The 288,358-nt window shown below is 41.9% G+C and overlaps 4 protein-coding genes and 1 non-coding gene across 17 annotated transcripts; 3 read left to right on the forward strand and 2 right to left on the reverse strand.

Annotated features, from left to right (window-relative positions):
* The first annotated feature begins 256 nt into the window (after positions 1-256).
* On the forward strand, positions 257-41,562 carry SIRT5 (sirtuin 5). Of its 13 annotated transcripts, XM_030817329.1 has the most exons (11): positions 604-685; positions 5,172-5,331; positions 10,074-10,227; positions 10,996-11,136; positions 14,330-14,463; positions 20,703-20,928; positions 24,950-25,037; positions 26,425-26,478; positions 28,491-28,614; positions 30,291-30,406; positions 41,054-41,435. In XM_030817329.1, the coding sequence occupies exons 5-11, from the start codon at positions 14,332-14,334 to the stop codon at positions 41,127-41,129; spliced, it is 816 nt and encodes a 271-aa protein (XP_030673189.1). In that variant the 5' UTR covers positions 604-685; positions 5,172-5,331; positions 10,074-10,227; positions 10,996-11,136; positions 14,330-14,331; the 3' UTR covers positions 41,130-41,435. The 13 variants fall into 13 exon arrangements, with proteins under 13 accessions (XP_030673179.1, XP_030673188.1, XP_030673177.1 ...); XM_030817319.1 differs by lacking the exons at positions 604-685; positions 10,996-11,136 and adding an exon at positions 257-367 and having other exon boundaries at positions 41,054-41,562; XM_030817317.1 differs by lacking the exon at positions 10,996-11,136 and having other exon boundaries at positions 590-685; positions 41,054-41,562.
* On the forward strand, positions 41,145-50,305 carry NOL7 (nucleolar protein 7). The gene is made up of 8 exons (XM_030817330.1): positions 41,145-44,860; positions 44,948-45,008; positions 45,460-45,518; positions 46,763-46,794; positions 47,051-47,132; positions 48,838-48,959; positions 49,038-49,115; positions 49,385-50,305. The coding sequence occupies exons 1-8, from the start codon at positions 44,595-44,597 to the stop codon at positions 49,456-49,458; spliced, it is 774 nt and encodes a 257-aa protein (XP_030673190.1). The 5' UTR covers positions 41,145-44,594; the 3' UTR covers positions 49,459-50,305.
* RANBP9 (RAN binding protein 9) lies at positions 50,136-145,777 on the reverse strand. The gene is made up of 14 exons (XM_030817316.1): positions 144,874-145,777; positions 130,482-130,593; positions 88,323-88,375; positions 86,657-86,824; positions 82,213-82,235; positions 74,097-74,281; positions 72,054-72,166; positions 70,772-70,880; positions 69,132-69,322; positions 67,373-67,520; positions 64,013-64,134; positions 62,028-62,179; positions 54,268-54,379; positions 50,136-51,130 (listed from the first exon to the last, which is right to left on the reverse strand). Exons 1-14 carry the CDS (start codon positions 145,439-145,441, stop codon positions 51,000-51,002), a joined length of 2,187 nt encoding a protein of 728 aa, XP_030673176.1. The 5' UTR covers positions 145,442-145,777; the 3' UTR covers positions 50,136-50,999.
* On the forward strand, positions 107,652-107,713 carry LOC115836486. Its single transcript, XR_004031564.1, has one exon. It is a non-coding gene; the product is annotated as a U7 small nuclear RNA (small nuclear RNA).
* Positions 145,778-219,250: 73,473 nt separating the features above from the next.
* MCUR1 (mitochondrial calcium uniporter regulator 1) lies at positions 219,251-247,711 on the reverse strand. Its single transcript, XM_012508622.2, has 9 exons — positions 247,006-247,711; positions 239,962-240,081; positions 235,286-235,389; positions 234,334-234,435; positions 233,418-233,459; positions 231,897-231,968; positions 226,969-227,022; positions 224,645-224,759; positions 219,251-223,604 (listed from the first exon to the last, which is right to left on the reverse strand). Exons 1-9 carry the CDS (start codon positions 247,430-247,432, stop codon positions 223,549-223,551), a joined length of 1,092 nt encoding a protein of 363 aa, XP_012364076.2. The 5' UTR covers positions 247,433-247,711; the 3' UTR covers positions 219,251-223,548.
* Between the last annotated feature and the right edge of the window lie 40,647 nt (positions 247,712-288,358).

Genomic DNA, 288,358 nt, shown 5'->3' on the forward strand with positions numbered 1-288,358 from the left:
CAGCTCACCGTCATTTGAAATCGTTTCAGGGAAAATGACCCCAACACTTAAAATCCTCTGTCCTGAAGTTGTGTGGTCCAGCCGTTTGCTGAAGGAGGAAGCAAAGCCAGTAGTAACTCACTACATATTTGGGCAGTGGAATGAACCCTGGAAGCTGACAAAGTCGAAGCAAGTCACTCCGCCTCCCCACGCCCGCCGCCCCCCACCCCACTCCCACTCCCACCCCAAATAAAAACAGAGACAATCCTTCAATTATAAAGAAGACCACGGCGCCCGGGTCTCCAGCAGGGGCCGCTGCAGCCGAGCAGAAGGCTGAGCCGCTCCGCCCCACGACCTCCTCTCCAGCCGGCGCGCCCGCCTCCCGCAGGTGCGTTTCTGCCCGCGCCGGGCGCGGGTCTCCGCGGCCTCTCCCGCTTGGGCTCCGGCTTCGAGTTCCCGACCAAGCACTGCTCTCGCGGGACTGCGCGCACCGCGCAGGGCCTGCCGCAGGCTCGCGAGCGGAGGTGGTGCCGGTCCGCGGTGCGCATGCGCGGCCCGGCCTCTGCCCTGCGGTCTCGGGCTGGTGACTGGTTAGCGGTTAGAGGAAAGGATGTGGGGGATGGTGGGTGGGTACGGAGAGCAGGGAGGGAGGCACCCCGGGGGGCGGGACGTGGGAGACTGTTTTCGGGGGCGCGAGCTGCCCCAGGTGAGCCGTGGCTCAGGTCCGGAACACAGCGCCTCTAGGAGAAAGCCTGGAAGGCGCTCCGGGGGAACCCAGAGCTCTTAGCGGGCTGGCAGCACGTGCGGGGCCCAAGGTCTTCCGGGCTCTGCGTGGGGGTCGTTGCGGCTGGAGACCAGGGAGGGGGATGGAAACGGGGTTGGAAAGTAATCCCACCCGAGCAGGCGGGCCTGGGAGGCCGCTGTGCTGGGGAGCCCCGCGAGGGCTCCGAACAGAGCCTCGCTTTTCAGAAAGGTCACCCTGGTCACTGCAGCTGCCAGGGTGACCGAGGAAGGTGGCCGGGGTGGAGGCAGTGGGCGTGGAGAGGGGTAATTCCGGACGTAGTTTGAAGGTGGAGCCGTCAGGTTCTGCTGAGCAGCTTGGCTATGGGGCGTGCGAGAAGGGAAGGCTCAGGGCCTAGTCCCTGGGCACGAGTAGCAGCCGGGAGGGTGGTGTCCCAGTGCTTCGGGAGGAGGCGGTTTGAGGACGGCTCTGGAGCTCAGGCTTGCCCGCGTGGCGTGGAAGCTGCCTCTTGGACACGGGGCGGGGAGGCCGCATGCAGTCTGGAGCGCTGGGAGGATGGGAGATCCAGAGGGGCAGGACTGGAGGGGTAGGAGGAAAACCTGAAGAGGGTGGCGCCCGGAAGCCCGGGAAAGTGATGAACTGTGTCAGAGGCCGGGTATCAACAAAAAGGAGGGTGGAGACGACCTTGAGGAAAGCAGGTGATGGAGCGGGAGGGAATGGGGCCCCCTAGTGGAGACACCTGGGAGTGATGTATTGCATTTATTTAGCTCGTAGGCGTTCAAAAAGTATTTATTGGGAGCCTGTACAACTTTTTGCAGTTCATTGCATTATACTTAGCGTGTATTTTGTTTTATATAAATAAATATATATAATTATTTTTATTGACAAATTTATATATTTATAGGGTACAATGTAATGTTTTGATATACGTATACATTGTAGAAAGACTAAATCATGCTAATTGACATAGCCATCACCTCACCTACTTATTTTTTGTGGTGAAAATCTACTCTCCTGGAAATATACAATACATCATCAACCATGGTCACCATGCTTAATTACTTTTTTTTTTTTTTTTTACTCTTTTTGTGAAATCATTTACTCTTCTTGAGAAAATATAAAAATATATCAAATTACATCATATGACAGAATCCTTTACTGGTATATATACACACTAGTTGGATCAGTTGCCTATAGCATATAGAACACAGGAATGCAGCTATCTCTTCAACATACTGATTTCAATTCCTTTGTATATAAACCCAGAAGTAGGATTTCTGGGTCATATGGTAATTCTATTTTTAGATTTTTGAGGAGCCTCTATAGTGGTTTCCAAAATGGCTGTACTAATTTACATTCCACCAACGGTGTACCAGGGTTCCCTTTCTGCACATTCTGGACAACACTTGTTGTCTTTTATCTTTTTTATAACAGCCATTCTAAGAAGCGTGAGGTGGTAGCTCAGTCTGATTTAATTTGCATTTCCCGGGTGATTAGCGATGTTGAGCATTTTTCATATATTTGTTGACCATTCATATGTCTTCTTTTGAGGAATACCTGTTCAGGTCCTTTGTCCATTTTTTAACTGGATTATTCGTTTTGTTTTGTTTTGCTATTGAGTTTTTTGAGTTTCTTATATATTTTAGATATGAGCCCCTTATCAGATGCATGGTTTGCAAATATTTTCTCCCAGCTTGTGGGTTGTCTCTTTACCCTATTAATTATTTTCTTTGCTGTGCAGAGGCTTTTTAGTTTGATGCAATCCCATGTGTCTATTTTTGCTTTGGTTGCTTTTGGGGTCCTATCCAAGAAATCATTGCCCAGACTAATACGGAGTTTTCACCTATGTTGTCCTCTGTTAGTTTTACAGTTTCAGGTCTTATGTTTGAGACTTTAATCTATTTTGAGTTGATTTTTGTATATGGTGTGAGATAAGGACTCAGTTTTGTTATCCAGCATGTGGATATTCAGTTTTCCTGATGCCATTTAAAGAGACTTTCCTTTCCCCATTGTGTGTTCTTAGCACCTTTGTCAAAAATCAATTGACTGTAAATACTTGGGCTTATTTCTGGGCTTTCTATCCTGTTCCATTGATTGACGTGCCCATTCTTATGCCAGTGCCATGCAGTTTTGATTACAATAGCCCTATAATATATTTTGAGATTAGGGAGTGTGATGCCTTTGGCTTTGTTCCTTTTGCTCAAGACTGCTTTGGCTATTAAGGGTCTTTTGCAATTCCATATGAACTTTAGGATTGTTTTTTCTATTTCTGTGAAAAGTATATGGAATTTATAAGATACATGAACTGAGATTCTGTAGTATGGCAACAATATATAACATGGAATACCTATTAGTCTCTTACGTCAATTTTATTTTTCATGTACCGGTCATATCGGTAAATACCTGAAGTGGTTTTTAAATGCATATATGATTTTCTTATTTCTTGGGTTAGTGTATAGAAACACCACTGATTTTTATATGTGATTTTGTATCCTGCAACTTCCCTGAATTTGTTTATTAGTTCTAACAGTTTTTTTTGGTTGGGTCTTTAGGGTATTCTGTATACAAAATCATATTATCATCAAACAGGGATCACGCTGATAACATGACCTTATATATAGAAATCTCATATATCTTATATGTCTCTATATATTATATATATTTTATATATCCCTATATATCTCTCTGTATATCTTATATACATAGATATTATATATCTATATTTTATATACATATCTATATTATATATAGATAGAAAACATATATAGAAAAATTCTTCCCTTCCTGTTTGGATGACTTACTTCCTTTCCTTGCATAATTGCTGGCTAGGACATCTAGTGCTACACTGAATAGACATTGTGAGAGTGAGCATCATCGTCTTGTTCCTGATCTTAGAGGAAAAGCATTCAACTTTTTACTGTTGAGTATGATTTAGCTGTGAGTTTGTCATATTTGGTCTTTCTGTGTCATAGTACTTTCTTTCTATACGTATTGAGAGTTTTTATTATGAAAGGATGTTGAATTTTGTCACATGCTTTTACTGCATCTTTTGAGGTGATCATACAGTTTTTGTCCTCCATTTTGTTAATATGGTATATCTCATTTATTGATTTGTGTATGTTGAGCCATCTTTGCATTCCAGGGATAAATCTCAATCATGATGAATGATCCTTTTAATGTGTCAGTGAATTCAGTTTGTTAGTATTTTGTTGAGGATTTTTGCATCTATGTTCATCAGGGATATTGGTCTGTAGTTTTTCTTCTTGTAACGTCCTTCTCTGGCTTTGGTATCAGGGTAATACTGGCCTCCTAAAATGAGTTTAGAAGTATTTCCTCCTCTTTAGTTTTTTAGAAGAGTTTGAAAATAATTGGTATTGGGAGGCCGAGGTGGGCGGATCATGAGGTCAGGAGATCGAGACCATCCTGGCTAACATGGTGAAACCCCATCTCTACTAAAAATACAAAAAATTAGCTGGGCATGGTGTCGGGTGCCTGTAGTCCCAGCTACTCCGGAGGCTGAGGCAGGAGAATAGCGTGAACCCGGGAGGCAGAGCTTGCAGTGAGTGGAGATGGAACCACTGCACTCCAGCCTCAGCCTGGGGAACAGAGCGAGACTCCGTCTCAAAAAAAAAAAAAAAAAAAAGAAAATAATTGGTATTAGTTCTGCTTTAAATATTTGGTAGAATTCAGGTCATCAGTGAAACCATCAGGTCCTGAGTTTTCTGTAAATTTTTTTCCCTCAAATTTCTGATACAATCTCTCACTTCTTTCAGAATTGATAGGGTGCCCCCCTTTTTCACAGAGAACATACAGGCCTTTAAAAAAAATCTGTTAGGTGAGTTTCAGACTTCATGAAAAGGCATCATTAAATGACATTACTTGGATTAATGTCAGTTTAGAAGAACCTGCCTAGCACCCAGAAAGCTCCCAATGACTGATCAATGAGTTTATTTCCTCCCTCAAGGCCTCTTTTCCCACCTGGAAGATAAAATCAAGGCAGGATTCTTCACCCAGGGTAGCTTTTACCCTGAGTCCTCTTTCTTCTAACTCCCACAATGGTGCCCCGTCACCCTTCTGACATTGCTTCTAAATTTGAACAGGGTTGTAACCTTGTGGAAACTAGAACCACTGCCTGCCCTGACCCCCTAGAAAAGCAGATACATGTTAACACAAAGGACGTTTTCAATAAAGACTTTGTAGTAGTATCTTAAAAGACTATTTAGTAGCAAATACTAAATTGTATTTAGACTTTTAGTCTTAATACTTCGTAGTCGCAAATAAAGACTAAGAAAATAGTTTTATGTTATGAACATTTACGATCTTGGGAATAATTCCAGGTGACATTGTTCTTAATTTCTTTTAAATTCTTAATGACTTTTACAATCCTACCTTCATGCCTGATAAAAAAAAATGACAGTTTATTCAGTAGTTTTTTTGAATTCTTTTACAGTAAGTGGAAATGTTTTCTAATATATAAAAACCTACAGAAGAAGAAAATAATTTTCTGGATCAAATTAGAAGTCTGTATTATATTGATGTCTCCAGATTCAAATATATTAGAAAGCAGCAGTGGAGACAACCATATTCATCTTTGGGAGAAATAACTAAAGGTATGTATTAAGCTCAAGATGATAGCCTAAGTAACTTCACGCAGCATATAAGAAGCTTTTAGTTACAGTTAGGCAGTATTCAGAGTTTTAATCTTCACAGTTTTCAAGACATGCAAGTTTAATAATTGTCATCTGTAACGATATTTTTAAAACTTCATGCCCCTAATTATTGAAGCTGGGTGATAAGAATATAAGGGTTCCCTATACTGCACTGTTTATTTTTGTATATATTTAAGTTTTTCCAGATTTTAACAAAAAACCCACAAACTATATTAACACCTCATTTGTTCCTTACCGAGTTTTCCAGGTAAATTGAAGTTTGTCAAAAGTTTATCATGCCCATGCTAGTTGAAGATCATGGCAATCCATTTTCCTCAAGCTTTCTTTAAATCAAGCACTGGGGTGATATTCATGTTGGTTGGATGTCACCATTGTCACTGAGTCTGGGAGCTGCTCACCAGAGTGGCTGCTGGGACCCATGAGTCTATTTACTTCCCTCTGGTAGCCAGTCTGCCTGCTTTCTCTGCAGAAGTAACTTTAGGCAGCCAGACAGCCTTGTCCCCTGAGGTTGTTCTGGAGACACTACACCATGTTTCTCTAACCTGTTCTCTTTTTGAGTGTCAATCTTCTTCTGCAGTCTTTTTGATTGCAGAAGAGACAGGATACATTGAAAACGTGTTGACTTGCTTGCTTATTTGTAGGTGAGGTTTATCATATTACTGCTTATGCACTATAAAATTTACCTTTTTATTATATAGTTCTATGAGTGTTGAAAAAAATCACAAAAATAAAGATAATAGAATTTTACATTGCTCTAAAAATTTCTCTGCTCCCCTTCACTCACCCGACCCCTGTCCTTAGAAACCACTGATGTGATTTCTGTACCAACAGTTTTGCCTTTTCAAAATCTCTTATAAATGGTCTCAAAAACTATGTAGCCTTTTGTATCTGGCTTCTTTCACTTAGCATAATGCTTCTCTCTGTCTCTCTCTTTCCCTCTGTCTCCCTCTGTTTCTTCCTTTCTTTTTCTCTTTCTCTCCTTCTCCCTCACTCTCGTGCCCGCTCTGGCCTTCTCTCCTTTCTTTGACAGGGTCTCACTCATCCAGGCAGGGAGTGCAGTGGCACGATCATGGCTCACTGCAGCCTCAACCTTCTGGGCTCAAGTGATCCTCCTATCTCAGCCTCCCGAGTAGCTGGGACCATAGGCATGCACTGCCATGCCCAGCTACTTTTTTGTAGAGATGGGGTCTCACTTTGTTGCCCAGGCTGGTCTCGAACTCCTGGGCTCAAGTGATCCTCCTGCCTCAGCCTCCCAAAGTCCTGGGATTACAAGTGTGAGCCACCATGGCTGGCCCTTTTTTTTCTTGTGGTGAAGCAATTTTATTTTGAAATAATTTTAGGCTTACATAAATGTTGCAAAAATAGTACACAGAGTTCTCATATACCATTTACCCAATTTCCTCTAATGTTCACATCTTACCTAACTAGAGTGCAATGATCTAAACCAGGACAAGTACTACACCTAGACATTTACATGTACAGTACTAGTAGCTGATTTACAGGCTTCATTCAAATTTTGCCATTTGTCCTACTAATGTCCCTTTTCAGGTCTTGAATCCAACCCAGGATCCCATGTAGCATTTACTTGTCATGTCTCATTAGGATCTGGGACAGTTTCTCCAGTTCTTATCTTTCAAAACTTTGATACTTTTCTGAAGAGTATTGGCCAGTTTTGCTGTAGAGTGTGTAGAACACCCTTCAGCTTGAGTTTGGCATTTTCTCATAACTAAATTGCCGTCATGAATGCCACACAAGTGATGCTTTGCCCTTCTCATTGCATCATATAAGGAGGTAGGTGGAGTCACCATGTCTTATTACTGGTGATGTTAACTTTGATCACTTGATTAAGGTGGTAGCTGCCAGGTTTTCTACTATAGAGTTATTATTGCATAACACTTTTAAAGATTCATTCATGCTGTTGAATGTATAAACCACAATTTGTTTACCCATTTATAAATTGATGGACATTTGGTTTGCTTCTAGTCTTGGGCCTGGCACTATCTGTTAGGCCTTGGTGTTCTATTGAACATAAACCACGTCACAGAGCACCAATATCAGACAGGGCCACTCTGTGACCACGATGGGTCAGGACAAGAACAAGGCCACTCAGTAATCACGTCTGAACTGGGACTGAAACAGGAACATTGTTGAAGCCACAAAAATGGCCAAACATCCTCCCATGCCGCTAACATGAGAGACTCCTGCTTCTTGGCCACTCACAGCTCTAGCCTCCTTTCATTCCTTCCACCTTTTAGATAAGATCCATTACAGCATCCAATACAGAACAAAGCCCCACTTCCATGAACCTCTCCCCAACATGATCTAACACAAGCCCAAATCCTCTAATCAGTCCATTCCAGGTTCCTAACAGATGCTGCAGTTCTTCATGGCACGTTCTGTCTCTCGCAGCTTGCTGGGGCACAAGTGAGTTCCTTGGACTGGAAGGCATTGATAATCCAAACAATATATAAACACATATATTGAAAATCCTTGCTCAGCTCTAATCTCCTTACATAGCGTTTCCCACCCTATACTCAATTCTTTTTACTAATTTCTTGTGAATTCTTTTTTTGTTTTTACAGCAAATGCAAGAAAGTTAAGGTCTATTCTTTTATCCCCTTGCCTTTCTCTTACAAAATGCAATTGTGGTAAAACACGTGTAACAAAATTTAGCATTCTAACCGTTATTAAGGGTACAGTTCAGTATATTCACATTGTTGTGCAGCTAATCCCCTGAACTCATTTCATCTTGTAAAACTGAAGCTCTATACTCATTATTTTTAAGTAAAATATGTGTCTAATAAAATTAACCCTTTGTTAGTATTGAGTTCTATGAGTTTTGACAGATACAATCATGTAACTACCACCGCAATCAAGATATATAACAATACCATTGCCTCCCACCAAAAAAAAAAAAAAAAAATTCCCGCATGCCCCTTTTTAATCACTCCTCCCCTTTCTGCCACCCACTGTTATATTTTCTGCCCCCATAGTTTTGTTGGACAATCAGTGTCATTGTTCCAAATGTTGTCTCCTTCTGTGTTTGTTTTCCTTTTATAAAATTCCTCAGGTATAGATAAAGATTTACTGAATGTGCCTTAAGATCCACGAGTTTCTTTGATACAATGTTATCTTAATACTATTGTCACAGTACGCTTCTTCCCTTCAGAATTTAGTTCTTAGTTAGAAATTACATTCTTGGCCGGACGCGGTGGCTCACGCCTATAATGCCAGCACTTTGGGAGGCCAAGGCGGGCGGATCACGAGTTCAGGAGATCGAGACCATCCTGGCTAATGTGGTGAAACCCCATCTCTATAAAAAATACAAAAAAAAAAATAGCCTGGCATGGTGGCGGGTGCCTGTAGTCCCAGCTACTCCGGAGGCTGAGGTAGGAGAATTGCGTGAACCCGGGAGGCAGAGCTTGCAGTGAGCCGAGATTGTGCCACCACACTCCAGCCTGGGCAACAGAGCAAGACTCCATCTCAAAAAAAAAAAAAAAAAGAAATTACGTTCTCATAGAAACTACTTTGGGCTGGGTGTGGTGGCTCATGCTTGTAATCCCAGCACTTTGGGAGGCCTAGGTGGGTGGATGGCTTGAGCTCAGGAGATCAAGACCAGCCTGGCCAACATAGTGAAACCCTGTCCCTACCAAAAATACAAAAATTAGCCGGGTATGGTGGCGTGTGCCTGTAGTCCCAGCTACTGGGGAGGCTGGGGTGGGAGGATCGCTGGAGCCTAGAAAGTCAAGGCTGTAGTGGGCCGTGATCACGCCACTGCGCACCACTACACTCCAGCCTGGGTCCAGAGTGAGACCCTGTCTGAAATAAAGAAACTGTACTTTGACCACAGGTTGAGAGACTAGTGGTGGTTTTCATACCTTTTTTTTTCTTCTTTTTTCTTTTTTCTTTTTTTTTTTGAGATGGAGTTTTCACTCTTGTTGCCCACGCTGGAGTGCAATGGTACAATCTCGGCTCACTGCAACCTCTGCCTCTGGGGTTCAAATAGTTCTCCTGCCTCAGTTTCCTGAGTAGCTGGGATTACAGGCATGCACTGCCACTCCCAGCTAATTTTTTGTATTTAGTAGAGACAGGGTTTCACCATGTTGGTCAGGCTGGTCTCAAACTCCGGACCTCAGGTGATCCACCCATCTCAGCCTCCCAAAGTGGTGGGATTATAGGTGTGAGCCACTGCACCTGGCTTCATACCTTTTGAAAAGCAGCAAGTTTTCAAATGAATTCTCACATTTAACCCTTTCTCGTGCATTTTAGTGATCCTCAAACTTGAGTAGTTACTAGAATCACCTGGAAATAGATGATGGGGTCCACCCCCAGAGTTTCTGATTCAGCAGGTCTGAGGTGGAACCAGAGGCTGCATTTCTAACAAGATTTCAGGTGATGTCGACGCTGCTGGTCTAGGGAACACACTTTGAGAAGCACTGCTCCAAGGCACCTCTGCACCTCTAGGAGCACTTGAGAACACAAATGGAAAACAGCCAGTTTAGAGGATGATCTCTTACTAAAGATTTTTTAAAGGACATTCGTGTATGTGCGCGTGTGTGTATAATATAATATACACGATGTGTTTCTATAATATATAAAATATAAATATTTATATGTATTTCCATATATAAAAATATTTGCTGATTGTTTCTACAATATTTGTTTTTGTGATTTTTCTAAAGCCTACGTACCTCAAGCATTAGAACTACAAACAAACCCTGATGCGACCTCTCCAGATTGTCCCAAGTCGATTGATTTCCCAGCTATATTGTGGCCTGAAGCCTTCAGCCTCCACAGGAAACCAGATTTGCCTGAAAATGGCTCGGCCAAGTTCAAGTAAGTCATTCTTACCCATTGCCTCACCTGCAGCTGATTGTGAAGTACCCGAAAGTCCTACACTTTGAGAGAAATGTCTCTGTCAAATTAGGTATTGGGCAAGGTTTTGGAGAAAGCCACTCTGTCCTCTTCTCTTTTTTTTTTTTTTTTTGAGACGGAGTCTCGCTCTGTTGCCAGGCTGGAGTGCAGTGGTGCGATCTCGGCTCACTGCAACCTCGGCCTCCTGGGTTCAAGCGATTCTTTTGCCTCAGCCTCCCGAGGAGCTGGGACTACAGGTGCATGCCACCACGCCCAGCTAATTTTTGTATTTTTAATAGAGATGGGGTTTTGCCATGTTGGCCAGGATGGTCTCGATCTGTTGACCTCATAATCTGCCTGCTTCAGCCTCCCAAAGTGCTGGGATTACAGGCATGAGCCACTGCACCCTGCCTGTCCTCTTCTCTTTTAGGTAACCCCTTCTAGGGCACCTTCAGAGCCTATCTCCTTAATACTCAAGTCCATCTAGGACGTTTTGTTGCTTCTGCCAGAATATTTGCATTTGGGTTTTTACACATGTTTTGTACTTTAAAATCCTTATCTCTCTGCAGGGGAGGAAAACTGGTGATTGTCCGATAGGGCAGTATGAGGTTAAATTTTCTCCTGGACAGAAATACTTTGCAGCTCTACCTGGCAAAAACCTACAAATTAACCTATCTGGGCCCTTAGTCTATAGTGAACTCAGAAGAAGAGTAGGCTTTTTCCTCTCTGGCTCCATTCCTGTTTTGGCAGCACAAGGCTGAGAGAAATTAAGATGGTCACAATGGAACAGAACAGAGGCCTCAGAAATAACACCACACATCTACAACCATCTGATCTTTGACAAACCTGACAAAAACAAGCAGCCTATCTCTGGAAGGGATGTGAGTTCAGGTAGAGCTTTAGTGTGATTGGTGGGGTAGTTGGGTTGGTTGCAACCTCACGAGAATGGCGTGTTGTGACCGTCTTTGTTATTTCTTTTACTTTTTTATTTTTTTAATTATTTATTTATTTTTTATTATACTTTAAGTTCTAGGGTACATGTGCACAACGTGCAGGTTTGATACATAGGTAAACATATGCCATGTTGGTTTGCTGTACCCATCAACTCGTCATTTACATTAGGTATTTCTCCTGATGCTATCCCTCCCCAAGCCCCCACCCACTGACAGGCCCCAGTGTGTGATGTTACCTGCCCTGTGTCCACGTGTTCTCATTATTCAGCTCCCACTTATGAGTGAGAACATGCGGTGTTTGGTTTTCTGTCATTATGATAGTTTGCTGAGAGTGATGGTTTCCAGCATCATCCATGTCCCTGCAAAGGACATGAACTCATCCTTTTTTATGGCTGCATACTATTCCATGGTGTATATGTGCCACATTTTCTTAATCCAGTCTATCATTGATGGACATTTGGGTTGGTTCCAAGTCTTTGCTACTGTGAATAGTGCTGCAATAAACATACGTATGCATATGTCTTTATAGTAGCATGATTTATAATCCTTTGGGTATATACCCAGTAATGGGATGGCTGGGTCAAATGGTATTTCTAGTTCTAGATCCCTGAGGAATCGCCACACTGACTTCCACAATGGTTGAACTAATTTACACTCCCACCAACAATGTAAAAGTGTTCCTATTTCTCCACATCCTCTCCAGCATCTGTTGTTTCCTGACTTTTTAATGATCGCCATTCTAACTGGCATGAGATGGTATCTCCTTGTGGTTTTGATTTGCATTTCTCTGATGACCAGTGATGATGAGCATTTTTTCATGTGTCTGTTGGCTATATATATGTCTTCTTTTGAGAAGTGTCTGTTCATATCCTTTGCCCACTTTTTGATGGGGTTGTTTGTTTTTTTCTTGTAAATTTGTTTAAGTTATTTGTAGATTCTGGATGTTAGCCCTTTGTCAGATGGGTAGATTGCAAAAATATTCTCCCATTCTGTAGGTTGCCTGTTTACTCCGATGATAGTTTCTTTTGCCATGCAGAAGCTCTTTAGTTTAATTAGATCCCATTTGTCTATTTTGGCTTTTGTTGCCATTGCTTTTGGTGTTTTAGTCATGAAGTCTCTGCCCATGCCTATGTCCTGAATGGTATTGCCTAGGTTTTCTTCTAGTGTTTTTATGGTTTTAGGTCTTACATTCAAGTCTTTAATCTATCTTGAGTTAATTTTTGTATAAGGTGTAAGGAAGGGATCCAGTTTCAGCTTTCTACATATGGCTAGGCAGTTTTCCCAGCACCATTTATTAAATAGGGAATCTTTTCCCCCTTGTTTTTGTCAGGTTTGCCAAAGATCACATGGTTATAGATGTGTGGTGTTATTTCTGAGGCGTCTGTTCTGTTCCATTGTGACCGTCTTAATTTCTCTCAGCCTTGTGCTGCCAAAACATGAATGGAGCCAGAGAGGAAAAAGCCTACTCTTCTTCTGAGTTCATTTTTACCAGGAGTCCATGGTAGGGAAGAGAGGAAGGGAAGGGGAGGAGGGGTTGAGCCCTTATTGACAGTCTATATCCTAGGTTGGGCATTGTGTGTGGCTCTGGGCTTATGAGGATGAGGAAGTCCCATCCCTGCTTAGAGGGAGTCAACCATACATGAGAAACCAGTCAGATGCCCCTTATGGCTGAGATACAAAATGAGGCCATGTTCCCTTTAATATTTAAACTCACCATCTCTGAGCCCCCATCCCACTATGTTTCTTTCTTGCCTGCTTCCTGCCTGTCCCTGGTTCCATCTGTCAGGGGAGGGTTAGCCTCCCCTCATTCATTCAGTCCAGGGGTTAGCCTTGGTTGCCATTTCCTCAAGAGAGGAAGGCCAGAAAGCCTGCTTCGTCAGCTGAGGAATTCAGTTCCACATTTGCTGGAATTCTTAGTGCTTTAACACAGGTTGGCCATCCTTGGAAGATCTCCACATCCAGGGTGGGGCATTCCCGGTTTCAGTATCTCAGGCCTGCAGCAGTCAATGACGTACAGCACTCGCTTCTCCAGGGGGAGGGCAGAAAAGGGGCTCTCTCTTCTCCTCCTAGCAGCGTATGTTCAGTGTTGTACCCCTTAATTCTGGCTTTCCAGGGCCATAGCACTTACCTTACAAGGGCCTGCAGAGCTGCAGTGCCTAAGAGAGAAGTGGAGACAAGCTGTGTCCCCAGCCGACCTCCCTTTCCCAGTTTCTGCTGCCCAAGAGAAACAGTGGCAGCTCCCCCAACTCATGATGTCTGGCTGCTGCTTCTTGTCCTAGGATGAGGACATTTGTTTCAGGGGAAAAAAATCCCACCTTGTGATCCACGTAAAGTGCTTGGCATAGCACTTGGGGTGCAGGGAGCCCTCACCACCATAGCTGCTGTCCCTGTGGGTCTGTGTTCAGGCAGGAGAACTGCCTGGAGTTGCAGGACGGGAGGGGGAGCCGTGGTCTGTGTCCACAATTACTTCCTCTCGTGTTATTCTCTGTCTTCAGTTCCCTTTGCTACCCCAAGTCTCTGGCAGTGTCCTGTTGAAAAGTTTGGCTCTTATTTGAGTTGTCAGGGAGAAGGCCACGTGTCCTCAAATAAGGCCCTTGCCCTCACCTTCAGTCGCTGTGCTGAGAGAAGCTGAAATTAGCAAGATCTCCAAAGGGAAGGTGAACTTGGGGAGGAAGGGTAGGCTTTGGGGTCCAGTGGGCCTCAACTCAGCACTCACACAAACATACAGGCTTGTTTTTACTTTTATGAAGGAAGATGGATTCCTTCCCACTAGGCTTTTTTAATCTTCATAACATGCCTGCTCTAGGGAAGGCACTACTGTGCACCTCAAAGAGCCAAGGAAAGTAAGGATGGAGAAAGGTACGTAATTTGCATAAGATCACACATTTGGTTGGGAGGCAGAGCTGTGGTGCAGAGCCAGCTGTGTGTGCCCAAAGCCCCTGCTGCTTTAAAATATTGTACACTCACCCAGCAGGTCACGTGGGGATGGTGTTTTCATGGTACAAGGAATGATGTGTGTTTATCTTAAAGTATGACTTCACACTGGGTCAAGTTTCAAGATACAGACAATTGATACGGGATACAAATGTCCAAATGGTACACTGGATTGATAAAGATTTTACTCTGTTTAGGTATGGCAGATTTTCGGAAGTTTTTTGCAAAAGCAAAGCACATAGTCATCATCTCAGGCGCTGGTGTTAGTGCGGAAAGTGGCGTTCCGACTTTCAGAGGAGCTGGAGGTTATTGGAGAAAATGGCAAGCCCAGGTTCGTAATGTTTCCAGAACATTAAAAGCCTCTGTCGAATGAAACCATAACAGAGTTTGACTCAAATCCTATACCGATCCCTGAAACCCCAGGGAAATGTTTTTAAGTGAACTGTGACCCTGCTGTCTCACTGATTTTGGCATAAACACAAAGTTCCTATGATTAAGATCAAAATTTAAGCAAGGCTGCCACTTTCTAGATAGGTATGGATTGCATTTATTCAGGTAACAGTTTCTCCTAATAATTGTGTTAAAGTGAAACCAGAAGACCTTGGTTAGCATCATTCATTACTTTATTCTACAGTTATTGAACTCAAATATGACACATAAAGTTGCTGTGAACTTTTCTTGTTAAAACTAATGTCAATTATTGAAGGGTTAGGATTTGATATTCAAAAATTTATAGGAAGCCCTTCAGAATGTAAGTTCTGTGAAGGTGCGGATTTTTTAAATTCAATTTTTATTGAGATCTAATATACATAAAGTAAAAGTCACCAGTTTTAAGTGTACAATTTAATGAGTTTCAACAAATGGACATAGTTGTATAGCCAGCACCATAATCACAATACGGAACAATTCTGTCCCTCCAGAACATTCCTTCATGGCCCTTTGCAGTCCATGCTCTCCCATCCCACTGGCTCAGGAAATCCCTAGCTTTGGAAGACAAGGAATTGTTTGATTGTTTGAGATGGAGTTTTGCTCTTGTTGCCCAGGCTGGAGTACAATGGCGTGATCTCGGCTCACTGCAACCTCCGCCTCCCAGGTTCACGGGATTCTCCTGCCTCAGCCTCCCGAGTAGCTGTGATTACAGGCATGCATTGCCACACCCGGCTAATTTTTGTATTTTTTAGTAGAGACAGGGTTTCACCATGTTGGCCAGGCTGGTCTCAAACTCCTGACCTCAGGTGATCCACCCGTCTTGGCCTCCCAAAGTGCTGGGATTACAGGCATGAGCCACCGCGCCCGGCCTCTGTTTGTTTTATTTGTTGCATTGTCTCCAGTTTCCAGAACTCTGGCACATTATAGGTGCTTAATGGATTTTCGTTGGCTGAACGAAAGCAGTCATAAATAAATACTGCAATACATGTCTTCCATGGTTAGTAGCTCATTTATCATTGAATGCAGAGTTCATGAAGCTGCCCCTTCCTTCTTCTGAGCTGGCAGATGTTTGGGTGTTTTGCCTGCTGCCGTCTGGGTGAAGGGTGGGGGTCATTACCTTAAAGGTGAAGTGGGGAGAAAGGAGAGCAGAGAACATTAGGGGCCAGCAAGAAAGGGGCCACTGGGCATTCCCTGGATCAGCAGCAGCAGAGGGTGGGAGGTCAGAGGGTGCGGGAGGAGCTTGGAGGAGGGGCACTTAGTTGTGTCCGAAAAGGCTCAGAGTTTGCAGACAAAGCAAAGAAGTCGATAGAATGCATTTGACTCCAACACCCTTCCAGGGACACCTGTGGACATGTTCCTGTGCCACCTATAAACTGCTCCAGGCCATGTGTTCCAGGTGGAGAGCAGGTCGGTGTGGGTCAACCTCTCACGTGGCAAAGGTTGGCATTGCCACTAAGCAGAGGGGCCTTTACGGTAGAATGAAATGCACATGTATTCAATGTAGGAAGTGTCTCCTTGATAAAGAAGCCATATTTCTTTTTAAAATTAATGTTATTGAGGCAGAATTTCCTTAGAATAAAATGCACCCATGTGCACTGTGTGTACAGTTTGATGAGTTTTTTTTTTTAATATTTTTTTTTATTAATTTTTTTTTGCACACACAAAAACAAACATTTTCTAAAAATACATACAAACAAAAAGATGCGTATCAAACATATTAGGAAGGTTACACATGGGAAGTCGGGGAATAGAAATGGGGGGTGGGAGTTAAAATAAGGTAGAGAGGGACTTTATGTGGATCAGTGATAACAACTCAATCCTCTATTTGACAAAGAAGAGGGAGAAGGAAGAGGAAGAAAAAGAAAGTGGGATAAAGGATCAGAAAGGGAGGAAAATAAAAAAAATTAGAGTATGACTCCAGGGTAGACCCGCCTTGTTGTCACTGAGTTGGTTGGTTGGTTTGTCTGTTGTATTTTTTATGTTTCACCAAGTTGGCCAGACTGGTCTCGAACTCCTAGCCCGAAGTGATCAACCTGCCTCGCCCCCCAGAGTGCCGGGACCACAGGCGTGAGCCACCACGTCCAGCCCCCACATTGCTTCTGGCCTCCATTGTAGACCTCCCAGACGGAGCGGCCGGGCAGAGGCGCTCCTCACTTCTTCCCAGACACGGGGCGGCCAGGCAGAGGCGCTCCTCACTTCCCAGACGGGGCGGCCAGGCAGAGACGCTCCTCACTTCTTCCCAGACGATAGGTGGCCGGGCAGAGGCGCCCCTCACTTCCCAGACAATGGGTGGCCGGGCAGAGGCGCTCCTCACTTCCCAGATGATGGGTGGCCGGGCAGAGGTGCTTCTCACTTCCCAGACGGGGCGGCCGGGCAGAGGCGCTCCTCACTTCCCAGACGGGGCGGCCGGGCCGAGGCGCTCCTCACTTCCCAGACGGGGCGGCCGGGTCGAGGCGCTCCTCACTTCCCAGACGGGGCGGCCGGGCAGAGGCGCTCCTCACTTCTTCCCAGACGGGGCGGCCGGGCAGAGGCGCTCCTCACTTCTTCCCGGACGGGGCAGCCAGGCAGAGGCGCTCCTCACTTCCCAGACGGGGCGGCCGGGCAGAGGCGCTCCTCACTTCTTCCCGGACGGGGCGGCCAGGCAGAGGCACTCCTCACTTCTTCCCGGACGGGGCGGCCGGGCAGAGGCACTCCTCACTTCTTCCCGGACGGGGCGGCCGGGCAGAGGCGCTCCTCACCTCCCAGACGATAGGTGGCCGGGCAGAGGCGCTCCTCATTTCACAGATGGGGCGGCCGGGCAGAGGCGCTCCTCACTTCCCAGACGGGGTGGCCGGGCAGAGGCGCTCCTCACTTCCCAGACGGTGGGTGGCCGGGCAGAGGCGCTCCTCCCTTCCCTGACGGGGCGGCCGGGCAGAGGCGCTCCTCACTTCCCAGACGGTGGGTGGCCGGGCAGAGGCGCTCCTCACTTCCCAGATGGTGGGTGGCCGGGCAGAGGCGCTCCTCACTTCCCAGATGGGGCGGCCGGGCAGAGGCGCTCCTCACTTCTTCCCGGATGGGGCGGCCGGGCAGAGGTGCTCCTCACTTCTTCCCGGACGGGGCGGCCGGGCAGAGGCGCTCCTCACTTCCCAGATGGGGCGGCCGGGCAGAGGCGCTCCTCACTTCCCAGACGGGGCGGCCGGGCAGAGGCGCTCCTCACTTCTTCCCGGACGGGGCGGCCGGGCAGAGGCGCTCCTCACTTCTTCCCGGACGGGGCGGCCGGGCAGAGGCGCTCCTCACTTCTTCCCTGACGGGGCGCCCGGGCAGAGGCGCTCCTCACCTCCCAGACGATAGGTGGCCGGGCAGAGGCGCTCCTCATTTCACAGATGAGGTGGCCGGGCAGAGGCGCTCCTCACTTCCCATACGGGGTGGCCGGGCAGAGGCGCTCCTCATTTCCCAGACGGTGGGTGGCTGGGCAGAGGCGCTCCTCACTTCCCTGACGGGGCGGCCGGGCAGAGGCGCTCCTCACTTCCCTGACGGGGCGGCCGGGCAGAGGCGCTCCTCACTTCCCAGACGGTGGGTGGCCGGGCAGAGGCGCTCCTCACTTCCCAGACGGTGGGTGGCCGGGCAGAGGCGCTCCTCACTTCCCAGACGGTGGGTGGCCGGGCAGAGGCGCTCCTCACTTCCCAGACGGTGGGTGGCCGGGCAGAGGCGCTCCTCACTTCCCAGACGGTGGGTGGCCGGGCAGAGGCGCTCCTCACTTCCCAGACGGTGGGTGGCCGGGCAGAGGCGCTCCTCACTTCCCAGACGGTGGGTGGCCGGGCAGAGGCGCTCCTCACTTCCCAGACGGTGGGTGGCCGGGCAGAGGCGCTCCTCACTTCCCAGACGGTGGGTGGCCGGGCAGAGGCGCTCCTCACTTCCCAGACGGTGGGTGGCCGGGCAGAGGCGCTCCTCACTTCCCAGACGGTGGGTGGCCGGGCAGAGGCGCTCCTCACTTCCCAGACGGGGCGGCCGGGCAGAGGCGCTCCTCACTTCCCAGACGGGGCGGCCGGGCAGAGGCGCTCCTCACTTCTTCCCGGATGGGGTGGCCGGGCAGAGGCGCTCCTCACTTCTTCCCGGACGGGGCGGCCGGGCAGAGGCGCTCCTCACTTCCCAGACGGGGCGGCCGGGCAGAGGCGCTCCTCACTTCTTCCCGGACGGGGCGGCCGGGCAGAGGCGCTCCCCACGTCCCAGACGGGGCGGTGGCTGGGCAGGGGCTCTGGAGGCTGAGGCGGGCAGAGCACTTGGCGTCAGGAGCTGGCGAGCAGCGTGGCCAACATGGCGACCGCGCGCCTGCAGGCAAACGAGAAAAGGCAGGCAGCGGTGGCGTGGGCGGCAGTCCCAGGCAGTCCGCGGTGCGGGCAGTAGCGAGCTGAGTAGATTGCAGCCTGGGCCACAGAGGGAAAGAAAAAAAGAAAAGGGAAGGGAAGGGAAGGGGAGGGAAGGGAAGAGGAAGAAGGGAGGGGAGGGGGGAGGGGAGGGAGGGGGGAGGGGGGGGAGGGAAGGAGGGAAGGAGGAACCGTTTGATGAGTTTTAACAGGTGCATGCCACTGCGTAACACCCCCACCTCCACTGTCAAGAAACAGAATGTTTCAGTCATCGCTGAAAGTTCCCTGTGCCTTTCCCTGCCAGCTCCCAGCCCCAGACAATCCCTACTCGGCTCGTTTACCAGAAAGGAGATTTGTTTCTCCCAGAACCGTATTTAAAGTGTATGTATTTTATCTATTCTGTTTATATATAAAATATACACTTTTTATGTGTAGCTGTGGGTTGTTTAGTTGTGTGTGTAGTTGCATGTATGTGTGTAGCTGTGTATGTATGTAGATGTGTGTAGTTCTGTGTAGGTGTGTGTGGTTTTGTGTGTAGCTGTGTGTATGTAGATGTAATTGTGTGTATATGTTTAGTTGTGTGTGTATTAACAGATATGTGTAGTTATGTGTATGTTGTGCGTATGTATGCAGATGTGTGTAGTTCTGTGTGTGTAGGTGTGTGCGGTTTTGTGTGTAGGTGTGTGTATGTAGATGTAATTGTGTGTATATGTTTAGTTGTGTGTGTATTAACAGATATGTGTAGTTATGTGTATGTTTAGTTGTGTGTATGTATGTTGTGTAATTGTGTATGTTTAGTTGTGTATGCAGTTGTGTGTATGTAGATGTGTGTAGTTGTATATGTAGATATGTGTGTATGTTTACTTGTGGGTGTAGTTGTGTATGTAGTTTGTGTGTATAGTTGTGTGTATGTAGATGTGTGTATATGTTTAGTTGTGTATATATAGTTGTGTGTATGTGTGTAGTTGTGTGTTTAGCTGTGTGTAGTGCGTGTGTGCAGTTGTGTGTGTATGTAGATGTGTGTAGTTTGTGTAGTAGTGTATGTGTGTTTAGCAGTGTCTGTGCAGTTTATAGGTAGATGTGTGTAGTTGTGTGTGTTTAGTTTGTGTGTGTAGTTGTGTGTATAGTTGTGTGGATGTAGATGTGTGTAGTTGTGTGTGTAGTTATATGTATGTAGTTGTGTATGTCTAGTTGTGTGTATGTGTGTGCAGTTTGTGTGTAGATGTGTGTAGTGTGTATGTATGTTGAGTTGTGTGTGTGGTTGTATGTGTTGTGTGTAGATGTGCATGTATGTAGATGTGTACTTGTGTGTGTGTGTGTATAGCCATAGCTATAGTTATAACAACTGAGTTTCTCAACCATGGTCATTAGACCTCAATGGGCATTTTGCGTTTCATGTTTTCCCTGGGTGTAGGTCAAAATGAGATCCACATAAAATGAGATCCACTTAGGGCTCCATGAAAAAGGGGATTCGACCCAAAATACCTTCCTGCATGTTACTTTACTTCATCTTCACAACTTACTTGGGAGGTAAATGGGACAGGTTGAGTCATCCCTGTTTTGTCACTAAGGAAATTGATTTCTCCAAGGTCCCTGGGCAGTCCCAGGATAGGGACGTAGGCTGGTACCCAGGCCCTGCCTGGCATCTGCCATGTTGTTTGAACCTAGTGCTGCCATCTCCAGCCTGCACCTTCCCGACGCTGCCTGTCTCTGCCTTACGGAGGAAGGGCCTGTGCCCCAGGGTTCAGAATCCTGGCTGTCTCTGCCTCTCTCACTCCTGCCTCCTCTCCCACCCCAGGACCTGGCGACTCCGCTGGCCTTTGCCCAAAACCCGTCCCGGGTGTGGGAGTTCTACCACTACCGGCGGGAGGTCATGGGGAGCAAGGAGCCCAACGCCGGGCACCACGCCATAGCCGAGTGTGAGACCAGGCTGGGCAAGCAGGGCCGGCGAGTCGTGGTCATCACCCAGAACATCGATGAGCTGCACCGCAAGGCTGGCACCAAGAACCTTCTGGAGATCCATGGTGAGAGACCCCCGGCCTCACATTCAGGGAACCAGCTTTAAAACACCTGTCCTAGGGGGCGGTGGCAGCTGTTCCAGATTGGGGGGGGGGGGGATCCGAGGCAGGAGATGAGACACCTGGCAGGGGAACCATCTCTAAAAATACAAAAATACCGGGGTGGCAGGCCTGAGTCCAGCTACTCGGGGTGGGAGGAGGGGAACCCAGGGCGGAGCTGCAGTGAGCTGAGATCGCCACTGCTCCAGCTGGGGACAAGCAAACTCGTCTAAAAAAAAAAAAAAAATAAAACACCTGTCCTGCCGTTTCAGCATCACCTCTGGTGCCTTCCCTCCCTCCCTGCTGGACACCCGTCCCATCCCGTAGGATGCTGTGGCATTTCCTTTGGGGACATGTTAGTGTCCCGTGGCACCTGGGCAGCTCCCTTTGGCCATGGGAGGAGCCCCTGACCCACTAACATTATTCACTTAGCAGTTCCTACATCCTGGCTGCTCAGGGTGGTCTGAGAGCCAGCAACATTCGGCATCCCCCAAGAGCTAGTTAGAAATGCAGAATCTCAGGCCCCATAGGCCCCACCGAATCAGAATCTGCATTTTCCCGTGAGCCCGGGTGGCTGGTGTGCTTTTTATACGGGGGGAACGCTGGGATGCGCAGCTGCGTGGCCCCTTCCTCTGTGGAGGGGCATGGTGCTGTGAGACAGTGGCCTCAATGAGCTGAGGAATAAGAGGCCTGGTCCATTGGACAGCTGGGGCTTGAGCAGGGGCAGACTGCAGCATCTTGGGGTCCCCCGTCACTCCCCCTTCATCCTGGTGGGCACTCCCCACTGAGGCTGTGCTTCTGTCCCGCCCTGGAGCCTCAGGGAGCTGCCAGCTCAGTGCTGGACACTGCACCAAACCCACCAAGCCTATGATGTCAGTGGAGTTTGTCTTGGGTCCCTCTGGGCTACTTCCTCTGTCCTGGGTGACCCCTCACCCCTTCACTCTTGTCTTCTGGCTCCTCCCTTCTTTGCTGTCACCACAAATCTAATACATCCAGTTGTCCACAGTCATAATGGGCAAACTAGGGTTTCCCCCAAGGCCATTTGCATTTAAAGAGTCTGCATTCAAATCCAAGGAATGCATTTCTTATTTTTTAAGCATTTATTTCTCTTAATTTAATTTAATTTTTTTTTTTTTTTTTTTTAGCGATGGGGGTTTCACTCTTGCCCAGGCTGGGGTGCAGTAGCCCGATCATAGCTCATTGCAGCCTTGAACTCCTGGCCTCAAGGGATCCTCCCACCTCAGCCTCCAGAGTAGCTGGGACTACAGGCACATGCCACCATGCCCAGCTAATTTTTTAAATTTTTGTGGAGACAGTGTCTCACCATGTTGTCCAGGCTGGTCTCAAACTCTTGGCCTCAAGCAATCCTCCCTCCTCAGCCTCCCAAAGTTTTGGGATTACAGGCATGAGCCACTGTGCCAGCCAAGAATGCATTTCTAAGTGTAGCATTTCCAGAGGCAGTGCACCAGTGGGAGGTGTTTGTTTTTGCGTGTGTATGGTGAAGCTGCCTGCTTTTACTTAGATCACCCTGATAAGGAAAGCGAGGCACTACTCATTTTGACTCTGTCTCTCTTTTGTTCGTCAGGAATAGCCAGCCACCTATTAACCGAGCATCTTTTTGGTACATACATCTGCTGGGTCTGAGCCACTTTCCACATGCCTCCGCTTATTTCCCTGCAGTGTCAGAATGTGGGCTATGTCATCTGCATAAAACCGAGATGACAATGCCCGTCTTACAGAATTGTTGTCGGGATTAAATAAGATTATATATGTGTGTTAGTCAGGACTTGTTAAAATTTCAAATGATGAGAACTCTCTTCCAACTTAGGTTAAAAAAAATCAGTGGCACCTTCAGTCCGATGAAGGGTTTTTTTTAAGATGCATCATGTTTTTAATGTGGCATTTAGAATATAATCTGCCTAAACCATGATATACTATTTTATTATCCCTTAGAATTATTTTATACTGAGAGAAAGAGCTTGTTAAAACTTAGACACGTTCTTTAGAAATTATATCTTTCCGGCCGGGCGCGGTGGCTCACGCTTGTAATCCTAGCACTTTGGGAGGCCGAGGCGGGCGGATCACGAGGTCAGGAGATCGAGACCACAGTGAAACCCCGTCTCTACTAAAAATACAAAAAAATTAGCCGGGCGTGGTGGCGGGCGCCTGTAGTCCCAGCTACTCGGAGAGGCTGAGGCAGGAGAATGGCGTGAACCCGGGAGGCAGAGCTTGCAGTGAGCCGAGATCGCGCCACTGCACTCCAGCCTGGGCGACAGAGCGAGACTCCGTCTCAAAAAAAAAAAAAAAAAAAAAGAAATTATATCTTTCCAGGCATACATAAAGTATGAGTATGATAAACTGGTCCAAATATTTCTCATTGTCTAGCTCTTCTAGATGATTCTGAGTGACTCAGAGCATGGATGTCTGTGTTTTCCATGCAGTTTCATGCTCTGTGTCTCGGGAGATGGATGATGCAGCCTTTCCTGAGGGAATGCCCCTCTGTTATAGCTGGGATTCTCAGCCAAGCTCCTGACACACCTGCCGCAAGTTCGCTATTGGGCCTGACATGCTCTTAACAAAAGGCATCAGTGGAAAGGCTGTAGACAATAGCCAAAACTTGCTTTCCTTCCTGAAGTGGCCCTTGAAGGGTTTGTTGGCGGAAGGATCCAGGGGCTGAATCTGCCCGGTCAGGCCACGGAGAATAACAACCAAGTCACCCCACTTTTCAGTGTTCTCCTTCAACAAGTCTGTGCAAGCATGATGGTGATGTCACACTCTCATCTGGCCAGTAGCAATTGTAGGACACATCTGAATTTCAGAGATGTGAAAATGGGGAAAAATGTCTATGCTAAAACTGACAAAGTAGGTTTATTGGCTCACAAAACTGAGGAGCCTAGGGGTGCAGCTTATGTCATCTTTCCTCCCGGCCCCTGTCCCCCTCCTTCTCTCAGCTTTGCTCACTCTTTGAGGTGGCCTCCCTTCTCCCTCTGCAATTGATCTGCCTCCATGCGCCAAGGGAGAGTGCCTCCGACGACTCCAGGCTCTCCAGCTCAGCCACCTGCTGAGGACCAAGGCTTGCTTGGTCCACACGCCCACCCTTCTGACCAAACACGACTGCAGAGGGATGGGCACCACAGGGGACCATGTGCAGCATGTGGCTGAGCTTGTATTTGGGATGTGACCCACAGCCCTACTGGCTCAGCATGTGAGAGAGCAGGGATGGTGCTCCCCAAGGAAGGACTGGTGGGCAGAACGGAGCAGTGCATGTCCACTGTGGTTGAAAGGGCTCTACATGGCACCAGGTGCCTGGTACCCATTTCATAAACTGTGGCCACCATGATTGCTTCAGCTCAATAAGTGGTGGTTAGTATTAACAATTACTTTTTTCACTTATTAGTTGATTACTTATTTATTGAGGTGCTTTTGTATAAAAGATTCAAGCTTTCTGAAATCAAAGTTCAAATTTTGTAAACATATCCCACACCACTGAACCTTTATCAGTCATATCAATAAATCATGCCCTTAGATTTAGATTGAGCTCCCCCTACCCTATTGGCCACTTCTGCCCACTTGAACACCACTCCAAGGTCATCTGATGGCACATTAGTCATGGAGTTATTTATTTTTCCTCCAGATTATAAAGTCCTTGAGGGCATATGCTCTTGACTGGCTTAAGAGTACTGCATGCCTCTGTTTCCCATGAAAGCTAGGGTAGGCCCATTTGCTAAAATGAAGTATGGCTCAGTGTGGCGGTGCACACCTATAGTCCCAGCTGCTCCGAAGGCAAAGGTGGGAGGATCGCTTAAGCCCAGGAGTTGGAAGCCGCAGTGAGCTATGATCATACTCCTACACTCCAGCTTGGGTAACTGGGTGAGACCAAAAAATGAAATGAAGTGTGAAAAGTGAAGTATCTTATACCCTTTTAGACATGGAGACGATTGCTCTTGATTATACTAAATTCTGGATTTGCTTCATATGTATTTTTCAGGTAGCTTATTTAAAACTCGATGTACCTCTTGTGGAGTTGTGGCTGAGAATTACAAGAGTCCAATTTGTCCAGCTTTATCAGGAAAAGGGTAATTATACCACACTACAGAATAAGTATGTGTTGTTTTCTCCTTTAGGTTGAACATAAATGTGAGGAAATTGAACATTCATCAAAGATTCCCATGGATATTTATGAGAAATAAGACTACAAGGCTGGGTGCAGTGGCTCATGCCTGTAATCCCAAAGTGTTGGAATTACAGGGTGGGAAGACTGCATGAGTTCAGGTGTTCAAGACGGGCCTGGGCAACATAGTGAGAAACCTGTCTCTACAAAAAAAACAAAAAACAAAAAAACAAAATTAGCTGGGTGTGGTGGCACATGCCTGTATTCCCAGCTACTAGGGAGGCTGAGGTGGGAGGGTTATTTGAGCCTGGGAAGTCGAGGCTGCAGTGAGCTGAGATCATGCCACTGCACTACAGCCTGGGTGACAGGGAGAACCTGTCTCAAAAACAAAAACAAAACAAAACAAAACCCTAAATATAGCCATGTGATAAAAGAAATATTTGGCTCACAACTTACAATGGTAAGTGAAAACCACAGGGTCCTGAATTTGTGCACACAATGAGTTTGTTTATCTGCATATAGTTAAAAGACCAGAAGAAAATACAACAAAATGTTAACAAGGAATATCAGGAGTGGAGGGATTATGGGTAATTTTTAATTTCTTCTTTATATCTTTCTGAATTTCCCTACATTTCTATGATGAACATGTACTACTATTACAGTGACGAAAAAATTTGAGGGTAGACACAATATTGCGAAAAATTCCACTGAGCCATTTTAAAACAGTATAAATTATATAAGGAATATATAACATCATTGCAGAGAATACAGATGATGATGATATATAAAGGTAAACATGAAGTTCCCCCTTAGCACACCCAGCTACTCCAGCCCTCCCCACACACGAATTCCCTCACTGGCAGTACAACCACTGGTGATTTTTTTTTTTTTTCGAGACAGGGTCTTGCTCTGTTTCCCAGGCTGGAGTACAGTGGCACAATAACACCTTACTGCAGCCTCCAACTCCTGAGCTCAGGCAATCCTCCTGCCTTAGCCTCCCAAGTAGCTAGGACTATAGGCATGCACCACCACACTGAACTAATTTTTGTATTTCTGGTAGAAATGCAGTCTCACTATACTGCCGAGGCTGGTCTTGAACTTCTGGCCTCAAGCAGTCCTCCCATTTTGGCCTCACCAAATGCTGGGATTACAGGCATGAGCCACTATGCCCAGCACCACTGGTAGTTAATGGCTTGGGGTCCTTCCTTCTAATGCCCTTCCTAGTGAGCATGTATTAATTAGGAGTTTTACACCACATACTGCCAGGCAAATATACAAACTGAGTTATGTTGTTTCTTTATTTTTTATTATGCCAATAACAATCTTTTCTTTTCTAATATTATTTATTTCAGTGCTCCAGAACCTGGAACTCAAGATGCCAGCATCCCAATTGAGAAACTTCCCCGGTGGGTAAAAAACTCTCTTTGTACTGGTGTTCCGGGTTACCAAAAAAAAAAAAAAAAAAAAAAAAATAGACATCAAAACCTAAACATGTATTTGGCGAGATGCCTCTTACATCAAATGCACAAATGGAAAAACCAGGCTTGACCTCTGAGACCAAAAGTGAAAGGACAAAGGATGAACCAAATTAGGATGAAAAGAATGATTTCTTTCCAACCGCTTTTTGCTTTGTGTTCTGGCGAGATCATTTGAGGTCGGGAAAGTTTCTGAAACTGTCATGTGACAGGTGGTTACCCAGTGTACAGAAAGCATAGGGGCTGACCTGTAACTGGTCAAATAACATCACTGGCATTATTAATCCAGGGTTAGGGAGGCAATGAAAGGACCTGAATAGGAGAGGTTACAGGACCAAACAGAATGTTCATAGATTTAAAAAAAAAAAAAGGAAGATTTTTATGCCAATTTTTCAAAACCAGACATTAAAACAGCACTTCTATAACCTGTAATTGGATTAGAGGTTTTTTTGTTGTGTTTATTTTATTTTATTTTATTTATTTTTTGAGATGGAATCTCACTCTGTCACCCAGGCTGGAGTGCAGTGGTGCGATCTTGGCTCACTGCAACCTCTGCCTCCTGGGTTGAAGTGATTCTTCTGCCTCAGCCTCCCGAGTAGCTGGGATTATAGGCGCCTGCCACCACGCCCGGCTATTTTTTGTGTTTTTAGCAGAGAGGAGGTTTTGCCATGTTGGCCAGGCTAGTCTTGAGCTCTTGACCTCAGGTGGTCCACCCGCCTCAGCCTCCCAACATGCTGGGATTACAGGCGTGAACCACTGCACCCAGCTGGATTAGAGTGTTTTTAAGGTTAAAATAAAACAGCACTTCTAAAAGTGTTTCATAGAACATTAATGTTACGTTGAGACATTACTTGAAAAAAACATGTTAGGCACTCAAATACGGAAATGTTACACTAAACAAAGTTAAAATGTTTGCTTTACTGCAGGACTTTTTAGAGCATTTAATCCACATTGCTGCCTTCTAAAAAGTGGTTATAATACACATGTTAATGCTTTACTGGCTTATTTAACCACAGAACCTTTTAAATTTTCCTCATGAGGGTTTTAATTGCTAGATATTAAAAGTTTTCTTCTGAAGGAATAGGTAGACCTGGAGGATTCCTGTGATGCAGGAGATTACTATGACGAAAATGGTGTTTGGGGGATGATTTTAGGAGGTGTACAGAAGGTGACCCTGAGGTAGGAGGAAGTGAAAGAAGAGAGATTTTTAGTAATGGACACAGGAAAGCTGGCTACATACTGGACCAGAGAGACATGAACCTGAGAGAACATGAAAGGAGGTCGTTGATGAAATTAGGGGATGCTTGGGGTGGGAGGCAAATCTGAGTCCAGTATGACTCCCAGGTCTGGGTGGCTGTGAGCACAAGTGTGACCATAATGAATGAACTGGGAAAGCTTAGCTGAAACAACGTGTCAGCACATCAAGTACATACAGACAAGATAAAAAATAAGGACAGTTCAGCAGGGCACGGTGGCTCATGCCTGTAATCCCAGCACTTTGGGAGGCCGAGGCAGGCAGATCACCTGAGATCAGGAGTTTGAGACCAGCCTGGCCAACATGGTGAAACATGTCTCTACTAAGAATACAAAAATTAGCTGGGTGTGGTCACACACGATTGTAGTCCCAGCTACTCGGGAGGCTGAGGCAGGAGAATTGCTTGAACCCGGGAGGCAGAGGTTGCAGTGAGCCGAGACCATGCCATTGCACTCCAGCCTGGGCAGCAGAGTGAGACTCCATCTCAAAAAAAAAAAAAAAAAGACCATTAAACCTGATGCTTCATATGCAAGGCAAGTTTATGTAGGCTGGGAGGGAGGGTGTAGGGAATAAGAGGCATCAGAGGTGACCCATCTGGATGTACTGGGTTTGGGGCAGCCCCTGGCCTCCCTCTGATCCAGCTGGGCAGTCTTGGCTCGGGGTTGGATTAAGGATCCCATTCTTCCAGGTGTGAAGAGGCAGGCTGCGGGGGCTTGCTGCGACCTCACGTCGTGTGGTTTGGAGAAAACCTGGATCCTGCCATTCTGGAGGAGGTTGATAGAGAGCTCGCCCACTGTGATTTATGTCTAGTGGTGGGTCACGCCCTTCCCTAACCCCAAGACAGGACTGGAGTTTGTTATTTTTTCCTCCCCCCTCTCCTCTTTTCCTTCCTCCCTCCCTTGCTTCTTTCCTTCCCGCCTTCTCTCCTCCCTCCCTTTCTTCCTTTCCTTAAAATGTGTGTTGAGAGGTCTTTGTGGTATCCTATAGAAAAACTGAGAAACAATGAATAAGAATTTATATTAAAATAGGAAACCATGCATGTCTTGGGCATCTCAAAGCCTTCTCCCCTAGCCCCACCAAAAACAAAGAAAAGAACATGCTATTGGTTTTTAAAATAATACGTGCTTATGATTAAATTTAATTGAGAACATGCAAAAATTATCACATTATAAAGAGGAAATTAGAAATAGCCCGTAGTTCTACTATCCAGAAGTAGTTACTGTTAGCAGTTTAGTATGTTTTCTTCTAGACCAGGAGTGAGCAAACTAGCAGCCTTTGGGCCAAATTAGGCCTGCTACTTGTTTTTGGAAATAAAGTTTTATTGGAACTCAGCCACACTCATTCTTCCACACACTGTCTATGACCACTTTCAAACTACAGTGGCAGAGTTGAGTACTTGTGACAGAAACTGAATGGCCTGCAAGGCCTGAAAAATTTACTCTATGGTCCTTTTCAGAATAAGTTTGCCCACCTGTGGTCTAAACCTTTTCTTAGGCAGATGTACATGTATTAATTAAAATTCAAAACTGAGTTCATGACATATGTTCTGTTTTGAAACTACTTTATTCACACAGCAGTTCACTTAGCATATTCCAGATCAGTATGTCTAAATCAGTATCATCTTTCAATTGACTGTATGGTGTTTTATATAGATAAGGAATGATATATTTAGCTAATTCTCTACTGTAAGACATCTGGGCTATTTCAAATTTTGATATTCTAATCAATGATATCGTGAATATCCTTAGATAGAAATCTTAGCATGCTCTTCAAATGATTTCCTTAGGACACATTTCCTAAGAGTGGGATTAATTGGACAGATTGTATGCATATTTCAAATTTTTCTTGACAAGTCTTTAAAAGCGGAGGCACTTTCTTGTGGTGTGTATTCATTCAGCCAGTATTTAAAAAATGCTTCCCAATGTTGAGTATAGCATCACTGTTGATGATGGATTGTTAAATGAGAAAAGCCAGTTTACAAAACAGGTCATGCTCTTCCCATCCCTGTAAAGAATGTTTATAAGCAAATATTTATAAGAGAAAAGCTAAGAGGACATACATGAAAATGTTAACAGTGGTTATCCTGGGGTAAGATTATGGATGATATGTATGTTTTTTTCTTCATATTTTCTACCTTTAACAAAAAGATAGAAAATATGTTTTAAAAAGTTATGGATCATTTGTTTAACTTTAAAAAGCAGAAGCAAAAGCAGAATTACCCCCAAACCTTTTGATTGAGTCACTTCTATGTCACTCTTTTCATAACTCTCCTTTTCATGTCACATATTCTTCTCGATTCTAGTGATTGATCAAAGGACACCTCTTCACTTTCCCTTGTCCCTTGGACACCCTGTTTTATCCCATCCTGTTTGGCTTTTCTCACACCTGCAACCACAGACCTGCCTGAGTTTGTGTAAGGTTTTCTGTAAAAATGTTCCTTCTCCTCGTCGTGTGGCCATTTGTCCATCTCTGTGTGCTTGCCTTGTAGGTGGGCACTTCCTCTGTGGTGTACCCAGCAGCCATGTTTGCCCCCCAGGTGGCTGCCAGGGGCGTGCCAGTGGCTGAATTTAACACGGAGACCACCCCAGCTACGAACAGATTCAGGTACTGGGATACCCTGATGGGAGAGGGAGATGTGGGAGGCTGGTACAGACATGGTCATCTAAACATAGTTGGCCTACTCCTCTGATTTTTAAAAAAGACATAGGGTTTGTGTTTTTTTTTGTTGTTGTTGTTGTTGTTTGATCTGCAGTTGCTTTTATGGAAGAACAAAATCATTCACTGTAGACTAAGGTAGGGTAGCTCTGTCATTGTACACGAAATTTGCCGTGGGACTTTTGTTTGTTCACATTTTGAAAGCTCTTCTTTGATTCCTTAGGCTTTGCTTTCCCTTACATTTTTAAGCTAGACTTAGTGATGGCCTTTAGTTGTAGGTTACCCAAATGCTCCACAAGTAAACCGGGAGATGCCCTTGCAGAACCTTATCACCTGTTGTTCTCACTGGGAGGCCACCTGGCAGATTCCCCTTTGGTCTAATCGCCAAGGTTATTTGTATCTGTGGCCATATTATGACACTGATCCTGCCTCCCAAGTTTGGGTGGGAAGTGTAGATTGTCATGGTATGCATTTTTAGTCTTATTCCTGGGTCTTCCTGGGTCTGTTTTGTGTCTTCACCCTTTTTCTGTCTTTTTTCTCACCCCAACTTTATTTTGCCTTTACTTCTAATTCTTGTCCATCTAGTTAATTCCTTTTGAATAAGTTAGAATATAAATAAGTAGTAAATTAATATAAATGAATAAAATAGAAAACATCATTGAAGCATCTTGTCATGACTTTAATCAACAGTTTCCAACCTTGGCGGCATATTTTAAAAATACTGATGCCTGGGTGCTGCCTCATGAAACTTCATTGCTCTGAGCTGCAGCTCAGACGCCATCATTTTGATAAGCTTCCTAGGTGATTCCAGTGTGCAGTCAGGATAGGAGCCACTCTTCAAAGTCTTTGCTGGGATTTAAAAAAAAAAAGAAAAAAGAAAGAAAAGGGGCCATAGACACTTCAGTAGGCCCCTCCTCAGGTGAGTGAACTGGCTCTGGGCCTCTTTCTTTTCCATGTGTCTTTTTGATCAGCTACAGCCTGTGTTCTTGATCCATAGTTCTTCATTTGTGTGTGAGTAGTAGGAACTAAGAAGATGGCCTTAAAAAAAATTGCCTCCTATGCAAAACTTATACTCTGAAAACTACAGAACATTATTGAAAGAAATAAAGAAGGCCTAAATGAATGGAAACATATCCAATGTTCATGGATTGGACAACTTAATATGATTAAGATGGCAATGCTCCCCAAATTGATCTATGGGCTCAATCAACTCAGTCCCTATCAAAATCACAACTGGCTTTTTACAGCAGCTAATTGAAAAGATTAATCTAAAATTCACATGAAAATGCAAGGGACCCAAAATAGCCAAAACAAAATGAAAAATGGAGTTGGAGAACTCATACTTCCCAATTTCCAAACTTACTATGTATTAGCTAGGCATGGTGGCACATGCCTGTAATCCCAGCTACTTGGGAGGCTGAGGCAGGAGAATCGCTTGAACCTGGGAGGGGGAGGTTGCAGTGAGCGGAGATTGCGCCATTGCACTCCAGCCTGGGCAACAAGAGCAAAACTCCGTCTCAACAACAACAACAACAAAAAACTTTCTACAGAGTTGCAGTAATCAAGACAGTGTGGCACTGGCATAGGATAGATATATAGAATCAGTGGAATAGAATTGAGAGTCCAGTAAAAAACAAAACAAAACAGAACAATAAAACAAACCTCACATTCATGGTCAATTGATTTTTGAAAAGAGTGGCAAGACAATTTGATGAAATACAGTCTTTTTCAAGAAATAGTGCTGGATATCCACATGCAAAAGAATGAGCTTGGACCCCTCTGTCACACCATACACAAAAAATAACCCAAAATGGATCATAGACCTAAATGTAAGAGCTGAAAGTATAAAATGTCAAAAGAAAATATAGGAGTAAATCTTGTAACCTTGGGTTAAAGCTTTCTTAGATATAACACCAAAAGAGCAAGTAACATAAGAAAAATGGATAAATTGGACTTTATCAAAATTTAAAACTTCTATACTCCAATGGGTACCATCGATTAAGTAAAAAGACAACCCATACAATGGGAGAAAATATTTGTAAGTCTAATATTTGATATTTGATAAGGGATTTGTATCCAGGATATATAAAGAACTCTTACAACTATAAATAATAAAAAGAAATCCAATTAAAAACCAGGTCAAAATATTTCAAAAGACGTTTCTCCAAATATATACACATGGCCGATAAGCATATTGAAATGATGTTCAATGTCATAAAACCACAATGAGATACCACTTCACAGCCACAAGCGTGGCTATAATTTTTAAGATAAAGGAAAATCACAAGTGTTGGTGAAGCCCTTATCCATGGCTGATGGGAATGTACAATGGCGCAGTCATTTTAGAAAACAATGTGGCATTTAAATATAGGGTTACTATATGATCTAGCAATTCTACTCCTTGGTATATAGTCCTAGAAATGAAATCATACATCTACACAAAAATTTGTACACAAATGTTCATAGCAACTTGTTCACGGAAAAAGTAGAAACAACCCAAACGTCCATCGACTGAAGGATGAATAAATAAAATTTGGTATGTTTGTACAATGGACTATATTTTAGCCATAAAAAGAATGAGGTATCCATATATGCTACTACATGGATGACCCTTGAAAACGTTATGCTAAGTGAAAGAAGCCAGTCATAAAAGACCACATATGGTATGACTTCATTTATACAAAATATCTAGAATAGGCAGATCAATAGAGAGAAGGGAGATGAGTGGTTGTTTTGGCTGGGAGTAGGGAGGAATGGGGAGTGGGTGCTAATGAGAACAAGTTTCTTTGAGGTTGTTAAAATGTTATGGCTCCTTAATAGATTTGAGGGGGGATGGTGGATGAGGTGAAGTTATAAAATGCCGGGGTGGGGGGGGGGGGGGGGGGGGGGGGGGGGGGGGGGGGGGGGGGGGTGAAGGGATGTCTCAAAAAAAAAAAAAAAAAAAATGATTTTGGTTTATAATCCGGTGAATACACTAAAAGCCACTGAATTATATATTTGAAATAGGTGGATTGTATGTGTATCGAATCTCAATAAAGCTGTTAGATAAAAAGTTAAATGATCTTCTAACTTATCTCCTGAAAAATGCACATTGAGCCTCCGTCTGATTTGTGTTGTGGCACCTATGTGGAGCAGCTGGGCCACTTAGCGTGACGAAGAGTAGTAATACCAGAGCTAGGCAGCTCAAGCCTCCAGTCTGTTTGAAAGACCATCAGAAAACTCGAAGAGTGGGACAGGATAAACTTTGTGAAGCAGGACATGAGCTATGTCCCCAGTTTGGTTCTTCTAATATGGTTTCTTTTCAGTCATTTGATCACCATCTCATCTCTAATTATTATAAAGAATTAAAACAAATCATCATTGTAGAAAAGCAAGAAAATGCAGATAAAGAAAAAGAAGAAAATAAAACTGGAGTATTTCCACAACCCAAGTTTAGAGTTGGCCCCCATCTCCCGTGCCACGGACTGAGCAGCAGGGGCCCAGCATCCCTTGCATATGGTGGCCGTGTCTTCATGTGAAAGAAACTGAACTTGGTGGTTTTTCCTGCCAGTTCAGGAGAGATTCTTGCCATGTAATATATATCATTGCACAAGTCAAGCCTCCTAAAACCACAGGCCTGTTTCGGCTGCTACTTCAGCCAAAATTCTTCAGCTTCATATTGTCTTGAAAACCTACGATTGTCTCTAACAGGCTACTTGCTAGTTAGAAATTCTTATCAATTTGACAAGCTACTTATCAACCAGACTGATCACAAGAACTGTCATCTCATCAATGAAGGAGTAACTGATCAATGAAGCCAGCAATGCTTTTTTCTTGGCATCATCAGAGCTGACATTTAGAAGAGATGCTGGTGATAGTCATCTCATCCTACTCAATTTTTCAAAGGCAGAAACCAACCCTGGAGCAATTGAGAGGACTGTTTAAACACAGAGCTTAACAATGGCAGAATTGTGTATCTCATGCTTAACAGATTTTGGTTGAACTTTACCCTAGGTCAGGGGTCAGCAAACTACTGCCTGTGGGCCAAATTTGCCCACCACCTATATCTGTAAATAAGGTTTCATTGGAACACAGCTGTGGCCATATGTTTGTATATTGTGTGTGGCTGCTTTTGCACTAGGATGACAGAGGTGAATAGTTACAACAGAGACTGGCTGGTCTGCAAAGCCTGAAATATGTCCTGTGTGGCCCTTTACAGAAAAAGTTTTCTAACCCCTGCTCTAGGTTAAGGAGAAAAAAAAAATGGAATAATGTTCTCTGCTACTTTTAACCCGATTTTCTTTGTTACCTAAATAGGCAGCTAGAATGCTGCCTATATTTTAATAAGGATTTGGATCTCACAAGACACCTTAGGCCTTACACAAGTTGTTCAGATTCTTTGCCCCAGTTCTAATCTAGAGACAAAGGCATAGAATTCTCCTCCCACAGGAATGTATTTATATTTTCAAGGTGTTAATTAGTTCCAGTTTTGGTTTTGTCGTTTTCCCCATGTCCGATGCTTATATTGGATGATTTCTGATAAACCCTGACTATTCCAGTAAACCCTAGGCATTTTTTAATTTAAACCTCAGTGTTTTGACTGTTACTCAACCCCGGGGGGCCTTGGCTTGTAGGATTTGTACATTCGCTGAGGCAAAAATGGGACTGTCGCTGCAGGGAGCTAGTGGCCAGGGCCTTCAAAGCACCTTTGGCCCACCATGCCCTGCAGCCACTATGTTGTGCCCTGTTGATCTTTGAATTTCTCTAAATGTTGAGATTTAATTAAAGTCCACAAATATTTATAAGTATCCACTATGTATCAGACACTGTTCTAAGTGCTTAGGATAGGATATATCAGTAAACAAAACAAATATCTACCAAGGGAAGATTATATTCTAGTGGTGGAGGCAGACAGGTAAGCAGGGAACATAAGGTACACATTCTACAGCACGTGAGCTTTGCACAAAGCAAAGATGCACAAACCTCATTAAGAAGAGACTGGAGCAAAGACTTGAAGGAGGTGAAGGAGGCAGCCGAAGACGTGATCTGGGATAAGAGCTTTCCAGACACTGGGACCACCTGGAGCAGAGTCCCCTCAGTGTGGCTGGAGTGGACAGAGGAAGTCCCAGAAGAGGCGAGCAGTAAAGTAATGGAGTTGGAGGCTCTGGGGAGGGAAGACACCCAAGCTATCTGCTGGTGGAATTTAGAAGTCTAAGGAATTGTTAGGTAGAAGAGTTTTATAGATTGTTGTGGTTATATAGTTACCTATCTAGGGTGTGAAGAGGTCACTGCTTTGAAGCGATAGTTGACCGTGTGTGCTAGGGAAGTCCAGCGCTCTCCCTGGCTGTGCTGTCAAGGGCGGGTAGGGAAGCCCTCCTAGTCCATGCAGTCAGGGCTTAGTTGGTCTGTTCATTCAAAAAGCCACTGGAAACAAGACTAATAGAAAAGGACACATGCATACTTTAAACATTTTGATATAAAGCATAAATCTACCTTCATTTGCTTTTTGTTTGTTTGGTTGGTTTTTTTGTTTTGTTTTAAGACAGAGTCTTGCTCTGTTGCCCAGGCTGGAGTGCAGTGGCGCAATCTCGGTTTACTGGAAACTTTGCCTCCTGGGCTCAAGCAATCCTCTCACCTAAGCCTCTCAAGTAGCTGGGATTACAGGCGTGCACCACCATACCTGGCTAATTTTTGTATTTTTAGTAGAGATAGGATTTCACCATGTTGGTCAGACAGGTCTCAGACTCCTGGCCTCAAGAGATCCACCTGCCTCGGCCTCCTGAAGTGCTGGGATTACAGGCGTGAGCCACCACACTTGGCCTGCTTTTTTTCTTTTTGGAATAGAGCTAAAGGCCTTTCGTTTTGGGTAGGGATCTGCTGATTGGAGCTCACCTTTCTTGCATAAATCGTTTCCATAATCTTCCTCGTGTTCCCCAAATATCCCTGAAGATAGGAATGACCCCAGCCCTTATTTTATAAAACAAAACAGACAACCAGGAAAATCAGATCCCAAGGCCCCCACCTAGACTTCCTGAATCAGAATTTCTAGGGGGAGATGCCTGTTTATCTGTGTAGTTAGCAAATGACCCAGGTGATTCTTATCAAGAAACCTTGGCAAACACTGGATTACAACTTCTGGTTTTTGATATTTTTTTTTCTTCTTTTAAAGGAGAGCAAGAACTTAGGAAAGGAAACATGTGAAGCAGTCTTCACCCATCTTTTACACCTACACCTAATTTAACCAAATTATATGTAGTGACTCAGTATGTCTTTCCCAAGCATTCAACTAGTTTTCCTAGAAACAACTCCCTTAACAGCTCTATTTTTGCAGTTTATTACATAATTTTAAATTCAGTGAGATGATTACATTAACCAATACAAGTGGCATGAGCAGATGTGGAACTAACACCGTGGTCTTGGTTGTCCTACAACTGGTGGGGGCAGGCAAAGTGCACAGATGTGCTAGAAAAGAGGCTTTCAAACATTGTTCATGTATGCCTTTCACATTTTAAAAGTTGACATCTAACATTTTTTAAATCAAATATAGTTGGAGATGTGATTCCAAGTGCATTGGAAACACTGCCATTTTATTATTTATTTATTTATTTATTTATTTTTGAGACAGAGTCTGGCTCTGTTGCCCAGGCTGGACTGCAGTGGCACAATCTCGACTCACTGCAACCTCCGCCTCCCTGGTTCAAGTGATTCTCCTGCCTCAGCCTCCCAAGTAGCTAGGACTACAGGCGTGCGCCACCACACCCAGCTAACTTTTTGTATTTTTTTTTAGTAGAGATGGGTTTTCACCACATTGCCTGGGCTGGTCTCAAACTACTGACATCAGGCAATCTGCCTAGCTCAAGCTCCCAAAAGTGCTGGGATTACAGGCGTGAGCCACTGTGCCTGGCCGAAACACTGACATTTTAAAATAAAAGCTACCATATCATGGTTTAAAATGTATCCAGTCCAATCTGAATGTTGTAACTATCTGGTAGACACCACAATCCATTTACAAAATAAATATACAAGCCCTTCCTTAACAATTGGAAACTTCGCATTTTTTTCTCTTTGAACTTATATTTCCATTCTACCACTACTACAGAATTTATACTAATGTAATATATTTTTATGCATGAAAATCTTTTACTGGCCAGGTACAATGGCTCATGCCTGTAATCCCAGCACTTTGGGAGGCTAAGGCTGGAGGATCACTTGAGGCCAGGAGTTCAGGACCAGCCTGGCCAACATGGCGAAACCCCATCTCTACTAAAAATACAAAAATTAGCCAGGCATGGTGGTCCACACCTGTAATCCCAGCTACTCAGGAGGCTGAGGTGCGTGAATCCCTTGAGCCTGGGAGGCAGAAGTTGCCGTGAGCTGAGATCGTGCCACTGCACTCCAGCTGGGATGACACAGTGAGACTCTGTCTTAAAAAAAAAGAGAAAGAAAATCTTTTACTGACTACCTATTATACTTCTACAGCAAAATATCATATGAATTATTTAATTTTTTCAATTTCCTTAAAATGTTAAAAAATGCTTTACTAAGAAATCTTCTAGATAGAATTATCACTATAGTAATCTGCAGTGCATAATTGTAAAAACAAAAAATATATATCAGTGTAGATTAATAATTCCAAACAAGTAAAATTTTATTGGAATTTTTGTTTTTCTTTGAGATGGAGTTTTGCTCTTGTTGCCCAGGCTGGAGTGCAGGGTGCAGTCTTAGCTCACTGCAACCTCTGCCTCCTGGATTCAAGCGATTCTTCTGCCTCAGCCTCCTGAGTAGCTGGGATCACAGGTGCCTGCCACCACGCCCAGCTAATTTTTGTATTTTTAGTAGAGACGGGGTTTCACCATGTTGGCCAGGCTGGTCTCAAACTCCTCACCTCAACTGATTCGCCCACCTCGGCCTCCCAAAGTGCTGGGATTATAGGCATGAGCCACGGCTCCGGGCCTGGAAATACATCCTTAATAGATGAATGGGACATAAACTTTGAATTGGTCCATGTTTCTATGGCTGAATCTTACCTATTGTTGGAAGGAGACAGTTGCTCCTGTTCTAGCCCAATCCTCCTGAAGTCCCCATAAACAAACCAGTATTCTGTCAAGATCAGGTTTATTGATTTAATGCAATGAGGGAGACCGGACCCCTGTAGAACTGAGAAGTGTTTCCCAACAAGGGAAAGGTGGAGTTATTGAAGCAATTGGGCGGAGGGTGGAGTTTAAGTGAAATTTGAATGAAGTAGTTTTTGATAGACTCAAGCAACTAGCAGGGCTGTACAGTGTAAAGGGGTCAACATCATGTCTGGCTGGCACAGTAGGCCAGGGTCCCACTTCCCCAGAAACTATAATACAAAGTTCAGATCAATGTGGAATATTGTGTCCAGAAATCCCTTATCTGAAGCTCTGCACCTGGGTTGGAAATCCAGGCTGCTTCTCCGTATCAAAGTGACTTAGATCCTCAAGGCTAGAGGAACATTTCATTCTTTACTGCTATAATTTCAAATAGCAAAGTTTCCAATAGTTTATAATATTAAGGAACAAAATCCAAAAGCAGTAGTCAGTCTAAGAATGGAATTAAGACACTTTGCAGCTTATCCTAGGGGAAAATATATTGTTTCCTATATAGCTTCCTATACAGCTGGCTTTACCCGTGTCTTTTATTCCGATCCAAAGAATCGCTGGGCAGATTTTGACCAGCCAAGCTAAATTTTACTTTTTCAATGTCATTTGTAATCCTCAGTGTTTGTTTTTTATAGATGTAAGTACTGAAAGACCTGGGCCACCTAAACTCTGGGCATGAGGGAATTTTTTTTTTTTTAAGAGATGGGGGCTCCCTCTGTCACCCAGGCTGGAGTCTGTACAGTGGTATAATCATAGCTCACTGCAGCTTCAAACTCCTGGCTCAAGTGACCCTCTTGCCTCAGCTTCTTGAGTCGCTGGGACTACAAGCTCTTGTCACCATGCATGGTTGTTTTTACTGTTACCTTTTTGTAGAGACGGGGTCTTGCCATGTTGCCCAGGCTGGTCTCAAACTCCTAGCCTCAAGCAATCCTCCTGCCTCAGCCTCCCAAAGTGCTGGGATTCTAGGCATGAGTCACTGTGCCCAGCCATGAAAGAAATTTTGGTATAGCCTTGCCACTCCAATTTTGGACCACCTTCCAAGTTATATGCCAAAATACACAGAGTAATTTTGTATCATACTTAGCGATCTATTCACTGAAAATCCTTTCCGACCCTCTTTCAACTTTATTGAAAGCAAGAATGAAACCATCCTACTTACATATGAAGGTGTCAGATCTACACCAGTATTCCAGACGTCCCTCTATTTGGCACTCCATATGTTTCACACTCCCTCTATTTCACACTCGGGGATGAGGTATCATTGTAAAATTCGGGATGGGTGAGGGGTCCAGCTTGCTTTTGTAAGGCGGAAGAAGGGTGAATGTGGAAAGGGGCACTTGAAATCACTTAAGAAAGAGAAGAGGTGGAAATTGAGGATCTGGGAATTCCCTAAATGCTCCCCATGCCTGGCAGTAATTCCTGGATAACCACATACATACTGGCCTGGAGCTTTCTGGAAGTCAGTGCTCAGCATGTGGCAGGGGGCAGACAGACTGGAGATGTCATGTAGTCTGGGCTGTCCATTAAGTGGCATTCGGTTGATAGAACACGGCATTTGAGGGCTAAGGCAGTCACGATTTGTATTGTATCAAGAATAAATAATATAAATGAGTTGCACTGAGGAAATGCCTTTTCCATTTTTAATTGTGCTCAACTGGTTTTCTTATTAATAATGCACGAGGAAGTCCTGGTTTTGCTTCTTATTCATAGTTTTTTTTCCCTGTCCGAAGTGTTTTTCCTTGGAGGAAACAAAAGTCCATGATTTTTCTTCTTTTTTCTCCTTCCTCTTTCTCTTTTTTCTAACTACAGCTCAGAGGCTAGTCAGAAAGTTCAACAGATAGTTTGAGAGGCTCATTGACTTAGCTGAAATCCTGGTGGTCAAATAGTACACGAGTATTTTTTTCTCTTGTCCTCAGTACTACCTGTGAATGCTGCTGTAATGTTTTATGTATATATATATATATACACATATGTATATATATACACGCACATATATACACACACAAAACATATGTATTGTGTATATATATAACATGCCAGACACATACGTGTTATATATATAGATACACATAAAACATATATGTATAAGACACACACGTATATTTTATACTTACAATTTCAGTGAGTTTGGCGGTACAGTCCCAAAATATACTTTACTTGCACAGGTTCTCAGGATTTGAAAAAAAAAATAAAATACACTTTGTAATCATATCTCTTACGCCTTGAAATAAAATTCTTCTTTATGGCACATAAATTCTAGACATTTGCTTCTCAAAATTCCCACAGTCACAGAGGCCAGCCCATAGTGAAGTGTTATAACTAGAGTTGTTAGAAACTAGATGGAAGAAGTGGGCATAAAAATTCATAATACCATCTTTATGAGAATTTGGGTTTTACTTCGGGTATTACTTCAGAAATAAGTGCTTGTTGAAGTAGGGCATTCATTTTGCTAACCTGTAGTTCAAAACTGCTGTATTTGCTTCTTGTCTTTCAGGTTTCATTTCCAGGGACCCTGTGGAACAACTCTTCCTGAAGCCCTTGCCCGTCATGAAAATGAAACTGTTTCTTAAGTGTCCTGGGGAAGAAAGAAATTACAGTATATCTGAGAACTAGGCCACACGCAGAGGAGAAATGGTCTTATGGGTGGTGAGCTGAATATTGAACAATCTAAAAATAGCCTCTGATTCCCTCGCTGGAATCCAACCTGTTGATAAGTGATGGGGGTTTACAAGTAGCAAAGAGCACCCACATTCAAAAGTCACGGAACTGGAAAGTTAATTCATATTATTTGGTTTGAACTGAAACGTAAGATATCTTTGATGTGTATGGTTGGTTAATGGGAGGGAAAAATTTTGTAAATTATTGTCTAAAAAAATATAGTTATCCCAATTATATTTTTGTTATTTGGGCAAAGTAGAAGTCGAAGGGTAAAAACCCTACTATTTAATTCTGATTTTTGCACAAGTTTTAGTGGAAAATAAAATCACACCCTACAGTAGGTAATTTATTGTATAAAGACGTTACACGGGATATGGCTTTATTGGGGACTTTTTTTTTTGAGACAGAGTTTCACTCTTGTTGCCCAGGCTGGAGTGCAATGGGGTGATCTCGGCTCACAGCAACCTCCGCTTCCCGGGTTCAAGAGATTCTCCTGCCTCAGCCTCCTGAGTAGCTGGGATTATAGGCATGTGCCACCACACCCAGCTAATTTTGTATTTTTAGTAGAGACGGGGTTTCTCCATGTTGGTCAGGCTGGTCTTAAACTCCCGACCTCAGGTGATCCGCCCACCTCGGCCTCCCAAAGTGCTGAGATTACAGGCATGAGCCACCGCGCTCGGCTTACTGGGGGCTTTTTAACCTTGTCTGGCTACATTACCTCAGTGAACAAGGGGCAGCTCACAACAGGAACTCATGCAAAGAAGGAAGAGAACAGTACCAACAAGGTAAAACATCACGATGAGAATATGCAAATATGCGGACCCCCAGGATAAACACAGCTGCCTAAAATTTAGCTCTGGCTCCCTTAGACGGGGGAAGCCTCAACAGTGAAGCGCTTCTCAACATCATAAATGCAGAAGCATATCGTTCCTGTGGGGCCTGCCAACTGTTCCCAGATGCTGAACTCTGCCGGGAGTTTTTTCCATGGGACTTGGAAAAATGATGCCCTTATGTTGGGCCAGACCTCTGTTAACTTCAGTAGGGATGGCACCAGGTTCAAGAGGCCAAAGAAGAGACCTGGAGCTAGTGAAGGAAACATAGGGTTTATTTGGGGAAACTTAGAGGGTGGTCCAGTGGCCGTGGACTAGACAGAACGGCAACCACTTATAAAAAGCATGGAGTTTATATAGCACTTTCACTCAGCACCCTCCCCCCAGCAACCTCCACGTGGCAACCCTCATTTCTTAAGTTATTGCTGTCAGATGCATCTACCATACAGGGTCATTCTCAGGGGATGCTTAAGTTATTTCTGTCAGGTACCTCTTCCATACACTTTACTACCTTGGAGTAAAGTAGTAAGCATACAGCTTTTTCCTTAACCTTTACCAGCCAACTCAGTGCTTAGGGGCCTTGGAATGCCTGCTGTCCAGCGAGTGTCAGAGGCCTGACTGGGAGGCATGGCCATTATCAACACTGTATGAAGGTCACATGGCTCCCTGAAGTGATTATATACCTGGACCACATCACCTCAGCCCCTTGCAAAATTGCATTTAATGTTACACCCTTGGCTTTTGTAGAAACAGGCAACAAGACACTGTCATGTAAAACGTTGTACTGCATTGCAAGGCATAACCTTTAATAAATCCCAGTGGTCCTTTGTGTGGGGAGGAGGGATGCTCATAGCCTATGGGGTGGCTGGAGAACCAGTCAGGGACCCTGAGGGCTCGATTTACACTTTACATGGGTGGGCCAAGGAGTTGACACTGAGGGCACTGGTAATACCTGTAATAGTCTTATAGTACTTATAAAGCAGTTTTGCGCATAAAATACCATAATGCACTTATAAGAAGTTTGTTCCTGGGCTGCTCCAAGTTAACTTTATTCATTTTCCTAGTGTTAGCACAGTGTCTCAGGGAGTCTGATTATATTTTTGATTTGTAATTTCTATTTGACTAAGGCCTAGGATTTCAAAACTGTTCTTTGCGATTCCTCTCATACTGAACTTCAGGTTCGGCAGCTTTTTTTTTTTTCTTAAGTTTTATCATTTTTGTTCCTATTTGGTTTTGTTGTTTTTAAATTGGGAACTGCTTCTAAAACAGAAGACATGAAAGGAGAATTAAAAATACAATATATGTGTGAGACAGAATTATTCAACTTCGCATTTATTAAACATCTACCATATGATAGACATTAGAAATAAAATGACTAGCAAGACCTGGCCCTTCCCCTCAGGAGTTCACAGAGTGGCTGGAGCAACTGTCATATAAGCTGTTACGCAGTGCAGAAACTGCATAGACATTTGTGCGGGTTCAGACCAGCGCAATTAGAGATAGGTACAGTGGGATGGGGTAGGAGGTAAGGGGCTTGAAATTTGCCTGGGTGGGAATTTTTGAAGTATAAAAAGGCTTCTGCCGGGGGGGCTGCGGCAGTAGAGGGAAGAGCAGGGTCGGTACAAACGCATGGCAGGTGTGAAGCAGTTTGATTTGTTCAAAGAATGATGAATCATTTAGTATTGTATAATGGATGGGAGGAGAGAAACACGGCGATCACAAAAAAAATATGCTTGGAAAAAAAGAGTACGTATGTGTATATACCACAAAACTCGGGTGCATTCTCTAGGGACCTGCGAAGCCATTCTTTCAGGAGATTTGCTCAGCATTTGCCACGGGCCAGCTGCTGTTCCAGGTCGTGGGTTAGGGCCCGGCACCAGGAAGGGCGCCGCTCCCATAGGGCCGACATCCTAACCGGCGTCGCTGCGGCCGCGGAGCTGGGCAGGCCGAGAGCGCCGGTCACGTCTGTGCAGATTTCTTTAGAGTCCAGGTCTGTGGCCCGCGTCTTCGTCGGTGACGGCAGGGCTGACTGGCCACGGCGGCCATCTGCTAGAGCGCATTTTTTCCCATGAAACGCCACCTCCTCCGAAGTGCGGAGCGAACGCGGCCAAATCTACACAAACAGTGACTTACTGGATCCACTCGACGGAACCCAGGGCCAAAAAACGGCGGCGAGCAGCGCCTCGGGCCCGCGGTTACCGGTTTTCTGAGCACCGGACAGCGTGAGTCGTGCCAGCCCTGTCTCGCCATCCCAGCCGAGGAGGGCAGCGCGATTGCTCTTCCCTGCCTTGAAACCAACCCCATTGCCAGCTGCTTTCGCCAGCAGAGCATTTTCCGTGGGGTCCATCCGGCTCCACGGCGGCCTCCGCGGGCCACGTGGAAAGAAACACGCCCACTGCCCGCAGGGCACGCCCTTCCTCACTTCGCGCATGCACCCCGACCGTCCCCGAGGACCTCCGAACCTGCAGGGGGCGATGAAAGACCGCTTGCGCTTCATTTGTAGCTGCTTCCGGGTCAGAGGTCAGACGGTCTATTGCTGCGTGGGCCATGGTGCAGCTCCGACCGCGCGCGTCTCGCACCCCGGCGTCGGCGGAGGCGATGGTGGACGAGGGCCAGCCGGCCTCGGAGGAGGAGGAGGCGGAGCACGGGCTGTTGCTCGGGCAGCCCAGCAGCGGCGCGGCCGCCGAGCCGCTGGAGGAAGACGAGGAAGGGGACGATGAGTTTGACGATGAGGCCCCGGAGGAGCTGACTTTCGCCAGCGCCCAGGCGGAAGCGAGAGAAGAGGAGCGGCGAGTCCGGGAGACCGTGCGCAGGTTCGGAGCCCGCGGCCAGGCGGGGAGAACCGCCCCTTCTCGTCCCGCTTGTTCTTCCCTTTGCTGACTTGTCACCCTTCCTCCCAGGGATAAAACGCTCCTGAAGGAGAAGAGGAAGCGACGCGAGGAGCTGTTCATCGAACAGAAGGTTAGAGGATAGGGAGGAGGTGTCTTACTAAAACAACCCGGCTCAGGGAGAATTCCCATGGTGGATATAATTTGGGTTAGTAGGATATTGGAGTGGGGAAATAGTCACCAAGATTTCCTCTGACAGTGGTGGAAAGAGTGGTTGCTTTGCTGTCTGATACTCCACACAGAGAACTGGCTCCAGGTGGACATTACTTAACTGCTTTCAATTTATAACAGTGACCTGAGGGTTGGAATACCGTGGGCACCCTTTTCCAGCTTTCAAGTCTTTTCAGAGAATGGAGTTTTGTGGACCCAGTCTTCCCATAGCCTAGAGGTATGGGGGCAGTTTCCAGCCTAATTAATTTCTTTGCCTAGATGTAGGGCATTCTTAAAAGTGGTAACTTCAGAAGCAACTCCGGACATACTATGTACATGACTTTTATTAATTTTAAACGTTTTCATTCCAAAAGAAAAGAAAACTCCTTCCAGACACTATTTTAGAGAAGTTAACCACAGCTTCACAGACTAAGTAAGTAATGGATCTTTTTCTATTACTTGCTTATATACACCCATCTTTGAATTATATACTGGTGCATTTATTTGAATCCATATAACTGAAGGAATTGTAGAACCCAAATTTAAAAGCTACCTATGTATATGAATTTGGTGGGAAAGACGGAGGTAACGTTCCACTTCTTATTTTACGATTTTTGTTCATTCCCATAGCTAGCTTTTGAATTCCTGATCCCATTGTGTTCATTCAGTACATTTTGTTCACTGCCTGTCATTGTACTAGGGCAGAGTAGGTGGTGGTGAATAAAAAGTGTTTTGAATCATTTAGTGAGGTAGCAGGTGCTTAATCCACAGGCTCTGAAAACTCGATTTGTCCCATACTTGCCTTACCTGCCACCAACCTGTCCTTCCTCCCTGTTCCCCACTTCATTTAGCATCTTTGGTGTTTTATGGTTTAAAGCGAAAAGCTATAGTCGTCCTTAGGAATCGGTCAAACCCTACTAAATTTAGCCTTCTAAATATTTTTTTTTTCCTCTTTCTCTCCTCTTAAGGCTTTAAATTCAGAAATTCAGCCCCCTTTTGCTTAGGCCAGTGGCTCTCAAATTTTCAGTAAAAAAAACTTTACCAAAGAGTTACTCAGATCCTGAATACGTTAAACATAAGAGCAAATCTATTTGGTGGCAAATTCTCTTTCATCTTGTAAAACCAAGCTCAGGTGTCACCTTTACCTTCTCATTTGGCCCCCCCACCTCCCATCACTTCCGCTTTTGTGTGGCCTTTCTTCTGTGCAAATGCTTCTGTATTGTATTCTGTCCATTTACATTTCTCTCTCCATTGGGCCACAGCCCCCTTGAGGCTGTTCCCTGTCTCCTGTGCCTAAACTATTAAATTAATCCTTTGTGATTTCTCCAAATGAAATGAGGCAGGCCTACCCCCATTCACTTCATATTTCAAATACTTTATAACTTGTTCTTAAGTGTTTCACTTGAACTCCATTGCCCATAGCATTTTGCTGCTTTGGAAGCCTGCTAATAGGCTTTCAGATTTTAACTGTGAAGATCTTCCAATGATTGAGAGTTGGTGGCAGCGTACTGGGGAGTGACTGTTGCTTTCCAAACTGAGAACTCCTGAGTAGAAATTGAGGGTGTTGGTAACGAAAGGGGGTGTCTTACTTGTAAAGCCAGATGAAATAATATAACATGTTTTGAGTAACCTTTGCTATCTGCCATTCCACTCAGTGGTTTTGTTTTTTTCCCTTAGCATCAAGAAATCGCCAGGAAAGTTGAAAGAAGGTATGACTATTCTAATTTAAATAACTTCTCATGTAAGTGTCAAGTGCACTTGCATGTGTTTCCAGTCAAATATGAATGGCCCTTAGAAAGCCAGCATGGGCCTGGCCAAGGTTAGCTGGGGCCTATTCCCTGTATTTCATACAAATAAAAACTGCATCCACATTAGTGTGTAGTGGATGCTTAAAGTGAACTCCAGTAAATTTCCTGATTTATTTTTATGTGATTGCTAATTAGAAAATGTAACTCTATTTTTTAGTTAATTTGCAAAAGAAAAATGAAGACTGTGAAAAAGGAAACGACTCCAAGAAAGTTAAAGTACAAAAAGTACAGTCTGTCAGGTAATGAGTCTTTTGTTTCATTTGGGATGTAAAGGAGACCTTTAAGAGAGTTAAAGTATTGGCTAACATGGGAAAATATTTTAATTAGTAGTAATTTCAGATTGGAGTCTCTGTGGAAAAACCACTTTTGGTCCGGGCACGTGGCTTACGCTTGTTAATCCCAGCATTTTGGGAGGCTGAAGCAGGTGGATTGCTTGAGTCCAGGATTTCAAGACCAGCCTAGGCAACATGGTAAAACCCAGTCTCTACACAAAATAAAAAAAGTAAGCTGGGCGTGCTGGTGTGCTACTCCAGAGGCCAAGGTGGGAGGATCACTTGAGCCCAGGAGGTCGAGGCTGCAGTGAGCCAAGATCGTGCCACTGAACTACAGCCTGAGCAACAGTGAGACCCTGTCTCAAAAAAATAGATCGGTTTTCATAAAAAAATAAAGATCAGTTGAACACTTTGTCTTTGCAGGTCCTGCAGGTTAAGTTCAAAAACTTTTTTTTAGTGGTTTTATTGAGAAAATTTCATTTCACCTTTCCCAATAGATAGATGTTTATTTCAAGATACACTGCAGCCTGTCAGCACTTCAAACTTGCCAGCCTACACTTATACAGGCAGTGTAATTTTTCTGGCTGCTGAATGTTCCTCCAGTCACCAACCCTTATGGTGCATGGTGCCAATGCAAAGACAGCTATTCCAATGGAAAGGTGTTCACCACTATTGTCAATCATGACAATTCTTCAAAAGGAGCCATTTTTCACAAAATTCAACCTTTCCCTGACAATATGGCTTTATCTTCTATTCTTAACGTCTACAGAAGTCACAGAGAAAGTGGCTATTGCTGTTATTGGAATTTTGGCCAATACCGTGGACGATGTCTGTAGTATCTGTCTTGAAGTCCACAGGCATTCGTTTGAGTTGCATTCAGTACAGCTTGGTGGTCCAAATGATCACTTGCATATTGGTGTTTTAGCCACAAGATCAAATATAGAAACAAATGTAAAGCAAAGTGCAAGACCATGAGAGGAATTCATCACAGTATGTTGGACTTTTCATTTGGCAAAATTTATTTGGCACAGTCGATTTGGAAATCATGCTGTCAATTCTCTTTTACTACATGTGTCAGAAGAATTTCCTGTTAACTAATGTTATGTTTTGACTTTTGGTTTTAGTATATTTTAGTACAAAAGTCCAGGGACAAGTTCTTCAGTTGAATACATCTGAGATGCTGATTGTTCAGTTGATCAAAAAAAAACCACCATGTGCTCTATCTACTAAAATATGTTAGTCTGTTTCTTGTAGTCCTGTAATTTAGTTTTATCCTATCTGTGCATATACAAAATTAGTTTATCACTATGAGACAAATGATAAAAATATTTTAAAGCAAGCATGTAGCCCGGGCACAGTGGCTCACACCTGTAATCCCAGCACTTTGGGAAGCTGAGGCTGGTGGATCACGAGGTCAGGAGTTCCAGACCAGCTTGGCCAACATGGTGAAACCCCGTCTCTACTGAAAATACAAAAATTAGCTGGGCATGGTGGCAGGCACCTGTAATCCCACTATTCGGGAGGCTGAGGCAGGCAAGTTGCTTGTACCTGGGAGGCAGAGATTGCAGTGAGCTGAGATCGCGCAGCCTGGGTGACAGTGAGACTCCGTCTCAGGAAGAAAAAAAAAAAAAGCATGTATAATTCTTATTTAACCTTTTATACTGATCAACAGCCAGAATAAAAGCTACTTGGCCGTAAGGCTAAAAGACCAAGATCTGAGAGATTCAAGGCAACAAGCAGCACAAGCCTTCATACATAATTCATTATATGGGCCAGGAACCAACAGGACTACTGGTAATTTTTTTATGGACTATTTTTCTCACTTTTTACTGCAAATAAAACTATGAAATGATAAATACTTTTCTTTTCTAGTAAATAAGTTCCTGTCTCTTGCCAACAAGAGGTTACCAGTGAAAAGAGCTGCTGTCCAGTTTTTGAATAATGCTTGGGGTAAGATCCAGCTTTATTCTCCTGTCTCTAATAATATATGTTGAATAATGTTCTTTTGAAGGAGATAGTTCATAATGTTACTTTTCCCCCTTATAATGGCTTTATATATTAAGTTACTTGTGAAAAACAGGTCAGTGTAGTATGTATATACATCTAATGTATAATAAGCCCACCCAGTTTTAGTAATTACATTCATATAGAGAATTATAAAAAAAAAATTTGAATTATGTTTCTCTAATATACTTACTGCACAAAACTTTGTATTCTAGGAATCCAGAAAAAACAAAATGCCAAGAGATTTAAAAGACGGTGGATGGTCAGAAAGATGAAAACTAAGAAGTAAATCAATGCTAAATGAAGAATCTGTACTTTGTATGTATAGAATTTATCTAATAAATCATAGATCATTTTAAAGGGTCATTATAAAAACCATAAACCTATTTGAGGAAGTACTCAACCACTTTTCATTCTTCTGGAGTAGAATTGTGCCTTGCAATCCTAGAGGAAAAAGTGGTTTAAGAAGGAATTGTTTTCTTTTTTTCATCTATTTAACTGAATTCAAGCCATACCCACACCAGCAACAGCACCTCTTCTACTCTCCCCGGGCTGGAGGGGTGGCAAAAATGGCACGGACAAAAAGGAGAAATGGACATTCCAGAAAAGTCTCTAACTGCAGCCCGTAGACAATTTGCTATTAAAGATTCAGTGCACAAAATATAGCTGACAGCTTTTAAATTTTTACTTTTAACTAGTCAGGATTTGCTTGCCTGGTGAGTCTCATATGCCGTATTATGAATATGAAAATAATGAAGTTAATTAATTTCCTGTTGCCTTTCTGTGTCACCTACAATATCAGGTCTAATCCTAATCCAGGGATGCCAGTAAACTGAAGGCAGTAATTTTAGGTTGTAGAACTCAGATTAATTGTAGAAACCATTAATTTTAATTGCTCTAATTTTCATATTAATCATAAAAAGAAGTATGCAAAGTACCTAATATATAAACTCAATTGACACTGTATCTGTAGAAGTAAATTTTTAATGGCTGGTTAATTATATCACTACATTTTATTGCAATATAGTACTCATTTAAGCACTTAAAAATGGAAGGTGTACAAAGATTAAATTAAGACACGGTAAATTGACTAAATATTTGGTTTTTATATAAATAAAGGTCATAACCACACCGTTGACATGTAATACTGTTATAATACAACAGTTAAACTTGTGAGTCTACAACAGAAGTCATCTGTAGTTAAACAGGAAACAAAGTTGAAAAAGACCATGTTAAAACAAAACTACTGGGACTAACAGGTCGGGATTGTAAGTAGCAACAAACATATTCACTCAGCTCCTGAGTATTTCAAGTTTTACAGTACACATTAAAAATGATTTCTTCCATCAACACTATAAATTCAAACTGTCGGATGTTTATGCATTTTGCAAGTTACACTGATTGAATGCTTGTATGGGAGTGGGGGTCGGAACATCTCCCAATTTGAAGTTTACATCACCCACATGCTAACACAAACACAACTTGTTCCATTTCCTTCCCCTCTCTCCCCCCTCCCCCACAAAGAAGGCAGGATTTTTGGTTTCTTTTAGGTAATTGTTTTAAAGGATTTGTGATGATCAATTTGAACGTCTGAAATTCAGTAATATTTAACTCTTAGACAACTAAGAGGTTAAAGATGGAAAATAATTTCTCCTAACACTAAGTTAGAAAATCATTTGCATCATGCTGTAAACTAGGAAGCAATGTAAAGCGACAAAAACCTGTCCCCAGTACATAATTTAAAAAATCTAAATTTCAAATCAGCAGAGCTGGTCTACTTCCATGTTGACTATATGCCACAATATAAGTGTGAGCTCTTGAAATGCATAGCTAATGTAGGTAGTCTTCCACTGTGGCAAATGCGCAGGATCCAATTCCTGATCGAGCCATCAGTCCTAGACATTGTGTGGCCTGTCCCATTGCTAGGGCAAGTGGAGGTTGCTTTGGCAGATTGTGGGTTTCTGAGGAAGAATAAAAATGAAAACAGCAATTAGCAAGACATTTTAAAAAACATTTCAATCAGGAGAATACTGCATGACTTTAAAAACTACCACTCCCATACCACTCTGAAGTATCAGCAAATGAAGGTTTCTACGCAAAAGATAGACACCTTGGACATAATATTCTGACAAGGTAGTGTGGGTATTGTGTATTCAACTATAAGAGAAACTCCTGCAGAATCAGACTTTTAAAGTATCAGATAACTTAAATACTTATTTCCATATTAACTATGATGGGAAAGGTACAACTTTTTATCTGATATTTGGAGTGGAGGGTAAGGCATTATTTCCCTTCTGGTTGATCAAAGTCAGTTGATACTAACTAAAACTAAAAAAGGCACCAGGTTTTCATTACAAGTTTCTACTGATGGGTTCTTCCACCTCTGTGGATAGGACCAAACTGAGGCTGCCTAGCCATCTCCAAGGCATATATAGGTAATGTTATTTGGGCTGGTGGGGAGCAGGTGTTAGTGGTGACAGTGAGAGAACATACAGCAGAGCCACCCCGCAGTTTTGGAGGTGCTAATTTAAAATGGACAGTTCAGACATTTTTTAAAAATGCCAATAAGTTTTCAGGGTCCTGCATATTATAAGTTTCTTTGTCAGACATTTGTAGTACAAATGCAATAATTACCAAAATTTGTTTCTTGCCAGAGATGAAAAAAAATGAACTAATGGTAAAAGTGGCCAGACTCAGAAGCTGGTAATTTCTCTTTATGAGAAGGCAATGCCCAAACTAATCAATAAAATTACTAATCAGTTCTTTATAGGCACAGTTGACAACAAAGGGCAAAAACAGTGACACGTGGCTAGAAAGGCTTCATATGGTTTAACTCCATTCTTGGTTCAGAGGATGCAATTTGATGGTGGGAGAAAGAAGAGGAAATTTCCAAAAGGGAAAAAAGCACAATATCAAAAAGAAGCAAATTCAGGACTTAAAGGTAGAAAACAAAAACAGGATTAAGAAAAAAAGTGTGCAAAAAAGCCACGTAGATTGATGAGAAAGTATGGTGTCTTGAGGGTTCACAGGGAAGACTGTGCTCAAAGGCAAGCATCTACAGGGAATTTTTTTAAATTTTATTTTGGCCAAAGGAAGCATCTGGTGATGCATCTTTAACTTTTTTGGATATATGAAATTTTCATAACACTATATATAGATGTACCTATATAATATAGCATGGTATTTATAAACACATACATGCCCATCTATAGCAATTTAGTAATTGTGTCATTAATTTTACAGGAATCGCATATATTTGTATTAATAAGATTAAGCACTATTTATGGCTGAACCTACATAATATAGCACAATATGTAAGAGTACATGTGTCTATAGATAATGCTGCTCAACAAATTCCCTTGAACTCAAGAAATTCAATTGTTATAAGAAAACTGGTCACTTTAAAGATTAGTATCATCTAGTAATTAGGTTTTAATGATTACCTACAATATAACTTCAAAAAGACAATTATAGTAAACCATAATTTTCCTTACAATTCCAGCATTGTTACTGAGTTACTTTTACCAATGGGTCTAAATGAATTTTGTAGAACCAATGAAAATGTAACACATTAACCAAAGAAAACTCACATTTATGTACAAATCCTAAATTTTGGAGAACTACAACACTAAGGACACTACTCCTATTCCCAAACTTCAGCATTGGTCCTTAACAAATTAATAAATTTTCTAAGAGCAAAGAAACAGACTGAGCGCTCAAATACAAATGCTTTTCATTGCTTCCTTTACATTCTTGCCATAAAAGTCCCGGCCCTCATTGCAAGTCTCCCTATCTAAACTACTCTTTAATCTACTTTTTGTGGCACTGCCCTCTCATCTTCCTAAAATAGTCTGAAATATGTGACTAAAAGTCCCTGAACGTTGCAGGGCCAAACAGCACAGTACAGACTTCTAAACTAGACTGGAGTCCCAATTACCTGGGAATTAGACTCTAAAGTCAAATGAAGACTCACTCTTTATATAAATTACCTTTGATGAGAATTGCCCACAACTCAAACTTGTTTTATGTGAACAATCGACCCTACCACATGTACATAGAAATGCACAATATGTGCAGTTACACAATTCATATAAAAAGTACTTGTTCAGTATATAAATACTATAATCATACACGCTACAGTGAGTTGCTCATAGGAATGGCAACCAAACGAACATCGAATGAGAGTTTCGCACTTCATGCTCACCCCTGGCTAAGCCTCACCTTTTAAATTGCTTTTCTCTTCCTCACGGTAAGGACATGTAGTTGAATCTGGCTAATATAAATGCAAATAGAATTTGACATCAAGGCTTGGTCCCTGCAGGGTACTCACAAGTCACCAGGAAGCCCCTTGTGCCCATATTCATAAGCGTGGTGGGAGCTGTGATACCGGTGGCTTAGGCTGCCGCTACCCATTGCAAATAGCTCAAGCAAAATGGTGGGGAGCAAGGTAACAGCGGAGCACCAGCTAGGAATCCTGCCCTCTACTGGATCAGTTTGAGCTTCTCCGATATTCAGGCTCTTCACTCCCTTATTTCCATTCTTATTCTGTCCATCAAAACCTTTCTTGACCTCTTGATTTTCTTCAAATGTACCCTGTTCCCTTCTAGCCTAACTCCTGTGACAATTATTAATCTATGTTCTTAACATTCTCCGATTCCTTCTACAGCAGCCGAACTAGAGAATGCCACCCAATTCCTAGCCTAGAAATCAGTAGCAGAAAATGCCTTTCACTAAAGAGGGCTGTAAGGAATGTCTCTGATAGGGTTGTATTTTGAATTATACGCAAGGACCACCAAATCTCTCATTCTAATGAAAGAAGTAGACATTCGTGGCTACCAGAAATGCTTACATACATGCACACAAAAACTTCTATTTCCCAAACATCCCAAGCTGTACCCCATCTTACTGTTTTTATTCTATTTAAATCCATTTGAATCTGGAATTAAAGGAGAGGGTTTCTATATTTTAGGTACTTTAATATTTTAAAAATATAGAAGACATTTTCCTGATGATTTTACCGAAGTGCAAATGCCAGTACGAACACGCTCAAATTTTCAGAGACTCTAGTTGAAATTGTGCCTTATTTGGCTTTACTTACCTAATATTGCACTGTTAAGAGCTGAGCACACAGGTTCTCTCTGAATCGGGTCAAGCTGATTTCCAACTGGGCTGTTCCAGGGATCTGAATATGCTAGTAAACTGAATGCATCCTGTTGAAAACACACCGATTTGGTTTTAATTCAAATAGTTCAACTATTATGCTCACAAATGTTTCCAAGTTGAGAGGTAAAATATGGCTTCCAGGCACTAGACTAATGTAAACTTTAAACCCATTTACTCCTAGCACTGGGACGCTCTACATTTTTGAACAATTAAATTATGTAGCAAAGCCTATTTTCATTTTTCCTGTGGACAGCCATTCTCATTCATCTTCCTCCCATCCCTAAACACAAAACAGGAAAAAAAAAAAAAAGAATTTCAAAGGAATGAACTAGTATTGGTGTAGGGAGAGTGGAAGGCAAAACATTCAGATGTTTTACTTCACAATTTATTACTACTGATATGAATGTGACAGTCAGAGGACAGGGCCTGCCTGCATTTCCTTTTTTCAACAGATTTAGGAACTGGATACATCTCACTGGGTGTCTTCTTCTCAAATTCAGTTATGAAAAAAACAGGCTGCCCTTCAGGACCTGTTTTATGCATTCAGTATTTCCAACTACTCTCAAGCCACACCTCTTCAAAACTTAAAATGACTGACAGTCTTCTTTTCAAACAACTACTTTATATTTTTTGTCTTCTTTCTATGGGAGGCACATACTAATGGTGGTTTCAGATACTGGCTTCAAGTCCAAGCTCCACCACTAACTGGCTGTGTAGCCTTTGGCAAGTGACAATCTAAGTGCCAGTTTCCTTATCTGCATAATGGGGACTATAAGAGGCCCTATTACCTAGATTTGTATGAGGACTAAATGAAATTAGCAGTATCAGTTCATTCTAATCTTTCAATAAATGACGTCTTACTATTATGCCAAGTCAATACCCTAATCCAGAGCAATATTATACAAATATAAAAAGAGAAATTCAGAACACTCTTCCCAATTTGGAAGGCAGACATGGAGAGTTGCTGCAGAAACTGTTAATTTGTGAGTTCAGGAACATAACACTTTCAAAATACTGACTACTGAAATTCCTAAAGAGCACCATCTCCTAGGTTCAGCTGCTCAAAAAATCAGATTCCACACCCATTTTCCATCATTTCTCTAGATATCTTACTAGTGTTATGAAAGCAGAGGTGGGGGAGAGGCTTCTGATCAACTGTACTCTTGCCCCTTTCTCATCCAAATGAGCCTCTAATATTGTGGATTTAGAGAAGAATAACCCATGAAGAAATGCTGTGAAGTCAGTCTGAGACCACAAGGCATGGAATACACGTGCCTCTACGCAAACACACATGGCTCCTCCATTGTTTTATATTGCTGAATATTTCATCTGGGTAGTTTTCTGCTCCAATTACAATAAAAGTTCTTTGAAGATAAAAATTACTTATTTTTTTGAATCCCCTGAAGCTACTCAGGTGCTTCGTACAGGAAGATAATTCATATGCCCGTTGAGAGCAAGACCTGCTTCTTCCAGCACTGAAGATGTTTTATGCATCCCACAAAGCTACGTGGTTCTACTTCCCGCCCCTAACCCAACCCACACTTCCCAACCCATGGAAAGAATATATGACCCTTTATCTTGTAAAGCTAACTCAAATCAAACATATTATTTTGTTTTTGGCCAGGTGTGGTGGCTCAGACTTGTAATCCCAGCACTTTGGGAAGCAGAGGCGGGCGGATCATTTGAGGCCAGGAGTTCAAGACCAACCTGGCCAACATGGTGAAACCCCATCTCTACTAAAAATACAAAAATACAAAAATTAGTCGGGCATGGTGGCGCATGCCTCTAATCCCAGCTACTCGGGAGGCTGAGGCAGGAGAATCATCTGAACCCAGGAGGCGGAGGTTGCAGTGAGCCAAGATCACACCACTGCACTCCAGCCTGGACGACAGAGAGAGACTCCATCTCCAAAAAAAAGAAAGAAAAAAAAAATCACGTTATTTTTAAGGACTGAGCTTTGCTCAAGACTTAATTTACCCCACAACCATCTGATGAGGGTACCATACCCATAGTACAGATAAATTTAAAAAGAAATACTGAAGAATTTTTCCAAGGAATACTTGGTAAACAAAAACTTCAAGTACAAAACTATATTCATAGCCTACATCCTAACATACCACCGAAAATGTGAAATGTCACAGTCCCAAATCTTAAATTAAGACTACACTGTCTAGTGCAGCAAACCACCATGGCACATGTTTACCTATGTAACAAACCTGAACATCCTGCACATGTACCCTGGAACTTAAAGGAAAAAAAAAAATACTACACTGTAGTGTTTTAAAACTCAGAGAAAAAGTTCTTTAAAATGACAACAATGTATTGTGCACTAACATTGTGTGAAGAAGTGTTTTAAGCACTAATATGGATCATCTATTTAATCCTTACAATAATCATCTAAGGTTGATATCATGTCTGTCATCTAGAGAAGCAAACTGAGGCAGTGAATAGTAAGATGCAGATTCTTTTAGTTACCCATCTAAATGTTAAGAAAAAACGTCTAAATTTTTTCTCTGGTCTTTCATTTTCAGTACAATTCAACATATGTTTACTGAATACAGCTGCCAGATACAGAGGACACAGTGATGACCAGGACCTAGTCACTGCTTCAAGGGAAGGCTTACATATAAATAAATAGCACACAGTACATTACTATTGACTTAATACATGCAAAGTGAGGCTGAGAGGAGAAAAAAGCATGGTTGGAAACACGGGTAGGAGTTAGATGCTAAAATACCCCAAAAACCATACTAAAAAGCTTGAAGTTTTTCCAATAAGGAAATAAGGTTTTCAATGAAGGAAACCAATATGGATTAGACTTAATTTTAGGAGGATCACACAACAACACTATAAAGCATGGCTTGGAAGTAGAGTGAAGCTGTAAGCAACAAAACTAACGGAGCCTTAAAAATAAAAAGTGGTTTATACCATCAAACTCCCAGTCGTAAACATCTAGGACTTTATTCTTTCTTCACAAAGGAAAATGAATGAAACTGGCAAAACAATACTAATGGTTTAAAGCCTGCTGTAAAAGTTAACTGGTGGTGATAACCAAAGAAATGCAAATACGCAATTTTAAGATACTAACATATGTTAAACCCACTAAAGTAGCATTAATATAGTAGTGCCATGGTACATTCTTTCTTTACTGCTGGTAGAAGTTGGTAAAGGGTTTGTGAAAACCAGTATAGCAACATGTAGTGAGAACCACAATAATGTTCATATTCTTTGACTCAGTTCTACTTCTAGAACTTTATCTCAGTGGAGTAATTTTAAGAAACAAAGATACATGTATAAAGATGTCACTAAAGCATCTGACATAAAAGCAAATGGAAAAATCCAACAACAGAGCAATGTTGAAGTAAACCTATACAGCAACAATAAAATATCATGGAGCTTTTTTGTTTTTTTGAGACGGGGTCTTGTGCTATGTCACCCAGGCTGGAGTGCAGTGGTGCAATCACAGCTCACTGCAGCCTCGAACTTCTGGGCTCAAGCAATCCTCCTGCCTCAGCCTCCTGAGTAGCTGGGACCACAGGCACGAGCCACCACGCCCAGCTAATTTTTAAATTTTTTGTAGAGATCGGATCTCACTTTGTTGCCCAGGCTGGTCTCGAACTCCTCGTCTCAAGCAATCCTCCTGCCTCAGCCTCCCAAAGTGTTGGGATTACAGGTGTGGGCCAACACACCCAGCCTCGTGTAGCCATTTAAAAATAATTGGAAATAATGCATAGAAACTGGGAGGAAATAAATTCTTATGACAATTACAAGAGAATACAAAATAGTGTCACTATGGTTATTAGCTAGTTAAGATACATGCACATGGGAGTTAAGGCACAAAACTGAAAAATACCTGAAATATGTAGCATTATGGGTTATTTTAAAGCAAAAAACATTACCTCAGTGGAATAACTTCTGAGGGAAATGTGACACTCACCCACCCTTTTTATTGGGTAAGGGCATGTAGCTGAATCTGGCTAATATAAATGCAAATAGAATTTGACACCAAGGCTTGGTCCTGCAGGGTACTCACAAGTCACCAGGAAGCCCCTTGTGCCCATATTCATAAGCATGGTGGGAGCTGTGATACCGGTGGATTTTCAAACTGTACTCATATTTGGTTTAGAATCTGGAGCACTTTCTAAATAGGATGACTCTAAATGGTTCTATTGCTACTTCGGTTACTAAAGGTTCCTTGCAGGCTGGGGCTGTTCATTCATACTGGACTTTCCACAGTCCCTACAACAATGCCTCTCCACACTGCAAAAATTCAATAAACAGCTGCTCAACAAACAATCCAAGAGTTCTCTTGGGAGCCACTGGAAGACGCAGGCAGATAAGCAACAAAGACAACAGGAAAAGAGGAGAGAAGACTGAAAAAACTAAAAGGAAAAAGGTCAAGAGAAACAGTGCGCCACCTGACTTTCAACATTAATCAAATCTCTCAATCTCTCTCTCTCTCTCATGTCTGTCTCTCTCTCTCTCTCTCTCGTGTGTGTGTGTGTGTGTGTGTGTGTGTGTGTGTGTGTGTTTGGATTTGCATGAACTTCTGAGTCACATGACTCAACGTTTATGCAAACCTAAAAACAAGATTTTTAAAAAATGCTACAATTACAAGTGAACTGAAGTAACAAAAAGAAGTGGAATGATTTCTAAACCTCTTTTCTCTTCATGTTGCCCTCAAATCATCCGGCCTTGTTCTTTGGCTACTTATAAGTTGGGTCAGTTACTCACCTTATCCCTATCTAGATCAAGATAAGTTTGGGAAACGAGATGGAAGCAGCTCAGAGTATTAAGAAAGTCTCTGAAAGTAGCTGGCATTTGCTTAGAAGTTAGAGGTGCAAAATCAAAGACATCTATACTCTTTAGATGAAGATGATACATCTTCACACAATTCAGTATATAACAAAGGAATATCTTTGGGAATTGGCCATATAATGCCATCTTCTGAGCTTCATGTAAATAAGAATCAAACACAAAGTAAGCTAATGGAGTATAATCTTAAATTTTCAAAGGTACTTCATCCTGTTCAATTAGCATATGCCCTAAAACAACAGTACTCAAAGTATGATTCAGGGACACCTGGGTCCAAGAAACTTTCAGGGGGTCTGTGAAGGCAAAATTATTTTTATAATAGTACTAAGATGTTCCTTGCCCTTTTCTCTTTCACTTCCTCATGACTATACAGTGGAATTTTCCAGAGGCACATGACGTGTGATATCACAACAGACTAAAGATAGTCTGGTCTGTATGTGAATACAGCTCACCTATTAAACCAAGCATTAAAGAGACTTACAAAAAATATAAAGCAATGCCACTCTTCTCATTTTTCTTTTTTTTAAGAGACGAGGTCTCACTATGTTGCACAGGCTGAACCTGAACTCCTGGGTTCAAGTGATTCTCCTGCCTCAGCCTCCCAAGGAGCTGGGATTACAAGCATGCGCCATCACGCCCGGCTAATTTTTTGTATTTTTAGTAGAGAAGGGGTTTCTCCATGTTGGTCAGGCTGGTCTCAAACTCCCGACCTCAGGTGATCCACCAGCCTCGGCCTCCCAAAGTGCTGGGATTACAGGCGTGAGCCACCGTGCCCGGCCCCTTAATAATTTTTAAAGGATTCAGACACCAAGTATGTTGAAAACAACTGCCCTAAAACATCCTCAGTACCTACCAAAGAAGTACTCAGTTTCCAAAAGGATAATTTTAGACACCTAAAATAACTTAATAAAGAGCCTAAATGTTAAGTTTCTTCTTGGCACTCCTAGTACCAGAAAAATTTCTACAAAGTTGCATAGTAATGAAAATCCCCAATGAGGAAAAATCTATTATACTTTTCAAATGAATTCTACTTCAATTTAATAAACATAGATTGACTACCTTAGTGCTACACACTGGAGGCATAGTCATTAAGATAAATATTTAAAAGGGGAAGAGTTAAGCTGGGCATGATGGCTCATGCCTATAATCCCAGCACTTTCAGAGGCCAAGGCAGGAGGATTGCTTGAGTCCCGGAGTTCAAGACCAGCCTTGGCAACACAGTGAGACCTCATCTCTACAAAGTTTAAAAATAAAAAATAAATAAAAATGAAAAAGAGGAGTTAAAAGACAGTCTGACTTCATGGTAATCTTAATCTTCTAAGGCAAATGTGGACAGTCATTTTCCAGATATATTAATGTCTGATTTGACTTTTTTTTTTTTTTTTGAGATGGAGTCTTGCTCTGTCATGCAGGCTGGAGTGCAGTGGCGCAATCCTGGCTTACTGCAAGCTCCGCCTCCCGGGTTCACGCCATTCTCCTGCCTCAGCCTACTGAGTAGCTGGGACTACAGGCGCCCGTCACCATGCCCAGCTGCTTGTTTGTATTTTTAGTAGAGATGGGGTTTCACCATGTTAGCCAGGATGGTCTCAATCTCGTAACCTCGTGATACGCCCGCCTCGGCCTCCCAAAGCACTGGGATTACAGGTTTGAGCCACCGTGCCTGGCCTGATTTGACATTTTAAATTAAACTTGTTTCAATTACCAATTATTTTTTATCTAGCATAAAAATAATTTAACTTTTTTTGATAGCTCAGGGTAACCACTAGAAATAGCAGTTTTTATACTATCGAGTAGATGAAGTACAAAGTTTGATAAATACACCTGTCTTCCCGTCTCAGCTACGGAAAATACACGATTGCATGCCTTTAACTTGAGGTGCTCTATAACCCATCCTAGGCCAGGCAAGCATGTTATGTCCTACACTTGTGCTATGTTTCAGATTTCAGATTTTTTCAAATTTTAAAACATTTACTAATTGAGCATCTCTCATCTAAAAGTCCAAAATGTTCCACTGAGCATACCCTTGTGCATCATGTCAGCACTCTTAAGTATCAGATTTTGGAGCATTTCAGATTTTCAGATTAGGGATACTCAACCTGTACTAACTTTCAGTCCAGGTCAAGAAGAGAGAGCGGCAGGAATCTTTTGCTTGCCCTTTCCTACCATACCCAAACATCAGTCTCAAGGCCACTGCATTCATCTCATCTTTTTCAGTCTTCTTCCACAATATTCAGAAGAAAATGTTTGCAATGAACCAACTGTTAAAGAGCTGCACATCTCTACAGCTGCAATGCTGACTTGTTAGGAGACAGCCCCTCCACCTTCAACTGGTACACAAAGCTGGTTACTTTGGTGAATTAGATTGTATCCATCCTGCCAGCTCATGGACAACAATCCAGAAGAGACTTTAAAATGTATTTTAACTATTCTTGCCACGAAAAGTGACCCAACTCTTCACTAATTCCCATCAAAATGAGAGCCATGTGTTATACGTCCAAATTGCTAAACCCTGAACAATAGTTACTAAAATAAAATCTCAGACTTATAGTTTTATCTGCTCACCCACATTTCTCCTAGTAACTGCTGATTTTACAGCTGAGAAAATAAAACTAAGGAACTAAGTTAACGAGGACAACAATGTTGATAAGCACTAGTACTGGGATTTAATCCTTTTTTTTGCTTTACTCCAATGCTCTTTCCAGTAGATCAGAACTGCCTAACTTCATCAAACATTTCCACTCCCAAATGGGCAAGGAGCCAGGGGGAAGGTCAGGTCCAAGTTCCCTAACAAGAATTTCTGGCACACTGCTCAGTGTTTCACAAAACTACATTTTAGTTCCTCTGACATATTTATAATTTTTCAAGAAAAAATATATTCACCTTCAACATTTTTTTATTTGCAGTATTCTTGCCACAGTCTCTCCTTAGCTGTTCACTCATCGCTTGCAGCTCTCGTCCGAAGTGGATCATTCTTTCTATGGCGGCCTGACTTCCTCCACACAACTGGCGTCTCAACTGACTTGAATCAACTTCTGTAAGAAAAGCAGACAAGTATTTTACTACCTTATGGAATGGAGTATAATGAGGACACGAATATACATTTCTTATAACATTTTGTACATTTAGTAACTATTCCCTAATATTTCATCTAAATATGTAAATTGTTAGAAATTCATTTTTAATAGGAAACTGCAGCTAAAAGATATACTTTATTTAGCTCTCAAGAGTCTAGGATCAGCATGCAGTTAAGAGGGGACAACCTTTCAGTGTTAGAGGGTCTAACTCTTAATAATACCACTCAGGCTGCCTTAACTGACGTAGTAGAGATGTAATAAAATGTTCCTGAAAGCTAAGAAAAGCTAAACGACTACAATAAAAATACAGAAGACAGCATATTATACTAATTGAAAAGATTAAATGCACTACTTTTAGAAAAATACCACTTTGAGAAAATAATATATAGGTATTTTTTTTGGATGGAGTCTCACTCTGTCACCCAAGCTGGAGTGCAGTGGTGTGATCTCAGCTCACTGGAACCTCCGCCTCCCAGGTTCAAGCAATTCTCCTGCCTCAGCCTCCTGAGTAGCTGGGATTACAGGCACGTGCCACCATGCCTGGCTAATTTTTGTATTTTTAGTAGAGATGGGGTTTTACCATACTGGTCAGGCTGGTCTCAAACTCCTGACCTTGTGATCCGCCCGCCTCGGCCTCCCAAAGTGCTGGGATTACAGGCGTGAGCCACCGTGCCCAGCCAAGAAAATAATTTTATATATCTTGATTGATAAAATAATTTCACTGTATAAAGTACTTATAAATCATTAATAATAAAGAAGGTAACGATGATGATGATGGTTAGTATTTCCCAAGCACTTTGTGCTATTAGCTTTTTGGATTATTCATTTACTTTCACAATAACTTATACGGTCATTATACCCATTTTACAGATGAAGAAACTGAGACACAGAGCAGTTAAGTAAATTTTCCAAGGTCACACAGCTAGTAAGTGGCAGTTGCAGAAATCAAATCTATGTAATCTGGCTCTAGAACTCCTGCTCTTTATCACTGTACTTAAATTACTCTTCAGAAACTGAGGTGGCTGATACTGAGGAGTAAAACAAAGCTGCATTTCTTTTTAAAAAACAATTTTAGTAATACCACTCAATCTCAAAATAATAAGAACTCTAACATTGCCATGGAATTCCAACAAATAAATGAAAAAATTTATTCCAACAAATAAATGAAAAAATTTATTCCAACAAATAAATTTTCACTCTCCATTTGATGGGATAGTTTGCTGATGGGACAGGCAATTTACTATGTAAGTTGTCTACAGAATAAAATCATGCATGCTAATGTGTCTTGGAGCCACATAATTTTGTTGTTGCTGATGGGGGTTTTTTTTGGTGAGGGAGGTCATACTCAAGTACTTACTATATACCAGGGATAGTACTATGCATAGCACACACGTTTACATTAAACCCATTTAAGAAATACTGATTAGAATTTGTAAAATCATCTACCCATTTGGCTTTACTGACTATACTGACATAAATATAAGAAGTTTTATCATCTCCAACCTAAAATAGCCTAGAGGCTCAACAACAGTAAGTCAGTACTGCTGCATCAGTGACAGCGCTAAACCTGAGCCTAAGCAATTCAGCAAGAAACACTGCCTGTAGCTGAAAGGTAACTCTCTCTAGCAGCCCACTCCAACAAGAGTTTAAGTTGCTATGCATTACTGTCAAGTCCTATGGCACATACATCTTTAAATCTGGTTTATGCTCATCAGCTGTGAATCAGTACAAGTAAAAACAACCTTGTAGCCATCATTTTTTATTAAAAATGTAAGAAATATCACTGCAGACCCATTTCGGTGTCACAATCTTCCATTTCGTGGTCATGTTTAGAGCTACCATTTAGGAAACCATTGGATGAAGTTTCTCCAACTCCATTGGAGTAGTGATCTGTTTCCATGTCTACATCATTACTGAAAACGAAAAAACAAACCTAATTTTAGAAATATCATACTTGCAGCTTAGTTTAAAATAAATCACTACTGAACTACATAGCCTACGAATAAACTAACTTCATAAGGCAATAGAAATCTGCAAAAAAGGTATTTAATTAAATCTTGAATGTATTCAAAGCCAAACATGTCGCTGACTTTTAACAAATTTGTACCCCTGGAGATCAGGGAGGAAAAAAAGTACATATGCTAAAATGTAGTGGTTTTATGACTTTACATCAATATGGAGAAATCACACTTCCATACAATCCTATTATTTTTCAAACTCAGATCTGTACGTCTTCGTTAATCAACTGCTGCCCCACCAACTCCCCAGCCAGCCCTCTCCCCCTACCCCCAGCATTGATTTCCAGTATGTAAGGGGAAAACCTCACTCTCAAAACAAATACATCTCACTCCCGGAACCCACTTCACCTCGTTCCGGACCTCATACTCAATCCACTCCTAGACTGTTTTTAAATAGTCGGCATTCTGGCATTTGTCCTCACTACTTAAAAATATACATCTTTCAAGGGTAACTGATAACTTAAAGAACAACTGAGCTTCATTCTCTCATCCCTTTTCACCACATGACACTGTTTCTCTCTCACAGGCTATCTTACTGGCTAAAGTATTGCTGAATCTTAATTTTTAAACTGATGTCCTGGATAGTTTCCAGTTTTCACTCATTCCACTCAATGAATATCTATCTGCCAATAACTATATTTGCACATATTTAAGCTGTCAATGTATGTCCTTCAGAACCATCCGCACTCTTACAAGCAACAATAAATATCTAATCTTTAGGATTTATCCTATGAAGGTCTAGGTAATAATTATACAATCTAGAAGTAAACACTCAATGAAATTTTAGGTAATGCTTAGATAAAAATGACATTTCTCATTACAAAAGCAATATATATTCATTTGTAGAAAAAAAAATACAGATGAGCAAAAACCACTGTGCGTAATACCACCAGAGGTAACAAATTCTAACACCTTGGGGGTGTGTGTGCATGCATACACTCCTGTTAGTAAAATTGTTAAGGTAAAAAAACACAAGAGATCTAGGGGGAAAGGGGGATATGGCCCTAGGACTCCAGAGCAGACTCAACCAGGAAAGCTTCTTTATAATCTTAACAGACTTCAAAAATTGATAAGAAAAAGCAAACTTTAAAAATAAGAAAATCCTTACCATCACAGCTTTCAGTGGCCTTTTAAAAAGTACTAAACTTTTTTTTTGATAACTCAGTTTAGTATTTGAAAGGAACTCATTCATTTAACACACATTTAAGAGCCTCTGAGGTATGATCCCAGTTAGGTGCTAAGGATATTATGAAACAGCCTCTGCCTTCCTGTGGCAAACAACCTATAAAAAGCTAATTAAGTTATTATATTACAGAGTAATTATGATCAATACTATGATGAAAGTTAATCACAAAACATGACACATTTGATTGGATGTAAATCAAGGAAAACGTCCCGGAAGAACTGACATCTGAACTTGAATTTTCTCAGCCTGGACAGAAGTTATACTGGAGGTGAGGGAGGGTAGGAAGAAGAGCATTTCAAATGGTGGGCGGTATCAGGGAAAAAGCACAAGTTTGCAAGTCAAATCCTGAAAAGCAGCCTCAGCTCTGCAACTTACTAGCTACTAATAATTGACCTTAAGAAAAAAAAAAAGGTCATTTACTTTTCTGATATTCCGCTCTACATCTGTAAAATGGTTTAAATAGTTAATAACATCTTTGCTTACTTCACAGTAAGGAAAGCCATTACCAACTACAAAATAACTTAAAGTTTAAGACAGTTCAAAAGTTTACTTTCTTTCCCTTTTATACTGCAGACAAAGGAGGATGTTGCGTCATCAGACCCTTCCGTAGCTTGCTTCCCTGAACTCAGGTAATAATAGATCTGTTTAGCAACTTCCTGCTGTGGGGATAGTATTTAAGAGAAAAACTCACAAACTGACTGCAATCTTACCCTCAAACATTGGCAGAAGCCTTGATCAATGATAAAGTCCCAATGCATTTATTATAAAGCATGATGAAGTACTTAACTTTTTAAATTTCCATCTATTTTTAAACTGTAACATTTTGATTTTATATTTTCCAATATATCATCTCTGCTGTGAAAGACGATTTTTCTGCTGTTCTCATACACTTTTGTGGTTCTCCATTTTAACTTGTATCAATCACACACACTATTACTTCAGTAAATTTTTGTCATGTGTGACAGACAACCCAGAAATTGAGATTAATCTCCAAATTTTCAAATACAGATTTTTTTGTACATACACTCCTTTCTGCAAAATCGTATTTCCATTAAGATTCCATGCTAAAAGTTAGGCTGTCTCTACTTTAATAAGAAAATGTTGCACTGATGACCATTTCCTGAAAATGCAATGTAACCAACTGGTTTGTTATAGACCAAACCAATATTAAATTGACCCAGTCCTGGATGATTGGGCAGGTTGAATTCACAATAATTTGCTACTGCACAGTAGTATTTAATTCAAATAATTTCACTTCATGAACTTTTAGGTTTCATAAATATTAAACCTGAGTATGTCAAGGGTCATAATAGTATACTATCACCTTTCAAACCTCTTTAAAGTCAGACACCCTATCTAGCAGAATGTTTGGTGCCCCACAAATCCTCAAAACTATCCTCACACCAATGTTTACTAAATGACTTAACCATCTGCTATATGCAAGCTACTTAAAGGCAGGCTTTCAAAAAAGATTCTTTGTAACGTTAGTTTTGAACTTGGAAAACATTCTACACATTTACACCAAAAAAACTCACACACTGAGAAAAAATTAGTTGTATATTTATCTTATGTCACCGTTCAAGGTTAAATATGCTACTGTGTCTTAACTACTGTGAAAACGTAACAAATGGCATTTATGTGATCATTTGTATAGCTCTGTGGCTGGCAGGAAGACAATGCATGAAGCCCTGAATTTGTCCTTATAACTTTACTAGAGGGAAGAGGGTAGTAGAGAAGAGGAAGAAACTAAGGAAAGAGCTCATGTGCATAGTAGGAGACTAAAAAGCTTTGGGGAACTGACTCCCTATCCTTTTATTCCCTGGGGGCTTAGGAACTCCGAGAGCCCCTCTGTGGGTCACATAATTCAAGTTCTTTCAAAATTATTACAATGATTACACCTATAACGAGGTTGCTTATATTAATGCAAAAGTTAGAGAAATTACTTACCTGGTGAAGTTATTAACTTGCTGTGATCTTGACATATTTATACTGTTCAGTTCTGGTACATTCAAATTGGATGACTGGTGTTTATTACTATGGCAATATGATTGATGTGCTTTATTTGATATTACACCATTACTACAACTTTCAAAACCTGAAGAAAAAGATACCACATAGAAATAGAAACAAACACTAATTTATAAATACAGCTGTAAACAAGTCTCCATATGTTGATTTTGTACTAAGACTTCTAGAACATAGGAGAGTCAATGGATGATGTAAACAGGAAACTTCTTTGAAAGGATACTAAGAATACTTAATTGTGAGATCTTAATTATTATCTCATCTAACATTTATTGTAGGCTTAATTACACATCTCAATTAATCCTCAAAATCCCCCTAAAATGGCAATATTATGATCATCCCCATTTTACATATGAATACACTGAGGCTCAGAATTTATCCAAGCCTGAAGTGACTGTATGATATTCAAGAGGAGTAGTGGCTAAGAACAGACATGGGAATCACACTTGTTGTACAGAGTGGTGATGTAAATAAACTGAGAGGAAGTAATGCAGAAAAGAGTACAAATTGAAATAAGAAAAAGCAATGGTGTTACTTCATGAAAGGAAAGGAGACACTATCTGACTTGTTTAAGAATGTTAAATGTACAAAGCTAACATCTTGGGAAATGCAGAATTAAAGAGATGGGCAAACAGAAGACTGAGAAGCATCAGAAACAAATCTGTGGCTGGGCACGGTAGCTCACACCTGTAAGCCCAGCACTTTGGGAGGCTGAGGCAGGAGGAGCGCTTGGGGCCAGGAGTTTCAGACTAGCATCAGACACATTACGAGACTCCACCTCTTTAAAAAGAAACAAAAACAAAACCAAAAAAACCTGTAGAAGTGATGTCACAAAAGCCAAGAAAGGAGAGAATTTTAATTAAGAGAAGGCCCAAAGTCACAGAGAGCAAGACTGGTGAGCCGAAAAGCGGATGGGAGAAAATGAACGAGGCAGAGCTGACTTTTGCAAGAGGCTTGGTTGGGAAAGGTTGGGGGTGGGGGGAGGGGAGGGAGGCAGAGGCAGCCCAGCTAGATGTGGTAACCAGTGGCATAAGATATCACAGCCGGATCACCTTTAAATTTATATTTTATTAAAACACACAATTACCTTTTCACTATTAAAAATCAGTAATTTAATTCCAGTGACTACTCATTTTGAATGCTGACTTTCATTTAGGAAGGTCTGCTAATAACCTACTCTCAGAAACAGCTGTTCTTCGAGTGACTTCCTGGTACTGAGAACATGTCAATCTGAACCTACAATTTTTCACCCAGAAAAATCTTAAGTATACACATTTGAAAACAGCTACAAACGAAATATACAGATTTTCTGAGACAGATGGAGTGTCGCTCTGTCACCCAGGCTGGAGTGCAGTGGCGTGATCTCAGCTCACTGCAACCTCTGCCTCCAGGGTTCAAGCAATTCTCCTGCCTCAGCCTCCCGAGTAGCTGGGACTACAGGCACTTGCCACCATGCCCAGCTGATTTTTGTATTTTTAGTAGAGATGGGGTTATCACCATGTTGGCCAGGCTGGTCTCGAACTCCTGCCCTCGTAATCCGCCCACCTTGGCTTGCCAAAGTGCTGGGATTACAAGCGTGAGCCACTGCACCCAGCTGGAAATATACAGATTTTCAAAAGGAAAAAGCTTTAAGATTATAAAGAGGAAAAATCTAAAAGTAATGTCATAAGTTAAATCTCACCTGAAAAATGTGCGGTGCTTCCTTTGCCTGATGCTAAATTATGGATATTCATTCCATGGCTGGGGCTCATACTTGGACTACTAAAAGGTCGAGGACTAACAGGATAACTGTCTTGAGACTTTGGACTTCGGCCTCCCAAACATCGTACTTCACTGTCTGTACCATTCACCATTTCTATAAACTGACGCACTCTAAAGGAGAAAAGAAAAATTTACTTTGACATTATCTTCAAATGGCCTTTTGTTTATTTAATAGCAACAGATTTCTAAAAATATTTTTAAAACTTTGATTTATCAGTAGGATTGGTCTTTAGATAGTAAGCTAAAAATATTAAATATGGTATCCTATACTTTATTGCTTAGAATTTTAGAATTTCCAGAAAAATGAGAGTATAATGTGTTAGACACCATAATAATATTACCCCCTTTAATCAGGATTTACTAAATGGAAATTTACCTATAAGAAGATATGAACCCCATTTTTTTGGCTAAAGTAATTTAATCAAAACAACACTTGCGCTTGGTAGCAAATCAAACTGTGCCTAAGGACATGATTTTACGTATATATGATACATATAAAGCGTAGCCTTTCTCCCCACTCGTCCCATTCCCAACCTCTTAACCAAAATGGGCCTCATTTAAAATTCTACTTACTCTAAAGCAAAACAATTCTGTCATTTGACTTACAAAGGATACCTGCTGCTTAACAAGTTGAAATCTGAAGCTCAGTAACATCTCATTTTTTAAGTAACAAAGATTCATAAAACCAATTAAAATTGTCAAATCAGGATGGCTATTATTTAAAAAAATAGTTAAACACAGAATTACCATATGATCCAGAAAGTCCACTTCTGGGTATATAACCAAAAAAATCTAATGCAGGGACTCAGATATTTGTACACCTATGTTCACAGCAGCATTATTCATAATAGCCAAGAGGTAGAAGCAAACTAAGTGTCCATCAGTGGATGAATGAACAAAATGCAGTATTATCCAAACAATGGAGTACAATTCAGCGTTTAAAAGGAAGAAAATTCTGATACATGCTACAATAAAGATGAACCTTAAGGCTACTACACTAACTAAAATAAGCCAGTAATGAAGAATAAATACTCTGATTCTACTTATATGAGTAGTCAAATTCATAGAGGCAAAATGTAGAATGGTGGTTTCCAGCGGCTAGGGTGATGAATGGATGGTTAGTGTTTAATAGAGAGTTTCAGTCTGGGAAGATGGAGAAGTTCTGGAGTCAGATGGTGGTGATGATTGCACAATGATGTGAATGTAAAAAATGGTAAATTTTATGTATGTTTTACCACAATTTTTTAAAATGCCAGAGAGATTAAATGCAAGGTACTTTTGAGAAGGAAAAATAGACACCCATCTTCTAAATAAGATTTTCACATTTTTAAACACATAAATAGAATGATAAAAGCAAATACATAGCAAAAGACACCTTCTGCTTATGGTCCTTAACACAAAAGTATTTTTCATAACATGTTACTTAAATGACATTACAAAATTATATATATTTGAAAAAGGAAAAAAACTAAAATTACAAAAGCATGAAAATGTCTTTATTACATAACATATGACAAATATTTATAATATATAATATAGCATTTTATTATGCAAACTCACTTTAATGTGAAAAGGAGATTAGGATTTCTTTCAAGTAAACTTGGGTATAACTGTTGTGTTGTTTCAATGGCTTCTCCCATTCTTCCTGCTAATACCAATTTCTGAATTCCTATTCAGTAAAAGAAAGCAAACGATTAACTTTTACAAAAGTAAGTAAAACATAAACTTAGTGGACCTCAGAAAAGAAAGAGAGTTAGTAAGAAATCTTTAAATAAATTATGATTAATTTCAATTTCTTTCTCTAACATCATAGTTTCCATTAGGCAATCCAGGAAACATTTCAGACATAGAAAAACAAGTACTGTCACAAATTTTTTTTAAAAAATCACAAACATACAAGTAATATAGTTAAAATACCTATTATGCAATATTGAAGTTTCAAACACTGAGATTAAAAAGACTGTTTTAAAGGGATACTAAAATGCCTTATCAAACATAACCTTCTGAACAAAGGACTAAAAAATGCTAGCTTTTGAGTAAGATTCCAATTTAACAGAGACTCATTGAGCATTCACTTGATCTGGTATTTGTTAAATTAGATGATCAGGATACAAAATGAGTAAGTGATCTCTGTTCAACAGAGCTTATTAAAATAGTAGAAAAGGACAGCACACAATTAACTACAACACAATGTAATCAGTGCTATTACAGCAATTTGACCTGTGAAACAGTTGTTTTCATCCATTAATTTCACCCATCTGTTTTGTTTTCATCTCTATACTCTTGTCAAGTCATACCCACCCTGATGGACAAACAGCACCAATTTTAGGATGGCTAACTATGGACCAGTTATGCTGACTTGCCATTGTTATATAGGACCTGTTTTATCTCTGGCCATACAGGCCAGCACTAGGATCTAAATAATAAATACTTATGATCAATACTGTATTAGATAGCCATTTAAATTCAAAGATATTTACATTTCTTTCACATATTATCTCCTCCAACTAATCAGGACTACTTTATTATTATTTTTAAATCTTTTTATTAAATGTTTATTTCCTGAAAGCTTAAGAAAAGATTTCTTTTAAGAAAAAAATGGTAAAGACATTCCTTCCAAAAATTTCTGTAAAATCTCTCTAGAATTAGAATTCTGACATAGTCCTATGTGAATTTTTAAACTGATCTTCAAAAATGTCAGTGAAAATAAAATTCAGAGGCATCCATTTTAAATTAATATATTTGAAATTTTTTTAATTAAAAAAATAAAATTTCTAAAAATTAAAGTAACCAAGTCTATAATCTGAAAACAAATGTTAGCCATGCACCACAGTGTCCTTACTTTGTCTATTCTTAATGGAAGCTAATTCTTCTAGAACGGTCTGGTCTGTAGATCTGGCAAAGGCCTCTGCTGTGGCACAGTACCCATGGTGGACTAAATAAGATGAAACCATTCTTAAAATAAAAAGAAGAAACATACATCTTTTAGTGAAGAGAATACATGCTTCATACTACAATTTATATAAACAAAATCTACTCTGGTGTTATAAAAACGAACCTATTTCCTTGAAACAAGGCGTTAAGAACCTCACCTTTAAACTAAGCTTTTGAAAAACAGCATTTTGTTCTGTTCACGTATTATTTTCGAAAAGATAACTGCAAATGCTATGTTGAGACTACTTTCCCTAAAATAAATATTACTTGAGAATCTAGGACATTAAGTGACCTTTTCTTTGATTCTTGGACTCTCATTACCCCCAGGTCCCTTCCTATCTTATTATTCAGCCCTACTAACCATAATTTCTGTTTTGACTTTATCATATGACTTATTCCAGTATTGCTGGCATTCTGTAAAATAACCAACTTTAAAATAAAAGATTAAATCTTAATGTTCCAGAGTTCAACCATCTTCTTTACACACCAGTTAAATGAAATGGGATCACAAAGTATGTACAGAACACTAAGGTGAATCCAGAGAGACGATCTTCCAGAACATGTCTATAAATGTACTACTAATTAAAGGAGAAATCAGCCTTCTAGTCTGAATCAATTACTATGGTTTTACCCAAGAGATTTATCAAATATGATTTACATGTAAGTGACACATTTCCAAGACAATAATCTTTTAAAAAGGTACCAGGCAGTCAAAACATATACTTACATCTACCCACAAGATGTGGTTAGAAAAACTGGTGATGCAACAATATTAACCCAAGTATCTGTTATCTCCAAACATTCAATTTTTAAACCTGCCTCCACCTGACACTACTAAGGGCCAGTTAGAAAATGGTGGGAAGCAGTGGTTCACCAGGAGGAGACTGAGGCAAAGTGCTGAGGGAGGAAAGGGGAAAAAATGTCTAAGAAACAGATCTGCATCTTATTTTACCCAATTGTTCAAATTAATTTAAGGCGGAGGGGACCTTTTAGAATGGACTTCTCAAGAGTTCATGGTGAACATCAATTCAGTGAAGAAGTGGGTGGAAGGATCCTGGTTATAAGGTTAAATGTTTTCTACTATCTTGCCATGATGCTCAGTGGTAACCATTTTCAGAGCATTAAAACAGTGTGGCCCCAGAACAACCCATTCTAGCTTCAGTTCATGGTGACTACAGGATTCTGCATTAGGGTTGTCTATTCTCAACTGGGCTGGACAAAAAAACTAGTGTCCAATCTCTGTAATACAGATAGTAATAGCTCCAGGGACGAAGTGTGCTTTCAGAGTCATCATCACATCTCCCAATCACTTCCTTTTCTAAAAAATACCCCCAACATTTTATTACAATTTTAAAGTTAAGAATATTCAAAGCAATTGTAAGGACATTAAAGATGAAATGTGTGGGACCAACTGTATCTGAAAGTCTGCTATTTTCTTGACCTGGATTATAATAGTGAAGAGGACTTTTTAAATTTAATGGTATTTATTTAAATTTTAAGTCTATACTTTTGATAGTTCAGATATTAAGAGCTTGGACATAGCCAATTTCATGTCCAAAAACCACAGATCCTGATTATAAAATCTAGATTATCTCTCAACTTTATCTTTTGCATTCACATTATTAAAAGTTAAATTGTATAACCTACAGAAATCATTAAATCCTATTACTAAGAATAGCAAATGAATTAACCTAGCCTAGGTGACCTAACATCATTTTATTTCATCAAATTCAGACTGAAATACAATTCTGTATGTGTGTCAAACAATTGTTTTTAATTCGTTTAAATACTGGAGTAAATTACTTTTTGTTGAGAGATTAAAATCAATAATATAATAGATATGTCAGTATATAAGTTAGTGGATTAAAAAGCTTCCATGGATACCAACAGAATAAATGTCTTATAAAAAATAGATTCTGAATAGCATCAATTCAAATTTCTTCACTCTTACTTTTGTATCATGGTCTGCCATTCTCCTTCTCGATCTCCGATAGGAAATCGATCTATCTGTGCCTGGATTTTGGTTCTCCACTCCCGCATATAGTCTTCTATATCAAACACGAAAGGATGTTGCCCAAAATTGGCATCGACCACTTCTCCTGGTGTTTGAAGCCCCACAGTAGGATACAAATTTGGCTGTAAGATAACATATTTCATTAAACATCTATCCATTTTCTGTTAGATTTAATAATTCTTGTAATGTTATATTTAAAAGAATAGAATTATAAATTTACTTCCTATTTTAAAATCCCAATTAAAATATTAGAAGGCTAAAACGAATGATCTAAAATACATTATATGTTAGATGAAAAAATATCACCTCCTGCAATTTAATCATCAAGAAAAAACAAAGCAACCCAAGATTTCTATTTTATTTATTCAGGGACAACGTTGTATTATACCATGTGGTATTATGCTACTAATATATGTGGATGTAATTCTTGTTCTAAGACTATGCCATACAGTAGTTACAGAAATTCAAATATAAACACATAACTTAGGTTTATCCCAGATTTTATATATGATATATTTCTATCAACTGCATGTTAAAGCTAGTTATCATAAAAGTATAATCTCAGCTAGTCTGGCATTTAATAGCTTAAATGTACTATTTTCATTCTATACATTTGGGATGCCTAACTTTACAAAAGGAAGGGGATAAGACCTTAACTATAAGCAAACCACAGTGCCATGAAGAGTGGAGATTCTCTATATTAAAAAAAAACAAAAAAAAACACCCCTCAAATATACATATTTCAAGGGAGGAAAAGGATGAATCTGAATATACCCAAACTCAAACTCAGAAATGCATTCAGGTACACTCCATGGTTTCACGGTTAATCAAGATGAAAAGGCGATAACTTCACATAAACAAAAAACAGAGGAGTCATTCTTTTGGCTGTGTCACTAATTGGTTGTTACATCTAAAGGGAGAATGAGTTTCTGAGTGGCTACTAAATGCCAGGGTTTAATCATAATTCTGTGAGGCCACTATTATTATTTCTACTACAAAGACAAAGAAAATGAGGATTCAAGGTTAAATAATTTGCTCATGGTCGTTCTGCTAACAAATGGCAGAGATGGAATTGGAACACAAGTTTGTCTGATACCACATCCAAAACTGATTTTTCCTCTTGCAACTCCAAATCCTACCATATTTTCGTTTTCTGTATTTATGTCTTATATCTTTAATAGTTATAACAAGTATTTTTCAGTACAAAACAAGGTAAAGATCAAGAGCGGATAATTTCTGTGTGAATATAAGATGTTAAATAGATTTCACAGTAAAATGCAAAGAGGGTGTGTTTAAAAACAACCGTTCAATCAAGCAGAACAAATCAGAAACAAAATATTATGTCAAAATATCAAAAATATAAAGTACTACTGGATTATGGAAATAAATGGTTAAAGCAAAGTATGCAAATGTACTGATTCTTAATAATCAACAGAGCTAACAAGTTTATAAACTTTTAAGCCAAAAACAGGTGAGATAGTACAGCCTTCCCATTTCACCAATGAGAAAACTGGGACCTAAAGACTTTATAGAAACAAGCCAGGTGCGGTGGCTCACGCCTGTAATCCCAGCACTTTGGGAGGCTGAGGTGGGTAGATCACCTCAGGTCAGGAGTACAAGACCAGCCTGACCAACATGGTGAAACCCCGCCTCTACTAAAAATACAAAATTAGCTGGGTGTGGTGGCACATGCCTGTAATCCCAGCTACTCGGGAGGCTGAGGAAGGACAATCGCTTGAACCTGGAATGGGGAGGTTCTGGTGAGCCGCGATTGTGCCACTGCATTCCAGCCTGGGTAACAAGAGTGAAACTCTGTCTTAAAAACACAAAAACAGAAACCAAACAAACAAACAAAAAACTGAACAACCACTACAGAGTTATGAGATACTTTGACACAAAAGCATATAAGCCAAAAACAATTGAGTGAAAGACAATTCTGTTCATTAAGCAGTTTTATATAATGATGATATTCAGTATTGTCTAAATAAAGACACTTTTAAAATGATCTGCTCATCTAAATTTTCTTACAAATTCAGAAAAAATAATTCTATCAACACTATCAAAGACCATCGACATTCATGAATTCTCTGATAAAACTATTTCATAAAAATTTAAAACTTCCCTATGACAAAACATGCCACAAATGGCAAAGACAAATGACTTTCTAGAAAAAAAAATCTGCCACACATACGGCAAAATGTGTTTTATAAATATATAAAAAATTCAGGAGGACAAAGACTACCAGTTCAAATTCTTAAAAATGGCAATGAATATGTAGGCAATTTGTAGAGGAAATAAAAATGACAACACATAAAGAGAAGCTTAATCACACTCAACTTTTTAGATGAACATTTTTAATGTGCACTTAAAATCAATTAAAAGTTCAAGATTTAAAAACTTTCGCACATCAGATTAAGACTTGAAAGGCTGAGAATACCCAATGTTGATAAGGGTTGGGGAAATAACCCTCTCATCTACTGTACACAGAAATGTAAGCTGACATAATCTTTTAATAAAGAAATCTGGAAAAATCTATTAAAATTGACCAAGTAATTTCACCTGGAAGAGTGTATTCCTACGGAAAAATAAGTATGTGCAAAGATATGTCCTGTAGCATTATCTATAACGCAAACAAAATTTTAAAATATTCACAGATACGTGATATTATACCACATTCATCAAATCTCAAAATCTAATAGTAATAAATATCACTATTTTGTGTCTAGGAAAACAATGCAAATTAAACTCTGACCAGCCATTGATTCTACAGTGCATTCTCATTTCAGAAATACTAAAATATGAAAAAAAATGTTCATTTTATAATTGATCAATTGTGGTAGTAAGTTAATACAGTAAGATAACATAAAGCAGGCAAAAAGAACAGAATGAAAAACGTATATATGGACACAGAAAGATGTCCTATACACACTAAAGCAAGGTATAACATATTGCATATGGTATGACCCTATCTTTCATATAAACATTTAAAAAATGAACATACTGGCTTATATGTGTTTAGAAAGAAGTCTAAAAGGATATATATTCAAGTTAAAACAAACATTATAGCCAAAGAGACTGGGATTATGAAGAACTTCTCTTTTGTACATTTCTGTATATATAAACATTTCTCATTTAAGTATTTAATACTATACATTACTTCTGTAATCTGATATAGATTAAAAAAACTTTTAGTAATATTAAGTCAGTTTTGGCTCACTGAAAAGTAAGTATAATTGTTATATCATTTACTCAACCTTAAAACTGGAGAATTGGGAGAAGATGACTAAGGACATAGTCCTTAACTTGCTATATTACAGATTTTAAAAAACAACGGCCTTCAATGTTTTTTAGTATGTTCACAGAACTGTGCAACTATTGTAATTAAATTGTATAACAATCCCATCACCCCAGAGAGAAACCTAGTACCCATCAGCAGCCACTTCCCATTTCCCCGTTACCCCTGGCAACCACTAATCTACTTTCTAACTCTATGGATTTGCCCATTCTGGACATTTTGCATAAATGGAACAACAAAATATGTGATCTTTTATGACTGGTTTTTTTTGTTTTTTGTTTTTTGTTTTTGAGACGGAGTCTCACTCTGTCGCCCAGGCTGAAGTGCAGTGGCGCGATCTCGGCTCACTGCAACCTCTGCCTCCCGAGTTCAAGCGATTCTCCTGCCTCAGCCTCCCGAGTATGGGACTACAGCCACATGCCACCATGCCTGGCTAATTTTTGTATTTTTAGTAAAGATGGGGTTTCACCATGTTGGCCAGGATGGTCTTGATCTCTTGATCCACCCGCCTCGGCCTCCCAAAGTGCTAGAATTATAGGCATGAGCCACCGCGCCCAGATGACTGGCTTCTTTTATTTAGCATGTTTTCAAGGTTCATCCATGCAGCAGGTGCATTGTCACTGTAGATTTATATGTAATAATGTCTTCCAGAAAAATACTCCCGCCCATGTAGAATAGTACATAGACAGAATAGGTTCTTTATGAAAAGAATAGGAAAACATTTCTATTAACTTGCAAAACATACTTTCAATCCAGAAATTGCTTAAAAGCTAAATGTACACAATATAAATTTATATTCTCAATAGCACAAGCTTTGGTCTACATTAGATCTCTTCTAATAAAAATGACTATATAAATAATGTATCCACAAAAAGTAGATTTCAAGTCAGTGCCCAGAATTCGAAAACAGCATCATTTAAAATGAGAACAGCTACTATAACAAAAACCTTTAAAAAGCAACAGCCTTCAATGTTTTTTAGTATGTTCACAGAACTGTGCAACTATCATAATTTAATCGTATAATTAAATCCCAAACTGAATTAGTTATACTGAATGTCATTTCTCAAACTGGTGAGGTAAGCTGAGGAAAAAAGACTATTTTGAAAAAAATCTAAGGTTTTCAAAGCTGTATAGACACTCATGTTCCATAACAGGTGCAGAACAATCTAGGTAAACTGGTTTTTCTGCAAATATACTCTCTCAGGATTCAATGGTACGGGTAGCTTGTGAGAGACCACAGGTATAGAAGATATAAATACTTCCTTGATGCTTCCTTTAAAAGAAAGAACTGATATGTGAAGCCTATGGAAGTCCCAGAAGATTTACAGTATTAAAAATGAAAAATACTATACTAAAAGGAAACCTAAAACCACCACCATACCCACTGTTAAAACGAAGTTGCACATGATCATTGGCTACCTGAGGGAAAAAACATAACTGGTGATTCAAAAGTGGGAGAGAAAATAATCAACATGTCTACAACCAACCAAGCTTTTTCCAAATGATCACCTCTATCTATGAACAAGAAAATGAAAGCTAACAACAAAAGCTCACCCTGACTAGTTGGTTTTACATGCTTAGTGCCACAAAAGAAAAAAAAAAAGGTCACTAAACCCTTTAACCAACTCCAAATGAAACTTACAGCATTCTCACCAGAGTCTCTTAACTGTTAAAGACCAAATCAACCCACCAACCAGAATCTGCACCAACACACTCTGCCTGTCCCCACAATGCTCTTCTCAAAAGCCCATTCCCTCAATTACACATCTGTCTACCTCTTTCTATGCTACACCGACATTTTCATCAGCATGCTCAATTTCCTAACTTAATTTTTTTTTCTACTGCCCCCACTTCCACCACTGGCTACTACTCCATTTCTTTACTCCTCACTGTGGCCAAAGTCCTCCAGAGTTATCACTGTCTATAACTCACCTCTTCCTAAAATCCATTCCAATCAGGATGTCTCCATCCCACGGCTGAAACTTTCTTGTCCAGGTCACCAATGACCTCTACTCTGCTAAGTACAATCGTCAATTCTCAGACCTTATGTAATTTTCAGATCCAATCCATTAGCCAATTCTCTTGGTTTTCAGTTGGATTTTTAAAAGAATCATATTTTTTGTTACTATTATTTTGAGATTTTTAAAAATTTAACTCTTTAATCCATCTAGAACTTACTTTACACTTAGTCCTAACAATATGTATTTTTTTTAAATAATAAAGACTTATTCCATCACTATTTACTAAATAATGTGGCAGGGTTTTTTTGTTGTTGTTATTTGTTTTTTTGTTTTTTTTTTTTTTTGGTAGAGGTGAGATCTCATTATATTGCCCAAAGTGGTGTTGAACTCCTGGCCTGAAGCAGTCCTCCCACCTCAGACACCCAGAGCCAAATAATGCTTCTTGAAGAGTACTTTTGATTGGTAGGGTTCAAATATTCCTTGGCTTAAAATTATTTTCTATTATAAGTTTGATTTGTTTTTTCCTAGGATTTTATTAAGGGATACAAATAATCTATAGATTTGGTATCTATTCTCTACCTCTGAATCTTCCATCATCTCTCTCAAAACATCTCTGAAAATTGGAATGCATTTTATAATTGACGACACCTTACTATGGTCAGGCAGCTGTCATGACACAGCTGTCAATGCTTGCACAGGAGCGATTTGTTAAAGAATGAGCTCACTGAAAAACTCTTGGGACTGAATTGCTTTTCCTGATGAAATTTTTATTTTCGTGATATCGGTTAATATCATGAAAGTGACAATATCAAATGTGCACGATGTAATCAGCAGCTTGGAGATTAATCCCAGAGACATAATAGAGTAATCTTAAAAAATGTTCTTGATGACAGAGAAGATAGTATCACATAGAAAATCATGGACATCAGCCTGGGCAACCTGGCAAAACCCCATCTCTACCAAAAATACAAAAAATCAGTCGGGCATGCTGGCGTGCACCTGTGGTCCCAGCTACTTGGCAGTCTGAGGTAGGAGGATCCCTTGAGCCTGGGAGGCAGAGGTTGCAGTGAGCCAAGATCACACCACTGCACTCCAACCTGGGTGACAGAGTGAGATCAAAGAAAATCATGGCATCCACTCTTAAAAAAACTGATTTAAAACGTTAGACTCTGAACATGAAATTTTAGGAATACCTTAATCAATTTATATTGCTTATGTCATCCTTTTTAGGTGTGCAACACCTACAAAGACACACAGATTAAAAATCTAAGTTTAAATAACCCTAAGAGATCATTCGGTGCGTATAAAATAAAAATGCTAAGTGATAAGGGAAGCATTATGTCACAGTTTGTTAGTTTTTTTCCCCCTTGGTGTCACAGATGATGGAGACTACAACTGACAGTGCCTTGGGTTTGGTAAGTAAGATACGTGGAATCAAACCTCGACTGAAGAGAGTTACTGTCACCCCTTGCTTGAATTTCTGCAATAGTCTTCTCACAGGTCCCCTTGCTTCTACCCTTACTCCCACACAGTTTTTTTTTTTTTTTCAGACAGAGGCTTGCTCTGTCACCCAGGGTGGAGTGCAGTGGCACAATCTTGGCTCACTGCAAGCTCCGCCTCCTGGGTTTGTGCCATTCTCCTGCCTCAGCCTCCTGAGTAGCTGGGACTGCAGGCACCCATCACCACGCCCAGCTAATTTTTGGTATTTTTATTTTTTTTAGTAGAGACGGGGGTTCACCGTGTTGGCCAGGATGGCCTTGATCTCCTGACCTCGTGATCCGCCCACCTCGGCCTCCCAAAGTGCTGGGATTACAGGTGTGAGCCACCATGCCTGGCCTAGTCTATTTTTCAACTAAGCAATCACAGTGATCCCATAAAAACTGAAGTCCTATCATGACAAATAAGTCCGCAATGTCTTTGTATTTCACTCAGAGTAAATTTCCAAGCCCTCCCAATGGCTTGCCCAGGTCTAGATGATCTATTAATAGCTTACCCCCAACCCCATCATTATCTCTGATCATCTACTACTACATATGCTCTGCCCTCCTCACTCCTCTCTACCACACTTCACACTCTTCTTCAAACAAGCCATGTGTGCTCCTGCCTGAGCACCTTTTCCCTAACTTCCCTCTGCCTGGAAAACTCTTGCTCTACATATCCACTTGGCAGACTCCCTCACTCCTCCAAAAGCCTCAGCTCAAGTCTCACCTTGAGCAAAGGGGAGCAACTTGTACAACCTTTTGTCCTACCGTTGATATTCCCATTCTCTGTTTTTTCCCTTTCTTTCCAAAGTATACTTAACACCCTTAAAATAGGTTCTACTTTACTTGTTTTTCAAGTACTGCTTATTCTCTAACTTTCACAGCTTGAATACTATAAAGTCCAAGAGGGCAGAGATCTTTACTACCTGTTGAATAATATATTCCAAGCACTTAACCTGCCACATGGTAGGCCTCTATATAGCTTGGATGAATAAACCATTAGAACTGCTATACAGCCTTCTGCTGAAAAGTCCAAGGAAATACATTTCAAATGAATGAATGGTGACATTTAAAGACACTTGAGAATCAATTCTGATTTATTTTCCTTTATACAATGAATCCAGTGCAAGTTGGAGCTTAATTTCTGAGGGTCTACACCCAAGGTGATTAGAGAAAAGATCTCTTCTTTGCATGTCATATAAACCTAATAAATATCAATAAGACTGTATTTTAAACTTTCTAAATATGCCCAGTATCAGTTTCTTTATACTTCCTTTAATTAAAAATGGAAAATTGCTTTTAAAAAAAAGTCTTACCGGTAGGTCAGTGAAAGCAATACCTAAAAAGAAAAAAAAAGGTGGCATTAGAAGCTGTTTTTCAAAGCAGACTATACTGACAAGCTGAATTTCTAACTAAAAGGAGGAAACAAATGGCAAAAGAAAAAACATTAAAGCCTAAATAAAAAATAACAAGACTAATTTTTTATCAGTAATACTAACATATGTCTGAGTGAACGAACGCTGTCCCCTTTCAAGATAATCAGCCTTGCTAGTCATACACAAATTTTATTTCTGAGATGCTGCCATTGTCTCCAGGATTTCTGAAATACTTTTAGATATATCTTCAAAGCTACATTAGAAAACATATTAAGAAAGTTGGTTGCAAAATAGTCACAGTTTATTTTTTACCCCCAAGTTGCAATTTGTAGCCTCAACGTTTAATAATCATCATCTAGATTTAGCTTTTAAATAATTTTAGGTGGAAAGAAAAGAGTTTTTCTGTTATAAAAGGCAAACAAGGGAAAATACAGTATATTTTTGCTTCTTTAAAAAATGTTTCTTATGAAAGTAAATTCTTTAACTTATGATTTACTCGTGGGAAAAATCAATTCCTCCCTCAAAGGATAAACGATTTTGCACAGTTGAGAATTTCTCTTGAATACCTTTTGACAGTAATTACAACAGTCATGTTCTAGATACAACTTGAGCAATGGCAATATCATTGGAATAAGTCTACTGTCAACCAACGTGACAATTTAACGACCTCCTTTCAAATATTCAAATATACAACTTAGCTGAAAATAATGAAGTATTTCTGTAGATATGTTTTTAAAAATTTAGCTCTAGAATAATGGGAGAGCAGTACTGGTGAGTCAGTCAGTTGATCTCAACTCTTCCAGTCTAAAACCAACATTAAAACCGAGCCAGCACCACTGCTTCTACAGTCTTGATCACTATCTTAAAACTGAGGGAATTTCCATTAAATTGTTTTTAAGGTCTCTTCCTACTTGACATTTTATTCCTCTATGACTGTGCTGCAATAACAGAAAACATCTAACTCTATTTATTAATAAGGTTAAAAGACAAACTGAAAATAAATTTTACACTTTTAAAATAATGTGTAAAAAATAATGCTTTGTAGTTAGTAAAGCCCTGTTTTTATGATTTTTAAAAACTAGTAAATTCATGGTGGCTTGTTAAAAGGAAAGCAAAGTTAGGGTTCCTGTTTTCCCCATGTAAAACATTATCATTACATTTAACTTCATTAATAACACAGAAAGCAAGTACTATCAGCCCAAATAAAAAATTTTCCCAAAAATTTCACAAAAGTATAAAAAGAATACAGAAAGCAAGAGAATATTTTAATATACTATAAACTATACATATTTCTAATATTTTTCATAAAATAATCAATTATTTTTCTCAAAGATGTCTAGTTATAATGAAGACTGTATATTCCACCTTTAGCAAAAATCCTTTGTGTCTGTAATTACTGAAATCTTCACTTTACCAAAAACGCTAAAAAAAAATTCAAAATTAATTCCAAAGGTTAACATTTTTTAACACGGCCAAATATAGTTACCACAACATGTTTTTGCTCAATCAGACCACGAAAAGATGCCACTTTAACAAGATGGCATAACTAGTTGAATTTTACACAGAAAGCAATTTTCTATATTCATAATTTCCTGATTTGTCAAGCTTTTTGAAAAGTGATCTTCAATTCGTGAACGATATTCAATAAAACAAAGTAAAAAATTATCACATTACATTAACCTATATACTGCAAGGTTTCTCTTATTTTCTCAAATAAAACCTATTTTTCTGTATATAGTAAACAAATATATATTCTGAAAATCTTCCATGAGACAGAAACTAAAGATGTATCAGGTTTTGGGTACAGATTATCCATTTAGGAAGTATAAGGGAATAGTAACTAAATATTTAATAGTATTTTATCTTAGAAGATGCCAGAATCTAGACCAGAGGTAGGCAAAGCTTTCCTATGAAGGGCTGCTAATATGTTGTGCTTTCCAGGCCATATGGTCTTTATCACAAATATCCAACTCTGCCATTGTAACAGGAAAGCAACCATAAACAATATGTTAAGTAGGTGTGGCTGGTTGCTAATGAAATTTTATTTTAAAATAAACAGGAGGCTAACTTGGCCATAGCTTGTAGACTCCTGTTCTACAGAAGTAATTTCTGCTCATCAATGGTTTACCAGTGGATCCCAGGAACCCAGCTCAGGGGCTGACAAACAATGATACTAAATAACATTTAATGGTTATTCACTAGATGCCAGAACTGTGCACATACTATTGCAGTTTACTCTAACCACCTTAGTGAGATAGGTATTACAGTGATCCTACTTGACAAACTGAGAAAACTGAGGCACAGAAATGTTAAGTAATTTACATATGGTTACCTGGCATAAGCCGGGAGTCAATCCCAGGCAAGTCTGACTAAAGAACTCTTATTAACCACTGTTATACCATCTCTCTATGTGCTTAATATTTATTAAATTTAAGAATGAATAATGCCAAACATTCAGGTTTACTTAAAATTAAAATGTGGGCTGGGCACAGTGGCTCATGCCTGTAACGCCAGCACTTTGGAAGGCTGAGGCGGGTGTATCACTTGAGGTCAGAAGTTCAAGACCAGCCTAGACAACATGGTGAAACCCCATCTCTACTAAAAATACAAAAATTAGCTGGGGGTGACAGCGCACCTATAATCCCAGCTATTCAGGAGGCTGAGGAAGGAGAATCGCTTGAAACTAGGAGGTGGAGGTTCTCAGCTGAGATCACATCACTGTACTCCTGCCTTGGCTACAGAAGGAGACTCCGTCTCAAAAATTAACAAAAAATAAAAATTTATGATGTGACTCCATCATTAGGTGCACCTTTTTAAAGACACATCTTACATTTTAAAAATAGCTTTCTTAGCCAAGAGAAAAATTTAATTTAAATATTTGTGAAAATAGGGAAAAAATAAAATCATTATCACCTGTGATTGTCTTATCTCCCAAAATGAAATTTCTTCTCTGGAAAGTTTAAAAAGTTTATGTTAAAGAGATTGTGGTTTTTTAAAAATGTATTTTTTGGTTTTTGAGCCAAAGTACCTAAAAGCAGATTTCTCCGGATTCAAAACTTCAAACATCTTAAGCAGTCAAGCCAACTAAGATTATATGATCAGTCAGAATAGTAACAACAAATAAATTCAAGAGGCCTGTATTGTTCTTGGAAACCAGGTGGCCACAACAATGAAACCACACATAAATATACATAATTTGCATGGAGTCCTTAACATTATTGTACTAGTGAGAAAAGGATCTCTTGTGGACTTGAGAAAAACTTTTAAGTCAGATAATACAGAAGGACTTCAGAATTAAAAATCAGTAATCAGAAGTAGAAATGCTAAGCTGAATATGAAAAAAGTTAACTTTATTGAAACACTTTTAAAAGAGTATTGCCAATGCAGCCAGAAATTCAGAATTTTCTTTTATACTATGAAATAACAGAAAAAACAGCTTTTATGTTAAAGAACATCTATTATATGTCTAAGCATACTACTTTAAGTCTAATTTTTAAATACTATTTATAAGCAGTTTCTGCCTTCTAGGGTTACTTAGTTTAGTTTTTGCTTCCTTTCATTTTACCTCAATAAAAATAATTTGCTTTGAGTCAAAGATTTTTCCAGCAGTAAAATGTGAAATCTTTTTTTATAAAACAAAAAGCATCAGTGTTACTATCCTTTATATTTTCTATAGTTTAAAAAAAACTTCTAAGAAAAAGGAATATAACGACCACATATAACTTTAAATTTGAAGTGCTATGGGTACATGAATATTCCACTGTAAATCTTAACTTACTATTAGTCTTACAATGTATGGGTTTCAAGTTTTCCATAACCTATTTTATTTTCAGAAGTTTTTTTATTCTCAGTTTTGTCACTGTTTGCTTGTTTAATTCTGCTTCCTTCCATACAGCAAACTTGTAGTTACCAACTTAGCCATCTTTGTTAGCAGATCTGACCTTTGAGTGTGTTGATGCCCTTCATATGCTTGTGGCATCAAGCTTTCCCTTCCTTTGTTACCATTCCCCACACTATCCTAACAACTGACTGCCCCTTTTTCTTAGCACCTGTTACCCAGAGAATTAGATTATACTGTGTAGCGTTTTATTTAAAGCAGAAAACTCTTGGCATTTCTATTTCTAGAATAAGTATCTCAGGGTGGGGATTATTTCTACAGTAACTCCTATACATATATGTATTATATAGATGGCCTTCACAGAATATAAAGATGGTGAATATAAATATTCACCATTTCCTTAGCTTCTGCCTGGGAAAAAGGAAGAAATCATTTCCGGAGGCATCTATCTATAAAGGAGAATCACATAATAAATACAACTACCATCCTGGAAGTGTAATAATCTCAATATTTGGTTATTCTGCATGCAATATATTATCTCAGTACCTAAACTATGTCCATTCTTGGTGTAAAAGCAGGTATTGTTGATAAGATTAACACAACAGCCAATGACATCACCAGTAGTGAAAGTTGGTCCATAAGGTTGTCCAGTTCCAGAAGAACAAAACGAATGTCCATCATCCCCATGGTAACCATATGAATGCTTATCCCAACCTAAGGAGAAAGTTCCGGCATATTTACAATGAAAAGTAAGGTTCCTCTGTACTAGGTTTATTCACTAATAACCTAGCGATAAATCAGAACAATACAAGATAAATTTTAAAGATAAAATTCCTAATGTACATTTAAATTCTCAAAAATTACACTACATAATTTATTCTATATTAAAATACGGTTTACAAATTTAAGAAAAATAGCTACACAGAACACTAAAACAAATATTAAACAGAGAACCCCCTACCAGAAAAAACAAACATAAATGCAACAACCACAGGAGGACACATTTTCTGTGCATATTCCGTTTGCTAATACACCAAAATAATTTTGCTTTGATTTAAAGAAACACATACACGTTTTATATAACATAAGAGATTACATCCTATTCAATCACTGCAAGTTTCTCAAGACTGGGATCCAAATATAAAAGCCAAACAGGGTGTGGTCTTACCAAACTACAGATATGTTTATATCATCATTAAGAGATTTTTACCTTATCAGTTACTTCTATAAGGAGTTTTCAAATAATAAAAACCTCAATTAAACCCTCTTTCAAGTATAATTTTAAGCAAAAGGGTACAAAAGAAAGTATGTCAAGGTAACATACGTGATTACAATCAGATGCAACTACATTGTCTTGGTTTGTTTCTTTAAGGCACTTCACGTAGTTTTACATTGACAGTTTTGCCTTGTACCTCAAAAAGTGTCGCCAAAATTAATTTTTAACTTTAGCAAAGAGAGTATTAGAAGACATAATCCAAGAATCACTTCCTTCTGATATGTGGTATTGGGAAACAGGTCTGCCATCTCAATTCATCTCTTCCTTAGTTTAAGTATTAGTTGATATTCCCGGAACATTAAGATGGGTTAAAAGTCAAAAATATGATGGGAAGCCAATATAACCAGCCACATTAAAATATTTAAAGTAGCTGATATTACTATGTACTAAAACTTAAAAATATCAAAATACAAAAAAAGCATGAGATATATACTGTATGTTTTACTAAATAGTGTGAAATTTAAATTTATTAAAAACCGCTCAGCAGGCCGGGCATGGTGACTCACGCCTGTAATCCTAACAGTTTGGGAGGCCGAGGCAGGTGGATCACCTGAGGTCAGGGGCTCGAGACCAGCCTGGCCAAAACGGCAAAACCCCATCTCTACTAAAAATAAAAAAATTAGCCGGGTCTGGTGGTGCATGCCTGTGATCCCAGCTACTCGGGAGGCTGAGGCAGGAAAACTGCTTGATCCCAGAAGGCATAGGTTGCAGTGGGCCAAAACTGCGCCACCGCACTCCAACCTGGGTGATACAGTGAGACTGTCTCAAAAACAAAACAAAACAAAAAAACCCCACTCAGCTTTCACTTAAAATTCATAATGATGATTAAAAACACAGAAAATCAGTATCTTTAAATATTACAATTTCTTACTTGAAAATTTTAACCAGAAAGAGCTACTCATAAGACATAATACTGTAATTCAATTACAAGTGTACCTGGTAGTCTATTCATGTTCACACCTTGAGCAGAAAGACCAATTCCCATGTAACTGTTGGCGGGGGTGAGGGGGAGAGAAGAAAAGGACATTATTATAGTCATATATGTATAAATTACCAAACAGTCTCAAACAATATCAGAACCAAGCCCAAGTTGGAACTCCTAAAGTAGCAACAAAAATTTTATTACAATTTATTATGTAACAACAATGGGCAATATTAAGTACCAATAATACTCAGACTTCACAGCAAACTCATATGGTAATAATTCATAAATACACACAAAGCATTAATATACAGCTATGCACTCTACTGACACCTATAAAAAATCTCTCCAACTTATTTACAGATAAATGTTTGGGATTAAGATTTCTCACAAAAAAGCACAGAGGGATTGTAGAAGGAAAAAAAAAATGTTAAGGAAACAAATGTGTTTCCCAAGGGGCACAGTACAAATTTAGACCACACACACACACACACACACACACACACACACACACGGAAATATGGATTCACATTTGGAAAAAATTTCAAACTCACACAAAAATATCTTAATAAAATTACCCCAAGTATGTATTTTCTATACTAGCTTTCTAAAACTGAGCAAATTGACAAAATCTACCTAAACAGAGGGCTCTTTATTATCAATTTATAAAATTAGAACAAAACAATCTCCACACAATACACAAGGAAAGATTATTCAGGTATTCAGTTATTTTTCAAGTGCTTATAAAACATTAACAACAAAACCTGATAAAGATAGTTCAAAGGAAGAAAACATAACACAATACACTCGTGAGTATGAACACAAAAAGAAAAAATAAAAAGCAAACTGAATCCAGTTTGTTAAAAGGCTAATCGCCCATTATTTTTATCAAGGTTTTAAATGGCATTTGATAAAATTTGGCCACCATTCCTAATAAGAACTCCAATAAAATAAGAATAAAAGGAAATTATTTAACTATGAGACTTTTCCCCCAAATACAGCAAGCAAGATATTCAACAGTAAAATGCACTGAAGGCATTTCCACTAAAATCAAGAACAAAGAGATAGTTACAATTGTTAAATACTGTTTTAGGGGCTTTAGAAAGCTTAATAAAATAAGAAAACTAAATGACTAGTATAAATGTTAAAAGACATAAAAGTACCTTTATTTGTACTTGGTATGATTATATACATAGAAAACCACAGAATCTACCAAAACCTTTTACAATTATTTAGGCATTCTGGCAAACTGACTATATATAAGAGGAACATTTTAATATTTCTTCTAGTATAGCCAGCTGGACAGCCACAATAACTACAGAAAACATAAAACAGGAGTAAGGTTCTCAAGGAAGGCTCAGAATTACATATTAAAAGCCGTATATAAGTGGATATAGTAAACATCTGGATAACTTGAGAGCATAAAAATGGCAATCTTTCAGATAGGCACAGAGGCTCACACCTGGAATCCCAGCACTTTCAGAGACTGAAGCAGGAGGATCTTCTGAGCCCAAGAATTCAAGACCAGCCTGGGCAACATTGGGAGACCTTGTCTCAAAAAAAAACAAAACCATCAGTTGTGTGTGGTGGTGCACACCTGTGGTCCTAGCTATGTGGGAGGCTGAGGTGGGAGGATTGCTTGACCCCAGGAGGTTGAGGCTGCAGTGAGCCATGAATGATCACACCACTGCACTCCACCCTGAGTGATAGACCAGGACTCTGTCACTCAGGCTGGAGGGCAAAAACAAAAAAAGGAGGACAACCTTTCTAAAATGATGTAGACATACATTTTATACATTTCAAGACATATTCCAACAGAAATTTTAAAACTGAGCAAAATTATTTCAAAGTTCATATGTAAAAATGTATAATTTTGATCAAAAGACAAAATTTTAAAAAAGAAAACTCAGTTTTCCCTACTAGAAATTAAAACTCATAGTTAGATTCACAAGAGCAATATTACTACTATGAGCATACGCCAAGTGAGACAAGAGTGACAAAACATTAAGAAACAACACATAGATGTCTAGTCAAGAAGGCTCATTAAGTTTGTATTTTGATTCAGCCCCTTTGCTAGAAGTACGATATAAAATGTAAGTATTACATTTTATTTAAAAAGGCTAAGTCACAAGAAGATGAGAAGAAACACAGGCTGTGAATGGGGATATAAGCTGTGGACCTGCAAAGCTCTGAGTCTATGAGCACTCAACAGTGGCTCAAAGTTCCCCCTCCTCTGGGTAAACAAGGACTAAAAATGTTCCATAAGAGGAGTATTAGCTATGCTTACTGCTTAAAGCCAAAGGCTGGAATAGGCTTCTCCTCTTGAAAGGAGGCTAAGAATATACTGATATCACCTGTTGCCTAAGCTAGAGCTTATTTGACATTGTGGTGTAGTTAAGGGGAAAGAGAGGAGAAACCTCTTAACCAGGATCTAAACCAGTTAGTTATTGAATGGATCCATGACAGAATCTGCAATACTCTCAATATCATGCTGAAGCAAGGACCTGGAAACTCTAATACAAACCTAGTTTTGGATTAGGAGGAATGAATTGAAAAGCAAGTACAAACTGTAAGAAAGAAAATAAGCACAGAAAAAGCCAGATGAGCAAAATGAAGAAAAATGTTAAACTTCCCAATCAAAATAAGGCTGCAAGGACAAAATTCTAAAATATAAGATCAACAAATGTGACACAAGAGGCATGTGGGAAAAAAAAATGAGAAAAAAGAAAAAGACCAGTAAAATAAATGACTGGAATATGAATTCATTCTAGATATCACCTAATGGATAGTATGATTTTAAAAAAACATAAAAATAATTATATTTAGGAATATACTAAAAGAAAAAAATAATCACTAAGATATAAGGACAGTGGTGTACCAATATTTGCTGAGATAATTTAGATAGTAATTTTCCAGAATTGAAAAACATGTTATTGAATTGAAAATACACACTACATACTGAGGAAGATAAAAATTAAGTCACACATAAGACACACTGTAGAATATCAATCACGGGCATAATCTTAAAAGCTAGCAGAAAGAAAGGCAGATTACCTAGCAAGGAATGGCAATTAGACTGACTTCAGACTTCTCCCCAGCAACAACTGATGACGAAAAACAATGGCACAATATGTTCAAAGTATTTAAAGTAACTGTCTACCTAGAACTTAGGTGCCAGGTAATGCAGCAAGAATGAGGGAAAAAATAAGATATTTTAAGACACATAAAAGCTAATGGTTTACTATACACAGACTGTCACAAAAGAACTATCTGAGGACATGCTTTAGCAGCAGGGAGACAAGTGAAAATAGAATAAAGGCATGGACAAGGAAACAATCAGCACAGAAGATGACAAAATATATCACTAAAAGTCATTATTGATTTAAACAATACTATTCAGAGTTTTAAAATCTATCATCCATACATAATGTGCTAGGACACAATTACCTGACATAGAAAGGAACAAAAAATATCCATGTTCAAAAGAAAGCACAAAGAGGGAATGGCCCTGAGACAATCCAGATGTGAGAATTAGCAGACAAAAAAATTTAAACCAGGTACTGTTAACAATGCACAAGATGTAGGAGGGAGAAGAAATACTCTTGCTTTGAATGAAAAGAAATTCCAGAAAAGAAAAAGAATCAATAAAAAGGGAACTACTATGGTCTGAATGTGTGTGTCCCCCAAAATTCTTATGTTGAAACCCAGTCTCTAATATGGTGGTATTATGAGGTCGGCCTCTGGGAGGTCATGAGGGCTCTACCCTCAGGAATGGGATTTTTGCCCTTATAAAAGAGGCGTGAGAAGGCTTGTTTGCCATGTAAGGACACATAGGTGTTTTCTATGAAGCAGAGAGTTCTCACCAGAAACTGAATCTGCTGGAGCCTTTTAATCTTGGGCTTTCAAGTCTCCAGAACTGTGAGCAATGAATGTACGCTGTTTATATAATAAATTACCCGGCCTAAGGTGTTTTGTTACAGCAGCCCAAACAAAAACAAGAACCAAATAGAAATTCTGGAGCTGAAAATTGTATGAAATAAATCTTTACTGATGTACTTAATGGCAGACTGAAGATGGCAAAATAAATAGTAACATGAAAACAGACCTTATCTGAAGGACAGAGAAAAAAAGATAGGGGTATGGGGGGAAAGAGTCCTTGGAACAGTATCAAAATACATGTAACCAATCCCAAGGAAAAAGAGAATAGGACAGAAAAAAAATTGAAAATAATTCCCCAAATTTGGTAAAAGACAAAAACGTACAGATTCAAGAAGCTCAGCAAACATTAATTAAATAAAAAGAAAACCACACCTAGGCACAAATCACAGCTGAACTGCTGAAAACTAACAAAAAAGAAAAAAAAATGCAGAAAACAGCTAGAGAAAAACGACATATTACTTTCACAGGAACACTGAGTTGAATTTCCACTGACTTATTAGAAAATATGAAGGCCAGAAGACAGTGAAATGAAATCTTTAAAAGTGCTAAAAAGAAAAAAAACCCAAAAGCCTGCCAACACAAAATGTTATTTTCAAGAGAAATATTCTTAAGAATAAAAGTGAAACAAAAACATTTTCAGATAAAAGAAAAACATAATGTGTTGCCAGCAAACCTACACTTAAAAAAATGCTCTTAATTTTCCTAAAACATGACCCTTTAAAGCAAAGATGGTAACATGTATTGTGTAGTTTATAACATACCATAGATGTAATACATATGACAATTACAGCAAGAAGGACAGGAGGAAGTGATAAATGTAGAAATGCAAGTTTCTATATTTTACATAAAATGGTTCAATATTAATTCTCAACAAGTTATGAAAAAAGATATATATTAAAATCTAGAATAATCGCTAAAAATAGCAGAGACATAAAGGTCAGTAAATAAAAAGAAATTCTAATAATGTATCAAAATGATAACATATGATGACTAGACAGTGTTTAACCCAAGAACAAAAGATTGGCTTAATATTCAAAACCAATCAATGTATTTTACTATACTAGGGGAAAACTATCATGAAATAGCTGCAGTAAGAACACCCGATACAATTTAACATCATCCAAAATAAATACTCTTGGCAAACTAACAAGGGAACTTCCTCAACCTGTACCTACAAAAACTGTACAAATTAACATGCTTAATAGCAAAATACTGAACACTATTCTCCGAGACCAACAAAAAAGCAAGAAGCCCAGTGCTCACCACTCCTATTCAACACTATACTACAAATCCTAGCCATTTTGACAAGGCAAAAAAGAGAAATAAAATGCATAAAAATTAAAAAGAAAGCTGGCTCTATGTACAGATATATGACTGCTTATAAAGAAAATCCTAAGGAATCTACAAAATAACTGGAATAAGTGAATTTAAGAAGGTTGCAGGATACAAAGTTAATATACAAAGTCCACTGTATTTGGCAGCAAATACTAGAAAAACAAAATTTTAAAAACCAATTCTATCTACAACAGCATCAGAAAACACAAAACATCGAACGAAAGACATGCAGCCCTCTCTACTCAAAATTACCAATTATCACTTTGGGAAATTTTAAAAGATGTAAATAAATGGCAAAATATATCACGCCTACGAATTGGGCACCTCAACTGCAAATTCTCTTCAAACTGATCACAGAGTCAATGCAATCCAAAGCATAACCACAATAGGCTTTTCTTTTTTTTTTTAATCTGAAAAGCTGATTCTAAAGTGTATATAGAAGCTGATAATGAATGTAAATATACAGCTTAATAGAAGAAATAAGACCTAGTGTTAGATAGATCCGTAAGATGAATATAGTTCACAATGTTCTATTGCACATTTCAAAATAGCTAGAAGAGAATAATTCAAATGTTTCCAGCATAAAGACAAATATTTAAGGTAATAGATACCCCCAATACACTGATTTGATCTTTACAATCATATGAATGTATCATCACTGTACCCCCAAAACATGGACACTTATTATGCAGCTATAAAAAATTAAAATTAAATAAGTAAAATTTATATGGAAACGTGAAGGATCTAAAACATCCCAAAAAAGCTTGGAAAACTGTAGAATTTACACAATCTGACTTCAAAACATAGCATGGGCTGAGTAAACAGTATGGTACTGGCTTAAGGATCAACAAATAGATCAATGCAACAGATTAAGGAGTCTAGAAAGAGACCCACATTTATAGTCATTTAATATTTTACAAAAGTGCCTAGACAGTCCAAAAGAGGATGGAAATCTTTTGAACAAATAGTAATAAGATAACTGACATCCATGCAGAAAAAAGTGAGCCTTAATCTCTATCTCACACGATACACAAAAATCCAATGAAGATGAATCACAGTCCTAAATATAAATGTTAAAAACTACAAAGCTTCTACAAGAAAACATGTAAAACTATCTTAACGACTTAGGGATAAAGCAAAGATTTATTAGGACACAAAAAGGAAGACTCATAAAAGAGTAAACTCATAAAATAAAACTTCAGCAAAATTTAAACTTAACTAAAGACATAGATGATCCAATTTTCAAAAATGAACAAAAGATCTGAATAGATATTTCACAAAATAAGACACTGCAAATAGCCAACGAGTACATGAAAATGTGCTCCAAATTGTCAGTCATCAGGAAAATGCAAATTAAAACGACACTGAGATACAACTGCATACCTGCCAGAATAATTACAATTTATAAAACCAACAACATCAGTGTTGCCAAGCATATGGCACAACAGGAACTTCATATATTTTTGATGGGAATTTAAAACAATAAAACCTCTTTGAAACAAAGGCTGGCAGTTGCTCATAGAACTGAACACCTGCCTACCCCATGACCCAGCAATACCACTCATAAGAAAAATGAAGATGTGTCTACCAAAATAATTTGTACAAATAGGCTCATGGCAGATTTCTTCACAATAGTGGAAAAACTTGAAACAGCCTGGGTATCCATCAACAAGCGAACAGATATACAAATTGTGGTATATTCTACTCAGCAACAAAAACAAAAATAGAATTACTGATAAACACAAATGGATCAATCTCAAAAATGTCATGTTCACTCAAGGAAGCTTTACATACAAGAAGTGCATATGCCATATAATTCCTTTTATATGAAATTTTGCAACAAGAAAAACCACTCTACGGTCGTAAACAAGTCAAAACAGTGTCTGCCTCTGAAAGGGTGGGTCAAGGGCCTAAGTAGGAAGGAGCATGAGGGAACATTTCTGAGAATGATGATGTTCTATACTTTGATAGAGGTTTGCATTTCATGGGCATACGCATCTGCAAAACTTATCAAAGAGTACACTTAAGATGTGTGCATTTCACCAAATGTAAACTGTACCACACACACACACACACACACACACACACACAAAGAGAAGTAAGCTGACATCAAACTCTAGTTAATGATATACATGCTGTAGTGATTGGGGGGAAGTATACCTACACCGAAATGTATCAAAGATTAAGATGGATCAACTGATGAAAAGAGGAATAGAAGAGATACCGCATAAAACAATTACAGTCAGGTCTGCTATATCATGACATACAAGTTTCAAAAAAATCACATTATACAAAATCATGCAATAAAAGCTACAAGGTTTACGAAGGAAATGGGGTTGGGAGCACAGCATGCAAAAACGTAACACATTTTTGAAAAGATAAGAACACAATAAAAACAATTTTACACCTATTAAATTATTAAGGAATAGGCCAGGCACAATGGCTCATGCCTGTAATCCCAAAGGAAAAAAAAACTGGGAGGCCATGGTGAGAGAAGCGCTTGAGTCCAGGAGTTCAAGACCAGCTGGGCAACACAGTGGGACCCCATCTCTCCAAAAAAAAAAAAAAAGATGGGCACGGTGGTGCATTGCCTGTAGTTCCAGCTACTCGGGAGGATCACTTGAGCCTGAGAGGTCGAGGCTGCAGTAAGACGTGATGGCACTACTGCACTCCAGCCTGGGTGACAGAGACCTTGTCTCAAAACAACAACAACAAAAAATTGTTACGGAATAAATACTACAAGAAAGTGAGTATTTTACCTTGAAAAGCACCTAAGTTTATACCTGGGAAATGGGTGTCATAAGAGTTACCGCTTGTGAGTTACTGTGAAGTGATGAAAGGAGGGTTATCTGACAAAGGGAAATTTGTAACACCAGTTGTGGCTGGGTGTGGCTCATAACTGACAGTAAACTGAATAGCTGGTAGATATATGAAGGCTATCTGACATATAAAAACAAACTCAACCCAATAGTGAGGGACAGGCAAAATTTATGTGAACAAGAAATTTATTGTTGTGGTACTATGTGTTTACCAAGAGCAATGAATATGAAGATTTTTCAGATCAATACGTCAACGTAGATCATCACAAATTATGCATTTATTAACAGTTATGTAAGTAATGTTTGTGCCTAACATACAATGGAGACTAACAGCATTCTAGTTTAATTCCTATTATTGATAGGCTTAAGCCTACTATCTTGCTATTTGTCCATCTGTTCTCTCCATCTTTTTCTGTGTTCTTTTTAATTCTTATTTTTGTTTTATGGCCATTATTAGTTTTCTGCTATGCCTTTTGGCAGTATATTAATGACTACCTTATTAAGATTTTAATGCATCTTTGATCTATTACATTCTTAAGTTAGTATATGTATCACATGCTGGCAATGCAAGAAACACCTTTAAAAACCTATTTACAGTGATGTTCCACATAACAAATGTTTCGGTCAACAACCGACCGTATGTACAACAATGGTCCTATAAGATTATAATGGAGCTGTTCTATACAAGTGTGCCGTTTTAAATCTTTTATACCACACATTTTTACTGTATCTTTTCTATGTGATGTATTTAGATACACAAAACCATTGTGTTACAATTCCCTATAGTATTCAGTACAATAACAAGCTATTCAGTTTTGTAGCCTAGGAGCAGAGCAATAGACCACACCACATGGCCTAGGTGTTTAATAGGCCATGTGGTATGGTCTATACCATTTAGGTTTGTGTAAGTACATTCTATGATATTCCTACAATGACAAAATCACCTAACAACACATTCTTCAGAACGTATCCCCATTCTTACGCAACACATTTTTTGTTACTGTTGTCAAAAATTAAAATTAAATAAAAAAGAAAGATCTCTAATTAGTAATCCAATTTCTACTGTTAAGAATGAACTAAACCCAAAGCAGGTAGCAAAAAAGGAATTATAAAGATTAGGGGAGAAATAAGGGAAGAGACTAGAAAAACAATAGAATCAACGAATTCAAAAGTAGGTTCTACTAAGCAAGAAAAATAAAAGAAGACTCAAATTACTAAACATCAGGAATTAAAGGAGTATTACTACTAAACTAAAAAGGATCATAAGAAAACAATTATTAAATACTATCAACAATGAATTACATAACCTCCTTTAAACGGACAAATTCTAGTAAGACACAAACTACTACAACTGCATAGTAATTTTAAAACACAAAGACAAGCCCGTGCTCAGATGGCTTCACTGGGGAAATCTACCAAACATAAAAATTAACATTAATGTTTCTCAGACTCTTCCAAAAAAGCTAGAAATACTTCCTAACTCATTCTACAAAGCAAGCACTACCTTGTTACCAAAACTAGATAAAGGCATCACAAAAAAACTACAGAAAAAATATCCTTCATTAACACAAATGCAAAAATCCTCAACAAATTACTAGGAAATCAAATCTAGCAACACATATAAAAGATTATAAACCATGACCAAATGGGATTTATCCCAAAAACATGAAGTTTGTTTAACAAACAAAAATCAATCAATGTAATATATTAAGAAAATAAAGAACAAAACCCATATAATCATCTCAACAGGCATAGAAAAAGAATTTCACAAAACTCATCACCCTTTCATGATTTAAAAAAAAAATCATGAAAAATCATGACTCAGCAAGCTTGAAACAGAAGGAAACTTCCTCAAACTGATAAAGAACATCTATGAAAAATCCCCAGCTAATAGCATACTTAGTGGTAAAAGACTGAATACTTTGACCTTAAGATTAGGGACAAAAAAAAGGATGTCTTCTCTCACCACTTCTATTCAACATAGTACTGAAATTTCTACCCTGGGCAAGAGGGCAAGAAAAAGACGTAAAAGCCATCAGATCAGAAAGCAAGAAATAAACATCCTCTATTGACAGATGGCACAATCTTGTATATAGAAAATCCTAAAGAATCTCCTCCCCCAAAATTATTAAAGGTAATCAAGTTCAACAAGACTACAAGATACAAGATTAATATGCAAAAATCAGTTGTATTTCTACACACTAGAAATAATTTGAAAATGAATTTAAGAAAACACTTTCATTTGGAACAGAACGAAAAAAAAGAATATTTAGGAATAAATACAGCAAAAGAAGCGCGAAACCTGAACACTAAAAACGACATTGTTGAAAAAACGAAAGAACTCCTAAGTAAATGGAAAGACTCCCCATGCCATATTCTTGGATTTGAAGACTAAATGTTGTTAAAATAGCAATACTCCCCAAATTAATCTAGAGATCCAACACAAACCCTATCAAAATCTTAACTTGCTTTGCTGCAGAAATTGACAAACTGATCCCGAAATCATACACAAATTCAAGGGCCCAGTAGAGCCAAAATAATCTTGAAAAAGAAGAACAAAGTTGGAAGACTCACACATTCCAATTTTAAAACTCAATAAAAAGCTACAGTAACCAAGAGAGTGTGTTGCTGGCTTAAAAACAGACATAGAGATTAATGCCATAGAATTGAGAGTTCAGAAACTCTTATATTTATGATCAATTAATTTTGTTGTTGTTGTCGTTTTGCAACAAGTAAGGTCTCATTTTGTTACCCAGGCTGGAGTGCAGTGGCATGATCACAGCTTACTGCAGCCTTTTTTCTCCCCTGATTAGGTGATCCTCACACCTCAGCCCCCGAGTAGCTGGGACTACAGTTGCATGCCACCATGCCTGGCTAACTTTTTTTTTCGCATTTTTTGTACAGACAGGGTTTCTCCATGTTGCCCAGGCTAGTCTCAAACTCCTGGGCTCAAGCAATACTGCCCACCTTGTCCTCCCAAAGTGTTGGGATTACAGGCGTGAGCCACAGCATCTGGTAGATGAATTGAGTTTTGACAAGTGGGAAAAAACAATCCAGTGGGGAAAGAACTGGTTTTTTTTTTCAACAAATGGTACTGGGAAAACATACACATGCAAATGAACGTAGCTGAGGTTGGGCATGGTGGCTCAAGCCTATAATCCCCGCACTTTGAAAGGCCAAGGTGGTAGGTGGATCACTTGAGGTCAGGAGTTCAAGACCAGCCTAGCCGACATAGCAAAAGCCTATCTCTACTAAAAATACAAAAATTAGCCAGGTGCAGTGGCACATGCCTGTAGTCCCAGCTTCTCAGGAGGCTGAGGCATTAGAACTGCTTGAGCCTGGGAGGCGGAAGTTGCAGTGAACTAAGATTGTGCCACTGCACTCTGGCCTGGGCGACAGAGCAAGATTCTGTCTCAAAAATAAAAAAAAATATTTTAAAAAAGAATGCAGCTGGATCCCTATCTCACACCATATCTAAAAATTAACACAAAATGGATTAGAGAGCTAACTGAAGAGCTAAAAACTCTTAGATGAAAACACTGATGTAAGTCTTTGTGATAATGGCTTAAGACAATGGTCTCTTAGATACATCAGAAGCAGAAGAAACATAAGAAAAAATAGACAAACTAGGCCAGGCGTGGTGGCTCACGCCTGTAATCCCAGCACTTTCGGAGGCCGAGGCAGGCAGATCACAAGGTCAGAAGATCGAGACCATCCTGGCTACCACAGTGAAACCCTGTCTCTACTAAAAATACAAAAAAAAAAAATTAGCCAGGCGTGGTGGCGGGCGCCTGTAGTCCCAGCTACAAACTCAGATAAGGTAGATTTTGAATGATCCAACTGGACATTTTTAAATAACTCATTAAAATGCTAAGGGCTATAAGAAAGAATCAAAACAAAATGCTAGAAATAAAAAACATTAACACAAATAAAGAATGCCTTTGATGAGCAATCAGCAGACTAAAAAAAAAACAATAATCAGTGAGCTTGAAATAAAACTGGAACATGGTATTTGAGAATGTAGGACAACTATAAAAGGTGAAAAATATTCATAATAGTAATGCTAGAAGGAGAAGAAAGAAAATGAAGTATTTGAAGTAATGATGGTTGATAATTTTCCAAAATTAAGGACAGATACCCCAAACTGCAAATCCAGAAAGCTCAGAGAACACTAAACAGGATAAACATCAAAACATCAACACCTCATCTTCAAACCTAGGTCAAAGACAAAGAGCAAGTCTTGAAAGAAATCAGGAAAAAAAAACAACCAAAAAAAACACTTACCGTATATGAAAGAAGGATAAGAATTATATCAGATTTCTCTTCAGAAATCATGTAAGCAAGAAGAGAGTGGAATGAAATATTTAAGTGTTGGGAAAAAACCCCACCAAGCTAGGATTTAGCATCCAGAGAAATTATCCCTCAGAAGTGAAAGAAAAATAAAGACTTTCTCAGACAAACAAAAATAGAGGGAACTTGTGTCCAACAAACTTGCCTTGCAAGAAATGTTACAAGTTCTTCAGAGAAAAGGAAAATGATATAGGTGAGAAAATAGAATCCTTATGAAGAAAGGGAGAGTCCAAGAAGGAATAAATGAAGATACACTCTTTTATTTTTCTTAATCTTAATTGATCACATAGATAAGTATTCAAAATAGTAACAATATCTTGGATAACTGCTGTTTATGGATAAGTGAAATGAATAACAGCAATGCTCTAAGGGACAGGAGGGAGGAGTTGGTTATATTCTGTTATAAGATACCTGTACTATGTGTGAAGCAGTATAAGTGGTATTTAAAAATGAACTTAGATGAGCTCTAAGGGAAACTACTAAAAAATCTTTTTAAAGAAGTACAATTGGTATTTTAAATAGAAAAGAAAAATGGAATAATATACAATGCTCAATTAAAATCAGACAATGGGCTAGGCATGTAGCTCATGCCTGTAATCCCTTTGGAAGGCCGAGGCAGGAGGATCACTTGAGCCCAGGAGTTCGAGACTAGCCTGGCCTACATGGCAAAATCCCATCTCTATAAAGAATACAAAAAATTAGCCAGGTATGGTGGTGTGCCCTTGTAGTTCTAGCCACTTGGGAACCTGAAGTGGGAGAATCACTTGAGTCCAGGAAGTCAAGTCTTCAGTGAGCCGAGATCACGCCATTGCACTCCAGCTTGGGTGACAGAGGGAGACCTTGTCTCAAAAAAAAAAAAAAAAAAAAAAAAAATACATTTTAAAATAAGCAACAGGGAACAAGTATAATGAGTAAGAAACAAATATGGTAGACACTAAAATCCAATTTTAACAATACTTTCAATGTGAATGGTCTAAATATACCAATTAAAAAGACAGAACTGACAAGAGAGAACAAAAAGACCCAAATGTATGTTGTCTACAAGAAACTCACTCTAAATACAAAGACACAGATAGGTTAAAGGAATGGAGAAATACAATGCCAACATGGATCAAAAGGCAGCTGGACTAGTTATATTAATTTCTAACAAAGCAGAATTCAGAACAAGGAAAATTATCAGAGAAAAACAGAAATAGTACATAATGATCAAGGATCAATTATCAAACAAGATACAACAATCCTTAATTGTTGAGGGTCGTGATCAACTCAGTATACTACTGGAGGCTGTATGTGTAAACAGCAAACTGTTTCTCATAAAAGCAGGATATTGGCAAACTGACAAACTGTGTCTGCTGCCCAGAAGGAATGATGAGGGCAGCCACCACCCAGGCATAAGTGTTTCTTGTGATTAGGCAAAACTGAAGCCTGTTAGCAATAATGTGAACCTGTGATCAATCAAGCAGCTGACCAAACATTACCTCCTCCCTGCTCTTTCTACCCAATAAATACTAAGGGCTGTAGAGTCTCAGGCGGCTGCCTTTGCTCACTAAAAGCAGGGAGCCCTTTTCTTCTTCTCTTCTTCTCTCTTCTCCTTCCCCATGTTACCCTTACTTTAAAATAGTTACCTTTGTCTTAAGTTTTCATTTCTATGTCTGTCCCCCTTGATTCAGTCTCATAATGATGGTCTCAAGTAGTAACAGTAGTACCTGTCTCAGTGCCAGTCTCAAGTAGTAACTGTGGCAGTCAGCCACACTTAAGTGTGTCTGAGCCTAACAACAAAGTGTCAAAAGATGTGAGACAAAAACTGATAGAGCTACAAGAAGCAGCAGTTAACTCCACAGCTATAACTGAAGACATCAACACCCCTATATCAATAATTGGCAGACACAGCAGGCAGAAAACCATTAAACATATAGTCAAACTGAAAAGTACCATCCATCAACTGGATTTCATTGACATTTATAGTATACTTTATCCAATAACCACAGAATACATATTCTTCTTAAGCTCACAAAAACATTTACCAAAACAGAATACATTCTGGGACATAAGAAAGACATGCCTTAACTAAAGTCATACAAACTATGCTCTCAGGACTTTAATGGAATTAAACTAGAAATCAATAAAAGAAACATAGCTGGAAAATCCCCAAATATCTGGAGATTAAACAACACATTTTAAAATAACACATCAGTCAAAGAAGTCTAAAGAGAAATTTAAAAATATTTTGAACTAAATGAAAACAACTTATCAAAATTTGTGGGATGCAGTGAAAGCAGTGCCTACAGAGAAATTTATAGCACTGAATGTAATGGTGATCTAAAATCAATGATTTAACTTTCCGCCTTAGGAAACTGGAGCAATAAATACAAACCTAGAGAAAGAAGAAGAAATGAGAAATAGAGATAGCAATGAAATTTAAAAAAATAAAATAAAATAAAAATCAACAAAATTAAAAGCCAGTTCTTTGAAAAGATCAGTAAAATTGATAAACCTCTAGCCAGGATAACCAAGAAAAAAAAACACAAATTATTAATACCAAAATCAAAGACATAAGAAACTATTATTATCAGTAATAGTATCAATACTGATCCCAGACATTAAAAAAGTATTAAAGAAACATTTATAACTAACTTTATGCCCACAAATTTGATTATCTAGATGAAATGGATTTCAAGGCAATTCCTTGGAAGATATAATTTTATCAAAACTCATACAAGGAGAAAATGAAAATCTGAATATGCCTCTATAGATTAAAAAATTAAATCAATAATTAATAACCTTTACAGAAATGAGAAAGAAGAGGAAGAACTCTGGTAACTAGGTCGAATTGTAGTGTCAAAATAAACTCCATCCACTGAAAGAGCCCAGAAGCAATGATACCCAATAGTAGCAAGCACACCCATAATAAATCTATTAAATAAAATTCAAGAATATTTGTTGCATAATGTTTGTATTCAGAATATATCCAATAAGAGTGTACGATATACTGTGTTCAAAAGTTATCTGCATTCATTCTTTTCTTTTATTGTGGTTGTTTGTAAAAGCTAAATAAAAACATATACTCAGAAAAAAATAATAGTAACAATTAATAACCTTCCAAAAAAAAAAAAAACACTGGGCCTAGATGGCTTCAGGGTAATCCCAACCAAACATGTAAGGAAGAAATAACACAACTGTCTCCAATCTTTTCCACAAAATACACTCAGAGGGTACACTTTTTAAGTCATTCTGAGTCTAGCATTACCCTAATGCCAAAACCAAATAAAGACATTACAAGAAGGGAAAACTACAGACAAATATCTCTTATGAACACAGATGCAAATATCCTCAATAAAGTATTAGCAAATCAAATCCAACAAGGTATAAAAGAACTATACCTCCTTAAAGTCTGGATATTAAAATAAATAAATTAAATTAAAATTTTTAAAAAAGAACTATACAACAAGACTAAGTGGGATTTATCCCAGGTATGCAAGGATGGCTCAATATTAAAAAAAACAATGTAATCAATCACATCAAGAAGCTAAAGAAGAAAAATCACATGATCAGACCAATACATGCAGAAAATGTATCTGACAAAATCCAACACCATTCTTGATAAAAACTCTCAGTAAACTAGGAATAGAGGGGGAGCTTCCTCAACTTAATAAAGAACATCTACAAAAAACCTACAATTAGTATCATACTTAATGGCTAGAAACTAGATGCTTTCTTTTTAAGATGAGGAAAAAGGCAAAGATGTTTCCTTTCATGGCTCTTATTCAACATCATAGGGGAAGTCCTAGCTAATGCAATCAGACAAGAAAAGGAAATAAAAGGTATATACATTGAGAAAGAAAAAATAAACCTACTTTTGTAGCTGAAAAGATGTTTATGCAGACAATATCAAAGAACTGACAGAAAAAACCTCTTGGAAAAAATAAGCAATCATAGCAAAGTGGCAGGATACAAGGTTAATATGCAGAAGTCAATTTCCTACGCACCAGCAATGAACTGGAATTTTAAACACACAATACCACTTATATTAGCACCAACAAAAAGGAAATACTTAGGCATAAATCTAACAAATATTAACAAAATTGATACCATGAGAACTATAAAACTGCTGAAATAATCAAAGAAAAGCTAAATAAATAGAAAAACAGCCTATGTTCATGGACAGGAAGACTCAAATTTTAAAATTTCGAATTCTGAATAGTTCATTCATGTATATAAGTTACTGACACAGTAAGAGGGATCTTTTTTTAATCTTACAAGACCTAAAAATTACTTAATACCTTTGAAATAAAATGCTTTATTTCTGCCAAATGGCATTATGAATATAATAAGACTTAAGAGCACCAAAAGTTAGTTACTACAGCAAGATACACTAGTATACATATATCTATTTATATTAAGAAACTCAGGGCACTTGTCTATAACTCACAAGTTACCAATCTTAAACATTTAAGCTTATGAACATATACCCATTTTTTTCTCATGTAAAAGAACAAACTTTAACATCTTTCAACTATCGTAAGTGAAATAATATTAAAAGTGATATATACCAACTGGTGATTCACATAGTAGTGCTATAAAATCAAACCAAAAACATTCCATCAACAACTGCAGGCCAGGTGTGGTGGCTCAAGCCTATAATCCCAGCACTTTAGGAGGCTGAGGTGGGTGGATCACTTGAGCCCAGTAGTTCGAAACTAGCCTGGGCAACAAGGCAAAACCCCGTCTCTACATAAAATATAAAAAATTAGCCAGGCATAGTGGTATGTGCCCGTAGCGCCAGCTACTCAAGAAGCTGAGGTGGGAGGATCAGCTAACTCCAGGAGTTCAAGGCTGCAGTGAACGGTGATCATGTCACTGTACTCCAGCCTGGGCAAAAGAGTGAGACCTTATCTCAAAAAAACAAACAAAAAACAATTACAGATGCTCCTGTGAAAATATTTCAATCAGGTTACATACTTGAGACATATTTCAGGGTTTAAAAAAGGCAACCACTATCTAAAAGAAATGAGAACTTATAAAAAATAATAAAGAACCAAAAGGAAAGCAATTGTTGAGAAAGCTATGGTTCTCAAAGACTATTAACACAGAAATTATTTGACAAGGTAAACAGAACTTCAGCTGGCCACTGTATTTAAAACGTGTTTCTTATTTACTATATTATGTTTTGGCTTCTTAAAAAGCTTGCTGGCCAGGGCTAGTGCTTTCTTAGAGATAAGAGGGCTCACAGGAGCATGTCTTCCATATACAAACCAACCAATCCTGAGTCTACAGCCAAATCCACTTCCTTATCTAACGCTCACATACGAAGCCAGTATTTCCTGCCCTAAATCATTCCAGAGTCAGGTACCAGGCAATTAGAGACCACCTCTACAGCTCGAAGCCTGCAGGAATCATCCAAACTCATCAATCCTCAACTGCTTACTCTGCCCTCCCTTGCCTTTCCCAGGAAATCCCAATACTCTGGGCCTGGACTTTTCCATGGCTCCTGTCTTCTGCTTCCTGACTAAAACCTGGTGCTTCCCCTGTGTGGCATGCAGTGACCCTCCCTGAGACCTGTGAGTATAATAAAATTCCTCCTTCTAAGCCTTATTCTCATATCCCCCTGCAGCTGCCCAGACCTTACCACACCGTATCCAACACCTACATTCTTAGAATAGCCACTATTAATATACAAAATAAATTTAAGTATATGCATGCTCAAAATATTGCAAAGTGAAATATTAATCACCAGATGATTATCTGCACCAATGGAACTGAGGTAAGAAACTTAAAACTAAAGTAACAGAAAACAGAAATCCTTTTTCAATATTACAATTCAAACCTAGAACATTTTGCTTTATCATGTGATTAAAAAAAAAATTTGTTCCAATTCTAATTCTATGCTGACAGTAAAGCAGCTACTTATCTCTCTCTCTACACTGCAACTTCTCTACCACATTCTTCCCAAAGCATAAAGAATCATGGAAAACAGAAATTCTTTCTTGCCTTCGGAAATTTCACAACAATATACATCAAGTTGCATCTTTCTTCAGCTGCATCTTTCTCCCATTACCTCTCGAAGAGCTATAAAAATATAAATACACAATACCTTAAATTAAGGCCTGGCTATATTTACTAAGATGGCCTTCAAAGTACCTATTCATTTATCCTGCCTTTTAATAATTAAGACAATAAGGCTCTAAAAACAAGAAAAGCCTATTAGTTTGAGAGTTCCTCTGACAATCCTTTGTCAAATAATTCCATCTGTAGTTAACTACTACAACAACAACAAAACACAACATAACTTGGTTTCCTGACTTGTTAAACTGTTAAGGTGTTAAATGTTATGGAAAATGATCTATCATATGTATAAAACAACATATTCTACTTTTCACCCAATAGACACAAAATTGTTTGTTTCTAATAAACTGACATTTTTGGTGAATAAAATTATTTATATTTTAATCCATATTTAAAATCTTGTTTTTCAACATATCCCTAGAAGATTAATAAACAATAAAAAGTAGCAACTTTAAATCACACAAATAAGTTCAGAAGAAACTGATTTACATTTCAATTCTATAAACATTACAGGTTCTACTTGTACCAAATGAGGTGTACCTATACAACTATGGAAACTGAGATGCATTTTACTGTTTTGTTTTTCAACAATATTTCTCTTCACAAGTGCTATAACTTAAAATTTACACTGGATGTTCAAGACTTTTTCATAGGAAGTGTCCAATTTTTAATATAAATCGGTCAAAAAATAGTGTTCTTATTTACATAAGAATTAGAAGAAAAAAAAGGAAAATTATTTCAGAAATAAAGACAAGCTAAATGGAACACAAAATAACAGACCCCCCCAAGAAAAGAGGAAAGAGAATAGAGGAAATTTTCAAAATAACGTAGTCAGTCAAGTGTTACAGTTCTTTTAAAATTTCTCTGGCAGGCTTTCCAGTTTTTACCAAAAATCCCTTCAAAAAAATAAGTAAAATAATAAAAGAAGTTAGTCAAAGAAGATCCAACATACATTCATAATTAGAATCCCTAAAAAACAAACCCATGTAATGGAACAGAACAAATATTGAAAACCATCATACGAAAAATCTTTTCTGAAATAAAACACTTGAATCTACTACTTAAGACCATACCAAGATCAACACCAAGACATATTCAAGTAATGATTCTTTAAAGAAAAAGAAAAATCTTTCAGGTATCCAGGCAAATGACCAAATTTCTTGTAAGAAAAAAATGTCTGAAGACTTTGAAAATGTCCATGGAGCTCATAAAAAAACACAGCTGGGTGCAGTGGCTCATATGTGTGATCCCAGCACTTTGGGAAGCTGAGGTGGGAAGATCATCACTTGAGCCCAGGAGTTCAAGACCAGCCTGAGCAACACAATGGGACCCTGTCCCAACAAATACAAAAATAAAAAATAAAGTTAGCTGAGCATAGTGGTGCACACCTGTAGTCCCAGCTACTCAGGAGGCTGAGGCGGGAGGATCGCTTGGCCCCAGGAGGTTGAGGCTGCAGTGAGCCACGATTGTGCCACAGCCCTCCAACCTGGGCAACTGAGAGTCTGTCTCGGAAAAAAAAAAAAAGAAAAGAAAGAAAGAAAACATGAGCCAGGGATTTTACATCCAATCAAAGCTTCAAATATAATGAGTATAATGGTCACAAGCAAATAGTTTGAACCGAAAGGACTTAAAAGAATATTGTTCCCATGAGCTCACTTGTAGAATGTGAGCTTCAGATAACCAAAAAATCCTCAAAGTATCTTTGGGATAAGGTCTGATGATGAGTATTGAATATAATTTAAAATTAACACTAAGTGATCAGAATAAAGATAACAGCATAGTGCATGCAAATGTTATATGCTGGTAAAATACAGAAATAAAACAATTAACAAAAAAGAGAGTTTACAGAAAAAGCAATGACCTACTGATACACTCAACTACCTGGATGAGTATCACATGCATCATGCTAAGTGATTACAAAATAGCCATTCTCAAAAGGTTACATTTATGTAACATTCTGGCTTCAAAAGGCAAAACTATAGGGACAGAAGACAGATCAGTGGTTGTGAGGAGTTAGGGGTGGGAGGAGGGTTTGAGATAAAGGGGCAACAAGACAAAGTTTGGGGTGGTTGTTATGTAATTCTAGTTGTGGTGGTTGTTATGTAATTCTACTTGTCAAAACTCATAACTATACACTGAAAAAAATGTATTTTACTGCACATTAATCAATAATACATTTTAAGTGCAAAAAAACCCACAGACACTGGGGAAAGGGAAGAAAAGGTACTGAAGAGGTTACTAGCTAATTTCATTATTGCTCACAATACAAGAGTACCTTAAAAGGAGGGGACTATAGGTATTAGTATAAACGTACCTCTCTCAATGTAAAAATATACTAAACCTCTCAAAAAAAAAAAAGAGCAAACAAAATAGATAAAATAAAAAAATTCAAAAGCAACAAAAATGTTTCAAGTTTCCTTTCACTCCCATCCCCATTTAACCACTTCCTCTACTTACAGCCAACTAGTGTCATCAGCTATTTGTGATACCTCTTCAAAGTTTTCGATGGCATATTTGCTTCCATTTTCAAAAGGAAATGATAAAAGAATAAACCAAGAACTAATGAAAATGGTTACCTGAGGGGGGAAGAAAAAAAGGATGACGTGAACCTTCTGTGAAGTGCCTTCTTTCCTTTTTTTTTTTGAGAGAGAGTCGCGCTGTCACCCAGGCCAGAGTGCAGTGGAGCAATCTTGGCTCACTGCAACCTCCACCTCCCAAGCTCAAGCGATTCTCCTGCCTCAGCCTCCTGAGTAGTAGCTGGGATTACAGGCATGTGCCACCACACCTGGTTAATTTTTGTATTTTTAGTAGAGATGGGGTTTCGCCACATTAGCCAGGCTGGTCTCAAACTCCTGACCTCAGGTGATCTTCCCACCTCGGCCTCCCAAAGGGCTGGGATTACAGGCGTGAGCAACCGCACCTGGGCCAAGTGCCTTCTTAAACAGTCTTACTTTGAAACAATGTGAATGTTTTACGCAATTAAAACAAAAATTTAAAAATCAGTCCCTAAGAATGGAAGATAATTTTAAATAAGTGAAACTAGTATATACCAAGTTGGTGGCAGAAATACAGAAAAAAGAATTACTTCAAGTGACTTTAAAACACAGTATTTTGAATATCCATCCCTAATGGGATATATTCTAAAGACTGAAGCAAAATTAAAAAAAAAAAAAAGACTGCAAAAAAAATACAGTATTCAATGTTCTTAATACTGATTTTTTTTTTTTAATTGATGGAGTTTTGCTCTTGTTGCCCAGTCTGCAGTGCAATGGCGTGATCTTGGCTCAATGCAACCTCTGCCTCCTGGGTTCAAGTGATTCTGCAGCCTCAGCCTCCCGAGTCACTGAGATTACAGGCTCCCGCCACCAGGCCCGCTAATTTTTGTTACTAGTAGAGACAGGGTTTCGCCACGTTGGCCAGGCTGGTCTCAAAACTCCTGACCTCAGGTGACCCACCTACCTCTGCCTCCCAAATTACTGGTATTTTAATTTGGAAACGTATCAAGATATTCTAGGCTAAAGCAAATAAATATGTTAGTATCACCAGAATCAAAGATTCTCAGAATAAGAAAAAAGTATAAAATGAGAGACTTTAAAACTGATTTGGAAACTCTGCAACTCACTTTGAAATGCATTTTTAAAAGATGGGGTGTGGATGAACAGATCTGTAATAAAGTATATATAGCAAAATCTTAATTCTAAAATCTAGGTGCTGTGTACAAGGGTATTCACTGTATTAACTCTGTCTTCTGTATGTCTGTAAATGTTCGGGAGGAAAACTCCTTAGATTCTGTACTATACAAATCACAAAGAATCACTGGGATGAATCTCAACCCTTAACCAATCTGTTTTTCCATCTGACAACAATTACTTGTCAGCAACCATTTTAAAACATTTCAACCACTCCTCCAAAAAACTATCCAGACTACCAAATCATCCACAAAGCCAAAAGGTCTAGGACCAACAGATCATTTCTCCTTATCTTGGAATGTTAAATCAATCTAAGTGATTCCAGCAACAGGCAAAGAGCAAGAACTCAATATATCTGAGATAAACATAAATAGCATGGTTATAAACTGTTTTCCTGGTTCTGAAAAACTGAAATATGATTTCAAGTAATATATTCATCAGGACAAAACTATACAATCTCAAAGTTATATGACATGGGTGTCTTTAAGACATTAAAATGAAATTTTCTCCCTGAATTTTCAATTAAATTTATATTAAAGTAAAAGTATAAGAACTGGTACCCATGAGAATAATATTTTTTTAATCTCTCATGTGATTCAAATACATCTTAAACCAATTTTTCTTTCTTAGACTAATGTTGAAAGCAGTTTTAATAGAGAAAAAAACTGGAGAGAATATACTCCAAAATGTCAACTGCCATTAATCCGGGTGGTAGGATTGTATATGCTTTTAAAAATATGTATGTTTTTTTCTATTTCACAGGATTTATTTGATTTTCCCTTTTGCATTAAGAATGCATTACCGTGTAACTGGAAAAAAAATTTCTTGAAAAAAAACACAAAAAACTACCTACACTTGTTAAGTATAAAATAACTGACAGAGTAAGAGGTAAGGGTGACTTGGGATGTAAACTGCACTAAAGATAACCAACTCAAGAATAATTTGAGAAACATGATGGTTATATATCTCTAGATCACTTTTCCCATATTTCATACCTTCTTAAATAACCAATTTTTCTCGCCACCAAAAATGTGACTCCTACCATTCTTGATGGTTTCAAAATGTAGGTAAAGAACATACCCAAAATCCAAGACTCACATTCTGTTCATTCCATAAATATTGAATATCTGTACTCTGTACTATGCACAGCAAGTGCTAGGGGATTACAAAAGAAAAGATGTTATTATCCCTACCCACCTCTACTCAGTTAACACATTGATGCAGCACCTATTTTGTGTCTGGCATTGTTCTACACACCATGGATGTAGCAGTAAACAAAACAAACCAAAAACGCCTCTCTGATAAAGATTCCCTTCTCTTGTCTTTCATTGTTATGCCCTACACTTAGCCAAATGCAGCAAATCCACCTCAGAAATCCCTCTGCGTCTCCTTAAAACTCACTAAAAACAGCAATATATAAATCTCTCATTTTGTCTGAGTATATCAGCTCCATGCTGATTTCATTTTTTCCCTACCCAGCCTGAACTAAAATGGTCCATTTAGATATTCCCTCACCAGTAGCCTCAATTAATACAATTGTTCTTCTAACTTACCCAACCTATAGTTTCCCATTTTGTATCAATCATACAATTCAACTTTCCTCTCTAACCAGCTGGGTATATAGTAAAAAAATTACAAGTATGTAAATCGCTGTCACAAATTCGTGGTTTTAAATCTCATAGTTCCTCAATACCTTCACTTCTCTGATCAATGAACATTTACTAAATATCTATGTGTAGGATGACACAGATAAAGCTGTGGCAAAGACAAAAGTCTGTGCCCTCCCTAAAGGGACACTCTAACAGGCAGGACAGATCTTAAATAAATAATTATGAAGGTGATTAAATGCTATGAAGGGGAAGTACAAGATGCTGTGAAAGGGCGTTAACAGAGGAGCCTAATCTCATTTGGAGGTGAAACGGCTGTCAAGACAGGCTTCCAGAAGTAGTGGTAAGTGCCAATAAATTCCACACAGCATCCCACGTTCCTAATTTATACTTAAATCCCCATATCCCACCTGCTGGGCAAAGGAACTTGCCTCATTCGCCTCCTCAGCCTTCTCCTGGACTCACTAGTGATTCCTTCTCCTCAGCATATACATACAGCAAGGTCTCCCACCCAAACATATATTGGAATAATTTTTCTGGAGAGTAATTTGGCCATGTGTATCATAAGCCTTAAAAATGTGCATACCCCTTCTTGTGATCCATAATTCCACTTCAAGAAATCTTTCCTAAGGAAATAAAGACAAATTTCACGCAAAAAAGATTATTTAGAATAGTGAAAGAATTAAAACAATCTAAATAACTGGCAACAGGAGAACAGCTATGGATGTGCCTTAATAAACTTATAACAGACTATGCCACAGCCAAAAATAAAAAGATATTCAGAGCTTTTAATCTCATAGAAAAATGCTTATAATTATGAAAGAAATACACTATAACTGTTACATAGAAATAAATCAATAATAATCCTCTACAAAAAAATTTAAAAATAAGCCAGGCATGGCGACACATCTCTGTAGTCCTAGCTACTTGAGTGGTTGAGGCAGGAGGATCACTTGAACCCAACAGTTTGAGGTTACAGTGAGCTATGACTGCGCCACTGCACTACAGCCTGGGCAACAGAGAAATACCGTCTCCCCCAAAATACTAAATAAATCAATGATAAACACAGGATGTAAAAACCTGTATAAAGAAGATACCAGGCCAGGCGCGGGGGCTCACACCTGTAATCCCAACACTTTGGGAGGCCTAGGTGGGAGGATCACGAGGTCAAGAGATCAAGACCATCCTGGCCAACATGGTGAAACCCTGGTCTCTACTGAAAATACAAAAAGTAGCTGGGCGTGGTGGCATGCGCCTGTAGTCCCAGCTACTGGGGGGGGGCTGAGGTGGGAGAACTGCTTGAACCTGGGAAGCAGAGATTGCAATTGCAGTGAGCCGAAATTGCACCACTGCACTCCAGCCTGGCAACAGAGCGAGACTCTGTCTCAAAAAGAAAAAAAAAAAGAGTATAACTAAGCTTAAAATATAAGTGTATATATAAAATCCGAAAGAAATGAGCAGAAGTATTGATAGCAATTAATTATACAAAATTATGGTTTAGTTTTCTCCCTTACATTTTTCTGTACTTTTTTTTCTTTCCTGAATTTCCAAAATTTCTTTTTTTTTTTTTCCCCTGAAATAGTCTCACTCTGTAGCCTAGGCTGGAATGTAGTGGCAGAAACACAGTTCACTGCAGCCTTAACCTCCTGGGCTCAAGCGATCTTCCTGGCTCAGCCTCTCATATAGCTGGGACCACAGGTGCATGCCACTACACCCGGCTAATTTTATTATTTTTATTTATTTATTTATTTATTTTTTGAGATGGAGTCTGGCTCTCTTGCCCAAGCTGGAGTGCAGTGGCGCCATCTTGACTCACTGCAGCCTCCGCCTCCCAGGTTCAAGGGATTCTCCTGCCTCAGCCTCCCGAGTAACTGGGTACTAGGCATGCGCCACCACGCCCAGCTATGTTTTTGTATTTTTGGTAGAGACAGGGTTTCACCATGTTGGCCAGGCTGGTCTCAAACTCCTGACCTCAGATGATCCACCCACCTCGGCCTCCCAAAGTGCTGGGATTACAGGCATGAGCCACCATGCCCGGCCTAATAAACAGGGTCTCACTTTCTGCCCAAGCTGGTCTCAAACTACTGAGCTCAGGCAATCCTCCCACCTCAGCCACCAAAAGTGCTGGGATTACAAGCATGAGCCACCACGCCTGGCCTTGAATTATCAAATTGGCAGTGTATTACTTTTCTAAATGGGTTGTGAACTATTGTTTCTCACAACAGCAACACAGCTACTAAGTCCACTGGCACATTATCTCCATTCCTTACCTCTAACTCTTTGACACACTGCACCTACTATCACCCCAATTTTAAGGAAACTGCTATCACAAGGATTAATTAATCCCCCAAATGACAAACCAGTGGAGACTTAGCAGTCCTTCTTTGAACTGACTTCCTTGGCTTCTAAAAACACCTAGGATCTGCCTTCTAATTCTCTGACCATTCTTTTATAGAATCTTAGATGATTATGTAACAAGAAAAAAATTTTAAAAAAAATTCATAAGTACATGAAAAGAATCTCAGATGAATTCCCTCCTTCTATATGTCCTTTAAATTCGGTTTTTCAGGTGTCCACCCTAGGCCCTGTTTTTTTTTTTTTACACTACATACTTGGGTGATCCTATCAATTCCCATGGCTTTAACAACTTACCTTCTGACAACTCCAAAATCTACCTTCAGCCCTACTCTCCTAAATCTCATTTATTTTTAGTCAAAGCCTTTGCTATTAATTTTCTGGGAGTCCCCTAGCAGCTCAAACACTGTTATCATCATCATCTTCTTTAAAAATCCACTTCCTGGCCAGGTATGATGGCTCACAACTGTAATCCCAGTACTTTGGGAGGCTGAGGCAGGAGGATCCCTTGAGCCCAGGAATTTGAGGCTGCAGTGAGCTATGATCACACAACTGTACTCCAGCCAGGGCAACAAAGTGAGGCCCTAGCTCTTAAAAAAAAAAAAAAAATCCCCTTCTGGTATTTTCTGATGTGTTTGGTCACATCACTATCCATTTAATCTTCTAAACCAAAAGCTAGGGAGTCATTCTTAACACTCTCTCAACAACTATCTTTACGTACTTACTACTCTTACTTCCTAATCAAGGAAATAAAGACAGATTTCATGTAAAAAAATTAAGTCCTAATTAGTTAACAAATCTGTCTACTTTCCTCTCCAACCCCACCACACAGATTAAACCCTCAATTTATTATTACAATAACCCAACTGATCTCTGGAGGTCAGTCTCAAGTCTATTTTCCCTGTTACCCTCAGATAACCTACCTAAAAAGCAAATCCAACCATATAATTCCCTGCTTAAAACTAGCACCTGAAAGATAAAAGGTAACACCCACTAGCATTAGAAGTCCCTTCATGATCATCTCCAGACACATTCCTCCCACAAAACTTTATGCTGAGCTTCCTCCAGCAGGAGCAGCAGCAGCAGCAGCAGCAAGCAGCGGCAAGAAGACATGAGTTTGCTGTGCACCAGGCATCTTTTCTCAGAGCAGCATCAAGCTATCTTGAGTTTGCTTCACACCAGGTACTCTAATAAGTGCTTTAAGTGAGTTACGTAATTTAGTCTTATGAGGTTGGCACTATTATTTCCTTTTCACAGACTGAGAGAATCTGTCAAAAAATACAAAATCACAGAACTAGTTAAGTAGCAGAGCCAAGATTTATATCTCCACTATATTTCTCAACAAAAGTAACTAGTCAGCTTCTAAAACAGCTACTAATCTTTAAAATCTCTGTTCATATCCTATCTTGTGAAGGATACCTGAGCAACTGAAGGACAGAGAAGCTTATGTTTAACTGTATTCCTCTTCTGTAATTTTATGTAAGCTTCCTAGATAGACTTTCCTGATCACCACCCTGTCTTCCAACAGAGTTGGTTACTTCCTCCAACATACTTCTCTAATTTGTTTATATGTCTACTACTGTGTATCTCATACTGGATTTTATTATTTATTTACATGTTCATTTCCCTTCTTACCTGCAAACTTCTGGAAAGTAGGTACCCTTTCTCAGCCATGTTTACAGCCCTGTCTCCATCTTTGTCAATCCTAGGTTCTTAGCACAGTATCTGGCACATAACAGGTACTTGACAAATTAAATCTCCTCCTCTGTTATTTTCCTCCTGTTATTTTTTTTTTTAATCTCTATCACACTCTATCCTCAGGCAACCGCCTCACAACCTAACTCCTAGCCCTAGCCCGTACACTCTATAGCAGTTTTGCAGACCGCCATCACACACTTCATCCTCTCCTGACTTTGTACTATCTTTCTAAAGCAGGTATCATATATCTTCCCTACTCAAAAAGATTGAAGGCAGTCTGGGTGCAGTGACTCATGTGCCTGTAATCCGAACACTTAGGGAGGCAGGAGGATAGCTTGAGGCCAGGAGTTCAAGACCAAGACCAGCCTGTGCAACATACCGAGACCCATCTCTATCCAAAAAAAAAAAAAAAATCTGGGCATGGTGATGCACACCCGTAGTCCCAGCTACCTGGGAGGCTAAGCTGAAGCAGGAGGATCACTTAAGTAAGGGAGGTCAAGGCCACAGAGAGCCATGATTGTGCCACTGTACTACATGACAGAGCAAGACTTTGCCACAAACAAAAACAAAACAAAAAACTGAAAGCTCCCTTCTACCTATAGAGTATATTTCACCCTAGAACTATCATCAAGGCTGTATAACATCTGATTCCATTCTTACTTTTTTTCCTTTTTTTTTTTTTTGAGAGATGAAGTCTCACTCTGTTGCCAGGCTGGAGTGCAGTGGTGTGATCTCGGCTCACTGCAACCTTCGCATCCTGGGTTCAAGCGATTCTTCTGCCTTGGCTACCCAAGTAGATGGGACTACAGGCGTGTGCCACCACACCCAGCTAATTTTTGTACTTTTTAGTAGAGATGGGGTTTCACTATATGTTGGTCAGGCTAGTCTCGAACTCTTTACCTCAGGTGATCCATCCGCTTTGGGCTCCCTAAGTGTTGGGATTACAGGCATGAGCCACCACGCTCAGCCTATTCTTACTTTTGTAACTCTTCCTTATAATCCAAGTCCCCAACAATACTGAACCATGTATCTCTGCCAAAGACCACGAAGTTGCACTCTTCCTATGAGACTATTCTGGCCATTTACCATAGTCTGGAATGTTCTTTCCCAAAAAGGCCTCTCAAATTCTTACTCATTTTGTAAGGTCTACCAACTACTACTTCCTGTATAAATCTGTTTCCTTGAGCCAAAATTAATTACTCTCTCCTCAGTTTTCCCATATATGGTCTCATTCTTAAGTACTTAGTATATTATGTCTTAGAGTTGCATATTTCTGCTTCCTGCGTTGTCCCACCGTATCTTCCAAACACCATATACCAACAGTTTGGTCAACAAAGGACTATATATATATAGTCCTTTATATATATATAGTCCTTTATATATATATATCTATATATATAGTCCTTTATATGTATATATATATATATAGTCCTTTATATGTATATATATATATAGTCCTTTATATGTGTATATATATAGTCCTTTATATATATATGTGTATGTGTATATATATATATACATATATAGTCCTTTGTTGGACAGCCCAGGTATGTAGTAGGTACAGCCCAGGTATGTAGTAGGTACAGCCCAGGTATGTAGTAGGCTATACCATCTAGGTTTACGTAAGCACCCTTTATGATGTTCATAAAAAAACATCGCCCAATGACTCATGTCTTAGAACATGTTCCGTAGTTCAGCGACATATGACTACACTAAATTTGATCTTCCTCAAGGGCAGGGACCACATTCAGTTCACTCACTGTATTAATTGAGTTTGTACTAAATGTCAGGTCCTCTAGTAAGAACTATGAATAAGACAAATCAATAAAATAATTTCTTATCCCCACTCAGCTGCTGACAATGTGATATATCATAGGTGTTCAACATATATTTGTTAAATAAATATATTGCTTATAATAAATATATTGTTTACTCTTTGTTCACATTTACCCTGTGCTTCCATTTGCTGCTTACAACCAATCAAACCTAGAAGGAAAGATCCTTCTAGTTTTCAAAGCCTTTTAAGGCCAGACAGGAAGAAAGACCTTTGTTCTCCTCCTCCCCCTAAGAAATAATCTAGAAAGTCAGCAAGCATAAAAGGAACATTCTGAAAGAGTGCAATTTATTATCAGCAGAAGAATTTAGGAACAGAACAGAGACTGAATTACTTGCCAGTTCTCACTGGAACACTGTCAAAGAGTGGCATCAATATTTTGTTTGAAGAGCTAAAAATACCATTCATAATAAATAATAATTCTAAAAACTTTCAAATAAAAATTTTATTATCTCTCACATTTAGAATTAACTGTATCTCCACTGCCTCTATCAATATGCATAATTTAAAATTTGAATGAAATCCCTGAACTGAAAGTACCTAAGATACAGACTCCTTAAAGAAATTCATCTCAATGGTCAATGATCACTAAAATAAGGGAAAGTAAACACACACTCATTAAATATATGCCCTAAAGAAGTTATGCAGGGCCAGGCATGGTGGCTCACAGCTGTAATCCCAGCACTTTGGGAGGCCGAGGTGGGTGGATCATTTTGAGGTGAGGAGTTCAAGACCGGCCTGGCCAACATGGTGAAACCCCATCTCTACTGAAAATACAAAAATTAGCTGGGTGTAGTGGGGCATACCTGTAATCCCAGCTACTAGGACAGACTAAGACAAGAGAATTCCGTGAGCCCAGGAGCCAGAGGTTGCAGTGAGCCAAGATTGCGCCACTGAACTCCAGACTGGGTGACAGAGACTCCATCTCAAAAAAAAAAAAAAAAAAGTCATGTAGACAAAGTGATTTAGTGAAATGCATTAGAATTTATTTTTAAATTAATAATATTTAAACAGACTATTTTGTCCTAAAAAATTTATTTAGCTGCACATATACAAAACTTAGGTTCAGTTTAAATGAAAACTATGGCAGAAAACGAAATATATTCTTTCACTCAATAAAAGGAACTTTCTTCAGGTCTCATTTTCTAGGCAATAAAGGAATACAAGTAACAATCATGACAGTCATATTCCTAATTTTCCAGGGTAAACCTAGAAATAACATACACCATAGGAGAAATTAAAAGTCTTTACAAGCACATAATACATTAACACCAGTTCTTTCTACCCTATTGAAAGAAGCAATTCACACCCAACTCTTGCCATTTCATGAGAAAATTTGTTGCCAAGGACAATTTATTTTAAAAACTGAGATCTGGGATAAACACTTTGTTTAAAAGAAAACTCAGTGTTTTTTTGTTTGTTTGTTTGTTTTTGAGACTGAGTCTCGCACAGTCACCTGGGATGGAGTGCAGTGGCATGATGTCGGCTCACTGTAACCTCTGCCTCCTGTGTTCAAGCGATTCTCTTGCCCCAGCCCCCCAAGTAGCTGGCATTACAGGTGCCTGCCACCACGGCCGGCTAATTTTTTGTATTTTTAGTAGAGACGGGGTTTCACTATGTTGGCCAGGCTGGTCTAGAACTCCTGACCTCATGATCCACCGGCATCAGCCTCCCAAAGTGCTAAAGGCTAGAACCACCGTGCCCGGCGAAAATTCAGTTTTAAATTAAGCACAATAAACTCTCAGATGGGCATACGTGATTGCAAACAAAAGGTGCCTAACAGCTACTCTTTCTGGTCCATGCTTTACAAAGATGTTGAGATTTTTAGGAAAGAATCTTTTTTCCAGAAAAACATCACTTGGCCAAAATTAGCAATACGAGTTGCTTTTTTTCATAAATGAATTGTTCTTTGCTTCCAAAAACAATGGGTTGGGCCTAGAACTTTGTTCGACACGTTTACCAGAGAGATAAATGAATGTGACCAAAGAAATACAAGTTTGGCCAGGTGCGGTGGCTCACACCTATAATCTCAGTACTTTGGGAGGCCGAGGTGGGTGGATCACCTGAGGTCAGGGGTTCGAAATCAGCCTGGCCAACATCGCAAAACACCGTCTCTACTAAAAGCACAAAATAAGCTGGGCGTGGTGGCGCATGCCTGTAATCCAGCTACTTGGAAGGCTGAGGCAGGAGAATCACTTGAACCTGGGAGGCAGAGGTTACAGTGAGCTGAAATCACGCCATCGCACTCCAGCCTGGGCAACAAGAGCGAAACTCCATCTCAAAAAAAAAAAAAAAAAAAAGGGGGCGAGGCACAGTGGCTCACACCTGTAATCCCAGCACTTTGGGTGGCGGAGGCAGGTGGATCACCTGAGGTCAGGAGTTTGACACCAGCCTGGGCAACAGGGTGAAACCCCATCTCTACCAAAAACACAAAAATTAGCCAGGCATGGTGGTATACGCCTGTAATCCCAGCTACTTGGAAGGCTGAGACAGGCAGAATTGCTTGAACCCAGGAGGTGGAGGTTACAGTGAGCCAAGATCGTGCCACTGCACTCTGGCCTGGGCAACAGAGCAAGACTCTGTCTCAAAGCAAAACAAAACAAAAAAAACAATACTTTTCTCCAAGAACATACAAGAAATAGTACTTCTAATCCATTCATTTATTCATACCTTTAAAAGCTAGATATAAATTAAGTACTGGAGTTATAGAAATTAAAATAGTCCCTTACTCTTAAATCTATAGGGTCATGTTGGCAGTAAGCAGACAATTGAAACAATATAAATATCATAATTACAGTCTGGCCAAAATGTAAAGGAGGCATAGAAAAGGCATATTCCTACTTTAGGGAGAAAATGCCATAAGAAAGGTATTCCTAAACTAGGACTTGAAGACTAATTAATTAGCTAGGCAAATAGAGAAAGGGGTAAGAGAAGGTGAAGGAAGGGCATGCATAAGGAACTAGAAATATAAGCCAGCATGCATAGTCAGAGAACTCCAAATGGTACCTTATAGATGAAGAGCAGGTGAGAATTAGGGATTCTTCAACATAATTAGTCATCAGGGAAATATAAATTAAAACCACAGCAAGAAATCACCAGAAACCTATTATAATGGCTAAAAAATAAAAAAAAAATGACAATACCTAGTGCTACGATCAACAGGAACTCTCATACATTGCTGGTAGAAATGCAAACTAGTGGGCCAGGCACAGTGGCTCACACCTGCAATCCCAGAACTTTTGGAGGCCAGGGCGGGGAGATCGCCTGAGCTCAGGAGTTCGACGCCAGGCTGGGCAACATGGTGAAACCCCGTCTCTACTAAAAACACAAAAGATTAGCCGGGGGTGGCGGCGGATATCATCTCTCTCCACAGCATGGCTGGTTTCTGTCACTCAACAAGCACATGAACACGAATAATCTGAAAACACATCTGGAAGAAAAAAATGATATATCTGGCTAAGGAACATTACTATCTCATGGTGCTCGTAGCCAGGCGGAGGAAACAGAATGTATCAACAACAATTTATAAAGAAAGAAGCAACGACTAATATGGTAGTCATCAATACTGGCTTTCCAACGGGCCTGGAAAACGGCACACTAGGAGATTGTGTCCCGCACCTGGCTCGGAGGGTCCTATGCCCACGGAGTCTCGCTAATTGCTAGCACAGCAGTCTGAGATCAAGCTGCGAGGCGGCAGCGAGGCTGGGGGAGGGGCGCCCGCCATTGCCCAGGCTTGCTTAGGTAAACAAAGCAGCCAGGAAGCTCGAACTGGGTGGAGCCCACCACAGCTCAAGGAGGCCTGCCTGCCTCTGTAGGCTCCACCTCTGGGGGCAGGGCACAGACAAACAAAAACTCTGCAAGAACTTCCACAGACTTAAATGTCCCTGTCTGACTGACAGCTTTGAAGAGAGTAGTGGTTCTCCCAGCATGCAGCTGGAGATCTGAGAACGGTCAGACTGCCTCCTAAAGTGGGTCCCTCACCCCTGAGCAGCCTAACTGGGAGGCACCCCCCAGTAGGGACAGACTGACACCTCATTCAACCCGGTACTTCTCTGAGACAAAACTTTCAGAGGAACTATCAGACAGCTGAATTTGTGGTCTCACGAAAATCTGCTGTTCTGCAGCCACCGCTGCTGACACCCAGCCAAACAGGGTCTGGAGTGCACCTCTAGTAAACTCCAACAGACCTGCAGCTGAGGGTCCTGTCTGGTAGAAGGAAAACTAACAAACAGAAAGGACATCCACACCAAAAACCCATCTGTACATCACCACCATCAAAGACAAAAAGTAGATAAAACCACAAAGATGGGGAAAAAACAGACCAAAAAAACTGGAAACGCTAAAAAACAGAGCACCTCTCCTCCTCCAAAGGAACGCAGTTCCTCACCAGCAACGGAACAAAGCTGGATGGAGGATGACTTTGATGAGTTGAGAGAAGAAGGCTTCAGACGATCAAACTACTCTGAGCTACGAGAGGAAATTCAAAACAACAGGAAAGAAGTTAAAAACTTTGAAAAAAAATTAGAAGAATGGATAACTAGAATAACCAATGGAGAGAAGGGCTTCAAGGAGCTGATGGAGCTGAAAGCCAAGTTTCGAGAACTACGCGAAGATTGCAGAAGCCTCAGTAGCAGATGCGATCAACTGGAAGAAAGGGTATCGCTGATGGAAGATGAAATGAATGAAATGAAGAGAGAAGGGAAGTTTAGAGAAAAAAGGATAAAAAGAAATGAACAAAGCCTCCAAGAAATTTGGGACTATGTGAAAAGACCAAACCTACGTCTGATTGGTGTGCCTGAAAATGATGGGGAGAATGGAACCAAGTTGGAAAACACTCTGCAAGATATTATCCAGGAGAACTTCCCCAATCTAGAAAGGCAGGCCAGCATTCAGATTCAGGAAATACAGAGAACGCCACAAAGATACTCCTCGAGAAGGGCAACTCCAAGACACATTATTGTCAGATTCACCAAAGTTGAAATGAAAGAAAAAATGTTAAGGGCAGCCAGAGAGAAAGGTCGGGTTACCCACAAAGGGAAGCCCATCAGACTAACAGCTGATCTCTCAGCAGAAACTCTACAAGCCAGAAGAGAGTGGGGGCCGATATTCAACATTCTTAAAGAAAAGAATTTTCAACCCAGAATCTCCTATCCCGCCAAACTAAGCTTCATAAGTGAAGGAGAAATAAAACACTTTACGGACAAGCAAACGCTGAGTGATTTTGTCACCACCAGGCCTGCCCTAAAAGAGCTCCTGAAGGAAGCACTAAACATGGAAAAGAACAACCGGTACCAGCCACTGCAAAAACATGCCAAATTGTAAAGACCATCGAGACTAGGAAGAAACTATAGCAACTAACGAGCAAAATAACCAACTAACATCATAATGACAGGATCAGATTCACACATAACAATATTAACGTTAAATGTAAATGGGCTAAATGCTCCAATCAAAAGACACAGACTGGCAAACTGGATAAGGAGTCAGGACCCATCAGTGTGCTGTATTCAGGAAACCCATCTCACGTGCAGAGACACACATAGACTCAAAATAAAGGGATGGAGGAAGATCTATCAAGCAACTGGAAAACAAAAAAAGGCAGGGGTTGCAATCCTAGTCTCTGATAAAATAGACTTTAAACCAACAAAGATCAAAAGAGACAAAGAAGGCCATTACATAATGGTAAAGGGATCAATTCAACAAGAAGAGCTAACTATCCTAAATATATATGCACCCAACACAGGAGCACCCAGATTCATAAAGCAAGTCCTGAGTGACCTACTAAGGGACTTAAACTCCCACACAATAATAATGGGAGATTTTAACACCCCACTGTCAGCATTAGACAGATCAACGAGACAGAAAGTTAACAAGGATATCCAGGAATTGAACTCAGCTCTACATAAAGTGGACCTAATAGACATCTACAGAACTCTCCACCCCAAGTCAACAGAATATACATTTTTTTCAGCACCACACCACACCTATTCCAAAATTGACCACATAGTTGGAAGTAAAGCTCTCCTCAGCAACTGTAAAAGAACAGAAATTATAACAAACTGTCTCTCAGACCACAGTGCAATCAAACTAGAACTCAGGATTAAGAAACTCACTCAAAACCGCTCTACTACATGGAAACTGAACAACCTGCTCCTGAATGACTATTGGGTACATAATGAAATGAAGGCAGAAATAAAGACGTTCTTTGAAACCAACGAGAACAAAGACACAACATACCAGAATCTCTGGGACACATTCAAAGCAGTGTGTAGAGGGAAATTTATAGCACTAAATGCCCACAAGAGAAAGCAGGAAAGATCCAAAATTGACTCCCTAACATCACAATTAAAAGAACTAGAAAAGCAAGAGCAAACACATTCAAAAGCTAGCAGAAGGCTAGAAATAACTAAAATCAGAGCAGAACTGAAGGAAATAGAGACACAAAAAACCCTTCAAAAAATTAATGAATCCAGGAGCTGGTTTTTTGAAAAGATCAACAAAATTGATGGACCGCTAGCAAGACTAATAAAGAAGAAAAGAGAGAAGAATCAAATAGATGCAATAAAAAACGAAAAAGGGGATATCACCACCGATCCCACAGAAATACAATCTACCATCAGAGAATACTACAAACACCTCTATGCAAATAAACTAGAAAATCTAGAAGAAATGGATAAATTCCTCGACAAATACACCCTCCCAAGACTAAACCAGGAAGAAGTTGAATCTCTGAATAGACCAATAACAGGTTCTGAAATTGTGGCAATAATCAATAGCTTACCAACCAAAAAGAGTCCAGGACCTGATGGATTCACAGCTGAATTCTACCAGAGGTACAAGGAGGAACTGGTACCATTCCTTCTGAAACTATTCCAATCGATAGAAAAAGAGGGAATCCTCCCTAACACATTTTATGAAGCCAGCATCGTCCTGTTACCAAAACCTGGCAGAGACATAACCAAAAAAGAGAATTTCAGACCAATATCCTTGATGAACATTGATGCAAAAATCCTCAATAAAATACTGGCAAACCGAATCCAGCAGCACATCAAAAAGCTTATCCACCATGATCAAGTGGGCTTCATCCCTGGGATGCAAGGCTGGTTCAACATACGCAAATCAATAAATGTAATCCAGCATATAAACAGAACCAAAGACAAAAACCACATGATTATCTCAATAGATGCAGAAAAGGCCTTTGACAAAATTCAACAACCCTTCATGCTAAAAACTCTCAATAAATTAGGTATTGATGGGACGTATCTCAAAATAATAAGAGCTATCTATGACAAACCCACAGCCAATATCATACTGAATGGGCAAAAACTGGAAGCATTCCCTCTGAAAACTGGCACAAGACAGGGATGCCCTCTCTCACCGCTCCTATTCAACATAGTGCTCGAAGTTCTGGCCAGAGCAATCAGGCAGGAGAAGGAAATAAAAGGTATTCAATTAGGAAAAGAGGAAGTCAAATTGTCCCTGTTTGCAGATGACATGATTGTATATCTAGAAAACCCCATTGTCTCAGCCCCAAATCTCCTTAAGCTGATTAGCAACTTCAGCGAAGTCTCAGGATACAAAATTAATGTACAAAAATCACAAGCATTCTTGTACACCAATAACAGACAAACAGAGAGCCAAATCATGAGTGAACTCCCATTCACAATTGCTTCAAAGAGAATAAAATACCTAGGAATCCAACTTACAAGGGATGTGAAGGACCTCTTCAAGGAGAACTACAAACCACTGCTCAATGAAATAAAACAGGATACAAACAAATGGAAGAACATTCCATGCTCATGGGTTGGAAGAATCAATATCATGAAAATGGCCATACTGCCCAAGGTAATTTATAGATTCAATGCCATCCCCATCAAGCTACCAATGACTTTCTTCACAGAATTGGAAAAAACTACTTTAAAGTTCATATGGAACCAAAAAAGAGCCCGCATCGCCAAGTCAATCCTAAGCCAAAAGAACAAAGCTGGAGGCATCACGCTACCTGACTTTAAACTATACTACAAGGCTACAGTAACCAAAACAGCATGGTACTGGTACCACAACAGAGACATAGATCAATGGAACAGAACAGAGCCCTCAGAAATGATGCCGCATAGCTACAACTATCTGATCTTTGACAAACCTGACAAAAACAAGCAATGGGGAAAGGATTCCCTATTTAATAAATGGTGCTGGGAAAACTGGCTAGCCATATGTAGAAAGCTGCAACTGGATCCCTTCCTTACACCTTATACAAAAATTAATTCAAGATGGATTAAAGACTTATATGTTAGACCTAAAACCATTAAAATCCTACAAGAAAACCTAGGCAATACCATTCAGGACATAGGCGTGGGCAAGGACTTTATGTCTAAAACACCAAAAGCAATGGCAACAAAAGCCAAAATCGACAAATGGGATCTCATTAAACTAAAGAGCTTCTGCACAGCAAAAGAAACTATCATCAGAATGAACAGGCAACCTACAGAATGGGAGAAAATTTTTGCAACCTACTCATCTGACAAAGGGCTAATATCCAGAATCTACAATGAACTCAAACAAATTTACAAGAAAAAAACAAACAACCCCATCAAAAAGTGGGCAGAGGACATGAACAAACACTTCTCAAAAGAAGACATTTATGCAGCCAGAAAACACATGAAGAAATGCTCATCATCACTGGCCATCAGAGAAATGCAAATCAAAACCACAGTGAGATACCATCTCACACCAGTTAGAATGGCCATCATTAAAAAATCAGGAAACAACAGGTGCTGGAGAGGATGTGGAGAAATAGGAACACTTTTACACTGTTGGTGGGACTGTAAACTAGTTCAACCATTGTGGAAGTCAGTGTGGCGATTCCTCAGGGATCTCGAACTAGAAATACCATTTGACCCAGCCATCCCATTACTGGGTATATACCCAAAGGACTATAAATCATGCTGCTATAAAGACACATGCACACGTATGTTTATTGCGGCACTATTCACAATAGCAAAGAGTTGGAACCAACCCAAATGTCCAACAACGATAGACTGGATTAAGAAAATGTGGCACATATACACCATGGAATACTATGCAGCCATAAAAAATGATGAGTTCGTGTCCTTTGTAGGGACATGGATGAAACTGGAAAACATCATTCTCAGTAAACTATCGCAAGGACAAAAAACCAAACACCGCATGTTCTCTCTCATAGGTGGGAATTGAACAATGAGAACTCATGGACACAGGAAGGGGAACATCACACTCCGGGACTGTTGTGGGTGGGGGAGGGGGAGGGACAGCATTAGGAGATACACCTAATGCTAAATGACGAGTTGATGGGTGCAGGAAATCAACATGGCACATGGATACATATGTAACAAACCTGCACATTGTGCACATGTACCTAAAACCCTAAAGTATAATAAAAAAAAAAAAAATGCAAAAAAAAAAAAAAAAGAAAAACGTATATATGAAAAAGCTAGAGGCTGGGTGTGGTGGCTCATGCCTGCAATCCCAGCACTTTGGGAGGCAGAGGCAGGTGGATCATTAGAGGTCAGGCGCTCGAGACCAGCCTGGCCAACAGAGTGAAACCCCGTCTCTACCAAAAATACAAAAATTAGCCAGGCATGGTGGTGGGCACCTGTAATCCCAGCTACTTGGGAGGCTGAGGCAGGAGAATTGCTTGAACCCGGAAGGCGGAGGTTGCAGTGAGCCAAGATCGCACCACTGTACTCCAGCCTGGGCAACAGAGCGAGACTCTGGCTCAGGAAAAAAAAAAAAATGAACTGCAAACTAGTATAGCCACTTTGTGAAACAATTTGGCAGTTTCTTATAAAGTTAAAAATACACTTAACTACAATCCAGCAATCCCACTCCTAGATACTTACTCGTGAAAAGAAAACTTATGTTTACACAAAAACCTGTATATACATGTTTACAGTTCCAGTCAAAAAACTGGAAACAACTGAGAAGTTCTTCAACTGGGGAGTGGGAAAGCAAACTTTGGTTCACTCATCTACACAACTAGATTAAAAAGGACTGTTCTATGAATATATACAACAGGGAGGAATCTTAAATGTGTTATGCTAAGTGAAAGATACCAGACTTAAAAGGCTACAACTATATGATTCCATTTACATGCCATTCTTGAAATGGCCAAACTATAGAGACAGAAAACCAGTCAATAGTTACCAGGAGCTAGAGATGGGGAAGGGTTGTCTACAAAAGGGTATGGCAGAATTTTGGGGGATGATAGAGCTGTTCTATATAAAGCAGTCCGCACTTATCTGTGGTTTTGCTTTCCTCAGTGTTTCAGTTACCCACAGTCAACTGAGGTCCGAAAATATTAACTGGAAAATTCCAGAAATAAGCAATTTGTAAGTTTTAAATTGCATGCCATTCTGAGTAACATGATAAAATCTCATGCCATTGGATTCAGTCCCACCCTGTCCCCACCTGGGAATCATTCCTTTGTCTAGCACATCCATGCTGTATATACCACATGCCCTTTAGTCACTGAGTAGCCCTCTCAATTATGAGACTGAAAAAAAACATAATATATATAGAGTTCAGTACTACCTGCAGTTTCAAGCATCCACAAAGGGTCTTGGAATGTATCCCCCACAGATAAGGGGAGTCTCCCGTATCGACTGCGATGGTGGTTATATGACTATACAATGTTTGTCAAAACTCACAGAACTGTACACTAAAAAGAATAAAGTTTACTATATGTAAATATACCTAATTTTAAAAGGATAAGGGATCCTGGCTACAAAGAGACTGAAAAATGACGCAAGAGCTAGTCAGATCCGAGGGGTCCTGTTAAGAAGCTCTACATTTTATCCTTGAAGCAACAGATGTCCCAAACGATCTCAAAAAATGGGTAAAGGCAATTCAGTTTTGTATTACTAAGAACACTGACTTAACAGTTATAGACTAGAATAAGAGCAAAACAGGGAGCAACTGGAGACCCATCAACCAACTATCTCAGAGTAATTCAGCAGATAAATAATTGAGATCTGACAAAGGGAGAGGCAGTAGAGATGAACAGAAAAGTTAAAAGCAGGAAATTCTCAAGTTTCTAGCAATAGTGAAACCACCAACCAAATGTTTTGTTTTTTTTTTTTCCTTCTCAGAAAAAGATTTTAAACAAGCTAAATTTAAATGCCTGCGGGACATTCAAATGCAAACATTTGGTTAGACACGTTGTCTGGAGCTCAAGGGAATAAGCTAAGATGCAGCATTAGATTCGAGAATCATCAGGGTATTTGCAGCCAAATATGAGGTCAAGTTCATATAATTTGAAGTATAAAAAGAATCAGCTTACTGATCATAGAGCTTGTAAAGTGAGAAATGGTGACAATTGTGTGCCTATTTCAATATGGGGCCTCTCTCAACCACTCTATCCTTGGCATCTCTGATTTTCTCTTTGGCTTGATTACCCTGAGAAAACTGAGGCAGTTACATAAAAAGCGGTCACTGAATGCCAAGTTTTTATTTTCTGTTGCTCATACTGTTGACATCGAGAATATTCAGCCAATAAAGGAGTAATCTACTGAATACACTTATTTGGTTAATTAAACACAGGAGGACCACTAAGAGGGGTTTGATTTGAGGTCCATCTGACTGACCTCACAGGGCAACTTATCCACACGGCCCAATAGCTTTGTCTTGGTAACTCAACTAATGACCCTATGACTGCTTTAAGAGACCTCTGATATGCAATCAAGTTATCAGGAAATACTATAGGATAGATCCAATGATTCTAGGTAATTAGTGCTTAACCACGGATAGGCACCAAAATTCAGTGTGGAGCTTTCTCAAAATGCCTATCTTGCCCAAAGCTCTACTTCTAAAAATCCTAACTTAGGAACTTTTGGGGTAAGGCCCAAAAAATTACTATATTTTTAATAGTCTCATAAGTGATTCTGATACCCATACAAACCACACACCAATCCCAAGCTGAAAAGCAATGACACAAAATTTGGTTCCAGGCCCTACCATTGAATTCTCATTTGGAAATTTCTAAACCACATCCTAAACCTTGAAAATCTCCTCTAGCTGACAGCATACAAATACACATTTCCCAGGTGAAACCTAAAATTCTAAGCCCAACATCTGTAAAATACCTATGAATCACCAACTGACTATGATTACTAGCTTTGAGAGGATTTAACTTCTTAGCAGAATTCAGGAAAAAGAAGCGTAAGAAAAGTCATGGAAAATGAGTCACCATCCCTTCATTCCTTAATTCCAATTCTCCATTTTAATAATAAACCTACCAGAAAAGCTTAGTTAATATCACCACCTCAAGCTTTAACTTCAGCTAGTATTTAAGCTTAACCAGATCCAATCTGTTATACTGAAATATTCAGATTCCACTTTTCCAATTACCAAAATTTCCAGGATTCCAACTTTCCAATTACATCATAAACATTATGAATCAAAACAAAAAAACTAGCAAACGATTTTTCTCATCAAAATTTACACTTACCCATCTCTTCCCTTACTGACAATTTTTACTTCAAAATAATAAATCCCACAGGCTGCTGGTATTGGATGCGTGGCTCGAACTGACGCTGCATCTTTTGGGGTTTTGCCATGACCTGCATATGAAATAGGAAGGAAAAAAGAAGTCACATGAGATACTCACTGAAAAATGAAAACCTTAAACAATTCAGGAACATACAGGTTTTTGGAATGACGTGTAATTTCTGCTCCTATCAGTTCAAATACTCAATAAAACGTTTATCATCACCATGAACCCAATATGCAAAATAGCCCGTTAACCACAGAACTCTTCACACTATTACTAGTTTTATTAAGATTGCAGAATCCAAATATGTAAATTGAACCTAGCAGCCTTTTATGCAAATTAAATAAAAGACATTATAGAGTACACTATATTTTTAAGAGATAAAAGGCTGTATGAAGAACATGAGGGAAAGATCTTAATTTTATCAGGTCTAAATTTGCATATAACTTATATAATTCTGTACACTCTTGCCAAAGGCCTGCTCTTTAAACCAGAAGCATCTGTATTGTATATTTCTAAGTGAAATCTTACACAATTAAATTGAATTGGCAAAACAGCTTTCTTAAGAATTTACAATTTTGTTCTTTGATATAGTCTTATTAATTAAAGCTGACTCATAAAATCTCTTGGGCCAATAATAGCCTATTGAGAAATACATCTAATTTCTAAATGTATTTTTTCTTTTTAAACAACAGAAATAACACCATGCCACTGCTGACATTTTAGAAAATCTGTTAGATAATGGCTTTCAAACTTTTAAAACCAGCTATTCCTCAATTCTAATCCCATAGGGTTTGCTAAACTCACAATCACTTCCCCTACCTCTCGCCCAAGACACAAATTACTTTGAAAGCTGGCATGTGGACAATATTAAGAGAAAATATGTCCACAAAACCATGGGAGAATAAAGAAAGAAGTTGAAGTAGCATGTCAGCAAGTACTCAAAGAGTATGAGTGAGACAAGTCTCCATAATCCCCAAAAGGACTGCATGAGAAACAATACTCTAAATCATTATTTGGGTGTTCTAGTTAAATATGCTCCACACAATACAAACTTCGCATTAATCTTTCAGTCATACTATAAAATTACCTTCATGGGTAGCAGAATTCTCCTCAAATTTATCATGATTGTTTTGAAACTAAATACCTCCTTGTAAGTCAAAAATTGTATCTTAAGATATACAATCATCACACATGAATGAGATCATATCCTCCCTTACCACACACTTGACCAAATTTACCGAATTTCCAACACATGCCTTATTATTATTAAACACTTAAGTTTACACTTGCAATGCAAATTAGTACATGTTCACACCCCCACTCCCCCCACAAAAAATGGAATGAATTCTGCCACTCCTTCCATTACCATGAAAACTTGGGTTATGGGCAGAAGTTCTTTTAGCCTGGTGACCATAAGGAGTCAACAAGCTTGGCTAGGAAGACAAAAATGGAAGCAACAATATTTACACGCGTCAAAACTACTTTAACATATGATGCAGGTAATAGATTAATATACTGAGCTAAGCAGCGGAAGATAATTGCACAAATCTGCGCACTAGTCACTTTGCAATAATATTTAATTATGGTGGCAGTAAAACACATTTTTCAGTCAAAATATGTTCAAATAATTAAGTTACCTGAGAAAAGGCCATGGAAACTACATATTTAAAAATTAGATTGTTACAAATAAATCTACAGAAAATTATCTAAACAAAATCTAACTGCAGTCCTAAATCCACTGATTTTTTTTAAGGGGAGTGACCCAAACTTTTAGGGATAAAGTAATCCCGAAGTATTCTTAATAACAAGTAATAGTTACATATATTTAATACTGTGTGAAAGGCACTGTTCTAAGAGCATTAAGTTTATTAACTCATTTAATATCCAAAACAACCCCATGAGGTAGGTACTATTTATTATCATTTCACAGTTGAGGAATCTAAGGGAAGATAATGAAACTCGCCCAAAGTCACACTGCTAAAAGAGAATTCCAAACCAGGACTTGTGCTGGGATTTTTCAAGAAACCTGATCTAGTGTGAGCTCTGAACCCACATGAAGGATTTAGTTAATATGAACATTCGGGGATCACTTCACATATCCCCATGTCCTATTCTGGCTACTTCTATGGGAAAAGAGAAAGAAACTAATATTTGAAAGTACACAGTCTCTCAAAGAGTTAGGTGCTTTTGTATGGATTTTTCTCTTTCAACATTTATGAAATAGGTATTATTTAACCTCACTTTTTGAAATGAAGAAATCTGTAATCTGTCGTGAGCCTACAGAAAAAATAAATAAAATTTTTACACATTATATACCCTGCCCCAAATTGGTAGAAACATATATTAAATCCATGCATGAATTAAAATCCCATACATTTTTCCATTATGCAAAAATTACTATAAAGTACCAGTTATAAATCTTCAAGTATCCATTATATTTGTTACGATTCACTAATTGCAGATAAATTCTGTAAATGTTAAAACTAAAAAGGTTTCATGTTTAAATTAGATGTAAAAGGTATAAGGAAAAGTTTAAACGCAAGATTATAAGGTTTCATACTATTTCTTAAATGAGACCAGTTCAAGTTGAATATCCCTTATCTGACATGCTTGGGACCAGAAGTGTTTTAGATTTTTTTCAGATTTTACAATATTTGCACATACTTACCAGTTAAGCATCCTAAATCCAAAAATCTAAAATGTTTCAATGGGCATTTCCTTTGAGCCTGGAGTGGTGGCTCATGCCTGTAATTCCAGCACTTTGGGAGGCTGAGGTGGGCGGATCACTTGAGGTCAGGAGTTCAAGACCAGCTTGGCCATCATGGTGAAACCCTGCCTGTACTAAAAATACAAAAATTAGCCTGGCATGATAGTGTGCGCCTGTAATCCCAGCTACTCGGGAGGCTGAGGCACAAGAATCGCTTGAACTTGGGAGGCAGAAGTTGCAGGGACCTGACAGCGCCACTGCACTCCAGCCTGGGCAACAGAGTGAGACTCTGTCCCAAAAGTAAAAAAAAAAAAAAATCAAGTTTTGAATTCTGAGAGCATTTTGAATTTCAAATTTGGGATGCTCCAACTTGTAATATCAGCAGCAAAGGGCCTATTTCTAACAACGCTCATCACCTGAAAGTTTATTATTACCTCAAATTCTGTGGTAACCAAAAAACAACCTCATACTACCAAAGTTTAAACTTTTAAAACTACAGTCATCAGTATTGTTTTCTATGTGGCTTTAGAAGAAAACATATGTAATACTTCCTAATTCTAAGGCTAACAAGTTTAGCTCTTTTTATTCAAACAATCTGATGGAAAGAGTTTGAATAAACCATTCTACCCCATATTCCCACTCCCTTCCACTCGCCAACATGCAGCCAGCCAGTGCCTTTCTGGAAATATAAATCAGCTGTCCTTGTATCACCAGCCCTCAATACAACTAAGATTCCTTCCAAAGCCTCCTCTTTGGCCTAGGAAAAAGACACGCTTCCTGAACACCTTGTCTGGCCTTGCTCTCCACCTGCACTTTCCACCTTTCTGCTTCAGCCACATCAGCACTATTTCAATTCTTCACATTGATCAGGCCAGTCTGTACACATGCTATTCCCTCCACCTTTCCTTCTTAGCCTGAGTAGGTCCTACTCACACTTTTAATCTTAGCTCAAGCTTTACTTCCTCAAATATTCTTTCTCTAATCTCTCCAACTTGGTTGAAGCTCCTTTTTACAAGCCCCCATAGCAACATGTATCTCTCCTGTACATTTACAAACTTAACACTCACGTGTAATTATTTTTTCCCTGCGTTTTAATTCCTGAACCTCTTTATTCCCACTAACTTCCACTCTAACTTCAATCATTCCTTCTTGAAGAAGCAAAAGCCCAAGACCCAGAGTCTAAAGCTGCAACGGACCACGCCACCTGTAATACCGGGCACAGTGAAAATTCAACTGGGCTGTTATTTTATTAGGACTATAATTTTTGTAGTGTTCTGATTAATGCTTACGAAGTTCCCAAGGTTTTAAGTGGTTGCTCCAGCTAGTTCACATAAGTCCTATTACTTTTGGCGCACTGATTTTGTGGAAAACACGGTTTTCCAGCCACGCATTCATGACATTATTGCAGAAACACCAGTATCTTCCTCCAGAACACACCATCCTGTTCTATCCCCTTTCTAAAGCCTTCACATCTATACTTCCTCTTCAACATCATGGGAACACTAATTCCTCAAACTCTTTGTGTTTTTTTCTCCCTTTTTCCTCTTCCAGGACAGGCTACATGGTAATCACTTAAAGCTCTCAAATATCCTTGATTTCCCTCATATGCCCATCCTTCTATCATATCCAACCAGAAAACGACACTCTCAGTATTATAATCTACCTTCCATACTCCCACACTGGACAGTTGACTTCCACCGAATAAAGTCCAAAATCTTACGAACAGCCACTGCTATGAACCAATGATGTCAACTAAGCACTCTCAATGCTACCAACAATATTTTTAGAAATGTTCTGTCAGCTTATTCCCTATTACTCTCAATGGCTAGTCCACATTTTCATCATTTACTTTAAGCTTTACATCCTCTACTTAAATTCATGAGCAAAGTACCTCGCCTCTTATCAAGAAAACAGGAGGCCAGCTGGGTGCGGTGGCTCACACCTGTAATCCCAGCACTTTGGGAGGCCAAGGCAGGCAGATCACCTGAGGTCAGGAGTTTGAGACCAGCCTGGCCAATGTAAAACCCCATCTCCACTGAAAATACAAAAAGGAGCCAGGCGTGGTGGTGCACACCTGTATTCCCAGCTACTCGGGAGGCTGAGACAGAAGAATGGCTTGAACCCTGGAGGCAGAGGTTGCAGTGAGCCGAGATTGTACCACTGCACTCCAGCCTGGGCGACAAGAGCAAGGCTCCATCTCAAAAAAAACAAACAAACAAACAAACAAAAACGGGAGGCCATTAGCTATGGTCATATTCAACTCTCCACTCTTTTATTACAAAGTGATCTATGTCCCTAGTAGTCTTCACCTCTTCCACTATTATCAGAGGGACAGTCTATACTCTCCTCTTCAAGACCAACCATTCTGGACTCTGGAACCGGTTTCCTCCCTAGAAGCCTCTCTGTCAGCCTCTCGAGCTTGTATTTCATTATCTTCCTCTCTACTCTCTCCTCCTCAATCTGTAAAGGGACAATGTCCCCAAAATGTACACTTTTCACAAATTCTATGCCTCTGTGCTACATATAATCATCGTCAGTAATGTACCAGAGTTGGTGGTATATAATTTTTTACCTTGAAAGGCCGGGCACAGTGGCTCATGCCTGTAATCCCAGCACTTTGGGAGGCCAAGGTGGGTGGATCACTTGAGGTCAGGAGTTCGAGACCAGCCTGGCCAACACAGCGAAATCCCATCTCTACTAAAAACATAAAACTTAGCCAGGCATGGTGGTGGGTGTGTGTAATCTCAGCTATTCGGGAAGTTGAGGGAGAATTGCTTAAACCTGGGATCTGGCCTGACAAAGCGAGACTCTGTCTCAAGAAAAAAAACAGTAATAACCACCAGGTAGGCTAATCAATTTTATTTGTTAAAATGTTAAATTTTGTGTACATTTACTGGAACACCGTATGTTGGACTAATATAATATAGTATTTTCATTTAATTTATGTTGCTTCAGTTTTACCTACACAACCAAATTAAAACAAGATTGACTAAGAAATGACACAGTGGTCTCCAACACAATACTTTCCAATGGAATTTTTAAGGATAATTTTGGATATGTAGGATTTTCATCTTCTATGCTGACGTTAGAAGCTAAACCCCAGGTAAAACGTAACTCCACTATCAGCCATTAAAAATTAGAGGAAAAAAAAAAATCCTACCTTAACCTCCATCCTCCTCTAGGAAATGCCTAATCTCTTCCTTCATGTATATTTCTCAAGGATAATCTCTATTCACTATCCTCTCTACTTGATCCTTTCATTTACTCTTTCAACCCACTGAAATCTGGTTTTTGCCCCATCACTCAATTCGAACTGCTCTCCTAAAGTCACAATGATCTAATTTCCAAATGTAGTGGAAAACTATCTGTGCCTATCCTACTAAACCTATCTGTTGCAACAGACACTAAATATCCCTTCCTCATTTCTAGGGAGGGTGGGGAGGCTGTTTGAGACAGTGTCCCATTCTGTTGCCCAGGCTAAAATGCAGTGGCATGATCACCGCTGGCTACAGCCTCAACTTCCTGGGTTCAAGCAATCCTCCCACCTCGACTTCCCAAAGTGTCGGGGATTACAGGTGTGAGCCACTGCACCCTCCCGTGCTCAGCTTCTGTGACACCAATCTCCTTGATGTCTGGGGACCTACCATTTCTTTTGTGCTCCCTCTAGTCTTTCAATGTTGGTGTTTTTCAGGGTCCCCATCTTTGGCCCACTGCTTTTTCTCACTCTATTACATATTCTCCCCCTCTCTCTCAAACACTCTGAGTTTCAACTACCACCTACAAGTGACTCCTAAATCAGTCACGACCTAGACCTCTCTCCCAAGCTTCAGGTCAATTACGGTTAACTGCCAACCCTTCCCAGGAGAAACTGCCTCACACATTGTCCCTACCGAAAGAAGTGAGACCCAGACTATCCTTGTACCAGCAGGGTATTTTGTATTTTATAATTACCACCACTCCTACAGCTGATTCAACACAGGTTAGCACCTGACTTGAAGGCCACCAATTCACAACATAGTCTGTAACAAAAAGCTCTGCCCAACTAAGAATCATAGCAATTAGCCAGGCCAATCTGTTAAGTCTCTCAGGAATTTGACATAGAAAGGAAAGGATAAGCCAGTCAGTAGGGAAAAAGAAATCAGAAAACAACCAGAAACTAGTGATTGGAGCTGAGTCATTTTAATAGAATAGAATGAAGTCATGACTGTTAAGACCATTTAGAGTCCCCTTAACTCCAGGAACAGCCTGTTCTTTCTGTAAGGCTTGTTTCTTTGGCTTCTTCTGGTTTCCATGAAGTCAGATCACAGGGCTGAGATTCCCATTTTTACTTATCTCCAACTATACTGCAATACAGTCTTCTTCACAATCATTATTTTACTCATGGTTCACTGCAAGAGCCTAACAGCTAAAGACCCAAACATCATCCTAACAGTTGGAAACCCAAACATTTTCCTTGATTTCTCTCACCATCATTCCTAATACCCTCTCAGTATTACTTTTAAGTATCTCACAAATATATCTGCCTTTCTCTGTCCCTACCACTGACCCAGCTGAGGTCAATTCTAACATGGTCTACTGCGACAGTCTTCTAAATGAATTTGCTATTCCCACTCTTGTAACCTCTTGAGTCTATCTTCCAATCAGCTGCGTAATCTGACAAAAATGAAGATATGAGCCAGTCACTTCCTATTTAAAATCCTTTGATGATTCTCCATCTCCTACAGAGTAAGATCTAAACTCAACAAAATATTCCACAGGGCTCCTAACTGGGCCAGGTACAGTGGCTCCTGCCTGTAATCCTAGCACTTTGGGAGGCTACGGCAGGCAGACAGCTTGAGTTCAGGAATTCGAGACCAGCCTGGGCAACATGGCAAAACCCCCTTCACTACAAAAAAAATACAAAAAATTAGCTGGGTGTGGTGGCGCGTGCCTGTAGTTGCAGCTATTCAGGATGCTGAGGTGAGAGGATCACTTGAGCCCAGGAGGCAGAGGTTGCAGTGAGCCTAGATCGCACCACTGCATTCTAGCCTGGACAATGGAGTCAGACCCTGCCTCAAAAAAGAAAGAAAAAAAAAAGCCTCCTACTTGATCTTTTCCCAGATATTCCTTGTCACATACTTTAAATGCCAACCCAAAATTGCTTGTAAAACCAGACACATAAAGTAATTCTCTGTTTTTGCTTTTCCTTCATTTGCAACCTAGCCCCTCCCTTTCTCCTATATCCTACTCATCTTTTAAGACTGACCACTAGCCTCGACTCCTCCAAGAAGCTATCCCTGATACCTACACTTCCTTCATTCTTTCCAATGTCAGCCTGGGTTAGACGCTCCTCCTATCTTCCACAGTACTCTTCATAATATTTCCCTTAGTACTCTATTTTATGTCCTCTGAGCTCTCTGAATTCAATGACAGTATCTTCTCCACCTTTGAGTGTCCAGAACCTAGCACAAAGTAAACATTCACTAAAAGCTTATTAAATAAATGAAGAAATGAACAGTGAGAAACACATATAAATTGTCTAGTCTAGCAGAATATATATCATTAGGCTAGGTGCAGTGGCTCACGCCTATAATCCCAGCACTTGAGAAGCCAAGGCAGGCGGATCACTTGAGGTCAGGAGTTCCAGACCAGCCTGGCCAACATGGCAAAACCCCATCTCTACTAAATATACAAAAATTAGCCAGGCGGGCCGGGCGCGGTGGCTCACGCTTGTAATCCCAGCACTTTGGGAGGCCGAGGTGGGCGAATCACGAGGTCAGGAGATCGAGACCACAGTGAAACCCCGTCTCTACTAAAAATATAAAAAATTAGCCGGGCGTGGTGGCGGGCGCCTGTAGTCCCAGCTACTCGGAGAGGCTGAGGCAGGAGAATGGCGTGAACCCGGGAGGCGGAGCTTGCAGTGAGCCGAGATTGCGCCACTGAACTCCAGCCTGGGCGACAGAGTGAGACTCCGTCTCAAAAAAAAAAAAAAAAAAAATTAGCCAGGCATGGTGGCAGGCGCTTGCAATCCCGGGTACTTGGGAGGCTGAGGCTGGAAAGTCACTTGAATCCAGATGGAGGTTGCAGTAAGCTGACATAGTGCCACCACTGTACTTCGGCCTGGGCAACAGAGCAAGATTCTGTCTCAAAAAAATATATATACATCATTATTGTCTATTGTTCTGCAGGATTATTAGATTTACTTGATTCTTGCAGTTACCAACTGGCATTTTTAAACCTAATTTCCCAAAATCTTGGCAAGTAATTCTTCAATTCCTTCATTTTAAGGAACATTTTTAGGCCAGGCACGGTGGCTCACGCCTGTAATCCCAACACTTTGGGAGGCCAAGGAGGGCATATCACAAGGTCAGGAGATCAAGACCATCCTGACTAACTCCATGAAACCACGTCTCTACTAAAACTACAAAAGAAATTAGCCGGGCGTGGTGGCAGGCGCCTGTAGTCCCAGCTACTCGGGAGGCTGAAGCAGGAGAATGGTATGAACCCAGGATGCGGAGCTTGCAGTGAGCAGAGATTGCACCACTGCCCTCCAGCCTGGGCGACAGAGCAAGACTCCATCTCAAAAAAGAAAAAAAAAAAAGAAACATTTTTATATCACCCCCATAATGCTTGACATTTGTACTTGTAAGCAAGCATGCTGAAATTTTTGTTCATCCTTAAAAAGTGCAAGAAATTAGATAAGCAATTATATTTGAGAAGTGTTCAAGGGCTAATGACTGACTGGGGGTACAGGTGGGAAAGACAGATAAGTATAACACACGTTCAACCTATCATGCCTGTAATCCCAGCACTTTGGGAGGCCAAGGCGGGTGGATCACTAGGTCAGGCGATCGAGACCACCCTGGCTAACACGGTGAAACCCTATCTCTACTAAAAATACAAAAAATTGGCCGGGCGTCGGGGTGGGCACCTGTAGTCCCAGCTACTTGGAAGGCTAAGGCAAGAGAATAGCGTGAACCCGGGAGGCGGAGCTTGCAGTGAGCCAAGATCGCGCCACTGCACTCCAGCCTGGGCAACAGAGCAAGAGTCGGTCTCAAAAAAAAAAAAAAAGTTCAACCTATTTGGTTAGATATTGTTCATAACATTTCAATTAAAAAGTGCAATTCTGGCTGGGCACAGTGGCTCACACCTGTAATCCCAGCACTTTGGGAGGGCGAGGCGGGCGGATCAAGAGGTCAAGAGATTGAGACCATCCTGGCCAACATGTTGAAACCTCCTCTCTACTAAAAATACAAAAATTAGCCAGGCGTGGTGGCACACGCCTGTAGTCCCAGCTACTCAGGAGGCTGAGGCAGAAGAATTGCTTGAACCCGGGAGGCAGAGGTTGCAGTGAGCCAAGATGGCGCCACTGTACTCCAGCCTGGCAACAGCAGAGCGAGACTCCATCTTAAAAAAAAAAAAAAAAAAAAAAAAAAAAAGTACAATTCAGGCCAGGCGCAGTGGCTCATGCCTGTAATCCCGGCACTTTGGGAGGCCGAGGTGGGTGGATCATCTGAGGTCTGGAGTTCAAGACCAGCCTGGCCAACATGGTGAAACCCCGTCTCTACTAGAAATACAAGAATTAGCTGGACGTGGTGCTAAGTGCCTGTAATCCGAGCTACTCAGGAGGCTGAGGCATGAGAACTGCATGAACCCAGGAGAGGCTGCAATGAGTAGAGATTGTGCCACTGCACTCCAGCCTGGACGATAGAGCAAGACTCTGTCTCAAACAAACAAAAAAAAAATGCAATTCACTATTTCTCTTTTTTTTTTTTAGATAGGGTCTCGCTCTGTCACCCAGGCCATCATGGCTCACTGAAGCCTCAACCTCCTGGGCTCAACCAATCCTCCTCCCTCAGCCTTCTAAGTGGCTGGGATTTCAGGTGTGTGCCACTTAGCCCGGTTAATTTTTAGGGGTAGAGATGGGGTCCCACTATGTTGCCCGGGCTGGTCTAGAACCCTTGGGCTCAAGCGATCCTTCTACTTTGGCCTCCCAAAGTGCTGGGATTACAGGCATAAGCCACCACACCCACTGAAATTCACTATTTCATTGCTTTCTATAATTCCCAACTTTCATTTATCTTGCATTTCTTCTAAACTGTCCTAAATCAGTAAAATCAACGTGTCTGGACCTTTCTGAAACACTGTGTTCCAGTTACCTTTTTCCCCCAGAGTAAGTATTTTCAATCTCAACTATTCTTTAACAGTTCTAAATGTGATCACGGGATTTTATCTACTTGAGATAATGAAGTCTCATATGAACTAAAAGAGGCAATACTATGGTATTGTGAAAAGAACACTAAATCTGGAGTTAGTGAAAATTTTCAATCTTGACTTACTTATGACTGGGAAGATCTAACCTCCAGGTTCTACCACTCTCTAAAATTTAAAATGAAAATTCCAGGATCTTGTCCAGATCCACTAGTGTGTGTATATATAAAACACTCTATAAAATATCCAAATAGTGGTAATAACTAGAAATATATAAAAATGCAATCTGTTGTTGAAACATTTAGACTAAATCCATTGTCATATCATTAAAATTATTTTCCCGTTATCATTATAACTAAGTCTAAACTTGTCACATTTGTACTTATTCAATACTGACAACAATTTCAAAAATAAGAGGGGCTATCCCTGGATTTTTCAATAGTTGTTGTGTGACTGCTAAGCAAAAGGCCTTTCAAAAATTTCACATATACTATACATACCCTGTTATTCCTCTGCAATCCAATCAACCTTATCTGCATGTCTAGTATTATTTAACATTAATCTCTTCAAATCATTTAAGGAACAATACTACTTCCAAAAGCAGTCATTTCAATTTAGAAGAACATCTTAAAAACAGAATAGAGACTGGACACAGTGGCTCAGGCTTATAATTCCAGTACTTTGGGAAGCCAAGGTGGGAGGATCACTTGAGCCCAGACGTTCAACACCAGCCTAGCCAACACAGTAAGACCCCATCTCCACAAAAAAAAATTACAACTTAGCCCAGCACAGTGACAGGAGCCTGTGGTCCCAGCTACTTGGGCGATCGAGGCAGGGGGATCCCTTGAGCCTAGGAGGTCTAGACGGCAGTGAGCCATGATCGCACCACTGCACTCCATCAAGGCAACAGAGTTGAAACCCTATCATCAAAAAAAAAAAAACAAAACACCAGAACAACAACAACAAAAAAAACAGAATACCTTTGGAGCAAAAGAAAGCAAAACACTTCTATTTCAAAGATAAGGAAAATTCTCGTCACTCTGGAAAATAATTATAATCACCCTTTTGAAATTCTGTAATACATGAATATATGAATAGTAGTTTTTAATGTTAAAAGTGTCTTATAATACTTAAGTAAAATCAATGCAGCACAATGATAGATTAAATAAAAATTCACTCTTCTTATTCTGTGACTTTAAAGTATTATCCACTCTCTATGATACTTCTCCTTTGCTACTGCTACTGCTACTGCTACTGCTACTGGGACAGAGTTGCCCACTACAATCGGCGTGGTCCTCTCAGAACACACACAGAAAATCAACAGTAACAACAGAAAACACACACACACACACACACACACACACACAGTCTACAGTAACAGGACAACAGGAAGAGGCAGTAGAAAGAGAAAAAGACTATTTCTGACAAGGGGTAAGAGACAAAGGGAAGATAGAAGAGAGGGAAAGAAAATAAAAAAGATAACAGACAACATAATCTGTTTCTCCAGAAATAATGATTTATGTTTATAAAACAGTTATGTTCCCAAAAACTGAGTCTTAGTATTACACAACAGAAATAAAGAGGCCAAGAATAAAAACAATTGAGACAGCAGTGTCAGAAACATTCCAAACTCCAACTAATTTCACATAAACATGTATTTTTCTCTGACCTAACCATCAATTTTATGTAAAAGACTAAAACTAATCAAGACACCTTACAGTACTAAATAAACAGTAATCACGAATCTTAGACATCACGGAAATTCAGAGCTGGAAATTTCCTTACCAATCGTCCAGCTCAACTTACACACCACTCAGAGGAAGAAACTGAGGCCCAGTCTTGTAAAATATCTACAACCACAAACGACTGCAGAACTCAGGAAATCTAGGATTCTTTGTTCATCTACACTGGCTCTGATTTTATGAGCAAATTATTTGCTGTCGACCATAAATTTAAAATTATAAAATTCTGTCACATCTAACAACGGCTTTCTGGCAGCCAGATCAGAAGTAAACACCTCATAACATACCACCGTTCATACAAATTAAAACATAAAAGTAGAATACTTCACAAGGAAATTAACAAAAGGTCCTAACTTGAGAAAAAACAAAGATTTGATATCGTGAATGAAATGTTCAGACGTTTAGATTAAGGAAGATAACACTTAGAAGTACTTCTTTGGATGTATGGCAAGAATAAAAAGAATGTTCAACAAGGCCTATGTTTGTGCGTGATTCTTTGCAGCCAAATCATTTGGTAGATTTCTATTGCCACTCGCCTTTCTGATTAAATAGTAACTTACTTATCAAGCTTCTTCTCAAATTTCAGTCCCGTGTAAGTTAAGAATTCAACCACAAGGTTGTTTATCCCCTCGACATACATTTCACTAAGATCTGAGTAGACCCCTTTATAGCCAATCAAAGTGAGGCTGCCGTGAATCTAAAAGCTCCTGCTTTAGGTTTGGGGCCTAAAACCCTGGATTTGTTTTCAGACAGACTGACACGTTAGGTTGATTTTTTTTTCTTCCACAAAAGGAAAATTGATACATGCTATTAAATTGGACTACATTTCAATAGTTCTCATAGCAATTCATAATTTTATATACAACTGATTTGCTTCAAGCTTTGTTTTAACCTAGGAGAGGTAGGTGAGGGAGGAAGGGGGCAAGCACAAGCCTAAGGTTGTTGTTTTTAACTGCAGGTGTAAAACATAAGCCAATTTTCTTCAAAATACTAAGCCGCATTTTGTTCCATCTTCGTTTCAACAAGACTTCATGTAATATCAACACCTAAGGACCTGTATAGGGCACTTCCAATCGGGAGGGGTAGGTTTCTGCTCCCCTAAGGAAAGGGTGCTCCTGGGGTTCCCTTCTCTTACCCTCCCGGTTGCTTTTACTAAGATATATTGATGGCAAACTTGGGCCCCTTGTCCTTTTGTCCCCCTAGACAATCTCTGGCCTAATTTTGATTACTCCTCCCCCTGTGTATCCCTGCTCTCTCTTAATTAGAAATCATACCTCAGAATCGTGCCTCTCTTCCCCCCTTGTAAGAGAACGCCTGACCTACCACCAGGAGAACAATGTAACCCAACTCCGAGTCCATGGATTCCTCTATCCAAGCCCCAAGATTTATCTACCAGGGAAATCAGAAAGCCAGTTCTGTCCTGTCATCCCAGATTCCCTCAAGGTGTCCTGCTCCTGGCCTAGGATTACCAGTTCCTTTCTACCCTGGGGCATTCTACTCACCTTCCTCTTCCAAGAATCTCGCCCCTCACCCTCGGACCCTTCACCGCGACCCCCGCGCCCACCCGGAGCAGCACAACAGGCGGCGAGTGGCCTCCGAGGGCAGAGCCCGGGAGGGCGGGGGTCGGGGGCGGGTCGAGAGCGGCGCAGCGGCGGCCGGCCACGTCGGGTCAGTGCCCCACTCCCACCGCAGGACACACGCCCAGTACCTTTGTAGTGCACCCGCAGGTTGTTCTGAGAGAGGCCGATGTAGCTGAACTTGTCCTTCGGGCTCCAGGACCGAGGCAGCGGCGTCTCCTGCTCGTCCACGGCCGGGTAGAGGCGCTTCAGCCGCCGCTGCAGCTCCTTCTCCTGCTCGTTCAGGGCCGAGTCCCCGTGCGGGAAGGGGGCCGCGGCGCTGCTGCCCGCCACCAGAGCTGGGGCCGGGGCTCCTCCGGCCGGGCCGGGGCCCGCGGCAAGGCCCGGGGGAGCAGGAGGCCCGCTGGCCGGGGCGGCCGCTGAGGCAGGGGGCGGTGGGGGCGGCGGCGGGGGCGGCGGGGCCGCGGTGGCCGGGGGCGGCGGCGGCGGGGGGTGGAGGAGCAGGGCGGCCGCCGCGGCCCCTAAGCCGTCGCCGCCCGCTCCGCCGCCGGGCGAGCCGGCCGGAGAGGAGCCGGCGCTGACGGCTGGGGGCGCCGGCAGGACGACTCCGGAGACTGGGGCCAAGGCCGCCGGCGGTGGCGGCGACAGCTGCTGCTGCTGTTGCTGCTGCTGCGGCGGCGGCGGCGGCTGCCCGGACATCCCGGCCGCGACTCAGCCTGCGGCCACCTCCACCTCTTCTCTTCCTCCTCTGCTTCCCGGGGGCGCTGTCGCTGCGGCCGCCGGCACCAGGCGCCCAGTCCGCCCGCCCCGGAAGCAGGCGGCGGGCCGCGCGCCCAGGGAGACCGCGGCGGTTGAGGAGCTCGGAGACGCGGGAGTGGGCGGCGTGCCGGGGAGGCCGGGAGAGAACGTTGGCCGGAGCGCGGGCGCGCGGCCCGGGGACGAGGCGCCGAGGGCGGGGGCGACACGGGAACGCGGGAAGGGAAGGCGCGCTGGCGGCCGCCGCGGCCGCTGCTCTCGTTGCTCTCGCGGCTGTTTCCCGGCGGGCGGGCCGGGCCGGCGCGAGACGCTGCGCGCGGGCGGCGCTAGGCGAGGGGGCGGGACGGAGGCGCGAGAGAGGCGCGAGCGGCGCGAGGGGGCGGGCCGCGGGGCTCCCGGCTGCGCGCCGCGAGGCGCCCTGCTGGGCCCGCCAGTCGCTCGTGGGCAGGATCGCTGGGCTCCCGGCGCCGCAGATCCCTTCGGAGGTGTCCGCCTCCTCCCCCTTGGCGGCAGCCGTCGCCCCCCTCGCCGGCGAATCCCCTCCCACTTGACTTCTTTTTGTTGTCGTCGCCCCACCTCCCCACCGTAGGGCTACCCCGAGCCGAGGCTCCGCTTCTCGCCCAGGCGAGAGTAATCGAGCCCCGCTGGGGCTGCCGCGAGCCCAGGCCCCGGGACACTCTAGGACCCGTCGGCCCGGGGCGTGCGGAGCGGCTCAGGCTCCCGGCGCAGTGCTGCCAGCTCTCGCCTTAGTCCCGTTCCCGTTTGCCGCCTCCCTCCAAAGAGGAACGCATTGCCTTTGGTACTTCACAGTGTTTAATTCCGTAACATTGACCATATGGGCAGTAGAAACCACTTCTGAAGGCAGTCTCCCACTTACAATAGTGACTATTTTATTAATTAATTTTACGAGGACTCACAGTGAACTTAACAGTGGTAGAAGATGTCATTAATAAAGACTGGCATATCTTCAAAAAGCAGGAGCAGGCACTGTATGAATACAAAATTATAGTGTGTGTTTAGGAAGGGCTTCTAGAGACGTCAGAAAATTTTATAGACTCGTTAATTTTCATAACAGGGTTCTTAGGTAACAAAGTTATGCCCATTTTTAAAACAAGGAAATATTTACTGAGGTCAGCAGAGTCAAAAATAGGACTTCCTACTTTGCAATTCCCTATAGAGTGCTTCGTCGACTAATTTGGCACAACTTGCCAAGTGTTGCTCTCTGACCCATCATAACAGTACTACTTTGTTTTCACCACTCCCTTTGTTTAGCTTATCCCTCCCTAGCTGGCAAAATCGGGCTTTGCATGTGTAAATTATATGATGTAAATTCTGATATTTTGTTTGCTTCCAAAGCTATGATGGTAATCATTTGGTCAAATAAGAAATGTTTTGCCGAAGAGAAAATAATTTCCTTTTGAAGAAGGTAGGCCAAAGGTGATTTAATTTAAGGCCAAGATTATCTGGCCAGAACAAATAACAGAGTCATTCGGCCTAATTTCTCCCTCAGTTACCCAGACAACTAGATGTTCTGCTGTACTTTATTATTAGTAGTAGTAGTAGTAGTATTGTTTTGTCACCCAGGCTGGAGTGCAGTGGTGTGGTGTCAGCTCACTACAACCTCCGCCTCCCAGGTTCAAGCGATTCTCCTGCTTTAGCCTCCCAAGTAGCTGGGACTACAGGCATGTGCTCACACCCGGCTAATTTTTGTACTTGTAGTGGAGACGGGGTTTCACCATGTTGGCCAGGCTGGTCTCGAACTCCTGACCTCGTGATCTACCCGCCTCAGCCTCCCAAAGTGCTGGGATTACAGGCGTGAGCCACCACGGCTGGCCTCTGTTATACTTTGATAGAAGTATGCATTAATTTTAACTTGTTGTTTGATGACTTTTTTTAAACCACTGCACTTTAAATCACATGATGTCACTGTATTTACAGTGTTCTAACACTTTAATTTATATTACAGTAACAATGAGTTTAATGTAGGCCAAGCTCTATTTAAATGTATGATAGCCATGGTAGAATAAATGGGCTCCAGGCCTCATGAAACTTTCTTGAAACACTTATGAAGATGTACTTTTTTTCTGTCAGCACACTTAGGAATTATCTAGAGCTTTCCGTGTCTTAGGAACAGCTGAATGAATGGAATTGTCTAACATTTTGTTGGGAGCATTTTATAAGGGGGACTGGTGGTTCTCCATCAAGAAATTAATTATTTCAGTTGTGGGGGAGGATGCTGTGAAATGGGTACTTTCTCATATAGAAGGAGATAGAGAACATTGATAACGTCCTTTTGGAAAGCTACATACTTGGTTATATTTATAAGGAGACATAAAGGAGTTCATACCTTTTGACTTATCGATCAAAAAAAAGCCAAAAACACAATCTAAATATGAAAATACTTTAGACTGAAAAATGTTCAACAAGCAGTATTAATGATAGATTAAATATAGAAGCAAATCAAATGCCCAACCTGAAGAGACTGGAAGAAGTTATCACATACCCCATTCAGTGGAGTTATGCTACAGGAGCACATATAGCACATTCGTGCCAATTTTTTTTTTTAAGGTATCCCTTCTGGGCAGTGGAAGTGCCAAAAGAGGCCAACCAATTAGAAAAAGGCACCCCTTCCTCTTGACTTAGTGGATCTCAGGCCCAATTTCAGATCCACTCTCTCCAGGCTTCTTGCACAGGCACAACCTGAAACAAATATTTTATGGCCTCTGAAAAATATGTTATTGAAGACATAGAAAAATGATTATGATATGATAAATGAAAAGAGGCAATACGATAATTATAGCACTGCCAAAATCATTACCAAAAAGACATGAAGGAAAAATTGTAAAATTTTTCCATAATGGACAATTATAATGCATTATTAAAAGTAATGTACTTTTATTATAATGCATAATAAAAGTAAATTTTATTATGAAAATAATAGAATTGTACATAGATATGTAAATAGTAAAAATGCATTAGCCATGAACATATCCACGCCCTTCTTGAACCTATGTTTTCAGTCTTTACCATGTATTGCTCTAATATTACCCACTATCTGTATCTGCTGGGCTTCTCAGTATCGAACAATAGGAACCAATTCTGGCTCTCTTAAGCAAAAAAAGGAACTTACTGGAAAGATATTAGATGGTTCTCAGAATTGACCAGAAGGCTGGACAAGCAGGCCTGAATACCAACAAAGGCCAAAGGAGGAGAGGCTGCATAAATAGACTGGCCTGGACCCCAGCACTGATCATAGAAATCACTGCCAGATGTCGCCTTTACCACCTGGACTCTCATCTCTCTGACCTCTGGCCTTTACACCACTCACTCAAGTTTCAAAGTCACCAAGCCTAGATTGTGTGCCCATGCCAGAGTACACCAGCAAGCAGACATCCTTCCCAGCTTATCCAGTGACTGGGTTACAGAGATGCTACGTTATTGAAAACTTCAGCTCAGGGTGGGCCTTGAGTGGTTACAGCCTCCAGAACTGGTCCCTTCCAACAGTGAGCAGTCTTGTGCATTCACAGAGTACCATACATATCTTATTTTCTGTGCATGGCATAACATGAAAATGTTTAGGACACATTGCCCTAGTGGAAAAGGGCCACTGGTGCCCAGAGCAGAGGATTTTCCATACTAGGAAAGAGGTAAGATGCTGGCCAGCCTGTTTCAGTCAATGCTCATGACAGTATCCTTCTGGGTACTGGAAAATGTTATGGCAATGTGTGCCAAGATCTATAGTATGGTTTTAGGGTCTGGATTAGTTATCTATGGCTGCAGAATAAATAATCCTCAAATTTAGTGGCTTAAAATAACTTTTATTATCACACATTTTCTGTGGGTCAGGAATCTGGCACAACTTCACTGGATCCTCTGCTTCAGGGTCTCTCATGAGCATTCAAGGTGTCAGGTGTCAGTTGGGGTTGCAGTCATCTCAAGACTTGACTGGGGAAGATTCCACTTTCGCACTCACTGATGTGGTTATTGCACTCATTGATGCAGTTCCTTGAGGGCTGCTGGACTAAGGGATTCAGTTTCTTGTTGGCTATTGGCCAGAAGTGGCCCATGATGCCTTCCCACGTGGGCCTCTTCAACATGGCAGCTAGCTTCATGAAAGCATGGAAACCAAGAAGGCAATCGTGGCAAGACAAAAGTTACAGTGTTTTGTAACCCGACCATGAAAGTGACATCCCATCACTTTTGCCATATGTTTGTTAGAAGTGAGTCATTAGTTTCATCCCAAATTCAAGGGGAGGGGATTACACAAGGCCATGAACACCAGAAGGTGAGGATCATTGAAAGCTGTCTTTGGAAACTGACTGAACAGGGTCCTTATAACTTCCAGTGACCCTGGGGAACTGTACTTGCCACATTCACATCGGATATGGATTCTAGACCAGGGATCAGCAAACTTTTTCTGTAACAGGTTAGATAGTGAAATTTTACGCTCTGCGGAACAGTTACCTGTCACAACTACTCAATTTTGCCATTGTAGCTGAAAGTAACCATAGATGATACATAAACAAATAGGCATGGCTGTGATCCAGCAAAACTTTATTTACAAACATAGGGAGCAGCCTGGATTTGGCCTACAGGCTTCAGTTTGTGATCCCTGTTCCAGACTATTACATCAACATTCCTTATAATCCATTCTCAACACTAAAAAGGAAGGCCAAGTCACTAGCAATGAAATCCTAGGAGTCAACAAATTCATTTGATTACCCACAATACGTGCTGCACTCCAGTGTCCTGGGCGGCCTGATGCCACACTAGTGGAGTCAGGATATTTCTGCAAGTAGATTGTGGCAAATTCAAATGGATGGCAAATGGCTGAACAATGTTAGGAAACCATAGCAGTGAAGGGTCCAAGTTTGGGAAAGTTCTCAGTCAGCATTTATTAAGCACCCGTTATGTTGGAACCCTGGGTCCTGTCTTCCCTGGGCAGGGAATGAGGAAAAGAGACACGAAGGATTACAAAGAAAAACAGCAGTATGGAATCTACTTCTTCAGTGAATAGAGTCTATAGTTGGAGGGTGATACGGTTTTGAGAAGCGACGGCATGCTGGGAGCCCTCGCTCGCTCCCAGCGCCCACACTGGCCGCGCTTGAGGAGCCCTTCAGCCCATGGCTGCACTGTGGGAGCCCCTCTCTGGACTGGCCGAGGCCGGAGCCGCCTCCCTTTGCTTGTGGGGAGGTGTGGAAGAAGCGCAGGCGAAAACCGGGGCTGCCCGCTGCGCCCGCAGGCCAGTGCGAGTCCCGGGTGGGCGTGGGCTCAGCGTGGCTGCACTTGTAGCGGCCGGCCGGCACCGCTGGCCCTGGGCAGTGAGGGGCTTAGCACACGGGCCTGCAGCTGCGGAGAGTACGCCAGGTCCCACAGCAGTGCCAGCCTGCGGGCGCTACGCTGGGATTCTCGCCCGGCCTCAGCTGCCTCCCCGCAAGGCAAGGCTCCGGACCTGCAGCCCCCCCATGCCCGAGCCTCCCCACCGCCATAGGCTTCTGCACTGCCCAAGCCTCCCCGACAAGCACCGCCCCCTGCTCTATGGCACCCGGTCCCCTTGACTGCCCAAGGGCTGAGAAGTGCGGGTGCACGACACAGGACTGGCAGGCAGCTCTGCCTGTGGCGCCTGTGCGGAATCTACTAGGTGAAGTCAGCTGGGTTCCTGAGTCTAGCGGGGACTTGGAGAACTTTTATGTCTAGCTGGAGGATTGTATACACACCAATCAGCACCCTGTGTCTAGCTCAAGGTTTGTGAATGCACCAATCAGTGCTCTGTGTCTAGCTAATCTAGTGGGGACTTGGAGAACTTTTATGTCTGGCTAAAGGATTGTAAATACGCCAGTCAGCACTCCGTGTCTAGCTAAAGGTTTGTAAACACACCAATCAGCACCCTGTGTCTAGCTCAAGGTTTGTAAATGCACCAATCAGTGCTTTGTGTCTAGCTAATCTAGTGGGGACTTGGAGAACTTTTGTGACTAGCTCAGGGATTGTAAACGCACCAATTAGCACCTGTCAAAAGGGACCAGTCAGCTCTCTGTAAAATGGACCAATCAGCAGGATGTGGGTGGGGCCAGATAAGGGAATAAAAGCAGGCTGCCCCAGCCAGTTGTAGTAACACGCTTGAGTCCTTCTCTGCACTGTAGAAGGCTTCTTCTTTTGCTGTTTGTAATAAATCTTGGTGTTGGCTCTTTGGGTTTTTACTACATGTGTGAGTTGTAACACTCACTGTAAAGATCTGTGTTTTCGTTTTTGAGGCTGGAGTGATCACTAACTCACTGCAAGAAATAAATGATTTTGGAGGGGAGGAAGGAATAACTCCAGATGCACCACCTCTAAAAGCTATTAACACTCGCCATGAAGGTCTGCAGCTTCACTCCTGAAGTCAGTGTAGACCACAAACCCACCAGAAAAGAGAGACTGAACACCTGACCATCAGAAGCAAGAAACTCTAGACACATTGCCTTTAAGAACTAACACCGTGAGTGTCTGTGGCTCTTGAAGTCAGTGGAACCAAGAACCCACCAGCTTTGGACAGTTAGATGGTGTCCCCGCCCAAACCTCATTTTGAATTACAGTTCTGATGATCCCCACGTGTTGTGGGAGAGACCCAGTGGGAGGTAATTGAGTCATGGGGTTAGCTACCTTCATGCTGTTCTCATGGCAGGGAGATCTCACCAGATCTGGTGGTTTTATAACGGTCTTTCTCTGCCCATTTGTTCTGCACTTTTCTTTGGTGTTGCCATGTGAGGAAGGATGTGCTTGTGTCCATTTCCACCATGATTGTAGGTTTCCTGAGACCGCCTCAGCCATGCTGAACTGTGAGTCAAACCTCTTTCCTTTATAAATTACCCAGTCTCAGAACTGTCTTTATTAGCAATGTGAGACTGGACTAATACAGACTGGTGAGATTAACAGTTGTCCTGTTAGTATCCATAGGTCATTGGTTTCAAGAACTGTAGATAACGAAATCCACAGATGCCCGTCTCTTATATAACATGATGTTACATAAAAATTTGGATAATAAAATGAATTTGCATGTAACTTACATCGTCTCGTGTATACTGAAATCACCTCTAAATTACTTACAATATTGAATATAATGTGGTCCTGTGTAGTTGTGATACTGTATTGTTTAGGGAATCATGGCAAGGACAAAAAGTGTGTTCAGGACAGACAGAACAATCATAGGTCTAACTACATCTTTGGTCTTCGGTTGATTTCAAGGTTGTAAACCTTCAGACACAGGAGGGCCGACTGCACACATGAATTAGAGAGCAGTGCTTTTCAGACTTGAATGTGGGGTTTTGCCAAATGGGACCTGAGAGTCTATATTTCTAACAAGCTTCCAGGGGCTGCTGCCACTCCTGATCCATGGATTAGTCCCTGAATAGCAAGGATTGGGAGAACAGGTCTTGCTCTGTCCCACAGGCTGGAGTGGCCCGTTTATAGCTCACTGCAGTCTCCAAAGCCTGGGTTCAAGGGATCCTCCCACGTCAGCCGCTGAAGTAGCTAGGACTACAGGCACATGCTACAGTGCTCAGCCAATTTTTTTTTTTAATTTGTAGAGACAGGGGTCTTGCAATGTTGCCCAGCCTGGTCTCGAACTCCTGGACTCAAGGGAGCCTCCTGCCTTGGCCTCCCAAAGTGCTGGGATTACGGGCAGGGACCACCACACCCAGCCTCAGTTGATGCTCTTTAGAAACAAGTGTTCCAGAGTCCATGAGCAGAAAGACAAAGGTCTAGTGAGGGAGGACTCGGCATCAGAATTTGCGTGCTGTCTTGAAGAGAACATGAGGGGGGTGCTGGCTGTTTTACCACAGACCAAGAGACTGCATCCCTGGGGTTTGGGGTTCAGGGTGAAAAGGGTCTGCAGGACCACATGGAATAACATAAATACACTATTTCATATTCATGTGTGAATAAAAGTGGTTACAATTCAGTGTTCATGAAGTAAAATCTATGTGAAAAACCAAAAGTTAAATTTGAGGAAACTTTTATCATCTGTTCTAGAAGAATTTGTACAAAAATTACAATTTGGGCTGAAATAACCTAAGTTAATGACTTTTTGACAAATTAATAGGCTCTCAATCTCCTTCTGATTTTCCTCCTAATTTTTCCTTCTGCTTGTTCTAGTCCACTGTAGCCCTTCCTCATTTGCCAGAACTCACATCCTTCCATCCATACTGATCTCTATGTCTCCTCTTTCTTGTTTCCTTGAGATAGGGTCTCACTTTGTCACCCAGGCTGGAGTGTAGTGTCACAATCATGGCTCACTGCAGCCTTGGCCTCTTGGGCTCAAGTGATCCTCTCACCTCAGCCTCCCGAGTAGCTGCGACTACAGGCATGCACCACCACACCCAGCTGACTTTTTTTGTAATTTTTTTGAAGGGACATGGTCTCCCTATGTTGCCCAGGCTGCTGTCAAACTCCTAGCCTCAAGTGATCCTCCGGCCTTGGCCTCCCAAAGTGCTGAGATTACAGGCATGAGCCACCTGCCTGACCCTCTTTCTTGTTTCTTGATGGTTGACATTAAAAGTGCATTCAAAATGCAGTAATGGCAGGGCATGGTGGCTCACACCTGTAATCCTGGTACTTTGGGAGGCTGAGGTGGGAGGATTGTTTGAGGCCAGGAGTTTGAGACCAGCCTGGGCAACATAGGAAGACCTCATCTCTACTATAAATAAATAAACAAATAGTAAAAATAGAGGCCGGGTGCGGTGGCTTACGCCTGTAATCCCAGCACTTTGGGAGGCTGAGGTGGGCAAATCACGAGGTCAGGAGTTCGAGACCAGCCTGACCAACATGGTGAAACCCCATCTCTACTAAAAATAGAAAAATTAGCCGGGCGTGGTGGCATGCGCCTGTAATCCCAGTTACTCAGGAGGCTGAAGCAGGAGAATTGCTTGAACCTGGGAGGCAGGGGTTGCAGTGAGCCGAGATGGTGCCACTGCACTCTAGCCTGGGCTACAGAGCAAAACTCCGTCTAAAAAAAAAAGTAAAAATAGAGTAACTATAGGGAACAGATAGCAGTAATTCATTTCCTCCCTTGGTGCTATAGTGATCAAGTTCTTGATGGAATCATGGGATGGGAAGCCTACCCCAGAAAGTCTCTCAACTCCAAGGAATGCCCCCTGCAGGTCTAGGAAATGCCTACGGGTGCAGTGGCTGGAATATCATGCAGGCAGCCAAAGGCATAGTTTGGAAGGAAGAAACAGGAAGAAAGGAAGATGAAAGACAAAAATAGAAAGCATAGAAAAAATAAAAAAGAAGAAAATGATCATTCTTTAAGAAAATGATAAATAGCTCCCCAGGGTGCCAGATATCATTGAGGAGAATAACTTGCCAACCCACTGTGGGTTAGCCTCCTAGTTCCCCCAGATGCAGGCTGCGTTTCATTCATTATCTACTGAGTGCCTGTTATGTGCCTATTGTGTGTACACAGTGCTAGGAAGCATAGGGGAAAACATTTTTATAGGACACTAACATCTTTACCCTCAACTGGTTTATAGTTTTGTAGGAAATTGACTTACACAACCAGTTTTTCAAGGTAGAATGTGAATAATGTTGTAAGAGAGACAAAAAGTGCCATAGGTTTTTCTTCTTTTTTTGAGACAGTCTCACTCTTGTCGCCCAGGCTGGAGTGCAATGGCATGATCTCGGCTCACTACAAACTCCACCTCCTGGGTTCAAGTGATTTTCCTGCCTCAGCCTCCTGAGTAGCTGGGACTACAGGTGCCCGCCAGACACCTGTCTAATTTTTGTATTTTTAGTAGAGATGGGGTTTCACCATGTTGGCCAGGCTGGTCTATAATTCCTGACTTCAGGTGATCTGCCCGCCTCGGCCTCCCAAAGTGCTGGCATGAGCCACAACACCTGGCCAGGTTTTTTTCTAATATCTTAGGAAAAGTAATTGTCCAGCCTATTGCAAGAATGTAACCCATTCTTACAAGTAAAATGAATTCTTCAATCTAAGTTTCTTTATATCTAGATTACAGCATGGAGATAATTAATACAAACATTTTCTTATTATCATGGTCCTCAAAGAAAGTACAAGGCCTAATTTGCAATCTAAGTAAACATAAAAAGAAAGTTGTTTAGTAAAGCAATTTACTTCATAAGTCACTATTTCTTTCACCATGGCCATATATTATCTTATGCTTGGTAATTAATTTTTAAAAAACATTTTCATTTGTTTTCCTTAAGTGCCTTCAAAGATATGCCGGGAAAAATATGCTCAGCAATACGTGAGACTTTCCAAAACTGCAATATTCCAAAGATGTCAGAACATCTGTATCTTAAAAAGCAGCATAGGCCGGGTGCAGTGGCTCACACCTGTAATCCCAGCCCTTTGGGAAGCCAAGGCAGGCGGATCACAAGGTCAGGAGTTCGAGACCAGCGTGGCCAACATGGTGAAACCTCATCTCTACTAAAAATACAAAAAATAGCTGAGTATGGTGGTGGGTGCCTATAATCCCAGTTACTCGGGAGGCTGAGGCAGGAGAACCGTTTGAAACCAGGAGGCAGAGGTTCCAGTGAGCCAAGATCCCACCATTGCACTCCAGCCTGGGTGACAGGGTGAGACTCCATCTCAAAAAAATAAAAATAAATAAATAAAGGCAGCATAAAGAATAAAATGGCTTCAAAAGACTTTTTTAGTATTTTTCTGCTTCAGCTGCAATTAGTTTATTTTGCAAATATTTAACTTTGAAACAGGCATCAATTATTTAAAGAGAGATAGCATTGTCTGTGGAACTACCTGTCTGGCTCCTAATATCACCAACAGTCTCTCATATGTGCCTTATGCCATTGTCTATATGAAAACTTCTCAAAGATAACAGATCTTTGACATTCTTAAGAGGCCCAGATCTTTCTGAATCCTTAAGCTCTAAATCTCATGAAACAATATTATATCATCCCATAAAATTCAATAAGTATAATTTGAATAGTCCACATGACTGAAGAACAACAAAGCCACACTGATATGTGGCTGTTGAGTGGTTGGCTAGGCTACATGTTTCCATGCAGTGCACTAACCTCAACACACGTCGGATGCTATTAGTGCTTGGTAAAATTACGGCAAAACGGCCTTCTGCATTGCTTCTAAAGAGTCAAGACTGGCCAGGCGCGGTGGCTCATGCCTGTAATCCCAGCACTTAGGGAGGCTGAGGTGGGCAGATCACTTGAGGTCTGGAGTTTGTAACCAGCCTGGCCAACATGGTGAAAAGCCATCTCTACTAAAAATACAAAACATTAGCTGGGCGTGGTGCCAGGCGCCTATAATCCCAGCTACTTGGTAGGCCAAGACAGGAGAACTGCTTGAACCCGGGAAGCAGAGGTTGCAGTGAGCCCAGATCGCTCCACTGCACTCAAGCCTGGGCGATAGAGTGAGACTCTGTCTCAAAAAAAAAAAAAGGAGTTAAGACTGTGGATGTTCAATGTGAGTCTAAATGTACAAGTTAGAGACTGTACAAGCTAAATATACAAGCTCAGATCAGGTTCTTCAAATATATACACCCCTCTTTATTTTCCTGTGGTTGTGCACACCCATGTTTATAAACACCGTGGTAGATCCAAAAATCGCACTCTAAAAAGCTGTCCACCTCAAATCCCTAGAACCCGTGACTGTGACTTTATTTGGTAAAAGGGTCCTTGCAAATGTCATTAAGTTAAGGATCTTGAACAAGATCATCCTGGATTATCCTTGCAGGCCCTAAATCCAATGACAAGTGTCCTTATAAGAGAGAGGCAGAGGGAGATTTGAGACAGAAAAGACACGCAGAGAAGGGAAGACCATGTGAAAATGGGGCCTAGAGAGATGCTGCCACAAGTCAAGGAATGCCACCAGCCACCAGAACCTGGAAGAGGCAAAGAATGGACCCTCTCCTGTGGAGCTGGAGGGAGTGTAGCCCTATGACATCTTGATTGCAGACTTCTGGCCTCCAGTGCTGTGAGAAAATAAACTTCCATTGTGGTAAGCCACCAAATTTGTGGCCATTTGTTACAGCAGCCCTTGGAAACTAATCCACACGTACACACACTTCAAACTTTTTAGGTTTCAGGAAAAATGTTGCACAAAGTTGTTAAGACAATTAGGTATACTGTGCATTGTAGAAGCCAGAGTGATATAACAATCACAGTTCTCTCACCAAAATCAAAGCACTTTCTATTTGAAAGTACTTTTCTGTAAGATACAGAGCTTGGTTATCTAAATTATGTACGTCAATAAGGCAATCTACGCTCACTGCTTATCTTCATAATTTTATAGCTCTCTCTCTCTCTCTCTCTCTCTCGGTTCTGGCCACATTTCAGTAAAGGAAGGGGTTATATAAGCACTCTGGTTTGATGGAAAAGTAATTTTATGATCGAAGTATGAACTGAAATGGCTCTTCCACTGGGCAGAGGCATTAATGCCATAAAACTGTCTTTAAGGGACTATTAGAGGGTCACCATGACTGCTACAGCTCAGGGCTGTTACTTTCTAACCATTACATGCCTAATGTCATGTGTATTATGCTTTAATAACTGTTTAAAAATTTGACCCCATAAGGACAATTTTGTAGGATAGGTTAGGTGTCCCAGATCAGGTTTCCTAGAAACGGAGGCTGAGATGGGGTTTCTGGTACATGTGATCTTTTGAGAGAGTGCTCTCAAGTGAAATGTGTAGGGGAATAAGGGAAGTAGACTAGCAAGGGGAGGAAGCCAGGCAAAGATGTAAGCTCGGCAAGGTCTCGCTCCAGCCTAACCCCACAGGAGGCTCTGGAGTGTGTGTGCACCATGCAATCATCCCACCTTAAGGCAAGAGTCCAGGGCTTTTAAAGCCTGTATTAACCACTCATTAGCTGCAGACCACGTTCCTCCCTGGGGTGGTATAACATCCCAGGGATCTCTGGGCAAGGAGGTGAGGGCGTGGCTATGAGTCACTGGCAACATTCCCAGCGGCCTGAGATGGGTGCAACAGCAGGTGACAGGACGTGCTCAGGGCACCAAGAGCATCCAAGGATGCTTTTTATGTGTTTTTGGTTTTTTTTTTGAAATGGAGTCTCACTCCGTCACCCAGGCTGGAGTGCAGTGGTGCCATCTTAGCTCACTGCAACCTTCGCCTCCCAGATACAGATGATTTTAATGCCTCAGCCTCCTGAGTAGCAGGGATTACAGGCTCCTGCCACCACATCAGGCTAATTTTTGTATTTTTAGTGGAAACGGGGTCTAACATGTTGGCTAGGCTGGTCTCAACCTTCTGACCTTAGGTGATCCACCTGCCTCGGCCTCCCACAGTGCTGGGATTACAGGCGTGAGCCACTGCGCCTGGCCTTCAAGTCACATTTCTAATCACACACCTGATCATTTCAATGACTACATCTGCCTTAAGAGAACTCTCCGAATGTTCGCATTACTGAGCAATGTTGGAATGTCACAAGTCTTGCAAATGTGTCCATCAAATACGTTCACATTTTAATAGGTTTAATCTGGGAAGAGGTCTTTCATAAAGAGACTATTTTTAGAATACATGTGTAAGTAGGAACACAAGCCCGTAAGTTTGCCTGTTGCCACCATACTCATTACTGACCTTCATCATGTTTATTTTCATGGTCCATATGCCTTTTTCTACTCTGTTGACCATGTGAAAGTCTGTCTGTGTCAGCATGGTTTACCTGAGTTTATAAGGTCCTCATAGGTATAGGTCACAACTATTTATTGTTTTCTATGTAGCATGTTACACAATTATGGGTTTAACAACTGCTTCTTGTTGATGTAGGGATGTAACTCTGCTTTTTAATTATGGCAATAATATTCTATTTGATAATTGCCCAGGCCTTGAACATATGACTAAGGCATCATCCTGAGCAGGACTTGCAAATTCAAATACCCCCATGAGCCAGGTAGATACTGTTAAAGGGTGAACCAGGTCAGGTATAAAATAATAACAGAGTGGAGAGCATAAAGGAATTTCAAATCAAAATGTTCCAAACACTTCACAAGCCAAACGAAACACCTCTGTGGGTCAGATCTGGCCAATGTTTCACCAGTTAGTGGCCTAAAGGTTAGGTCTGAACTCAAAGCTGGAAACTCAGGCCAATTACAGGTGTCCTGGATCTGTCTTAGGCTTGCCAAAAGCTATCATTACTTGTCCCTGCCTACCGTGGGTGATCTGAAATACCAGATTTTTCAGTCATGCTGCCCTGCCTGTAGAACCAGACCTGGAGATTTTGAGATACTTCCTGGCTTGCCAGGGAAATCTGAGTCATAGTTGCCCCATTTACTTAACACAACCACAAAAAACACCTTCAAAGAGCCTATTTCCTATTGTAGTGCCCTATATCTAGGAGGCACTCCTTAAACACTTCTTGATGACACAAGCAAGCTACTTTCACAATGCTTGATTTCAAGTCTTTATAACCCATCCAATGGTCTTCATTCTAAGAATTAAGTGTAGGGGCTGGGCGCGGTGGCTCACGCCTGTAATCCCAGCACTTTGGGAGGCCGAGGCGGGCAGATCACGAGGTCAGGAGATCAAGACCATCCTGGCTAACACGGTGAAACTCCGTCTCTACTAAAAATACAAGGTCAGGAGATCAAGACTAACCTGGCTAACACAGTGAAACCCCGTCTCTACTAAAAATACAAAAAATTAGCCAGGCGCAGTGACGGGCGCCTGTAATCCCAGCTAGTCAGGAGGCTGAGGCAGGAGAATGGCGTGAACCTGGGAGGCGGAGTTTGCAGTGAGCCGAGATCATGCCACTGCACTCCAGCCTGGGCAATAGAGCGAGGCTCCATCTCAAAAAAAAAAAAGAATTAAGTGTTCACAGTTTAATTATGATGCAAAGATTACATATACTATACCAAGTGTTGACAAGGATGTGGAGAAATCAGAGCCCTGATACGCTCAGACACTGCAGGTGTGAAAACAGTATGGCAGTTCCTCCAAGCTTAAACTTAGATTTCCCATATGACCCAGCAATTCTACTCCTGGGTATATACCCAAAAGAAAGGAAAACATATGTTCACATAAAAACTTGCACACAAATGTTCATAGCAGCATTATTCATAATAGTAAAAAAGTAGAAATAATCCAAATATCCATCAATGGACGAATGGATAAATAAAATGTTGGCCGGGCACAGTGGCTCACATCTGTAATCTCAGCACTTTGGGAGGCTGGATAGCTTGAATCCAAGAGTTTGAGACCACCCTGGGCAACATGAAGAAACCCTGTCTTTAGAAAAAAATAGAAAAGTTAGCCGGGCGTAATGGTGCACACCTGTACTCCCAGCTACTCAGAAGGCTGAGGTGGAAGGATCTCTGGAGACCGTGAGGTCGAGGCTGCAGTGGGCTGTGATCATGCCACTGCTCTCCAGGCTGGGTGACAGATCAAGACCCTGTCTCAAGAATTTTTCAATTAAATTAAATTAAACATTTAAAAATAAAATGTCTATTCATATAGTGGAACATTATTCAGCAGTATAAAGGAATGGAGTTCTGGTTCTGATAAATGTTACAACACGGATGAACCTTCATAATATTATGCTAATTGAAGGGTGCCAATCACAAAAGACCACATATTTTATGTTTCATTTTATATGCAATGTTCAGGATAGGCAAATCCATAGACACAGAAAGATTAGTAGTTTCCAGGAGCTGCGGGGAGGAGAGAGTGAGGAGTGACTACTAGTGGGTAGAAAAAATGTTCTAAAAGGTATGATGGTGATGGTTGCACAACTTTGTGAATATACTAAAAACTGCTGAATTGTACATATTAAATAGATAAATTATGTGGTATGTGAATTATATCTCAATAAAGCTCTTATTTTAAAAAAGATTACATGTGCTATGAAGGTTTTTGTCATAAGAACCAAATACTGTGTACATGAATTTACTGCCATGTAACTTTCAGTGCTTTTCTTACTCCTGGCACATAGTAGGCCATCAATAGATGTTTGTTGAAGGAATGGTGAATGGGTTTCTAAGGAGCTAGAATATTCAGCGAATTGGGCTGGAGGATTCTGATTTAAATTTCTGGAGGCTATCCTGAAAATCCGTGGATTTTCTTTCCTACAAGAAACTAGCATGAAGCTTGGCATATGGCATGCTCTCAATAAATAGCAGTTCCTTCCCTCTTTTTTCAGGAGTTCTAAAATGTATTATTCTACGTTCTTAGTATCAACCTTTTCAGCTTTATAATGAATTATCAATGGAAATAGGAGTAGAAATTTTAAAAGACCAGTCTTACTTGTGTCCAGTAGTGGTAGTCACACTCAGCTAAGAAATGGTTTTTCGATGTTAAAATTTGAATAAACGGGCTAGTACAGTGGTTCTCAGTGCATCAGAATCACCTGAAGAACTGATCTGGGGTGGGGCTCAAGAAGCTGCATTTCCAACAAGTTCTAAGGGAGACCAGCATTTCTTCCTTTTAAAAAAATTTTTAAATTTTTGAAACAATCACAAAATTACAGGGAAATCGGAGATACAATTCAAAGAACTATTTCTACTGAGCCATTTGAGAGCAAATTGCTGACATCACCTGTGGGTAATTTCTACAAAAAAGACAGTCTACATAACCGAAATACAACTATCAGAATCAGGAAAGAAACACTGATGCATTAGTAGTATCTAATCTTCACATCCCATTCAAATTTTACCAGTTGCCCCAATAACATTGTTTATAGCTAATGATCCAGTTCAAAACCATGCATTGCAGTTACTTGTCATATGTCTCTAGCCCTGGAACAGTTCCTCAGTACCTCCTTGACTTTCCTGACCCTGACACTTTAGAAGATTACAGGCCAGTTATTTTTTAGTGTCCCTTAATTTGGGTTTGTCTGTTTCCTTATGAATAAATTCAGGTTATGAATCTTGGGCAGGAATATCATACAAATGCCTCTGATCTTCTCAGTGTATCAGGTGCCACACAATAGTAACATTGTGTCCAAAATTCGTGGGTTCTTGGTCTCATTGACTTCAAGAATGAAGCCGCGGACCCTCGCAGCGAGTGTTACAGCTCTTAAGGCAGCACGTCTGGATATGTTTGTTCCTTATGTTCGGATGTGTTCAGAATTTTTTCCTTCTGGTGGGTTTGTGGTCTTGCTGGCTCAGAAGTGAAGCTACAGACCTTTGCAGTGAGTATTACAGCTCACAAAGGCAATATGGACCGAAACAATAAGCAGCAAGATTTATTGCAAAGAACAAAGCTTCCACAGTTTGGAAGGTGATGCAAGAAGGTTACCACTGTTACCTCGAGCAGCCTGCTTTTATTCTCTTATCTGGCCCCACCCACGTCCTGCTGATTGCTAGAGCCTAGTTGTCTGTTTTGACAGGGTGCTGACTGGTGCGTTTACAATCCCTGAGCTAGACACAAAGGTTCTCCACGTCCCTACCAGATTAGTTAGATACAGAGTGTGGACACAAAGCTTCTCCAAGGCCCCACCAGAGTAGCTAGATACAGAGTGTCAATTGGCACATTCACAAACCCTGAACTAGACACAGGGTGCTGATCGGTGTGTTTACAAACCTTGAGCTGGATACAGAGTGCCGATTGGTGTATTTACAATCCCTGAGCTAGACATAAATGTTCTCCAAGGCCCAACCAGAGTAGCTAGATACAGTGTCGATTGGTGCATTCACAAACCCTGAGCTAGACACAGGGTGCTGATTGGTATGTTTACAAACCTTGAGCTAGATACAGAGCGCCGATTGGTGTATTTACAATCCCTGAGCTAGACATAAAGGTTCTCTCCGTTCCACCAGAGTACCTGGATACAAAGTATCGATTGGTGCATTCACAAACCCTGAGCTAGACACACGGTGCTGATTGGTGTATTTACAATCCCTGAGCTAGACATAAAGGTTCTCCACGTCCCAGCAGACTCAGGAGCTTAGCTGGCTTCACCCAGTGGATCCCGCACTGGTGCTGCAGGTGGAGCCACTCGCCAGTCTGGCGCCGTGCACTCGCACTCCTCACCCCTTGGGTGGTCGATGGGACTAGGCGCCGTGGAGCAGGGGGTGGCACTCGTCGGGGAGGCTCGGGCCGCGCAGGAGCCCATGGAGGGGGTGGGAGGCTCAGGCATGGTGGGTTGCAGGTCCCAAGCCCTGCCCCGCGGGAAGGCAGCTAAGGCCTGGTGAGAAATCGAGCGCAGCGCCGGTGGGCTGGCACTGCTGGGGGACCCAGTACACCCTCCGCAGCCGCTGGCCCGGGTGCTAAGCACCTCATTGCCCGGGGCCGGCAGGGCCGGCCGGCTGCTCCGAGTGCAGGGCCCGCCAAGCCCACGCCCACCCGGAACTCCAGCTGGCCCGCAAGCACCGCACGCAGCAGCCCCGGTTCCCGCTGGCGCGTCTCCCTCCACACCTCCCTGCAAGCTGAGGGAGTCCGCTCTGGCCTTGGCCAGCCCAGAAAGGGGCTCCCACAGTGCAGCGGTGGGCTGAAGGGCTCAAGTGCTGCCAAAGTGGGAGCCCAGGCAGAGGAGGCACCGAGAGCAAACGAGGGCTGTGAGGACTGCCAGCAGGCTGTCACATCTCAATGTGTCGCATTTCTGATGATGCTAACTTTTATCATTTAATAAAGGTGCTGTCAGTCTTCTCCACTATAAAGTTATTCTTTCCCTCTTTGCAATTAATAAATATTTTGTGGAGAGATGCTTTGAAATAATCCAAATATCCCATTCTTCATCAAACTTTCATTTATTTATAGCTCTATGGATGTGATTTCCAATTTTATTCAATAGGTTAGAATTCATCATTATTATTTATTTTGATATTCAGATTGTCCCTCAGTAGGCTAGTGGGAGCCCCTCTACCTGGCTTCTATGCCTTTTGATATGACCCCAACACTTTCTGAGCACTTCCTGACTTTCAGGCACAAGATGTTCCAGACTCATCTCACACTTTCCATGCTACAGCCCTGGAATCAGCCATTTCTCCAAGGAGCCATAATTCCTTTTAATTGCAAATGGTGTTTGAGGCCAAAATCTAGGTGTTCAGTGTGCTTATTGATATCGGAGTGTTGTTCCTCTAGGCCTTTTCAGCGAGAGCTAAGTAATATACATACATATGTATATTAGGCATTGATTGCTGTATAACAAATTACCACAAATTTAGCATCTTAAAACAACACACATTCATTACCTCACAGCTTTTGTGGCTCAGGAGCCCTGGCATGGCTTAGTGGAATCTTCTGCTTTAAATTCTCACAAAATGTCAACTGAGGCTATGGTCTTATCTCGGGGTTCATCTGAGGAAAGACGTACTTTCAAGCTCATGTGGTAGCAAGATTCAGGTCTTTCTGGGTGTGCTGAACTGAGGGCCTCAGGCTTTTACTGGCTATTGGCTGAAGGCTACCCTCTGTTCCTTGCCATGTGGGCCTCTCCATAGAGCAATTCATCACCTAGCAACTTGCTTCATCAAAGTCAGCAAGAAGGCCAGATGAGCTGGCTCACGCCTGAATCCCAGCACTTTGGGAGGCCGAGGCAGGAGGATGACTTGAGCCTAGGACTTTTGAGACCAGCCTGGGCAACATGGCGAAATCCTGTCCCTATAAAAAATACAAAAAAATTAGCTGGGCATGGTGCCACATGCCTGTAGTCCCAGCTAATTGGGAGGCTAAGGCAGGAGGATCGCTTGAGCCCAGAAGGCAGAGATTGCAGTGAACTATGATGGCGCCATTGCACTCCAGCCTGGGCTACAGAGCAAGACTTTGTCTCAAAAAAAAGCAGAGGCTGGGCACAGTGACTCATGCTTGTAGTCCCAGCACTTTGGGAGGCTGAGGCGAGCAGATCACCTGAGATCAGGACTTCAAGACCAGCCTGGCCAACGTGGTGAAACCCCATCTCTACTAAAAATACGAAAATTAGACAGGCTTGGTGGTGCACACCTGTAATGCCAGCTACTCAGGAGGCTGAGGCAGGAGAATCACTTGAACTCGGGAGGCAGAGGTTGCAGTTAGTTGAGATTGCACTACTGCATTCCAGCCTGGGCAACAGAGCGAGACTCCATCTCAAAAGAAAAAAAAAAACAAAGCAAAAGAGAGTCTCCAAGCAAGATGGACATTATAATCTTATGTAACATACTCACAGAAATGACATTCCATTCTATTTGCTATATTCGCTTGGTTAGAAGTGAGTCATAGGCTCTGCCCACACTCAAGGGGAAGGCATGAATACTGGGGGTGAATACGGGGGGTGCAGATCATTCCAGGCCATCTCAGGAGCATCTTTAACACACGGTAGATGCAAGAGGATACTCAGGCTTCCCAAAGTGAATAATTGGGGACCTTCTGAGAGTATGCCCACCACAATACATATATATGGATGTTCATTTATGTTTATAAGTCTATCCATCTATCTATCTTGAAAACTCTAATTCATACTAATATACCCAATTCTAATCCAAAACCACAATATTCATCTTAGTTTTCTTCCTTTCCATATTTTTAACTCCCCTTTCTGACAGTGAGAAACCTTTATATATATATATATATATATATATATATATATTATATATATATATATTAGTATTATATATATATATATTAGTATTTTTAGTAGAGACGGGCTTCACCATATTGGTCAGGCTGGTTACGAACAGAAACCTCAATATATTTCTTATTGCATCAATCTCCAAACTCCACAGTTGTCTCTTCTCCCTTATGGATGCTTTTCTTTCTCCGCTCAGGCTCTGATGCCCCATGTCAGGCTGCCCCCTGGTAAGGATGCTCGGATACACACATCAAGCACCCCTGTGAGTGGATGCCCCTCACCCTGTAGGCTGTGACCCCCGGGCAGACCTACCCCTTGCATGGAGGCCCCTCTACCTGGTGTGGCTCTGACGCACCGCAGCCCTGCCTCTCCTCTCCCCATGAATGCCCACCTCACTCTGCCCCATCTAAAACTTCAGGACTCAATCATTCAGGAAGAAAGGGTAGGGATAAGAGAGGAAGGAGCACATTTCCCTTTAATATTTCCATTTTCCTCATTAAATACAGTTCCACTGCCCTCCCCAAAAATATGAGAGAGAAGGTACAAAATATTCCCTGAACAGATGGTGTAAAGTAAGAGTGGCTATTCTATAAATTTGCAGCTTATTAGCTGGAGTTGAAGGAACTCTCCTGTGTGAGGCAGCAGGGAAAAATATAAAGGAGGGACAAATGGAAATAGTCATGCACAGTGTTTTCATTTCACCTCCATGCTCTGCTCCGGCTCAGCTATTTGCCCGTCTGAGATGCCCACTCTTTCTTCTTTGCATTAGTTCAATTCCTCACTCCATTCAAGGGCCCCTCTCAAGATTCCTTCCACAGAAATCCCTCACTAACCTGAGCCCAGCTATTTTCCCCTCCTTTGAAATTCCAAAGACCATTTTCAGTCTTTGCCACTCACATTCTAGCACTTGATTCTACATGAACTTGCACTGGTCCTAGCTTTTTCTTTTTTTTTTGAAACAGTCTTATTCTTGTCACCCAAGGTGGAGTACAGTGGCGCAATCTTGGCTCACTGCAACCTCCACCTCCCGGGTTCAAATGATTCTCCTGCCTCAGCCTCCCAAGTAGCTGGGATTTCAGGCGCCCACCACCACACCTGGCTAATTTTTGTATTTTTAGTAGAGATGGGGTTTCACTATATTGGCCAGGCTGGTCTCGAATGCCTGACCTCAAATGATCTGCCTGCCTCAGCCTCCCAAAGTGCTACGATTACAGGTATGAGCCACTGCACCCAGCTTCTAGCTTTTTCATATACACATTTTTTTCTCCTAAGCTAGACAATCAGTTCCTTCATTGTGTGTTTCACGTGATTGTCGAGTGATGAAAACCAGTCTTGCTGTGGACTGATATGATATTGACGGGAAGAGGGGAAGATGGAAACCCTTTCAGAAGGGTGGCCACTAGCTATTTCATGTTTCTTTGCTTAGCTCACTCTCTTCACTTGAGAGCAAGCACAGCATTAGATGTTCAAGAAATACATACTGAATTATAATTTAACATTTATGGTAACCACGATTTCTCCAGAACACATGGACCCCAGAATACATGTGCAACGTATTTCAATGACCCCAAATGGATAATCAATGACATGCACATAAAACTGGAGGGATGGCTTTATTTCTATCCCTGTTTTTCTGAACCCTGTACATCATACTGAGATGTGACAGCGTGCTGGCAGTCCTCACAGCCCTCACTCGCTCTCGGCGCCTCCTCTGCCTGGGCTCCCACTTTGGCAGCACTTGAGGAGCCCTTCAGCCCACCTCTGCACGGTGGGAGCCCCTTTCTGGGCTGGCCAAGGCTCCCTCGGCTTGCGGGGAGGTGTGGAGGGAGAGGCGCCAGCGGGAACTGGGTCTGCGCGCAGCGCTTGCGGGCCAGCTAGAGTTCCGGGTGGATGTGGGCTTGGCGGGCCCCGCACTCGGAGCAGCCAACCGACCCTGCCGGCCCTGGGCAATGAGGGGCTTGGCACCCGGGCCAGCAGCTGGGGAGGGTGTACTGGGTCCCCCAGCAGTGCCAGCCCACCGGCCCTGTGCTCGATTTCTCACCGGACCTTAGCTGTCTTCCCGCGGGGCAGGGCTCCGGACCTGCAGCCCGCCATGCCTGAGCCTCCCAACCCCTCCATGGGTTCTTGTGCGGCCCAAGCCTCCCCGACGAGCGCCACCCTCTGCTCCACAGCACCCAGTCCCATTGACCACCCAAGGGCTGAGGAGTGCGAGCGCACAGCGTGGGACTGGCAGGCAGCTCCACCTGCAGCCCCGGTGTGGGATCCACTGGGTGAAGCCAGCTGGGCTCCTGAGTCTGGTGGAGATGTGGAGAACCTTTATGTCTAGCTCAGGGATTGTAAGTACACCAGTCAGCACCCTGTGTCTAGCTCAGGGTCTGTGAATGCACCAATTGACACTGTATCTAGCTGCTCTGGTGGGGCCTTGGAGAACCTTTACGTCTAGCTCAAGGATTGTAAATACACCAATCGGCACTCTGTATCTAGCTCAAGGTTTGTAAACACACCAATCAGGACCCTGTGTCTAGCTCAGGGTTTGTGAGTGCACCAATCCACACTCTGTATCTAGCTGCTCTGGTGGGGCCTTGAAGAACCTTTGTGTCAATACTCTGTATCTAACTAATCTGATGGGGACATGGAGAACCTTTATGTCTAGCTCAGGGATTGTAAATGCACCAATCAGCACCCTGTCAAAACAGACCACTCGGCTCTACCAATCAGCAGGACGTGGGTGGGACCAGATAAGAGAATAAAAGCAGGCTGCCCCAGCCAGCAGTGGCAACCCACTTGGGTCCTCCTCCCTACTGTGGAGGCTTTGTTCTTTCACTCTTTGGGTCCATGCTGCTTTTGTGAGCTGAAACACTCACCACGAAGGTCTGCAGCTTTGTACTTGAAGCCAGCAAGACCACGAGCCCACTGGGAGGAACAAGCAACACAGAATGAACAACTCCAAATGTGTTACCTTAAGAACTGTAACACTAACACTCACTGTGAAGGTTTGCAGCTTCAGTCCTCAGCCAGCAAGGCCACAAACCCACCAGAAGAAACTCCAAACACATCTGAACATTGGAAGGAATGAACTCCAAACGTGCCGCCTTAAGAGCTGTAACACTTACTACGAGGGCCCATGGCTTCATTCTTGAAGTCAGTGAGACCAAGAATCCACCAATTGTGGCCACAATAGTAGCAATATAATTTTGAGGATCTTGCTCAATGTGAATGCACTATTATTCCCACAAAGCATTGAAACAGGGATTAAAGGTTAAGATTATGTTCTAATACAGCATAAAACTTTGTGGCAGCAACCTTTGCTGAAATAAGAAAATAGTACAACTGATTTCCTAGTGTGTGGAGTAGCCTCAATCCCTTATTGTATCACAGCCAGGGTGTTTAAGGGGATTGTTTCTCACGAATCCTTAAAAGGTATCCAGTGTATGCAGCTACATGTGATTCGAATGTGGCTTCTTTAAATAACAACTTAGAGGTTTGTCCAATTACAAAATCCGTAGTAACTATGTAGGGGTTGGATGCTAATCATTGTCACAGAAATGTTAAATATCGGCCAGGCGCAGTGGCTCACGCCTGTAATCCCAGCACTTTGGGAGGCTGAGGTGGGCGGATCACCTGAGGTCAGGAGTTCGAGACCAACCTGACCAACATGCAAAAACCCCGCCTCTACTAAAAATACAAAAACTAGGCAGGTGTGGTGGCGCATGCCTGTAATCCCAGCTACTCGGGAGGCTGAGGCAGGAGAATCGCTTGAACCCGGGAGGCAGAGGTTGCGGTGAGCTGAGATCACATCACTGCACTCCAACCTGGGTGACAGATCGAGACTCCGTCTCAAAAAAAATGTTAAATAGCTTGACCCAAATCACTAAAAAGCATCAGATCTGGAAAACCTTGACCTTTTGACCAGTAGCTCTTTCTGAAGTCATTGGGGATATTATCATTTTGGTTTTTGTTTTGTCTTGTTGGTGTTCACAAGGAATAAGAAGACAGTGGCTTTGGCTTGCACACTGTATTCAGGTGATGTTATCAAGCCTTCTCTAATCACCCCAATCTAATATCCAGCTAGTCAAAACAGACCTAGAGCATAACATCACACGATCACAACACACAGTACATCCAGTCGGCAGCTGCTAGGAGGACAGCCGCAGTTCCTCTCGGCTGAACGTGGCTCCTTTAAGGGGCGGCCGCAGGAAAGAATGCATGTGTGCTGCCAAAACAACATGTGAGCCGGTGAAGATGATCCTGAACTTGAGCACGTGAAGAGGGTGATGCAAAACATAGACCGCGCTCTTTCTTTTTGGCAAAAACAAGAGACAAAAGACACCTTGCAGGCGAGAGGAAGGGAATTTTTAGATGTGATAGTTACAGCCATGTTTAGAGGATTTTCCCATCAAGTAGAATATTTGAGTCTAGTTCCATAAGTAACTGGATACACATGTACACACACACACAGACACACACACATGCACGTTCGTTTAGTTGCCCAGGGAGTATCTTAAGAAATCAAACTAGCATTTTGACTTCTGCTCCGTATGTCAGGGATCACTCAGAGGTTGCCTCTGAGCATTCTTGTTTGTTGTGGAACACTGAGGGGAATGGCTGCTTTAGGATAGGGCTTTTTTTTTTTTTTTTTTTTTTTTTAGAATAGGGCTAGCGCTATAAAGAACTGTTTGCTGAAGTCCTTTGTTTGCTTAACTACCATCCTGAATCAACGTACTCTCGTGATGAGGATGAGACTGTTAAAACGAGGCTGGACAAGAGCATGCAGTGTAAATCTACTCTCAAACACGCAAGCGGTTGAGAAACCAAGTAACAAATGAGAAGCTTTTGTGCTCAAGAGAGGTTCTGTGATGAATTCCTTTGTTTAGCAAATACCTCAGTTATTTTGGCTATGTATCTGCATTTTCAATTTTCAAGGTGCTTAGTTTAAGTTCCACCCATACTAATCAGAATGTTGTTTTAAAAAAAAATACTGGAAATGATTGCATTTTCCTTTGCCAGACCACTAGGTAGTGAAACAGCAGGGGCTTTGGAGTCAGACCTAATTAGAACCCACCTCTGTCCCTAACTAGTAAAAGCAAAAAGGTCATTTTGCCTCTCTGATTTTCAGTGTCTGTATCTGTAAAATGGGGGCCATTTTTCCAAGTTCACAGAGCAGTGTGCGGTACAGTGCTGGCCTGCAGTAGGTGCACAGGGAATGAAAGTGATGATTGCTTTTGTTAATTACACAGTCAGAAGCCTACAGAGCTTGCATGTCATAGGAGGCCACCACCTCAGACCTAATTCCTGTCCAGGCCAAGGAGAGGGATAACAGCCAGATCCTCAGAGAGTTCAAAATTCAGAGCATGGATTCTACAGAAGGCAGATTGAGAAAACATGTCTTTTGAAATCCATCAGAGGCACAAAAGGACAAATACTGTATGATTCCACTTATATGAGGAACCTAGACTAGGAAAATTTATAGGGACACAAAATTGAATAAAGGGTCCCAAGGGCTGGGAGAATGAGGAGGCGTTGTTTATAGGGTACAGAGTTTGTGTCTGGGATGGTGAAAAAGTTCTAGAGATAGCGATGATGGTTGCATAACCATGCCAATGTACTTAATGCCACTGAACTGTACACTTAAAAATATTTAAAATGGCAAATTTGGGGCTGGTCATGGTGGCTCATGCCTGTAATTTCAGCATTTTGGGAGGCTGAGGTAGGAGGAGGATTACTTGAGCCCAGGACTTCAATGACAGTCTGGGCAATATAGTGAGACCCTGTCTCTACAAAAAAACTTAAAGAACTAGCCAGGTGTGGTGGCATGCACCTGTGGTCCCAACTACACAGGAGGCTGAGGCAGGAGAATGGCTTGAGCCCAAGAGGTCAAGGCTGCAGTGAGCCATGTTCACACCACTACACTCCAGCCTGGTGGACAGAGTGAGATCCTATCTCAAATAAAATAAAATAGTAAAATTTTGTGTCATGTATGTTTTACCATAATTTTTAAAAGGAGAAAAAAAATCATTGGAATGAGGCAAATTAAGATACATCCACTTGTGGAATTCTATGTAGCTGTTAGAGGGAATGGGGTAGATTTTATTCTACTGACATGGAAAGATGCCCAGGATATACAGCTAAATGAAAAAAGCAAGCTGCAATCGTATGTGTAGTATAACACCAGTTTTTTTTTTTTCTGCTTGAATTTCTTTACATTCATTAACTAATCGAATCTTTACAACACACCTATGATGTATATATTGTTACCATGACTCCATTTTGCAGATGAGGAAACTAAGGCACAGAGAGGTTAAGTACCTTGCCCCAGGTCACAGATCTAATATGCAGTAAAGCTACAGTTTTTTTGTTTGTTTGTTTGTTTTTTGAGATGAAGTCTCACTCTGTCGCCCAGGCTGGAGTGCAGTGAGGCGATCTCGGCTCACTGCAATCTCTGCCTCCGGGGTTCAAGTGAGTCTCCTGCCTCTGCCTCCTGAGTAGCTGAGATTACAGGCCCCTGCCACCACACCCAGCTAATGTTTTTGTATTTTTAGTAGAGATGGGGTTTCACCATATTGGCCAGGCTGGTCTCGAACTCCTGACCTCATGATCCACCCACCTCAGCCTCCCAAAGTGCTGGGATTACAGGCGTGGGCCACTGTGCCCGACCGAGCTACAATTTTGATGCAGATCCAACTATCTGGTCCCCAAAATCTGAGTTCCAAAACCTTCAGCATCAGCTTCCCTGGGAGCATTTTAGAGATGTGGATTCTCTGGCTCTGCCCCAGACCTACTGAATAAGAATCTGCAGGGTAACTATCCCCAGATGATTCTTGTGCACATTAAAGTCTGAGAAGACTGAAGCCTAAAGCACCATACAACACAACGCCAGTTTTATAGTAAGTATTAATACATGCATAAAATAATTTACTTGGAATTCTGTGGCCTTTTAAGTTTTTTAACTGAGCAATGTCTTCTAGAAACTAGACCAAAAAATCTGTATTAAATTGGCCATGAACCAGGTTCACATCCTGTGTCATCATTGGCTTAGGAGTTATTCTGTCAGAGTTTAGAAATGTGTTTCTCTTGGAGCTCCTGCCTACAGCTTTCCTAATGTAGTCCTTTACAATATAATAAAACCTTATTAAGTTGAACTCAATTCTTTTTTTGTTTTTATTTTTTGTTTTTGAGACGGAGTCTCACTCTGTCGCCCAGGCTGGAGTACAGTGGAGTGATCTCGGTTCACTGCAAGCTCTGCCTCCCGGGTTCACGTCATTCTCCTGCCTCAGCCTCCCGAATAGCTGGGACTACAGGCGCCTGCCACCATGCGTGGCTAATTTTGTTTTTGTATTTTTAGTAGAGATGGAGTTTCACTGTGTTAGCCAGGATGGTCTCGATCTCTTGACCGCGTGATCCTCCCGCCTCGGCCGACCAAAGTGCTGGGATTACAGGCATGAGCCACCGCACCCGGCCAAGTTGAACTCAATTCTGAATTGTAATGCATTCATTTTGAACATGGTGAAGACTTTAATTAACTTAAGAAATTATTTAGCAAATAAATTGTTATGCTAGTTAATAGACTTGCAAGGGGACACATTTAACTGCTTAAATAAAGCCAGATCCTTTTTTAATTTGAAGGATTTTAGTACATTCATTATTAGTGATTGTAAGTGAGACGTCAATATTTATTAAAGGAACATGACAGTGCTTCTCCATAGACAGTCTGGAAGTACTTAACTAATTGGTTAAATGTAGTTTAATCTACTAGAACAAATTTCCTTAGAAATAATTCTATAATTCATACACTTTAAGTAGTGAAGTCTACTACCTTTCCACACCCATTCTTGCAACTGAGCTGGATTAATAAGGTTTTATTTTACCAAGGTTTGAATAATAATTATGTAGTGATCATGAGGTTGATTAAACTCTGAAGGATGTTTCACTTAATACCTTCATGCCTCAGTTTCTCCATCTGTAAAATGAGCATATTAAGGGACACAAGCAGGGTCACCACATGTGGTTGTGCAGGTTGAGAACTGCACAACTCTAGGGGGCACCATTTACAACCTGCATGGTTGTGGGCTGCTCCTCTGCTTGGAGGGTTCCTGAGAGGATTAAATGAGTTTGAGACCAGCCTGGCCAACATGGTAAAACCCTGTCTCTATTAAAAATACAAAAATCAGCCAGGCGTGGTGGCAGGCACCTGTAATTCCAGCTACTCAGGAGGCTGAGGTAGGAGAATCACTTGAACCCGGAGGCGGAGGTTATAGTTAGCCAAGATCACGCCATTGCACTCCAGCCTGGGCGACAGGAGTGAAATTCCATCTCAAAAAAAAAAAAAAAAAGGTTTCTACAGGTCATGGTGGCTTACACCTGTAATCTCAGTCTTAGGGAGGTTGAGGCGGGACAATCACTTGAGCCCAAGAGTTCAAGACCAGCCTGGGCAACAAAGGGAGACTTGTCTTTACAAAAGAATAATAAAAAATTAGCCAGGCATGGTGGCATGCACCTATAGTTCCAGGTACTCAGGAGTCTGAGGTGGGAGAATTGCTTGAACCCGGGAAGTTGAGGCTTCAGTGAGCCGTGATCATACCACTACACTCCAACCTGAGCAACAGAGCAAGACCCTGTCTCAAAAAAACACAAAATCAAAAACCAAAACCAAAAAAACACAAAGATTTTTGCAATTACCAGATATGTAGAATTATTGCTGATATAAGCAATTATAAATTTAAAATAACTACTAATAGTCCATTCCCAAAGCAATGTTATAAAGCAAATTCTTTCAAAACTATTTATACCATGAAATTATATTTAATTTAGGATTTGGACACATTTTAATATGTCCAATATGATGTGGGGTGGGGTGTCCACAGGCAGTATTATAGGCCCACCTGAAGTCTTAGAAGAGCTGGGTTTCTGTGTGAACTGCTGGGAAAGATGAACAATCAGCTGGGCGTGGTGGCTCACACCTGTAATCCCAGCACTTTGGGAGGTGGAGGCAGGCAGATCACAAGGTCAAGAGATCGAGACCATCTTGGCCAACATGGTGAAACCCCATCTCTACTAAATATATACATATATATATATATAAATTAGCTGGGTGTGGTGACGTGCACCTGTAGTCCCAGCTACTCTTGAGGCTGAGGCAGGAGAATTACTTGAATGCGGGAGGCAGAGATTGCATTGAGCTGAGATTGCGCCACTGCACTCCAGCCAGGGAGACAGTGCAAGACTCCATCTCAAAAAAAAAAAAAAAAAGAAAAGAAAAAGAAAGAAAGAAAGATGAATAATCCAGACTTGGAGAGCCAAGAAAGACCTCTGGGTAATGCCTGAGGGAAGTTGTGAAGGGCAGTTAGGTGAGTAAGTCAGTTTGTTAGAGCTGCCTTGACAAGGTACCACAGACTGGGTAGTTTAAACCACATAAATATATTGTCTCACAGTTCTGGAGGCTGGAAGTCCAAGACTAAGGTGTTGGCAGGGTTGGTTTCTTCTGTGGGCGCAAGTGTGAATCTGTTCTATGCCTCTCCCCTAGCACCTGGTGGTTTGCCAGCAATCCTTGGCACTCCTTGACTTGCGGCAGCAGAATTTCAGTCTTCACGTGGCATTCTCTCCCTACGTCTCAATCTGTGTCCAAATTTCCCCTTTTCAAAAAGACAGTGGTCATATTGGATTAGAGGCCTCCCTGCTTCAGTACGACCTCATCCTAACTAATTATACCTGCAATATCCCTAATTTCCAAATAAGGTCACATTCTGAGGTCCTGAGGGTTAGGACTTCAACATAAGGTTTTTTTTAGGGACATAATTCAGCCTGTAACAGTGGGTAAAGAAGTGATGGGGGGAATGCCAGGGAAGGAGAACAGAGTAACACATGCAAAGGTCTCACAGGAAAGAGAGAACACAGGACCTGTCTAAAAACGGAATCAAGAGAGGTGAGATAAGGGATCAGATCACAAAACACTTTGTAAACTAAATATGGGTTTAATCGAAAAGGCAGGATTTTTCAGTGTGATTTTTTTGTTGCTGTTGTTGAGACAGTCTCAGTCTGTCACCCAGGCTGGAGTGCAGTGGCAGGATCTCAGCTCACTGCAACCTCCTTCTACGGGGTTCAAGCGATTTCCTGCCTCAGCCTCCTGAGTAGTCGAGACTACAGGCTTGCACCACCATGCCCAGGTAATTTTTGTATTTTTTAGTAGAGACGGGGTTTTGCCATGTTGGCCAGGTTGGTCTTGAACTCCTGACCTCAAATGATCTGCCCCCTCTTGGCCTCCCAAAATGCTGGGATTTACAGGCATGAGCCAGGGGGCCTTCAGTGTGATGTTTAAAAATCAAAATGAAACAACAGAACAATCCTTATGCATCTCTGCTCTCCCATGCCCTCTCCTTATCAAACTCCCCCATCCCAAGATCCTGAAAGCCAACCAGGAAAGAACCAAGGCCAGAAGTCTAGGGTATACTTTGGGTCACATGGCTTGTACCTGGCACGACCCAGGTTAGAATCCAAGGAAGTGTCTCCTGTCCAAGTCTCTGCTTTCTACACACCATGCTATTTTTATTTGTCTCACTTAGTAGGTAATTCTTTGGCTGTTATGGAATCTTAGATTATAATTTTTTGGAGCAATTTTTAAAAACTGGAGTTCTGTAATCGAGTCAATATCTCTACCTTTATTTAAAAAAAATTTTTTTTTTGGAGGTGGAGTTTCACTCTTGTTGCCCGGTCTGGAGTGTAATGGTGAGATCTTGGCTTAAGTGCAATGGTACGATCTTGGCTTACTGCAACCTCTGCCTCCCAGGTTCAAGAGATTCTCCTGCCTCAGCCTCCCGAGTAGCTGAGATTACAGGCGCCTGCCACCACACCCTGCTAATTTTGGTATTTTTAGTGGAGACAGGGTTTTCCCATGTTTGGCCAGCCTGGTCTTGAACTCCTGACCTCAGGTGATCTGCCTGCCTCGGCCTCCCAAGGTGCTGGGACTACAGGTGTGAGCCACGGAGCCCAGCCTATTTAAATGTTTTATGAGATTAGAGTAGACTATTAATCAGTCATAGTAGAAAAACTGAAATGATCTGTTTATGTATCTGTCTCCTTCACTACTCTGTAAGCACCACCAGAGCAGGGCCATGGCCTACTCATTCCTAAACCCCACTGCTGAGTACTGAGCTCAGTAAATGCTAAACTAACCAAAGGCCAAAGATGCTCCCTTCCTCAGCTCTGGAGACCTGTTCTCAGCTGGGTGTGCCCAGGATGGGGCACTGTAGACACAGTTCAAGACCCGGGCTGGGCCCTATAAGCCTTTTCAGCCTTTAGTAACATCTAGGAGTTCCAGGCTACTCTGAACAAAAATCTCATGGTAAGCCCCCAATCCAGAAGTGACCCTGCTCTAAACAGAAAAGCCAAATGCACATCAGAAATCCTGAAAAAAAAAAAAAAAAAAAAAATCACAGAGGAGGTCTAAAGAAAAAAAAAAGAAATTCTGAAGAAAAACTTTTCTAAAAAACACACAACCCAGAAGCCACAAGAAAAACATGGACAGACTACATTAAAAAAATGCAACAAAAGACATGGTTAATTGTTAAAAGACATATGACAGTCTATAATAAAATATTTACATCATATATTTTAACTGAGGTTTAATATCCTAAATGCACACAAAGAGCCAGAAGAAGAAAAACTCAAACGGAAAAGGCAAAATAGATGAATATGAAATTTGTGTAGTGGCAATACAGAGGTCTGATAAACAATAAAAAAAGTCTTGTTGGCTGGGTGCAGTGGCTCACACCTGTAATCCCAGGACTTTGGGAGGTCAAGGTGGGTAGATCACTTGAGGTAAGGAGTTCGAGACCAGCCTGGCTAACATGTTGAAACCCCATCTCTACTAAAAACACAAAATTAGCCAGATGTGGTGGCGCACACCTGTAATCCCAGCTACTTGGCAGGCTGAGGCAGGAGAATCACTCGAACCCGGGAGGCAGAGGTTGCAGTGAGTTGAGATTGCACCACTGCACTCCAGCCTGGGTGACAGAGTGAGACTTTGTCTCAGAAAAAAAAAAAAAAAATAGTGGGGCATGGTGGCACCTGCCTGTAGTCCCAGCTACTCGGGTGGCTGAGGCAAGAGGACTGCTTGAGCCCAGGAGGTCAAGGCTGCAGTGAGCTGAAGTTATGGCACTGCAGTCTAGCATGGCTGACAGAGCAAGACTCTGTCTCAAAATAAAAAAGATAAATTTTTTTCTAAAAAGCCGTATTGCTTCATCGAGTTCAAATGATAGAGAAGAACTACCTGCATCAAGGAGGTCATCTAAGAGAGGTGATGGGACATAGAGAGACAAGTGCTGGACTGGCAGTTAGGAGGCCTGGAATCAAGTTTCACTTCTGCTTGTAACAGCAAGATCTTCGGAATACCACAGAACTGTCTAGGGCTCAGTTTCCTCATCAGCAAATATTGGTCTTGGATTAGACAACTTTTAAGTTCTCTTCTACTTCAACTATTCCTCTCTTTTTGTTTATAAGATTCTATGTATGTATGTATGTATCTATCTATCTTTCTATCTACTTAGCTAACTACCTATCCATTCATTTATGTTAACAATTTTAGCCAGGCGTGGTGGCTCACACCTGTACTCCCAGCACTTTGGGAGGCCGAGTCAGGTGGATCACCTGAGGTCAGGAGTTCAAGAATCCTGGCCAACATGGCGAAACCCCATCTCTACTAAAAATACAAAAAATTAGCTGAGCATGGTGGTGGGCACCTATAATCCCAGCTACTTGGGAGGCTGAGGCAGGAGAATTGCTTGAACCCGGGAGGCAGAGGTTGCAGTGAGCGGAGACTGCACCACTGCACTCCAGCCTGGGTAACCACAGTGAAATTCCATCTCAAAAAAAAAAAAATTGGGGAGCAAGTAAAAATACCATATGATAAGAAAAACATTCTAACAATACAAAAATACACAGTGAAAAAGTAAGTTTCTCTCTCACCCATGACACACAGCACTCTAGTTTCTGCCCCACTTTAGCCACTCAACACTTTATTTTATATGCAGATAATTCTCCATCCTTCCTTTTTTTCATATAACTATCTAGAAATGGACCTGCTAGGTTAGAAGATATGTGTATCTTATAGCGTTTGTTTGTTTGTGTGTGTGTTTGTTTTTTGAGACGGAGTCTTGCTGTGTCGCCAGGCTGGAGTGCAGTGGTGCGATCTCAGCTCACTGCAACCTCCGCCTCCTGGATTCAAGTGATTCCCCTGCCTCAGCCTCCCAAGTAGCTGGGATTACAGGCACAAGCACACACCACCATGCCCAGCTAATTTTTTGTATTTTAGTAGAAACAGGGTTTCACCATGTTGGCCAAGATGGTTTCGATCTCCTGACCTAGTCATCCACCAGCCTCAGCCTCCCAAAGTGCTGGGATTACAGGCGTGAGCCACCACGCCAGCTGTATCTTATGTTTTAATAGATGTTGCTAAACTGTGCACCAAAGAGGACCATGCTTATTTTTCCAATTCTTCATCTACACCTTATGTTATCAGACTCTCATTTTTGTTATTCTGCAAGATGGAAAAACCACATCTGGTGGTTTTACCTTGCCTTTCATTTATTGTGTATGAGGTAGAGAATCTTTTAATATGCTTAAAAGCCACTGACATTCATTATTTTATGAATCATCTATTCATGTACTTGGCCCTTTCTTTGTGTACAAACAGAATTTTTCCTGGAATGCAGAAAATGGGGCACCCTTAACACCCCTGTCATGGAGAGATGGAACTTAAAGGACATCGCTCTTAAGGCCTGGGTTACAGGTGGGTGTTTGAAGGCAGCAGTTGGTGGAATGGACCAGGAAGGACTGGCAGAGTGTAAAGGGAGGGCTCCCGCTGGCCAGCTAAGAATGGCTTTTATATTCCAAGGGTTTTAAAACAACAACAATAAACAAAAAAAACAGAAGAATCTGGTACTTTAGGGGATCACATGACCCACAAAACCTAAAATATTTACTATCTGGCTCCTTGCAAAGAATTTTGGGTTGAAAAGAAAAAGAAGAGGCTGAGATGGAGTCATCTGGGAGGTGGGAGGAGACTCAGCTAGAATAGCATCTCAGAATCGAAGAGTTACAAATTCTCTGAGATTGGAGGGGTTAACAGTGCTGAGTGTGGCCCAGAAATCAGGTAAGATGGAGATTTAAGAGTGCCGAGGCGGGCGGATCACGAGGTCAGATCAAGACCATCCTGGCTAACACGGTGAAACCCCGTCTCTACTAAAAATACAAAAAATTAGCCGGGCGTGGTGGCGGGCGCCTGTAGTCCCAGCTACTCCAGAGGCTGAGGCAGGAGAATGGCGTGAACCCAGGAGGTGGAGCTTGCGGTGAGCAGAGATCGCGCCACTGCACTCCAGCCCGGGCAACAGAGTAAGACTCCGTCTCAAAAAAAAAAAAAAAAAAAAAAAAAAAAGAGTGCATTGGAATTGACATTTAGCAAGTACGTCACTGTGACCTCTGAGCAGTTTCGGGGGTGTGTTAATACACAGTCTTTTGAATCACAAGAAATAAAAACAAAGAAAGGGAGGGAGGGCGGAGGTGGGGAGGTCAGGGAGACACCTATAAAAAATGAGGGCTTAGTAAAAGTTAATTGAAAAAAACTGGCATGATTTCTTTAAGACAGTTACTATTATGAATACAAATATGTTCATTTCTTTAAAGCACACCTTTGCAAAAATGTTCACTTCTTTTTTTTTTTTTTTTTTTTTTTTGAGACGGAGTCTTGCTCTGTCACCCAGTCAGATCTCAGCTCACTGCAACCTCTGCCTTCCGGGCTCAAGGGATTCTCCTGCCTCAGCCTCCCGAGTAGCTGGGACTACAGGCGAGCACCACCATGCCTGGCTAATTTTTTGTATTTTTAGTAGAGACGGAGTTTTGCCATGTTGGCCAGCCTGGTCTTGAACTCCTAACCTCAGGTGATCCGCCTACTTTGGCCTCCCAAAGTGCTGGGATTAGAGGCTTGAGCCACCGTGCCTGGCCAAATATGTTCATTTCTTTAAAGCACAACTTATTTAAAATCTGTCTGACTTAAGCTATGTATCTTTCCATTTCTAATCTTTCACTCTATAAGGAGGCAAATTCCTAATGGACTTAAAAATAGAGTGTATCAGGACTGGGTGCAAGCCAGCCCATCTCCCTCATGTTATTGGTGAGGCAGCTGAGGCCCATGGAGGAGAAGTGACCAGGTCACACAGCCACTGTGCAAGAGCCACAACTCTTTTCAGTCCCAAGTCTTTTCCACTCTATTGCTGCCATTTTATCTTCTCTAACACTCCAGGACCATCTAACATCTTGCTCTCATCTAGTACATCCTCCATAAATATTTTAAATAATTATATATTTCATTTCTAGACATTGCATTTTATTTTTTTCAATCTTCTGTTTTCAATACCTTCTTTCATTTTTGTAAAACTCAACATCATTGTGGTGTAATTTACATACAATCAAATGACCCATTTTAAGAATGCAGTTTCTTGGATTTTGATAAGTATAGACTCTTATGTAATCACCATCATAATATTTACAACATTTCTGTCTTGGCAAAATAATTCTCTGCTATTCCTTTTCCACCTTTACCTCTGATCCCAGGTAACCACGAATCTGCTTTCTGTTGTCATAAATGATTTTCCCTTTTTCTGAAGTTTCATATAAATGGGATCATACATTATATACTCTTTGGTGTTTGCTCCTTTGATCTCACATAAAGTTTTTGAAATAAAAATATGTTCAGGGCTGGGCATGGTGGCTCATGCCTGTAATCCCAGCACTTTGGGAGGCCGAGGCAGGCAGATCACCTGAAGTCAGGAGTTTGAGATCAGCCTGGCCAACATGGTGAAATGCCATCTCTACTAAAAATACAAAAATTAGCTGGGTGTGGGGGTGCACACCTGTGATCCCAGTTACATGGGAGACTGAGGCAGGAGAATTGCTTGAGCCTGGGAGGCAGAGGTTGCAGTGAGTGGAGATTGTGCCACTGCACCTCAGCCTGGGCAACAGAGTGAGACTCTGTCTCAAAAATAAATAAATAAATAAATAAATAAATAAATAAATAAATAAAATAAACAAACAAAAATATATTCAATGTTTTGAATTTATTCAGGTTGTGTACATCAGTAGTTTATTCCTTTTTATTGCTGAGTAGTGTTCCACTATGTCAACATATATAGAGACACCATCATTATCTATTTACTTGCTAGTAGATATTTTGGTTATTTTCTGTTTTGTTTTCACTATTATATATATTTTCCAAGTTGGTTGTGCTGTTTTGTGTGCATCTATCAGCAATGTTCATCCTGGCCAATACTTGGAACTGTAAGTTTAAAAAATTTTAGCCATTCTGGTGGCTGTGGAGTGGTATTTTATTGTAGTTTTAATTTGCATTTCTCTGATAAATGAAAATGTTAAGCATTTTTCATGTACTTATTGGACAATTATATATCTTCTTTTGTAAAATATTTGTTTATATCTTTTGCCATAAAAAATCGGGGTTTTGTCTTCTTACTGTTTATTTATAAGAGCTGTTTATGTATTCTGGATAGAAGTCCTTTGTCAGTCCTTTCTGACGTATATGAAGATTAGAAGTTAAAAATTTGATGGAGTTCAATTTCTCAATGTCTTCTTTTCATGCCTTTGTGTCCCGTCTAAGGAATCTGCCTAACCCAAACTTGTGAAGATTTTTTCCTATTTTTTCTTATAGCAGTGTTATAATTTTAGCCTGTAGAAGTAGGTCTTTGATTATTTCAAGTTAATTTTTGCATATGGTGTGAAGTAAAAGTTAAGGCTCATGTTTTTTCATATGGATATCCAGTTTTTCCAGCACAGTTGTTGAAAAGATACCCTTTGCTCATTGAATTACCTTGGCACTTCTGTCTAAAGTCAATTGACTATATATGTGAGGATCTACTTCTGAACTGTCTGTTCCATTAATCTATTTGTCTGTTCTCACACTAATATTATACTATCTTAATTACTGTAGCTTTATAGTTAATATTGAAATCAGTTAGTGTAATTCCTCCACCTTCATTCTTCTTTTTAAAAAAATTCTTGGCCGGGCGCAGTGGCTCATGCCTGTAATCCCAGCACTTTGGGAAGCCAAGGTGGGCGGATCATCTGAGGTTGGGAGTTTGAGACCAGCCTGACCAACATGGAGAAACCCCGTGTCTACTAAAAATACAAAATTAGCCAGGCATGGTGGCGCATGCCTATAATCCCAGCTACTCCGGAGGCTGAGGCAGGAGAATTGCTTGAACCCAGGAGGCAGAGGTTGTGGTGAGCCGAGATTGTGCCACTGCACCCCGGCCTGGGCAAGAAGAGCGAAACTCCATCTCAAAAAAAAAAAAGAAGTAGTCTTGGCTTTTCTATGTCTTTTGCAATTGCACAGAGATTTTAGCATGAACTTCTCAACTTCTTTTTAAAAATATGCTTAGATTTTGATAGAGATTGCACTGAATCTATTAATACTTTTTTCATTAAAAAGTATCATTCAGGGTTTGCTGGCTTTCATGCATGATGGCTTATTTCTTTGTATGTTCTGAGATATTTTTATTGTGAGCTCATATTCCTTGGAAATCTATCTCTTGTAATTTGCTGAGGCCTGGATTTAAGATCCGTTTTCCAGAGAGGATTTGTATATATATTTCCCAGGCATAATTTACCACCTTGGCCTATTCTAAACAAAAATTGAAACACACATTTTAAAGAAAAATGGTTTATCTTTTTGTTGTTTTAGAATGATGGTGTCCATTTCTAATAATTATTTTTCCCAGTTTTCCCATGGATATATGGGCGGGGAAGATTGACCAGTTTATGTCACTATATATGTATAAAATGGAGAAGTTAAAATAGTGTATTTTCTTCATGTAAGGTTAACCACTTGGCAGAGAGTTGGATTAGACCAACTCAGAAAGGACAATCCTAATGAACTAAAATGGGAATTTCTCTAGAATGATAGAGCAACTGAACTCATTTCCTTCATTATGAAATTGGAGTCAATCACCAAAAGATTTATTTGAATCCATCTTTACTACAAATTAACCATACAAATGTAAAACTAGATAAGTAGATTCACAATAGTCACTGCTGATGGTGTGTGGAGGTGTGTTTCTGTGTGGCACTGTTAGATCAGAAGTGTGTAAAGGTGCAGGGAGGATCCTGACAGTGTTCACAAGTTGGAGGGGCAACAGAAATGAGCAGGAAAATGGCGGTCCACCTGTAGGAATTTTACCTGCATCTATCTGCCGTCTCCAATTTCTTTTTCTTTTTTTGAAATGGAGTCTCACTCTGTCGCCCAGGCTGGAGTGCAATGGTGCAATCTCGGCTCACTGCAACCTCCGCCTCCAGGGTTCAAGCGATACTGCTGCCTCAGCCTCCCGAGTAGCTGGGGTCACAGGCACGTGCCACCACATCTGGCTGATTTTTGTATTTTTAGTAGAGACAGGGTTTCGCCTTGTTGGCCAGGCTGGTCTCAAACTCCTGACCTCAAGTGATCTGCCCCCCTCGGCCTCCCAAAGTGCTGAGGTTACAGGCGTGAGCCACCGCACCCGGCCCCCTCTCTCCAATTTCTAATAGCACATTTTCCACGTAGATTGGATGGGCAATTCCAATATCTTGTGCTTCCCTAGACCAGTACTTCTCAAACTCACCTGGGGATCTTGTCAAAATACACATTCTGATTTAGTAGGTCTGAGGTGCAGGCCTGAGATTCTGTATTTCCATTAAGCCCCCCAGGGGATCTCAATGCTGCTGGTCCACGCGCCAAATTTTAAACAGTAAAGTGTGGCCTTAGCTCATGCCTCTAATCCCAGCTACGTGGGAAGCTGAGGCAGGAGAATCGCTTGAACCCAGGAGACAGGACTTTGGGAGGCCAAGGTGGGTGGATCACTTGAGGTCAGAAGTTCAACGCCAGCCTGACCAACGTGGTGAAAACCCATCTCCACTAAAAATACGAAACAAATTAGCCAGGCCTGATGGCACATGCCTCTAATCCCAGCTACTTGGGAAGCTGAGGCAGGGGAATCGCTTGAACCCAGGAGACAGAGGTTGCAGTGAGCTGAGATGGTGCCACGGCACTCCAGCCTGGGTGACAGAGCAAGATTGTCTCAAAAATAAAGTAAAATAAGATGAAACAAACAGTAAAGTCCTACAAAAATATCTATTCTACAGTTTACACTTGCCTACCTAAAACTCCACTATTAACACTTTTTTTTTTTTTTTTTTTTGAGACGGAGTCTCACTCTGTCACCCAGGCACAATCTTGGCTCACTGCAACCTCTGCCTCCCAGGTTGAAGCAATTCACCAGCCTCAGTCGCCTGAGTAGCTGGGATTACAGGCGCATGCCACCACGCCTGGCTAATTTTTTGTATTGTTAATAGAGACAGGGTTTCACCATGTTAGCCAGGATGGTCTTGATCTCCTGACCTCATTATCTGCCCGCCACAGCCTCCCAAAGTGCTGGGATTACAGGCGTGAACCACCGCGCCCAGCTGGAGCAGGTCATTCTTATAAAGACACATGGACTGCTTATTGTCTTCATTATGGTGAGGTATACAAATAGCATTGACAGTGCCGCCTCAGAGGGAACACCCTCTCCTCCTGTTTTCTCTTTCTCTTGTTCTTCCCCTCTCCAGCTGAATATTTGAAATCGTAAATGATGTGGGACCTTGTGAAGTCTTCCTTTATCTTCGTTGTTGCTTTGGTCAAAACCTCATCCAAATATGGCAGCTAAAATCCTACCCAGGAAAGTCTCCATGAAGCAATGGGAAGTTTTAGGGGTGACCTCTATACAAATTGAAGTGCTTCTCAAAGACAAGTGATTATTTGGACATTTATCTGCAAGAAAACCTTTGGTGATCACTATTTACTTTGGAGAGGGAGGCGTTTCCATAAGACATTTCCCCCAAGATTAATAGAAAGCAGGAAGGCATCTTCTAAGGAATTGTATGTGGTGCTACTGAAATTTGTTATCCCATAGAGCAGTAGGTGCTGATGCTCACATGAGCAGCCAGAGCCAAAGGAGAGCGTCCGGAGGCTGCAGTTTGTGAACAGGCTGTTAGGGGCTTGTTTTAATCCAAAAGAGATCAGGAAATCAGACCAGAATAAGGTGAGAGGAGAACTGGGACCACAAGTTCACCCAAACCAAGAAACAAGAGAAGCCAGGCGATCACATCTGTGCTACAGAAAGAGAAATGAAAGAAGGTTGGGAGAAGTGAGGAGTTTCTCTACCTGTAGGCCCGGAGGTACCTGGGCCAGGCTGTGACAGGCCATGTGTATACCCTGGCAGCCTGCTCTCCCCATCGTCTGACATGATTGACCAACTCATTCATTATTATTATTATTTTGAGACGGAGTTTTGCTCTGTTGCTCAGGCTGGAGTGCAGTGGCACGTTCTCAGCTCCCTGCAACCTCTGTCCCCTGGGTTCAAGCAATTCTCCTGCCTCAGCCTCCTGAGTAGTTGGGACTACAGGCATGCGCCACCACGCCTGGCTAATTTTTGTATTTTTAGTACAGATGGGGTTTTGCCATGTTGGCCAGGCTGGTCGCGAACTCCTGACCTCAGGTGATCCACTTGCCTCGGTCTCCCAAAGTGCTGGGATTACAGGTGTGAGCCACCGTGCCCGGCCTCATTCATTGTTTCATTCAACAGATATTACAAAGCACCTACTACTTACCAGGCATTCTTCCAGATTCTGGGGATATAATAGTGAATAAGACAAACTATTTCCTTTACGGAAAGGAGGGGGTCAGCCCAATAAACAAACAAACATGTAAAAATGTCCTGGGAGACTATGGAGAAAAATAAGCAAAGTAAGAGGATGGAGACCATGTGTCCTGGGTGGATTTGCTGTTTCATAGAGTGCTCAGGAATGGGGTCTCCAGTGATGGTGGGCAGAACCGAGAGGACAGGAGGGAGCGGGCTCTGCATTCTCTATTCAGGTAGAAACATTACAGACCTTAGTCACATAGGACCTGGAAGGGCCCAGAACCTTCTATTACCGACAGGCTTTAGTATCCACACCTTTGGCCTAGCTCACAAAATACTTATAATGGCCTCAGTGACACCTTATTTAATGAGATGCTTACATAGTTTTTTTTTATTTTAAAATTTTGATTCTAAGATTACTCCAGAGGAAATATTTGTGGGTTTCTAATTAGTAGGTCCCACAACTGAATTAAGATGGAATGAGGCAGCCTGGGGGTTCAGAAAAGGCTCAGAAAAAAAATTTCACCAAGTGAAATTTCAGGTGAGACCTGAAAGTTGAGTGAGATTTAGCTGGGGTGGAGGGAAGGGTTGAGTGGCTCAGAGGAAACACTATGTGCAAAGGCCCTGGGCTGGCTTGCTTATCCTGAAGATGTCATTTTCAAGATGACACTGTACAGCCGTGAATCTCCAAGCACAGGAAGGATACCTTCTCCGCAGTGTAAGGCAAAGCTGTTACGCACCATCCTCTCTGCAGGCATTTTGGCGTGTGCGCGTCCTCTCTCCCCTGCCCCATGCTGCTATTTGTGTGTTGGGGATCTTGTTTATGTTAGATTCTGATTCTTTAATTTCTTAAAGCCCTCCCCAGAGCCTTGAAACCATTTTTTTATGGCACTTGACGTGTATCTCCCTTGGGTCCTGAGGGTGACAGGCCTTCTGGCCCTGAATTCCTGTTCTCTTGACTCATTGCCAGGCTTGGCTGGGCACTTATTCAGTGGCATCTGGAAAATAATTTTCCTGCTCTGTGTTTTAGCTTTTTAAAATTAAAACCATGCCATTCTATAATCTCACAGTCATATTGTGATGTCTCCATTAAAAAAAGTTTACAATGATTTGAAGAAAATCTTATATATTTAGTTTTGTACTAGATGGAATAGAGAACTAAAATATGTACTTATAAGTGTACTCAGGTTTTGGAAAAACTGATCACATGGAAATTCTTATAGCATAATTCTATTTGGAGAGTATTTTTTCACCTTAAAAATCACTAGTAGGTTCCTTTAAATAATTTTCCCAGTGTAGTTAAAATCAGATCAAATTTTCAAAAAACTCAGTTCCTGTTCAGCCTTTCAGTATCTGTAGGGAGATATTCACTGGATAAGGAGAAGCACATCTGTGTTGCTCTTTTGCCCTCCTCTACCCACCACACCAGGACTTGCTAGGCCTCTCCCCCTGGAACCATCTCATTTCTAACCTTCAGATGGACCCCTTCGTGCCCACCCATAGATTCCATTTGGCCCAGATTCTGGAATCGGAGCTGCCCTTGGAATACCCTGCACTGACTGGTCTTCTCTTGCTCCCAAATCTATGCTAGCTACTGCCCCATCTCTTCACTCCTTTTTCCAACAAAGCTCTTCAGAAAGTAGTCTCCACTGATTGTCTCTAATCCTTCCCCTCTCATTATATCTTGAGCCCTTTTTTCTTTTGAGACAGAGTCTCACTCTGTTGCCCAGGCTGGAGTGCAGTGGCACTATCTTGGCTCACTGCAACCTCCGCTTCCTGAGTTCAAGTGATTCTCCTGCCTCAGCTTCCCGAGTAGCTGGGACTACAGGCGTGCGCCACCACGTCCAGCTAATTTTTGTATTTTTAGTAGAGATGGAGTTTCACCATGTTGGCTAGGATGGTCTCAATCTCCTGACCTCATGATCCGCCTGCCTCGGCCTCCCAAAGTGCTGGGATTACAGGCGTGAGCCACCGTGCCCGGCCTAATTTTTGTGTTTTTAGTCGAGATGGGGTTTCACCACGTTGGCCAAGCTGGTCTCAAACTCCTGACCTCAAGTGATTCACCTGCCTCGGCCTCTCAATGTGCTGGAATTACAGGTATGAGCCACAGCACCTGGCCTTGAGCCCATTTTAATCAGGCTGTCACCCCTCTTCCTCCTGTCAAACAGGAGATCTAGTTCCTTTGTCAAGGTCACCAGCCAAATCCAGTGGGCGCTGCTCAGTCCTCCTGTTCCTATGAAGCTTGTTACTCTCTCTGCTGTCCCCCTGTCCTTGGCCTCTGGACCAGCATTCTCTCAACTTCTCCCCACTCCCTCACACTCTTTCCTGGATCCTTCTCTCCCTAATCCCCAACCACTGGAATATTCCAGGGCCCAATGTTCAGACTTCTCTCCTCACTGTACAGCAACTCCCTAGGCTGGCATCATTTAGTCATGTGGCTTTAAATACAGTAGCCCCCTCTTCTCCACAGTTTTACTTTTCTTGGTTCCAGTTACCCATGGTCACCTGTGGTCCCAAACTATAAGGTATTTTGGGGCCAGGCACAGTGGCTTATGCCTGTAATCCCAGCACTTTGGGAGGCCGAGGAGGGCAGATCACTTAAGGTCGAGACCAGCCATGCCAACAGAGTGAAACCCCATCTCTACTAAAAATACAAAAATTAGGCTGGACACGGTGGCTCACACCTGTAATCCCAGCACTTTGGGAAGCGAAGGTGGATGGATCACGAAGTCAGGAGTTCGAGACCAGCCTGGCCAAGATGGTGAAACCCCATCTCTACTAAAACTATGAAAATTAGCCGGGTGTGGTGGCGGGTGCCTGTAATCCCAGCTGCTCAAGTGGCTGAGGCAGGAGAATCGCTTGAACCTGGGAGGCAGAAGTTGCAGTGAGCGGAGGTCGCACCATTACACTCCAGCCTGGGTGATAGAGCGAGACTCTGTCTTGAAAGAGAAAAAAAAAAAAGAAAAAGAAAAAATTAGCCTGGCATGGTGGCATGCACCTGTAGTCCCAGCTACTTGGGAGGCTGAGGCAGGAGAATTGCTTGAACCTGGGAGGTCCAGGTTGCAGTGAGCCGAAATGGCGCCACTGCATTCCAGCCTGGGTGACAGAGCAAGACTAGGTCTCAAAAAAAAAGATATTTTGGGAGAGAGAGAGAGGGAGGGAGGATGAAAGAGACTACATTCACATAACTTTTATTACAGTATACTGTTGTTAATTGTTCTAGTTTATTACTAGTTACTGTTAATTTCTTACTGTGCCTAATTTGTAAATTAAACTGCATCATGATTGTGTATGTATGGGAAAAAACAGAGTATACAGGGTTTGGTAATATCTGAGGTTTCAGGCCCACAGACCCACTGAGGGTCTTGGAAAGTATCCCCCACAGATAAGAGGGCACTTCTGTATATTGTGAAAACTACCAAATTCATATTTTAGTTGGGACTGCTCTTCTGAATGCCAGCCTCATATCACATCCAACTGCAGACTTGACATCTCCACCTGAACATTTAACAAGGCATCTCAAATTTAACATGTCCACAATGAAAGTCAGATTCTCCTTCGCAAAACAGGCTCTTTCCAAGTGTGAATAACGGCTCCCCAAAGATGTCCACATCTGAATCCCCAGAACTTGCGCATGTTAACATATAGGGCAAAAGGGAGTTTGCCGATGTGATTAAATTAAAGATCTTGAGAATGAGGAGATGCTGCTGGATTATGTGGGAGGGACCAAAGTCATCACAAGGGTCCTTATAAGAGAGAGGGAGGAGGATCAGAGTCAGAAAGAGAAAGGAGATGTGACAGCAGAACCAGAGGCTGGAATGATGTACTCTGAAGATGGAGAAGAGGCCATGAGCCAGGAGATGCAGGCAGCCTCTAGATGCTGGAAAAGACAAGGAAATGGATTCTCCCTTGAAGCCTCCAGAAGGAACACAGCCCTGCCAACCCCTCGGCTTATTTATTTATTATTTATTTATTTATTTATTTATTTATTTATTTTTGAGACAGAGTCTCGCTCTGTTGCCCAGGCTAGAGTACACTGGCATGATCTCAGCTCACTGCAACCTCCACCTCCCAGGTTCAATTATAAGCCATGCCTGGCTAATTTTTTTTTTTTTTTTTTTTTTTTTTTTTTTTTTTTTTGTAGAGACAGGGTTTCGCCATGTTGACCAGGCTCGTCTTGAACTCCTGACCTCAGGTGATCCACCCGCCTTGGCCTCCCACAGTGCTGGGATCACAGGCACAAGCCAAGCTACCACACCCAGACTCAACCCCTTGACTTTAGACTTCTGACCTCCAGGACTGTAAGAGAGCATACATACTAGTGTTGTTTTAAGCCACTAAGGTTGTGGTAGTTTGTTACGGCGGCAATAGGAAACCCATACACAAGCTTCCCCGTGTCAGTAAATGGTGACACCAGCCTTTTAGTTACTCCAGAGAGACACTGGTGTTGTCCTTGTTTTTTTCTTTCTCACATCACACATCCAATTCATCAGCAAATCCTATTGGCTCTGTCTTCAGAATATATCCAGAATCCAACAACTGTTCACACCCGCCACCAGCACCACACTGGTCTCTTTTTTCCTGGAGGAACACAGGCAACCCCTAGTGAGCCTGCCTGCTTCCTCCTCGCCCATCTGCGGTCTATTCCGCACAGCTGCCAGCATGATCAGGTTAACCCAGAAGCCAGACTTTAGCATTCCCTCTCAAACCCTTCGACGGCTCCCCACCTCAAGAGGAAGAGAAGCCTATGTTTTTACCATGGCCCACAATGGCTCCCCCAGTCTGGCTCCTGGACACCTCCCTGAGCTCATCTTCTGTCCCTGCCTCATGGCTCAAGCTCCAATCCCACCAGCAGGTGCTGCCTAGAGTGTCCTTCAGGAGCTGAGACATGCTCCTGGCTGCCACCCCTTGAATGCTGAGGTGGCCTTGGCTGGGAAGCGCTGTCCCCCCAACACCCCATCTCACTCCCTTCTCAATGTAGCCAGCATCCAGTGGCTGAATGGTTTGGAGATATAAGGGCCTGTCTCCTCTCCCCAGCTCAGAGCAGCTCTGAAGGGCCATCCTATCTTCAACATCCCCATGGGGTTGTCAGGGGCTTTAGCTGAGACTGCATCACAGCTCCTCTCCCTCTGCCCAGTCTTGCTTCCTTCCCTTCTTTCCCTTCCATGGTTTGATCTCAAGAGCACTTCCTAGTAAGCATCATATGTGTGCCAACCATCATCTCAGACACTGCTTTCCCTGACCGGTGAACCTGATCTCTTTGCTATACCAAAACACCCCAAGTACCCTTGATCTCAAAGCTTCTGTGCTGACTGTTCCTTCCGCCCGCAAAGCTCTTCTCCCAGGTATTCAGGAAGTTTACCCTCTCCCTTCCTTCAAGTCTCTGCTCAAATGTCCCATGGCCTGTGGCCTTCCCTCACTACCTTATGTAAAATAGCAAACACTACCACCGTTAGCAGCACAACAAACTCCATTATGCAGCTTTTTTCTATAGTATTTAACCTCATTAGAGATATATTTCCTTGTTTATTCATCTTCTCTCACTATACTCCAGTTTCACGAAGTCAGATACTTGATCTACTTTGTTCATGGCTATTTCCATAATAACTAGAATAGTGCCTGCCACATAGTAGAGGCTTAGTACCGAGTCAGGCTGGTGCTGGTCTTGCTGTCATCTGATTCCAGTAATTGGCTCACCACCATAGCCCCTGTGATGAAAGTTTCACCTTGAGGCTTTTCATCTTGACCCCTTTGATACCTTTGATTCTGTGTCAATGCCGTCATGGCTTCCTTTATATCCTCCACAACTAAAGGCCCACCTGTGTTTTCCTCAGTCTTTCTAGAGTTTTAAATCCTACCCTGTGGCTTAGTCCCTCCATACCTGCCCTTAAGCTGGAGGAACCCCACCTCTCAGGCTCCAGGTGCACTTGCGTGGTGGATTACCGAAACTCTCCCACTCCAAGTCCCCATTCTCATCAATGTCCCTCCAGTGTCTGGCCAGTCTCCCTAAAAGCCCTGTCCAAACTGTGAGCTACACCTTGACCTTCAGCATCAGAGGGCACTGCTATAGAGGAGGAACCTCCCAAAGAGCCAGAATGACCTCGGTGTGAGTCCCAGATCTGTCATGTACCGGTGGGGAAGCCTTGGCAGGTCACTCACTTCCCTGAGCAATGGCTTACTCCCTGGTAAAGCTAAGTCAATGATGTCAGCCTCGCAGAGTGGCTGTGCAACAAGACATGAACACGTATGAAAACAGTCAGTAAATTTCTCCCGACTGAACTGAAATCCTCTGAAGCACCTGCCCTGTTGTGTTAAATGGAAAAGTGTGATGTCCTTAGGAAGAAACTCTGAGACGAGGTAGTTCTATGTGCAAAAGAATTTGCTGTGGGAAACCTTTCAGTATGACATGAAGTTCCATGATAATTCCAAACATATGTGAACAATATATAAGCTGTGCAGCAAAATCATATTGTCAGCCAAGTATACTAGGTCTAGGCATGATCTCAAGGATGGGAAAAGCTTGGCTTCACCTCTGAAAGGTAACCTTCAACCAAGAGGTAGCACAAAAGCATAATCAGTGGATGCGTTTCCCTCCCCTATCCATGCCTTGCCCAGATTTAATGGAAACATTTATACTAAACCTTGCCAAATTCACAGAAGTTTTTCCAGTTCCCATTACTTTGCTATTCAAAAGGAAGGGAGTAATCGCTTCAGAGGTAGGGTGTGGTACAGAACACTTAACAGAGTGCTGAAAGCAAGTTCAACACAGATGACCAATGTTGCCAGATTGCACAATTCTCGAGTTATTTTCGTGATGGGCAATGTTTTTCCTTTTTATTCCGTTTTCCTCCCTCTGGAGTTGGCTAATGATTTCCAATGAATAGAACTCTGTCCAGTACAATCCAGTTAGCCCACAATGAACAGAGTGTCAATGAGAGATGCTGCATTGACAGCCTTTATTTTAGTGGATTCCCTGTACAGTAAAGATGGAAAAGGAACTGCTGTTGGGGGCGTTCATTTGTAATTTGTGCTCTTGGTCTGGAAGTGGGCCATCAGCTCTGCAAGGATAATACAGAAACATACAATAAGGTCACCACTCTTTCTGAAGCCTGATCCATCATCTCTCGGAGAATCAATACATGTATAGACACGTTATGAATGTGTTTAGTCTTTTCCTATGTGACCAGATAGGAAGCTTCCTGGTCCAACCTGGGTGAGTGCTTCATGTTGGCTTGGCAGGTAGTGTCAGGCATCTGGAGATACGACATACATGTTTAGCTCCCTGCAATCAGCAGGCTGGTACATTCACTACCAGCTGCATTTTCTCTGTGATACTGCCAGAAACAATGTGCTTAAAGTCACTATTGATTACTCTTTAATCCACACTATGTTAGGAGCAAAATTGAATCCGACAAGACATCGTATCTCTTTTCCACATACTTTGTGCATTCCAATAAATAGGGCTGTCCTGGAGGGTATGAAGTGTGCATCCAAGAAGCCAGGCAGATTCCTTTGTATTCAGCCCACGGATTGTTCAGAGATTCCCAATTTCCTCCTGGGGAGTTGGGTGCAGGAGTCAAGAGGGATATTTGAGTCAGGAAATATTTCCCAAGAGGAGCCTTAGTATTTAATATTTAAACATCCGTTTTCTTTCTTTCTTTCTTTCTTTTTCTCTCTCTCTCTCTCTCTCTCTCTCTCTCCTCTCTCTCTCTCTCTCTCTCTCTCTCTCTCTTTCTTTCTTTCTTTTTTGAGACGGAGTCTTGCTCTGTCGCCCAAGCTGGAGTGTAGTGGCGCAGTCTCGGCTCACTGCAAGTTCCACCTCCCGGGTTCACGCCATTCTCCTGCCTCATCCTCTCCGAGTAGCTGGGACTACAGGCGCCCGACACCACACCTGGCTAATATTTGTATTTTTAATAGAGATGGGGTTTCACCATGTTGGTCAGGCTGGTCTTGAACTCCTGACCTCAGGTGATCCGCCTGTCTCAGCCCCGCAAAGTGCTGGGATTACCACCACACCCAGCCCAGTTTTCATTTTTAAAAAATCTATTACATGCTCATGATAAAAAAAAAATTAGTGCACAGTGAAGAGTATACTCCCCTCACAGCATTCCCCCCCTGCAGTTCCCATCCCCCCAGGCAACTACTGTTAGGAATTTTTTTGTGTATCCTTCCAGAAAGAGTCTATGCATATAAGAGCAGCTTTGATTTTTGAGATGCATTTTTGTATGTTCAGTTCAAGTGGTTCACAAGATGCCTTTTCCAAATAACTCCATGGCAACGCAACTCTGGAACTCACACGCACATGGACGTATACATGGACACACACAGTCGTTCTTTTGAGCATAAAATGGAGGGGAAATGATGCAACAGAGAGTGAAAAGAAGGCATATTCCAGTAAACCGCAGTGGTTAGTGGCTTCTCAGATGGTTCCAGACAGCTTTTTATACAGAAATAGCTCAGTGAGAACACCCCAGCCTACTCAGACTGCAGAACAAATCCCAGGAACTTGCCTTTGTGCAATCTCCCCCTTGAAGCTCAAGTCTAAACACATCAGAGCTTGGCAGGGCTGCATGGGTACGTTAGCGAACAGACAGAACGCCCTGGCTCCTCAGGCACTCCTTGTTTTTTTCCCTCTGGACCAGCAGATTTTTCTTACAGCTTACACCTGCTCCTCCCCCACCCCCAACAACATGCAGAAATGGAAAGCTCCTCAAGTTTTCCTTGATCAAGAGGTTAAATAAAAAACCAACTCTCCCTCACACTCTAAGGGAAAGGAAAATAAAAACCACCAGTAGGTATGAAGCTAAGACACATACACACACACACACACACACACACACACACACACACATTTGGCAGAAATAAATTAAGAAAAATCATTCTATCTATGAGACCATTCTGAAACTAAGTGATGCATGATATTACTCAAATTTGCAACATGTATTTGTCCTCAGAATAGAGATGGCTGAGTAGGAGTGATAGTGTCTTGATAAATTGTTGTTCTAGAGATTTTCCAGAACTGAAATGTGCAACAGGATATTTGAGAACTATCTTTTATCTAAATACTGATGTATTAATAATATAGCAGTATTAAAAGCACTGTCATAATTATTAGTAAAATTAGCTCATCTGTAAGAGTCTGAATAAAAATGTCTCATCAAAAGCCAAATTCTAATATAGGAGCCACATGGAAACCAACAGAAAAGAAACATTTCCACTGCATAGGCTGATATGCTTGAAAATACAGGTCTTACTCCTGGCCAAAGAAATAGTTGTTTATACAGTTTTGACGACACTGACAAGATCAGTCTTAAGAAAATACTGCCTCACCTTCTGGCTAGTGCCTGAAAATCCTTTTCTAGTTGAGAAAACCTTAAATTCCTCAATAACAGATAAAGTATAATAGGCAAATTCCCCTGAAAAGAACAGCAATAATAATAATAATAATGCTAATTTCCTGAGCACTTACTTGTGGTTAATGCGTTACTTTCATTCTTACTCAGGACTCCACATGAATGATCTCCTTTAATCCCTGCAGAAGCTAGTCTCCAAGATGGCTTCCTATAGCCCTTGCCTCTGCATATTCATGCCCTTCTGTGGGGGCTTTCCCTTCAATCTTAGTGGGCCCTGTGACTCTTTCGTAACCAACAGAATGAGGCAGAAGTAGTGCAGTGTGGCCTTTGCAAGGCTAAATCAGGCCTTACAGCTTCTGCCTTGGTCCCTTAGGATGTTCATTCTGAGCAAGTCAACTGCCATATACAAAATCCAATCATCCTGAAACCACCATGTTGTAAGGAAGCTCAAGCTAGCCACGCGGAGTAGCTGAGTGGAGAAAGAGATGCCTGGCCAGCCCTCAGCTATTCTAGCCAGATGTGTAAATGTAGAAGCCATCTTGGACATCCAGCTCCTTCTAGCTTGTGGATGGTTTGGGGCCCACCCAACTTCTGAGTATAGCTGCATGTGAGACCCCAAGTGAAAACAGCCCAACTGGGCCCAGCCAACACACAGAATCATCAGAAATAGTAACAAATTGCTATTTTAAGTCACTAAAGTTTGGGGGTATTTTGTTACACAGCAATATGCAACTGAAACAATCCCATATTTATGCTACAAGGTTTTTTGTTGTTTTGTTTTGTTTTGTTTTCCGAGACATAGTCTTGCTCTGTCACCCAGGCTGGAGTGCAGTGGCACGATCTCAGCTCACTGCAACCTCTGCCTCCTGGGTTCAAGCGATTCTCCTGCCTCAGTACAGGCACACGCCACCATGCCCAGCTAATTTTTGTATTTTTAGTAGAGACGGGGGTTTCACCACGTTGGCAAGGCTGGTCTCGAATTTCTGACCTCATGATCTGCCCGCCTCGGCCTCCCAAAGTGCTGGAATTACAGGTGTGAGCCACCGCACCCGGCCTGTTTTTTTTCTTTTCTTTTTTTTTTTTTTGAGATGGAGGTCTGTCGCCCAGGCTAGAGTGCAGTGGCGCAATCTCAGCTCACTGCAACCTCCGCCTCCCGAGTTCAAGCGATTCTCCTGCCTCAGCCTCCTGAGTAGCTGGGATTACAGGTGTGTGCCACCACACCAGGCTAAATTTTTTTGTATTTTTAGTAGAGCCGGGGTTTCACCATGTTGGCCAAGCTGGTCTTGAACTCCTGACCTCAGGTGATCCGCCTGCCTCGGCCTCCCAATGTGCTGGGATTACAGGCGTGAGCCACTGTGCCTGGCCTGCTACAAGGTTTTGAAGCTCACAATTAACTCTCCAACATCAGTTTTACTGCTTCCTTGCTGTGCCATTTGAGGAACTGACCCCAGTCTACAACAACAAAAAACCTTGTAGCATAAATATGGGATTGTTTCAGTTGCATATTGCTGTGTAACAAAATACCCCCAAACTTAGTGACTTAAAATAGCAATTTGTTACTATTTCTGATGATTCTGTATGTTGGCTGGGCCCAGTTGGGCTGTTTTCACTTGGGGTTTCACATGCAGCTATACTCAGAAGTTGGGTGGGCCCCAAACCATCCACAAGCTAGAAGGAGCTGGATGTCCAAGATGGCTTCTACATTTACACATCTGGCTAGAATAGCTGAGGGCTGGCCAGGTTCCTCCCCAGCTGAGGGCTGGCCCAGTCTACAGGTTCCCCTGATTAGTTTGTGCTAGTAGCTCTCAAAGTGTGGTAGCATTATTGTCACCTGAGAACTTGTTAGGCAAATTCTCAGGCTCTTTTCTGGATCTACTGAATTCAAAACTCTGGCCAGCTGGGCGTGGTGGCTCATGCCTGTAATCCCAGCACTTTGGGAGGCTGAGGTGGGCAGATCACAAGTTCAGGAGATCGAGACCATCCTGGCTAACATGGTGAAACCCCATCTCTACTAAAAAAAATACAAAAACAAAACAAAACAAAAAGCCAAGCATGGTGGCACGCGCCTGTAATCCCAGCTACTCTGGAGGCTGAGGCAGGAGAATGGCTTGAACCTGGGAGGTGGAGGTTGCAGTGAGCCAAGATCATGCCACTGCACTCCAGCCTGGGTGACAGAGCGAGACTCTGGCTCAAGAAAAAAACAAAAAAAACAACTCCAGCTGAGGCCCAGTCATCTGTGGGGTCTGATACGTCCTTCAGGTTATTCTGATGCGTGCTCATGTTTGGGAACCACAGGTGTCTGTACCAGTCACGGTAATCCTATCCCTCCTTGCTAGTGACAACCAAAATGAGTGATGGAGGCATAAGTCTCAAATCATTGTGGTTTAGCAAGGCAGCTTAAAGGGAGTGCCCAGGAAAAATGCGAGTCACAGAAGCATCTGTGGCTGTTTTTTCCAAAGAGGGTCTCAGGAGGTTTAGCATTTATACATTTTCCTGAAGAAAGTGGGGCACGGCATGAGACAAATGATTACATACTTGTGAGACTTTAGTTGGTGCTCATTTTTCCTAAGATAAGGTGAACATTTGAAGAAAAAGGGAATAGAGGAAGAAGATGTCTGAGGAGGGGTGAGGGTGTCTTTGTTCTGTACCTGGAAAGATAAACTAGTAGTCTTTTGAAAGGGCTGGTTTCTGTTTAGCCCTGAGGGAAGAAAACCTAATAGCTGTTATAGAGGGAGGGGGTATAATGAGGCATGTCCAATCTCCCATCCCCTCATGGCCGTGAATTCAGCTTGCAAGGTTCCCTTGGCCAAGAAGGGGTCTGTTCAGTCAGTTAGGGGCTTGGAATTTCATTTTTATTTCTTACTCGTGATTGACTTAGGAATCCAGGCTCAAGCCAATCAGCACATAGCATTCCCTTGATGTCAGTTATTAGTTTGTGGTTAAGGGAGTGGCCCTGTGTCTTTGTGGCAGCCATTCTGACTATGAAGGGAGCCAGCCTTAAAAGGCAGCTGACACTGAGGATAGAAAGCAGAGATGCAGAAAGAACCTAGGTCCTTGACACCAGGGTTCAATCAGCCTGTCCCATCTTTGAACTTCCAGTTACATAGGTCAATACATTTCCTTTTTAGTTAAACTCATTTGAGTTGGCTTTTCCATTAGTTGCCGCTGAAAGCACACTACCAGATACAGTAAGCATTATAATCCCCACTTTTACACAGGAGAGATTAGTTCAGAAAACTAGGAAGCAGATGCGCTAGGATTTTTTGTTGTTGTTGTTGAGACAGAGTCTTGCGCTGTCACCCAAGCTGCAGTGCAGTGGCACAATCTCAGCTCACTGCAACCTCTGCCTCCCGGGTTCAAGGGATTCTTCTGCTTCAGCCACCTGAGTAGCTGGGACTACAGGTGCACACCACCACACCTGGCTAATTTTTTGTATTTTTAGTAGAAACGGGGTTTCACCATGTTGGCCAGGCTGGTCTGGAACTCCTGACCTGAAGTGATCCTCCCACCTCAGCCTCCCAAAGTGCTGGGATTAGAGGCATGAGCCACTGCACCTGGCCCATGCTAGGATTTGAACCCAGGTCTCTGTTGTTAGATCCCACTTTTATAATGAAGCCATCAATGGTGAGATTTGTCCCTTTCCGGAAAGTAGATAGTTTTGGTGAGTTAGGGTACTAAGAATACAGGTGGGCAGTGGGCATCGGACAGAAGAAGGGATACCATGGAATGAGGAAAAGGTCAGGAGAGAGGAGGGAGGATGCATACAAGACAAATCACTCCTGCTGAAGTCTTTTCTGGGCCAGCCCCAGGCTCTGGTATTTCTTTATTTCCTTAAATCAAATGACATCCTTTCTCTTCTCCTCTTCCCCAAAATGCAAGACCAACACTGGAAGAGTGGAAAGCCAGTGTTCCTTTGAGGAGGAGGCTGACTGGTCCAAGTAGTTCTATAAACTGCATCCACCCACACCATGCTACTCCAAAGACACTTTATAATCACAAAAGAAACAATCCAGAAGATTCCAGTTGTCAATGCAGCTTGAATTGTAGCAGCAGGAGACCTTGCCCAAAAATATATAACATGGCATAAAGTCAGGATTGTTATAACCTCGGGGATCCCAAGGCTCTGTGCTCCCTCCGTGGATGCCAACGTTTGCAGGGGCTCGTGTCTCTGTTCCACTACACTGCTGCCTCCAACGCAGGTCTGCTTCATCCCTCCCACCACGTTCCTGCCTCCTCTGGTGCCCCCCTCTGAGAGTCATGTGGCTAATTTTAAACCGTAATCTGAAGCCCAGAACCGGGAAAGTCCCATGGTCCGAGGGTGGCCACAGCTAAAGGACACTCGGGAAACATGACAAAAGGCTTTGGAGAACCGAGGCAAACAGGAAGGGGACAACTTTCTCTCCAGTGAGGATCAAGAGTTTAAAATAAGAGCAGATCATCCTTGTTAAAAAATATGACAAAGGGCTTTGTGCTAACTTGAAACTGATTGCTAAGGGAAGCAAACAGTAAGCATTTATTGCAGACTCTGCTGTGTGTGGAGCACTATTTTAGTACTAGGAAAGGACACCAGTAAGAGGACAGTCCTTCTGATGAGGTTTAATTATATAAACTAATTTCTTTTCTTTTTTCTTTTTTTTTTTTTTTTTTTTTGAGACAGAGTCTTGCTCTGTTGCCCAGGCTGGAGTGCAGTGGCCCGATCTTGGCTCACTGCAACCTCCACCTCCCGGATCCAAGTGATTCTGGTGCCTCAGCCTCCTGAGTAGCTAGGACTACAGGTGCCCGCCACCACGTCTGGCTCATTTTCATATTCTTAGCAGAGACGTGTTTCACCATGTCGGCCAGGCTGGTCTCAAACTCCTGACCTCAGGTGATCTGCCCGCCTTGGCCTCCCAATGTGCTGGGATTACAGGCGTGAGCCACCGCACTCAGCCTGTATAAACTAATTTCATCCTCCTAAGGACCACATGAGATAGGTATTACTATTACCCCTATTTCACTGAGGAGGAGACTGAGGCACTGAGAGGTTAAGTCATCTGCCCACCGTCATACAGGGTTCAAACCAAGGCAGCCTGGCTCTGGAGGGCACACTCCTTGCCAGGACACAAGGCAAGGAGTCCTGAGGAGGAGGAGTCCATGTTAGCTAACAAGCAGTTCATGTTAGCAGGGGTAAGCACAGAGAAGAATGGATGGGTCCAGACACCTTCTCAGAGGAAGTCAGTTTTGATAAAAAATGAAGATTGCCCGGGTGCAGTGGCTCATGCCTGTAATCTCAGCACTTTGGGAGGCCGAGGCGGGAGGACTGCTTGAGCCCAGGAGTTTGAGACCAGCCTGGTGCAACATAGCAAGACCTTATTTCTACTAAAAATAATTTTAAAAATTAGCTTGGGTGTGTGCCTATGATCCCAGCTATCAGCTGAGAGGCCGAGGCAAGAGGACTGCTTAAGCCCAGGAGGTTGAGGATGCAGTGGGCCTTAATTGCCCCATTGCACTCCAGCCGGAACTACAGAAGGAGACCTGTCTCAAAAAAGAAAAAAGAAAAGAAAAGAAAAAAAAAAGGGGGGGCGATGTTGAGAGTGAATGAGAATGAGTTATATTTAAAAAAAAAAAAAAAAAAAACAAGGAAAAGAAAGGTTGCCCTTTTCGGTCTCTCTCTCTCTCTCCCTCCCTCCCTCTCTCTCCTTCTCTCTCTCGTTCTTTCTTTCTACACGGTCTCACTCTGTCGCTGGTACAGTGGCGCGATCACGGCTCCGCCTCCTGCGTTCAAGGGATCCTCTCCCTACTGCCTCAGCCTCCTGAGTAGCTGGAACCACAGGCGTGCGCCACCATGGCCCGCAGTCGTCCCGCCTCGGCCTCCAGGGTTTGGGTTGCCGGCGCGAGTCCCCGCGCCTGGCCTCGGTGGCTTGTGACGGCTGTGGGGCGATGCGAATTTGCTCACGGAGGGCCCCGTCTTTGTGCGCTTCGGTGTTAGCGCCCCTGGATGCTGGCCCCGGGGCCTGTGTGCCCCGAGCTCCAGGCTCGACGCGCCTTGGGATCAGAGTTGCGGGGCTCAGAGGCCGGTGGAATCGCTGGGCTCGCCGTCCTTAGTTCACCGATGAGGTACCTGAGCTTCGCGGAGATTTTGTGGGGCCCGGACCAGAACCTCCACGCTCCGGAGTCTCAGCCTAGGGTCCTGCGGCCACCCCAAGACTCCCTGAACGACCCGGCCCAGCGGCCTGAGAGGGCCGGCCCTGCGACAGGAAGCCCGCGGAGAGGCCAGGAGGCCGCCTCAATCGCGGGGTTTTGAGCACACCGGTCTTGCCTGCCTGGGCCTGGGTCTGTCCGGAGTTTGGGGGAGCAGGGAGGAGGTCGCCAGGGCTCTCCTCTGGCGCGGTGTCTTGGAGTCCCCGGGTGGCCAAGCGCTGAACCTCCCGCCTGGGGCCACGAAGCTGTTGGTGGCGCCCCCTTCTGGCTCCATGGGGACTCGTTCCCTGGAAGAAGCCTCCCTGTGGACAGGGAGGCCCTGCCCGCCACGCGCGACCGCCAGCCCGCACCCGCTGCAGGGGGCAGTGAGCAGGCCCTGCCCTGCCTTAAGAACCACAGTGCAGCTGGGGATACGCTCATAAACGGATGATTGCATTTTATTACTATTTTTATTTTTTAGACAGGGTCTCGCTTTGTTGCACAGGCAGGAGTGCGGTGGCGCAATCTCGGCTCACTGCAGCCCCCAGCACCCAGGTTCAAGTGATTCTCCTGCCTCAGCCTCCTGAGTAGCTGGGACCACAGGCATGCACCACCATGCCTGGCTAATTTAAAAAAAAAAAAATTTTTTTTTTTTAGGATGGAGTCTGGCTATGTTGCCCAGGCTGTAAACGTATGATCTGTTTCTCTCCTTGTGCTGATCAGAAGTAGACTTTGCCCCTTGTTGAACATTTTAAATGTAGGGATGATGACTAGATTGTTTCATTTCGTTATCACTAAATCCTTTTTTTCTTTTTCTTTCTTTTCTTTTTTTTTTGAGACGAAGTTTTGCTCTTGTTGCTCAGGCTGGAGTACAATGGCGAAATCTCTGCTCACTGCAACCTCCACCTCCCAGGTTCAAGCACTTCTCCTGCTTCAGCCTCCCGAGTAGGTGGGATTACAGGTGCCTGCCACCACACACCGGCTAATTTTTTGTATTTTTAGTAGAGACGGGGTTTGACCACGTTGGCCAGACTGGTCTCGAACTCCTGACCTCAGGTGATCCACCTGCCTTGGCCTCCCAAAGTGCTGGGATTACAGGCATAAGCCATTGCGCCCAGTCTACTAAATCCTAATAAAAAGTGATCTGGGTTTTAACAGCAACCAAAGCATCTTCTTCTAAGGGAGAGGAGTCAGGAGTCATGGAAGGGGACCCACCACGGTGTCATTTGGACCCCAGGCTGGGCCTTCCAGCCACCATCTGTGAGCACTGCCGTGAAGCACAACATTCTCTGGCTTGGGTTCTTCATCTGTATATTGAAGGTGTAGACGGATAGATGATTTCGGAGGTTCCTTTTAGCGTTACTACTTGCTCTTTTTCTTTTTTAAAAGAATGGCGCACTTTCTGAAGTTGTATTTGTTTTTTTTTTTTTGAGACGGAGTCTCGCTCTGTCACCCAGGTTGGAGTGCAGTGGCGCGGTCTCGGCTCACTGCAAGCTCCGCCTCCCGGGTTCACGCCATTCTCCTGCCTCAGCCTCTCCGAGTAGCTGGGACTACAGGCGCCCGCCACCACGCCCGGCTAATTTTTTTGTATTTTTAGTAGAGACGGAGTTTCACCGTGGTCTCGATCTCCTGCTGAAGTTGTATTTTTTTAATGTCAGATTTATTGAGACATATTTCAACACACAATTTACCCACTCAAAATTGCAATTTAATGGTTTTTAGTATATTTGCTGAGCTGTGCAACTATCACTATGATTGATTTTAGAACAGTTTCATCACCTCAAAAACAAATCCTACCTGATTAGCAGTCACCCTCTATTTCACCCGAAGTCCTCCAGTTCCAGGCAACCATAGATGTACTTTTTATCTCTACGGATTGGCCTATTCTGGTGGCACTGTCTCATAGACACAGAAACACACCATCAGCCAGGTGAGGTGGCTCAAGTCTGTATCTCAGCACTTTGGGAGGCCAAGGCGGGTGGATCACTTGAGCTCAGGAGTTCAAGACCAGCCTGGCCAACATGGCAAAACCCCTGTATACTAAAACTACAAAAATTAGCCGGGTGTGGTGGTGCGTGCCTATAATCCCAGCTACTCTGGAGGCTGGGGCAGGAGGATCACTTGAACCCAGGAGGTGGAGGTTGCAGTGAGCCTAAGACTGCACCACTGCACTCCAGCCTGGGCAACAGAGCAAGACTCTGTTTCAAAAATCAAAAAAAAAAAAAAGAAAAAAAAAAGGAGAGAGAGAGAAAAAAACACACCACCACCAGAATAGGCAAATATACCTTACATTTTTAACTCACAAGAAGTTGGGGTGAAAAGATGGTGTGCCCTGCAAATGTCCCAATTTTTCCTGTGCTTTTTGGGATCTTAAGTCCTGCTTTGCTTGAGAAGAGTGGGAGACACTCTTCTGGACTCCATTGATAGCTGAGAGCAGGCAAGAAGGGTTTTATGCAAATAAAGCACAGATTTTGGATGAGATGTGAATGCTCGCAAGGGCCTGGTCAGGATTTGGGTAGCCCAACATTCTGGGGAAGTTTTTAAAAGCTGCTGAAATTTGTTTTACTTTTTCATGAAGTGTTGCAGATGGTCAACTTGGATGATTAAGAATGAAATATCCCAGGCCGGGCAAAGTGGCTCGCCTGTAATCCCAGCACTTTGGGAGGCTGAGGCGGGCGGATCACGAAGTCAGTAGTCCAAGACCAGCCTGGCCAACATGGTGAAACCCCGTCTCTACTAAAAATACAAAAATTAGCCAGGTGTGATGGTAGGCTCCTGTAGTCCCAGCTAGTTCGGAGGCTAAGGCAGAAGAATCGCTTGAAACCGGAAGGCAGAGGTTGCAGTGAGCAGAGATCGCACCACTGCACTCTAGCCTAGGCGAAAGAGCGAAACTCCGTCTCAAAAAAAGAAAATAAAAAGAATGAAATATCCCAGTTAATGATCATGTCACAAAAGAAGGGTACTGAAGGCTGGGCGTGGTGACTCACGCCTGTAATCCTAGCACTTTGGGAGGCCAAGGCAGGTGGATTTCTTGAGTCCAGGAGTTTGAGACCAGCCTGGGCAACATGGCAAAACCGTATCTACAAAAAATACAAAAATTACCCAGACATGGTAGTGCGTGCCTGTGGTCTCAGCTACATGAAGGGCTGAGGTAGGAGGATGGCTTGAGCACGGGAGGCAGAGGTTGCAGTGAGCCAAGATTGCACCACTGCACTCTGGGTGACAGAAGTGAGACCCTGTCTCAAAAAAAAGTAAGAAGAATCAAACAGTAAGAAGTATTTAAGGCCTAAACTTTGGGTGACTCTAAGACCCAAACAGTGGGCTCCATGTCAACATCAACCCCTTCATATGAAGACTCCCCAGTAAAAATATAGACATTGACAATCACCCTGGGATCTTTATGAAAGATTGATGTGGTATAACACTCGAGAGCTTACGGATACGTCCATGGGTTATCTACATTCTTTTAATACCTACTACAGTCTGTACCCTAGATATTCAAAGAAGAATGTTCTTTTACTAGGATACTGCATCTTTCTCAGTAAATTCACCTTAGTACCCTGGGGTGGTTGCCAGGGAGGGTACTAACAGAAGTTTGCTTGGTGGTTGGGCAAGTAGTATTACCAGTAATTATTAGCAAAGGATTCCAGTTATTGCATGCAGACTATACATTTTATATGTAGGTATGGGGTTTTCCTTTTATTTATTTATGTATGTATTTATTTATTTAGAGACAGAGTCTCACTCTGTTGCCCAGGCTGGAGTGCAGTGGCATGATCTCATCTCATGGCAACCTCCACCTCCCAGGTTCAGGATGTTCTCCTGCCTCAGCCTCCCGAGTAGCTGAGATTACAGGGGCCTGCCACCATGCCCGACTAATTTTTTTGTATTTTTAGTAGAGATGGGGTTTCATCATCTTAGCCAGGTTGGTCTTGAACTCCTGACCTGTGATCCACCCGCCTCGGCCTCTCAAAGTGCCGGAATTATAGGCGTGAGCCACTGCGCCCCGGCCAGGGTTTTATTGTTTAGAAAATATTTTCATGTATTTGACCTCATTTGATCCTTACCACATGTGATCAGCCAGGTAGGGTATCTATTCCCTGGAATCAGAATGCTTAGGCTTGACTCTGAAGTCACCATTTATTAGCTATGTGTTCTTGGGCAAGTTACTTCAACTTTTTTATTAATTTTTTTTTTTTTTTTTGAGCCAAAGTCTCACTCTGTCACCCAGGCTGGAGTGCAGTGACACAATTTCAGCTCACTGCAACGTCCACCTCCTGGATTCAGGTGATTCTCCTGCCTCAGCCTCCCAAGTAACTGGGATTACAGGTGCACGCCACTGTGCCTGGCTAATTTTTATATTTTAAGTAGAGACAGGATTTTGCCATGTTAGCCAGACTGCTCTTGAACTCCTGACTTCAGATGATCCACCTGCCTCGGCCTCCCAAACTGCTGGGATTACAGGCATGGGCCACCATGCCAGGACCACTTCTTTCTTTCTTTCTTTCTTTCTTTTTTAAATAAATAGAGATGGAGTTTCCCTGTGTTGTCCAGGCTGATCTCAAACTTCTGGGCTCAAGGGATCCTCCCACCTGAGCCTTCCAAGATGTTGGGATTATAGGTGTCAGCCACCTCATCCAGTCTACTTAAACTTTCTATACCTCAGTATCCTCATCGCAAAATAGAGATCACTGTAGTACTTAACTTCATAGGGATGTGATGAAGATTAAATGAGATTGTGATTACTTTAAAACTATGCCTGGGCCAGGCATGGTGGCTCACGCCTGTAATCTCAGCACTTTGGAAGGCTGAAGCGGGTGGATCACAAGGTCAGGAGTTCGAGACTAGCCTGGCCAACATGGTGAAACCCTGTCTGCACTAAAAATACAAAAAAAAAAAAAAAAAAATTAGCCAGGCATCGTGGCAGGCACTTGTAATTCCAGCTACTCGGGAGGCTGGGGTAGGAGAATTGCTCGAACCCGGGAGGTGGACATTGCAGTGAGCTGAGATCGGCCACTGCATTCCAGTCTGGGTGACAGAGCAAGACTCTGTCTCGGAAAAACAAACAAACAAACAAAAAACTACATCTGGAGGCCAGGTGTGGTGGCTCATGCTTGTAATCCCAGCACTTCGAGAGGCCAAGGCAGGCACATAGCTTGAGCTAAGGAGTTTGAGACCAGCCTGCGCAATATGGCGAAACTCCTTCTCCACCAAGAAATACAAAAAATTCGCCGGGTGTGGTGGTACATGCCTATAGTCCCATCTACTTGGGACGCTGAGGTGGGAGGATTGCTTGAGCCTGGGAGGTGGAGGCTACAGTGACCTGAGATCTCTCTACTCCAGCTTGGGGGACAGAGACCCCACCAAAACAAAAAACAAACAAACAAAAAACTACGGCTGGAATACAGTAAATAAATGCTCTATAAGCATTCCTAATTATTGTTGCTGTTTTCGAAACGTAAGGACTAAGGTGCTCTGGACTGAATTTGTGTTCTCTCAAATTCCTGTGTTGAAACCCTACTCCCTAGTGTGATGGTATGAGGAGGTGAGTAGGTCATAGGCATGGAGCCCTCATGATAGGATTAGTGCCCTTATAAGAAGAGACTCTAGGCCGGGTGCAGTGGCTCACACCTGTAATCCCAGCACTTCGGGAGGCCAAGGCAGGCAGATCACAAGGTCAGGAGATGGTGACCATCCTGGCTAACACAGTGAAACCCCACCTCTACTAAAAACACAAAAAATTAGCTGGGCATGGTGGCGGGCGCCTGTAGTCGCAGCTACTCGGGAGGCTGAGGTAGGAGAATGACGTGAACCCGGGAGGCAGAGCTTGCAGTGAGCCAAGATGGTGCCACTGCACTCTAGCCTGGGCGACAGAGCAGGACTCCGTCTCCAAAAAAAAAAAAAAAAAGGGGAGACTCTAGAGAGCTTGTTTCTTCCGTCCCTCCACTCCGTGTGAGGACACAGCAAGAAGACAGCCATTTGTGAACCAGGAGGGCTCTCACCAGACACCAGATCTGCCAGCCAGTACCATGATTTCAGACTTCCTAGCCTCCAGAATTGTGAGAAGTAAATGTTTGTTGTTGAAACCACCCAGTCTACGGTATTCTGTAATAGCAGCCCGGATTAAGACTTAGGCTTGGCAAGGTCAAATGGTTTTCCTAAGAGTGCAACAAGTGGCAAGGCGGGGAGCTACGGCCAGGGCTCCTGACTCACCATATTCGTAGTGACAGGTGACAGCATGCTGGCAGTCCTCAGAGCTCTCACTTGCTCTCGGCGCCTCCTCTGCCTGGGCTCCCACTTCGGCGGCACTTGAGGAGTCCTTCAGCCCACCGCTGCACTGTGGGGGCCCCTTTCTGGGCCGGCCGGGACGGGGGCCAGCTCCCTCAGCTTGCAGGAAGATGGAGGGAGAGGCGCAAGCGGGAACCGCGGTTGCGCGCGGCGCTTGCAGGCTGGCTGGAGTTCCGGGTGGGCGTGGGCTTGGCGGGCCCCCCAACTCGGAGCAGCTGGCCGGCCCTGCGGGCCCTGAGCAGTGAGGGGCTTAGCACCCAGGCCAGCGGCTGTGGAAGGTGTACTGGGTACCCCAGCAGTGCTGACCCGCCGGCACTGATGCTCGATTTCTCACCGGACCTTAGCTGTCTTCCCGCGGGGCAGGGCTCGGGACCTGCAGCCCGCCATGCCTGAGCCTCCCACGCCCTCCATGGGCTCTTGTGCGGCCCGAGCCTCCCCGACGAGCGCCACCCCCTGCTCCGCAGCGCCCAGTCCCTTCAACCACCCAAGGGCTGAGGAGTGCGAGTGCACGGCGCGGGACTGACGAGTGGCTCCACCTGCAGCCGCGGTTCGGGATCCACCGGGTTGAAGGCAGCTGGGCTTCTGAGTCTGGTGGAGATGTGGAGAACCTTTATGTCTAGCTCAGGGATTGTAAATACACCAATCAGCACCCTCTGTCTAGCTCAGGGTCTGTGCACCAATCATCACTCTATATTTAGCTGTTCTGGTGGGGCCTTGGAGAACCTTTATGTCTAGCTCAAGGATTGTAAATACACCAATCGGCACTCTGTATCTAGCTAAAGGTTTGCAAACACACCAATCAGCATCCTGTGTCTAGCTCAGGGTTTGTGAATGCACCAATCGACACTCTGTATCTGGCTGCTCTGGTGGGGCCTTGGAGAACCTTTATGTCTAGCTCAGGGATTGTAAACGCACCAATCAGCGCCCTGTCAAAACAGACCACTCGGGTCTACCAATCAGCAGGACTTCGGTGGGGCCGATAAGAGAATAAAAGCAGGCTGCCCGAACCAGTAGTGGCAACCTGCTTGGATTCTCTTTCATGCTGTGGAAGCTTTGTTCTTTCACCATTTGCAATAGATCTTACTACTGCTCACTCTTTGGGTCCACAGTGTTTTTGTAAGCTGTAAAACTCACTGCAAAGGTCTATAGCTGTATTCCTGAAGCTGGCAAGAGCGCTAGCCCATCGGGAGGAACGAGCAACTCCGGATGCGTCACTTTAAGGACTATAACACTGAAGGTCTGCGGCTTTGCTCTTTAGCCAACGAGACCACGAACCCACCAGCAGAAAGAAACTCCGAACACATCCGAATGTTAGAAAGCATGAACTCCAGAAGCACCACCTTAAGCAGCTGTAGCACTCACTGCAAGAGTCCATGGCTTCATTCTTGAAGTCAGTGAGACTTAAGAACCTGCTAATTACGCACACAGTAATCAAGTATTTGCCTGTAAACTCGTTTTTAGCAACCATAACAAGATACTGTGCTGCTAAAACAAAGTCATGGTTTTAAGTCTCAGGAAAAAGGTAATGGGTACAGTGTTCTCCATTTTAAATGTTTTTCCATGGAGTTCTAAGCTTTGGAGATTTGCTACTGCTTGTCTACTAGCACTTATGGTGCTTACAACCAAGCAAAGGCATTCACATACTTTTTTTTTTTTGATGGAGTTTTGCTCTTGTTGCCTAGGCTGGAATGCAATGATGCAATCTCGGCTCACTGCAACCTCCACCGCCCGGGTTCAAGCGATTCTCCTGCCTTAGCCTCCCAAGTAGCTGGGGTTACAGGCACCTGCCACCACGCCCAGCTAATTTTTGTATTTTTAGTAGAGACGGTTTCACCATGTTGGCGAGGCTGGCCTCGAACTCCTGACCTCAGGTGATCTGCCCGCCTCGGCCTCCCAAAGTGCTGGGATTACAGGTGTGAGTTACCGTGCCCAGCCCACATACATTTTTTCTTTCTGTTTTTTTTTTTTGTTTGTTTTGAGACAGGGTCCTGTTATGTCACCCAGGCTGGAGTGCAGTGGCATGATCAGAGCTCACTGTAGCCTTGACCTCTTGGGCTTGAGTGATCCTCCTGCCTGAGCCTCCTGCATGCGTCATCACACCCAGCTAATTTTTTTTTTTTGAGACAGAGTCTTGCCCTGTGGCCCAGGCTGGAGTGCAGTGGCACGATCTCTGCTCACTGCAAACTCCGCCTCCCGGGTTCGCTCCATTCTCCTGCCTCAGCCTCCCATGTAGCTGGGACTACAGGCGCCTGCCACCATGCCCGGCTAATTTTTTGTGTTTAATTTTTGTATTTTTTAGAGGTGGGGTTTCACCATGTTGTCCAGGCTCATTCACATAAATATTAATAGGGAAAGCTCAAAAAATTAGTTTATGACTGCCTATAACCCCTGCCTCTCTGCCTTAAAAACCCTTACCTATACACCTCAGATCTTAAGCATAAGCTGCCTGATTCTCCTTGCTTGGCACCCTACAAATAAATGCCCCGCTTTCTCCCACCACAAGCCTCGGTATAGATAGTTGACCTTACTACACTGGGCAAGTAGACCCCAGTTTGGCTCGATAACACTAACTTCCCTTTAAAAGGGGCAGGAGTAGTTCAACAGCTTTTTTGTTTTCATAAGTACCCAACCTTGTGGCTTAATTGCATACTCATATCATAGCTGTATTTTCTGTTCCTAGGTTGGATGAAGGAATCAGATACATAAGTAATTTGCAGCATTCCACAAATTCAGTAGAGGACACAATGACTTCTAGGTTTACCACCCTATGAATAAGGCCGAGGGCCCTTACCAACCACGAATAAGCCACAGTCATCCCTTACCAACCACGAATTCTACCAAATATAGATTGATTTTAGTACTCTTTTCCCACAATCATGCAAATTTCAGACCAAGTATATACGATCTGAGTTACTCTTGTAGGTGATAGTTAGAAAAGATGGAACCAGGAAGCTGGAAAGAGGAAAAGGGTGGTGTGCAAAAAGTATATACTTTTGCCATGCCCCCACCCTAAGGCAACTGAAGCAAAAGAAACAGGTGTTGGAATTCTACTCCTGCCCCTTTTAAAGGGAAGGGAGTTACTGAGCCGAACTAGTGTCTACTTGCCCGGTGTAGTAAGGTCAAATATCTATATTGAGGCTTGTAGTGGGAGAAACGGGGGCGTTTATCTTATTTATTTATGACAGATTTTTGCTCTGTCTCCCAGGCTGGAGTGCAATGGCGCGATCTCTGCTCACTGCAACCTCCGCCTCCTAGGTTCAAGCAATTCTCTCTCCTGCCTCAGCCACCCAAGTAGCTGGGATTCCAGGCGCACGCCACCACGCCGGGCTAATTTTTTGTATTTCTAGTAGAGATGGGGTTTCACCATGTTGGCCAGGCTGGTCTCAAACTCCTGACCTCAGGTGATCTGGGGGTGTTTATTTGTAGGGTGTCGAGCAAGGAGAATCAGGCAGCTCATGCTTAAGACCCAAGGCTTACAGGTAAGGGTTTTTAGAGCTGGGAAGGCAGAGGTTATAGGCAGTCATAAATTAATATATGGAGGATACATGCTGGCTTCTCATATAAAGGAGGACATCTCGATGTGAGGACCCATAGGTCATAGGTGGATTTAAAGATTTTTTGATTTGTAATTGCTTAAAAAAGAGCTTTGTTTAAAGATTTGAGGTCAGTAGAAAAGAACGGTAGCTCTGGCTCGAGGGTGTGACTTTTTGTAGGCTGCTCAGGAAGAAGAAATTTACAACAGAGAACAGTGGTTACAGTTTAGCCCTCAGTTCCCCCTTATTTGAGGTTTAAGTGCCAATGGATCCATTCGGTGGGGATCTGGGTTTCTGAAAAACCACCGAGGGATATATGCTCACATGTTATTTTTAGTTTTTATTGTTGTTGTTTTGTTTTTGTTTTTGTCTTGAGACAGTCTCGCTCTGTCCCCCAGTCTGGAGTGCAATGGTGTGATCTCAGCTAACTGCAACCTCCGCCTTCCAGGTTCAAGCGATTCTCCTGCCTCAGCCTCCCGAGTAGCGGGATTTACAGGCGCCTGCCACCATGCTTGGCTAATTTTTGTAGTTTTAGTAGAGACGGGGTTTCACCATATTGGTCAGACTGGTCTCGAACTCCTGACCTCAGGTGATCCACCCACCTCGGCCTCCCAAACTGGTGGGATTACAGGCATGTGCCACCACACCTGGCCATTATCATTAGTTTTTATAGGGAACCAAATATCTCATGACTTTAACTTTTTTGGCTATTGTTTCTTTAATTTTTTGCTTATTGTTCATTTTTAGGGCTAGTTAGGTGCTTGGAATTTATTTATTTATTTATTTATTTATTATTTATTTATTGATTGATTTTTTGAGACGGAGTCTCGCCCTGTCGTCCAGGCTGGAGTGCAGTGGCTTGATCTTGGCTCACTACAGCCTCTGCCTCCCGGGTTCAAGCAATTCTCCTTCCTCAGCCTCCCAAGCAGCTGGGACTACAGGCACATGCCACCATGCCCGGATAATTTTTGTACTTTTAGTAGGGACGGGGTTTCACCATCTTGGTCAGGCTGGTCTCGAACTCCTGACCTCAGGTGATCCACTTGCCTCGGCCTCCCAAAGTGCTGAGATTACAGGCCCAGCCTGGAATTTTTTTTAGGTAACTCAATACTTTAAAAATTTGTATTTTATGTGGTGCTTGATAGGCCTCTAAGGGGTTCCTGCTCGGTCTTAGGAGTTGTACCTAGGTTATGCTACTCTTATTTAGTTAAAACAATATGGCAAAGCCAACACTATACAAGGGGACTTCAAAAAGTTCATGCAAAATGCATATTATGAAAAAAAACTATGTATGGATTTTAAGATGTTTTTGCACCAACATAAATGCACACTAACTTGTAACATGTCTGAACAGAACCTAGTTTGAGGCACGAAGAAGGATATTACATCAGTTTGAAAAAAGGCTGGGCATGCCGGGTGTGGTGGCTCACGCCTGTAATCCTAGCACTTCGGGAAGCCGAGGCGGGTAGATCACAAGATCAGGAGTTTGAGACCAGCCTGGCCAACATGGTGAAACCCCGACTCTACTAAAAATACAAAAATTAGCTGGGTGAGGTGGCACGTGCCTGTAATCCCAGCTACTTGGGAGGCTGAGGCAGAAGAACTGCTTGAACCTGGGAGGCAAAGGTTGCAGTGAGCCAAGATCGTACCACTGCACTCCAGCGTGGGCAACAAAGTGACCCTCTGCCTCAAAAAGAAAAAAAAAATTAAAAAATTAGCGAGGCATGGTGGTGCATGCCTGTAGTCCTGTCTACTCAGGAGGCTGATGTGGGAGGATCGCTTGAGCTCAGAAGGTCGAGGCTGCAGTGAGCCAAAATCTTGCCACTGCATTCCAGCCTGGGTGACAGAGCTAGACTGTGTCTCAAAAAAAAAACAAAAAACAAAAAACAGGCCAGGCACAGTAGCTCACTCCTGTAAATCCTAGCACTTTAGAAGGCTGAGGTGGGAGGATTACTTGAGGCCAGGAGTTCAAGACCAACCTGGCCAACAAAGCGAGACCCTGTCTCAATTTATTTTAAATGAAAATAGTAATTAATTTTTTTTTTTTTTTAAAGAAAATAGGCTGGGCACACTGGCTCACTCCTGTAATTGCTTTTGGGAGGCCAAGGTGGGAGGATTGCTTGAGCTCAGGAGTTTGAGACCAGCCTGGGCAACATGGAGAAATCCCATCTGTACCAAAAATACAAAAATTAGCCAGGTGTGGTGGCAAGCCTCTAGTCTCAGCCACCTCGGAGGCTGAGGTGGGAGGATCGCTTGAGCCTGGAAGGCAGAGGCTACAGTGAGCTGAGATTGCACCACTGCACTCCAGCCTGGGCAAAGGAGCAAATCCATGTCTCAAAACAAAAAACAAAAAAAACAAAAAACCTGTAAAGGGCACCCAATTTTCTTCAGTTAGTAATAAAAAAAGACTGCATTGATGTGGTTACGTTCCCAGGACCCTCAGTTCCTTAAGGATGGACTACATGGCTGGTATCATTGCCTACAAGAGTGTTGACCTTGATGAAGCTTATATTGAGAAATAAAGTTTATACTTTTAATTTTTATCTTCTAATTCCATTTTTCCACAAACTTTTTGAAGTCCCTTCATATAAATCAGTGAGTTTTGAGAAATGCCCAAGTGTCTATGTGGATTTTTTTTATTTTTTTTTTTTGAGACAGGGTCTCACTCTGTCATCCAGGCTGGAGTACAGTGGCACAATCATGGCTCATTGCAGCCTTGACCTCCCAGGCTCAAGTGATCCTCCCACCTCAGCCTCCTTAGTAGCTGGGACTACAGGTGCATGCCACCACGCCTGGCTAATTTTTGTATTTTTAGTAGAGACGGGGTTTCTGCATGTTGAACAGGCTGGTGTCGAACTCCTGACCTCAGGTGATCCACCCACCTTGGCTTCCCAAAGTGCTGGGATTACAGGCGTGAGCCACCGTGCTGGCCATGAGGATTTTTTGGTTAGCCTTTTTTTTTTCCCCTCAAGCATCTGAGTTAATCCAGAACTATAGTGGGATCCTAGAAACTAGTCATAACATTAAAAAAATGTAATTTAAGATTCGGTAGAGAGCTGGTAAAATTATGTGAAACAGAATGAACTGAAATTACCACATGACACTGGAAATCAAAGGAGGGGACATTCTGCAGTATTTCTAGCTACTAAGCGATGGCAACTTAACAGTCGCTGTATGGTTCTCTTTAGTGTGCAGCCTGTGTTTTATTTTAGTGAACCTTGTAACCAATGCTGATGAATGCCAATCCAAAAACCACTTCCAACTTTCTTCTTCCTTGTCCACCTCCTACCAGAGGAGCGGAAAAAGCTAAAAATTCCATTTTGCAACCAGTCTGTGTGACCCAATCCTGTACTATGAGACACGCGGGGGTTTCTGTGGCAGGGAAGATTCTGGAAAAGATTTTTCTCCCTGATTTAAAGGAGAGAGACACACGAGAAGGGCCCTTTTACACCTCCCTCCCTTCTTGATAGCACCCTCCTCTGGGTGCTATCATGTGAGGATGTGACGCCTGGAGCGGTGGCAGCCCCCTTGAGATCAGATAAACCCCCAGCCTGAAGCTGAAAGCTGACACGTATAGGAAGGTAAGAATGGAAAGACCAAAGGAGCTCCAATCCTTGTAGGCACTGTTGAGTTGCCAATCCAACCCTGAGGATCACCCATTTTAGACTTAAGAAACGGAAGTTCTTAGGTGGAAGCCACTGCTCATTTCACATTAACTGCAGTTGAGAGCATCCACGGGATACAAATGTCAACAAACTATATGTAAGTGTTTTCACGAGGTCACTGCGTATCTTCATCCTCCAGGCCTCCATCTTTTCCTCACAAAGTCTGTTCAAATTTTCAGAGATTCTTTTTTTTTTTTTTTTTTTTTTTTTTTTGAGACAGAGTCTCACACTATTGCCCGGGCTGGAGTGCAACGGCATAATGTCTGCTCACTGCAACCTCTGCCTCCTGGGTTCAAGCGATTCTCCCACCTCAGCCTCCTGAGTAGCTGGGATCACAGGCGCCCGCCACCACGCCTGGCTTATGTTTTGTATTTTTTAGTAGAGACGGGGTTTCACTATGTTGGCCAGGCTGGTCTTGAACTCCTGACCTTGTGATCCACCCACCTCGGACTCCCAAAGAGTTGGGATTACAGGCATGAGCCACTGCGTCCGGCCTCACAGAGATTCTTGAGGTTAGAGAGAGACACTGCTTATTACAGCGCCCCTCAGAAGGCTGTGAGGTTCATGCGCTCCATAAAATACTACACAAATGTAAAAGACAAATAGTAACAAAATACTTCTGTGTTAGGGAAAGACACTGACTTTCATGCAGTAGGGGACAAGATGCTACGAAGCAACTGTGTCTTTTCCGCTGGGGAATGAGTACTGTGAAGCTGGAGGTGGCGGAGCGGGAAGTATTTTTAAAACCTTGTTGTTAAGACATTAACTGCAGAAATGCCACACTAAGCTGAAACTGGGAGTGCCGCTTCCTGGCTTTAACATTAAGCTGACCTGAAGCTTCAGAACCATGGACAACTAATCAGAGTTTACCGAAACATAGAGTATGTAAAAAAAAAAAAAAATAGTTTAAACTGAAAGGGCAAGTTGGGACCTTGTAAAACGCCTACATGTTTCAACTACTCATTGCGGAAGGTGTTGCCTAAAAATACTTATCTGCATATTTGTGATATGTAAAAGAAGACCAAAATCTCACTGATCTCTATTTAAGGATGCTGATGCTTACATCTTGGTGGCTGACAGTGGCCACCCCAGCCCCTCTGCAGTGTCCCAAAGGCCACCCTCTTCGGGTCCTTGGCAAGAACCTCCTACAGAAACTGCCGAGTTAAGGTGGAGACAAGATGGGCAGCAGAACCACTGGAGGAGCTCTGCTGTGGGATGCCAGAAAGAAAACTGTTTCTAGAAAATGCCTTTAAGACAATCTTCTTAGTTTTAAAGAAATCAGCCAGGCGCGGTGGCTCACGCCTGTAATCCCAGCACTTTGGGAGGCCGAGGTGGGTAGATCACCTGAGGTCAGGAGTTTGAGACCAGCCTGGCCAACATGGCGAAACCCTGTCTTTACTAAAAATACAAAAAAATTAGCTGGGCGTGGTGGCGGGCACTCGTAATCCCAGCTACTCAGGAGCCTGAGGCAGGAGAATCGCTTGAATCCGGGAGGCAGAGGTTGCAGTGAGCCGAGATGGCGCCATTGTACTCCAGCCTGGACAACAGAGCGAGACTCCGTCTCAAAAAAAAAAGAAAAAAGAAAAAGAAATCATGGCTGTGAGTGGTGGCTCACGCCTATAATCCCAGCACTTTGGGAGGCTGAGGTGGGTGGATTACTTGAGGTCAGGAGTTCATGACCAGCCTGGCCAACATGGTGAAACTCCGTCTCTACTAAAAATACAAAAATTAGCCGGACGTAGTGGCAGGCACCTGTAATCCCAGCTACTTGGGAGACTGAGGCAGGAGAATTGCCTGAACCCGGGAGGCAGAGATTGCAGTGAGCTGAGATCACAACACTGCACTCCAGCCTGGGCGACAAGAGCAAAACTCCATCTCAAAAAAAAAAAAAAAAAAAAAAGAAGAAAAAAAAAGAAAAAGAAATATAAAACTCAAGGCAAAGAAAAGGTCTTTAGTTTGTTCCCCTACCACCGATGTGAAACGGGGAGCTAGGGGAGATGTGGAAGGATGACTAGAATCTAACACATTGCCCACCATTTTTGAACTTGAAGGTTGAGTTTGCAAATCATTTACCGCCTTTGCCTACCTCATCTGCTAGTTGCCTTCTGGAAACTTTGCGGTTCCCCCTCAAGTCTAGTTTATTTGATTCTAACTTTGGTACAAGATTTCTGGTTGGAGAAAATGAGATGTACCTGAAATTTCCAGGCTACCATTCATTCACTTTAGATACAGGGTCTTGCTTTGTGGTTCAGGCTAGTCTCCAACTCCTGGCCTCAAATGAACCTCCTGCCTCGGCCTCCCAAAGAGCTGGGATTACAGATGTAAGCCACCGTGCCCAGACCTGTACTTTTTACCCCCTTTTCTGAGGTGTTCCTTTCCTCTCCTCCTGAGCAGGTATTAATTACACTGAAGATCAACCCACACAGGCTGACTCAAGAAAAGTTCACTTTTTCGGAGGTGGGGAATTTGCTCAACAGGCCCTCAGGGAAGGTGAAGTATGCATCCCTCTGAGGACCCTTCTGCTTCCTGTGACCCCCGCTGCTTGCTTTAGATACTTCCTTCCCAAGCTTTTTCAGGGTGGAGCTCACTAATCATTAAACTGTAAGGGGATGTACTTGGTGTTTCCTGCAGACACACAGGCTCTCTGTGCTTGAAGAAGTAGGTCTAGGAGGATTATGCCCTCCAGAGAAAAAGGAAAGGTAAGAGCTACAGAGGGGAATTCTCACAATGGCATTTTTTTGGTCCTTCCTGAACGTTGGTTACATAAACCAAAAAAGCATATTCTTTTTTCTGCTCAAGCTAGCCTGATTTGGATTTCCATGAACCCTTATAGCTATTTTTGAGACAGGGTCTGGCTCTGTCACCCAGGCTGGAGTGCAGTGACACAACCACAGCTCACTGTAGCCTCTACCTCCTGGGCTCAAGCCATCCTCCCACCTCAGCCTCCTGAGTAGCTGGGACTACAGGTGTGTGCCACTACATCCAGCTAATTTTTCTATTTTCTGTAGAGACAGGGTTTCACCATGTTGGCCAGGCTGGTCTCGAACTCCAGGGCTCAAGTGACTCACCCGCCTTGGCCTCTCATAGTACTGGGATTACAGACAAGACCAACCGCGCCTGGCCAGGTATTTTTTAAAATTGTGTATTTCTCAGCCAGGTGCAGTGGCTCATGCCTGTAGTACCAGCACTTGGGAGGCTGAGGCAGGAGGATGGCTTAAGCCTATTAGTTTGAGACCAGCCTGGGCAACATAGTGAGACACTATCTCTGCAAAGAATAGAAAAAAATTAGCTGGGTGTGGTGGCGCATGCCCGTGGTCCCAGCTACTCGGGCCCCAGGCTGAGGTGGGAGGATCGCTTGAGCCTGGGAGGTCGAGGCTGCCATGAGCAGTGACTGCACCAATGCACTCCATCCAGCCTGGGCAATAGTAGTATCTTGCCTCCAAAAAATAAAGAAAATTGTCTATTTCTAAAAACCTGTGTTTAAATCTCATCATTTCCCCTCAAACAAGTAGCTTGTATAAAACTACTCATAACATGAACATGCCAAAGGAATTCTTTTGAATGATGAAAATTTATTTTGCACATTATATTAAAATTTATTTTCTATGTATACCCAAATTTTCAAGTATTAGATTTACTTACAAATTCACCAGTGTTATCATTATACAATTCGCTGGAATTAACAGTTGCAATACAGTTATTCTAGCTTTTCATATTCAATTTGAATGATCAGAAAAGTATATTAGTCACACAGAATTAAATATTTTAGATACTAAGAATCTTAAACTTTATAAAAGATAATAAAACATAATTGAGTATCTGCTTAAGTAACAAAACAGTTAAGAAATTGTTTGGGTTATAAGCAAAGGAACATAAGTGTAAAATGTGTAGAAAGATAAATATTTTCCAAATAAAATTCTAATAAAAGGCTAAACATTCTCAAATATTTTATATACATGAAGAATAAATTATTTCTGGTTAACATGTTTTTGCCTTAGTGCCAAAAAAGCCAGAACCAATTTGATAAGCTTACATCAAAATCAAAGTTTTCTAGATATGAATTCTATTATACCATCTCTATATTTGTTTAGAATTTTGCAAAATTCTTAGAAGATTGCATGTTAGGGTGGAGAAGATAAATGCTTGCCAATACTGACATGGTTAATTTACAGACAGGCTCGAAAGGAGGAGGCTAGAAAAGAAGAGGGAAGATTATGTCACTAAGCTTAGCTACAAAGGGAAAAGCCACATGGAAGCAGAGACAAAGGCGATCCCGGCACACAGAGGCATGTTTGCTGTGGCTCAGGGTTTGTTTTTCAAGTGTTCAGAGATGAATTCCAGCAAGACTTCTGGTTTGAGTCAAGCCTTTCAACTGAGGTGCTTGGCATACTTAACGGAAAAAGCGAGTACATTCAGATTTAGTTTTGCTAGATATTAAACTAGAAAACTGGATGACAGTAAAACCAATACAGAAACAAAAAGTCGTGTTTCCAGTTAAGAACCGTACACACAAGCAGGTTTTGCTTATTAATGTAGCAGGAGAGCATGGAAATTGGAGTTCAGATTCTCTGGAAAAGATAAAAGGCAGGGGAGGGGAGAGAAGAAAAGGAGGAATGCAGAGGAGCCATCCAAGAATGACGAGTGATTCGTGCAGGAGAGGGAAATACAGACATTCTGTCCGTGTGAGATTCTGCTTCAGGTACTGGACATCATCCACCTGCACCTAGAGGGATATGTGTTCAGGGTCTCACTATGGTTAGTTCCCATGTGCTAGACATAGGTTGCTAGCTAGAAGTTTTGCCAGCCATCTTCCCCCTTCCTAGTGCTAATGCCTAATTTCCTAAAGTAATCGGAATCCTTACAAGCCAGGGTAGCTCAGGAGGTTCTATTTATTTATTTATTTATTTATTTATTTATTTATTTTGAGACAGAGTCTCACTGTGTGGCCCAGGCAGATCTCGTCTGGGCGCAAGTCTCGTTGCAGTGGTGCAATCTCGGCTCACGGCAACCTCTGCCTCCCGGGTTCATGCGATTCTCCTGTCTCAGCTTCCCAAGTAGCTAGGATTACAAGGGTGTGCTATCACGCCTGGCTAATTTTTGTATTTTTAGTAGCGAGAGCATTTCGTCATGCTGGCCAGTCTGGTCTCCAACTCCTGACCTCAGGTGATCTGCCTGCCTTGTCTCCCAAAGTGCTGGGATTATAGGCATGAGCCATCGCGCCCAGCCTCAGTAAGTTGTAATATTACGTCTACTCGGCTCACAGATGCTTGAGCCAGAAGTGGGAAGGGTACACTTGTATTTTGGGCTCAAATGGTTTTCAAATAGAATACATTTGACCAAATAAAGGGAACACAGTCCTGAGCCCTCCTCTCTCCAGATATGCATGCAATCCACACCATCAAAAGAAGAGTTCACTGTTCCCAAGGCCAAAAAGAGGCTATGCTGTACTGCCAAGAACTCTATAGCAAAATCGAACACCCAAATTAAGTGCCAGAATGATGCAGCCCACTCTCACCAGGAAGAATGACATGTGAGAAGACTTTTAGCAGATGCAAAAATGTCACCCCACCATGTCATTTTAAAAAATATTTTATCAGCATACAAGGATACTTCAGTTTTTAACCTACACAAGGTTAGGTAATGTTTACCTTGAAACATAATTGCATACGGCCCTTTATGCCACTCACCTAGGGCTTTAATAATAAGGGCAATTGCTAAGTGTGCTGTCTCTTCTGGGGACTTTTCTCTGAAAAGGGGACGATATATTGATAAAATATTTTATTAATCAGTTAAGAATTTGTGATCTACTTGAAAAAGATTATTTCACTTTGAAACTGCTATTGCTCATGCAAAAGTACTTGATTTTCATATTATACAGAGCTCAGAATCTTTGGACTACACAAACATTCTCTAAAAGGGCAATGACTTATATTTTCCAAAGTTAAGACATGACATCCAAAGGACAAAAGGTAGCTATTTTTTTTACCAATGTGGTTGGAACAGTGATAACGAGTAATGTATTCACCAAACTGATAAAAAAATCTGCCTGTGGTTCCTCCACTGTGTCTGTGTGCATGTGTGTGTATGCAGAGAAAGGCAGAAAAGGTTCTATCCATGTCATTGTCTCTAAAATGCTTATTCTTGCCCACGTGCCAGGAATTTGAATAAGATGAGAATGGGCCAGGTGCGGTGGCTCACGCCTGTAATCCCAGCACTTTGGGAGGCCAAGGTGGGCGAATCATGAGGTCAGGAATTAGAGACCAGCCTGGCCAACATGGTGAAATCTCATCTCTACTAAAAATACAAAAATTAGCTGGGCGTGGTGTAATCCCAGCTACTCAGGAGACTGAGGCAGGAGAATCGCTTGAACCCGGGAGGGAGAGGTTGTAATGAGCAGAGATCACGATGCCAATGCACTCCGGCCCTGCGACAGTGTGAGACTCCGTCTCAAAAAAAAAAAAAAAAAAAAAGGTGAGAATGTGCTTCTCCAGAATAACCCCAGTTGTATCTAGAATTTACTTGTTTTCAATATAAAGGTAAGGTAGGTATGAGAATGTTTTTAACAACAGAATTAATCAATCTAGATTAGGATGCTGTGTGGCACGGCCATTCTCGAATTTTGAAAGCCTGAGCTGGTTGTGAGCAAGGGGATATTCATTAATGACATAAATTTCATTTATGAAATATGTATCCATCATCTAGGTAGCTTACACATGGAGAGCTGAGTGCATCCCTTGTATAAAAAGTAAATGAAGACCAGAAGGAAGCAGACTTTGTCCTGCAAACTGAAGCAGAGTTCCACGCTAAGAATCAGCAGATTTTCTAGGTACGTAATGCCACCAGTGGAGTATTATTACAGTTCTCAAATCCTGAGGGAAAGAGATGGAGAAGAGGGAGGGAGGAGGGAAAATCTTGCATTCGAAGAGGTAAAAGAGTCCCCATTACAACTGCAATGCTTCATTAGACAGCTGATTTTTCTGGCTGGAAGGCACATTAAAAATAACCCTAACAGTAACTTACCAAGACAATGGAAATCAAAAGAAAAGAAGGTAGAGGTGCAGCTGTCTCATTAACATAACAACCAACTACAGCTGAAACAATACTCTGGTACAGGGACTAGCTCATGTTAAAGACTGGGTATTTAGGTAAAGAGGATCTGGTGCTCTTGGTTTAGCTTCAGTGATTTTCCAGCGCTTATTAAAGCCATTGTGCCCTGAACATGGAGACCCCCAAATTCTCTATGTGCCAAAGATTAAGTCGTAGAGAATTACACCAATGTTTGCTGTTGGTGTGCACCACAGATGAGCCCAAGCTCCCTGGTCCGGCTAAGTGGAATCTTCCATGCACTGTGCGCAGCTCAGGTAGAAAGTCAACTAAGCAGAAAGGAGATAAGGAATGGCTATGAAATACCTGACTTCTTTATCTTGGTTATGTGTCCATAATTTGCATAAAAATAAATAATACGCATTAAGTCAAAATCTGGGTTCAAATATGTAACAAGAAAACAAAAGGACAACAATCTGGTATTCTTTTTTTTTTTTTTTTTGAGACAGAGTCTCGCTCTTTTGCCTAGGCTGGAGTGCAGTGGCGCGATCTCAGCTCACTGCAAGCTCTGCTTCCCAGGTTCATGCCATTCTCCTGCCTCAGCCTCCCGAGTAGCTGGGACTACAGACGCCCACCACCACGCCCGGCTAATTTTTTGTATTTTTTAGTAGAGACGGGGTTTCACCGTGTTGGGCAGGCTGGTCTCGAACTCCTGGTAATCCGCCTGCCTCGGCCTCCTAAAGTGCTGGGATTACAGGCATGAGCCACCGCACCCGGCCAACAATCTGGTATTCTTAAGGCAAAACAGTAGAAATCTCTTTAAACAGACACTTTATTAGATCCACAGGCGATAAAATCCCAGAGCTACTGTTAGGCATGTAAATACAGACCCTGTAAGAAAAAAACAATTGAGAATACTATTAGTTCTGTTAAGAGTTACTTGAGGGAACATCTTTTTTTTAAGAAAACACACATTTATTTACTAAGAAAACCTAAAAAAGAAAACCTAGAAACTTAGATTGCTCACTAATGTGCCATATTCTGTGAAACACCTGCCTACCGAAAAAAAAAATCCCACACCCCTTATTTTATTTTCTTATTTTAGAGACACGGTCTCATCTGGCACCCAGGTGGAGTGCACCATGCAATGGTGTGATTACAGCTCACTGTGCCTCAAACTCCTGGGCTCAAGCGATCCTCCTGCCTCAGCCTCCCAAGAAGCTGAAGCTACAGGCGGATGACACCATGCCCGGCTAAATCTTATTGTAGAGACTAGGTCGTGCTGGGTTGCCTAGGCTACGAAAACTTTTCAATAAAAGTCTCAAATCGCAAAAATTCTGTGGTCACAAGGTCTATGTATATGCACTATATAGACAGTAACACACAATTTAATATAAAGAACAACATTTCACTATTAAATAATGCTGTAACCTTAAAATATTTAATTAATCCAAGATGTTAAATCTGACTTTAAATAATGGTTACTTCGGATGTGGGGGTGGTACATGAATGTTCATTCTCTCTTTTGGATCAAAAATCTCGAAAGTAAAATAACTCCTTAAAAGGAGTGTCACCAATTGAAGCAGAAAGATTACAACTGAAACACACCTTCCATTTTATCCATAAAATATTTCGTGTCTTGAATCTCATTAAAATCCCTAATAACCATAGTTCAATTATAGTATCTTATCAAATTTCCAATTCTATCAATTATAAAGTACACAATTACTTTATTTACTACTAAGAAAGAAAAAGTGCCAATTAAACTGTGATACTTCATCTACTGGAAATTGTAAGATGCTTTCCAATTTCAGAGATGTTAAAATATTTCAGAAAGTGTTGGAATCAATGAAATGCAGTATCTGTCAATGACTTATTTTATAAATTTATTTTCTTTTCAGGTTGATTTAAATAGATATAAAATAGCTTACCTGCTAAATATTTAATATTATCAAGCTTGTGTGACTCAAGCATGGTTTTGAGGCCAGCAACCTCAGTTTCGATCTTCCTGTCTGTCTGGGTAAGGGCCCGATCTTGCTGGGCATGCTTTTAAATCGAAGAGAGTCACAGCGTTAGACCACAGCACGTCCCCTCTGCTCACCATCCTATAGCTCCTTCCCAACGGGATGCACTCACAGGGAAACCTGGGTAAGACTATGGAGGCCTGGGCTTTAGTCTCAGTTCTAAAACCCTAATGCTACACTGCATTGGTCAGGACCCTTAACCTCTCCAGGCCTTAGTTTTCTTCCATTTGAAAAAAAGAAAAACAGAACGAAACGAAACAACCAAGCCAGAGGACCTGCCTTTACCTAGACTGTTTAGAGAATCAAATGCAATAATCTACGTGAAAAAGCATTTGTAAGCTCTAGGTTGCTATATAAATGAGGTGGCATTATGAGGCCAGTCTATTCTCAAAGGCAACGGCTACATCTCATCCTTCTAAATCCTCCTTAGTCAAAGACAGACAGTAAACTCAAAAATGTTTTCAAGAAATGGAGTCTTAGATATGCCGGGCACGGTGGCTCAAGCCTGTAATCCCAGCACTTTGGGAGGCCGAGGCGGGCAGATCACGAGGTCAGGAGATGGAGACCATCCTGGCTAACACGGTGAAACCCCGTCTCTACTAAAAATACAAAAAATTAGCCGGGCGTGTTGGCAGGCGCCTGTAGTCCCAGCTACTTGGGAGGCTGAGGCAGGAGAATGGCGTGAACCCGGGAGGCAGAGCTTGCAGTGAGCCGAGATTGCGCCACTGCACTCCAGCCTGGGGGACAGAGAAAGACTCCGTCTCAAAAAAAAAAAAAAAAAGAAATGGAGTATTAAATAATGTAAAAGCGGCAGTGCTTGTCTTGAGCTATTTCTAGTCATATTTTTAAAAAACTTTCTTCTTTCGTGTTCAAATATCAAGTGTTTCATTACTATGAGGCTTGACTACCCAGGGCCAATTTCTGTCCTTCCCCAAATATAATACAGTTAAACTGGATACATAATCAACCCTCAAGAAGGCAGTGGGTTTGGCCAACGCTGTAGGGGGTTGTATAACTGCATTAAAGCATAAAAACCGTGGGAATGCTTCACTAAAATTCCTAGAGCAACTAAGTCTTTCCCTATGCTAGCAATTCAGGCAGAGAAAAAAAGAAATAAATGCCTGGATGAGTAGAAAACTATTCCAGAGAAATATCCCAGGATTCTGGAATTCTGTCATGAAAGCCTCTTGGGGGTTTCAGAGGTCCCAGGTTCCATACAGTATGGAAAAGGAGAAATGTATGCTATAAATTAAAAATAGAATAAGACTTCTCCATTCCTCACTATTCTTCAATTACTGAGATTTAAACTTTCTTAATAAAACTTTCGTCAAGAAAAACAAACTTTCAAGTAGGGCGTGGTGGTGTGCACCTGTGGTCCCAGCTACTCTAGAGGCTGAGGTGAAGGAGGTTGCAGTGACCCGAGATTGCACCACTACACTCCAGCCTGGGTGACAGAGCGAGACCCCATCTCAAAAAAAAAAAAAAAAAGAAGAAAAGGAAACTTTCATTAAGAAAGTTTAAATCTTCCATAGGATAACTATCTTCCATTAAGATAACCAAATATTTTTTGAAGTGCAAAAAATCCCGTGACACTCCACTTCTGCATATATACCCAAAAGAACTGAAAGCAGGGATCCCAGCAGACATCTGTGCACCCATGCCCACTGCAGCACTATTCACAAAAGCCAACGGGTGGAAGCAACACAAGTGCCCTTGACAGACGAATAAAGAAAATGTGGTATATATATATAATGGAATACTAATCAGCCTTAAAAAGGAAGAAAGTCCTGGCATTCCAACAGCATGGATGAACCTTCAGGACACTGTGTTAAGCGAAATAAGCCAGCCACAAAAAGACAAACACTATGATTCTATTTACATGAGGTATGTGGAATAGTCAAATTCATAGACAGTAGAATGGAGGTCGCCAGGGGCTGGAAACGGGAATGTATAAAGGGTGCAGAGTTTCAATTTTGCAAAATAAAGAATTCTGTGACAGACAGTGGAGATGGTTGCCCCAAAATGTGAATGTACTTTAAGTGTACTGAACTGTACACTTAAAAAATGGTTAAGATCCTAATTTTTATGTTGTGTGTATTTTAGCACAATGTAAAAAATTCCCATGACAGTAAACCTGCATGTAACTTCCTATTATCACTACAAACAACCATGCATGGGACGAAGCAAAGATGAGTACAATGACAAAGAAAAATCAAAGTCTTGTTTCTTACCAAGGCCACTATTTCTGTTCTCAATTCCAGCAGCTTCTTTTCGTTCAATGAATACTGAAATAAACACATAACATGGGTCAGATTCTGATCTACTCCTCTCTCTTCTCCTTCTCTGGTGCCTTAAATATTCTGGTCTCAGTACCTCCTAGAATATGTAACACCAGAAAGTCACCTCTGGGACGAAGTAGCCTACCTGCCTCTTTATATCTGTTACTTGAGGTTTCTTTTTTTTTTTTTTTTTTCCCCATAGAGATGGGGTTTTGCCATGTTGCCCAGGCTGGTCTCAAAACTTCTGAGCTCAAGCAATCTGCCCACCTCGGCCTCCCAAGGTGCTGGGATTACAGGCATGACCTCCTGTGCTGGCTAAAGTTTCTTATTATACTTACTCATTCCTCCAATATCTGGATTTCCTTAGTCATCTGTCACTTCTCCCTGCATCTTTCCTGGGATGTCTTTAGGTCCCTCCCACTATTGTAGCAGCACACCCTGGGTACCAGTTTCAAAGGATGTGGAGTCACATGGTTTTTGGTTTTGAGAGGGTTGAAAATGGAGACTCAACTCAATTTAGGAGCTATCCCATCATAACTAGTAGCAAAACAGGTCACTACTTGAGTCTCAACAAAAGACAGGAAAGGTATGAAGTTGGGGAAAAAATAGCTGCAAGGATTATTATTCTATGACAAAGACATTGTGTTGTGATTATAAAGCACAATGTAAATACATAAATACACTAACTCATCACACGCTGGGGTTTTTTTTGGTTTGGTTTTTTGTTTTGAGATGGAGTCTCACTCTGTTGCCCAGGATGGATGGAGTGCAGTGGCTTGATCTCGGCTCCCTGCAACCTCTGCCTCTCGGGTTCAGGCAATTCTCCCGCCTTAGCCTCCTGCACATGTTGGTTTTAATAACAATAAAAAAACCCACTTCGGCGTAGTCATAATCCAGTGCTACTAAAGGAACTAATTCTACCCAGAGTTAAAGTATCTCGCCTTTGGCTATTAATGTCAGTGAAAAGATTTAGTGCAGTTTTGTAGACAGTAAGATTGAAATCAGACTTATCTCCTTAGTAGTGGGTAACAGGATTTAATTGAGCATATGACAATCAGTAATTTAAATGAAGACTTTTAAGACCTACATTAATTTTGTTATAGAAAGAAAAAGTTAATGCTTTGAAGTATATAGAAACTTTCTAGCTATAAAATGTTCTCCTGGGACTACTGGGAGCTTAGAATTAGGAAAAAAAAAAGACAGAGAGAGAAAGAGAGAGAGAGAGAAACAGAACCAAAAAACCCCAAAACCCTAAGCCAAGGAGTAGGTTGTAAAACCAAGAACAATCAATGCTCTTTAAACCTCAGGGTTTCAGACCAGGAGAGCCCTATGCATCAGACGACCACTAGAGGGCGGCGTGGAACAAGATTTTGTGCACCACTAAACCTCAGTCTTCATTAACTCAACATTGACTCACCCTCAAAAAGAAGAGCCTAAATCTTGACGCTGCCATGGTTTTAAAAATAACATCTATGTGGCTCTATATCCCCATGCCCCAAAAGTTTATGTGCCATACTGCTTTTGGAACTGGCTGTAAATATCATAGTTAATTTGCAATTTAATATTTAACCTTATAACTTTACCAAAAGAACGAGAGCCAAAACTCATCTTCACCAATGCATGTTACAAACACGCTCGCTGTATAATTTACTACTGCTTTGTGCTTCAGAGAAATCTAAGTTTATGATTACCAAGAACAATCTCCCAGCTAGGTTACTATATCACATAAATTCACTGGCTTCATGGGAGCTAAGATATGAGGATGCAAAGGCAAAAGGATGATACAGTGGACTTTGAGGACTTGGGGGAAAGGGTAGGAGGTGGGTGAGGGGCAAAAGACTAGACATTGGGTACAGTGTACGCTGCTAGGGTGATGGGGGCACCAAAAATCTCAGAAATCACCTCTAAATTTCTTCATGTAACCAAACACCACCTGTTCCCCCAAAACCCATTGAAATTAAAATAATAATGAAACACTAAAAAAAGACTATGAGAACAATTCATAGTCACAGTTACTGTTCAAATATACCACAAAGACACTTTCGTGTCATGCAGAAAAAGTTACTATCATGATGGACAGGATTTAATTGAAACTCTGTGCATTGGTTGCTTTCTGGAGATTAAGGTCAATATAGTCATTCCAGATAAAGTAATTACATGTAAATTATATTTATCAGCATATTTAACTAGTAAATTCAAGTAAAATAAAATCAAGTTAAGTAGTTTGAGTGCTGCATTATCAAATTTGCAAAATATTATAAGCTTTACTTTTCTTATAAGAACACTGAATGGATCCACTCTATATATCCAATAATTTAAAAATATTAATATTTGCAAGAATGAAATTTCATCATTTTTTTCTTTTTTTTTTTGAGACAGGGTCTCGCTCTGTCACCCAGGCTGGAGTGCAGTGGCGTGATCTCGGCTCACTGCAATCTCTGCCTCCCGAGTTCGAATGATTCCTCTGCCTCAGTCTCCCGAGTAGCTGAGACTACAGGCGCCTGCCATCATGCCGGGCTAATTTTTGTATTTTTGGTAGAGACAGGGTTTCACCACGTTGGCCAGGCTGGCCTCGAACTCCTAACCTCAGGTGATCCGCCCACCTCGGCCTCCCAAAGTGCTGGGATTACAGGTGTGAGCCACCGTACCCGGCAGAAATTTTTTCATTTTGGTTTAAAGACTAAAATTATAATTGTGAAAAAAATTTCTGGAAAATTTTTGTTTGCTGGATGATGTGAATGACTTAAAATGAGTAAAATCTAACTGTTACATGATTGAAAAATGTACATATAGATCAGCCTAGTTATGTTATTAAAATGACTCTATGTAAAATATAAAAAAATTCACTGGCCTTAATCTGCCCTGTATTTCCTGATGTCCTTGATGCAGTTTTTCCCAGGTTAGTTAGCTACACACAGTCATTTTCCTACATCAAGTGAATTCAGTTCTTCCTGAGTACACACCCCATAAAGATAAAGGTAACCAAAAGAGTTTCTCCTCTTCCAGACACCAGTGACATGCTATAGTCAGTAACTATTTTAGTAATACTAGGTGATTTAATCTTTACGGGTGGAGACTGTTGTCGTAAGACTAGAAAGACAGGTAACACAGCCTTAATAATTATTTTGTATAACGAAGCTGGGATTAACTCTTGAAATCCAGTGGCATTCCAAAACACAAGTAGGTTGCTTTGTTGAGTTTCAGTATTACCTTCACTTATCATTAGAGCACATTTTAATTAAAAGCAAATTGTGAAAAATGAGAAGACAACAAACAGTTGTGAGTACTCAGTTTTCTGCACGTCTACTCAGTTTTGTGTTAGTGCAAGATGCTCTCTGCCCTATTTCTCATTATGCTAAGAATAAAAAAGGCACCTGATGTTACCAAACTCAAATAAAGTCTGAGCAAGAAGACGGCTGAATATTCAGACAGGGTTAAAAATCACTAGAGGCAACCCGACACATATCTTTATTAAAACACACTTAGGCCGGGTGCGGCGGCTCACTCCAGTAATCCCAGCACTTTGGAAGGCCGAGGTGGGCGTATCACAAGGTCAGGAGATCAAGACCATCCTGGCTAACATGGTGAAACCCTGTCTCTACTAAAAATACAAAAAAATTAGCCGGGCGTGGTGGCGGGCGCCTGTAGTCCCAGCTACTCTGGAGGCTGAGGCAGGAGAATGACGTGAACCAGGGAGGCAGAGCTTGCAGTGAGCCAAGATCACGCCACTCCAGCCTGGGCAACAGAGCAAGACTTTGTCTCAAACAAAAAAAAAAGAAAAAAAAAAAACAAAAAACACTTGCCAGCCAGGCGCAGTGGCTCCCTCCAGTAATCCCGGCACTTTGGGAGGACAAGGTGGGCGGATCACTTGAGGTTAGGAGTTTGAGACCAGCCTGGCCGACATGGTGAAACCCTCTCTCTACTGAAAATATAAAAACTAACCGGCGTGGTGGTGGCGCCTGTAATCCCAGCTACTCGGGAGGCTGAGGCAGGAGAATTGCTTGAACCCAGGAGACGGAGGTTGCAGTGGGCCGACACGGTGCCACTGCACTCCAGCCTCGGCAACAGTGAGACTCTGTCTCAAAAAACCCAAACAAAACAAAACACCCTCACAACTTCTCACTATATTTAAAAGACAGCATAGAATTTTTATTTTTTTTTGGGGGGGGGGGGGGACCAGAGTTTTGCTCTTGTTGCCCAGGCTAGAGAGCAGTGGCACGATCTCAGCTCACTGCAACCTCTGCCTCCTGGGTTCAAGCGATTCTCCTGCCTCAGCCTCCCGAGTAGCTGGGATTACAGGTGCCCGCCACCACACCCGGCTAATTTTTTGAATTTTTAGTACAGACAGGGTTTTACCATGTTGGGCAGGGAGGCTGGCTCGAACTCCTGACCTTAGGTGATCTGCCCACCTTGGCCTCCCAAAGTACTGGGATTACAGGCGTGAGCCACCGTGCCCGGCCACGAATGTTTTAATCTTGAATTCCAGTATATAATTTAATATTATTTAATATTAATAATTTACTATATTCAAGCCTGAGATAATCAACTTAACTTTTGCAAGATCAAGACCTATGAAGATTTAAGTCAGTATTAAATAGATCAAGATTGCATTTAATTTCTTTATGAATGTCTATGTAACATATATCTAATATTTCTGAAACAAAGATTCAAACTGACTAATTTAACTAGGATTTTAATTTTAATGTTACTTTTGAAAGCATCAAATTTAAGTCTTAATCCAAAATTATTATAATAGAGAAAATACACCCTAACACTGATAAACAGATAAACATTTAACAGTACCTATGACTTAGGCTTAACCAAGCATTCCATTCCAAAAATAAATTAATTCATAATGTATTTTTAGTAAAGGAACGTACCAATTCTTTTACTCTGCTCTTTTCTAGGTTGAAGTCTAATTTGGTATCTGTTCGGACTTTGATCACTTCATCCTAAAAGGAGGGCAAACAACAAAGAAGGAGAAATCCAAAGTAAGAAACTCAAACTCTCTGAGGACGTGATGCTGGGACCACTGCCCCCACTGTCCCTATCATAGGGGAGGCAGCCCAGGGAGGGACAGAGCCAGGGGCTTCCAGAGAAATGGATCTAGGCCTCCTGGCATCAGGGAACTCTGGCCAAGCCACATCTGGAGGCAGCCTGTCCCAGGACTTCCCAGTTAGACACAAATAACCCCCTTCTATGCTTATGCCAGTCTAGAGTGGGTTGTTGACCTCCATCCCCATTTTTTTTTTTTTTTTTTTTTGAGATGGAGTCTCGCTCTGTCACCCAGGCTGGAGTGCAATGGCGTGATCTCTGCTCACTCCAACTTCTGCCTCTGGGGTTCAAACAATTCTCCTGCGTCAGCCTCCTGAGTAGCTGGGATTATAGGTGCATGCCACCACGTCTGGCTAATTTTTGTATGTTTAGTAGAGATGGGGTTTCACCATGTTGGTCAGGCTGGTGTCGAACTCCTGACTTGTAATCCGCCCACCTCGGCCTCCCAAAGTGCTGGGATTACTGGCGTGAGCCATCGCGCGCGGCCTGTTGCTGCTTTTAACCTCAAGACTCCTCATACAATCTCTGAATGGAACTTATGAATAAAGCTGATCTTAAACAACTTTGGAAAGCAAAGATGGACTCAAAGCAGCAAAATATTAAAACCTGGTTTACACAGAGCCTTTTCTCTGATACATATCAAAGCCTTTTTTTCTTTAATATCTATGTTTTTTCTATTTAAAAAACATGAAATAGCTGGCACAGTAAGCATTTAAAAATCACGTGCGATTCTCTAAAGACAGTCTAAGAGAGTTTAAGGGTTCCTTCCATGCGGCTACTTTAGAAAAACTTTTACTTAAAAATGACTTAATTCCTCCTAGAACACAATTTTCTTTTTTTTTTTTTTCTTTTTTTTTTTTTGAGACAGAGTTTCATTCTTGTTACCAAGGCTGGAGTGCAATGGCACAAATCTCGGCTCACTGCAACCTCTGCTTCCTGGGTTCAAGTGATTCTCCTGCCTCAGTCTCCCGAGTAGCTGGGACTACAGGCACCTGCCACCATGCCCAGCTAATTTTTGTATTTTTAGTAGAGACAGGGTTTCACTATGTTGGCCAAGCTGGTCTGAACTCCTGACCTCAGGTGATCCACTCAGCCTCCCAAAGTGCTGGGATTACAGGCATCAGCCACCATACCCAGCCACAATTTTCGTAATGAATATGGTTATAGACAACAGTAATTCATTCATTGGCTGTGTTCTTAGCTAAATCTTCCAATGTGTACTTTTGAGGCATATTACACAAACATTTCACATAGAATTAAGTTTTTAAAAACATCTATTTCTAATATTATACTTATTAAGTTTATATAATTACAAACAAGCCAACAAACAGGAAAGCGAATCTTACCATTACTTGTTGTTTTAACTGATGTAGTTCGAGTTTTATTTTCTAAAAACACATTAAAAAAAGTCTTTAGAAAGAACAACATAAAACGTAGTAATCGACAAATATCACAATATATATTTATGCACAAGTTCTTCAGGCTTTTCCTCCGTTCAGAAACCGTATTGACTGCAGAATGGCATTACAACACAAGTTTGAATTCATCTTGGAGGCTACATAAAGTTAACTCAGTTGTGTTTGGCACACACATTTGCCTTCAGTGACCCTGCTTTATTTAGTGTCTCCTTCAGTTTATCTTTTAACTAATTCTACCCTCAAATAACTGATTTCAAGGACAACCTAGAGAGTCTGAAACTTTCCCACTTTACTTTTTCCTAGAAGGCTTCTTACAAGGCTAAGGTCAACAGGCAATAAATGGCCTTCCCTATGGGACTTTAAATAGGACTGAAACTAAAAGATGCATAGAGAACACTTACTTAAATGCTGATCCCATATGCTCTATTTAAAAGAAACACAGGAGATATTTTGCAGCAGCAATTATTCAAAATAACCAAAAACTGGAAACAATTCTAATATACACTACAATAGAATGATGGGGCCTATTCATGTAAGACTATAGACAATGAAAAAAATGATCTCTTGCTACAAGACACACAGTATGATACCATCAAATGGTTCTAGAATAGGCGAAACTAGTCAATGGTGTTATCAGCCAGGACAGCATTTCCTCTGGCGCAGGGGCAACTGAGAGGCATGAGAAAGGGACACTGGTCAAGTTTTCCTGCTTGATCTGACTGGAAGTGTACACTGTATGAAAATTCACTGAGATGTACACTTATGTGTGCTCTTTTATGTGTATATATTTCATCTCCATGTCTTAATATAATCAACTTTCTAAGTGTGAGTGGCTCTGTTTTACCTCATTTTCTGCTCTGAGGGCTGAAAATTCACTCTTCTCCAAAATAATCATATCCTTTTTCACATTTGCAATCTGAGACATTATTTGCTGAAAAGTGATTTCCTAGGAAAAGAAAAACAAAATACATAATCTAGTCTACCCTAAAAAGTCCACTTCCTATCATCTCAATGTGCTATCTTCTTAGTGAGAAACCAGGAGAATATGGACACAAGAAGAGGTTCAGTAAAGTCATCTTTTATTCCACAAGGGGAAAAGCAAAAGAAAAAAAACAACACATATCTGGCCAGGCAAGGTGGCTCACATCTGTAATCCCAATACTTTGGGAGGCCAAGGCAGGTGGATCGCTTGAGCCAAGGAGTTCGAGACCAGCCTTAGCAACATGGTGAAACTTTTCTACCAAAAGTACAAAAATTAGCCAGCTGTAGCAGTGCACGCCTATAGTCCCAGCTACTTGGGAGGCTGACGTGGGAGGATCGCTTGAACCCAGGGGGTCAACAAGGCTGCAGTGAGCTGAGACTGCACCACTGCACTCCAGCCTGGGCCAAACAGTGAGACCCTGTCTCAAAAAAACCCCCCCAAAACATAAAAAAACAAAAACCACATATCTGGTTATTGTTACCAAGTGAATCACAGCTAAAGGGTGGTGATCTGAAGACTCGGGAACATGATGCTATAATATTATACTTCAGGCCACGTCTCCATTTATTAAAGTATATTTCACTGGAATCATTTTGAACAGTGAGCTTTCAAGCATAATGATTCTACAACTGTTGACTAAATAGCTCTGAGTAAGTATTTTTTATGCCACTGTAATCTTTTGCCTCTTAATCATGGTAAAAGTTACTATATACTTTTCAACTGGGTATTATCCAAAAAATTACATTAAAACATTACTACAAATAATATCCCATCTTCACAGTCCTAATTTGCTAAACCACCCAACAAGGCTAACCTGCTGCATCTTGGTGACCATATCTTTGTAGACGATGTCCATGTTGGCCTCCAGGATCTTGACCAACGCAGACACAATGATTTCTGCTTGTTGAGTAGCAAACCCTAAGCAAGCACACAAGCAAAAAAAATCATGCTCAGGGTTACAAAAGCCCACAGCAAATGCACACATTCATGTGAATGTCCAAATCCAGGAGCAAGAGTACAGCACAGTGTGGTAGGAGGCAGGGAGGAGGGTAGAGCCACAAACTATGATGTGTTGGTCACTCAGAGCAAGCACGAAACATACAAGTTGGCTTCCCCAGGTACCGGTGGCTTTGCTGACTGATCTGTAAGTCCTTCCTAGCTATCAAAAGTCATGTTTTCAGAGACTATTTAATGACATAGACAATGCTGGCAAGTCAATGTCAGGTGAAAAAAGGCAAGACTCAAAATTACAGATGCAATTCTTGTTTTTATAATTTAACAAAGATTCATAGTCATTTTTATTTTCTTCTTTATGTTTCTCTGCATTATGTAATTTTCTATGGTGGACAATATTTATTTAATTTTATAATGTGTACATGATTAAAAAATGATTTCCTTAAATAGGAAAGCTCAGCTGTTTTATGTCCAGCATAAGGCAGTCAAATCATTGACTATATAAATAGTAATCTAGCTGTTGGCTAACGTAATGATAAAAGACAAAATCAGCTCTTTCATTTTTCCTCCACAATTCTATTCAGTAACTAGTCTGGGAGACCCAAAGTGGAAAAAATATGTTCTTTGGCAGTCAATAAATGATACTGAATTGAATGATAGAGATTCAATGCAGTACTTGGTATTGTTTTTTTTTTGAGACAGAGTTTTGCTCTTGTCCAGGCTGGAGTGCAATGGCACGATCTCAGCTCACAGCAACCTCCGCCTCCTGGGTTCAAGCCATTCTCCTGCCTCAGCCTCTAGAGTAGCTGGAATTACAGGCATGCGCCACCATGCCCAGCTAATTTTGTATTTTCATTACAGATGAAGTTTCTCCATGTTGGTCAGGCTGTTCTCGAACTCCCGATCTCAGGTGATCTGCCCGCCTTGGCCTCCCAAAGTGCTGGGATTACAGGTGCAAGCCACCACGCCTGGCCAGTACGTGGTATTGTTTTTAAAAACGTTGGAAAGTAACTCCTATTTCACATAAATTCCAATTAAATGCTTAAAACTGAGTGCCTGGGAAATAGTTCTATTAAATGCTTCCAGCTATAAGAATTTCAGAAGAATCTATTGATTCCTGTAATTAATTGTGTATTTTTTGGAATAAAGTAGTACTGAATTAATGGAATTTGTTTGGATGAGATGAAGCATGGGACTATAATGAACAAAAAAACCAAAGACACAGATTTAAAGGAGAAGGAAAAAAACCTCCAAAGACCTATTCCCATCACTTTCATCAAAATCCTTTAATTTTTCAACGTGTGTTGTGCACATGTCTAGGAAAAAAATACAAAAGGTTACCCACCAAAATGTTAACATTGTTTAGCTCTGAATCTGTTTTCTTTTTTCTCCGCTGTCTTCCTAATTTTTAAAAACTCAAACTAAACTTTTGCAAATTTTAAAGCTTTATTACGAAGAGTTCACTGGCTGGGTGTGGTGGCTCACGCTTGTAATCCTAACACTGGGATGCCAAGGTGGGAGGATCTTTGAGCTTAGGAGTTCAAAACCAGCATGGGCAACATAGTGAGATCCCATCTCCATTTTAATGTAAATAAAATTTAAAAAAATTTTTAATTAAAAAAAAAAGAGTTCGTGTTTAAACATAATTAGGTTTGGCAACTGGACACAGTGGTTCACGTCTGTAATCCCAGCACTTTGGGAGGCCAAGGTGGGTGGATCACTTGAGGTCAGGAGTTTGAGACCAGCCTGGCCAACATGGTGAAACCCCATCTCTAGTAAAAATACAGAAAAATTGTCCAGGTGTGGTGGTGCATGTCTGTAATCCCATCTACTCAGGAAGATGAGGTGGGAGGATCACTTGAAACTGGGAGGTGGGGGTTGCAGTAGGCCAAGACTGCGCCACTGCACTGCAGCCTGGGCGAAAGAGTGAGACTCTGTCTCAAAAAAAAAAAAAGAAAAGAAAAAAATTAGGTTTGGCAATGATGAGGAAAAGAAAAATAAAGGTAGAAAGAGAACTTATGTTGATTGTAAAACAAACTCTAAAGCCATATACTTTATAACCACTTGTGGGAGGAGAAAGGGATAAGAAAAAGTGGAAGTCTTGGCCAGGTGCGGTGGCTCAAGCCTGTAATCCCAGCACATTGGGAGGCCGAGGCGGGCGGATCACGAGGTCAGGAGATGGAGACCATCCTGGCTAACACAGTGAAACCCCATCTCTACTAAAAATACAAAAAATTAGCCGGGCGTGGTGGCAGGCGCCTGTAGTCCCAACTACTCGTAGTCTTAGGTACTCGGGAGCCTGAGGCAGGAGAATGGCATGAACCTGGGAGGCGGAGCTTCCAGTGAGCCGAGATTGTGCCATTGCACTCCAGCCTGGACCACACAGCCAGACTGTCTCAAAAAAAAAAAAAAAAAAAAAAAAGGGTAAGTCTGAAAACCTACTGAGTTATGAGGCAGAAATTAATTTTTTGTAGACACGAGGGAATAGGACAGAACCAGGGTCAGTGAGATCACAGGCATATAAGAAATTTTCTTAATCTGAAGACAGGTCTGGATAAAGAAAGGGTAGAATATGCCTTGAAAAGTCCTTCCTGGCCTCCTACTCAGCCAGTCATCTCAGACACCCCCAACTCATCCACGTTGGATTGAACAGCCCCTCCACACCACGTACTGCAGTGTGGCCCTCACACCACAGTCTTGAAAGATGCAAATAACCATGGGTTAAGGTTTAAAATCAAGAAAACTAGGAAGACTTCTGCTTATCAATTTTTTTTTTTTTTTTTTGGTAGAGTCAGGCTCTATGTTGCACAGACTGGTCTTGAACTCTTGGGCTCAAGCCATCCTCCCACCTCAGCCTCCTGAAGTGCTGGGATTACACGCATGAGCCACCTCGCCTGGCCTTATCAGAGTAACTTTACGTGCTCCCTTCTCACTTCTACTTTTCTCTTTTAAATTCTGTACTGAAAGAAGTTTTGGCGAAAAAAGCCTACCGTGACAGGAAAAGTTGTGAAAATTATTACACAGCATATGACAGTTTTTCCAAAGTTCATTCATGCATATTATCTTGTTTAATATTCAAAAAGATCTTTGGAATTCTTATTACACTCATACCATAGACGGGCAAATGGAAACTGAGAAGAGGAAAAGGCTTCCTAAGCTATGCAACTAGTAGTCTGCAGAGTTAGGCTCGAGCCCAGAGCTGCTCTCTCCCACAAAGCACAGAATAATTCATTCTGTCACTTTGTCTTAGGCATGTGAAGTACCTCTACGGAGAGTAGCTTTTCGGACACAAACATGTACAACTGGACAAATAACTAAACAATGAAGTAAAAACACAGGCAAATTTATTTCACAAGCATAATTTACACTATTTTGAAATTCTGATTTTTGAGAATGTGTCACCATATAGAGAATTATAATTGGTATATTTGTCTAAATATGATTTAGTACGAGAATGTCCCCTACATTCTAAGTCTAAAGTGCATTTTCAATGAATGCCATATATACCAGAAAAATCTTTTATCTTAACAGCAATAAGGGAGAATGTTAGGCTGAATATTAAAAAGAAAAAAGAGGGCTGGGTGTGGTGGCTCACGCCCGTAATCCCAGCACTTTGGGAGGCTGAGGCGGGTAGATCATGAGGTCAGGAGTTCGAGACCAGCCTGGCCAACATGGTGAAACCCCATCTCTATGAAAAACACAAAAATTAGCTGGGTGTGGAGGCTTGTGCCTATAATCCCAGCTACTCAGGAGGCTGAGGCAGGAGAATCGCTTGAACCCGAGAGGTGGCGGTTGCAGTGAGCCAAGATCGCACCATTGCACTCCAGCCTGGGTGACAGGGCGAGACTCCATCTCAAAAAAAAAGAAAGAAAAAGAAAAAGAAAAAGAAAAAAGAATAAAGAACAGTAAGTTGAAATTGTCAAGAACTGCTACTCAGCAACATTTCAATTTCACAGGATTTTAAAAAGCACACAAGATGCACGGTAATAAAACTATCACTTCTGTGCTTCAGACACTGTTGTCATAGGAATCATTCTTCAGCTTTGCTGACTTGTGTCTAAATTTTTACCTATTAACACTGTACTTCCATGGTGATGTTACAGAAATACACTTCACTTGGACAAAGAGACAATGTGTGAGAAAAGTCTCCATTCTATTGATGAAGCAAAAATGTCCTCAAGCAAAAAATGAGGACTTATAAAAACGGAGATTAATTAGAAGATTACCCATAGGCTTAAAAGTCAAAGAGATAAAAATCAGCCAGACGTGGTGGTGTGTGCCTGTAGTCCCAGCTACTCAGGAGGCTGAGGTGGGAGGATGGCTTGAGCCTGGGAGTCAGGTTAACAGTGAGCCGAGACTGCGCCACTGCAATCCAGCCTGGGTGACAGAGCCAGAGCCTGTCTCTAAATAAATAAATTAAATACAAATAAAAAATAGAAGTCAAAGAGAAACATGAGAAATTAAATGAAACCATAAGAGAAGTCATAATTTAAAGTGTTTTTCTAAGGCACTAAATGATGAATGAGAGAGGATTACCATTGTCTTCCAGTAAGCACACTAAGGCATGAGTGTCGAAGTAGAGTTTCCTGCTCCCAGAAGAGGTGAAATCGCTCCTTTTGCGCTCCAGCTGCAGGGATCCAGCAGACAGGCTTAGCTCTAGGGTGGAAAGGACAGTAAGCTCAAAATAGACTTCATGCAAAACAAAAGCAACTCAGCACTCTGAGAAAATAAGGCATACCCCAAAGCCTATCTGGTACTTTATAACAGCTTCACTGAGATACACAATTCACCCAATTTCAAGCATACCATTCAATAGGTTTTGGCATAGAGTTGTGCAACCATCCCACAATCAAATTTAGAATATTTTCTTCACTCTCAAGACAAACTGTACCCCTCAGCTGTCACCTTCCAATTCCCCCAGCCCTTCTCCACTGCCCCCAACCATACCCAGGTCAAGCACTGGTCTATTTGCTGTCTCTTTTGTTTATCTACTCTGGAGATTTCATAGAAATGGAATCATATAATATATATAGTCTTTTGTGACTGGCTTCTTTCACTTAGCATGTTTTCAAGGGTCATCCATGTTGTAGCACGTCCGTACTTTTATTTCTTTGTATTGCTGAATACTCCTCCATTGTATAGCTACATTAAATTTTGTTTATCCATTTATTAGTTGAAGGATGCTTGAGCTGTTTCTACTTCTTGGCGATTACGAATTACAAGGACGTTGTTTTCAATGATCTTGAGAATATACTTAGGAGTAGAATTGCTGGATCATATGATAACTCCATGTTTGTTTTAGCAACTGCCAGACTGTTTTCCAAAGCAGCTATACCATTTTACACTCCCTCTAGCAGCGCACAAGGGTCTCAATTGCTTCACATCTCACCAACCCTTGCTATCATCTGGGTTTTTAAAAAATTAGTTATCCTATTGGGCGTAAAGTGGTATCTCACTGTGGTTTTAATCAGCATTTCCCTGATGACTAAGGATGTTGAGCATCTTTTTATGGGCTTGTTGGCCATTTGGATATCTTCTTTGGAGAAATGTGTATTCAAGTCAGCTATGGTTTGAACGTGTTCCCCAAAGTTTATGTGTTGAAAACTTAATCCCCAAAGCAACAGTGTTGAGAGGTGGGTCCTTTAAGAGATGACTAGGCTATCAGGACGGCTCGGTTCATGAATGGATTAATGCTGCTATCTTGGGGATAGGTTTCTGATAAAAGAATGAGTTTGCCACCCCTTCCCCGACATGTGTGCTGTTCTGCCTTCTGCCATGTTATGAAGCAGCAAGAAGGGCCTGGCCAGATGTGGGCCCCTCAATCTTCAACTTCCTAGCTTTCAGAATTGCAAGAAACGTATCTCTTTTCTTTATAAATTACCAGTCTGTGGTATCTCCTTATAGCAGCACAAAGCAGACTAAGGCAAAGTCCTTTGCCCATTTTTAATAGGGTTGTCTTTCTATTACTGAGCTGTAAGAGTTCTTTACATATTCTAGATACAAGCTCCTTATCTGATTATGATTTGAAAATATTTTCTCCCATTCTGTGGGTTGTCTTTTCACTTTTTGATACTGTCTTTTGAAGCACAGAAGTTTACTTTTGATGAAGTCCAACTGATCTGGTTTTTCTTTTGTTGCTTGCGCTTTTTTCTTTTGTTGCTTGTGCTTTTGATAACATACGTAAGAAACTACTAGGTAATCCGAGTACATGAAAATTTACTCCCATGTCTTCTAAGAGTTTTACAGTTTTAGCTCCTACATTGAGGTCTTTTCCTCATTTTGGATTAGTGTTTTAAATGGTGTGTGGTAGTGGGTTCAGCTTCATTCTTCTCCATGTGGATATCTAGTTGTCCCAGCACCACTCCCTCTACTGAAATGTCTTGTCACTCTTGCTGAAAATCAGTGAGCTGTAAGCATGAGGCCTTGTGTCTGGGCTCTCCATTCTAATGCTTTTATCTATGTGTTTGTCCTTACACCAGTGCCACACTTTCTTGATTACTTGTAAGTTTGTTTTGACACCAGAAAGTGTTTTTTTTGTTGTTGCTCTTGATTTTTTTTAAGACAGGGTCTCACTCTATTGCCCAGGATGGAGTGCAGTGGTGCAATCACAGCTCACTACAGACTCGACCTCAGCCTCCCAAGGTGTGGGTTTTAAACTTTGTTGTTTGTCAAGGTTGGTTAGCTATTCTTGTTTTCTTGTATTTCCATATGAACTTTAGAATCTGTGTGTCAATTTCTACAAGAAAACTGCTTGGGATTTTGATAGGGATGTGTTAAATTTGTAGGTCAGTTTGAAAAGTACTGCCACCTTAATATTAAGTATTCAGATCAATGAACATGGATGTCTTTCCATTTATTTAGGAATGTTATACTTTAATGTACATTATACTTTAAGTACATTGCACTTTTTGTAAGTTGCTGGATTTGGCTTGCTAGTATTTTGTTAAGGATTTTCTTATCTTTAATCATAAGAGATATCGGTCAACAGCATTCTTTTCTTGTAATGTCTTTGCAAAAGCCTATCTTTAGAGAGCTATATTCTAACAATTTTTACACTACCTTTTCTATAAGTTTTTGTGCATTTAGCCACAGATCCAATCCATTTTGTAAACTTCTTGTTTCAAGGTACTCATCTGAGGGAGATGGTATAGTATATGGTACAGTTTCTTGGCTTTTGGATTTTATGAATTGCTAAAATCTTTTTTTTTTTTTAATTGGGCCAGGTGAACTAGTTCATGGTTGTAATTGCAATACTTTTGAGAGGCCAAGGTGGGAAGATCACTTGAGGCCAGGTATTCGAGACCAACCTGGGCAACACTGCAAGACCTCATATCAAAAAAAAAAAAAAAAAATTAGCTGAGTGTGGTGGTGTGTGCCTGTAGTCCCAGCTATTCCCAGCTACTTGGGAGGCTGAGGCAGGAGGATGGCTTGAGCCCAGGAGTTTGAGGCTGCAGTGAACTATGATCACACCACTGCACTCCAGCCTGGGTGACAAAGCAAGATCCTGTATCGAAAACAAAAATATTAAAAGGCCGGGCGTGGTGGCTCACGCCTGTAATCCCAGCACTTTAGGAGGCCGAGGCAGATGGATCACGAGGTCAGGAGTTCAAGATCAGCCTGGCCAAGATGGTGAAACCCTGTCTCTACTAAAAATACAAAAATTAGCCATGATTGGTGGCAGGCACCTGTAATCCCAGCTACTCGGGTGGCTGAGGCAAGAGAATTGCTTGAACCCGGGAGGGGGAGGTTGCAGTGAGCCAAGATCGCACCACTGCACTACAGCCTAGGTGACAGAGCGAGACTCCATCTCAAAAAAATAAATAAATTAAAAATAAATAAATAAAACAATATTTGAGTTGCCAATTTTTAATTGTGTCATGAAAGAAAATTTAAATATAGCTGCTTACTGCTACTATTAAATGTTGTACTAAAAAAGACATTATGACACCAAAAGAAAAAAAAGATGAACAATCTAAAGAACTTCCATTTAATCAACTTAGTATATGAAAATCTTGCTACATATTTGCCATTACTTTTCTAATTTTGCCATTAACTGGCACCAGTTTCAGGTCTGGTGTTGTAGAAGACAGGTAGGAGCAAGAAGGGTCACCTGCCAACTCAAAGGTCAAAGGTTTCCCCAGCAGGCCTCTGAATGACCAGAAAGATGCTCCAGCTGATCAGCTTCCACTCTCAGTCCTTCACCCCTGATTATACTATAATGAAATCAAGAGTAAACAAAAATATGATGTGGACTGAACCCTACAGATGTGACGCTTTGCTGCAGCCTATGGGAGTCACTCCCAGCCTACTCACAGCTTGGGAAGAGGAGGGTAAAAGAGATGTAATAATCCATATCAGTATCAATAACCATTTGCAGACTGACACAATATAAAGTCCAATGATTTACGTGTGTTTGTGTTTGTTGGTAAAACTGGGCCCTGAGATTCAAAGAACCACTGTGCTATGACACGAGGTCCTTGACCTGGCATACAAAGCCCTTGCTATTTATGACCACGCTTATCCTTTCAGCTTTCTTTCTAGCAACCTAAGCTATTCTATTTCCTGCAATTGCATGCTTAAGCATGGCTTGCTCCCCTTTCCCAATCGTTAAACTTTAAGCATTCTTTTTACCCTTCTTCATTAAATCGCCAATTTACTGAGTATACATTATGTTCCAGGTGTGGCATTTTCTTTTTTACACTTTATGGTTCCCTCTGCTTCCTCCACCCAGCTAAGGGAGCAACCTTTATTGCGCCCATACCTGTGTTCTCAGCTCAGTACAGATAGCTCAACACAGCACTTACTACATTATTTCCTCATCTGTATCATCTATTTGTCCAAGCTGCCCAGGAGCAGCCAGTCTTGCTCATTTTTTATCCTTAGCATCTGGCAAGGTGCCTGGCATACAGCAGGCTAGGAATTTTTTTTTTTTTTTTTTGGTAATTGAACTGTAATGACTTCTACAATCTGGATTATGAAACTGTCTAGAGGGAAAATTCAAGATGAATTCCTTTCTCCTCAGTTTTTCCCTTTTCACATAAATGAGCTCACTTAAATCTGGTACCTCTTTTTCAGTTTATTTCCAGTCCTGAGACTAAAACTGGCCTCCATGAGAAGAGACCCAGGATGTCTGCCCAACACAGAAGAGACCTAGCTTGAGAAACAGTGGGAGTGAATGAATGAAAGCACTTCTCTAGGGGACCTCCTAAGGACCACCTCACCTGCCCTAGAACTCTACTGGACTGTCCCATGTGTCAGGGAGCTTGAAAACACCTGAGTCTGGAATGACTTGTAAAGAGTGACAGGATTACTCTAGACCCAAATTCCTTAGTAAGAAAATAATCATTCCTGTATTTAAAACACAACCTCCTCACCCCCACCCCCACATAAACAAAACAATCACATGACTACTTTGTAACGCCAATTTGGATACTATAGTTTTGTTGTTGTTGTTATTGTTCTTTTTCAGAAAGATTGGAACCAGAAACAGCAAGCTTAATTCCAAGAAATCCTGCCTCTGAAAGGTCGACAGAAGGGCTGGTCACTTCCCAATGGGCACTCCAACCCCGGCTGAGGGAAGGAAATGCCCTCTTGCCTTCTGTCAAAGGGCACTACCTGAGGACGTGGCCAACTCCCAGACGCCTCGCTGATTATAAGGAAGCGAGTCAACTGAGCTGTGTTAACGCGTAACATGCAATTCCCCTTTCTGGGGACCTTCAGCCTATCAAGACGATATTAAAAACCCACAATTACAATAGGGGCCCAAAGTTAGCCTTGGACAGGATGAGGAAAGCTTCCTACTCATGACATCCTTAAGTAGCCCAATTGAGAACCTCAGGCACCAAGCAAACAAATGGTTGGGAAACGCTCATTAGCTGGTTAATGGGCATACACCCTTCCTTAACTGTGTCTCTGCTCTGCTTGTTCTTATGCATCCATACTCATTTTTTATGATGACTGAAGAATGAGATCGCTGACACTAAAACAACAGTACCACCTTACTGATTGGTCAGCAAATCCATGAGAAAGAACACTCTCTTTTTGCCCCATACTCTTGTATTGAGACAAAAACAAATTGGAAATTACTAGCTTGTCAGAAAAAGCACAACAACAGGCAAAATACAGAAATAAAGACCAAACTCATCTCCGACTCCTAATTACTGAAGGACAGTGACACCGAGTTCACTACTCATTCCCCACTCTCTCTATATAAAGTCTCCTTCACTTCATTGCTCTACGAATCAGTTTTTACCCCAGCCGATGATATTCTTAAATTTTAGCTATAGTCAACATTTACTGGGCCTATCTGTTTAAGAAAATATGAAAAATGTGTGGTTAGTGATGGCTACTAATGAATATGTATAGACTGCCCAAAGTGATAATTTTGCCAAGTCTGTTGATTACCCGAAATGATTTTTTTCGTTAATCAACAATATGCTATCTAATAAGCTGATTCTATTTACTTTCCTAATCTCCAGGGCAGTGATCTCTCTCACTTCCTAGTCATGCGCCCCACAACTACCTTTCAGCCCAGGACAGAGGGGCACACACGACAGTGGTCTATGAGACTATAATACATATTTTTACTGTACCTTTTCTACATTTAGATGCGCAAATACCATGGTGTTCAGATTGCCTCTAGTATTCAGTACAGTAACATGCTGTTCAGGTTTGTAGCCTAGGAGCACCAGGATCTACCTGACAGTCTAGGTGTGTAGTAGGTTGTAGCATCCAGGTTTGTGTAAGCACACCCTACAATACTCACACAAGGACGAAATCGCCTAATGACTCATTTCTCAGTAGGCGACTGTCCTGAAGGGATGCATGACTCTAATTAAATGCTACCTTCTCAATGAAGTCGATTCTGATCACCCTATTTAAATTCACAACTGGAGACCCATTCCACTTCCCAAGCCTTATCCTATTTTTCTATACCATGTATCAAATTATGAATATATAAAAATTATTTGTATATATAAATTATATATACATCAATTATGCATACGTATATCCACACACACATATTTACTGCGTCTGCTCTGCTAGAATCAAGCTCTAGAGGTAAGATTTTGTGGACTGATACATCTCACACATCTAGAAAAGCGCCAGGGACAGGGTAGACGCTAGGACTCCACGAATTAATGATTCAATCAGAATCTGAAATCAAACTGTAAAGCAATCCCTTCACTTCCCAGAGCTTTGCTCCTCAAACATACACACCCCTTCCCCCTGAACGGCCAACAGGCTGAGCGCTGCCAAACAGAACGCCTGGAAGGCGGCGCCCAAACGCAGACCCCCAGGAGTGGGCGGGCACCACCTCCCCGCCCCAGCACGCAACTCCCTCCAACTTTAGCGCCCGGGATTCCCAGGAATTCGTCTCTTCTGGGCTAAGCCCCGCCACCGCGGCCGAGCTGGGCGGGCCCGGACCTTCGACCCACGCTCCGGGGAGATGCCGGTGCCCTTGGCTGACCCGCCCTCCGGCCTGCCGGGCCTTTCCTCGGGGAGGCTGTAGCCGAGGTCCCCGCCCCGCCGTCCAGCCCCGCAAGACGAGCCCCCTCTCCTCTCCCGCCTGGGCCTCACCTCTCCTGCAGGAAACGAGTGCAGGCGCCGGGCCGTGGTACTGGGGAAGGGCGCCGGCGGCAGCGGCGACGCCCGGGCCGAGGCCCGGTGAGCACCTCCACGCGCCGCTGCGCACGGCCGGGGGTGCGGCATACCCGAGGCGCGAGCGCTCCCAGTCCCCGAGCTGCCGGCGCGGGGCTGCGGCGGCCAAGCGCGGGGAGGGCACTAGCAGGAGGAGGAGCAGCGGCGAGGCACGTGACACGCCGCCGCGGGCCGCCGGGGAGCGAGGGCGCAGCGCCCCCAGACCGTCGGAGAGCGCAGAGAGGCAGCGGCGTGCTGAGGATTCGCTGCCGCCCGGTCTTCCGCTGAGGCCCGCGGGCAAGAAGAGAAGCCGCCGGCGGCGGGGCAGGCGCTGGGTTTTCTGGCCGCCGACCGAGTCGCAGTCCATCCCCGAGCCGTTCACTGGCCCGGGCGCGCGCTCATGCCTCTAGCTCGCGGCGCCGGTCACGCGCGGTCCAGGCCCAGAGTCCGACGGCGGGAGCGAGCGTGGGCGGCAGCGCAGGACCGCCCTTTCCTGCCGGGCGCGCGGGCGGGGCTCGGGACGCGCGCCGGGGGTGGGGCGGGGCGGCGGGAGCCCGCGGTAGCGCTCCGGTATGCGGGGCCGAGCCCGGGTGGCTAGTCTCGGAGCTCTGCGGGGACCGTGCGAGCCCCCACCCCATTCGCTAGGCGACGGCGGCGGTCGGGAGGAGCCTGCAGGCACTCCGGAACTGGAAGGAGCTTGCTGCTGTCATGATTTGCATATTCACTGCATTGGTGTTCTTAAAAAGGAATTACCCCGGTGCCCTTCAGTGTCCTGTGAAAAGTCCCAGACCGACAGGCTGCCCTGGATTTCACTGATTATCCTAAGTCCCCCAACATGTGGTTCTAAGGAGCATTTTAAGGAATTATTAGCAGGGCCCAGGGAAAGGCCCTCACATAATACACTCAAATCTAAATTTTCAGAGTTTTTGTTTCCAGATTAGAGCACCAAAAACATGGGAAAGTAGCAATCTGGGAACTTAAAACGTGGGGTATGAATGTTAAAATGAGACCTGTCGGGTATATTTGAAACTGGTAATGTTTAGTTTCGTGGGCTTTTTGAAGGCCTGTTACACCATTCACAGATAACTGGTCCCTTATGTGAACTTGGAAGATGTTAGTTGAATGAATAAATGAAATGCGTAAGGCACCAAGCTAGGAGATTTTATTAAAAATAAAAAACCGCAAAGCAAATTGTTCTTTTCCTCCAGAAGCTGTTTTCCTATACAGCCATATGTGTACACATACGTGATGGAAGAAGAATGTGTTATGAGCCATGAGAGATGTACAAAGTGCTGGGAAGAGAGGAGCGTGCATATGGATGTGCAAGATTAAGTGTCTATCAAAATTTGAAGAACTAAAAAACAGGACTGAAGTCATAGGTTGGTGCAAAAGTAGTTGTGGCTTTTGCCATTGCAAGTAATGGCAAAAACCGCAATTACTTTTGCACCAACCTAAGAAACACTTGTAAAAGGAGTATACATTTATAAAATTGGTAGAAAAAGCAGTTTAGCAATGAGTATCACCAAAAATTTGTAAACTTTTCTCAAGTCACCTAACTAAAAATGGGGATAATGGGAATAATCCAAAATATTAAAAATCTACTAGGTTTGACTATAAAAACTTGTCACTTTTATGGGTCAAAATGCTTAATATTGGTAATTTCACATATGCACAAAAAAGTCATTGTATCATAATTTGTGATTGTGAAAAAATGGGAAAATAGTGCACAACATTAGAGTAACGATTAAACTGTGGCACAAACTTTAATGTTAATCCTTTGTAATTTTTAAAAATTGAGGTATAATTTGCATACAGTAAATTCCACAGACTTAGGTGTTCAACTTGATGACATTTAGCAGTTGTATACACCACCGAGGTCAAGATCTAGAACATTTTCATTGCTCCAGAAAGTTATTTTGTGCCAGTTTTCCAGACAATCCACCATCACCCCAAGGCAACTATTTTCTCTTTTTTTTTGAGACGGAGTCTTGCTCTGTCGCCCAGGCTGGAATGCAGTGACGCAGTCTCAGCTCACTGCGTCCTCTGCCTCCCGAGTTCAAGCAATTCTCCTGACTCAGCCTCCCGAGTAGCAGGGATTACAGGTGTCTGCTACCACGCCTGGCTAATTTTTGTATTTTTAGTAGAGATGGGGTTTCACCATATTGGCCAGTATGGTCTTGAACTCTTCACCTTGTGATCTGCCTGCCTCGGCCTCCCAAAGTGCTAGGATTACAGGCATGAGCCACCGCGGCCGGCCAACTATTTTCAAATTTCAATGACCATAGATTAGTTTTGTCTTTTTTTGAACTTCATATAAATGAAGACCTACAATACGCATTGCCTTGTGTCTTCTGCTTTGCATCTGACTTCAATATCAATGGGATTCATCCATGCTGTTGTATCAGTAATTAGTTGCTTTTAATTGTTGAATAGTATTCCATTGTATGACCATACCACAAGTGGTCATCCATTCTATTAATGGCCATTTGCTTTGCTTATAGTTTTTGGTTATTATGCATAGGGCGTTATGAACATTCTTGTATAAGACCTTGTGTGGACATACATTTTTATCCCTGTTGGGGAAAGTATCTGGGTCAAATTGCTGAATCATATGGTAGCTTAACTTTAGACACTGCTGAATTGTTTCTCCAAAGCGACTGCACTCTTTCACACTCTTAGCAATAGATGAGAGTTTCGGTTGTTCCACATCCTTGCCAAATTTTGATATTTTCAGTCCTCATAGAATGGTACCTTATTGTCATTTTTAACGTACATTTCCCTGATGCCTAATGATGTTGACTAACTTTTCATGTATTACTATTACCAGCCATGTTGAATCCAATAACATATGTAAAGCACTTAGCACAGTGCCTGGCCTATGATAGGAGTATAATGAATGTCAGTTCTAACTACAGGTTGGATAGCATCCATTTTTCCTTGAATGTGACACCTGTTGTTTTGTTTTCCAAAGCATTCCCCTTCTTTTGGTCTCAGCACCCTAGTTTTCCATGGGCAGTGGCTCTTCTCCACTCTCAGTCCATGCGGTTTGGAGGGACTGATCGCTCTGCAGACCACAGGCATGGGCATGTCACCCAATCAGAGTTAATGAGCAGCTGGGCGCGGTGGCTCATGCCTGTAATCCCAGCACTTTGGGAGGCCAAAGCAGGCGGATCACTTGAGGTTGGGAGTTCGAGACCAGTCTAGAGAAACCCTGTCTCTACTAAAAATACAAAATTAGCTGGGTGTGGTGGCACATGCCTGTAATCCCCACTACTTGGGAGGCTGAGGCAGGAGGATTGCTTGAACCCAGGAGGTGGAGGTTGTGGTGAGCTGAGATTGCATCATTGCACTCCAGCCTGGGCAACAAGAGCGAAACTCCGTCTAAAAAAAAAAAAAAAAGCTTCAATTCTAGGATTCTTTTTTTGTTTGTTTATTTAAGATGGAGTCTCACTGTGTTGCCCAGGTTGGAGTGTGGTGGCTCAATCTTGGCTCATTGCAACCTCCACCTCCTGGGCTCAAGCGATTCTCCTGTCTCAGCCTCCCACGTAACTGGGATTACAAGCAAGCACCACCCTGACCAGCTAATTTTTGTATTTTTAGTAGAGACGGGTTTTCGCTATGTTGGCCAGGCTGGTCTCAAACTCCTGACCTCAAGTGATCCACCCCCCTCGGCCACCCAAAGTGCTGGGATTACAGGCATGAGCCATGGCATCTGGCCAAAGCCACCTTGTTGAGGCATTGCTTATCAAGAAATATTTAAGGAAATGAATGTGTTAATTATGTCTTAATAAAACAACCATAAAGTTAATCTGTATGAATGGTACCAATCAAATTAGAAGAAAATTTACATTTTAAATAAGAGTAATTAAGAACTCAAAGTCACTGGTAGGCAGCCTCCAGGGTGGTTCTCAGTATTATTCTGCTTCTTGATATTCATGTCCCGTGCATGCTTCTCCATCTTCTAGGGACTGCCTGTGTGACTAATAGCATATGGCAGAAGTGAGAGTACATCACTTGGGTCATTTACTGTGTGGGAAGATAGCTGCCACAGCATGAGCAGCCCCTTGGAGAGGCCTACACAGTGAAGAACTGAGGCCTTCTGCTGACAGCCCTGTGAGTGCGCCATTTTGAAGGTAGAGCCTCTGGCCCAGGCAGGCCTTGGGCTGACTGCGGCCCCTGCCAAAATCTGAACTGCAGCTTGGCCAGAGATCCTGGCCAGAACCACCCAGTTAAAATGCCCCTGATAAGACTCAAACACTATGTTCGATAATAATGTTTACTGCTTTAAGCCACCAACCATGCAACTAAAGATAATTAATAAAAGAGGACATAATAATTTGTATAAAATAATTGTGTCTTGTTTTCATGGAAATAAAATTCTTTATGATGATTTCAATACTTACTTGCATTAGTATTTTATTTTCTATAGAAACGATTCTAGATTTTACAACCTTTCTTTTGACATAGTAGACCTTAAGTAGGTTTTAAATAAATTTTAGTTTTGGGAAGCTATATTCTCCAGTGAGGAGAAATAATTTAAAGGCTCAGTATTCTTTTTTTTTGAGATGGAGTTTTGCTGTTGTTGTCCAGGCTGGAGTGCAATGGCGTGATCTCGGCTCATCACAACCTCCACCTCCCAGGTTCAAGCAGTTCTGCTTCAGCCTCCCGAGTAGCTGGGATTACAGGCATGCACCACCACACCTGGCTAATTTTGTATTTCTAGTAGAGACGGGGTTTCTCCATGTTGAGGCTGGTCTCGAACTCCTGATCTCAGGTGATCCGCCCGCCTTGGCCTCCCAAAGTGCTGAGATTACAGGCGTGTGCCACCGTGCCCAGCCTAGGCTCAGCATTCTTATATTAGAATTTATAGCATTTTAAAGTAATGTATAGTAACAAGCTGCTGAATTTTAATACACGTTAAAATTTTGCAATTATGACAATTTCATAATTAAAATAAATTATTGCTATAAAATAATTAGCCTAGCATTACTTATTAATTTCTAATTTATTTCCATATAATAGTTATTACTTTGAATTATTTATGGTAAATACTATTAGTGGTTATATTATGATTGTAGATTTAAAATGTGAACTCAGCAATGCTGTCTGATACAATAAAATGACAAATGATATGAACTACAATATAAAATAGCAAATGTAACCAGCACACTAATATCAAAAAGCAATTTATTAGTAGTTTTATGGCAATTGCTGATTAGCCCATCACTCATGAAATGAGCAACTCATTTAGAAACTCAGGTTATTTTAGTTATTGCTAGATCAACAAGGTTTTCTTTTTAAAATAAGTTAAAGTGGCATTGTTCATCCTGTTAGAACAAGGCACTTTACTTCCATTTGCTGGAAAAATTTTATACTGGATGTACGCATTCTTATCTTTGGAGGAAAAAAAGCCACAAAAAAAATCACCCACCAAACCCCACAAAGAAATAAAGACACCTCTGATGTGAATGGCATGTGGTGATCTCATGAAATACACAACCTAAACACATGTACGTGGCCGCCCTGAGTGTGCAGGCTGAGAAAAGGCAGCAGACTGGGATACGCTGCCTTTTAATCTGAGGAAGAAATGAGAATGACCAGTGGGGTGCTGCCAGAGTCCTCCAGAGTTGGAGTTTTGAGTATAACTCTCTGGGTTATTTTCCCTCCCTCCCTAAGGCAGCTACAAAATTAGAAGAATCTGCTAGCCTTGCTTTAACCAAATTCTTTAAGGGAATCACTTGAGTATCTGCGATAAGAAAACACTGCACTGTAGACATCTTTGAGGCTCAGGGTGCACCCAGTGAGAAACAGCACTGAGCAGCTGAGCAGAGCACTTCGGGGTCAGCAGGTTTACTGTCATCTGCAGAGCTTGCAGCAGGCCTGAAGAAGTACCACATGCAGGCCCACCCGATAGCCAAGGAAGGGTCCTAGTAGTTAAGAAAAGGTGCCCACTGATGCCAGCCACTGGGAGACACTTGGGTAAGTGGATGAGAGCATCCTGTGGGACCCTGTTACAGCCCTGCCCAATGAGTTATTTGGGAAAGCAACTTGTGGGGATGAGTTCAGAGCTGGGGAGGAGGAGGAGAACATATTCTGAAGTATAATGAACAGGACTTCCCCTCTCCTTTTTGTCTTTTTTCTTTGGGGCATTTCTTGAAAGGGAATCCCCTAGGAAATGGAAACTTACAATGCAGAGTTTGTGCAGCCCAAAGTGGAAACATCTTTTCCTGGAAAAAGTTTACCAAGCTAAATGACATTCAGGAGGTGGTTTTCACACGTGTGAGGGTTTGGGTCTGGGGACTTGAGGGCTTGGCATGGAAGAGCTTGGTGACATATACTCTCTTCGAACGAGTGAGCATGTGTGATAGCAAAGACTTGGAACCAACCCAAATGCCCATCAATGATAGACTGGATAAAGAAAATATGGCACATATACACCATGGAATACTATGCTGCCATAAAAATATGAGATTATGTCCTTTGCAGGGACATGGATGAAGCTGGAAGCCATCATTCTCAGCAAACTAACACAGGAACAGAAAACCAAACATCTCATGTTCTCACTCATAAGTGAGAGTTGAACAATGAGAACACATGGACACACGGAGGGGAACATCACACACCAGGCCTGTCGGGGGGTGGGAGGCAAGGGGAGGGAGAGCATTAGGACAAATACCTAATGCATGCAGGGCTTAAAACCTAGATGACGGGTTGATGGGTGCAGCAAACCACCATGGCACATTTATACCTATGTAACAAACCTGCACATTTGCCACATGTATCCCAGAACTTAAAGCAAAAAAAAAAAAAAAAAAAGAAAGAAAGAAAGTAAAAAAGAATGATTGAGAGCTGTTGAGTGAGCAACATAGTTACTCTAAACCGTTTGAGTATATTTATCATAAAATTGAGTGATACCTGTGAAAAAATATAACCAAAATAGAACTTTTTGGTTACAACAGAATCAGTTAATTAAGAAACAAAATTTGCAATAATCATACAACTGCTGATTCCTATAAATGTAATATATCTTAGGATTCACATAATCCAGTTCTAGGATTCAAAGAAAAAAAGAACACCACAAAAGTCACTGAAAATCGTTCCAGATGTTATTTTTATAGTTCCAAGACCAATGAGGAGGCTCCATTGCCTCTTCTTTCTACTCTTTCAAATTCCTCAGTGGTCACTGTGCCTCTGAGCCTCTTCTCACTCTCACTTCCCTCCTGAAACTCTCCCAGACACCTTTGCCTTCCAAGGTACCTCTCTTTCTTTCTTATCTCCTTTTCTAGAACTTCCTTCCTCCTGGTCAAACCCTAATCTCCACTAAACTCCTTGGTAAAGAGTATCCTTATATGAGAATTTCCTGTTGAAAAAAATTACTCACCTCCTTATATAACAACAGAGTAATAAAAACTTAACATTCTTTACTTTAAAAAATGCTGTTGACTGAGTAATTTGATTATTTTGTTCAAAAATGTGTGTGTTGCAGCCATAAAAAAGAATGAGTTCATGTCCTTTGCAGAGACATGGATGAATCTGGAAACCATCATCCTCAGCAAACTAACACAAGAACAGAAAACCAAACACAGCATGTTCTCACTCATAAGTGGGAGTTGAACATTGAGAACACATGGACACAGGGAGGGGAACATCACACAGTGGGGCCTGTCGGGGGTTGGGGGCAAGGGGAGGGAGAGCATTAGGACAAATACCTAATGCATGCAGGGCTTAAAACCTAGATGATGGGTTGATGGGTGCAGGAAACCACCATGGCACATGTATACCTATGTAACAAACCTGCACGTTCTGCACATGTGTCCCAGAACTTAAAAAAAAAAAAAAGAAAAAGAAAGAAAAAGAATAAAAGAATGAATGAGTATGTGTGAATAGCTCCTAGCCACAGCGAGCACTTCGAGGGAGAACTGCATGGGGGGACTCCTAGCGCAGGATGGCTGAGTTAAGTGAATTAGCAATATTCAATACCTAAGGGAAATTGGATGAAGGCTTGTGATTGGTTTAATATTGATAGGAACATTTTCAGGTCACTTTTGTCATTTTCCCTGTATATCGCAGCCCTGGGGGTATCAGGTGTTTGACAAAATTCAAGGGACTCATGGATTTAGAGCTAGACTTACTTGTGATTCTTTGAAGGTAAGAATGATGTAGAGATTTGTGTATCAGATGCCTTTTGTGTACCCCCCTCATATCCTTTCAGGCTTAACTCTGATTGTAGTCAGGGCTGGATCAAATAGTTCTGTGTGGGCTTTGACTCATTTCTTGCTGACAGCATCTTACCTCAAGCACCAACTCTATATACCTTTTATGTTCTGCCCCAGGTTTTTCCAATCAATGGTATGGGATGACAGTGAATGTTTGCTCTGTAGACACGAATGTGAAACCTACTGGACAGAAGGAGCAAGGCTTCTTGCATCACCACGCGGAAGGCTGCCTACTGAACAGTGCATGATTGGTCCATGACATGAGTGAGAAACACACCGCTTATATATGAGACCACCGAGATTTGGAGGTTATTTGTATACATGTTAGCCTACCTTGACTAATACACCACTGTACAACTCCAGGGGGAGCCACTCACATAACTAGGATGTGAATGGTGGCCCTTCAGAGCTACGCAGCACATAGCCTGCATGGCTGCACAGTAGCCCTACTCGCCTTTCCAAGAGAGAAGCCAGAAACACACTTTCCCAGTATCCCTTGCAGTTGGATATGTGACCTAACCTCTGCCCTGCAAATATAGACATGTGCCAGAGTGAGACTTTGGAAAACGATGTGAAGGCAAGCACCATTTTCCTGGTAATGATGATGGTGGAGGCATCGAGTTTCAGGGGAGGCAGTAAGAGCAGTTTTGGCATCTAATGCACAGCACCAGGTATGATCAGCAGGGCCTTTGCTGGTGTAGTGCTGTCATATGGTAGTACATTGGGCATTTTTCCTGGTTATGTACTCTCCAAGCCTGATTGATTCTCCTGCAAATTCTGTGACTTACTTAACCGTCTGTATTAAATTAAATTTCTGCTTAACTAGCTAAATTGGTGTACTATTTAGGTTGTAGGTTCAACATCTAAAACCACAAGCTCTACAAATAAGATTGAGATCTTTTCTCTCTCATGTAACCATACAGGGTTGATATGGTGGCTCCACAGTGTTGGCAAACCCACTAACTCACCACTCTTAGACAGTTGTCATTATCTGTCAACATGGGTCACCAAAATTCTGGCATTCTACTCAGTCAGAAAAAGAAAGGGAAGATATGCCTCTTCCCTTTAAGAACATGACCTGGATGTTGAACACATCGCTTCCCCTTACATCCTCCATTGGCTAGAACATAGTTATATGGCCAAACGTAGGTGCAAGAGCATCTGGGAAATGAAGTGTGAAAGTTGTCAGAATCAAAATGGAGTCACCAATGTTAAGAAAACCTTGACAAATAGAGCCAGAGAAGGTCATGAAGAGAAGATTCATAAATTAGCTGGGCGTGGTGGCACATGCCTGTAATCCCAGCTACTTGAGAGGCTGAGGCATGAGAATCACTTGAACCTGGGAGGCGGAGATTGCAGTAAGCCAAGATCACACCACTGCACTCCAGCCAGGGTGAGAGAGCAAGACCTGTCTCAAAAAGAAAAAAAAAAGAAAGAAAGAAAAAAAAAGATCCTCACGCTTGTTCACCTGGTAAGGAAAAAGGCTACAAAAACCACAACCTTGGACAAAGGACTTTACAACCTTATACAAAAAATACTTCTCCAAGGACATCTGCCCAGCAACTACCTGTCCAACCTCAGACTAGCATTACCCTTGCAATTGATCATTGTAGCCAAAGATAATATATCAAAACAATTACATAATCTTCCTTATTCTTTCTTTCTTTTTTCTTTTTTTTTGTTTTAAGAAGGAGTCTTGCTCTGTGGCCCAGACTGGAGTGCAGTGGCACGATCTCGGCTCACTGCAAGTTCCACCTTCCGAGTTATGCCATTCTCCTGTCTCAGCCTCCTGAGTAGCTGGGACTACAGGCTCCCGCCACCACGCCTGGCTAAGTCTTTTGTATTTTTTTGTATAAAAGTAGAGATGGGGTTTCACCGTGTTAGCCAGGATGGTCTCGATCTCCTGACCTCATGATCCACCCACCTCAGCCTCCCAAAGTGGGGGGATTACAGGTGTGAGCCACCACACCCGGCCTCCTTATCATTTTCTTTAAAAACCTTTGTCAGCTGGGCATGGTGACTCATACCTATAATCCCAGCACTTTGGGAGGCCCAGGTGGGTGGATCACCTGAGGTCAGGAGTTTGAGACAAGCCTGGCCAACATGGCGAAACCCCGTCTCTACTAAAAGTACAAAAGTTAGCCGGGCGTGATGGCAGGCGCCTGTAATACCAGCTACTCAGGAGGCTGAGGCAGGAGAATCCCTTGAACCCTAGAGGCGGAGGTTGCAGTGAGCTGAGATTGCACCTCTGCACTCCAGCCTGGGCAGCAGAGTGAGACTGTTTCAAAACAAACAACAAAGGAACACCTCTGTCTTCCTTTGCCTCCCTGAATATGCACATAGTTTATGATGGCATGCATATTCCCATTGCAATGCTCTATTCCCAGATAAACATCATTTCCTTTTATAGCCTCACTCTGTTTGTTATTTAGGTTAACGTTACTTTCAGTGTTCAGAAATCTTTGTTGGCTTCCAGAAATAGCATATATAAAGGATCTGAGGTAAGGAAGAATATGAAATGCTGGGTAATGGCAAGTAGTTTGGTGTGACTGCAGCTTATGGTGGAGTGGGAAACCTATTAGTGAAGGGTGAGGCCAGAGATGCAGCAGTGCCTATATGCCAAGATAAGGAGTTTAGACTTTATCATGGTGATGTTTTAGGCAGACAAGAGATGATTAGTTTGCATTTTAGAAAGGTCATTGTATTTGCATTTGCCTAACTTCTTGCACAAAAGAGAAGCTGCCTCTGGCTGATTAGGCAGAAATAGAGTTAATTAAAATATCATTGCATCATAGAATTATTAGGAACTTGGTCTGAAGTTCAGTTTCCATGAACAGTGTCCCAAACCATGTGGCAGACCTGGTTTGATGAGAAAGCTGTCCTTCCACTGTCACTATCATCATGGAGCATTAGTTGCTATAGTTTGCACTGATGCCAGCAAGTCAGCACAACTGAAATTTCCACAAACTCCAGCCACTGCAGCCATTTCTGCACCTTAGGAATCCAAGTTTGCAGACGCTGCTGTTTCTGAAGGCTGGATACCTTTACCACCAGCAAGGAGATTCTACATGGATCCCCCTGCCCACCCTGGTCTACTGCTGAATCGGATTCTGATTTAGACGTCTGATTGGTGGAGCTTAGGTTACAATGTGCCTGCTAAGAAGCCTTTTGGATAGCATTTTCTGAGTTAATTCCCCAAACATAGAAAAGATGTTTCAAAGGTACCGGCTGGCCGGAAAACATGATAAATGCCCACGTCATAACTTTTTCACGTGGTCTGGCTTTCCAGAAATACACTGTCTGGACCCAGACATTTATCTTGGTCTTGGACAAGAGGGAGAAGGTAGCAATTCTTTTGCTAAGCACAGGTGTTACTTGTCTTTCCAGTTCCACATTTAAAAAGAACAATCACAAGTTTTAACTCAAATTTCATTGCCAGGCATTATGCCAAGTACTTTTGTTACACTCCTCCTCAACTCCTTGTGCTTCGACTCCCCACTATTAGACAGATGAGCAAACTGAGACTCAGAAAGTTTAAATGATTTAAAAAGGCCGGGGAACTTGGAAGTGAGGGAACAAGGATTCTGACCCAAGTTTCCTGACTTCAAGTCTTTTTCCATTATACTTTGTTGTGTATAAAACCCTGGAATTTTCTAAAATTAGAAAAAGATTTTAATAAGTTGTATGAACTTATTTATTTTCTTATTGCTGGTAAATGGGAACTCATGGCTTATATAGAAACAATGTCTTTCTTTTTAAGTGAGCACAAGGAGCCTTCTACTCATTCCATGAGGTGTTTTTTTCTCTGTTTTGTTTGTTTTGTTACCGGTTATTCCAGGGCCCCTGGAAACCTCTAGGTACCATCTTTTCTTAGAGCAGATATAAATCCACCTAGCATCCCTAGAGCTGACTAGGCAATAACCCTCATAGCTGCTGTGGATGATGGGCCTAACTCATGGTAACTCATGGTTGGTGATAACCGGGCCTTTTGGGAGGCAGAGTTGTGAATGCAAATTTGGGATTTAGTGCCAAACACTCTCCTACCCTCAAATGTTTATACCCTTATACTTAGGAAAAATAAGCATGATATAGTAAGTTTCTTATGATAAGAACAATTTATTCATTGCTTATCATACTGACATTTTGGCCTTCCCAATTTGTTACTCTTGACATAACTTTTTTTTCTTTTTTTTTTGAGTCAGTGTCTTACTCTGTCATCCAGGCTGGAGTGCAGTGGCATGATCTTGGCTCACTGCAACCTCTGCCTCTCGGGCTCAAGCCATCCTCCCACCCCAGCCTCCTAAGTAGCTGGGACTGCAGGCATGCGCCATCATGCCCAGCTAATGTTTGTATTTTTTTGTAGAGACAGGGTTTTGACATGTTGCCCAGGCTGTTCTCGAACTCCTGAGCTCAAGCAGTCCTCCTGCCTTGGCCTCCAAATATGCTGAGATTACAAGTATCAGCCACTGCTCTCAGCTGACATAATTTTTTTCAAAGAAAATCATTGTTTTAGTATATAGTGAGTCCCTTTATTTAACTTTTAAAAAATGTTTTACTGATCTGTGAAAACTGAAAGATCATTTTACCTAAAGGAAGGCCTATTCTACTTGGAAGTATTTGTGTATGTTTGTATGTATGAGACAGACTTTTATATTGCCAGAAAAAGAAACACACACACACACACTCTTCCTTAGTGAACAATACTGCAAACTATTTCTTTTAATCTTGACAATTTGACTGCAGCCAGGTCCAGAAATCTCACTGTTGCCTCCAAGGGCTGATCTGTTCCATTTCAAGGCGCCTGCCTATTGCTTCACTTTAGATTCAGCCAGTTCTAAGCAGGAGCCTGCCCAGATCCCAACTTCCCAGGTGTTACCCACTTTAGGGTTTGGGACCTGGAGAAAATGAATGTCCAACAACGCATTTTATAAAGGTTCAAGTTAATGTGACAAGTTCAAAATACTTATTTTTTAGCAGAGAGCTCAGATGACATCAGGCTGGAATATATTTCATGAGCGTGGCTTCCCCAGTCCCCAGTGTTCTCATGGGATATGTGCGAGGCTGAGTCATGCAATCTTGCCAAACCAGAGCCAGGTTTTCGAGTCCTGGGATGCTCTGGTGGGGATTTAGCAATCCCCTCTATCACCCCAAGCAAGTCACCCTCAAAGGCTGGCACAGTTACCTTTTAGAATGGCAACTACATCATTTGGATCTAATATTTAGGTCCCAAGTACTATTTCTTATGATGCTATTAGTTCCATTTTGCTATAGTGTTTCAAAGATTACATATTGTGAGAATGACTAGTCATCACACAACTACATCTCACCCGCCTCAAGATGACCTGTCTGAGACAAGTGCAATAATTACCAGGCCCCGGAGAAACCCAGCACAGCTGGCTTGCCAGGGCATATGCCGTCCACCCACAGTCCCACTTCTTTTCTTGACTTGACTCATCAACTCCTCTAATACTGGGCTGGGATCAGACCAAGGAATCAATTCCTTGCTTATCTACCCAATATTGTTATTTTTAAAACTGCTGCTCTCTCTGGGTGAGAATAAAAGTATCTTCCGGGGATAAAGGTGATTGAAGTGGAATAGATGCGGCTCCAGGAGAATGTCACCTAGAGCACCATTGATTGTAGCATCCTGGTCTTTGAGGAGTTATCCGACCCTGTGTACAACCTGCTGAGTCTGTGGGTGTGCAGGAAAGAGTTAACAAAACAGCCCCAAACTGCTATCCTTGAAAAGGTCTGCTTGCCAGGCTGGCCCTTGTCTGGTATCTGAGAACTCAGACTTCAGGAGGGTTCCCACTGTTAACTGATAGGAGTGGCTCAATGTGCCTAAGCTGTTTGTAGAAACAATATGGTTTATGACAAATATCTGCTTTGCTTCTGGGAGTCTGGAATTTCAGTACATGTCCAGCAGAGTCTGTCTACATGACCAGTACCCCTCGCAAAAAACTCTGAGCATTGAGTCTCTAATGAGCTTCCCTGGCAGGCACTATTTCACACCTGTGATCACAACTCATTGCTGAGGGAATGAACATATTCCATGCGATTCTAATAAGAGAGGATCTGGAAGCTTCTGCCTGGTTCCCCCCATGTCTCTCTCCATGTACCTCCCTTTGCTCATGGCACTTGGCATCCTTTGGCCCTAATACATCATAACCATGAGTATGTTTATATTTATATGCTGAGTCCTGTGAGTTCTCCTAGTGAATTACTGAAACCGAGGGTGATCTTGGGGACTTCCCATGCACAGGGCAGTAAAAACTCCTCAAGAGCAATGTAACGTCTGCCACATATGCAATGACTTAAAACCTATCTATCCTATAGAATGCAAGCTCCGTGAGTTCAGGGGCTATGTTCTGTTCATCACTATCTTTAGTACATGGTACAGTGCGTATAACACAAGTGGTATTGGCTACCTTTTCTGAAGAACTGACTGACTAAACAGGATGGGAGGAGCAGATTCTTAGCCAATGAACTGTGGGCAACTATATGCTATGGGTTTGAGCCCCAATTTGACTTCATTTTTGATCATGTAGATAAACAACCCAGACTGTGGGACAATATTTTAGGCTAAGTACCGCATCATACGTTGTGCAGCCATCCCTGGCTTAGGCCTAGTTCATATTCATATTTTACGAAATGTGATCCCACCTATTTTCATTCACCTATAGTTCCCCCGTGTACAGGGTTGGAATACTACCTCCCCTAAGTTCATGTCCTCTTGGAACCTCTGAATGTGACCTTATTTGAAAATAGAATCTTTACAGATATAATGAGTTAAAATGATGTTAAACTGGGTAATTGCAGTGGCTCATACCTGTAATCCCAGCACTTTGGGAAGCCAAGGTGGGTGGATCACCTGAGGTCAGGAGTTCGAGATCAGCCTGGCCAACATGGAGAAACCCTGTCTCTACTAAAAATACAAAAATTAACTGGGCATGGTGGTGGGTGCCTGTAATCCCTACTCAGGAGGCTGAGGCAAGAGAATCGCTTGAACCCGGGAGGCAGAGGTTGGAGTAGCCAAGTTCGCACCGCTGCACTCCAGCCTGCCTGGGTGGCAGAGTGAGACTGTGTCTCAAAAAAAAAAAAAAAAAAAAAAAAATGGGGTTAAACTGGATTAGAATGGGCCATAAACCAATGATTGGTTTCTTTTCAAGAAAAGACAGATACAGGCAGACACAGAGAGGAAGAGGCAATGTGAAGACTCATCGAGGTGTGGTAAAAGGTGGGACTTGACTCCAAAGATGGGGCTCAGACACCAGACCAGCCTGAGGACTAACTAAAACAGGGCCAGGGCAAAAGCACTTTCAATCGGTCATGACCACCTGGGAGTTACCGCCTCTTTCCATGGCAATGACCCAATGATTACTCCTTCCCTAGAAATTTCTGCATAAATTGCCCCTTAATCTGCATGCAATTAAAAGTGGATATAATTACGACTGCAAAACGGCCCCGAGCTGCTACTGTCTGCCTGCAGAGTAGCCCTGCTCTGCAGGAGCAGTCACGAAGCTGACACACTGCCTCTTCCATAAAGCTGTTTTCTTCTACCGCTGGCTTGCCCTTGAATTATTTCCTGGGTGAAGCCAAGAACCCTCGCGGGCTAAGCTCTGCTTTGGGGCTCGCCTACCCTGCATCAGAGGGAGAAGGCCATTTGAAGGGGGAGCCAGAGACTGGAGTGACGCATCTATAAGCCAAGGAATATGAAGGATTGCTGGCAAATGCCAGAAGCTGAGAGAGAGAGGCATGGAACAGATTCTCCCTCAGAGCCTCCAGAAGGAACCAACCCTGTTGACACCATGATTTCAGCCTCCTAGACTCCAGAACTATGAGAGAATCAATTTCCATGCTTTTAAGCCACCCAGTTTGTGGTACTTTGCTATAGCAGTGCTAGAAAACTGACACAGCCCTTAAATCCTGAGCCTTGCATGTGATGAAGATATTCTTTTTCCTTTGCACTTCTAGGAAACAGGCAAGTATTGTTGTATCACACTGGTGTACCTTTTACATTTTTGCTTATATAACTTAATATTCGTATCTGTAAACATAGGCCTTTATTCTTGTATACAAGCTCCTATCTCTAAATGAACCTGCCTAGATGGTTTTCTTCAGCCAAGTTTGATGTTAAAAAGAAATTACTCTACCAAAACCAATTATCTTGTATGAATATATCTGGACAGCTATTTGGAACTTAAGTATTCTTTTTTTTTTTTTTTTAATTTCTTGTTTGGAAGAAATGGCACAATACAAATCCAACAAGTATATATTCACCAAAGTACATTATAAGTATTTTTCCCTCTGTGAAATCAGTGAAGACATTTGTAGAGGGTGGGAGAAGAATCCTACAAATGCCACAGCAGTAAGCAGATCAGAATAAACTTCAATTTGATAAAAATACTCAGGGGCGGCCAGGCGCGGTGGCTCACGCCTGTAATGCCAGCACTTTGGGAGGCCGAGGCGGGCGGATTACAAGGTCAGGAGATCGAGACCATTCTGGCTAACACGGTGAAACCCCATCTCTACTAAAAAAAAAAACGCAAAAAATTAGCTAGGTGTGGCGGTGGTCGCCTGTAGTCCCAGCTACTTGGGAGGCTGAGGCAGGATAATGGTGTGAACCCGGGAGGCGGAGCTTGCAGTGAGCTGAGATCGCGCCATTGCACTCCAGCCTGGGGGACAGAACGAGACTCCATCTCAAAAAAAAAAAACAAAAAATACTCAGGGGCACCTGACCAGCGGTGGGAGAGGAGAGGTGAAAATAAAAGCACGTTTATTTTTATCCATTAATAGATGGATAAAATGTGGCTCCAAAATACGGCGCTGCTTGGGTGATGTGCCCCATCTTACTGGGATCAGAGAGTACAACGATGTTTTCAGTGACATTCCCCTCCTGCCATCAACAACAATTACTAAGTGCTTATTCTGTGCTTATGACAGGTTAATGATCATCATCATCATCATGAGATAAATTACCAATATGAGATTTTTTTCTTTTCTTTCCTTTTTTTTTTTTTCGAGACAGAGTTTCGCTGTGCTTGCCCAAGCTGGAGTGCAATGGCGCGATCTCGGCTCACTGCAACCTCTGCCTCCCGGGTTCAAGTGATTCTCCTGCCTCACTCAGCCTCCCGAATAGCTGGGATTACAAGTGCATGCCACCACGCCCGGCTAATTTTTGCAATATGAGACTTTTCCTACTAAATTTGCTTTACCCAACTCAGGCTAGAGGGCATTCCAAATGCACTTCCTTAGGGAAGAGTTGTTACAGTAGCAATATGAATAAATTTAAGAGTCAATCTTAGTTTTCCAGTTTTTTTTAAAATAGAAATTCCTCCTTGTTTATTTACTTACTTATTTTTTAGAGATGGGGGGCCTTGTTTTGTTGCCCAGGCTGGATTTGACCTCCTGGCCTCAAGTGGTTCTCCTGTCTCAGCCTCCCCACTAGTTGGGACAACAGGCATGAACCACCATGCCTGGCTTAGTTTTTGGATTTTTTTTTTTTTTTTTTTTTAATTTGAGACAGGGCCTCACTGTGTCGCCCATGCCGGAGTGCAGTGGGGTAATCTTTGGCTTAGTGCAGTCTCCACTTCCCAGGCTCACGGATTCTCCTGCCTCAGCCTCCCAAGTAGCTGGGACCACAGATGCCCACCACCACGCCCAGCTAATTTTTGTATTTTTAGTAGAGACGGGGTTTCACCTTGCTGGCCAGGCTGGTCTCGAACTCCAGACCTCAAGTGATCTGCCCGCCTTGGCCTCCCTAAGTGATGGGATTACGGATGTGAGCCACCTTGCCCAAGCAGCGTTTGGATTTTTTTTTTTTTTTTTTTTTTTTAAGACTGAGTCTTGCTCAGTCGTCCAGGCTGGAGTGCAGTGGTCTGATCTCGGCTCAATGCAAGCTCCGCCTCCCGAGTTCACGCCGTTTTCCTGCCTCAGCCTCCCAAGAAGCTGAGACTACAGGCGCCCTCAGCCTCCGGAGTAGCTGACACTACAGGCGTCTGCCACCACGCCCGGCTAATTTTTTTTTGTATTTTTAGTAGAGACGGGGTTTCACCGTGTTAGCCAGGATGGTCTGGATCTCCTGACCTTGTGATCCACCCGCCTTGGCCTCCCAAAGTGGTGGGATTACAGGCGTGAGCCACCGCGCCCGGCCCAGTGTTTGGATTTTAAAATAGGTTTTTACTTTCAGAGGGCAAGGATGGCGGATCACTTTAGCCCAGGAGTTCGAGACCAGCCTGGGCAATGTGGTAAAACCCCTACAAAAAACCTCCACAAAAAATGCAAAAATTAGCCCGGCATGGTGGCACACGCCTGTAGTTCTGGCTACTCTGGAGGCTGAGGTGGGAGGATCCCTTGAGCCCAGGAGGTTGAGACTGCAGTGAGCCGAGATCGCACCACTGCACTGCATCCTGGGCGACAGAGCGAGACACTGTCTCAAAACAACAACAGAAAATACTTTTGTTTTTAAAATGTGGGTTTTACTATTATTCAGGTACGGTGAGGCCAACAGATGAGGAGAGGACCGCCATTGAAAAAGATTGTTAAACTTTCCGATCCCAAGGGGAGGGGGTGCGACGCCCAAGGAGGGCCGCAGGGGGAGCACCAGGGTCAGTCAGGAGGCAGCAGGAGTGAGGCAAAAACACGGGCAAGGATTGGCTGGTTTGAACAATTTCAGTGGACTCGGGGATGAAGGGACTGTCCTGAGGTGTCTGGCACCTGGCCCTGTATTGTCCCAAGTATGGAGGTGGTAGAGGAGGTGGTGGAACGAGGGGGCTCTAGATGAACGCGTTTGCGTATGAAAGGCACACTGGAGTGAGAATCATTTACTGTCTCTAGGAATTGGCTAACCTTGGAAGGTGCAGTCTCTCCAGGGTTCAGCAAGACCCAGTGAAACTGCATTTGCAGAATTACAAATAATGAGAGAAATCTAATATGACTGACTCCATCTTGCTTCTAATCTCACAGGCAAAATTGCTTTTTTGCTTATTCTAGCACAGAGGCCATGATAACTCACAGCTATGGATAACTCATAAGCAATGAGACGAATTTGGTTTATAGTTAAACTTGGTGGTCAGGGAAACTAACCCCACTCTTTGTGCAGAGACTGAAGCTGCATTCATAACACAAGGTTAGACTTATGGACTTTGCTAATGAATAGGCAGAGTTAAACAATGACCTGCCATTGCTTAGCTTGTTTTCCTATAAGCTGCTGACTGCCCCAGAGTCATGTAACTGGGGTTTCTGAGATTTATAACTTCCCCAGTGACTCCTAGATAACAGCACTATTGTGAAACCTAAAAAACTCGTTTTGAGATATTTTCGGTAGACCAAGAGATACTGCCTGGTCCTGAGACACTCCTCCCACCCACCCCTCCTGGAAAATGACTCAGCGGCATGAAGACAGTTTTAGACACCCCTATGATTTCATCCCCAGCCAATCAATTGTTGCAGTTCCCCAGCCCCGTGCCTTCCAACGTACCCTTAAAAAACCCTAGCCTCCAAATTCTCAAAGAAATGGGTTGAGAAATTTCTCCCTGTTCTCCTCGCCTGGCCAGCCCTGTGATTATTAATCCCTTTCTTTGCTGCGGTACCTGCTGTTCTCTTTGGAGTATTTATAGGGCAGCGGGCAAGAAGAACCTGTCAGCCTGTGACATCAAGATGTCAAAACATCAGAATTATAGAAAATTAAAACGCATGATTAATACATCAGGTTTTTCAATTACGAAAATGTTCAAATGGATACAAAAATAGAGTCAATAGTATAAGGTACTCCATTTACCCATCTTCCAGCTTCAATAATTATCAACAAATCCTGTTTCATCTAGTCCCTACCTACTCTCCATCTTCCTCACCATTGGAGTGTTTTGAAACAAATCCCACATGTCTAATCATTTCATCCATAACTATTTCACTATTCTAAAAGAAAAGGACTTTTTAAACATACAACACTATTACCATTCATTAAAATTAACAACAACTCTTTACTATCATCAAATATCCAGTCAGCATTCAAATGTCCTCAGTTACCTTATAATATTTTTCAAAGTTTGCCCAAGTCAGGATAGAAATAAGATCCATACATTGCATTTCATTGGCATATCACTTGAGTCTCTATTAATTTTAAATTCTCTTCCTTAGGGTATTAGGGTAGCAATATAAAGAAAAGGTAAGAATCAAGTCTCATGAGTTTCACCATAGCCTTTTAAATATCACAGCAGAGATAGTAGTTAAAAGTGTTTTGAATCTTAAGCTTTTGAATATCCTGTTTTTTAAGGATTCAGAGTATAATATTCATACCATAAACAGCAGATGTGGAGGAATACTTGCTGAGCCATTTTTTTTTTCCTTGCCTCAGAGGAATTGAAACTATCTGGGAGTTGGGAGAAGGGTCAGAGCTGGATGGGAGAGCAACTGAGTTGGAGAGCGACTGTCTGAGCGGGCTTCAAGCCTGCCTCGGCGCCTCTCTGATAAGACCACCAGTGGGAGAGTGTGTGGAAACAGAATCCCTAAATATGTTTGGGGATCAGAGGTGTGGAAATAAATAAAGACCAACCAGATGAGAAGAGGCAAAGGCTATTTATTCAGAGCTTGCTACAGCAGGGAGTCAGCCACTGTTACTTGGCAGCAACTCCGAGGCTGGAAGAGGAGTGGGGAAGCTTTACAGTGGAAGAAAGGGTGGGCTTCAGGTGTGCACCAATTGGAGGCTGTTGGTGTGGGAAGCTGGACTGGCTCCCTAGAAGCAGGGTGTCCTATGTGGTTGCTTAAGGGTAAATATTTACCTTTCTCTGGTTAGTACTGAATTGGAAAGAAGGACAAAAATTAGGGAAGCATCAGTTGTTAATCAAATCCTGACCATTTTTGGCCGAATGAAAAGAATTATTGTTTGCCTTCCTGGATTATTACTAGGCATAGTGATCTGACTTCCTACAAGTCTGAGTTAAGGCAGGCTGACTTCCTGGGCTGGCTGTTGTAGGTAAGGGGCTGGTTTCCTGGGCAGGTTGCTTCAGGCTGTGGGTCAGTTCTTTTTTTTTTTTTTTTGAGATGGAGTTTCACTCTTGTTGTCTAAGCTGGAGTGCAATGGCACAATCTCGGCTTACTGCAACCTCTGCCTCCTGGGTTCAAGTGATTCTCCTGCCTCAGCCTCCCGAGTAGCTGGGATTATAGGTACACGCCACCATGCCCAGCTAATTTTTTGTATTTTTAGTAAAAGCAGAGTTTCACCATGTTAGCCAGACTGATCTCGAACTCCTGAGCTCAGGTGATCCATCCGCCTCAGCCTCCCAAAGTGCTGCAATTACAAGCGTGGGCCACGGCTCCCAGCCCCTCTATTTTTTTTTTTTTTGTTTGAGCTGGAGTCTCTGTCACCCAGGCTGGAAGGCAGTGGCTTGATCTTGGCTCACTGCAACCTCTGCCTCCCGGGTTCAAGCAGTTCTCCTGCCTCAGCCTCCCGAATAGCTGGCATTACAGGCACGCACCACTGTGTCCAGCTGATTTTTGTAGTTTTAGTAGAGATGAGGTTTCACCGTGTTACCCAGGCTGGTCTTGAACTCCTGACCTCAGGTGATCCACTCGCCTGGGCCTCCCAAAGTGCTGGTATTACAGGTGTGAGCCACCGCGCCCGGTGCCAGTTCTATCTTTATACAGGATCTGGCCATCATCTGTTTATACATTCAATCTCTCAGAGGGTGGAGAGGCCGCCTGTGCTGCACTTCCCAGGTGGGCCTTGCTAAGTTCTCCTCCTGCCAATCAGCTGTGACAGGCCACAGGAGGCCACGTCCTGGGAATAAAGAGCAACCTGCCCAGTTCAAGCACCGGAGACCAGATGGGAACAAGGGGCTTGTTACTCAGTGCTCAGTCTTGCTCTTTAACGGTCTTCTTAAAAGTATTTTTTTCTTTACCATTACAAACATGGCACCATTTCAGTCTGATATGGTTTGGCTCTGCGTCCCCACCCAAATCTCACCTTGAATTGCAATCTGAATTGTAATCCTCTGGTGTAGAGGGAGGGACCTGGTGGGAGGTGACTGTTCTCATGATAGTGAGGGAGTTTTCAAGAGAGCTGATGGTTTTATTTTATTTATTTATTTATTTGTTTGAGATGGAGTTGCACTCCGTTGCCCAGGCTGGAATGCAATGGCATGATTTTGGCTTACGGCAACCTCCACCTCCCGGGTTCAAGCAGTTCTCCTGCCTCAGCCTCCTGAGTTGCTGAGATTACAGGCACCCGCCACCATGCCTAGCTAATTTTGTATTTTTAGTAGAGAGGGGGTTTCACCATGTTGGCCAGGCTGGTCTCAAACTCCTGATCTCAGGTGGTCTGCCCGCCTCGGCCTCCCAAAGTGCTAGGATTACAGGCGTGAGTCACCGCGCCCGGCCACAAGAGCTGATGGTTTTAGAAGTGTTTGGAAGTTCCCCCTTCACACTGCTCCTCCCATGCTGCCATGTAAGATGTGCTTGCTTCCCTTTTGCCTTCTGCCATGGTTTTAAGTTCCCTGAGGCCTCCTAGCCATGTTTCCTGTTAAGCCTGTGGAACTGTGAGTCAATTAAACCTCTTCTTTATAAATTACCCAGTCTCAGGTATTCTTTATAGTGGTGTGAAAACAGACTAACACAAGTCCCATGGTGGCCCTGTGTATTAGCTACATTTTCTTATTTTCTGGCACGTAGGGCCTTGGTCCTGGAGAGGCTGCCCCTCTGGGGCTAGCTAATTCCTAGACAGTAAAAGACTTCCAGGAGCATGCCTTTATACAAACCAATCGACCCAGAGCCCACACCTCCAACCGTCTCCTTCGTCAAACTCTCCAAGCCAAGCCAATAATCCCCCTGCCCCAAATTACCACTGTACCAGGTACCCAGACAACTAGGGATCACCCCTGTAGGCCAGAGCCCTTTGGAGTTAGTCACAACCCTAAACTTCCTCTGCATATGTGTGCTGCCTTGCGACAACCCCAGTAAAGGCTCCAGGCCATGCTGTAACCTTTGTCCCTCTTCTGCCTCCTCAGGGTCCCTGGTGCTTCCCTGTGTGGCATGCCACACCTCCCATTTCTAGGAATCTGGGAGTAGGAAATCCTTCCTTCATGACAATCATTTCTGTGTCTGCAGGTCTCACTATACCTGATTAAAACAAGTCCCAGGTACATTTTAACATACCCTGTCAGAAGATGCTATGGTCTGAATGTGTGTGCCCCTCAAAACTCCAATGTGATAGGATTGGGATGTGATTAGGTCATGAGAGGGGAGCTCTCATGAGTGGGATTACTGCCTTTATAAAAGAGGCCCCAGAGAGATCCCTCACCCCTTCCACCAAGTGAGGACACAGATAGAAGGCACTATCTATCAACCAGGAAGCAGGTCCTCACCAGACACTAAACCTCCTTGTGACTTCATCTGAGACTTCCAGCCTCCAGAAATGTGAGAAATCAATCTTTCTTTCTTTCTTTCTTTTTTTTTTCTTTCTTTCTTTCTCTTTCTCTTTCTCTCCCTCTTTCTTTTCTTTTACCTTCTTTCTTCCTTTCCTTTCTTCTCTCTCTCCTTCCTTCCTTTCTTCTTTCCTTCCTTCCTTCCTTTCCCTTCCTTCCCTCCTCCCTTCCTCCCTCCCTCTCCCTCCCCTCGCCTCCTCTTCCCTCCCCTCCACTTCCCTTCCCTCTCTTTTCTTTTTTTTTTCTTTCAACAGGGTCTCACTCCTTTCGCCCAGGCTGGAGTACAATGGCATGATCTTGGCCCACTGCAGCCTTGACATCCTGGGTTCAGGTGATCTTTCCACCTCAGCCTCCTGAGTAGCTGGGACCACAGGCACATGCCACCATAGCCAGCTAATATTTGTATTTTTTGTAGAGATAGGGTCTCCCTATGTTGCCAAGGCTAGCCTCAAATCCCTAGGCTTAAATAATCCGCCCGCCTCAGCCTCCCAAAGTGCTGGGATTACACTCATGAGCCACCACACCTGGCGAAATAAATTTGTTGTTTATAAGCTACCTGGTTTATGGTATTCTGTTATATCAGCCTGAATGGGCTAAGACAGAAGGTTTCACTATTCTCGTTTAAAGATGGGTTAACTGGAACTTGGAGCAGTGTAGTATTTGCTAAACTGGTGAATTATGGAATTGGAATACAAATCCAGATGATTCTCCTACCTTCACCCAGATGCCTAAAGAGGATGGCCTCCACCATGTTCTTCATAGATGCTTCCTCTGCCAATCTCTCTGAAAGCTTTGGTGAAGGCCATGTCTTCTGGCCCGCTGAGAGCCACAGTTAGGGGCGGGGCAGCAGGTAAGCAGTGTGATGCATGAGGTCACACATCACTAATCCGCTGCACGGTCCCATCTCCCAAAGTCCTCAGGTTCTTTCCTCCAAACCAAGGAATTTCTGGCCTCTCAACTTCAGTTGGGGGCAACCTCCACTGGATCCAGTGTTTAGTTCATCCAATGAGAAAGCAGCAAGAATCCCTCCTAGGTTCATGGACTTCCTAGCACTATGAATCCAGAATCTCAGGTAATCTCGCCACATAGATGACACTGGTTTCATCTAATTACATTCTTCCCTTTTTGGTCTAGCCTCTTAAGGATCTATTCCCACACTCATTCTCTGGGGTATTGGAAGGTCCACAAATTCGGGCATTTCTTCTGCTGTGAAACTAAACATTGCCTTGGAGACTTTTTTTTTTTTTTGAGACAGGATCTTGCTCTGTTGCCCAGACTAGGGTGCAGTGGTGCAATCATAGCTCACTCAACCTCCTGGGTTCAAGTAATCCTTCTGTCTCAGCCTCCTGAGTAGCTAGGACTTTAGCTGTGTGCCACCATGCCCACCTATTTTATTTTTTTGTAGAGATGGGGGTCTTGCTGTGCTGCTCAGGCTGGTCTCAAACTCCTCGGCTCAGTTCATCCTCCTGCCTTAACCTTCCAAAGCGCTAGGATTATAGGTGTGAGCCACTACACTTTGCCGAATTGTCTTTTGAACTGACCCCCTAGGGACAGAGATCTGACTGTTTCTAGGTTTAGGAGATGAGAGATGGAGGAAGGGGGCATAACAACAGTTGCCAGCTGAATTTCTTGAAAGAGGTCATTCCAGGGTCCTCAGGCAAGCCAAGGCCAGCCTCATTAGAGAGGGAAGTCTACTTCTTCTAGAGGGACTCTAGAGGACTTTTTGGAGATGCAAGTACTCTGAATAACCCCATTTTTCAACATCCCCATTTTAAAAGATTTTTCAAAATTGATTTTGAGAGGCTTTTTTTTTCTTAACAGCTCTGGTTAGATTGTTTTTACCTTGTGTTACAACTAATAAAGAGCTTCCATGGGAAACAACAGCTCTGCCATTTTCTGATTATTCCCTTAGTGCTAGTGTGCCTGGAATTGGTTCATTGGTCTCACTGACTTCAAGCATGAAGCCACAGACCCTCGTGGTGAGTGTTACAGTTCTTAAGGGCAGCGTGTCTGGAGTTTGTTCCCACTAATGTTCACATGTGTTTGGAGTTTTTTTTCTGGTGGGTTCATGATTTTGGTGGCCAAGTAGTTAAACTGCAGACTTTCACGGAGAGTGTTACAGCTTCTAGGGTAGCACATTTGGAGTTGTTCATTCTTCCCAGTGGGATCATGGCCTTGCTGGCTTCAGGAATGAAACCGCAGACCTTCACGGTGTTACAGCTCATAAAGGAAGTGTGGACCCCAACACTGAGCAATAGCAAAATTCATTGCAAACAACAAAAGAACAGACCTCCCACACCATGGAAAAGCACTCAAGCAATTTGCCACTGCAGCCTCGCGCAGCCTGCTTTTATTCTCTTATCTGACCCCACCCACATCCTGCTAATTGGTAGAGCCAAGTGGTCTGTTTTGACAGGGTGCTGATTGGTGCGTTTACAATCCCTGAGCTAGACACAAAAGTTCTCCACGTCCCCACCAGAGTAGCTAGATACAGAGTGTCGACTGGTGCATTCACAAACCTTGAGCTAGACACAAGGTGCTGATTGGTGTGTTTACAAACCTTGAGCTAGATACAGAGTGCTGATTGGTGTATTTACAATCCCTGAGCTAGACATAAAGGTTTTCCACATCTCCACCGGATTCAGGAGCCCAGCTGGCTTCAGCCAGTGAATCCCGCACGGGTGCTGCAGGTGGAGCTGCTTGCGAGTCCCACTCCGTGGGCCGCCACTTCTCAGCCCTTGGGTGGTCCATGGGACTGGGGGCTGTGGAGCAGGGGGCGGCGCTCGTCTGGGAGGCTCCGGCCACACAGGAGCCCACGGACGGAGTGGGTCGGAGGTTCAGGCATGACGGGCTGCAGGTCCCGAGCTCTGTCCCGCGGGAAGGCAGGTAAGTCCCGGTACGAAATCTGAGGGCAGCGCTGGTGGGCTGCCACTGCTGGGGGACCCAGTACGCCCTCCGCAGCTGCTGGCCTAGGTGCTACGTCCCTCATTGCCTGGGGCTGGCAGGTCCGGCCGGCTGTTCCGAGTGCGGGGCCCGCCAAGCCCAGGCCCACCCACAACTCCAGCTGGCCCGCAAGCGCCGCGCGCAGCCCCGGTTCCCGCTCGCGCCTCTCCCTCCACACCTCCTTGCAAGCTGAGGGAGCCGGCTCCGGCCTTGGCCAGCCCAGAAAGGGGCTCCCAGTGCGGCGGTGGGCTGAAGGGCTCCTCAAGTGCCGCCAAAGTGGTAGCCCAGGCAGAGGAGGCGCCGATAGCGATAGCGAGCCAGGGCTGTGAGGACTGCCAGCATGCTGTCACCTCTGACTAACATCATACACATCTTCCACCTGAGGTCTATCCATGGGTGTTTTAATTTGCCAAGGCTCTGTAACAAAGTATCACAAACTGGGTGGCTTAAATAAATTTGTTGTCTCACAGTTCCTGAGGCTGGAAACCCAAGATCAAAGTGTCAGCAGATTTGGTTTCTTCTGGGGCCTCTCCCCTTGGCTTGTAGATGGCACGTTCTCTGTGTCCTCACATCATCTTCCCTCTGTGTGTGTCTGTGTTTAAATGTCCCCTTCTCATAAAGACACCATCATATTGGATTAGGGCACTCTCATGGCCTTACTTTAACTTGATTACCTCTGTAAAGACCCTATCTCCAAAATAAAGTCATATTTTGAGGTACTAGGGGGTTAGGACTTGAACATACAAATTTTGAGGAGACAAATTCAATGTGTAACAATGGATATCTTCTTAAGACGCTTGTGTATTTAGTGACACCAGTTCCATCTAATTATGTTAGTTTAAGTAACATTAGATATCATAATTCTTAAATTGGGTTAACTAGCACTGGTAAATTAATTATCAGCAACTCTTTCAAAATAAATGATAGTGGGAGGGGCTGCCACAAATTCTCATTGTAGTGAAATTCCTCCTTTCCCCTCATGGCCCCTCACCTGCTATATGTGGCATATGACCTTAATACCTATGGACCATGTTGGGGCAGAGTGAAGCTATATACTAAACATGGGTAATGTTTTATTTCCTATTCTTTAAGGTAAAAATAAATATTCGAGTTCTAGTGTGTGTGTTTTATTTTAACTTTGGAGACTGCTATTTTATTGAAGTGCCTTTCTGTCCACATAAAACGGTCTCCAACTTGAAGGAATAAAGGTACTTTTTAGAGAGAATGAAAGAGACCTAGCAATCCTTACCACTAAAATAGCTGTCATAGCTAAGAATAAGGAAGGTGTTCCTCCAGGTAGAGTTAAGGAGCTGCAACCACTGATTTAAAGGAGACATACCAGTCAAAGAGGCACCAGTGAAGAGCTTCAGCCAGTGGCATGCTTAGTAAGATGGCCCCGAATCAAAGAAATTCCTAATTCAAAAGTCATGTTCCCCCACAACTCCTTGCACAGCTGAACAAGCCTAGGTTGACGTATATTTGTACATAACTTTATTAATAACAAAATAGCAGTTGTTTGATGAAATAAAACACTACATAAATTTTAAAACTTCAAACTTAAAATCAACAAGATAAGTGCAATGTTCTGCTAATGCAATAATGGATTTTGATACTACTTGGCATTAACAGTATAACAGTAATTTCTTCAATTTCCGTTTTTCCCAGCTCTTTGAGGTTGTATGCCTTGAGGTGCTAACTCTGTTTTTGGCTATTGTCCTGTAGGATGGGTTTATGAAATAGTTTTGAATTGTCTGTAGTTAGCCCAGTCCTTCTCTTGCTGTAGAGTGCATCGGAATCACTGGCGAGCTTTTTAAAACACAGATTGCTGGACCCCCCTCCTTTTTGATTGAACAAGTTGGGGGTTGAGTGGGGTGAGAACTTGCTTTTTTTTTTTTTTTTTTTTTTTGAGATGGAGTATTACTCTGTCATCCGGGCTGGAATGCAGTGGCGCGATTTTGGCTTACTGCAACCTCGGCTTCCCAGATTCAAGGAATTCTCCTGCCTCAGCCTCCCAAGTAGCTGGGACTACAGTTGTGCACCACTGCGCCCAGCTAATTTTTGTGTTTTTTTTAGAGATAGGGTTTCACCATGTTGGCCAGGCTGATCTTGAACTCCTGACCTCGTGATCCACCTGCCTCAGCCTCCCACAGTGCTGGGATTACAGGTGTGAGCCACCACACCCGGCCCCAAGAACTTGCATTTTTGACAAGTTTCAAGGTGCTGCCATTGCTATGTGGGGACTGCACTTTGAGAACCACTGTTCTGAAGCACTTGTCTGTTTTCTTTATTTGTAATGATTTTTTTGTTTATTTTTGAGATGGAGTCTCACTTGGCCGCCCAGACTAGAGTGCAGTGGCTCAATCTTGGCTCCCTGCAACCTCCTTCTCCTGGGTTCAAGCAATTCTCCCTGCCTCAGCCTCTTGAATAGCTGGGATTACAGGTGCTTGCCCCTATGCCTGGCTAATGTTTGTATTTTTTTAGTAGAGACAGGGTTTCGCCATGTTGGCCAGGCTGGTCTTGAACTCCTGACCTCAGTTGATCCGCCTGCCTAGGCTTCCCAAACTGCTGGAATTACAGGCGTGAGCCACCACACCCGGCCTGTAATGATTTTTGATACCCTTTTAATTGAAAACTGAAGCAACTGGCAAAGCCTAAATGCATGCTATTTTATACTCTTGTAAAATGTTACTTTTGACTGACTATCCGAAGCTGTGATTCTATTGGTAATAACTCTACCAAGTTACAAGATGTTTTTTTGTATGGCTCTACATTTCTCCCAATGGACTTTTCACACATTTGTGTTGGCATAAGAAATATATTTGTATAAGTCAGCAGCTGTATCTTGTGTTTGGTTTAGGGAATTGGATAATATTAACTTTAATATACATTTCTGTATTGCCAGTTCATGAAAAAGGAGACTTGCGATTGCTCCCTGTTTATTTAAAAATTGACATTTTAGGTTTCATTTCTGCATAGTAGATGTTGCTTCCTTAATGGTTATGTTAAAATTCATTTTTATTTTAAAAACTTGACTATATGATGTTTCCAGGGAGTATAAACCTTATCAAACATCTGTTCTAATTTTTCTTGGTAAAATCATTGCTGTTGCATTAACATTCAGTAAGATTTTTGCATTCATATTGTGAAAAGTTTTTTAAATGAAAGTTTTGAGTGTTATTGTTAATCCAAACAGCCTAAGAACTTTTATTATCTTTCACTAATTCAAAGAAGATTTTTTTTCACAGTGCCTCTATTAGTCTGGAAAATTCAGTTTCATAGAAATTGAAGCGGAATATTAACTTTTTCAGAATTTAAATTCTTTGATATAGTGTCTGAATTTCTTGGGATGGAATTTGTGGCAATCTCAAGAATTCACACAGTAGGTAAAAAACATTTATGTCTTTTGAACAATGCCAAAATAAATGGGTATCTCTGGTGCTCGCTTACTGCCTTGTTACTTAAGAAAGTGAGATTCTGAACCAGGTGGTGTATGTTGGCTTTCTCTTAGGCCTGCTTCTATGCATAAATATACTCAATTTGTTGTATTTTATTCTATCATAGCCCTGCCTGTCACATTTTGAAAGCTCCTAACCATTACAATTAACGAGTCCCCCACATGAATGTAATTCCCGAAGTTGAATCATACTCTCTAACAACAAAATCAAGAAATGGTTTCTTTATATTTTATTTCCTTTTTCAAAAAATTGGATCAATGGGATGTATTTGCATTCTAAACTCAGTTAATTATTTTGAAAAGTATTTTGAGTTATATAAACAATGAAAGCAAAATATGGAAGTTCCTTAATTTCTCTAGTTAGTTATTTTATTGAAGTTGGCCGAACCATTTAATAATTTAATTTTGCATCTTAGGACTTAACTATGTCATAAATCCAAAAGCTGCTCAATGCTTACATCATATTCTATTGAAAGCTTTGTGTTCAATAAGTACTTTTACACATTAAAACTTTCGAAAAGCCTTAATGGAGTGTGTAAAGTTACAAAAACAACAAATGCTTGTTAACCGATAAGGGGTTTGTAATTCAAGTTCAAGATCTCCTACGTTAATTTTGCTCTTGTGAAGTATGTTCTCTGTGCTAAAAAACCATATATTTATATCCTATAGTCATTAAAACGTAAAAAAGTGGAAAGATGCTAATCTTATCACTTTGTAGTTTGATTTGTTCACTTAACATTATATCATGGACAGATGAATCTTCGGGTTAAAGAGTTTTGCTGTAAGGGCACAGAAAAATGAGATGGAAGCTAGAGAGGTAAGATATTTCTTTTTTTAAGGAAGCTATAAAATGAATATTTTAAATGTGTATTTTAAGTGAATGCTTCAAGTTATTGTCAGCATATCCATTAAGTTAGGGTCAGCTTAGAGGCGAGATAGTTCTGAAATATCTAATATTTTGGAAATACTTCATTAACTCTATAAGCGTGCTTTTATACTACGTTGTTTCATACTTGTGAATATTGTGAGATTATTTTCACTATGAGATATATCTCAATCTTAAATGATTAAGCAGTGCAATTCATTTTCTATGGGTGTTTTGGCCACTAAATAACATTTCCAATTTGAAGATTCTTTACTTCCAGATGTTTTTTGGATTATAAGTGTATGTTGCTTAAAATCAAATATGAATTTATTTATTGTTTTGTCAGTACTAAGATATATAGACATATTTGTAATTGATGGTGAAGCATAAAGTTAATTTTCAGATTTTTTGAAAGTTTTATCTTCAGAATTTTGGTTGCATCATATTTTGTTTGCATGTCTTCTCTTGCAGAGCTGTAAGAACTTTGTATATTAAATAGATTAGCCCTTTATCCTGTGTCGTGCAAATGTTTTTATACTTTATTATTTATTTGTGTTGGTTTTGATGGATGAAATTTGAATTTTATGTAGTCAAATTTATTAGTCTTTTCTCTGGTGGATACTGGGTTTTATCTCAGGCTTAGAAAGTCCTCTCTCAGCTGGGCACAGTGGCTCATGCCTGTAATCCCAGCACTTTGGGAGGCCAAGGTGGGAGGATCACTTGAGTCCAAGAGCTTGAGACCAACCAGGCCAGCATAGTGAGACCCTGTCTCTACAAAAAAAAAAACAAAAAATCCAAAAAAACAAAACAAAACAAAACAACACCTAGCCAGGTGTGGATGCATGTGCCTGTAGTCCCAGCTATTTGGGAGGCTGAGGTGAGAGGACTGCTTGAGCCCGGGAGATTGAGGCTGCAGTGAGCTGTGATTGCATCACTGCAGTTCAGCCTGGGTGACAGAGCAAGACCCTGTCTCAAAAAAAGAAAAGAAAAGAAAGGCCTCTTCTTCTCTAAGCTTATTCACTGAAATTTTCACTGAAGTTTTCTTCTAATATTTTCATAGTTTCATTTTTAATGTTTACTTCTTTGATTCCTTCGGATTTGTAAAAAAGAGTAAGGTAGAAATTCAATTAAATTTTTTTCCCCAGACAGCTGGCCAGTTGTCTCAACACCATTTATTTTATATGCCACTGATTTGAAATACCAATGTTATATGTCAAAGTCCCATATAAACTTGGGGTCATTCCCAGATTTTCTGTTCTGTTCCACTGATATGTCTTTTTCCCCATTGTTACCATGTATTTGAGAACATCACTTTCTTTTATTTTTTTATTCTAAAAGTAATATCCTGCTTATAATATTTGTTTATATAATTCCTCATCATAGTCACCAATGAAATTTATATTGAATTAAAGGTCGGAAACTTAGTTCCACGGTGGTAAAACTCTGATTTTTGTTCATTGTTCAGGGTCTCCCTGAGATATACTTCTTTTCCTGCCACATCCAAAAATGCTCATTTGTCTCCTTGATTCCTTTCCCCACTGTTTACCTTGCTCTATTTCCTCTTTCCTATGAGAACTTTGTCCATATGCGCATAGGTACACCAAGAGGGAAGTGTTTGCTCTGGCTATTTCTTCACAAAATTGAATGTCTTCCAAATTTGCCTCTGGTCAGTGGTCTCTCAGTTGACCCAGCTGGATATACCCCTCATAGCTCCTGTATCCAAGGCAATGCGTTAGCTGTATCAGTTCAGTTTCACCCTTGGCTACACTGTGGAGTAGAGAGCTGATGGTGGTTGTGGCTTTTTAGGGACAAGTTGTAAAAACTCTACGGCTCTAGATCCCCAGATTTCCAACCTTAGAGGAAGTGCACTAACCCTGACACAGGAAGAATGAAAAACATTATGGATGGGCAGTACAGATGGTGGCATTACCACAGTGATGTGATGGGAACTGACAGGGTAGCCAAATACAGATTATTGTAATTCAGCTTAAGTTTTTCTTGTGGCAATAATTCAGAAAGAGCCTTTCTAGAGACCCATAATCTAGAGATTTATTTTTCAATGAAAGTAATGAAACAAATGAGGCTACATTCTAGATTTTTTTTTTTTTTTTGACAGTCTCACTCTGTCGCCCAGGCTGGCATGCAATGACGAAATCTTGGCTCACTGCAACCTCCACTTCCCAGGTTCAAGTGATTCTTGTGCCTCAGCCGCCTGAGTAGCTGGGATTACAGGCACCTGCAACCACACCTGGCTAATTTTGTGTTTTTAGTAGAGACGAGGTTTTACCATGTTGGCTAGGCTGGTCTCAAACTCCTGACCTCAGGTGATCTCCAACTGCCTGCCTTGGCCTCCCAAAGTGCTGGATTACAGGCATGAGCCACTGTGCCTGGCCTACATTCTACTTTTAAGTGAGAACCTCCTGAAAAATTTCTCATCTCCTATGCAACATGATAGTAAAGAATGAACATCTTTGCTTTAAAAAAGGAAACTGTTGAGTAAGCAAGATAGTTACTTTGAAGTATTTGAGTATATTTATCATAACATTGAGGGATAAATGTGAAAAAATATAATGAAAATATAACTTTTTGGTTACAACATGATCAGTTAATTAAGAAACAAAATTTGCAATAATCATACCACTGCTGATTATTATAAACCTATTATATTTCAGGATTCACATAATCCACTTCTAGAATTCAAAGAAAAAAACCCATCCAAAAAGTAATAGATTAGATTATATGTAAAAATCGACATGTAATAGATTAATATAAAAATGGACAATTTCTGCATTATACAACAAAACTGTGTTTTGTATAGTATATTCATAGAAAATTTGAGGTACAGTAAAGCCAACAGATCAGGAGATGGCTGCCATTGATAAGATAACTGGTTACAGTTCCCAAAAGGCAGGGGCATGACACACCATGGGAGGTCACATGAGAAGCACCAGGGTCAGTTAACAGTCAGAGGGAGGGAGAGGGACTGTGTACAAAGACCTTCATTATGGTTTCTCAAGAAAGAAACAGGTGAGACAAGGTAAGCAGGCTTAGGATTGGCTAGTGTGAATAATTTCAGTCAGTTCTGGGGCCTAGGGGGCTCTCCCTGGTTGTCTGGTACCTGATTCTTGGGTTATTAGGACAGGTGGATAGTGCCCTGGAATGTGAAAGCAAGATAAAGGAGGTGGCTGGTGTGTGGGCCCTGGATTTGTTTGTTGACATTTGACAAGTGTGCTCAAAGGTGAGTCATTTACTATCTCTAGGAATTAGTTAACCCCGGAATGGGCCAGCTCCTTCAGGGTCAGCAAAGCTCCAAGAGGTCAAAGCACCAGAATAGAAAATAAAAGACACACTTAACACATTCTACAATATCAATTTCTAAAAATATAATATAAGATTCCCAATGTATAGAATATGTTCATCTTAAATAACTCTAGACCGAATGACCACTTATACCTAATACTCCCACATGGTCACAAATTGATATCCTCACTGTCTGTATTTCACATGGCAGTAAGATGAGAAATAAAGGAACCTCAATTCTTACATAATTGTAATTGTTTTATGAGAAAAGGAGGGTTAGGAGGTAGAAGTTATAGAATAGTAATTGTTATAGTAAAAAGTTATTTTTCCTATAGGCATTTCAATGTAAAGGTGCTACTTTTATTATAAATGTAGAGCTGAACAACCAAAATACCACTGGGCAAATCCAATATTTGATTATATCTAGTTTTTTTTTAAGGTTTTTCTTTTCCTATTATTACCACTACTCTATTGTTGGAGAACACTCTCTTTATATATACTTCTCAATGTTTTTCACATTTATCATTCAATGTTGTGATAAAAAAACACAAACTTTTTTAAATTTTAATTTTTTTATTTTACTTTAAGTTCTGGGATACATGTGCAGAACGTGCAGGTTTGTTACATAGGTTTACATGTGCCATGGTGGTTTCCTGCACCCATCAACCCATCATCTAGGTTTTAAGCCCTGCATGCATTAGGTATTTGTCGTAAGACTCTCCCTCCCCTTGCCCTCCACCCCCCCGACAGGCCCCGGTGTTTGATGTTCCCCTCCCTGGGTCCATGTATTCTCAATGTTCAACTCCCACTTATGAGTGAGAACATGCTGTGTTTGGTTTTCTCTTCCTGTGTTAGTTTGCTAAGAATGATGGTTTCCAGCTTCATCCATGTCTCTGCAAAGGACATGAACTCATTCTTTTTTATGGCTGCAACACAAACATTTTTGAACAAAATAATCAAATTACTCAGTCAACAGCATTTTTTAAAGCAAAGAATTTTTTTTTTATTACTCTGTTGTTGTATAAGGAGGTGAATAATTTTATTCACCAAGAAATTCTCATGTAAGAAGGATACTCTTTACCAAGGAGTTTAGTGGTGATTAGGGTTTGACCAAGAGGAAGGAAGTTCTAGAGAAGGAGAGAAAGAAGATAGAGAGGCACCTTGGAAGGAAAGTATCTGGGAGAGTTTCAGGAGGGAAGTGAGAGTGAGAAGAGGCTCAGAGGCGCAGTGACCACTGAGGAATTTGAAAGAAGTAGAAAGAAGAGGCAATGGAGCCTCCTCATTGGTCTTGGAACTATAAAAATAACATCTGGAATCATTTTGAGTGACTTTTGTGGTGTTCTTTTTTTCTTTGAATCCTAGAACTAGATTATGTGAATCCTAAGATATAATAGGTTTATAGGAATCAGCAGTGGTATGATTATTGCAAATTTTGTTTCTTAATTAACTGATTCTGTTGTAACCAAAAAGTTCTATTTTGGTTATATTTTTTCACATGTATCACTCAATTTTATGATAAATATACTCAAATGGTTTAGAGTAACTATGTTGCTCACTCAACAGTTTCTTTTTTTGTTAAAGCAAAGGTGTTAATTCTTTGCTACCTTGTTGTATAAGGAGGTGAGGAGTTTTATTCACCAGGAAATTCTCATTTAAAACGAAAATGAAGCCTCATTTGCTATTTTGTGTCCTTAACTGCTACAATATGGTACTTTTCAACCTAAGGAAATTTCTTTGATTAGTATAGTGATTTTTTTCTATATTGAGTTGAGAAATCGTTTATTTGGAGACAATTAACTTTTCCTTTTTATATATATGTTCAAAGCTTTTTCTTTCTGATAAGTGCTACATTTCTGAGTAGTATAGTTGTGTTCTTTTAGTGGCTTGTAATATGGTTAAAAATGTTATACTTTGTGCTTTCTTCTCCCTTAACATATGTTTATAATAGACTTCAGAGATGTTTGTGTATTTTCTATTTCAGATGTATGGTTTAAATAACTATATGGAATCTATAATAATTACTGTTCTTTGAGAATCTAATCCATGTGGTTACAAAGTAGTCATATAACTATCTGATACTGGTGAACCTGGAGAACACATTTCTTTTTACGTTTGACTGTGTTTTTGTCTTGATAACATGCCATTTTTTGGCAGTTGTTCATCAAACGAGATCCCCACGAATTAGCCACTATAGGCATCAGACATTAAGTAGGTATTAAAGGAGGCATCCTTCTAATAAACTTCAGGAATCTTTGGAGTTTGTGAGAAGAGGAAGAAGAAAGAGCACAGCCCCTTTCCCAGATGGAGGGTGTGGCTGGCCAGCATTACCGTCTCAGAGCTGGCCGTGACAAGTGCCATCTGCCATGGCGGTTCAGCTCTGGCCTTTTTCCAGAATGGCAACGTCAATGCTATAGTTCCCTGTGAAATTGGAGAAGTTAATTATACTTTAAAACCTTTTTCTGTTGCCTTAAAGATGCTGACTTTGGTTTATAGGTAAGAATATACATGTATAAAATGCAAGAATTACGTGATGAATTTTCACTTGAACGTGGGCATTAAAACTAAGTTCTAGAGCCAGATTGGTTGAGTTTGAGGCCTGGTGCTGTTGCTTACCAGTCCTATGACAGGGGAAGTTACACAATCCTTCTGAGCCTCAGTTTCCCATCTGCAAAATGGGAGTGGTAACAGTACCTACGGCACAGTTGTGAGAGCTAAATGAAATTGTGTAGGTAAAGCACTTAGGAGCACACAGTAAGCATTCAGTACATGCTATTATTATTATTATTATCATCAATATCACCAGGCATTTAAATAATAGGCTCCTTTATTACATTTGAAATAATTTGTTGCATGGTATAATGGGAAGATCACTGGACTTGGAGTCAAAATCAATGGTTTCTTGGTCCCCATTTTACTATTATTCCTCTGTGATGCCTTGAGCAAGTTTCTTATCCTCTCTGGGCTTCAGCTTCCTCACCTATAAAATGGAATCAGATAATGTTTAAGTCCTCTTTCAATATATTATTTGCTTCTTTTTATGACTTCTATTAAAACTTACAGTTGTCTTTTAAAAAAACCCTGCCCTAATACTAAACCTACACTAGTGGTATCTATACATGCTTTCTCTCTCTGTCTCTCTCTCTCTCTCTTTTACACACACACACACAGTCTTTCTGTGGGATTTACTTTATACATCCCTAGGCTGATGCAGAATCATTGAGCAAAGTAAAAATTGTATTGGATTTTTCTTAAGGTCATAGTGATACTGCACTGTAGAAAATGACTAGTGTTTTCTTTTTTTTTTTTTTTTTTTTTTTTTGAGACGGAGTCTCGCTCTGTCGCCCAGGCTGGAGTGCAGTGGCGCGATCTCGGCTCACTGCAAGCTCCGCCTCCCGGGTTCAGGCCATCCTCCTGCCTCAGCCTCTCCGAGTAGCTGGGACTACAGGCGCCCGCCACCGCGCCCGGCTAATTTTTTGTATTTTTAGTAGAGACGGGGTTTCACTGTGGTCTCGATCTCTTGACCTCGTGATCCGCCTGCCTCGGCCTCCCAAAGTGCTGGGATTACAAGCGTGAGCCACCGCGCCCAGCCTGACTAGTGTTTTCTAGCTTAATACACACACACACACACACACACACACACACACACCCCTCAAACCCCTAACATCTTACAAATAAGACCTTTCCATATGAGTCCATAATTTTTTGGCCTTTCAGCCTGACTTTTTTTTTTTTTTTTAGATGGAGTCTTCCTCTGTTGCCCAGGCTGGTGTGCAATGGCACCATCTTGGCTCACCGCAATCTCTGCCTCCCAGGTTCAAGCAATTCTCCTGCCTCAGCCTCCTGAGTAGCTGGGACTACAGGTGCACACCACCATGCCTGGCTACTTTTTTGTATTTTTAGTAGAGATGGGGTTTTGCCATGTTGGCCAGGCTGGTCTCAAACTTCTGGCCTCAAGTGATTGGCCCACCTCGGCCTCCCAAAGTACTGGGATTACAGGCGTAAGCCACCGCGCCCAGCCTAGCCTGGTTATTTTGATGTAGATTAGTTTTGACTTAGCCTTCAAAGCTAACACCGTTAATCAAACAACTGACACTAAATATGTATGTTTTGAAAAAAGTTACCAAGGTAGTTTGGGTTCTCCTGAAAATTGAGCCTGAATCAAAGGCTTGGAGGAGGGGTGACCCCAGAAAATAAGGGAGTGGAGAGAGGTAGATTAGGAAAGAGGGAAAACTGATACACAGGTGAGTTATCCAGGTGATAGGAGTACAATTCCACGTGGATCTCTGAGTAGTGTGGGTCTCTGAGTAGGTAGCCTCTCAGAATTGTCTCTCTGTTGGATGAAATCCTGGGGCATTCACCATCCACCACCAGTTCTGTCCATCCATTGGTTGGGGTTGCCCTAGGGGTGTTAATTGCCTTGTACGTCCAGGCTGTGTTTTGTAAGGGCCTGGTGGGCTCCTGGGAGTTCAGTGAATGATTTGAGGCAAGATGTGGAGACTAAGGTGAGGGTGTCGGGTGGGCTCCATAGGCAAATCTGAACTAGCAGGAACTGTTTACTGCAGCTGTGACCGAAATCAGAGGTGAGTCAAGAGAATGGGACATAGGGCACCAAAACAGGCTGCTACAATTTCCCCTTAATGTGGCCCCTTGCTGTCTCACCCTGTTTGGGACACCCAACTTCTCCTTGGGCCTCTTCCCCTCATTGTGGTGGGAGTGAGTGTGAGGAATGGGATGGGGGGGGGCACTGGGGTGAAGGTCAGGGATATCCATACATCTCTGGTGAAAAGTGTTTAATTTTAAAAATGAAACTGTTTTTACAATGGTATATTGTTATTGTGATGTGGGGGTGAGGGCAGGGGAAAGGCACAGAGACAGCGTAAGGCTGAGGGTGAGGTGCATGCAATGTCAGAGATGTTTGTTTGAAATATTACTAGACAATAAAAAATGGTGTTTCTTTATTTTGATGCAGTGTTTTGATAGGATTGACAAATGGCAGGCCAAAATGTCATACCTTCACCCCCCATGTCAAAATGCCTGTTCTGATCAGCAGGGTAAGCACATTCCATCTAGCTGGATCTAAAAGAACTAAAATGTAAATGATTTTGGATAAGATAATATTTATGCTAAGTTTTAATTGTATATATTTAAGGTGTACAACATGATGGTTTATATACCTACCTTGATATACATATACCTAGTGAAATAATTACTACAGTCAAGCAAATTAATACATCCATCGTCTATCTCATAGAGCTACCTTTCACGCACATGCGCTCGTGTGTGTGTGTGTGTGTGTGTGTGTGTTTGTGCACCTGCTAAGAGTACCTCAAATCTACTCTTTTGGCAAATTACCCATCTATAATACAATATTAACTATAGTCCTCATGTTGTACATTAGATCTTTAGACTCATTAATCCTGTGAAACTGCTTTATGCAAATGTTTGTATTAAAAAGACAAAGATACTTGGAGATGCATATTTGGGTGACATATCATTCTTTCCATAATTATGAAAAGGTTGATGAATACTTTGACAGAATCATTTGGATAATGATAATTCATTGCAGGCTAAAAAAAAATCCATGTGACTCTCAACTTTTAAAAATTACCAGATAACATTTGTAATAGATACTGCCACCTCTCCTGGCCCCATCACTTCTTTGATTCTCATCTTTTCCTTCATTCCTTCTCTCTTCTGTAAGAAAATTATTTTAAAAATATATGTCTTCATTTATTGTTTTTCCCCAATAAATTTACCACATTAGCCATTTTTAAGTACAGAGCTGTTAAGTACATTTATACTGTTGGTTGTGGAAACATCACCACCATCCATCCACAGAGCTATTTTCATCTTGACAAACTGAAACTCTGTATCCATTAAATAGTAGCTCCCCATCCCCATACCCCAGCCCAGGCAACAACCATTCTACTTTCTGTCTTTATGACTTTGGCTACTGTAGGTACCTTGTATAAGTGGAATCATACAGTATTTGTCTTTTTGTGACTGGCTTATTTCATCTAGCATAATGCCCTTGAGGTTCATTTGTATTGTGGCATGTATCAGAATTTCCTTCCTTCTTAAAGCTGAATAACATTCATATATATATATATATATACACACACACACACACACACACACCAAATTTTGTTTATCCATTCATTTATTGATGGGCACTTGGGTTGGCTTCTACCTTTTAGTTGTTGTGAATAATATAGCTATGAAAATGGGTATACAAATAATCTCTTTGAGACCCAGCCTTCAGTTCTTTTGGATGTATACCCAGTCGTGGAATTGCTAGATCATATGATAATTCTACTCTTAATATTTTGAGAAACTGTCCTTCTGTTTTCCATAGCAGCTACTCCAGTTTGCATTCCCACGCACCGTGCGTAAGAGTCCAAATTTCTCTATGTTTCCTGTTATTTATTATTTTCTGGTTTTCCGACAGTAGCCATTCTAATGGATGTGAAACACTCTTTCTCCTCTAACTGGTACAGGATGTGAGGATTCCAATTGCTTGGAATCAGTTGTCCCGGAGAGCCTCTGGGTAAAGAAAGCCAGTAGCTCTTGGCAGTGTGTAGTTACAGAAACAAGACACAAGATACACTGAGCTGGAAAATGCATTGCTGTGCAGAAGTTCATTGGGATCACACAAAATAGGTTCACCGCAGTCATTTATTGTGTTTTAATAGATTCACTCAGGATAAATGGGAACCAAAACCTTCAGTTATGGTGCTGTGAGAGGCATGAAGAAAAGCTGTCTACCTTGGTTTTGCTCCAGTAGTTTTGCAAGTCAAAAGTAGTGAAGATCTAGATACTCTGGAGGGTGTCTGCGGAGTGGGGTGGTGAGCAGTTAAGCTTGCTATGAGTTATACTTCGGTGAAATGCCTCCTTGGAACAAATGCATCTATAATTCTCATTAATGCTTCTCACAGAGCCTTACGGCAGTGAAAGAAAAATTTCCAATGTGACAGCATATTCAAGGTGTGGTCTTGGGGTTTCAGCCAGCTCCAGCAGCATTGGCTTTGGCCTTCATTTTTTTTTTTTCTTTGCTTCTGGTGAGGGTGATTCCAGGGACTTTTTAACCTCCTGTCTA

The sequence above is a fragment of the Nomascus leucogenys genome, chromosome 8 (assembly GCF_006542625.1).
Source record: "Nomascus leucogenys isolate Asia chromosome 8, Asia_NLE_v1, whole genome shotgun sequence".
Lineage (NCBI taxonomy): Eukaryota > Metazoa > Chordata > Mammalia > Primates > Hylobatidae > Nomascus > Nomascus leucogenys.

What these genes read in the sequence shown, in the direction of transcription:
- SIRT5 (XM_030817319.1), top strand. Translation starts at nt 10,113, where the DNA reads ATGCGACCTCTCCAGATTGTCCCAAGTCGATTGATTTCCCAGCTATAT. An exon ending in GAACCTTCTGGAGATCCATG is followed by an intron (nt 20,929 to 24,949) that starts GTGAGAGACCCC and finishes TGTATTTTTCAG; the next exon opens with GTAGCTTATTTAAAACTCGA. An exon ending in ACTGTGATTTATGTCTAGTG is followed by an intron (nt 28,615 to 30,290) that starts GTGGGTCACGCC and finishes CTTGCCTTGTAG; the next exon opens with GTGGGCACTTCCTCTGTGGT.
- NOL7 (XM_030817330.1), top strand. Translation starts at nt 44,595, where the DNA reads ATGGTGCAGCTCCGACCGCGCGCGTCTCGCACCCCGGCGTCGGCGGAG. An exon ending in ACCACAGCTTCACAGACTAA is followed by an intron (nt 45,519 to 46,762) that starts GTAAGTAATGGA and finishes TTTTTCCCTTAG; the next exon opens with CATCAAGAAATCGCCAGGAA. An exon ending in GCCAGGAAAGTTGAAAGAAG is followed by an intron (nt 46,795 to 47,050) that starts GTATGACTATTC and finishes TCTATTTTTTAG; the next exon opens with TTAATTTGCAAAAGAAAAAT.
- RANBP9 (XM_030817316.1), bottom strand. Translation starts at nt 145,441, where the DNA reads ATGTCCGGGCAGCCGCCGCCGCCGCCGCAGCAGCAGCAACAGCAGCAG. An exon ending in CAAGAATGGACATAGTTTAG is followed by an intron (nt 82,236 to 86,656) that starts GTACTGAGATAA and finishes TTTTCTTTTTAG; the next exon opens with GTATTGCTTTCACTGACCTA. An exon ending in TCTTAACAGTGCAATATTAG is followed by an intron (nt 51,131 to 54,267) that starts GTAAGTAAAGCC and finishes ATTCTTCCTCAG; the next exon opens with AAACCCACAATCTGCCAAAG.
- MCUR1 (XM_012508622.2), bottom strand. Translation starts at nt 247,432, where the DNA reads ATGGACTGCGACTCGGTCGGCGGCCAGAAAACCCAGCGCCTGCCCCGC. An exon ending in CCCTCAGAGCAGAAAATGAG is followed by an intron (nt 233,460 to 234,333) that starts GTAAAACAGAGC and finishes ATGTGTTTTTAG; the next exon opens with AAAATAAAACTCGAACTACA. An exon ending in GAACAGAAATAGTGGCCTTG is followed by an intron (nt 224,760 to 226,968) that starts GTAAGAAACAAG and finishes TCGATTTAAAAG; the next exon opens with CATGCCCAGCAAGATCGGGC.